Source organism: Schistocerca serialis, chromosome 7 (assembly GCF_023864345.2).
Source record: "Schistocerca serialis cubense isolate TAMUIC-IGC-003099 chromosome 7, iqSchSeri2.2, whole genome shotgun sequence".
Classification (NCBI taxonomy): domain Eukaryota; kingdom Metazoa; phylum Arthropoda; class Insecta; order Orthoptera; family Acrididae; genus Schistocerca; species Schistocerca serialis.
Genome location: NC_064644.1, coordinates 128,061,868 through 128,326,133, shown reverse-complemented (window position 1 = coordinate 128,326,133; position 264,266 = coordinate 128,061,868). Strand labels below are relative to the sequence as shown.

General features: G+C 43.8%; 1 protein-coding gene and 2 non-coding genes across 3 annotated transcripts; all 3 read right to left on the bottom strand.

The window, feature by feature from the left end:
- Nucleotides 1-42,262: 42,262 nt before the first annotated feature.
- Trnaa-agc (transfer RNA alanine (anticodon AGC)) lies at nucleotides 42,263-42,335 on the bottom strand. Its single transcript has one exon. It is a non-coding gene; the product is annotated as a tRNA-Ala (tRNA).
- A 429-nt stretch (nucleotides 42,336-42,764) lies between these two features.
- On the bottom strand, nucleotides 42,765-42,837 carry Trnaf-gaa (transfer RNA phenylalanine (anticodon GAA)). The gene has a single exon. It is a non-coding gene; the product is annotated as a tRNA-Phe (tRNA).
- A 64,108-nt stretch (nucleotides 42,838-106,945) lies between these two features.
- LOC126412925 (neurogenic protein mastermind-like) lies at nucleotides 106,946-261,487 on the bottom strand. Its single transcript, XM_050082813.1, has 11 exons — nucleotides 261,288-261,487; nucleotides 252,972-253,147; nucleotides 250,764-250,852; nucleotides 250,263-250,595; nucleotides 247,828-248,163; nucleotides 234,977-235,170; nucleotides 232,199-232,637; nucleotides 118,470-118,761; nucleotides 113,898-114,230; nucleotides 111,857-111,999; nucleotides 106,946-110,306 (listed from the first exon to the last, which is right to left on the bottom strand). Exons 1-11 carry the CDS (start codon nucleotides 261,485-261,487, stop codon nucleotides 110,028-110,030), a joined length of 2,814 nt encoding a protein of 937 aa, XP_049938770.1. The 3' UTR covers nucleotides 106,946-110,027.
- Nucleotides 261,488-264,266: the final 2,779 nt, after the last annotated feature.

The window sequence follows — 264,266 nt, the reverse complement described above, 5'->3', positions numbered from 1 at the left end:
ATTTTTAACGAGAAAACTCTCCAAGCCTTAAAAAAAATTATTGACTTTTTGCATATTTATTATTCATATTTACATTTTATTTCCCAAAATCGTCACCCTGACGACGAACACATTTCTCCATAAGAGAGACCACTTTGTTGACATTGTCATTGCAGAATGTATGGCTTTGTCGACGGAGCCACAACCTCACCTTTGCTTGCACCGCTTCATCCCTATCAAAGTGAAGTCATCGAAGGTGTTCTTTAAGTTTTAGCAACAGGTGTTGAAAATTGGATGGGGCCAAGTCGAGACTGTATGGAGGACGATCGATACCAGTGAACCCATGGTGTCGGGCTGCTGCACGTAGCGCAACGCTTGTGTGTGGTCTGGCATTGTCGTGATGAAGGAGAAGGTGCCCCATACGTAGATGATTAGAAACTCGATTACAACGCTCTGTTTCTCACTCATCGCCATGTTACACGCTACAATTTGGAGCACATTAGCTGCAGACGATTGCAACTTGCGTCAGCGAAGCAGAAATGTCGACCGAGTAATTTGCGTGACATGTAATACCTCAATCGATATTGACAACAGGATAAAAAATTCGGAGGCATTGCTTTTTACTATGCCCTCATATTTTCACCAACACCGACAGTAGACGGAATTCACCACCAACTATAATTCTATGAGTCGAATATCTATTCGAAATGACTAAAATTTTCCTTGAACCCTTCAGCAACTACATCTTCTGAGACGGTGGTGGAAAGGGGGAGGGGGAGGGGGTGGAGTGCGGTCCGCAAAAGCAATGTTAATTTATTACAGTTGTCGACTATAGCCTCTGTTCACATCATCTACTTCAATTTCAGTAGAGCAGAAACACGCTGCCACCAACTGTATTTAATCTATCCTGCCTTCACAATATATCCTCGGCAAAAACTTCAACGTAACTTACCAGTACCCATTAAGATTTCTGCTTCAGTGTTTTCTACGAGGGCTTGGTACTATGGTTTTTTTCCCGACAAAGCTACGACAATTTAGAACTGAAATTCCAATATTTCCTAGTCTACCCTCGCCCTCCATTTGATCTGCACCCTTTGATACTGAACCATATAAACTTTTCCGAAATCCTCAAACCTAAGAGACCGCCCAGTCCACACAGGCCCGGTACCCGTGTAGCAGCCTCCTGTGTGTAATAGACCCCTGATCTGTTACATGCCTTCCGACACCTCTCCATCCTTTTGCGCAACTCAAGTAATCTGTAACCTGCTCAGTCGCAGAACCGCCTGAGACTATGATTCCTTCTTATTCTAATTTTCCGTCGAGCTGTTTCTGTTTTTTTCTTGCCATTAGTTCCTTATCGTCCAGCTTAGTTACGTCCCAGTTGTTACAGTTAGGTAGTTTCCTTAATTATGCTGTAGTGGTTTCCCACGTACTCTCTCTTATTACAGGAAACAACATATCGCGACGTTTTGCAGTTTTCAACAATACAGAGGTCTCTACGCCATTGCCTAGCAACAGTTGAGACGAAGCGACTGGAGAGCAACATGTGCCCGTTTCCAGTTAGAAAAATCTCAAGAAAATCGCTAAATTCAATAAGTACACGGAGCAACGATAGCAGTCAGAAGGTAAGTCAACTTATCTGTGGCACCGGGAACATGATTACCACTGCAATTATATTAAGGGTAATTTGATTTTGTAAATAAGTCAGCCAGACTGTCCGTTAAGACTTGTCTCAGGCTGCTAGAGGAACATGAACTTTATAAAACTTTGTAATTACAAGAAAATCGTAATAATATAAATGATATATATTCTCCTGTGAAGCGCCAAGTGATCTCTGTATTCGCTCGTAATGGCGTTGGTCGACAAGTCGAGCGAGTCCCCATGATAGCTTGAAACACACGTTTTCCATATATAAATATATATTAGAAATTATACTTTTTGTAAGAATTTCTAACGATTATATTCCGTGGAGCATTCTGGACGATAGAACATAATGATGTGGAGCGAGCCATTTTACATTTACATCGCAAATTAATTTGCAAATACGGTTACACACTGAACATATATGTCGATGGCAGGCGATGGCAACCTCGTAACTCCATATGTCTGTGACAACCTCTTACTTTTAATAACCAGTGAACCCATTTCTCCTATATAATTACACTGTAAAAACTTTCACTGTTTCACTTAACATCATTTTTACGAAACCGTTTTCGCTTCTCCTGTAAAATTTAACAAAATTCAGTTATGAGGATTTCATTGTCATATCATCAATGTATGACTCGTTCCACGTCATAATGGTTTACCGTGCAAGATGATCCATGGAACATAAAACTAACTTTAGCAAACTCACGTCTCAGCACTAGATCTTAATCTACAGAAATCTACCTTGCAGAGCAAGTCGTCTTCTCCGCCATTAGGGAGTGTTGCCAACTCATTTTCGACCATTCCTCTACACTACATGTGAAAAAATACCTATGTTCGCCTTGAAAGTCTACAGATATAAAAAAATCTACACTGACGACAAAAAAAAGAGACAGCCACGTATTGGGTAATAAAGCTTCCCCTTTTTTAACAGTTTTGTACACTGAATTGCCACCGTTTTCAAACAAAATATTCACAAATGTTATTTGAGAACTCGCTGCTGTTAGTGTTTTGAGCAGTCTTAGAATCGACGAAATTGTGTTTTATGAGCTCACTTATATGACCTATTGTTGACAAGGATAGCGAGCACTCAGCAAACGCTGTCACTAATCTTATTTCCGCAGCTATGGTGTCCTCTGTGCTTAAGACTTGCGGTGGCTGCATATTAAATTGTGACACTATACTTACGTGTGAATCGCGATTTACGAGGCTCAAAAGTTCGCTACTTCCAGCACACAAACTAATATCACACGTCCTGCGACGAGCAAGATAATTGTCTTTGGGATCTGCAGTTAACCGCCTTTTAAACTGTTCTTCCTCTTGCCACACTTCCCTAAATTTCTGTTTTCAGTTTTTAACCCTTTTCTTTTTCGATGCTGAAACCAAAATAAAAAATACTAGTACTAGAGTTACACACCCAAAAAAAATGAAACGTTAGAACTTTAGAAGCTTATGTTAAGGCTGAGGTAACTGATCTGATCTATGCGAGCTGTTTATCCTTTATTTTTCAACAAGTGGACACACAACAAAGAAACAGTCGCCATTGCGGAAGTTAAGAATGTAACTGTGGAGGTAACAATGGTGCACAATTACAGTGGAAGCGTTAAAATTTGCCCGATGGACCCCTGGTTTAGGTAGTCGCGTGTCGGCCCGATTCGGAGCCTTCGTGTTGGTTGCCTTCTATTCACAATTGTTCTTATCTTCAGGGTTTCCTCAACAGTGGCCATTTTGCTTCTAATATTGCTTTGTATTATAACAACATTAATTTACGTTCTTCGCTGCAAATAATTAGCGCATTTGAAAAATGATTGTCTCGTAATGCTCATTCCCGGCTGTTACTTTCGTGCGAAATTTGTTCTTTAGGAGGCAGAAGCTCATCGCCACGAGGAGTGCTAAGCAACAAATACGTCAGCATTTCCTCTGTCACGCACCCTCTTCAGACAGTGGCTAAAATACTTCCCTTCTTCACTTCATTTCGTCCCTGGGGTAGGTCCTTACTGGCCAACTTTCCGTACACAGCGGTGACAGACATATATAATGCCTAAAAATTTTACAGTTTGGCAACTTTTTCTTGTTTAATTTCTTATTGTGTAATTTTTCTTTCTTGGACAAGAAGTCACTCGTTTTACGCTGGGATCGAAAATCTGTCCCTTCATTTTGGGAAATACAGCCAGAAGTCCCTTCATGTAGGGATATGCCCTACGACTGGCAACTATGAAATCAGTATCTTCACTATCAAAGTACTTAGTTATGCGAGAGGTAAGGAACATCCTCTTTATTTGCAACATTGTTGAAGTTTTGGCGACACTGTGACTCTTTTCTGGACAATTGTTGTTATTATACTCATGTTATGCCAAACCCAGTGGATATTTATCTTTAGTAGTAGCATAATATCTTACGTAACAAACACCATGAAGTAAGAAATACTCCAGGCTCGTCCACAGCCTGGGAACTCGTCCTGCAAAGGCTATAGTCTGCTCGAATCAGCGGAACATAAGTTTTCGCGCGCTGTTTACACCGAAGTTATAAACACTACGAACTGCAAATGATAATGTGTAAGCTAAAGCATTCTAGAAAATAATTACAACCACACGAGTTATTAGGTGAGAAATAGATGTAATAAAACAAACATATCAAAAAACTGTACTAATGAATTTCCACACTGATCAAAATAAAAATCCGCCACAACCTGTAATATGTATAGATAACCAAAACATTAGTTCTGTCAATGAAACTAAATTTCTTGGGATTCATATCCAGGAAAATCTTAAATGGAACACTCATATCACAGCCCTAAATTCAAAACTAGCAAAAATGAGCTATGTGGTAAGAATTCTCTGCAACAGTACTAGTGCAGAAACAGTTAGGGCTGTATACTTTGCTCGTGTACATTCAATACTGAAGTACGGTATCATTTTCTGGGGAAATGTACATCAGGCCATAACAGTTTTCAGGAAACAAAAGGCAATTATAAGAATAATGAAACAAGTGAGCAGCAGAAAATCATGCAAACCTTTCTTTAAAGATCTAAAGATCCTACCCCTTCCCTGCATTTATATACTGGAAATAGTCACGCATGTCAAAAAAAGCATACTGAGAAAAGAAAACCTTTTTCCTCAAAACAAAAGTGTCCATGATTACTGTACCAGGTATGACAGTGACATACACGTCAATCATTGTAACACCACATTATGCCAAAAAGGTGTATATCATGCAGGAACAAAACTTTACAACAGATTACCAAGACATATAAAATCTCTTACTGAACTACAAAGCTTTAAAAAGTCTGTGACATCCTACCTTCTGAAAAACTGCTACTATTCAGTCTCACAGTATCTTATGCAAGAAAAAATGTAATTTGTATCTTTAATTGTAGAAATAAGTTATAAATATACAGTATTTCAAAAATTTGTTATTATTAACTGTATAGATCCAATTTGTCATAAAAATTTATAAAATTTATGTTTGATATTTGAAAATCCAATAGCCAAAAAATGTTTTCTGTCCAATATCCTGTGTACAATATATGTACTTAAAAAGAGATTTATATGGACAAATAAATAAATAAATAAAATAAATAAATATAGTCTGCAACACCTGAAATGTTTTCGACCTAAGATCGATATTCGACAAGTCAACTATTTAAAGTGATAGTTTGGACATTACACCGCTATTCGTCAGAAGTTTATGTAAGTACTGAATAAGTTAATAAGCAATGTTTGTCTAATGACCTCTTAATATTTCCAAATTGAACTTTTTTTTCTTTTTTTGTAGCGCTACTGTTTCCCCTACCCCCAAATGAATTTCCATTTGTTCGTTAGGTTTCACTCCATAATGAGATGAGAATGTAGTCACTAGAACCGATACACTTTTACTAAAAGTTATGCCAGACAGAGAGGTGAGAAGTAATTATTCGAAAATAGTTATTCGATAAATCCTAGAGGAGTCGCGTGGAAACGAATACCGTCTCGTCTTCAATTTTGTGTCACTTTCGGCAATTCGATCAGTCAGAAAACGGAAAATATGTGACCTAACTGACATTGTACTTCATGTTTGGATACCGTTCTGGCGAATCATTTTCCACTAGCATTTACATTAAATCAGGAACCCCCCTCCCCCATAAATTGTGTCACATAATTGCAATGGGTTTTTGCGATTCAGAGACTTGTAATAATTGTGATACGAGTCAATTTCCAGTATAGCACAATATAATGAGAAATATAGTGAACTGAGGTACCTGAGGATCCCATTACCTTATCCTCACCTAAAAATCCCCCACCTGCCCTGTCCTCAACTGCGCCAATGTTGCCTGGATTGCAGTATAATGAGAAATATAAGGAACTGACACACCTGGAGTGTACATCCTTCTACCTTATTATAAATCCTTCATACGCCCCATCCACACCTACGCCACCGTTAGCTGGATCTCTGCCTCCCCTAAATTCTAAAAGTCCCTTTAAATCCTGGTAAAACGTCTGCACCATCTCACCTTCCGCATCTGCCTGCCTTCCCCGACTCAAACCCTGAAGCAACTCATACACTTCCCACACCTTCTCTTCCTAGGGCTCCCACAGATCTGATACATTAATCTCAAAACATAGTTGTCAAACACAATTTTCCACCCACTAATCGTCAATCCAGGTACCCTGCTATGCCACTACAAACATATTCCGCCATCCATGCATCTTCATGCCTTATCCATCTTCTGTTACCAGAATTTCAACCAACAACTCCCCAGTGATGAAGTCCATCCCATATACAACCCCATTCACAACATGCCACCTCACACCACCCTTCCATTTTCCTCCACCCCACTTCCTACACCTTGCTGATCTTAGTCACACCCTGTGGCTCTACTGGGCCCCATAGTCATACTCATCATTCTACCTTTGCCATAAGCATGATCATTTTCATATGTAATCAGTGTCGCCATAACATCATTCACATATTGACTGATTTTATTCAATTGTAATACAAATTCATCCACGAAATTTTAAAAAAATAATGAATATTGTCCTCCAGTGTATTTTGTAAAATCTTCAGTCAGTCATCCATTTTTCTGTAACTATCATAAATTTTGTCCACCGATGTGTTTTTAAGGAAAATCATGACTTATTGTCATCTGTTTTATGCATTTTAAGCCGTTGCCAATTAAATTTATGTAATCTATGGCTGAAAAGCACTTTTATTCATTGCCAGCTCTCGCCTTCTTGGGAACTGAAATAACAATAAAGGGAAAAAAAAAAAAGTGATGTATGTTATTGGATGTGAGAATGATAGCGTAAAGACATACCTACACATTAAAGGTGTACTAACAGCTTTATAATTGAAGAGTGAAAATTTCATTCACTTATATACCTGTATCGTTTACTGTTAGGTAACGTTAAATTAGATATACCTGTATAAAACATAATTCTCTCTCTCCCACTTCTCTCCTTTATCAGTCTCTAGAGAAGGACAAACTTGTATGCAAAGGTCATTCCATATTTTATCGCATATAATTTTTTTCATCGTACATTAAAAAATTGAAGATACAGCTTTTGTGTGGTGTTACATAAATGGAGAGCACAGTTTTTGTGTGCCATACTATTTCCTACATCTGTAGTTTTCTTTGTGTGTAGATGCAGGTATATAATAAACAAGCATGTAGTAGTAGCATCTGGAACTTTCCCCAAAATTTGACTGACAAAGTAACCTTCAAGTATTGTGAATAATGATGTGCTGGTAATTAGTTATCTGTTATTAGCAAACATGGTAATAATGGTATTTCAAGTGATTTTTGAAAAGGAATTTGCATGAGTCTTAGGCTATTGTGTTTTCCATTACTTTTTGATTTTATTTTGGGCTGTGAAGTGATTTCTGCAAGTAGATATGATACGCCAAAAAAATATCTTTTATCACAATAATGATTATTTATTATGTGTATTTTTCATCATAACTGATTGATAGTATGTTTCCTAGTTCCAGCCAAGTTGGCAATTTCATTTTTGTTCTTGATCTATCGTGATGACTGACCAAGTGCTGCAAGCAGTTGTCTCATTATATACTCATTACCTGTGCATAAAAATCATACTTTCAGCTTGAACAGAAACTCAACAACTGCGTACAATGAATAAGCTTATGTATATTTTTTTAATATTTCCTTCATTGCATATACTACTAGAGTGATTATGCAGTAACATATTGTACTTACTTTCTTACTGCTTTAGTTTATGTGAGTATCTATTCCAGTTTAAATTTACATAAGCTCTACCTCTAGCCGTGGAAATGGATCACTGGAGACTCAATAATAGTCCACATAAGAAATGAATAAATCACAAAAATGATGGGAAGGGAAGGGATAATATTTGAAGATATTTAAAGAAAAATACTACTATGGTGTAGCCATTTAGAACTAACAAATGATAAAAGATGGCCATATAAAGTACTTAATTAGATGCCATGGAGTGAAAAAGGAAATGGGTCAATTGCCTAGAAGATGGGTGCAGGTGTCAAGGAAGAAAATTGAGGAGTGAGAAATATCAGCTGCAAATACACTGCCTGGAAAAAAAATAGGGTGGGGACACCCAGAAGGGGAGGAGAAAATGAAATAAAACTTGAGAGGATAAGCGATATCATTTCAGTGATTACAACATTGAATCAAATTTACGAAGACTTTTTCAGTGTGATCCCACTTAACAGTGTGCCCGTCTGACCAGGATGCATGCACTGATTTGGTTGGGAATGGTGTCTTAAAGCTGTTGTATTTTCTCTTGAGGTAAATTGTCTATCTACTGTTACAATTGGTCCTCGATATCGTGGATACTGAAACATGGATGGCATTGACATCCGAGCTGGTCCCTTAGTCTTTCTATTGGGGACTGATCTGGGGATCTTGCTTGCCACAAAGGTACTTCAACATCATGCAGACAATTCATAGAGGTAAGTGCCATATGTGGATGAGCATTGTCCTGTTGAAAAAGGCCACCACTATAGTGTCGCATAATAGGTAAAGCCTAATGACACAGGATCTCCATGACATACCATTGTGCTGTCAGTGTTGCCTCAGTCATTACCGTCAGCACAGCCGCAATCATTATAAGCCATGACCAAATGTCATACTCGATGGCTTTCCGTATTATGATGCCACCACTCTGCCTCTCCAAAACATTGGAAAAATTGGACCTGTCCCGAAGTTGCTGCCATACTCACCAGCAATGGATATTTGGGATGATGCAGAATCCTGATTTGTCGTTGAACACAATCTGATGACATTTGTCAACAGTCTGTGCTTCCCCATCATGGCAGCACATCAGTTGCAGCCATTAGTGTTGTTATGACCACGAACTATGTGTGGGACAGTGATTCTCTAGTCCAGCTGCAACTAGTCTGACCAGTGGTGCAGGGTGATGTAGAATCTGAGAGGTATTAGGGATAAAGTTAGTAAACTGCTTATAGATGTTGCCTCTGACATTATCGGTATATTAGAGCACCATTTAAATAATTTGATAATTCAAAGGCCTCTTTTAACGGGATACAGATTAGCTGGCTGTTTTTCATGGATTTCTTTGTGGAGTGAGGGAGTGGCCATGTACAAAAAAAAAAGGGGTATTCCATTTGAGTCTGAAGAGGTATCAAAGCCTGCACTGAATAGGTATTTCAATGTTAAGTTGAATTTAGTAGAACTAAGCTTCTAATTGTTGTTATTTGTAGGTCCTGCAACTCTGACTTCAAAGCATTTATGCTCAAGGTAGAGAGGGTTCTTAGTTCTCTTTATGAAAAGCATCAAAAAATTGGTCCATGTGCATGACTTCAATATTAATTTTGTGTTGTGCAAGAAAAAAGATGTTGGAAGATCTCCTAAGTTCATATGATTTGATGCAGACTATTTTGTCCACCCAGGGTGCAGGGGAACAACAACACAGCCGTAGACAATATTTGTATTCATTCTTCATTACTAGATGGGCATTCTGTTAGTAAAAGGGCGAATGGCCTTTCAGACCATGATGCACAAATTTTAACACTAAAAGGTTTTTGTACTCAAACAACTGTTGTATATAATTACAAACTATGCAGAAAAATAATCTAACAGCAATAGAAAACTTTTTAAACCACATTAAGGAACAGGAGTGGTGGAGTTTTACAGGGCCGATAACATAGACGATAAATATAATGCTTTCCTTAATACATTTGTCATGCTCATTGAAATTTGCTTTCCATTAGAATGTTCTATACAGGGTACTAGCAGTAAAAGGCAGCCTGGGTGGCTGACTAGTGGGATAAGCATATCATGTACAACAAAGTAAGAATTATATCAAAATGTTAGAAGTAGTCACAATCACTCTACAATAGCCCATTACAAACTGTACTGTAAGGTGATTAAAAATGTTATTAGGAAGGCAAAGAGTATGTGATATGCAAATAGAGTAGCTAATACACTGGATAAAATTAAAACTTTATGGTCAGTCGTGAAGGAAGTGTCTGGTCAGCACCACAAGGTCAATGATATAAAGTCAGTGTGTAGTAAAAATATTTCTGTTACTGATAAGTCAGATATACGTACAGTAGTTAACAACCACTTTCTTAACATTGCTGGTGAATTAAATAAAAACTTAGTTTCCATAGGGAATCGTACAACTCTCTCGGAAAATGGCTTTTCAAGACTGATATTTGAAATGCTCCTCTGAGATACGGACAAGGGGGAGATGGAGTCAATAATTAAATCACTGAGTACCAAGGATCTCATGGATATGATGGAGTATCTAGCAGAATGTTAAATTATTGTGTTGCACATAATAGCCATATTTGTAATTTTTCCTTTAGAAATGGTCAGTTTCCTGAACGAATAAAGTTATCAGTAGTAAAGCCACTGTATGAAAAGAGAGAAAGGGATAATGTAGACAATTTAGACCCATTTCTATGTGTGTTTGCAAAAGTTATTTAAAAGGTTGTGTTTGTATGGATAATTGATCATTTATTTCACATAGTTTGCTATCAAATGTACAGTTTAGTTTTAGAAGTGGTTTAACAATTGAAAGTGCTATATTCTCTTTTCTCTGTGAGGTACTGGATGGATTAAACAAAAGTTTTCGACCACTAGGTATCTTTTCTGAATTAACTAAGGCATTTGGTTGTGTTGATCACAAAATATGACTCCACAAGTTGGACCATCATGGAATACATGGAGTAGCTCATAATTAGTTCACCTCTTACTTTAATAAGACAGCAAAAGGTCATTCTCTGCAGTGCTGAGAACTGCTATGATGTGGGGTCCGAATGGGGCAGTTAAATGAGAGGTGCCCCAGGGATCAATGCTGGGGCCAGTCATGTTCCTTATTTATGTAAATGATATGCCCACTAATATTATAAGTGATTCTAAAATATTTCTGTTTGCTGATGGCACTAACTTGACAGTAAAGGATGTTGTGTGCAACTTCAGAACTGTTGCAAATAGTGCAGTTCAAGACATGGCTTGTAGAAAATAAATTAATGCTAAATCACAGTAAGACTCAGTTTTTACAGTTGTAAAACACAATTCAACCAAACCAGACGTTTTAATTTCACAGAATGGGCACGTAATTAGTGAATCTGAACAGTTCGAATTTGTAGGTGTTGAAATAGACACTAAACTGTTGTGGAAAGCCCGTGTTCAAGATCTTGTGCAAAGACTGAATGCTGCCATTTTTTAGTGTTAAAACGGTATTTGAAGTGATAGTTCAACATGAAAAGTAGCCTACTTTGCTAATTTTCATTCTCTTAAGCCATGTGGTATTATATTTTGGAATAACTCTTCCCATTCTCAAAGTGTATTTTTGAGTCAGAAGTGGGCAGTTTGGGCAATAAAGGGTATAAGTTCACTAATCTCTTATCAACCCCTGTTCATTAGTCTGGGTATTCCGACATTGGCTTCTCAGTATATATATTTATTTATTCGTCTCTGCTGTTTCCTGTTAACAGTATCAGCTTATTGGCAAGTGCTAGCAGCTTTCAGTCAGTTAATACTAGGCAGAAATATAATCTACATTTGGACCGCACTTCCTTGTGCAATACACTGCTGCATACATTTTCAATAGGATACCTAAAGAATTCAAAAAAACTTGGCAGTAATCCACATGCTTCCAAATCCAAACTGAAGAGCTTCCTCAGGGGTCACTCCTATTCTGCCAAGAAGTTCCTTGAAAAATTAAGCCGATTGCTTTTACATAAACCTGTGGCTTGTCATTTTTTTAGATTCATAAACATTTTATTTCATCAAACATTTTATTTTTATCTGTTATTACTTTTCTATTGTAATTTCATGTGCCGACATTCCATGACCTTGCAGATTGGCTCCTCAGTTTGGTCCTGCAGATCTAGACATGTAAAATAAATAAAAAGATGCAGGAAGTCCATTGCTTGTTCTTGGATGGCAGGCACAGATATGAAGCTATTACAATATGCTTTGTGCACCGTAGGATGATCTTTGCTCGTGGCGGTCAGACATGGTTGGCCAGACCTTAGTGACGAGTATGCCTGCCCTCATATTTTCATGCAGTTGTACATCTGTCCACTGTCGCATCCAAATCCCCCACAAATCTGGATATTGCACGATTTAACCACTCAGCCAAAAGGGTCATATAGTGAGCCGCCCCTCAAATTCTGTCAGGGTGCTGATAATGCCACCTCAGATAAGTGTGTAGAATCTCCGTGTCCTTCACAATGATCAATCAACATCTGATACAGTTCACACCAATTATACATCCTACCAAGCTTGGTAACTACATTAAATACGAACAGCGCTAGTGCACCTTGGTGACGGTTCTACCTCTCACAGTGAATTGCAACTCTAATCATGTGCATGTATGAAGTTACATTAAAGTCCAACCATCTCTTCTGGGTACTTCACCTTTTTTATTAGACAAGTGTAGCTCATTAATCACAGGGAAACGTATTACTGTTTCTGGTTCAGCATAATGATGTCCTAAAACTGCCATCTGGAAAAAAATACTGTTTGCTGGTGCCAGCAAGATAAAAACTATTGATAAGAGACCAGAGCTACTATTACATGAAGGTAATGACACACTACAAGAGATCTAAGGAAAAGAGAGGTTTTAGGGTTTTACATGCAATCGATGATGAAGTCGTTAAACAAGGAGCACAAGCTCAGGTTTGGGAATAAACCATCACGGCATTAGTCTTAAGCAGCTCAGAGAAATTGCAGCAAACCCAAATCTGGGTTGTCAGCAGGAAATTTGAACCACTGTCCTCCTGAATCAAAGTCCAATGTCTCGCCTATGTGCCACCTCTCTGTCTGAGGAAAGTAAAGTAAACATGAACAAAAAGATGGACAGCAGTTTGAATGTTCATATAGCCAGGAATAAAAACAATATCAAATTAAAATTATTTGAGAATTTGGTAATCTGAGTAAGTAATATGAAGTTCTTAGTAATCTGAATGAATTGTCAAGTAAAATCAAAAGACTGTATTAAAGTCATAGGAAAAAGATTTTCATCAGCACGCTATAGCACAAGACAAGAAACTTTAAATCAGTGAATTGTAGTATATGTATCAAAGAATGGTAATATGCATGCATACACTCAGTTTGATGCTAATTCAATGGCATCCAACCTTACAGCATACAGAACAAATGTAATTCTCCAGAAAAAATATCTCAGAATAATAATATTTTGCTGTGAATATATGTTCCAAGTGTTACTGTATGATACCACAAGCATCTCCATACATGAATGCCACTCAAAACCCAGGGATTGCTTGCACATAGAAAGAAAACAAAGTAAGTTCTTAAAACATTCCACAGTACTAAGGGATAAAACTGCAATAACTTACCAAATGAGATCAAAGAAATATGTGAGCTGTGTTGCTTTGGGAAAACTGCTAAATAATATCTGCTAGAAAAAAGTTGTTATATCCTTAATAGAGTATTCAACCGTCTAGTGGGTGCACTGTTTTTCATGACAAGACAACATGCGGCATTCTTTGTACACATGAAGAGCTGTCTTTATGTTAAGAAGATAAAGATGTACGAACAAAGTCACAGTTTAATCTTATTATAATTAAACAATGGTAAAATAAACTTATACAAGCTGAAGCACTGTTTGATTAAACAACAATAAAATAAACTTTCATAATGTCACTCTGTTGCCACTTACAAGTGTCACCCCATAATAATCATCCAATCCTAGCATTAAACGGCGTGGTTGCATCAGATCTGAGCCAACCGCTTATTCAGTTACTCATTATCTTGTAGACAACTGCCTCATTGTCAGATTCTGCTGCTAGCTCATCATCCGAGTCACTTTCTTGCATGAATTGTAAATTTTTTCTCACCTACCTCACAGTTTATTTTATAATGCTGCTGTTCACTTGGACGTATGACAACATGACTTATCGCTGTATTAGCTGAAGCAACAATGAAGGAACAGGTATGGACTTGAAACTGTAAAAGAACAATGGAACAGTACAATACAGTGTTATCTGTGGCTGGCACACTTTATTCATAGAGGTACACCAACTTAAGGGTTAAAAGAAATACAATAAGCTCATTTCAAAATGTAATAAAGTTAGTGAGCAGTATATAAATGCAGGTGAAAACTGATGCCTTAGCAACTATTGTTGTATTATTCAAGAAGAAAAACAACTAAAACATCTAAGTCATTAACCACCAAGTACAATTACTTTCAAAAATACAATCAACAATTCATAAATTCATTAGGTCACTAAAATGTGGCAATTATTTTGGCTGTTATGGTGTCCCCAGAAGAGTATTAAAATCTTGTGCTAAGTTGGTAATTATTCATGAATTATTTTGTAATCATTCACTGACTGCATATTTTCTGACAGACCTAAATGTGCTGTACTAATGCCCATCTATTAAATGTAGATAAGCAAACTACCTCTACATTCAGACCCATTTCACCCATTTTCAAAAGTTTGAGGGAATACTGACTCATTTTCCTTTGCATGAGCTGTTAGCTGCCTTTCAGTGTGGCTTTCATTTGGCTTCAAAGCACGAACTCTGCTCCTCCCAAATCTGAATCCAATACATTCACTGGCTTAATCATCTCACTTGCTATATGATTAGGAAACAGAACTGTAGTAACACTGTTCACGTTTACGTCGCACTTCACTTAGCGTAGACCGGGACTGTGTCCTAGGCATGCCCAATGTTAACTGACTGGGCACAGCCCGTGCTGCCGGTGTTGTTGTTGTTGTTGATGTTATGCCGGCAGAGGTCGTGTCCTAATTCTCACGTGCCCTCTGGTGGACGGGACTACTTGGGCAACTACCGTCCGGGACGCGCCGTGTCGATGTGCGCCTCCCGTGATCTTTCTGGTGGCTACTGCACTCCTCCTTCGGGGGGTGAAGCCACTGTGATCCACTGCGTCAGAAGGTGGAGCGTCGGGCAGGAGCGATGACCTCCACATCCATTGGAAGGCCGGAGTCGAGGGGATCTGCCAACCCTCGAGCCGGAACCTTCGAATACGGCTGGAAGTGACCCACACGAAGAGGCCCCCGTCGTCCCATAACTGGAGCCCGGGACAGAACGGGCAACAAGCTGTCGAATTCCGGATCCTGTTCCACCTCAGGAGGGGCAAGACCCAGCGGCGGGGACGATGGGGAAGGGACGACCACAGGTGTACCAGCCTCCTGAGAAACCGGGCCTGCGAGGGGGGCCGGCTCTCGCTGGGGCATCTCGAACGATGGTGTTGCCGGTGCTGGAGCTACTGGAGGCTGCCAAGGCTGAGAACCAGCGCAGTGCGGCAGAGTCACAGTGGGATGAGGCGGTAACGTCCCCTGCGAAACCAACACAGGCGCCAGCAATGGGGAATCTGGTGTCCGAAAGGTCGGAGGGTGGGTGCCCAAACGTGGACGTAGCTGATTTTGGTGACGACATACCACCCGGTCCCCCGCCTGCAAAGTATAGAGCCGGTGGCCATTTCGGCGCAGGACCACCGCCGGTATCCAAGTGTGGATTGCGACCAAACCCACGGGCCCAGACCGACATACCCAGTGGAAAGCCAGGTACTCCGTTGTGCAGAGACTGGCGAGGACCAGGTCAGAGGAGGTGCAGCGCAGTCCTTGGTTGACGCCCATGTAGGAGCTCTGCGGTGCTGCGTTCTACCATTGGTGTGGTCCGGTATGCCATCAGGAAAAACGTAAATGCTTCCTCCGCAGGAAATTCATGCACATACTTTTTCCATCTGTGTCTTAAATGTGCGGACCATGCGCTCGGCTTCCCCATTCGATTGTGGATGGAAGGGGGGAGAGCAAACGTACCTAAGCACCTACAAAAATCCTGGAAGGTCTGCGAAATAAACTGCAGTCCATTGTCCGAGACCAGGGTGATTGGCAGACCTTCCACAGAAACGATTTTGGCTAGTGCCTGGATTGCAACTTCTGAAGTGGTTGAGGAACAGCGAACCACATATGGGAATCAGGAATAAGCATCAATGACAATGTGCCAAAAGCCATTGAGAAACGGGCCCGCAAAATTGATGTGAACACGTTCCCATGCTTGGGTTGCCGGCGGCCATGAAGAGAACGCTGCCCTGGGAGATGCCTGTTGGCTCGCACACTGGGAACAGGCGGCCAAGTGCTCAATTTCTCTATCAATACCGGGCCAGTACACAGGTCTGCGAGCCAAGGTTTTAGTGCGGGAAACACCCCAGTGCCCCGCATGAAATAATGTGAGGACCTCCCTTCGTAAACTTGCAGGAACAACCACGCGAGGAGCTGTATCATCGGTAGCCAGAAGCAGAACTCCTTCCAAGACCGAGAGGCAGTCTCTTAGAATAAAATAATTACAAAGAGGGTCTGAGGCCCGGTCCGGAGGGCGGGATGACCACCCCTGTTGAATGAGGCGAAGTACTTGCCGTAGAACCGGGTCAGCTGCCGTTTCCCGGGCGACTCGAGAACTAGTGATTGGGAAGCCATGAACTGCTTGGCGGGACGCCACATCCAAATGAAAACACATAATCTCCTCTCGATCGAACGTAGGATCCGAGCCCAGAAGACAGGAAAGAACGTCTGCATTGGCATGCTGTCCGGTAGGGTGAAAATGAATGTCAATGGTATTTAGAGAGGAACAAGGCCCAGCGCTGTAGTCTGTGGGCCGCCCTATCTGGAATCTGAGAGGCGGGGCCAAATAACGATATTAACGGCTTATGGTCAGTGATTAACTGAAACTTCGTGCCATACAAGAAAGGGTGAAACTTGGTAACAGCGTAGACAATGGCCAAAGCCTCTTTTTCCACCTGGGAGTAATGGGCCTGCGCGGGACTAAGACGCAAACGCCAGTGGTTGCTCGGAACCATCTGCGTTGCGATAGGCCAGGACCGCCCCCACCCCATACTGTGAAACATCTGTAGCCAGGACCAACGGCTTATGGGGATCAAAAGCAGCCAAACAAGGCGCTGACGTGAGGAGGCCCTTCAACGAGGCGACCAATCAAAAAGAACACCCTTGCTATGGTGGAAGCCCTGGGAATGAACCGGTGGTAATAGGCTATCTTGTCTAAAAAAGCTTTTAACTCTTTCAGCAAAGCAGGCTGAAGAAGGTCGACGATACCTTGGACCAAACTTCCTAGTGGCTGGATGCCGTGCCGAGAGATTGTGTAGCCCACATACTCAATGGACGGTTGGAAGAAGGTTGACTTACGCAGGTTGCAACGCAAGCCCACAGATCTGAATTTGAGAAAGAGGGTGCGAAGGTTGTGCAAGTGTTCCTTTGTGCTGCGGCCCGTGACAATTGTGTCATCCAGGTAATTAATACAATGAGGGATTGTCGACGTGACATGCTCAAGATAACGCTGGAATATCGCCGGGGCACTGGAGATTCCGAAGGCCAACCGCTGGTATTGGTAAAGGCCAAATGGGGTGTTGACGACCGCCAGCCGTTTGAAGTCCTCATCAAGTGGTATCTGATGATAAGCCTCCGAAAGATCGATTTTCGAAAAATATTGGCCTCCCGTCACGGCGGAGAACAATTCATCAGCATGAGGCAAAGGACAGGTGTCCACCACCAATTGGGATTTAATGGTGGCCTTGAAATCGCCACAAAGACGTAATTTTCCCGAGGGCTTCCTTACAATAACGAGGGGCGAAGCCCACTCACTAGAAGAAATGGGAAGAACGACCTCTAGGGCTGTCAGCCGGTCTAGCTCTTCCTTTACCTGAGGGCGGAGAGCCAAGGGGATCTGCCTCGCGCGTAGGAAACGCGGGCGAGCCGACGCCTTCAACGTTAAGTGAGCTTCAAAATCTGAAACACGCCCCAGGCCCTCCTCAAAGATATCCTGAAAGTCAGAGATCAAAGATTCCAATGATTGATAGGAAACGTCTACGGAGACCAACTGTATGGTGTCAGCGATAGAAAAACCGAAAGCTTGAAAGGCATCCAGGCCAAAAAGGTTAGCGGAGCTCGCATCGCTGACTACAATAAAAGTAATAGGCCGAGTGACGGATTTGTAAGTCACGTCGGTAGTGAATTGACCCAGTAGGAGAATGAACTGTTTACCATAAGCGCGTAGACGCCGGTAAACTGGCGCCAACGGGGGCGATCCAAGGTCGGAATAAGTTTGTGCATTCAACAACGAAACTGCCGCGCCCGTATCTACTTGCAGTTGTAACCGGCGCGACCGAACCGACACCTCGATAAAGAGTTTGCGTGCCGATGCGTCGGGAGCCTGGCCCGATGAAACTTCCTGAATGTCAACGTCCATGTCCTGTGTACCTGCTTCCTTCGATTCTTTTGCGGCTGAGCGGCAAACTTTAGCAATGTGACCTTTATTACATTTGCGACAAACGGCCAAATACTGTGGGCACTCTGACCGGTCATGATGTATATAGCACGACGCACAGGACGGCAACAGGGGCCGGAATTCTGTCTACGCGCCGTGCGGGAGCGGCCGTAACGGCCGGATTGTACTGCTCGCACGTCGTCCACCCCGGACACAGTGGACGCGGCCGCGCCGCCCGGAACCGCCGCGACGTCGCACCACGCTTCCAGTTGTTGACCTGCGGCGTCATACGATTGAACAATGGACAGGTCTTCCTGAAGGGAAGGGTCTTCTAACTGCAGGGCCCGTTGCCGGACCTCCTTATCAGGGGCCGAACAAACAATGACGTCGTGTACCATAACGTGGGCATACAACTCTCGCGACTGCTCCGTGGCAAAATGACACTTGCGACTAAGACCGTGCAGGGTAGTGGCCCACGCCCGGTAAGACTGATGGGGCTGTTTCTTGCATTGATAGAACTCGACCCTAGCCGCCACAACATGCGTGCGGCGGCGATAATATGAAGACAGCAAGGAACACAATGCGTCAAAAGACAAGGACGAGGGTTCCTGCAACGGCGCTAGCTGCCGCAAAACTTGATTCAGCGAGGGAGATATCCAAGACAAGAAGAGAGCACGACATACCTCCGCATCGGCAACATGAAACGCCTGGAAATGCTGCCGAAGGCGATGTTTATATGCGTCCCAATCCTCCGCCGTCTCGTCATACGGGGGAAAGGGAGGAGGGAACGGCGCTGGAACAGACGGCGTGGAGAGCAACGCCGGAAGCACTTGTTTCATGGTGGCCATGAGCTCCGTCTGCTGCTCAACCAAAACCCGCACTAAATCCTCCATGCCGTGGAGAAGCTGCGAAACCGGATCAACGACGCAACACGCGAAAGAACTACCCTACTCGTCACCAATTGTGTAGTAACACTGTTCACGTTTACGTCGCACTTCACTTAGCGTAGACCGGGACTGTGTCCTAGGCATGCCCGATGTTAACTGACTGGGCACGGCCCGTGCTGCCGGAGTTGTTGTTGCTGTTATGCCGGCAGAGGTCGCGTCCGAATTCTCGCGTGCCCTCTGGTGGACAGGACTCTACTTGCGGCAACTACTGTCCGTGACGCGCCGTGCCGATGTGCGCCTCCCGCGATCTGCCTGGTGGCTACTGCAGAACCACATATAGTTAGTCAACAAAAATATTACAACATATCTACAGGGAAAGCCAAACAAGATCTCACAAATGAAGTCCTGTATTCGTGGTTCATAACAAACATTGTAAGTCTTAATCTCAAAAATATTCATACTATGCTACTTCAAACAAAGAAAAGTTATCTCCCAGTACCAGAAGAAGACATTGAAAGGTTCTACATTAAATGAACACTGGACATAAATACCTTTGGCAGACAACTGCATACAGATTAAAATTATGTCAGCATACAGATAAACAAATGGAGAAGCTCACTTCGACATGGTTTGCATGTACAAGCCCTGTAGATTAGATTAGATTCAGTTTTCATTCCATAGACCCAAAAATGAGATGATTCTCATGGGTGTGGAACAAGTCAGAAAGTAAAACATAAAAAACATAAAACACTTGGCTATAATACTCACTACACTGGTCATTTGTCAGGAGACTGACACAATACGTGAATACGTTAAACTGGATCTGCTAATATTTACAGAATTATTACTCTGTCAGAATGAAACATACTTATGTACTTTTAATAAATTTATCATACAAAAAGTACTTAATCTTGACTGTTGTGACCAAGTGCAGTCAAAACTGAAATCTAACAGACTTTTTTGCTTAAGCTGTTCTAACTGTCCCTGTGAAGATATTCATCTATAGATTAGAAGGAGTTGCCTATCAAAAAGTCTTCCAAATTCTGTATAAACTGTGCTTTATCTGAAACCAAGTTTTGTGGTTCCTTGCAGTTTATTGAAAATATGTGTTCTAGGCTCAACCACTGTTGTTTTGAACCGCAAGGATTACCTGGCAGAAGGACTCCGCCAGCTGTCAGATACTTCCAACCTACAAACCTTGCCACAGTGATCCATTCCAGAAATCCAGCAGGATCTCCAGTCACTATTCAAATCCTTAGGCCCATCCCAGAACTTCTCCCCAGAGTCCATCTCTCTACTCATCCCTACCACTCCCCCACACTCCTACCTGAAGTCCATAAACCTAACCACCCAGGACGCCCAATTGTGGGCAGTTACTGTGCCCCCACTGTGAGAATCTCAGCTCTCATAGACCAACGCCTTCAACCTATTACCCAGAACCTACCCTCCTACGGTGCCCTGCTCGTCACTACTGACGCCACCTCCCTTTATACAAAGATTCCTAATGCCCGTGGCCTTACCGCTGTTGAACACTACCTTTCCCAACACCCAATGAATACCAAACCAACAACCTCCTTCCTAGTTGCCATGACCAACTATATCCTTACCCACAATTACTTCTCCTTTGAAGGCATTACCTACAAACAAATCCGGGGCACGGCTGTGGGTACCTGCATGGCACCGTCCTATGCCATCCTATTCAAGGGACATCTAGAGGAATCCTTCCTAAAAACCCAGAATCCTAAACCCCTCACCTGGTACAGATTCATTGATGGCATCTTTGCGATCTGAATTGATGGTGTGGACACCCTATCCACATTCCTCCAGAACCTCAACAATTTCTCCCCCATTTGTTTCATCTGGTCCTACTCAACCCAACAAGCCACCTTTGCTAGATGTTGACCTCCACCTCAAAAATGGCTACATCAGTATCTCCATCCATATCAAACCCACTAACCACCAGCATTACCTCCACTTCAACATCTGCAACCCGTTCCATACCAAGAAGCCCCTTCCGTACAGCCTAGCCACCTGTGGTCGTCACATCTGCAGTGATGAGCAGTCCCTCTTGAAATATACCGAAGAGCTCACTGAAGCCTTCACAGACCATAATTACCCTCCCAAACATGTACATAAACAATCCCCCATGCCTTATCTTTCTAGTCTCCCACCACCTCCCAAAGTCCCACCGTCTGACCACAAAGGAGCTTTCCCCTCATAACTCAGTACAAACCCAGGATTGGAGCAACTGAATTACATTCTCTGCCAGGGTTTCGACTACCTTTTGTTGTATCCTGAAATGAGAAATGTCCTCCCCACTATCCTTCCCACCCCTCCCACAGAGTGTTATTCCGCCTGTACACCATAGCTCTAATGCTGTACTGATTTATTTTGCTTTTGTTTTGTTTGATGTTACATCGTTGAGCTTCTGTAAATGTTGTTTGATTGAATCGATAACAGAAAATTGTATACTCCTTTCTTTTGTAAAAACTTTGATGTCATGGTTTGATTCTATGCAATGTAGTGTATCTGTCATTTAAATTCTTTGTCTCAATTTGAGGGAGACAAAACTTACTGTTAGCATTTGAAATTTGTTTAAATAATTGTGTTTAGGACTACCTATATGTGCAAATGATATGTTTTGTTTAAAATGATTGTTTTCTGTTCTGTAAACTGCTGATCCTCACTTAGGGTTCTTATTCATCCTGTATGTAAAAGGTGTTGTGGTTCCCCTCGGGAATGGAACTGTGTAGCGCGCGCAAATTGTGGTTGGCCTAGGTAGAAAAGGTGGAACAAGAGTCAGTCGGGGACGAACTACCAAACTGTGCACTGCCATGTAAATGTTGCATTTTGTGCTGGTTCCGAGAGAGGCTTTTTCTGCTACTTTCTAATGCCTCAGATGGATTGATAAATAGCTGGAACGATTCTGGAATTGGTATTCATCATCGCCACCAAGAAGGGCCAGAGTCCAGCAATTCCGTCTGTGAATCCACCAACCAATATGCAGTTGCCACCACATTGCGCAATCACTGTAACAGAATACTATAATAATGTACAGTGAAGGATCAGCTTTTTGGGCGATTTAGTGTGCGCAAATATAAGGTAACTTATAACTGAATTTATGTACCTAGTTTAATTTTTTCCGTATCATAACACCTCTCAGGTTCCTCTCCATTTGAACTAAAGTGATTACCGAGTGTCCCTACTGAAAGAACATTTAAGACCAGTGTTTTGCTAATTAATGCCTCTTGAACATAGTAAAAAGAAAGTTAAAGTTAATGTGGCAAGAGAGTGAGTTAAAGTAAATAACGCTTACTGAAAATAATTTTCCTATCAAAACTGCTTATTAAAGTGTTGTTGCCAACTTCAAAATTAAAAGTTCTTAAAATTGAGGCTTATAATGTTTTGCTTAGTAAATGATTACATTGCTGCCTGTAGTAAATTCTAAAAGGTGAGTCAGTTTCTTGCAATTTTGTCAACATTGTGTTTCACTGTAGTAAAAGTGGAAAACTGCAATAGTAGAAAATTATATGTTTATGATTGCTAAGTGTTTGTCTCTCTTGTGTATTGGAAGTGCATATTAATAGTATAACAGGATCCACAGTTTGTCTATTGTACTAATGCTAGGTAACAAGTAACGGGAAGACCACTATTTATGATTCTCAAAAGATAGTGAGAAGCAACCTGTTAGTGGAGTCCAATTAACTTCCATTTCAAATAGTAAAGTATTTAACTGAGAGAGACTTAACCTATGTCCAATTTATGATCCTGCAGTAAATGTAAATAGTAATTTTATAAGGACCATTCAGTTGGAACAAGTCCTGAAAGTAATAGTGTGTCTCGGTATCTGTTATATTTTTGCCAATAGTTTGTGTTGCTCTAGCTGTTAGCTTCAATCTTACTGTAAACATATGTGTGTGTCAGAGTTCATTGCACTCGCGTGTGGCCAAGTATAGGTTGTGCTTATCCGTTAAAGTTACTCATACCTACTTTCTTAAATGAGAATGTTAATCTTTCTCTTGCCTAATTAGGCTGGCGACCGTTTTCCTTATTCTTTAAACAGTATAGCTAGGCAAAAATATTTTTTGTTAATGTTTGAATATTTACGTAATTCTGACTTTCATTTCTGATAAGCCATTTCCGTTAGGTACAACACGGTCAACCTAGCAAAATTCCTCTCAGAGGGTAACACTGTTCTGTTGCGTTATACCATAATTGCTCTAATAAGATTGTTTTATTTCACAACCTGCTTCCAGCTTTAAGGTTATGGTATAGCAGTAGCAGACGGTAGTGTTATACGTGGCTTTTCCGTGACAGGACTAGTTGTTCTGTTGGGGCATAGTATGTAATAAACCAAATTTGGTATTTGATTACACAAGCTACGTAAATGCTGTTGCAGTGCTATACGCCATCCACTGAACCTACACAATATACTCGTCCATCGTTACACAACCCCTGCTCCCAATCCCTTACCTAACAGTCCATACCCCTGTAATGGACATAGATGCAAGACCTGTCCCATATCCTCCCACCATCACCTACTCCAGTCTGGTCACGAACATCACCTATCCCAGCAAAGGCAGAGCTACCTGTGAAACCAGTCATGTGATCTACAAGCTAGGCTACAATCAACAAGCTGTCTGTTAGCATGAGTGGCCACCAACAAACTGTGGCCAAAAAACAAGTGGACCACCCTGTTGCTGAATACGCTGCCAAACATGACATCCTTCATTTCAATGATTGCTTCACAGTCTGTGCCATATGGATCCTTCCCACCAATATCAGCTTCCCTGAATTGCGCAGGTGGGAACTCTCTCTGCAATACGCCCTACCAGCACTACACAGCCATCACCCCACCATCACACTTCTCTCCTTTTCCACTACTCCCCACCTCCTCCCCACCTTTCCCTTGCCCTCCATCTAACCTGTAGTACTTCACTGTCCACCACTCCCACAATACCATGCCTCCTCCTCCCCAACCCAGCCTCCTCCTTACCGCCACCCTGTCATCACTCCCATCATGCACTGGTGCTGCTTCTCGCAGTGTGGTTCCAGTTGCCTAAGACTGCAGTCGTGTGTGTGTGTGTGTGTGTGTGTGTGTGTGTGTGTGTGTGTGTGTGTGTGTGTGTGTGTGTGTCAACAAATTTCACTAAGGAATAAATATACTGAGAAGCCTGGTAGAAACCTGTTCCTTGAACAGGTTTCTACTTGATATTCTTGAATTTGCACCACAAATGAATCTTATCATCCACTTTAATGATATGAATATAATAGAGGGAAACATTCCACGTGGGAAAAATATATCTAAAAAGAAAGATGATGAAACTTACCAAACAAAAGCGCTGGCAGGTCGATAGACACACAAACAAACACAAACATACACACAAAATTCTAGCTTTCGCAACCAATGGTTGCCTCGTCAGGAAAGAGGGAAGGAGAAGGAAAGACAAAAGGATATGGGTTTTAAGGGAGAGGGTAAGGAGTCGTTCCAATCCCGGGAGCGGAAAGACTTACCTTAGGGGGAAAAAAGGACAGGTATACACTCGCACACACACACATATCCATCCACACATACACAGACACAAGCAGACATTTGTAAAGGCCTTTACAAATGTCTGCTTGTGTCTGTGTATGTGTGGATGGATATGTGTGTGTGTGCGAGTGTATACCTGTCCTTTTTTCCCCCTAAGGTAAGTCTTTCCGCTCCCGGGATTGGAATGACTCCTTACCCTCTCCCTTAAAACCCATATCCTTTTGTCTTTCCTTCTCCTTCCCTCTTTCCTGACGAGGCAACCATTGGTTGCGAAAGCTAGAATTTTGTGTGTATGTTTGTGTTTGTTTGTGTGTCTATCGACCTGCCAGCGCTTTTGTTTGGTAAGTTTCATCATCTTTCTTTTTAGATATATTTATCATCCACTTTTGCACACTAAAAACTTTTGCTCAGTTTTGCAAGTTGCCCCAGAATATGAACCCATGTGACGTTATAGAATGAAAGTAAGCAAAGTGTGCAAACTTTTTATATTTGTGTCTCATCCGTCTGACATCATTCTCACTGCAAATACAGACTTGTTTAGGTGCTTCAGCAATTCTGTGGTATGTTCAATTGAAGTTATTATGAAGTTGTAATCCCAGAAATTTAACATTGTCATTCAATTCGATCTGCATGTCTTCATATGGTATATACATGCTTGAAGAAAATCTCTTACAGGTTCTGAACTGCATGTAGTGGGTCATTTCAAAGTTTAATCACAGTGAATTAGCTTTATACCGTTTATTAATATCACTGAAAATTTGATTAGCAGACTTTTCTAAATCTGTACTGGACTTGCTACTTATTGAAATATTTGTATCATCTGCAAACAAAACAAACTTAGCATCTGGTAATGTAATATTAATTTCACAAGAAAAAGCAATGGACCCAAGGTGGAACTGTGAGGAACACCACATGTAATTAATTCCCAGACAGAGGAAGACTGACTGCTTACTGCACAGATATTTCGCATCAACACCCTGATATCCTATTAGTTACATAAGACTCAAACCATTTCACAGCACTACTGGTGACACCATAATATTCTAATTTACTTACGAGAATGCTGTGATTCGCACAAAGGCTTTTGACAGGCCACAGGAAATGCCAGTAGCCTCTAATTTGTTGTGTAGTCAATTAAGTACATTCTCACTGTATGTGTAAATGGCTTTCTTTATATCAGAACCCTGAAGAAATCCAAATTGTGACTTGGACAACATATTATGTGCAGTCAAATGCTTAAGGGGATGCTTACATAACCTTTTCAAATATTTTTGAAAAAGCCAGCAAAAGTGAAATTCATTGATAGTGTATCTTTATCCCCCTTCTTGTAAAGAAGCTTAACTTCGCATATTTTAGCCAGCCTGGATATATTCTGCTGATAGGAGATTGATTACTCAAATAGATTAAGATAGAACTCAACTCGCATGAGCACTCTTTGATTAGCTTTGTTGATATATTGTCATAACCTCTAGAATACTTAGATTTAAGGATTTTATGATGGATACTACTTGTTTGGGATACATGAGTGTCATTTCCATTTTACTGAAGTTATTTGTAAAGACTGGTCTCAGATACTGCAGTGCCCTGTTTACTGAATCTGATAATCCCAAGCTGTCAGTAACAGAAACAAACTACTTGTTTAAGAGGTTTGCAACACTACATGCACTTGTTACCAATGTCTCGTTTATTTGTAGAGGTAACTTTTCCTCTTCCTTTTTGGCCCCACCTGTTCTGTCTTCACTGTATCCCTTATAGTTTTTATTTTGTTGCCTAATGTCATTATCTTTTTCTCATAACAAAGCTGCTTAAATTTCTGGGTTACTTGTTCCAGTATTTTCCAGTTTTCTTTGTAGTACATTACAATGCTGACATCAGAGCTGTTTCTAGATAGGCTCCTTTTCGCCTCACACAATATCTTATTCCTTGTGTAACCAATGTTTTATTTTTAGATTTCTGTTTGACTTGAGTTATCTTTAGGGGAAGACAATTTTCAAAAGAGAAAATAACTTTATTAATGAATGCTTTGCATTTTCCATTTGAGTCAGAAGTACTGTAAACATACATCCAGTTCGTGTCTTTGGACTGTCTCCTAAGCATCTCAATTTTTGACTGATTTATTGCCCTCCTGTACTCAGATTTAACAGATTTTTTATCCTGACAAGTTTCAACATTTAACACAAGACGCTGCATGTCATGATCAGTTAGCCCATTTACTACTGGATCTGTGATATGACTTTTTTTCCCTAGATTTGTGTACAAAGATGTTATCAATAGGATTCTCAGAGCATTTACATATCCTAGTTGCAAAGTTCACAGTAAGAATTAAATTGGATGACAGTGTTACTGATTGCAATAATTGTTTACTGACAGCTTTTCAATAAATCCACATTAAAATCACCAGCAAGCACTATTTCTTAGTTTTTTACTGTGATGTGTTTTGCATCTATCATTTGTATAAATGATTGTTTGTAATAAACACAAGGGTATTGGATTAATGTAGTGATACTAACAATAGTAGTTTTATTGATCCATATAGCATTTTACAAAGATTATATTTATTATTTGATTTATTTATTCATCCTTGGGCCATACAGTATAACAGCACAGGATGTTTCATATACAAACAGAAATAATAAATGCATAAATAAAACAGAAGCAAAGTAGGAAAGTGAAGTATCCTCGTACTGAGGAGTCATCGAAGGCACATTAAAACAATATCTCTTTATTAACAAAACAAAAGTAAATTTTAATGTCCTTGGATGACTATCCACACAACTACTTACAATAGAAATGTCTCTCACACGACATTGTCTATGACAATCTTACACGATGAACCTCAGTCGTAGTAGGCAGTGGTGTGAAGACATGGGACATTACTGGGCCAGTGCTGCTGCTGCTGTGATGGCTGGCAGGCAGGTGGTGAAGACCATGACAAATTGGGTCAGGTCTGCTGGCATGGGGTGCTGAGATGAAACTGCTGGTACTGCCAATTTGTAGTGCTAGAACTGAACTGCTGATGCAGTCAGATGGAACTGCCATCACTGCCAACTTGAGGCATAGGTCATAGCACACTTAGCACGGTCCACTCATGGTCTAAATAGTAGAGCACAGATGGATCGTTGGCCTATGAGGGGACGTGACGTGGGGAGCAAAATAGTGCCCAGCTGACAGCACTCTCTGCTCTGACAGCCACGCTGCCTGCTGCCTGCTGCCTGTTGGGGATGCTGGTGCCCTCCAGGTGCTGTGTGGGTGGGGGTGGGGGGTGGCGGGGGATGTGTAACTCCATGCCATACAAGAAAAATATCTCAGTGTTCATAGAGCCATTTATGCACATCCTCATGGCGAGATTGCTGCCCTCAAGGCCTGCCTGGTGTTCGGAGGAATCAACTACCTGGTGAATATAACAGACAGGATTAGACAAGGGTAGGGCAGGAAGTCGGCCAGAATCTAATCAATGGAGCTATCCCACCATTTGCCTTAGCAACTTGGGAAAACCAAAGTCAGGATGGCCAGACAAGGCACTAACTCCGTTCTTCCCAAATGCGAGTCCAGTGCATTCACTGTCTTAACCACCTGACCCAATACTTGATTAGGAAAGGGAACCACATATAGTTATTCTACAAAGATATTACTATATGCAAAAGAAAGATAAGTACTTACATAATTAGAACATGGTACTTTGTTATATTATATTTCTGAAAAAATAAAAACGCATGAACACTGTATATAACAGTGCTTAGTTGTGTTACACATGAACACACGATGTTGGCCATGTCTTTGTATTACAATTTTGAGGAAAAAAAATCTATTTCTTAAAGAGTCATTTACATAATTACAGGTTTAATTTGACTAGGATAGGATAGGTAGTTAGCTGTGTCATTTGCCCGAAGTAAATTAGGGTGGTCAAATGAAGATTGGAGACTCGACCCTCCTGAATACAAGACCAGCCTCTTTAAAATTGTGCTGCCATGTTTAGTTTATCCCTACTGTACACTATTATTTTTCAAGGAAGTTACTTACTAATGTACAACACACAGTGTTACACTCTTCATCCATTTCTCACTCCCAGTCGCTGCACACACATACACACATTGTTTTATAATGTAACACTACACACACCATCAGCCGACACTAAGACCATAACTACAAGTTTGGTTTCCATTTTGCGTTAAACAACTTCTCATTTGCTAGCCTCGAAAACTGTGTCAGCGTTCCTCTATGATGTGTGAGGTGTTGAGCTCAGAAAGATAAGGTATTAATATTGTGTGTTGCATCACACTGAGAGTAAGTTTTTCCAAAGAAAGAAGGAAAAAAATATAGTGTGGAAGTCTTATGCGAAATAGTAAATGTTTTATTATTGTTGTTATTATTTATTTGTGTTACAGTTTTTAACCAAACTCCTACTCTCTGCTATTTAAGTGATTCTTCATTGTACAGAATGTGTTGCTTAATAAGCACTTTTCAATTACCCTTTTAAATATGTTTGTTTTAGCAATCTCCATGGACAATTTCTTGTACAGTTTTATTCCTTGGTAGAAATACTGTTTTAAGTTTTATGCTTATTCTTTCTTGGTAAGTGTAATTTCAATGTAGCTCTTGTTTCAAGGATTGATAAGTCCTGTTACGTACACGGCAAATTACAGTTTCATTATTACAGTGACCAGAATCGAACAAGACCAGGAATGATGCGAGACTCCCCAACTGGCCAGTAGCTTCAACAGAGAGCCGTCCAAGAGTGAACAGGTGGATAACAATAAGAGAAATACAGACAATGAAGATGGCTTACTGGAATAACAAGTCCAACGAGTAAACGAAAATCAGAAACAAAAACATAGTAAACCCAGAGCCAAAATGACAACATGTAGTGAGATCAGTACAACAGCACAGTGATATCATGACTGACTGAGAAGCAGTGATGCTGGCTTTAAACCACAACTGCGGGTGCTGATAGGCCAGCAGAATGGGCTCCATAGACAGTGCTGAACAGTGAAAGCAGTGCCTGCAGATTATAGCAGTGCCTTCTAGTGACCATAGTACAGATCCATGCCTTCCAGTGTTCTTTCCAACTTATCAGGGCAGGACAGTGGATCTATAAAGCATGGCAAGCAGTGCTGCGTAGCAAACAGGCCTCTTTTATTACAGCAATAGGTAATGATTTTCTTTAGAAAACATTGGTATATTCATGCATATATTTATCTGCCAGTAGGAACAGCTATTTCATATACCTGAAGAAGTATTAGCTTTTTTCATAATTAAAGCTTTTCTGCTGACAAACTAAGTAACATTTAGTTGGTGTAAACACAAATAGTACTAAGAAGTGTTGTGGTAATTTATTGTTGAAATACTATAGAGATTAAATTTTAGTGTTCGCTTCTGTCTTGTTAAAGTACATCTTCCCACATTGTACATTCCCAAAGTTACAGAACACAGTCAGTGTGTATTTTTTTAACATAGCTGCAGTTTTCTTTTGACAAAAGTGTGTGTATCATTTTCAAAGTCAACATATTTCTGGGAAGGGCTGGAAGCCATTTACAAACCTCGAGAATTTAGACTGAAACCAGAATGGGACATTCAAGTACACTGTATGTAGTTGTGTAACTATGTATTCTTTAGTTGAGGATAGTATACCATTTTGTTTTTGAAGGATTATTTCTAGTATTGGATTTCTTTTTTCTATGTATAACTCCAAACAGTCAAGTGACAACATCCCAATAATTATACACTCAAATTTTGAAAGCAATAGGCAATGACATATCACACCAAATGCTTTTAATATTTTTTCCCCTGCCAACTTGTATCCATTACATCTACATATAAATGCCTGCTCTGCAAACTACTGTGAAGTGCATGGCAGAGGGTACTTCTCATTGTACTCCTTTCTTCCCGTCTCATTTGGGATATACTGTGTGTGGGAAGAATGATCGCTGAAAAGCCTCTGTGTGCACTGTAAATAGCCTAATATTGTGTTTGCAGTCCCAACAGGTGTGATATATAGAGCACTATAGTATATTCTGAGATTCCTTGCGTAACACTGCTTCTTAAAATTTACTATGTAGAACTGACTTGATAATGGAGCACAGTAATGGGACTGGACCTAATTGCATTAGTAGCCAATGCTGTCTAATGTGGGCTGGACTTGTGGCATACAGGCCATTCCATTAGAGAAAGTTCAAATGTCAGACACAATGGGTGTTTGAACACCATAACTGGCATCCTAAATGACTGTTCTTCATTGTTTTCTGATGCTTTCCAGTTCAACCTGTCATACAGTAATAGCCAAATACAGTTAAGAAACTACTGTGGAGGCCACAAGATTACATTCAGCAGTGCCTTAGCAGATTCTTCAGATACCATTGCATACAATATTGAATGACTCGTGTAGGTTGAGGTTGATCTGAAAAGTAACTCTACATCAGGGAGCTTTAGAATCTAAGGTACTTCCCTCCATCAGGCAAGTCCAAATCATATTTTAGTAAAATAATGCACAGCCACATATGGCAAGAAAGAACAATGGGTACCTCAAGCTTCTTTTGGTTACATTCTTGCCTAAGATATTATCCATCATACATAGAGTAGGGTATATTTAGTAAGCAAGATGTCTTAGTCCTTTGGCTACAACTGTTTACACTTATTGAACTTGTATACAGAGTGAGTGGAGGGATATTCTCTAGCAACACATTCAGGCCTTCTTCAACTCCATACCACTGTATTTAGATGCTGTGGTAGGAACATATAGGGGTTAACTCTGTGTTGTTGTTGTGATGCTGTTGTAGTCATGGTGATGGATAATTGGAAGCTACTTGCATTGGAACTTGCTTATTATATTCAAGTCCTTGGTCTCTTCTATAATTTGTAACCCTTTTCCCACTCCCCATCTGTACCAAATAGAAGTTTCATTGATACCTCAGGATGTGTCCTGTCAATCAAACCCTTCCTTTTGTCAGGTTGTGCTGTACACTTCTTTTTTCCCCAGTTTGATTCTGCACCTCTTCAGTAGTTATTTGGTCTACCAGTCTAAACTTCAGCATTCTTCTGTAGCACCACATTTTAAAAGCTTCTATTCTTGTCTAAACTCTTTATTATCCTGTATTCTTAAAGCAGAAATTGTGTACAACCTGTAGTCCTAGTCATTTGTATATTGTTATGTGTCTAATTTATTGTATTAAGTTCATGTCAGCCACATATATCCTGCTTTGTACTGCAGTTTTCACAAATTTCAGTATAATTTCATTGTTCTGTGCAGTCATGATAGCTGATTGGCTCTGTCTTCGATACCCGCGAGAGAGATTAAGAATGAAAAAGATAATTCGAGTGCCTAACAGAAAAGAAAAGGAAAGAAATAATCCACTTAAAAGATGCAGTACACTTATTATTTTAGTACTAGTTACAAGTGAAACTGTTGTTACTCTTTACTAAAGTTCCTTTTCCTCAGAAAGGGATAGATAATACTATCGTAAAAATGTTCATTCACTTTCCAAATGACAGGATGACTTAGACAGAATTTTATTTGGTGTGATGACTAGCAGCTTGCTCTACATGTAAGTTAATGCAGCTGAATAGGAAAACCAAACCTGTAATGTTCTAATACAGTATTAGCAGTGTGCTGCTTGACGCAGTCACATGGATTAAATATCTAGGTGTAACACTGCAAAGAGATAAGAAATGGAGTGAGCACGTAAGAGCTGTGGAAGGGAGAGCAAATGGTTGACTTCAGTTTATTGGGAGAATCTTAAGAAAGTGTGACTCATCTGCAAAGGAGACCACATATAGAACATTCGTGCAAGCCATTATTGAGTACTGCTCGAGTGTCTGAGAACAGAGCTGTAATTTAAGTGAATCAGTGCACTAATGCTGTGGTTCCTGAAAATGACAAAGAATTCTAGAAGCTTAGAAACTATACATAAAGCAAGACATTTTTAAAACATTAATAAATGGTTTTCTCTAATCACAAGTAATTTACTTTTTCAGACCACTGAGAACCTGAAAAAAAAAGTCCACAAATTTTCCTCATCTATGGGAGATTTCAATTTACTTTTGTATGTAATTTACACAGAGTCATGAGAAAGCCTTATGGTGCTGGAACTTTAAAGGCCAGATGACGCAAATCTTTCTTGAAAATAGCTGTAGCTAATCAAAATTCCAATTCTTTACTATGGTTCCGGATTGATATCCCTCGACTCTCACAATCAGTAGCACCCTCACGAACTGTTTCGATGTTATATGTTGAACTGTCTGTTGAAGCACGGCCTGTGTGTTAGACATGAGCTCATTTTCTCTGTTTTCAACAAATTTTCCTGGGAGAGAACTTGACATTACTGTTGAAACGTACCCACAGTCACCGAGGGCGTAACTGAGAAATCTTAATTTTTTCTGTGGGAGACTCCCTACTCCTTAGATCCAGAAAGGGATGCAAGGCAGAAAAATTTGCAACAAATATTTGCATTGCATGTATGCATTATCCAGCAAAGAATAGACTAAGTGAAGATGATAAAGAGAGATCCACATTTACACTGTGTTGCTGTACTTTCATTTGGTAATATTTTTGCCTACTTAATAAATAAATCTGAATGCGTATGAGGTATGCATTCATTTCTATAAAATGACTGAAACATATAAACCTGAAAAGCCCAAAAAATAACTAGCAAAGAGCAAACCAAAATACTCATCAAATGCGAAAGGAATCATCCCAATCATTATTTTGTGTGTCTGCTGTCAGTTCCCTAGTCATTAAAGTCACATCTCCATTACAATTAGACTCAATGCCTGTCTTCTCTCCATGGCTCATTTGTAGTTTGTTGTTTCTCTCCTGCCTTGCTAAATAGCAACTGCAGGATGCAATGTCAAGACCCTTTGAGTTAAAACAAGTGCCTGCCACTTCCTTCTTTGCCTGCCCTAAAAATGTAAGATGTAGACTTGGTCACTTTTATAGCTGTCCAATTTGTTTGATGGTTCTTAAGATTTATGTTTTGTTCTAATCCCCCATGAGTACATCACACGGTGACTGATACAACAAACTTTATTAAGTCTTGAAAACAATTTATTGTAATGGGTACACTTGCCATGGAGTAGCTAACAATAACAGTCCAATAATACATATGCAGAGGTAAACATGTAACTGAGTTAGAGCTAGCCAGACCTCTTCTGTAAAAGCTGTAAGGCTGCTGGTAGACTGCGCAAACGAGAGGCTGCACATGCATCCATAAGTGATGGCCTCTGATGGTTGTTGAATTTCTAGCTGTGTCTGCTGATTTCTGTGGTGCGCCTTACGGCTATGCACCCGGATCTCAGTTGTGATCAGTGCAGGTCACTACACCTCTCCCATATTGGGAGAGCATTGCTGATCCCCAGGGCAAGTTGTGGACAGCTGTGATATGGATATGGCATCCACATCCATGGAGGCCCTGGAGGCAAGAGGAGCAATCAATCCCTGGTTGCTGGAGACCTGGAGATATGAGCGAAAGTGGCCAGTGCGAGGAGAGATCCAACAACCCCTCCGTCAGAGCACAAGACAACAGTGCTGGTGACAGGCAGTCCGAATTGGGATCCATGGCGATGCCTGGAGGCGGTGTGCAAGGTGAAGTTGACACTACTACAGGTGGAGTCTGGTCCTGTGACAATGAGCCTGTGAGGGATATGCACTCTGGCTGGAGTGCCACTGGAACTTCTGCCAGAGGCTGCAAAGGTGTAGGCTCTTTAGGCAGAGGCAGACTGGAACCTTTGCAGGTAGGCAGCGCACAACAACCAGGGTACCGGTGAAGGTAGAGTTGTGGCCAGGAAAGAGGGGAGGTTATTCACCTGGACACAAAGCTGATTACACAGCAGCCTTGTGGTAGACGATTACTGCCAGTATCCAGAAAGGGTGCTGACCAAAACCAGATGCCCAGACTTCTGCCCTGGCTAAAATCTTATATGCTGGAACACAATGGTGGGCAAGATCTGGGAGAGAGGAGATGGAGTGGTGTCCTTGGCTGGCATCCATGGAGAAACTTCACTAGGTTACAGGAACCAATAGGAGTTGTTTGGTAGGCTGTCAGAAAAAAAATTAACGCCTCTTTGGTGGGGAAGACTTGCAGATATTTTTTTATCTGGGTCTTAAAAGTGCAACCCATGTGTTTAGCCTCCCTTACGATTTTGGGTAAAAGGGAAGAGAGCTAACATCATGAATGCATCAGTGCATCAACGGCAATCAGCCAGACCACATTCAGAAACAAACACACAAAATCAACATGGATGCATTCCAAGGGCTGGGTTGCTGGAGGCCGTGGTGAGAGTGATGACCTGGGAACCGCGTGCAGACTGGTACACTGGGGACTTGCAACAACCAAGTGTTCCAGTTCTCGGTCAATGCCAGGCCAGTAAACATGTCTGTCAGCCAAAGCTTTGGTGCCACTTATGTAACACCTGTAAAACCTCCCACCTCAAACTTCAGGAAATGACCACCCATGGAGCTGCTTCGTCCATGAAGATGAGGAGGCAATGGTGCAAAACAAAGTAGTTGTGAAGCACAACCAACGAGTGGCCTGGAGGACGAAAAGACAACCCTGTTGGACGAGGCAGACTACCTGCCCGAGGATGGGGTCAGATGCTGTTGTTTTGGCAACTCGGGCCCTAATGAGTGGAAACCCGTCTACCACTTGGCAGGAGGAGGCATACAAATGAAAACAAACAAGCTCCTCCTGATTGAACTCTTGAGTTTGGGCCCACAGGCAGCCAGGATAAGGAGTCTATTATTTTTGGATGGTGCCCCATGGGGTGCAAATGAGTGTTATATTTGGAGAGGAACAAGGCCCACTGCTGCGACCTGTAGGCCACCTTATTGGGGACCCAGGAAAATTGATTAAATAATGAAATTAAGGCTTGTGGTCCATAATTCGTTGGAATTTGGTTCCATAAAAGAAAACTTGAATTTTGGTGACCACATACACAATGGCTAGAGCCTCGTTCTCAACTTGAGAGTGCTGGAACAGTGCTGTGCTGAAACTATTGTACTGAAAGTATTGCCTGCTCCAAAACACCTGCATTCTGATGACAAGGATCATCCCCACCCCATGTGTGAGGTGTCCATAGTCAAAACCACTGGTTTGTTTGGATCGAAGATAGCTAGATACAGTGCCGACTGGAGGTGTTCCTTCAGTATGGCGAAGGCCTGGTCACATGTTGGAGACCAGACAAAGGGAACACCTTTGTGTAAAAGGAGATGCAGTGGGTGCGCGATGGTGGGTGGCCCGGGAATGAACTAGTGGTAATAGGCAATGTTGCCTGAAAAAAGCTTGCAATTCATGCAATTTTGAAGGCTGTGGCAGGTCCGTAATGGCTCTCCATGGTTCAGATGCCCTACCTCAACAGATGGCTGAAAATTTTGGACTTCACAGATTGCAAGACAGATCTGTGGCCCAGAGTTTCTGGAAGAGGACTTGGAGGTGGTGCAGCTGGTAACTTGTAGCATGTCCTGTAATGACGACGTCATCCAGGTAGTTGAAGCAATGTGGAATATTGGATGTGACCTCTTCCAAACAGTGCTGAAAAATTGTAGGGGCATTTGCCATCCCAAACATTAACCATTAGTGATGACAGAGGTTGACTGAGGTGTTAATAACCATGATACACATGGATGGAGAAGAATTGACTCCTGCTAAGCGTGTGAACAGTTGATCAGAACATGGCAGTAGGCACATGTCAACCATGGACTGTGAATTCACGGTAGCCCTAAAACTGCCACAAAGGTGAAATTTACTATAGAAACTCTTAATGGTGACAAGGGGTGTCCCCCATTCTCTGGAGGAAATGGGAACCACAACCCCGAGAGAGGTAAGCCAGTCCAGCTCTGTCATCTTGACTTGGGAGCAGAGGGCCAGGGGACACTGCCTAGCACAAAAACATCTAGGACAAGCCAACCACTTCAAGGTTGTGTGCGCTTGAAAGGCTGTGGTGCACCATAGGCATTCCACAAACATATCCTGAAGTTCTGAGCACACAGATTCCAAAGACTTATAGGAGACATTGGCAGATACCACCTCTATGGAGACTGTGACTGAAAAAAGCCAAAGGCCTTCCTCCGTGATTTGGTCAAGCAAGGGAATTTGCTGCTTACAGTATCCCTTGAGGCACTGTTTACCATTGACAGCTGTGGAATGCTGAAGTCCAAATATGTTCGGGCATTAAGCAGGGAAACTGCTGCCTTAAGATCTACCTGCAAGGTGAACCAAAACTTGACAAAAAGCTTGTTGGAATTGTGATCAGGAACTGGCCCTGATGATGACACTTCCTGAATATCCCTATCTGTGGTCTCTTGGTGCTGCATTCTGTGCAGTTAAATGGCAGACTACCACATTGTTGCCTTTTATCTGAAATGACAGGCAGCCCATTGCTGGGGTCACTCTGATCTTTCACATTTGGAGTAACATAATGGCAATATGGAGGGGCAGCTGGAATTCTGTATAAGTGATGTATGGGAGCCATCGGGTCAGCTATCTTACACCACTGCAATGTCATCCTCCCCGGATGAGTAGATGCAGCCAGGCCATCCTCTACCACTGTGATATTATACCAAGTTTTCAATTGCTGATAAGCAACTTCTCACATCTCATACAACTAGGCACTTGAGAAAACTTCTTTGAGGGAGGGTCTCTCTAACTGGAGTGCCCATTGCCTGAGTTACTTATCCGGGGCAGAGGGAATGATAACATCGCATACCATGACAATCTGCATATTGCCCCTTTTCACTTGTATGTTGACAAAATGGCACTTGCGACTAAGGCCCTGGATGGTCACGACTGAGGCACAATGAAACTGATGGGGCTGCTTCTTGCATTGGTAAAATTCAACCCTTGCATCCAATAATAGGAAGATTACAACGAACATAAGGTGTCAAATGATGACAGCGAGGAAGGTTCTTGCAAGGGGGCCAACTGCCACAAGGTGGGAGAAAACCATGATAAAAACAGTGCATGATGTACCTCCGAGACATAACATGGAACATGTGAAAATGCTGCCACAGGCAGTGTCTGTAACCTCACAATCTTCTGATGGCTCACTGAATGGCAGGAACTGAGGAGGAAATGGAGCCAGAAAAGTCTGTACCATGACTGTGCTGGGATCCTTCTGTTACTGCACCAACATTTGACTCACCAAATGAAACAAAATGCAAAAAGCAATTGCACAATGAAGAACATGTGAAGATATGACCCTACTCATCGCCATTGTGTTGTAATCCCTCAAGAGAACACCACACAATGACTGCCAAACAAATTTTACTAAGTCTAGAAAACAACTTATTATAGAGGGCGCACTAGATACAGAGTGGCTGAAAACAACAGCTCAATAACACATATGCAGAGGTAAATATGTAACTGAGTTAGAGCTGGCTGGTCCTGTGTCTAAAAGGCCGTCTGCAGGCCAGCAGAGTATGTGGGTGAGAGTCTGCGCACACATCCATGAGTGGCGATGTTTGACAGTTGTCACTCTTTTTTTTTGCATCTCCCAAGTTCTGTGGCATGCCTTACAACTGAATGTCTGGAACTCGAGTGTTGTGCTAAATAAGTTCAAGCTAATCATAATGTAAGAAAAATATATCTAAAAACAAAGATGATGTGACTTACCAAATGAAAGTGCTGGCAGGTCGACAGACACACAAACAAACACAAACATACACACAAAATTCAAGCTTTCGCAACAAACTATTGCCTTATCAGGAAAGAAGGAAGGAGAGGGAAAGACGAAAGGATGTGGGTTTTAAGGGAGAGGGTAAGGAGTCATTCCAATCCCGGGAGCGGAAAGTCTTACCTTAGGGGGGAAAAAGGAAGGGTATACACTCGCACACACACACATATCCATCCACACATATACAGACACAAGCAGACATATTTAAAGACAAAGAGTTTGGGTAGAGATGTCAGTCGAGGCAGAAGTGCAGGGGCAAAGATGTTGTTGAATGACAGGTGAGGTCGCTTAGAGGAAGCCTTCTTGGTTACCCAGGCCTGCCAACCCAAAGTTTGGTACAGATTTATTGATGACATCTTCATGATCTGGACTCACAGTGAAGAAGAACTCCAGAATTTCCTCTCCAACCTCAACTCCTTTGGTTCCATCAGATTCACCTGGTCCTACTCCAAATCCCATGCCACTTTCCTTGATGTTGACCTCCACCTGTCCAATGGCCAGCTTCACACGTCCGTCCACATCAGACCCACCAACAAGCAACAGTACCTCCATTACGACAGCTGCTACCCATTCCACATCAAACGGTCCCTTCCCAACAGCCTAGGTCTTTGTGGCAAACGAATCTGCTCCAGTCTGGAATCCCTGAAGCATTACACCAACAACCTGACAACAGCTTTCGCATCCTGCAGCTACCCTCCCGACCTGGTACAGAAGCAAATAACCAGAGCCACTTCCTCATCCCCTCAAACCCAGAACCTCCCACAGAAGAACCACAAAAGTGCCCCACTTGTGACAGGATACTTTCCGGGACTGGATCAGATTATGAATGTGGCTCTCCAGCAGGGATACGACTTCCTCAAATCCTGCCCTGAAATGAGATCCATCCTTCATGAAATCCTCCCCACTCCACCAAGAGTGTCTTTCCGCAGTCCACCTAACCTTCATAACCTCTTAGTTCATCCCTATGAAATCCCCAAACCACCTTCCCTACCCTCTGGCTCCTACCCTTGTAACAGCCCCCGGTGTAAAACCTGCCCCATGCACCCTCCCACCACCACCTACTCCAGTCCTGTAACCCGGAAGGTGTACACGATCAAAGGCAGAGCCACGTGTGAAAGCACCCACGTGATCTACCAACTGACCTGCCTACACTGTGACGCATTCTATGTGGGAATGACCAGCAACAAACTGTCCATTCGCATGAATGGACACAGGCAGACAGTGTTTGTTGGTAATGAGGATCACCCTGTGGCTAAACATGCCTTGGTGCACGGCCAGCACATCTTGCCACAGTGTTACACCGTCCGGGTTATCTGGATACTTCCCACTAACACCAACCTATCCGAACTCCGGAGATGGGAACTTGCTCTTCAATATATCCTCTCTTCCCGTTATCCACCAGGCCTCAATCTCCGCTAATTTCAAGTTGCCGCCACTCATACCTCACCTGTCATTCAACAACATCTTTGCCCCTGCACTTCTGCCTCGACTGACATCTCTGCCCAAACTCTTTGTCTTTAAATATGTCTGCTTGTGTCTGTATATGTGTGGATGGATATGTGTGTGTGTGCGCGAGTGTATACCCGTCCTTTTTTCCCCCTAAGGTAAGTCTTTCCGCTCCCGGGATTGGAATGACTCCTTACCCTCTCCCTTAAAACCCACATCCTTTCGTCTTTCCCTCTCCTTCCTTCTTTCCTGATGAGGCAACAGTTTGTTGCAAAAGCTTGAATTTTGTGTGTTTGTTTGTGTGTCTGTCGACCTGCCAGCACTTTCATTTGGTAAGTGACATCATCTTTGTTTTTAGATATATTTTTCCTACGTGGAATGTTTCCCTCTATTATAATCATAATGTAATCTAGAAAAGGGAGGGGTTATTGCAGTAAAAGCATGATTAGATATAAATAAAAGTGGTTCAATTAGTTTAAACTAAACAGCCAGTCTGTTGCCGGAAGACCTACACACATTTTATTTCTGTTCTACCATACATAAGAATATACACTGAATTTATTATTTATCTATTTATGCACATTCGAATTCCATTATACCGTGTTTCCAATTTTTTGCATTCAGTATGAATTCATTGACTGAATCGAAAGGACTTTCTATAAGCAATAGTTTTGTTGTTTGCTTAAACTTCTCTTTCGAGCTATAGTTTGAAATATGAAATGGTAAACAGTTGTACAGTTTTACTGTTGTATAAGCAGTTACTTCTTTCTGGTTTAACTGTCATGTTGTGGAACACAACTCGCACGTGTACACACACACACACACACACACACACACACACACACACACACACACACACACACACACACACACACACACACACACACACATTGATCAACAAGAACATTATGACCTATAGTGGCAACGCATTGTGGCATAGAAGCAGTGAGGCCTTAGTAGGTTGCTGTAGGGAGTTGATACCACATCTGCACACAAAAGTGAAATAATCCCATAAATTTTGGGGAGGTGAGCAAATTGCTCTGATGCCACGTTCAATCACATCCCAGATGTTTTCAATCAGGTTCAGGTCTGGCGACTTGGGGGGCCAGTATATCAGTTGGAACTCGCCACTGTATTCCTCGAACTCCTGGCCTTGTGACATGGTGCATTATCTTGTGGAGAGATACCACTACCATTGCGAAACACAATCATCATGAAGGGTGTATGTAGTCTGCAACCAATGTACGATAATCCTTGGCCATCATGGTGCCTTGCACAAGCTCCACTAGGCCCATGGATGCCATGTGAATGTTCCCCAGAGCATAATGGAGCTGCTGCCAGTTGTCTCCATCCCGCAGTACAGCTGTCAAGGAGCTGTTTCCCTGTAATATGATACACTCGTGCCCTTTCATCGGCATGTGTTCTGAACTACATTCGTATCCACTTCTTATGAAGGTAGGCGAATTGGACTATAGTTTCAGAGCACAATGGATCTCCATTTTCGTACTGTGGTAAAATTGTGTCTACTTCATTTTATCTGTCTATTCCATAAGATATGAGTTAACTAGGTAGAAGAATGGTTTGGCCATTTCATTTGCCTTTAACTTCAAAAACTTTATTTAAAAGCCCATTTGTATCAGTGGAGGTTTTATTATCACTTTTACTATCCATTGTGCTGAAGTAGGACAGAAATAACATGAGTTAATGGTGGTGTCTTGGTTATTTTTTAGAAGCTGTAGGGCTTGCAGAGGATCACTTTTGTTATTTTCTGTAAGACTTTTGCATATGTTGGTAAAATATGTGTTGAAAGTGCCACTAACAGCTACAGGGTCTTCTATTATTCTACTCTTTACTTTGAGCCATAGGCTTTTATTACCTGACAAGTATCCTGTTTCTTTGTAAATTACCTCCCATGTGCTCCTGACACTGGTGGCTGAGCAATCATGTTCCCCACAAAAATTTTTGGGAGCTTACAGTGTCTTATTGTAACTTTTTAAAACTTTATAACACACCAAAATGATCGTTTGTGTGGATCTCTGTTACTAATATAAAGAGATATTAGTTTTGTACAGGATACAAGTAAACCCTTCGTCAGCCATGTCCCTTTTCCTTCACTGTCCTTGTTTCACTCGGTAGGCACTCTTCTGTAGCTTTTAAATAAATATTCAGTAAAACGTTGAACAGAAGCAAATATGAAGTCCTTCTGAAGGTTAGTAGAAGGGCTCATGCCCAATCAAATACGTTATTTTTACAAATTCCTGTTCAGTTGGGAAGAGGTTATTCATAATATACTTTCACTGTATACAAAAACTGTTACGCAAAACATATTTGGAAGTTCGTAAGATATTGTGAATTCGTGTACGCAGTTACACGAGGGAAAGGAAAAAAAAAAAAAAATTGTGGAGGCGCCGGGTATCGATCCCGGTACCTCTCGCATGCTAAGCGAGCGCTCTACCATCTGAGCTACGCCCCCTGACGAAAGTGAATGGAAATGTATCGATTGTGACTATTCCGAGTCGAATTGTTTATAATTAATTATTTTAGGTTGTAACGTAGATTATTATGTATGAAAGCGGAAATTCCGCTGTCTTACGTAATCACAATACGATAAACTTGGTGCAAAAATGTTTACCATTGTACTTCTGATTGGATTACTGCATCGTGTTGCTCCAAAGTGAAGAACTGTAAAATATCACTACACGTACGAATGTGTAATTATGAGGAACGGCATTGCAAAACATACATCACAGAAACTGAATCAAAATCCTTTTTATAATTATTTCTGTTTTAGTATATTGAATGGTTAAAATTATGGTAATAGAGAATGGACCGAGCTCCAAAATATAATGAAGTGTTTTAAGTATGCCTAACGCGGCGTAGGATGGATGGGAAAAAAAATTATTGCCGAAACCCGGGATCGAACCAGGGACCTTTAGATCTTCAGTCTAACGCTCTCCCAACTGAGCTATTTCGGCCAATGCGCAGATAGAAAACAAACATTGGTAGCGTTCGTTCCATTTTTTTATGCCGTATTTTTATAGATATAATTAGCACAACATTCATATGTTTACATGTGTACTTTGTATAACATTTTTATGCAGAGTGACAGTTGTTTTGCAATTCAGTGTTGATATACCACATTGGTAATACGCCACACTAGTGTAAGTGTAGAACATCGCGATCACTCTAACTAGCGGTGAAATACAGTTAAGTGGGATTTAGCTAGTAGGTACAGTTTCATAGAATTTTAAGATGTATGCCTCGAAGGTAACGGCACCATGAAAAAAGAAGAAAAGCTACAGCCTTTTTGAGTCTGTAGTAGATCGTGAAGTTACTTGGATTGGCAGTGCATATTCTTTAATGGAAAACATGTAAGTGCAACTTGGTTATTAGGAAACTATATTTTCTTGATCTACGTTTCTAGACTACCACAGTTTTAGGTCTCTTATTAATAAAGGTTGCAGTCCGACAATTTTTGTATTACGCACAGTTCATACAAGATCAAACACCGTTTACCTACTGTCGCAGCTGATTTTTATTAGTTCCATTCGAACTTGACGAAAAAACCTCTTCTTATTATCTAGTGCAGCGGTCGTCAAGCTTTTTTTTAATTTTTTTTATATATAGAGGGAATATTGACATTGTAGAGCGACACCTTTGGCCGCATAGGAAAGAGGGAGGGGGGCGGATGTAGAGTGTAAAGTGGCCTCCCAAAGATAAATTCAAATTTCACCAATCCGTGGCTATTGTTACAAGCTTACCACTTACGCATCTTCAATCTACATATCATAGGGTATCACACCTAATATATTCAAGTGAAAAAGAAAATGATATATTGGAACTACTGGCATTTTTTCGGGAGGCTTACAATTTTCCGTAAGCTGCTGCGGTCTCCTAAACTGACACACGGCCGGGAGAGCTATGAGCTGACCGCATGCCCCTCCATATTCGCATCCTGTGACACGCGTGTGCTTAGTTAGAATGACACAACAGCCGGTCAGTACCGTTGGGTACTGTGGCCACAGCCATCGCAAGAGGATCCCATGTTTGTTCATCTGATTTCCAGACACTTTTTCTATGCATCTTCACGCCCTAGAATCTGAGAGAATACCAAGCGGCTGCAGAAAACTGTTTTCAACTGGACTTTTGTATTGGACCAAATAGGACAGTGACGGATTTAAATAATGTAACTTAATTATTTCAAAATTGTCCTTAAGGAGTACAAAGGTGGACGATAGCTATGAATATAAAAGTGTTAAGAAGTTAGTTTTAGATATCTGGATGACAGAAAGCAGCTTTGAACAATGCTGCAATGGCACCTGCCTGCTCTGATTGGGGCACAGTAAAATGTTGGGAGTGCCACAGGGCTTGGTGCTTGGTCCCTTACGTTTCCTCATCTTTGTCAATGATCTGCCTTGCTGTATGACACAAAAATCACACTTCACCCCGTCTGCTGGTGATGCAATCATTACACAATACCCAACTGCAGTCTAGAGAACACTGCGACCACTGTATTCAAAGAAACTTTAGACTGGTCCACTTCTAATTGTCTGTCACTCAGAGTTCACAAGACTCAATTCATTCAGTTTCAATTAGCAAATAAAAAACAGGAAAATACTGAAATAAAATGTTGTGACAAAGTATTATTGAAACTTATTCAAACAGCTCGGGATCCTCACCGTGCCATTTCTGTACATTTTTTCACTAATGTGATTTGTGAACAATAATCACATAACTTACAAAACAAACAGTGAATATCATGATCATGATACAAGGAGTAATCATGATCTTTACAAAGATAACAAAAATCTCAGCATGGTACAGAAAGGTCGCAGGTTCGAATCCTGCCTCGGGCATAGATGTGTGTGATGTCCTTAGGTTAGTTAGGTTTAAGTAGTTCTAAGTTCTAGGGGACTGATGACAGATGTTAAGTCCCATAGTGCTCAGAGCCATTTGAACCATTTTTGAAGCATAAAAGTATACAATAAACTTCCCTTTCATGCTAAATCATCATTGGGGGTATGGCTAATTCCAAAAACAACTGAAACTTTATCTTTTGATTAGTTCTTTCTGTTCTTTACAGGAATTTTTGGACAGTGCGTAACAATTAGTACAACGTGTGTAATTTTTAAGAATTCCTAAAAGGAATGACTTATGTGGCAGTGGCATATCAATTGATGACAGAATGCTTTATATATGTATTAGAACGTAAGCCTTGCAATTTGTTTGTGTAATCATTATTACTGCTATAATCTGTGTTGTTGTTTAAACCCTTGAACCTCATGTATCTGTTTATACATGACTTATGCCCATTTAGATATAGTTATTACTGTAATAATCTGAGACATTCTACATCCTAGCAATACACTTGGCATCGAATATCTACGGAACACGAAAATAAATTAAATAAATAAAAACAAATGACATGGTAAAAACATTATTACTTTCCATACAAGTGAGCTAACAAGAATAATAAAAATTACTTATCTTACATCTGACGACTCAAAAGCAAAAACGTTTTTACTAAAAAATAACAGAACAAGCTTCCTCTGTCAATCTCACTGACAACGATGTCTGTGTATATTACAGCTATTCTGAACACTTCTCAGCAGGCAGCAGTGCGGGTCAGGGCAAAAAGAGAATGAGCGTTCGCTACTTTACCCGTCCTGGTCCCTTTACCAAACCTTCCCCTATCGCTCTTACTATTAACTGACAATCTCCATACAACTGTATGTTACATTAATTAGCAACAGTAATCGCAAACGAGAAGCGGTCACAAATATTTACTGCGTTTTTTGAACGATATTTTTCTTTTGCTGATTGCACTGTATTACAATACTGTTAATTAGACTGTGAAATACATGCTACAAGCATGCGCCACATTTGAGGATGACTGACTATAATGTGCATTCACGAATATACGAATATATGTCACTTGCGTTTGATATTTATACTACAAAGTTGATCAGTACTAGTTGCGCACGCTCGTGAGTTCTCCATTGTTGGAAAATAAACACTAAAATATTCCCGTTCTGACTTCTATTAACTCTGCAGTGGCAGCGCTGCATACCACTCTGACCCTGACGCAAGCGGCTGAAGTCACCAACGTCAGTTATAATTACGCACGCATTAAATATTACACTGTTTAACTACTTTTCTTCGTTACTGAGCAAGAAAAATACTCTTAGGGAGCTCTTAACCTTGTATTGTATGTTAACCGGGCACCTATAAACGACGGAGAGGCTCCGTCCCCGCCACAGCTGCATTGGTCCACAACCCCACGACGACTACCGCAGTCCACTTCACCCCTCCGCCGCCCCACACAGAACTACTCTTTCAGGGTTATTGTGCGGTTCGGTTCGGCCTCCGGTGGACCCTCCCAGGGAACGTCTCAGGCCGTGTCCACACTTGCGCGCCACGAACCACGAGCGGTGCGCGAGCCGCACGCGCGCCGCTCACCTTTGTTCGTTGGAGTTGTGGGTTGCAACGAACCTCCGGCGATCCACAGGAAACACACGAACATATAAGTATTCAGTTTGCAGCCAAGCTGTAAACATGTCTACGCGATGGGAAAATCTCGGGATTATGGTGATGAGTGGTGCGGCATTATTAATGACAAGTTTGTCGAAAAACAAAACGAAACGTCGCGTTGGTGGCACACTGAACTTTATAAAATAATAAATAATGCAGAACTTACGATGGATCTGAAGTCACAACAAATAAGTGGTCAATATAAAAATTTCTGTCGAATGTCACCGTCTGACCTTGAAAATTTGCTCCAGAAGATTGGACCGCATATTTCGAAAGAGGACACTAATTTCCGCTCAAGACAGGTGAGCATTAATATTTGTTGTACATAATCTGTTTACTTCTTGTTTATAATTCGCTGTATATTTATCGTAAGATCCTGACCAAATAAGCAATGGCGGGCGTGGATATAAAAAAGTTGACTGATCTTTATCTTTTTCATGAAATAAAGGCAAATAAAATCAATATGATTAATTCTTCCAGGTTAGCAGTAACACTGATTTTTTGCCACAGGAGATTCATTTACTAGCCTGCAGTATACTTTCAGGATTTCTAAGTAATCTATTGCTAGTCTGTGCAGCAATCTTCCACGAGTTACAAGGATATATCAAGGTAACATATTAACACCGCTGTTCAACTCTTTTAATTTTGAAAGTTGTTTTATTTTTTTAAATATTTTATAACTACAAAATTAAACTCCTTTTACACAAAATCATCAAAATCCATTAAACTTATGTTACACAAAATCCGAAAACTGTTCTGAAGTTATTGATGCAGCAGGAGATGGTTGAGAAGAGATAGGTGTCAAGGAATCAGATGGCGGCGATTGTACGGGAGCAGGTACTGGTTGCAAAGTGTGGAAAACGTATTGTTGAGAAAGTGTGGGGTGATACACACTTTCTGGAGGGATTTGCCAGTTGTTGGAATGCTGAGCACCTGCAGCAGCCCAATCAAAAAAAACCTTTTATCAGCTTTCACAAGAAGGTCGAACACGGCATGCTATAACGATTTCTGCGTTTCAGGCGAATATTTCTTCACTTTTGCAGCGACGTACGTAAAAAAGGCATCGATTTCGTCAGATTATTACACGGTTCTTTCTCCAATTTCTCTACAGCAATTTGTAAAATGTCAAACACACTTCTCATCATTGAGTCGTAAGCATCAGTTCGCTTACGCTTAGTAGGTCTGGCAGTAGATGTTAACCCTGTTGGCTCTTGTTCGCTGTCTTTAGAAATGTTGTGTCCTGATTCAATGTCATGTTAAATTCTAATAATCTCATTCGTCTCCTGTAAATTACAAGTAATAATCAATAGTAACCAATATTAATTATGTATTACTGGTATTACGTGACTAACATAAAACAGGAGTCTATTAAAAAACATTAAGTCGTGTCGTTCGCCTTAGACCAATAACGTAGTAGTTTTCCAGTCACCAAAACAATTATCAGTCCTGTTTTACAAATATAATATATACACTCAACCCCCGCCCCTAGTGGTTAAAGTAAGTTTAAGTATGACTTCTGTTTCAGCTACCTGCGACACCTGCAGCTTGCCGCTCGGGATTAGCCGAGCGGTCTTAGGCGCTGCAGTTATGGACTGTGCGGCTGGTCCCGGCGGAGATTCGAGTCCTACCTCGGGCATGGGTGTGTGTGTTTGTCCTTAGGATAATGTAGGTTATGTGGTGTGTGAGCTTAGCAGTTAAGTCCCATAAGATTTCACACACATTTGAACATTTGAACCTGCAGCTTGTAACACGTTGGAACCTGCCTCACTGTGTTGGTGCTCTGGACGGGAAACATGTTGTTTTGCAAGCTCCAATGAGCTCCGGTACAGAGTACTTCAATTATAAATCCAGCTTCAGTATTGTGCTTTTTGAATTAGTGGACGGGAATTGTAACTTTATGTTTGCTGACATGGGATGCCAAGGAAGAATTTCGGCTGGAGGAATTTTTCAAGGGACCAAGCTACATGGTATGATGACTGGGAGCTCATTGGGACTTGCGGTAGCGGAACCGCTGCCAGGGCGTTCTATGCAAATACCTTATTTCTTTGCAGGTGATAGTGCATTTGATCTAAGTGAAAACCACATGAAACCATACTCTGGAGACTTTGCCAAAGGAACTCCTTACAGAATTTTTAATTATCGCTTGAGTAGGGCCCGACGGATAGTCGGGAACGCCTTCGGTATATTAAGCTCAGTGTTTCGGGCTCTAAGAAAACCAATGCTTTTGGCACCTGAAAATGCCGGCCGTCGGTGTGGCCGAGCGGTTCTAGGCGCTTCAATCTGGAACTGCAGGACCGCTACGGTCGCAGGTTCGAATCCTGCCTCGGGCATGGATGTGTGTGATGTCCTTAAGTTAGTTAGGTTTAAGTAGTTCTAAGTTCTAGGGGACTGATGACCTCATTGTTAAGTCCCATAGTGCTCAGAGCCATTTGAACCATTTTTTTTTAAATGCCTAGGTAATAGTGATGGCAGTCAATTTGTTACACAATTATCTAAGGACCCATTCGCCAAATTTGTACACCCCTGCTGGCATTGACCATGAAGAGAATGGAGTTTTAATTGAAGGGTTATGGAGGGTTCAGGGAGAAGATAATACGACGTCTTTGTTACCACTGAGACAAGTCCCCCTACGATCCACAAATTATTCTCAAAAAATTAGTGATGAAATAGCAGATTATTGTACGAAAGAAGGCTTCCTAGAATGGCAACACAAATATGGTTGAGTACATCAACATTTTCTTACCGTCGTTAAGTCCTTTTCTTGGTACGTCCCTGTCCTCCAGAAACTTGAAAGCTTCATAAGGAAATCAACTGCTTACGTAAACGTCGTCTCTTCCTGAAACAGTAAAATATAGAATGCAGTAAAACCCTGTTTCAAAAATACAGAACTGTACAGTACTTATGACTGTTATTATGAAAGTTTGTATGATGTATGTAAATAAATCACTTAAAAATGAAAATTAAGCTTATTATTTTGTAATACTATCCTTTTTCTTAATATATTTTTTTCCGAATACAAAATTCATCGAATAATAATAAATGACAGTTGTGATCGGTCACATCACTGAACTTGTCAACTAATATAATTATAACAATTAAGAAATGGTTCAAATGGCTCTGAGCACTATGGGACTTAAAGTCTGAGGTCATCAGTCCCCTAGAACCTAGAACTACTTAAACCTAACTAACCCAAGGACATCCCACACGTCCATGCCCGAGGCAGGATTCGAACCTGCGCCCGTAGCAGTCGCGCGGTTCCAGGCTGAAGCGCCTAGAACCGCACAGCCACCCCGACCGGCCAAACAATTAAGAGCTTTAGGTACATAATATCGTATTAGATTCGCAACTTACCTTCTCCTGTTCCCATGCTGTTTTTCAATTTGCCCTTCTCCCATCGGTATGAAGACAGCAGAGATATATTTTTTTTCTTTTTTCTGCACTGGTCTGCAGATACATCCATCTCCGCAGATATTTCTGGCCGGGCATCTGCTTTCATGTGTATCCTGTAATGATCCTTATGCGGAGGATCCCAAAGAATGGATTGTTTTCTGTATTCATCATTTAGTTTAATTAAAGTCACTTCCGACCACTCCATATTTAATCGCTGGAAAACCAATCTCAAAATCCCTTTATTGAAGCCTGACAAAAATCGAAAGATATTAATTAAAATGTAATATTTTAGTTCAACTTAAAAATCCCTCTTTTCTCATTAACATCTTGCAGAACAATACTCACATGTGCACTAAAAACGATAAACCTTTCGCGCTCCCGTTCAAATCTGAACTGCGAACATTCAAAGTGTTCGTTGGAAAAACGGACAGGAGATGGATCGTGCTGCGTCGCGCAAGCGCAGCGCGCCCTCAGTCCAAATACACTACTGGCCATTAAAATTGCTACACCAAGAAGAAATGCTGATGATAAACGGGTATTCATTGGACAAATATATTATACCAGAACTGACATGTGATTACATTTTCACGCAATTTGGGTACATAGACCATGAGAAATCAGTACCCAGAACAACCACCTCAGGCCGTAAAAACGGCCTTAATAAGCCTGGGCATTGAGTCAAACAGAGCTTGGATGGCGTGTACAGGTAGCTTCAACACGATACCACAGGTCATCAAGAGTAGTGACTGGCGTATTGTGACGAGCCAGTTGCTCGGCCAACATAAACCAGGCGTTTTCAATTGGTGAAAGATCTGGAGAATGTGCTGGCCAGGGCAGCAGTCGAGCATTTTCTGTATCCAGAAAGGCCCGTACAGGACCTGCATCATGCGATCGTGCATTATCCTGCTGAAATGTAGGGTTTCGAGGGGATCGAATGAAGGGTAGAGCCACGGGTCGTAACACATCTGAAATGTGACGTCCACTGTTCAAAGTGCCGTCAATGCTAACAAGAGGTGACCGAGACGTGTAACCAATGGCACCCCATACCATCACGCCGGGTGATACGCCAGTATGGCGATGACGAATACACGCTTCCAATGTGCGTTCACCGCGATATCGCCAAACACGGATGCGACCATCAAGATGCTGTAAACAGAACCTGGATTCATCCGAAAAAATGATGTTTTGCAATTCGTGCACCCAGGTTCGTCGTTCAGTACACCATCGCAGGCGCTCCTGTCTGTGATGCAGCGTCAAGGGTAACCGTAGCCATGGTCTCCGAGCTGATAGTCCATGCTGCTGCAAACGTCGTCGAACTGTTCGTGCAGATGGTTGTTGTTTTGCAAACGAAACGTCCCCATCTGTTGACTCAGGTATCGTGACGTGGCTGCACGATCCGTTACAGCCACGCGGATAAGATGCCTGTCATCTCGACTGCTAGTGATACGAGTCCGTTGGGATCCAGCACGGCGTTCCGTATTACCCTCCTGAACCCACCTATTCCATATTCTGCTAACAGTCATTGGATCTCGACCATCGCGAGCAGCAATGTCGCGATACGATAAACCGCAATCGCGATAGGCTACAATCCGACCTTTATCAAAGACGGAAACGTGATGGTACGCATTTCTCCTCCTTACACGAGGCATCACAACAACGTTTCACCAGGCAACGCTGTTTGTGTATAAGAAATCGGTCGGAAACTTTCCTCATGTCAGCACGTTGTAGGTGTCGCCACCGGCGCCAACCTTGTGTGAATGCTCTGAAAAGCTAATCATTTGCATATCAAAGCATCTTCTTCCTATCGGTTAAATTTTGCGTCTGTAGCACTTCTTCGTGGTGTAGCAATTTTAATGGCCAGTAGTGTATTTGAATTCAATGCGCACGAGCCGCGCAGCGCGCTAGTGTGGACACAACTTCACACCAGACGAGTGTAACCCCTACGTTTGCGTGGTAGAGTAATGTAGGTGAACGCGTACGTGGAGAACTTGTTTGCGCAGCAATCGCCGAGATAGCGTAGTTGAGGGGAACCAGCTCGCATTCGCCGAGGCAGATGGAAAACCGCCTAAAAACCATCCACAGACTGGCCGGTTCACTGGACCTCGACACAAGGCAGCCGGGCGGATTCGTGCCGGGGACCAGGCGCTCCTTCCCACTCCGGACAGCCGTGCGATAGACCGAACGGCTAACCGGGCGGGCCGGCCGCGGTGGCCGTGCGGTTCTGGCGCTGCAGTCCGGAACCGCGAGGCTGCTACGGTCGCAGGTTCGAATCCTGCCTCGGGCATGGGTGTGTGTGATGTCCTTAGGTTAGTTAGGTTTAAGTAGTTCTAAGTTCTAGGGGACTTATGACCTAAGATGTTGAGTCCCATAGTGCTCAGAGCCATTTGAGCTAACCGGGCGGGCTAAGCTCTTAACCTTATTTGCCGTTTATGGATTCGGCTTTTAATTGCTTGATGCATGTAAGAAATACGGCTGAGAGCCTCGGGCCGTACGAACCCTTGATTTGGGCCACAGTTAGACGACCCACTGAAGTAGTGTGTTGTTATTCTTGTCACTGAGGAGAAAGTGTAATCTGGTTTCTTCCGTTACTGGAATTACTGGGAAATCAGAACTAACAGCACTTAAAGCGCTGTCTTGAATAGACTGTCTCGTAATTAATCCATCTCACGTTAAGAAGTGTAACGCTTCGTATTAAAAAGTTAGACCTCTGGATAGAACAAAATTTTGCAAGACGTTCCATACGATTATGCTATACAGCGCAGATTCGCGACGCACGTAGGTCAGTACGATTTATGTTGTGCTTATTGGTGGAAGTTGGAAACCCAATATTGCGAATTTGACGGAAGAGAATGAACACACTGCCGTACCGTATCTGAGTGGATTAAACATAAAGTATACATGGAAAATTTATAAATATTTTTGAAACATGATAGGCAAACACACTGTAAAGGCATACTGTGCCCGAATTCAAAATTAGCAAAAGGAGCCATATGCAAAAATAGAGGGATCGACGAATCACAAATGAAGGGTGGCCCAAAATTCAAGCAAGATTTGTTTTTTTTTCCATTTGTGCGGTAAAGTCTTGCCAACAAAAAGAAAAGCTGACAGTTCAGGGTAATTAAAAATTGAGCAATACACGAAAAAACGACGCGCTTTCATTGTTGAGCAATATTTTAAAAATAATGAAGGTTGTGCAGCTACAGTTCGCAATTTTTGTATAAAATATGGTCGGAACAGTGATTCAGCTTCATGGTAAGCGAGAAATTTAAAAAAAATAGGGTGAATGGATGAGTTAATGACTTAAACACTCAGGCCGTACTTCAACAGACCGTTCAACATAAAACATCGAAATAGTTCGTGAGGGTGCTACTGATGTCAGAGTCGAGAGATATCAATCCGGAACCAGAGTAAAGAATTGGAATTTCGATTAGCTACAGTTGTTCTCAAGAAAGATTTGCGTCTTCTTGCATACCAGGGTCGGTTGACTCGAAACTCAAGTGTACTGAGCATACACAGCGAATCGAGCTTTTTGAGTGAAGTGTGAAACAACAAGTGGACGCAGATTTTTCGAACAAATTCACCTTCAGCAATGGCGCTCACTTTCATCCTGATGACTTTATCAACAAAATTGTCGCATTTGTGATTCAGAAAATCCTAGAGTGATTGTTGAAACCGATGCACCCCTAACGTGTCACACGTTAGTGCGGATTTTGGGCTGGAGGCATCATTGGACCATTCTTCATCGAATACGCAGCAGGTAAGACAGTAACAGTTAATGGTGCTCGCTGCTGGGAGCCATTTACCCAATGTCTATTGGGTACGTAACCCTGTACTGTGTGTTTTATAAATCAATAAAAAATACAATTTTTAATGATAAATCTGTGTTTCCTATCGAAACTACTACTTTCGTGAATTTTGGAGCACCCTTTACTGAATCAGACTAATAGCTGATGATTCAAACGAATGGCTGCCTTGCGTTGAGAGCGTTCAGGTTTTCCTACTCTTTGTTTTAGTAACCTACATCGTTTGATGCGAGCGTATATTTAAAAAAAAGATTTTTATGGGAGGTTTGGTAACAATGTAAAGCAAACAGTCTCTCTCTGTAGCACAAGTTCGTTAATATATGGAAATAACACACAACAGGCCAGAGTGGAACAGAATGTGTGAAGAAGACACGTGTGACATTTTGTAAGACGTAAAATCTGAATTACTTAGTAGAACTATAACGAATGTATTCCACAAACGTTCGCAAAAAAATACGCACATTTATATCCATGATCTATTATTTCCAGTGCTTTAAAAATACTGCATTGGGATGCACTCACAATGTCATCACAGTATAACTATTTTCAATCCAAAACTAGTAACCATCGCTCTGCTCGAGAATTGGCCAAAGTGGCTGCGAGTCCCTGACAGCGCGCGGCTCGTTGCATATGCTGTACCAATAAGCCGCCACGCTCACTCCTCCGTCGTCAAGACACGCACAGAAAACTCTTGTCTTTACATAGCCTTCCCATCACTGGAACTGCCTACCGCGAACAAGACGTCGAAAACACCAAACATTTGGGTCAAATCGAGATTACTTTCCTGGAAGCACGCAGTCTAACGATGATGGCCACAGTGTCCCGTGGGGAGCGAGACGTCAGAGGGGAGGTGCCTTCTCGTTTTTCTTTCATTGCGGACAACACCGGCGTTATTTCTAGCACGGGTACACAAATACAATCATGACGAGATAATTTTTAGCCAATATACCATATTTTACGGACTAGAGAACGCACTTTTTTCTTCGAATTGCTTCCAAAATTCAAGTGTGTCTTATATTCGAAATTAATATAAGAAGTCCAGTGTTTGATTTAACATTCTCGACAGTCTTTAAACTGGCCACACATTTGATGGTGCGGGAAACCTACACCTATCTGGCAACATTGGATTCAACTGACAGCAGCAGCGCACCGATGCGACGAACATGAGTTGTGGGTATTTCCAAGTTATCACTGTCCTCCTCCAGCCCCGCCATCAAAAACCCAGAACAATGTCTAGCCTATGATGTGCCATTGCAACCTACGGTGCCAGTGAACTTGAACTGAAAGTGATTTGTGTTATCGGTAACAGTGCGAATTTCGTTAGCAGCGAGTTTCGTAATGGGGAAAAAAAAAGGTATTCATACGATGCGCACCATCAATTTAAACTAATAGCATATGCAGAAGAACATAGAAACAGAGCAGCCGAGCAGCATTTCGGCACTCCATCAAGAAAAAACCATTCGCGATTATGAAGAAATAAAAAAAATGAAGACTAAATGTGCAAATAGAGGATCAGAATGCAAAATGGTCAAAACTAGACAGTAACATATTGTAATGGATTCAAGGACGGCGGCCGGAGTGGCCTAGTGGTTCTAGGCGCTACGGTCTGCAACCGCGCGACCGCTATGATCGCAGGTTCGAATCCTGCCTCGGGCATGGATGTGTATGATGTCCTTAGGTTAGTTAGGTTTAAGTAGTTCTAGGGGACTGATGACCTCGGAAGTTGAGTCCCATAGTGCTCAGAGCCATTTGAACCATTTGATTCAAGGACCCCGCCAAAAATACCATTGGAATTAATACAAAAATGATTCAAATATTTACACGCTCGTAAGCTAGTGCTACAGTGAAACTTAACAGTCTTTAAGGGTGGAGTTGGTTGGTGCTGTAGGTTTATGAAGCGGCGTCATGAACCTAGCTTGCGAACCAAAACCAAAATACTGTACCTCAGAAAATGCCACAAGAGTATGAAGAGAAAATATTCTTTCCATCGCTTTATTATTCACCGAAAGAAAACCAGTGTGGAACTAAGCCAAATATGGACGACACTCCTCTGGCATTTGATGTGCCGAGGAACACGGTTCGTGAGTGTAATTTTGAATTTTTAGAATCAGATCAACCTGAATGTATGAAATAGCATCTGGTTTATAACTATTATTATTATGAACAAATACAACTGCAGACACTGTCAATAATAATAATAATAATAATAATAATAATAATACGCATAACTTGTCTGACGAAAGAAAGACTCGCTTCTGTGAAATTTTGTTGTCTTGTACATAATTAAGTAGAGTTTAGAGCAAGAACAAAATAATGTATAAGCTTTCATTACTTTCCAACTCCTCAGCTACATATTAATATTGCTGAAGTTTTATTACTCACCAAGTCTCAGTTTCTGAAGCAGGAAAATGCCATAATCTCTTATTATGAAGTGTCCTATCCCTCCGTATAGTCCGCACAAAAGTTAATACACGTATGCTGCACTCTAGGTACACATTAAACTATACAGCAACATGGCTGACGTTGCCTATTTATAAATAAAATCCATGCGTCTGTTTTCCAATCGCGCAAATGTCTCGATCAATCTATGACTAAAGTCTTTAGTATGATTCACAAATTTTTTCTCAATTACAAGCATTGCCAATGCCTAAAGCCTGTTCTCTGTCACTGTGTTTCGAAGAAAGGTTTTTATCCTTTTCATTACTGAGAAACAACGTTCAGCTTCAACTATTGTAAGAGCAGCTATTATAATTATCCTCATGAGTTCACATAACTGCTGAAATGAAATGCGTCTGGATCCTAGTGGTTGTCTAGTAGAAGCTGCAGCATTGCAACGGCGCCACCTGCGCGTTGAAAGACTTTCTGTTGTAGAGTACTCATAGCTCTGTTCTCAGTTGCGCCTTCGGTGACCGTGGGTACGTTTCAACAATAATGTCAAGTTCTTTCCCAGGAAAATTTGTCGAAAATAGAGTAAATGAGCTCACGTCTAAGAAGTTTGATGCCACGAAGTGATTCGCCAACGAAAATCTTGCGTTTATATGACTTATTATGGCGTCACAAACTTCCTTCGCATCTTCTACTTAATTTCTGATTTTCTTTTCTTCTGAATTTGTTCTTCACAAGATGACGAAATTTCTTCAATGGTAGTATTTCTTAGTCCTGCAATTAAATCTTTAAACTCCAATAAATATTGTCTAGCGGTCATAGCTTCAAGTTGCCAATGTTGCAGCTTCCTAGAGAGTATGTTTACATGTGGCATGATCCTACGAAAAAGTTGTAGCCAATATAAGAACTCGGGATCTTTCAAATTGGAGAGGAGGCCGTAACTTTTTCGTCTGGTTTTGTCATCTGCGCGATCAGAGAAGGTAATTTCTTCTAAACACTCCGTCCGACTTTCCTTGCCCTCTTTAACTGTGTTGGCTGTCCGAATGTTAAACACCCACCTTGTAGGTGCTAACCGTGGTAGTCTAGTCTGCACGACACTGCCTAGCACACGTGTTCTGTGTGACGACCGGAGAAAAGCTGGCATGACGGAGAGATTAGAAAAATTATTCTAACAGATTTGTTTATAGATGCAGCTTTTGCAGGACCAGATTAAATTGATGAGAGCATAGCAGTGAACGTATAAGCCGTAGGAATTACGTGCGTAATACTTGCCTGAACACCGTTAATGCCTCCACTCACAACAGCAGCTTCATCATAGTATTGTGCGATCACCTTTTCCTTCTTTCCATCTACATGCTTTTTCGAGTCATAATTTATCGCCCTAAGTAATGTCACGGCATCGTGTGCGTCAGGGTTAATGAAACCCCAAAACGTCTCCACAACCGAGTCATGAAGTTAGTACCTTTATACAATCACCAATTGTTGTATGGTAGACACATCTGTTGTTTCGTCCGCCATTATAGCCAAATAACGCTCACTTAAAAGTTATTGCGTCATTATTTCTCTGGATACACTTAGCATACAATCCAGAAGCTCATTTTGAACTGTTTTGGATGTACCTTCATACCCAGTTGCAGTTTCTAAGTGTTCTTCATTGAGCCGTCAATAGCACTTACTAAATTTATAAGCCCACGAAACACTCCTGGGTTTTCTGAATCTTCCCTTTCATCGTGACCACGTAAAGCTAACTCTAACGCCTCGCAAAGTTTTATGCAATATGTTATCCTGGAGAGGATATATCTATTCCTGTCCACTTGCTCGTTATGTTTCCTGACAGACTCTGCATACGCCGTCAAGCTGAGTACTGATGTTCACTTTTCCAAGCACTGAGAGTTCAATGTTCGCGTTGTTGTGTAAGTGGGAATTTTCGTGCGTGTTTTATTTTTTCAGACAAATGTACAGGATCCCTTCATGTGTGTTTAATTTCTGGGCTGAAAATCAGATATGGGAAATAATACATTGCCTGTCTTACGCTTATTGTACACTTCTTTGTCAAATGTTCGCTTGTAGTCACGCTTATTTGATTCTATAACATTCTCAGCCAACAAATCTGGTCTGGCGCGGGGGAGGAGGGGGGAGGGAAGGAATTTAGTTTTCTGTTAGCTTTTAAAATCAATGCAACGGAGTTCATCGTCACACTGCACACGAAAGTCGAATCACTGTTACCTGTCCGTATTGTCACCAACTCAGTACCCAACCAACTACAACACAAACTGCTATTTATGGAAATGATTCAATTCAGGTAGTAACGCCTAACAGAGTCACCTGGCTGCAGGTAAATGAAAGCAACTAAACAGGTGCAATCTCCTGTTAGGAATACAAAAGGATTACTGTATGATAGAATCCAAAACTTAAGACACTATAACTTTTTCAGAAGCCCACAAAAATAGATGTTTCTGAAGTATAACTATACCGTATACTGATGTCCGATTTCAATTTACTATATGTCGAATGAATCAGCATATCTAATGGGTGTGCTGCTATAACAATACGAGTCAAGATAGATGTAACGGAACTTGAATAGCGTATTTGCCTCTATTGGTTACGGTAGAGAGATCGATCTTTCGGTCCTGTGTGTATATTTATATATATTGCCTGAATAAAGGCTGGGCGAGTGTAAAGCTATCGTTAAAAAGGCACGCCACGCCATTTGTTACGATTTGGTCGCTCATAATAATAATTACATGCTTTTGAATTCAATTAAAATATAACGGCGATACCTGTTTAGTGTTATTGGAAATAATATGTAGTAAATTAATGAGTAAGGTAGCCGATCCTATAAGAAGAGGTAACATTGGGTATATTAAGGTGTTTTGCTCCACATCGACGAAGCCGATGATACGGAGTTATTTTTTTTTCGTTTACTCTTAGAAATAAACAAGTAAAGAAGTGCTAATTGTGTGTAGTGAAAAAATATAGGGGCGAATTTTAAATAACTGCGGTATACAATCAGACTAACAAATGGACATTTAGTTCCACGAAATCGGGGATAAAGAAGAGTGGTCATTAAATTGAGTACACCTACAGGGCGGTCAATTCCGGGATAAATCTATACGCATCTCACGAGGGACGCGGTAGTGAGACCGTTTTTTTTAATTATATTGCGGAGAGCGGGCATCAATTTATGAAAAGGAGAAAAACTGTATCATTATCATTGACTGTTGGTGACAAGCAAACAAAACTGTTCATCAAAGTGTGGGGCGGCGGCTGGAATAATAGAATAAATGTTTTGTATTTATGCTGTTTGCCGTTCTCAACACTGGCTCTCTAACTACAATATTGGCAACCAGAAAGTGATTAGCAAAACGTGAAGCCTGTAATTAGAATTCCTAGTGCACACTTCATCTGAGAAATACATTTATAGCTACAGGTTATAGCTCTGAGGAATTAGGAGATTGTCTGGGATTCATAATCAAAAACCATTTTCTCTAAAATGTTCGCTATATTCTGAAAGTCACAGACCAAAAAGAATCCACATAATCCAACTACCAGAGCAGTTCAGAGTCTAATGCGCTGATGCCACTATAACTGTTCAAATTAAATGTTTAAGTGAATGCTCGCCAAAATTAGATGATAATGTTCATCAAACGCCACGCTAAATAATGGTAGAATCATAGACTGTCTGTCCTGCGGCGGCACGTGAAAATACGACATACGCAAACTGAAGATAGATCATTAAAGTCATCCCAGAATTAACACTTCACTCGAAAACGATTTCATGGTTACGCGTATCCCGAGTAACTTTAACTTATTACGGCAGCCGAGGCTGTTTATAGCAATGATACCGACGCTACGCCACGGCGACGCGACTCTCGGCACAGGTGGTGCGCTAATCAGCTTCTGGAGAGAACTGGGGCCTTCTTTTTTCTCGCACAGCGTTCTTACATATAAAGCCGTGGTGCGGACGGCTAAGGGAACGCCTGATCAAATCTGCTCTCCCAACTAGCCGCTGGGCTAGTAATGCACCACTTTAAGTTATCAAATAAATGATTGCTTCCTTTGCTGATGGCCGATGAAGCTTTCAATTTAATTGTGCAATCAGCACACAAGTAAGTAATCATAATAAAAGTCTGACGTGGCTAAGTCAAATATTTTGGGCGAGAGAATTAATTTAATTACACTACACGCAGTAGACGAGCTCTGAACTTGCTCTTTGGAGATACGCTATAGCTATGGTTTAATAGTTATTCTGTTGAAACTTCTCACATTTTTATGATTATAGCGGATCTCCCTTCTACTTAAATTTAAACATCCTAGCTTTATTTATTCGCCTACTTAATCTATCTTGCTTCCTTAATTTCTAAGACAAAAACCAGAAAATCATTAATTTCAACTAAAATTTTAATTTGTAAGATCCAGAATACTGTTTCTACTAAATTATTATGCAAAAGGAATCTAAATATAAATTTTTAAGTTTCTAGCTCTTTTCTGTTGCGGCAATGATTTTTACAGAAAAACATCCAAATTTCGAAAATGGTTAGTTATTGAACTGATATTCAACACATACTGATTTAGTATTACTCCTGACATGCTAGAAACGTTTCAGGTTATTTACTTGATTTTAAAGTATTGCGCAAGATTTATGACATCAGAGCTAGTTACAGCGGACTAGGATGGCGCACAATGGAAAGACTGATGTGAATTTTATAAGGCGTGAGTATGCTGCTTCCGTACATCACCCTCTACTTAATTTTTTTGAATGTAAATGAAAAAAAATTAGTTACAAAAAGGGAACCAAGAGTACAGCTTAACTCCCTACGAAAAATTGAAATTGAAATGTAGACATATAGAAATATTAAAAGAAAACTTATTACCTACTTCAATTATTTAAATTGCCGGGATGTTCACTGCCTCTTAAGCAACATTATCACTCAAAATTTAAGCAAAATCAATGAAACACTTTGGCATACATATTGCTTTAGAGAGACAAACACATAAAAATATGTGAAATTATGAAAATCTTAAATCCATTAAATTGTCTGTAAATATTTTTACATACACAAATTCAAAGAAAATAACGCAGTTATTCATGATACATAAACAGATAATTATATCTTAGCAGTCTTTTCTAAACCTGAAAAAAATTCACAAATCATGACAATTTCATTTTTACACACGTGGTTGTAGCCACTTTGGCTAGCGTTCTACACTTCCATTCACAAGGGTAGAGGGGGGGGGGGAAGTTGCTATGGTGTGCATCCTTCACGTCCACTCTAATTTACTTGGGGAAAGGGGAGGGGTCACTGTGAGTTGTGTCCAAGTCACTCCACACAGCTACCAGGCTGCCATTATCTGGTTTGTCCTGTAGAACAAACAAAAAGAGTGCCTCAGACTCTGTTCACTTAATATCTAAGGGTGGGTCACAATGAAATGGGGATATGTATACATTTTATCTTTCATTATGTTGCTGGAACAAAGTTAACAGAACTTTTTTCAATTTTACTCTCGCGGTTACTTAACTGTCATAAAATCGGTAAACAAATGGCTCAAAACGCCGTTAGTCACGTACTAGAGAAAATTTATGCTCAAGGCATACAATCATGAATCCTATTTAATCTCAATTTATTATTTCTGGGCCAGAACACTGAACCAATGCTCGGTACATTCTTGATACATTTGTATTTTATTTACTTAGCTGACTCATCTTCGATTACCTTATTCTTAGAGATAGTATGAGTATATTTGATTAGTAGTTGTCTTCTCAGCTTCTTTGTGCATGTGGTAACCTGTGGTAATAGTACAGTTCTGAGTGTTCAAAACACACTACGTTTACTTGACTACTAAATCCACTTATAGGTCCTCTGCTGCTGTGTCAGTTCCACATCTGCAATTATGTACTTACTTCATCGAAGTGTATTTATGCTGAGCTATAACTAATGTTTCACGTTTGCCATTATGTTGCTAGTGTATGTACTTATTTAACACTCAGTCTATTAACATTTAACGCATAGGATAGCACATTTATTTCATATCTATAGTGTATTGCAGCTGATCAGTTTGCTCACGTGGCAATCCATTTCCACCACAGGTAGTCTCTCCCGACCTACCACTAAAGTGCATGAAGTAATTATGGACGAGCGTAATGCTAAATTCCTTAAACCTATAGGACACCATGAGCTGCTCTGTCTCATCTAACATAAGGGTACCTATGGTCGCATTCACGCCTCCAACTCATAACCTCAATACGTGTAGGTGTGTCCTGTCACACACTGCACCAAATAATGGCCAGCTCCAACCTTATAAATATTTCAAGGACGTGTCCTTTACGTCTCAACCACAAACACTGCTCAATTCTATTACACTGCCATTCCTTGCTACACAAGGTGAGTTCATTGTACAACTTATCTGCATATTTTTCGTAAGACTAAGCAATCTCTTTTACTATTAATTAGTTAGGTCTACAGCAGTAAGATCTTCACTGCCACTTCAGATCCTGCTTGTACACGAATTTGTATATCTTTTTAAATTACTGTTGGTGGACCATTTCCAATAAAACAACAACTTTGTACTTATAATATTACCAGGGTTCTATACATACTTGTTACTCAAATACCTTTGTATCTTAATTACGTCATACTTCTCTATTGTTTATGTCACTGTTAGGTTTGTCACATTAGGTTTTTTTTTCACTAATCGGTGGATAGAATGGTTACAGAACTCATGGCTTGATAGCCATGACGGAAAATTTTTATATTGCAAAGAAGGAGTCGAAACTTTGGTGGATAGGAAAGATGAAGATAGAGTGAGACCTGAAAAGGAAAGAAGATCTCACACAGCTGGGACTGCACAGCTGCCACACTGTGTAGAGGTTACAGAACAACCTCCTCCCTACAGAATTCATTAGCTTAATGCTGGCTTGATAGTCATACCGGAAGATTTTAGTATTTGAGAGTAAGAGCCGAAATTTTGATGGATAGGAAAGATGAAGAATGAGTGAGACCTGAAAAGGAAAGAAGATCTCACGCAGCTGGGACTGCACAGCTGCCACACTGTGTAGAGGTTACAGAACAACCTCCTCCCTACAGAATTCATTCACTACCCATGAACTTCTTTAGGTCGCTCACGTTCCTGAGACCGAATAGCTTATGATCCTGAAAGGTCCTTGGTATACGAACATGAATTGCTTTGTTTCTGCATTTATTTTCTTTGATTTTTCCTTGGTTTTGACAAGGACTAACTGACCTATTTCAAAACTGGTGGGTACAGCTTTTGCGTCATGACGCTTCTTTCTTTCTAATGTTCTTTTCCTTATATTTGCCCTAGCCCTTAACTTCTTTTCGTCTGTGGATATTTGCGTTAGAATAGGGAATTCTACCATATCTGCAATCACATTGTGTGGTTCTTGGCCAAACATCAATTCGCAAGGCGCAAAACCAGTTGCATCATGCCTTAAGTTGTTAATTACATTCTCAAAATACTTCATGTGCTCTGCCCAACTTGAGTATTTCCGAGCACAATAAGCCCTGCAAAGCCTATTCAGTTCTCTCACAATACGTTCACTCATATTTCCTTGGGGGAAATGCACAGATATTTTCAGATGTTTCACTCCGGCCTTATCCAGACATTCTTTAAATCTATCAGAAGTAAATTGAGGCCCATTGTCTGACAGCAAATTCTTCGGAACACCAACATTCACGAAGAAATCTTTTTCCAACTTTTCTACCAACGTTTTTGCATTTGCTCTTTTAATTGGGTACAGCTTAACATATTTACTAAATCCATCCACAACAACAAAAACATGGGTGCACCCACCTCTCGAAGCAGGAAGAGGGCCAAACAAATCACAAGCCAGTAATTCTAGGGTTTCAGTTGGCTCTACTGGGTGCATATCCCCTTGTGTTCTGGTGTTAGCAGCACGGACTTTCTGGCACACTACACAAGATGCTAGACGCTTGGCAACACGACGGTACATGTTGTCAAACACAACCTTCTCTTTTAATTTGGCAATGCACTTCTTTGCACCGTAGTGCCCATACCTCAGGTGTACATAGTCGATTAGTAAGTCTACATGTTAAGAGGGAAAGCACAGCTTCCACTCTGAAACTCGTACATTTTTCCTTCCAAACAGAATACCTTTATGCAGACAATAGTATTGCGAAACCTTAGGATAGTTTGCATTTCCTAAATAGCTCTTCAGTAATTTCAGCTGGTCATCTGCATTCTGCTCACGTCTCAAGTTCTTAATCACCCTCTTTAATGCACTTTCTTCCTTTACTTCGTGCAACGCAAACATTCGTACTTCACATAGGTCAGTTGCTATAATTCCCGCGTCATCACATAGCTCCGCACTTCTATATAACCCATCAGCTACCAGATTGTCTTTCCCTTGAATATATCTAACCTCAAGGTCAAACTGCTGGAGATACAATGACCATCTTACCAAACGAGCATTCCTCAACTTACAGGTCTTTAAAAAGGCCAACGCCTTATGGTCACTGTAAACAATTATCTTGTGACCTAATAGTTACTGCTCAAATTTCTGTACCCCAAATACAATTGCCAATGCTTCCAGTTCTGAGATGCCATAATTTCTCTCTGCTGCCTGTAAAGATCGACTTGCGAAAGCTATAGTCTTGTGCACTTCTTGTTCGTTCTCTATTTCTACTTGGAATATCTCCACAGCTATACCATAGCCACTAGCATCAACAGACATACAGAATGGTTTTTCAAAATCAGGATGATGTAAAATAGGACTATTAATTAAAGATTGTTTAAGCACCTCGAACGCCTGTTGGCATTCTGCTGTCCAATCCCAAGGGGTATTCTTTTTCAGCAGGAGGTGAAGACAGGGTGCACTAAAAGCCTGATCACTAACAAAACGCCTATAGAAGCCGAAAAGACCGAACATCGACCTCAACTGCTTCTTGTTTCTGGGAGCCTCAAATTTTTCAATGACTGCTAGCTTACCTGGGTCAGGTAGAATACCTTTTCCACTTATCACATATCCCAAGAAACCTATTTCCTCTTTAACGCACTCTGTCTTTTCAATCTTTAGTTTCACGCCACCTCTCTCAGTAGCCTCTAATACTTCCTCTAATAAAACTATGTGTTCTTCCCAGGTAGGAGTTGCTATTAACAGATCATCTACGTAGACTGTTATTTTATTACTTAAGGCTGGTCCTAAAACATGGCACATCACATGTACGAAGGCACAAACAGAGATATTAAGTCCGAAAGGTACCACACGGTATTGGTAACAAACTCCTTCGTACAAGAAAGCTGTGTACTTCCTTGAACTTTCCGCCAGTGGCGAATTCCAATATCCACACGTGATGTCCATAGAGGTTAAGAATTTTACTCCCCAGAATTTTTGCAATAACTCGTCCATGTTCTGCGGTCTATCACTTTCCCTAACCACTATTTCATTCAACCAACGAACGTCCAAGACCAATCTGACACTCCCGTCTCTTTTTGGTACAACAACAAGAGGATTATTGTACTCACTGACCGCTTTTTCAATCACACCCCACTCTAGCATTCTCTGTATCTCCTTTCGAACCGCCTCCTTCCTAGCTACATGTATTTGGTATGGCTTCCTGAAAAACACTTGGCCAGGTTTCACCTTTAATTGACATTCATAACCTTTGACCATGCCAGGTCGATTTGAAAATACCTTATGATGCCTTTTTAAAACCTGTCTCAGTTCTTCCTTCTGATTAGCTGAAATTTTATCGATTTCCTGCAATTTAGCTTCTATTTTGTCCAAAATAATTGCTTCTTCTTCTTCTGTGTTTAGCTTACTTTTACTAAGATTAACACCTTCGTCCCAATATCTCCTATTTTTCAGAACTCGTATAGGTAGCTCCCAAGTTTCATCATTAATTACTACATGTTTATCAATAAAAGGTACTGTAATTACTCCGGTTATTGGCAAGACCAATTTTAACTGGCTTCTTTCAAAGTCAACAACACTCTGATATTTCGACAAGAAATTTATGCCAATTAAAACCTCAGTACTGAGATTGTTTACAATTAAGCATGGATGATCAATTAAATTACCATTAATATCAAAGGGCAGTAAAGCTTCTTGCTTTGCCGTTTTTTACACCTTGCCAGTAGCACCAATTATTCTTAGTCCTGATACCCTCATTACTGTAAGCTTGTCTTTACCAGGTAATGCATCCAAGAAGGACTGAGATATCGCACTCACCTCACTTCCACTGTCTAAGAGACAACGTACATTGATACCCAACATATTCACCAGTATTATAGGGTGGCTTATTCTAGGTTGTACAGGTGGTTCCTCAAACTCATCCAATAGTTCCTTTTTGGATTTGTCGCCAACTAAAGTGATCGACATCTGTCTTCATTACATTTAGGTCAAAGTGTGTAGGGGTTTCCTGAACTACATTTTCAGCTGCCTTTTCCAGTCGGTCTATTAATGTCAAATCGAAACACCGCACGACTTCATTACATTTAGTTTGTTGAACATGACCCAAATTACTGTAGTCTGAGCGATTCTTCGCCTCTAGACCGGGCATAACACTAGTTACAGCTAAACCACTTTCACTATTATCGTCGGGTTCCTTCTCCAGTGACAACTGGTCACAGCTACTGGGTTCATCGACCCGTAACAGGCTATCCTCTACATTCTCACTTACCTCCTGTCCTAAATCTATTAGTACAGTATCAACATCCTTCACAGGCACTTTAGATAAGAGCACATCATCCTCGTCGTAAATATAAGCATGAATTTCTTCTGCTTCTTCACCTGACAATTCAGTATTTTGTAGCTCTTCCCTACCGTTACACTGCTGCGCCTCCTCTTTCTCTTCCCACTTAGAAAGCGTCTCTAACACGGTATCTATCAAATACTGTGAGGGGTTTAATATTTCTGCAGTGTCATTGGATGCTACCGACCCATCATCCGAATCCTCAGTTTGAGTATTCTGATCTGTCATACTAATTACTGTAATTACTGGCTTAGAAAAAGCAACCGCCTGGTGAGCGCCAGTATCCTCATAGACGGGAACTAGTTTTCCAGCCTCTGCTTGCTACTGTTATCTTTATTTGCATTATAGTTAACTGGCACAGCATTGCTTTCAACACTGTTGTTTACTTGCACATTTTTGTTAGGAACAAAATTACTATCATTTGGATGCCATTGTTGGTTCTGGTAATTATTTCTCCAATTCCTACCTTTCTTAGGATGGCGAACACCTACTGTACTGATGTTTACATTGCCATTCTGCTCGTTTTTAAAATTACTACTAGTGTTATTACCATTTCTGTTATTACGTGCTTGCTCCTCATTGGCAGACACACGCTCTACACGTTCCAAATATTCAATGAAACGATGCAGATTGTCTCTATGGGCAGATATAATTCTAGTTTGCCAATACCATGGCAGTTTGGCTACAAGACCTAGTATTATCATTTCAGGTTTTAGCTTTTCGGCCAAATGTGACAAACGTGAGATCCATGACCTGGCAAACTCTTTAATAGATTCCTTGCCTGCATTGAAGCGTTTTCCACTCCAAAATTCTCTCAACACTTCATTTTGCTTATTGCTAGACCAATACTCATTAATGAAAGCTGTTTTAAATTCCGCTAATGTTTTACACTTCAACATAACATCTGCTGACCAACGCATAGCGTCACCCGCTAAATGGCTTCTAATAAATGAGATTTTCTCTCGTTCAGACCCAGTTAGTGGAATCACATCTTCAAAATCGTTCCAGAAATCTAGGGGGTGGATATTTTTATCTGGATCGAACCGCAAGAACTGCCGACACCCGATAAAAGCAGCGTTTGCAGCTACAACTTGTTGCATACTACCATTACCAGAAGTTACTGAAGCTACTTTACTCTCAATGTTAGCAATTTTAGTACTAATATTTTCTACTCTCATTTCAACATTATCTACTCTTTGCACAATATGAGTAGTATCAGTTTTGATTGCGTCTACTTCTGCTTGACGTATGTTTACTTTTATATTAACATCTTTTAACCTATCTGAGCACAGTTCAGATTCCGCCTCAGTCTTTTCTGTTAACTTGTGCTCCAGCTTCGCATCTTCCCTTTGGAAGTCTTTGCGAACCTCAGCAACTTCGGATTTTAGTGTTTTATACATCTCAGATAACTGTTGAGCAACCTTTTGCTTAATATCCTAATGGTTGTAATCAATTTTATAATTTAAACTTTCCAGATCCTCTTTCAACTTATTGCAGCCAGTATTGAAGGAAGTTTCTAATTCAGCTTTATTGGATTCTAATTTATTGTCCATTGCCTCAAACCGTTTATTAAAATTGGTTTGGCTGGCCACAATCCTGTTATTTACCTCAATTATATCAGATTTTAACTCAGCTGTCATTCTAGCATTACTGGCTGACAATTTTGCATTACTTGCAGCTATTGCTTGTAACATTACATTTAAATCAATAGTCCCTGTATCTTTGGGTTGCTCACTAGCTGGCTTTTTATCACACTCAGGTGACGAAAAACTAGCTCCAACACCAGAATCATCAAAACTAAATGAAACTTCTGATTGATCAGTCATATCTAACTTCTCCTTTTTAAACTCTACCATCTCTGATGACTGTTTCATCTTTAATTCATCAGAGAAACTATCATCCAATAACTTAACACTTTCTGATTTCTGCTTTACTACAGGGGTCTCTACTATTGAATCGTTGCCCTTTTCCACACTACTGTCAGGAGACACTAGTTCGGATTTCACTTTAACATTACAGTTTTCGTGCATGTTTACACTTGAACCGTTGTCTGGATTTACAGTTCCTTCAAGAGACATAGGTCCTGATTTAGGTTTAACCTCTGTTTCTTTTTGCGGTTCCACCGCCGACAGCCTTTTAGTGCAGGTTAGTAAAAGTTTTAACAGCTTTTCACTTAACTTAGTTCCTTCTGCACGACGTATGGCGTTGCCGGCGCGGCTTACCAGGATTACTGATGTGACGCGGCGCGTTGAACTGCAGGCGGCACCTCGACAACTGCGCAACAGCAGACGCGGCTCCAGTCGCTCCGACGGATGACAGCGGTGCGGCGAGACTGACTTCTCGCGATGCCAGCAGTTCAGCTAGACTCAGCGCCAGCTTCGTCAATCCAGATGCGTTGTTAATCCAACTGCGTCGTCCACATACACACGTAACACTGTCTATCACTGTTTCATTGCTCAGTTGCGTGTCGCATTTCACTTCCGAATCCGAATATTTAAAAATCACTTTCACTTTTAATCAGTTTGTTTCCCGGCCGATTAGCAACATATGTGGGCGGCGGGTGGGATAATAGAATAAATGTTTTGTATTTATGCTGTTTGCCGTTCTCAACACTGGCTCTCTAACTACAATATTGGCAACCAGAAAGTGATTAGCAAAACGTGAAGCCTGTAATTAGAATTCCTAGTGCACACTTCATCTGAGAAATACATTTACAGCTACAGGTTATAGCTCTGAGGAATTAGGAGATTGTCTGGGATTCATAATCAAAAACCATTTTCTCTAAAATGTTCGCTATATTCTGAAAGTCACAGAACAAAAAGAATCCACACAATCCAACTACCAGAGCAGTTCAGAGTCTAATGCGCTGATGCCACTATAACTGTTCAAATTAAATGTTTAAGTGAATGCTCGCCAAAATTAGATGATAATGTTCATCAAACGCCACGCTAAATAATGGTAGAATCATAGAATGTCTGTCCTGCGGCGGCACGTGAAAATACGACATACGCAAACTGAAGATAGATCATTAAAGTCATCCCAGAATTAACACTTCACTCGAAAACGATTTCATGGTTACGCGTATCCCGAGTAACTTTAACTTATTACGGCAGCCGAGGCTGTTTATAGCAATGATACCGACGCTACGCCACGGCGACGCGACTCTCGGCACAGGTGGTGCGCTAATCAGCTTCTGGAGAGAACTGGGGCCTTCTTTTTTCTCGCACAGCGTTCTTACATATAAAGCCGTGGTGCGGACGGCTAAGGGAACGCCTGATCAAATCTGCTCTCCCAACTAGCCGCTGGGCTAGTAATGCACCACTTTAAGTTATCAAATAAATGATTGCTTCCTTTGCTGATGGCCGATGAAGCTTTCAACTTAATTGTGCAATCAGCACACAAGTAAGTAATCATAATAAAAGTTTGACGTGGCTAAGTCAAATATTTTGGGCGAGAGAATTAATTTAATTACACTACACGCAGTAGACGAGCTCCGAACTTGCTCTTTGGACATACGCTATAGCTATAGTTTTATAGTTATTCTGTTGAAACTTCTCACATTTTTGTGATTATAGCGGATCTCCCTTCTACTTAAATTTAAACATCCTAGCTTTATTTATTCGCCTACTTAATCTATCTTCCTTCCTTAATTTCTAAAACAAAAACCAGAAAATCATTAATTTCAACTAAAATTTTAATTTGTAAGATCCAGAATACTGTTTCTACTAAATTATTATGCAAAAGGAATCTAAATATAAATTTTTAAGTTTCTAGCTCTTTTCTGTTGCGGCAATGATTTTTACAGAAAAACATCCAAATTTCGAAAATGGTTAAAGTTATTGAACTGATATTCAACACATATTGATTTAGTATTACTCCTGACGTGCTAGAAACGTTTCAGGTTATTTACTTGATTTTAAAGTATTGCGCAATATTTATGACGTCAGAGCTAGTTACAGCGGACTAGGCTGGCACACAATGGAAAGACTGATGTGAATTTTATAAGGCGTGAGTATGCTGCTTCCCTACAAAAGGGTTTCGGTGAATGAGTGGTGAATGCGAAATAAAACTGTGAACAAAGTTATGTTAAATAAAACAGAAGAAACAAGACAGTTTGGTCGTATCTGTTATTATTCCATAAACTGTAACATTTCTTCTCGTTGTACGAAGCCTTTAAGACGATCGTTATGACAATTTGCTTCGAAGGGATCTCGTTACGAGATAAGTTTTGGGGACCTGGTCAAGAGGGGGTAGTTCGTAGATTCTAACTACTGCAGCTATCCTGGAATCAGATGCTACCGTGACCGTTGTGTGTTGTCGAAGGGTTAAGTTTATCATATCTCATGCTCTAAGATCGACGCGCCTTTCCTCTTGGTATATCGGTGTCTCACGGCAACAACGACAACGCCGACGACGAAGGAAGATACGGTAGACTACCACCTAATGGGATTCACGCGAGCTGCCAAGCGAATGGAGTGTGCTACAATCTAGTGGCATTGGCATAGACTTCTAGTTGAGTCGTAACGCCTAGCTGTACACGTCACAACCTGTGCACATTGATTCTCTGATCCATATGTATTTGACCCATAAGGCAATTAAGTCAGGCCAATCGCGCTTGTGCAGAAGCGCCTTAAAACGTGCACAACTGACCGTGAGCTCGCGCTCCTGATCCCAAGTTTAACCGAGTGTAGAGGGTCAATTTAAAGTGCCATATATTTCAGATTACTGCATCTATATTACATTTAACAACATTCAAAGAAAAATAACCAGGAAATCCGCAAGGTGTCAAAAGTTTGGGTGTCCTTTCGTGTTGTGCTGATGGTACTAAACTTAAACCAATGATCATTTTCAAGCAAACAATGCCGAAACCTTCTGAAATGACACCAGGTGTTGTTCTTCACGTGCATGAAAAGGGTTGTATGGACGAGGCTGGTATGAAATTATGGATTAAAAGAGTGTGGGAGAGAAGGTAAGGTGCTTTATTGAAGAAGAGTTCTCATCTTGTGCTAGATCAGTTTGGTAGTCATCTGAAGAATTCTCTGAAAGAGAAACTGAGACAGGAACAAGCTTGTGTTACTTCACGATTGCAACCTCTTGATGTCTCGATAAATAAACCATTTGAAGTGTACTTGAGAGAGAGGAATGGAACAAATGGATGATGGATGAAACCAACATGAATTCAGGCCGAAGGGAGCTTTAGAACGACCTACAATGAAAGAAGTGTGGCAGTGGGAAAAACAGTCATGGTCTAGAGTGAGAGAGCACATTATTGTTAAATCTTTCAAGAAGTGTGGCATTATACTCTGTTCCTAGTAAGCATAAACCTGATGTAAGCAAACAAACGCAATGATTGGTCAGAAGCCGTAACACATGTACAATGGTGTTGTTACGTTGTTGGAAGTAGGTCCTACTTATAAATTTTGGTATGTTATGTGAATTTTGGTACGTTCTGTTAAATGAAACTAAGATAGTCTAATATATTGACAGGCATCAACGTTTTTCTTAATCAGGCTTTAGCTGTGTATGTTTTATTTCAAAAATCGTGTACAGTCACAGTCTCTGTAGTATTGTGCTGTGATTGTCGCGCTGTTATACGCAGTATGAAAATGGCTGAGACTGCTTCTTGTTCCGTAGTGGAAAACGGTCAAAAGGTGCCGAGAAATGGGTCTTTCTTAATGTTTTTCATAAATTTACAGAAAAAAACGGCTTTGAAGTTTTCCGATGGACTGTATTTGATACAGTTGAAAATCATGTACACATGGATGTATAGCTGAATTGGTAGTGTAGCAGATTATTGGAAATTTGTGGTAATTTTATGGGACCAAACTACTGAAGTCATCAGTCCCTAGGCTTACACACTACTTGACCTAACTTACTCCCCGAAGGAGGACTCGAACCTCCGACGGGGAGAGCCGAACAGATTATTAACCAAGTGGAATTCATGGATTACTGGTTCAAGTCTCACCTTAGTCAGCTTTTTTGCTCAATTTAAAGTACCTAAATCTCGTTATCATCATTTCTTACGAATAATGCGCGTCTTGTTGTTTCTAGTAACGTATTTCACGCGAAATTCCTGTTTTCATTTCAAATATAAATTCTTAATTAACAATATTTTTTGAAAGATTGCTGATAAATGTTGCTTAAATTAAGAAAACGTAACAGTTTAATTTTTTAGGGCAAAAATGAAAAACTAAATACTCTTTATTTGGTCTATGTCCACTGTTTTATACCACGGATGTAGTCTCATACGAACCAGAGTGGTAAGTGCCGTAGAAACATGAGAAACAATGATTTTCACAGTATCCAGCTCACCATACAACTGCTGCATTTTTACGTTTGCCGCTGTACGATTGCAATATGAACCCAACAAAACTGATCTGGGGCCAACTTAAGGGACTTGGCCCGAGAAATAACGACTGTTAAGCTGCCAGACGTACTGGAACTAACGCACTCAAGCACGCACGTCACGAACAGCGTTGCCGGCTTGACGGATTTTTTGACGGATATTATTATAACTGTGCCTTTTTTGACGGATTTTTCTGGTTTCATTTAATTTTTTTAAAAAAATGCTTTTATAAAATTAATACGAATGCAAATCTTTGTGCACGTGCAAGACACTGCCATGGATGTATTTCACTAAAACTCTTCAGGTTTCACTCAGTGTGTTACAAAAACGGGCTGTATTTCCGATTTGCTCATTCAAATTAAATACTTGTAGGATATAACTGAAAACTGAACTGAAATTACCTCCTTAGATTTCCTTCCTATTGAGCAATGTACATGACTATTATTTAGCTAACAGTATCAAACATCTCTAATGACTGGCAAACTCAGCAAAGCAAACATAATGCGGTGGCAAATGGCTCTAAGTTCTGTTGTAAGCAAAGATACAACAGAAAGTGAGCGTCCCATACTCGCGAATCTCCATACGTAGCAGAAGCAGGAATCCTGAAACACCATCATGGGAAGGGTCCGAGAGGAGGTGGTTTGCCATTGCCCATTTCCGACGAAGTGTCGAGCGCGTTTTTGTTCATAGGAGATATTGATGTCGCGTGGTGTCGTGTTTGTGTTTTTATGGATGAGGAGGGAGAAGTTGAAACTCGGTGCTGGCACATAGCGTAATTCTCCCGAAAAGCATCATGGGGTCGCCGAGGTTAACATCCCCATCCGACGGATGAATCACCAACTGTGTCATATGCCCTGTCTTCATGAGAGATTGTGAAGAGGTTTTGAATTTAATGCAGGACATCGGCGCAAAAACTGGCGATCAGGAAGTTTAAACTGTCATCTCTCCTCCCCTGGCGGGCCAAATACTCGCAGCGAAATTACCATCCACCACCAGGATTCGAACTGTCTTCAAATATCCGATACGTGCCCCTGGCATCTGCAGCACAGTAACAAAAATGTGCTTTGCTGTATGTGTTAATGCCGCGAATGCTGGATAGTGAACGCAACACGTTAGTGTACGGCACTTCTCGCGAATTGTAACTTGGCATCTGGGTTTGCGGGCAGAGGGGAGGCAACAGAAACCTGTGTTCTGAGCTTCCATGAGCTCCTGATAACAGGTTTTCTTTTCAGAAATGGAGTAGGAGATAGCGCCCGTGATGAACCAGCAAGTGCATCGGCACTCATTTTCGTAAAAATCACAACGAATGTAGCGCAACAGAAAGCAGACAGCTGAGCTCAGCAACAGAGGAGACGACAAAAAAAAAATGGCTCTGAGCACTATGGGACTTAACATCTGTGGTCATCAGTCCCCCAGAACTTAGAACTACTTAAATCTAACTATCCTAAAGACATCACACACAGCCATGCCCGAGGCAGGATTCGAACCTGCGACCGCAGCAGTGACGCGGTTCCGGACTGAGCGCCTAGAACCGCAAGGCCACCGCGGCCGGCAGAGGAGACGACAGTGCAGATAACACTGGGTAACGGGACGCTGCGCTTTTGGCAACGAACATCTGCAAATCACCAGGGGCACGTATTCTCCCGGCTGCTGCCGACTGCCAGCGATCGTAACTGGGGGCTGCGTACCAGGTTACAGACTACAGTGTTGTAGTGAGCTATTGTGTGTTTAACAACTAGTGTCTAGTGCACTTTTCGTTTCTATTTGCGACTGACTGAACATGTCTGAAAAGAATGTCAAGCGATATGTACGACATTTTAGAAAACAGTGGTTAAGTGATAAAGGATTTGGTTCTTAGAGGCGCCAGGGGAACCAAGTAGTGCACGGTGTAAATATTGCCAATGCGACTTGAATGTGCGTTTGTCAGATTTACTTCTGCATGGAAAAAGTAAGAAACTTTTAAAAGCAGCCGAACTTTTTTCATCTTCACGACAGTCAACATTGCTACTTTAATCTATCAAAAATACGTACGAACATGCAGCTGCTCTTACATTGTTTGTAGTTAATCACTGTGCCATTAGGTGGGTTAATCATCTTTTAAAGTGCTGACTATGCATCTCTTTTACGGCTACACCGTACGAAGAGCAGTGTTTTGATCACGAACATTCTCTTCCAGCACTTTAAATCAGAACTACAGAACAATGTAGGTAATAGGCATATATTTCTTATACACGGTGGTCGGAAATTCCCGTTGCAAACTTCTAGGACATGTAGAGGGTACTGAGTACATAACATTTTGAATAGGAACCCATGTCCAGAAATGTATCGTTTCCGTTCTACGACAGTTTCAATGCAGATGATTATCTCATCCACACCCACGTGAGGAATGTACTTAGGCGTGACCCAGTACAATTGTTGCAATTCATTTGAAAAGAATACTGACTCGTTCCGTTATTACTTACGCATTTGCATTACAACTTACACCTAATGGTTTACATTAGTCGACAACAACAAGAAACCAGCATCTATGGCACCATCCGCAACGTACCGATGCATTCCAACAGCGGCTCGATGTGGCGACCACCAACGTTGTTACACACATTGTACCTCCGAAGCGTGTTCTGGTACACCCTCTCCATCCCACCTGGTGGCTCTTCAACGTCTTGTGCAGCCGACACAAACCGTGCCAGCAGATCTTCCCCTGTCTCTACAGGTATCTCATAAATTAGGCTCTTCATACGACCCCACAAGAAGTAGTCCATAGGAGTTAAATCCGGCGATCGTGGCGGCCGCGCGGTTGGACCACCACGGCCTATACGTCTTTCACCATACCGTCTGTTGAGATGTCTCCGGACAGCCAGTGAAAAGTGAGGTGGTGCTCGATCATGCTCAAACCACATTTCCTGACGGACATTCAATGGCACAGCTTCCAAGAACGGGTCCATTACGTGTCGTAGGAAGACTAAGTGTGCGGGACCCGTGAGCTTGGATGGAAGGAGGTATGGTCCACTCACATGACCGTCCAGAATATCTGCCCACACGTTAATTCCAAACCTATCTTGAAATCCCTGAACATGCGTGGCGTGAGGGTTTTCGTCCGCCCAGACATGGCTATTTCGAGCATTCAGAAGACAATCCCTTGTGAACCTACATTCATCTGTGAACAGAACTCGACGTGGAAACAGGGGCGTGTCGATGCAACGGTGCAGGAACCATATGCAGAAGGCGACGCGTTGTGGAAAGTCTGCTGGATCCACAGCGTGTACCCGTTGTAAGTGGTACGGATGTAATTGTTGCTCATGCAAGACGTCCATGACGGCACTGTGACTAACAGCCATTGCACGCGCAGTTGTTCGCGAACTCGTTGACGGACTGTCTTCAGTGCGACGCAGTACAGCTTCTACAAATTCGGGAGTGCGGCGTCGCCGTGGAGCACCACAGTCCTGCCTCCTCGCGGTGAAGGTACCCGTTTCTCGTAGCCGTTGTGTGACTTGGGCCAACAGTTTGTGCGATGTAGTGTGACGGTGTGGAAAACGTTCGTGATACAGCCGACTAGCAGCTCTTCCTGTGGTGTCACCGCCAGACACCACACTTGCTACGAGGGCAGTTCAATAAGTAATGCAACACATTTTTTTTCTGAAACAGGGGTTGTTTTATTCAGCATTGAAATACACCAGGTTATTCCCCAATCTTTCAGCTACACAACACTATTTTTCAACGTAATCTCCATTCAATGCTACGGCCTTACGCCACCTTGACATGAGGGCCTGTATGCCTGCACGGTACCATTCCACTGGTCGATGTCGGAGCCAACGTCGTACTGCATCAATAACTTCTTCATCATCCGCGTAGTGCCTCCCACGGATTGCGTCCTTCATTGGGCCAAACATATGGAAATCCGACGGTGCGAGATCGGGGCTGTAGGGTGCATGAGGAAGAACAGTCCACTGAAGTTTTGTGAGCTCCTCTCGGGTGCGAAGACTTGTGTGAGGTCTTGCGTTGTCATGAAGAAGGAGAAGTTCGTTCAGATTTTTGTGCCTACGAACACGCTGAAGTCGTTTCTTCAATTTCTGAAGAGTAGCACAATACACTTCAGAGTTGATCGTTTGACCATGGGGAAGGACATCGAACAGAATAACCCCTTCAGCGTCCCAGAAGACTGTAACCATGACTTTACCGGCTGAGGGTATGGCTTTAAACTTTTTCTTGGTAGGGGAGTGGGTGTGGCGCCACTCCATTGATTGCCGTTTTGTTTCAGGTTCGAAGTGATGAACCCATGTTTCATCGCCTGTAACAATCTTTGACAAGAAATTGTCACCCTCAGCCACATGACGAGCAAGCAATTCCGCACAGATGGTTCTCCTTTGCTCCTTATGGTGTTCGGTTAGACAACGAGGGACCCAGCGGGAACAAACCTTTGAATATCCCAACTGGTGAACAATTGTGACAGCACTACCAACAGAGATGTCAAGTTGAGCACTGAGTTGTTTGATGGTGATCCGTCGATCATCTCGAACGAGTGTGTTCGCACGCTTCGCCATTGCAGGTGTCACAGCTGTGCACGGCCGGCCTGCACGCGGGAGATCAGTCAGTCTTGCTTGACCTTGCGGTGATGATGACACACGCTTTACCCAACGACTCACCGTGCTTTTGTCCACTGCCAGATCACCGTAGACATTCTGCAAGCGCCTATGAATATCTGAGATGCCCTGGTTTTCCGCCAAAAGAAACTCGATCACTGCCCGTTGTTTGCAACGCACATCCGTTACAGACGCCATTTTAACAGCTCCGTACAGCGCTGCCACCTGTCGGAAGTCAATGAAACTATACGAGACGAAGCGGGAATGTTTGAAAATATTCCACAGGAAATTTCCGGTTTTTTCAACCAAAATTGGCCGAGAAAAAAAATGTGTTGCATTACTTATTGAACTGCCCTCGTAGGTGGTAGCCTTTAAATCGGCCGCGGTCCGTTAGTATACGTCGGACCCGCATGTCGCCACTATCAGTGATTGCAGACCGAGCGCCGCCACACGGCAGGTCTAGAGAGACTTCCTAGCACTCGCCCCAGTGGTACAACCGACTTTGCTAGCGATGGTTCACTGACAAAATACGCTCTCATTTGCCGAGACGATAGTTAGCATAGCCTTCAGCTACGTCATTTGCTACGACCTAGCAAGGCGCCATTACCAGTTACTATTGTTACTGAATCATGTACCGTCAAGTGCGACGTTCACCATTTATGGATTAAAGTTAAGTATTCCACCAGCTACGTCCGTTTTTTCTAAAGTCTAATTTCCTTGTCCAGTTCCAGACCTCACGCCAGCCTGCGTGAGCTAAAACGCGTACCTTTCGGCTTCCTCTAGTAACCCGGTGTTGGCTCTCCTGCCAACCCACAACACTTCCGTTACCTCCAGCTTCGCCATACTCAAGGAGCATGTCTCTGTATTCCGCAAACGTGTCCTGCACCATGTTTCCTCTATCGGTGATGCACAGGTATTGACTCGGTCTCACAGCAAAGCGGACAATAAGTGACATCTGGGGATCGTTTGACGTAGTACACGTCGTCGTGTCTACCCTGTTGCATACCAGGACAGGGAATTCTGAGACGTTTCTGTTGCCCTAAGCAGGCGTTGACGAGGCACACATATGAATTGAAACTGTCGTAGAACGGAAACAATACGATTCCGGACATGGTTTCCTATTCAAAATGTTCTGTACTCGCTACCCTCTACAAGTCCTAGACGTTTGTAACGGGAGTTTATGAATCTACAGACATTTCTGTCACCCAGTTGTTGGCTGTCTGCACTGTATATTTTTCAAAACAACAAAACAGAGATATTTCCACCTTTTTAGGAATTGTTGAACTAGAACAGGGGAATGCTGAGTGTATTATTACTGCAGTAAAGTCATTACTTTCAGATTATGGTCGGGACATTGAACAAATGAGAGGAAATGGTACGGATAATGCCTCAGTATTGGTGGGTATTAACAATAGGGTTTACCAGAAACTGAAATGTGAAGTCCCTATTCTTGTAGTGATCTCCTGTTTCCCATTCTGTTTAGTTAGCAAGGAATCTTAAGTTTTTAATTTTTGTAACTTATTCTTGGTATTCTAAATATTCTTCTCGACTAACCGTGTATAACAAGTTGTTTAAAGCAATAAATGATGCAGCCGAACCCCTTAAAATTATACACCAATCAGACAAGAGGTGGCTATCGATCGAAGTTGTTGTTAGTCGCATTTTAAGTCAGTGGCTTGAACCACAGACACATCTTGAAATATCCACACATCGGAATAAGGGCTACACAGCTGAACTGTTACATATTATGTACTCTGAGGGCATCAATAAGCTTTATCTTTCGTTTCTTATACCAACTCTAGAAGAATGTCAAAAGGTCAATAAATCATTCCAGTCACGTACAGCAGGACCGTTCAAAGCTACCGCAAGACTTAATTCCTCTTATTGTAGGTGTTCCGAGGCGGATTGTTGTCCCATGTTGTAAGCTGGATTTGCTAGCGGTAGACGTTGGAAAATACAAATCGCCTAATATTTATCTTAGCAATGAAGTAGAGGTTTCATTCGTAAATATGACGAAAGAACAACAAATTAACGTAGAAAACTAAAAAGTTTTTGCAGTAGATGCGAAAGTTTTCTGCTTTCTTAGCAGAAGAGCTCCGGAGGTGACTACCAAATAATGTCAAGGGTTTGCAAAAAGTGTGCCTAATTGCTCCAGAACAGTGTTTGAGGGTGCCAAAAGAAAGTATAATCCCACTAGCTCAGGAATTTCAATTACCTGACACAGAAATAACAAAAATTGACTTTCAGTGGTCAAAAATAAGTACTGTTCAATGAAAAAATGTCGACAATACAGTAGAACTTCGACAAGAGATCGCATCATATAAAGACGATAGTTTCCAAAATCCATTTCAGGAACTCTCAGGTTTTGCAAAGATGTTTTTGCAAAATGCTGAGGTCGAAAGAGCATTTCGGATGCTCAACAATGTGAAAACCTCCCTCAGGAATAGATTTAAAACCAATATAGTAAACGCAATTCTCGCTGTGCGGGCTGGTCTTAGGAGTGTGAGCAAGTGCTGTCATAATTACGTCTCACCAGAATACCGAGACGACCTACAACCCAGCACGTCAACAGAAGAAGAGGCAGAGGACGATATGGATGAACTGATATTATTTTAATCAGCATAGGTGAGTAAATATCTTTAAATTTGTGCATCTTCACGTTTTCGTGGCGCAATGACTGCTCCATTAAATTTTGGGCGTGCTGCGCATAATTTCGGCTTCTTCTTCTAATATTTCAGCTGTACAGTGTCCAGCCATCTTTCTGTCGGTTCATTCTGAAGACGACTGGACGTTATATAGCCGAAATACTAGAGGTAGAAGCTGAATGTGTGCAACTGCACGTCCGAAATTTAATGGAGCGTGTTTAAATTTGCTTGTTACTATTCCATTAAAATGTGATGTAGTTATATAATAATTTATATTTTGGCAGAGTTAGGCGGATATTTAAATGTCTGTCCGTCTCGTAAACTAGGTATGAGTATGATGTTTAAACTAAATTTTAATTTATTCTTTTTATTTGCAAGCAGATACGGAGACATCTCATTTTGACGGATTTCTAAATGTTTGCTCGATGCGTAAACAAAGTAATGAGTTCAAAAATGGCTCTGAGCACTATGTGACTTAACATCTGAGCTCATCAGTGCCCTAGACTTAAAACTACTTAAACCTAACTAACCTAAAGACATCACACACATCCATACCCGAGGCAAGATTCGAACCTGCGAGCGTAGCAGCAGCGCGGTTCTGGACTGAAGCGCCTAGAACCGTTCGGCCACAACGGCCGGCAAAGTAATGAGTGTAACGTTTTAAAATGAGTTTTATTTTTTTAAATATTTTCGCAAGAATATATGGAGATATTTTGACGGACTTTTGGGTTACGGTTTGACGGAAAAAACAATTACGTGTTGGCAACACTTGTCACGAAAAAAGAGGTGAAAATGCTGCGCCTAGGTGGCTTCGTGGATTCTGTCGTTGGTCGACTCGTTATCAACATAGCAGATGACAGTTATAGAGCTGAAATGTATTTCTCGGATTCGGATAAGGAAGGAGCTAAGAGAATACCAGCCGACTGACAGAAAATAATACCTTCAGTGCCTTCAGTATTCAACAATACGGTGAAATCCCTGTAGTATGCATTTGCATCACACATAGCTCGCTCAGAAAGACTACACTGTGTTTAAGTCATGAATTTTCATCACTCTTGTTTGTAATCAGAATATTACGTTAGGTTAGAACGAGAGCATTTTATGCTTTCCATCTGGTCACCTAAAAAGCGCGCGGCACTGCTGGAGTTTTGCCCAATATTATATCATTCTCTTTGAAAATTAAATGACATTCGAGGCTATATTGTTTCTTAGCTACTCTCGTTTTACGTTTGAACTGCAATTGCTCACATCATTGGAGGTTCGTTGGAATCAGCTGGCTGGCCAGCGGTGTCCAAGTTTAATGCGCCGAAAAGCTGTTGTCCCGTATTATGCCTCTGTTTATGTGCGTGTAACCCAGCATAACACTTATCCTTACGATCGTGCGTGACAGTGCTGGACACAGCTTGACTTACGCTCCACATGAAACGAAATCCAATGAGATTCAAGCAAATGCGGAAGAATACATGGCGTAATATTTACATCAGGTTTATTCTTATGATGAACGTAATATAGTAACGCTCTCGATGGCAGTGAAGATCATTTTATGTATGGGGAGAACGATGACGATGAAGAAGAAGGAAAATAAGATGGAAGTTCAGATGACGATTTTTAGAGAATTTGGTCAGTTCGCTTTTATAGCTATGAATTTTTTTAGTCTGGCTTTGCAATCTAACAATTAAAAAATAGTACAAATATAATTTTTTTGTTTAATTAAGATGCGCCTTATAGTCCGTAAAATACGCTAAATGATACAAACTAACGTAAGTCGGTTTACTGCAGTATCGAAACATTATTTTTGCATCACATACGTGTAGTGTGACATGTGCATTTGCAGAATTGGCTTGTCAGCGCACAACTGTCTGGCAGTGCGGGAGTATTGGGACAAAGAGTTTTCCATCACGATGACATCCAAGATGGCTGTCATGACGTCAACCACAGGATGTCCAGCCGGCCGCGGTGGCCGTGCGGTTCTAGGCGCTGCAGTCCTAAGTTCTAGGGGACTGATGACCTAAGATGTTAAGTCCCATAGTGCTCAGAGCCATTTGAACAGGATGTCCCACAAGTTCCTACATGATGACGTCATCGAAGATGGCAGTGTGTAGACTTGGCAACAGTGCATGATGTCACCCAATATAGCGGCCATGACGTAATTCAAAATAGCTGATTTTGGCGGGAACTTTGAATTTTGGCGGGAAGATAGGTCAATTGAGCTACCTCCACTAACCTAACCCCCAGAAAATGGCGGGAAGTTCAAATTCCATCAGGATAATGCAACACACCGCTACTAACATAAGAAAAATGCCAGGAAAGAAAGGGCAGATGGGTTACCTCCACTAACCCAAGTCATCCGACTGCCACCTCCTAGGGTTTGGTGGGAAAAGGACTCAGCCTGTGCTGGACATAAGTCTTTATTATTTAGCATGCACCATTCTTTATTTAAGCAATTAGAGGCAGTACCACCATCCAGTGTGTTCGCCACAAGGTCCCGACTCCAACTGACCTAGTACACTCATTCGTGAAATAATTCAAGATGATATCATCACATCAGCTGATGATGCAAGTACCATCATCCAAGATGCCGAAAAACAGTGTGTGCGCAACGAGGTCAGGGTCTAGTACACAGTACCACCAGAGAGCACTTTCGTCAGTTCTGTGATGTAACCCAAGATGGTGAGGGAAAATGGTAGGTAACAGTGCAGTTACCACAAGGTCTGATCCTAGTACACAATACTGTCACCAGAGGGCATTGTCGTCTGTTCCGTAACATAACCCAAGATGACTGGAGCAGAAAATGACTCAGCCTGCCCAGGGCTGCTGGAGAGAGGAAGGAGTGCACTTTATTTATTTTGGAACAATTTATTTAGGGATGGATTTGAGATAGTATATTTATCATTCTGATATGAAACACATGCTCTGACACACTTGGGGCAGGCCATGGTGGTCTAGCGGTTCTAGGCGCTCAGTCCGGAACCACGCGACTGCTACAGTCGCAGGTTCGAATCCTGCCTCGGGCATGGATGTGTGTGATGTCCTTAGGTTAGTTAGGTTTAAGTAGTTCTAAGTTCTAGGGGACTGATGACCACAGATGTTAAGTCCCATAGTGCTCAGAGCCATTTGAACACACTTGGGGTCACACCACACAACCCACAGACCTGTAAACTACTCCTAAATAATGCTTTGCAGCCACGCAAACAACTCCAAAATTACAGAAATAATGCAGTACACTAATGTGCAGACACGAAATCAACTCGTAAACTGTCGAAATAAGCCGGTCGGAGTGGCCGAGTAGTTCTAGGTGCTACAGTCTGGAACCGCACGACTGCTACGGTCACAGGTTCGAATCCTACCTCAGGCATGGATGTGTGTAATGTCCTTAGGTTGGTTAGGTTTAAGTAGTTCTAAGTTCTAGGGGACTGATGACCTCAGCAGTTAAGTCCCATAGTGCTCAGAGCCATTTGAACCATTTGTCTAAATAATTCATAGCACAGGCTAAAGACCTGCTCCCAAAATAATGCAACAGACATGCAAACACTATCAGCATACTCCGCCCGCCACCCCCCTGTTCACAGGACTACAAAGGAGGCTACTGCACATGCACCCAGAAGTCAGGATGCACTGAACTCCTCCCCCCCCCCCCCGCGAAGTGACTCACAGGTGCCCATTTGTGTGCCGCAAGCATGAGGTGGCGACTTCCCTTTCATACTTGGTACCTGAGAAAAGAGCGCAGACACTCCAAGGGCGCGAGCCACTGCCAGACGCAAGCCAGCCCGTGCCATCACCCTCACGCTGCTGCCGACGGCATGTGTAAGTTATTGGAGTGTTATACTGACATCACATGTCTATCTAAACAAGCGCCAACTCATCCTCTGGGCTGCACGCACGTGTTTTCGCTGCTTCTAGTGTGATCCCTCTCTCTCTCTCTCTCTCTCTCTCTCTCTCTCTACCTACGGTCCAGTGAAGACCTATTTGCAAAAAGATTCACCCTTGCAAACGCTATAGAAAACTGTTCCACTGCTCGTGATTCCTAACGGAACATGCGAGATGCGTCTAAGTGTGCTTAACTGCCAAGCATAACTGACACAGCACCGCAAAAGACACTCGTATAGCTACAAACCACTGCAGGCGCATCTAACAAGGTTCTAAATCTTATAATGATATCAAATGGCTGTGTACAAATAAGCAACAAGTCGAACTTTCGGAAATTGTATAGTGTCCCATAAATAGTTAATACTCGCTTTTGTAAGAGGTTCAAATGGCTCTGATCACTATGCAACTTAACTTCTGAGGTCATCAGTCGCCTAGAACTTAGAACTAATTAAACCTAACTAACCTAAGGACATCACACATATCCATGCCCGAGGCAGGATCCGAACCTGCGACCGTAGCATTTTGTAAGAGCTTTTGTGATGTCTCAACTTCAATATGCAAGGAAATTCTTGCCCTAACAGAAGCTGTTTACGGAAATAGCACAGAATAATGTCTGATGCATTCTTCCTCTCAGTCCTAATGTGGCACCCCGTCCATCACTTGTTACCCTTACTACTTTCAACATATGCAAATGTTCTCACCACTATGTAGAGACTCCTATATCCCAGCATGTGTTATCCTTCCTGATCTCAACACACGCAAACGTTCTCACCGCTATATCCCAGCACACAGGATGTCTTGTGAAATGAATGGAGCAATATGATTAGCTCTTACCGAATTTACCCTCTGAATTACTGATGCCGCTGTTGTGGAAGCACTGTCCACCTTTTTCTTTCTTTCTGCAGACTAGACTTTCAGTGGTTATTTAACACAGATTGCCATATTCCACCGGCAATTAAACCTTACAAACTACCCTACATATCGTCAAATACAGGAAGACTCATACTCAGTTACACCGCTCTCCCATTGAGGACAGGAGCTTGAATATTAGAACGTGAAACCGATCTCTGAGCCATCAATATATCACCGTGTACTGTATCGATCTTGTAAATGTGCAATTCGTATCCTGTGCCATACGTTGTCAGCCCATTTATATAATTCGTACATATACTGCAAAGACAGACAGCACCATGCACATGCTCGCAGCACTAGATATTTACCACGAGGTCGGGCAGGCATCCACCAACAATGCCTGACCAGAGCGCCCTCAGTGGATCGAAGTCACTCTCAGAACTGTTCTACAAATTTGGCCTCGTTTCCCCTCTTGGCACAAATGCATTACTGTTTCTGGTCTGGACTTGCTTGCTTGCTCGCTTTTCTACACCCATATCCAGACTCTGGGATTACAAGAACATAACTAATTTTGCATGGCTTGCTAGAATATTATACCATTTTCGCAGTACTTCTTGATATCAAGCACGCAGCAGTAACCTACGGATCGCTCGCGCAACATAATTCTGCAGATATAGGCTGGATTATTTCTCTACAAACCCAAAACTTTAGCTAGGTGGGGTGTACTGTAAACCACTGATTAACTAGAAACTTGTCATGTCTGCAAAGACATTTACGCAGAAACTCGAAAAACAAAATAGATATAACTGATATATCCACTCACGAATACCGATGTCTGTGATGTAGCAGATACCAAATCATCCATATAATTTACAAGGTCAACTAAGGTGTTTCTCATGTGTAGAGAACCGGCAAACGAGTCTTCCACATGCTAGATGCACACACCACAATCGATATTCTCTGAACTAAATAAAGGTGTAAAATGTGCAGAAGCAGTTAACCGAACAATTTACATGGAAGGAAATAATGCACCTGCATATTCAATCTTCTTAAATTTCCACATGATCACGAAAGCTAAGTATTAGTTCGCTATTCATCTAGAAGACAACACAGTTAATTCATCTACTTTGCTATACTCCAACAGGCCTCTCCATTCTGACAGCTCCTACCGTTAACGGGAAATTTGAATCACCCACGGCCAGGTCACTGAAGCTGCAGGCCAAGCACGCACAGGTAGAATCAATTTTCATCCTAAGAACTCGGTCATATATACGTATATTTTATCCCTGTACTTACAACTGAATGTTACGATTGCGGTCTCAGTTGAATGACATTCGACAATGAGCGAAGTATCGGAAATAGATTCTGTTGACGGCTGTGGCTCTGGAAATAGAAATGTCAGTACCGTATTTATGACCTGACATACTCTTCCCTTTCCTGTCACAGTACTTGACATCAAATCTATACCTTCCTTACGAATGGATATAGTCATTCCCTTTTGCACATGTCGGAACACGAGCATATACTTGATGAGCCTGATGCTCAAGGTGAACCTAACATGCACCCCCTCCTACTAAGTATAATACTTCATCAATAACCGATCGCTGGCGATGCGAAATGATACTGACTGAAAATCAGTGATGGGTGGACATGTCTCATAAGTTTTTCTTGCGAGTGCTACCACCATGTCTTAGAAAGAGAGGTTTAATCGTCTTACAAACTACCAGATGTTAAAAAACCTGATCCCAACAACTACAGTATGTTACTGCCACAAGCGGTCTTGGTTCTACATGTGCTCACGAGCATCTGTGCTAAAAGCTATACCGGATTTATAAAGTGAGCAGTGGCATTACCTCCAAATGAATATGTTTTTCTGGACAAATACCAAGACGGTGATTGCAGGAGTGTATAGTATCAGGCCAACACGTCGCAGATGGTGCAACCTCGTGATAAAATCGCTGAAATTTTGAAAGTGATTCGGCTAAGCAGCATGGTATGAAACCGGTATTTGCAACCCCCTCATGCCCCCGTCGTTAGATATTCCTCAGTATTTGTAAAGCATTCTATCTCAATGCAATGTCAGAGGGTCGGTGATATATCCTCTGGTCTATAGGCAATGGTTGATTCAGAAGGATCACAAACGGTAGTAGATAGTGTGATGATTGAGGTCGTAAGAAATGTACCCTAGCTTTCCAGATCTCTAGTTAATCATATTTCTGGCCCTCTCATATCCCGAAACGAGTCACCTTTCTCGAACGTGTCTGCTACAGTAAAGTTCCCGCCTTGTTTTAGGTAGCCCACATGCATCCTGCAACTGCCCCCTCGGACTCTACGCTACCATCCAAACAGTTTTGTGCACGTGATCGTTCCAGTGTAAGTCGGAACTGAGTAGGGGTCAGAGTAAACTATATCTACCACCTCCTGCAAGCCGTGTAGAAACAGGCAAAACTGAGTTACCGTGACAGCACTGTGTTTTGACCATTCGATGGAAATGAAGCCTGCTTCTGTAACACGAGGTAGTATAAAAGACAGTAGGGGACCTGGGGGAAGGGCGTGGATTTTGCTGCTGCATTGTGGTGCTTCTCCAAACTACATACAAGTACTACAGATCCACTTCCATTCACATCTATCTCCCCAACATGCTATCTTTGTTATTCTGTACCATCCATCAGAGAAAAATTACGAAGTATAAAAGCTCAGTTAACTTCATCCGATAGATAACTAGATAAGATTTTTACCGAATCTCCCTCCTCCCACTTATCGAAAACAAATACCGCATGCATGCAGGCATGGAGCACATGACTGGAGCGTCTAGCCGCTCGGCTACAGCGGTCGGCACTCTAGGAGAATGATCGTATCCTGCGGACTGTATTGTAAGTCACAAGAGACGCCCCCTGTGGCCCTGTCACGTTGTTTGAAACATTTTTTTCTGCTCTAACACGCTTTGTACACTGCCAAACATTTTGTTTTTCTGCAACGACTTTGAGGTCTGTGTCAGTTTCTAAACTGACATTAAGATGTTCTGACCCACTGCCTTTCGCAGACAACAAGAACATCAACCCAAAGTACTGGGAAGTTTAATTTTTGAAGGGAAGATAGGTCAATTGGGCTACCTCTAGATGTAGCACTATGTAAATCATATTCTTACTGCTGTTACCATTACACACCACGCACACTGGATGATTTTAAATAAAAGTCATTTACAACATAGGGAAATTGGGAGAGTTTTACGGTGCTGGCGTGGGTTTCCAAACTACATTTCAACTCATCTGTCACATTAACCGAATAGCTGATGGCTCTGCATTCCGTTTCGACTGACTCCATATTGCAGTCAGGTATGCGATCCTGTTTTGGTGCTAGCCTTCCCCAGAAGGTGTCACCCCTCCACAAAACGCTTCCTCCAACTCAAACAAGGGCTGTCAGTCAATAATTATGCCGTAACCAACAGTGTGCCATTGGACGGATGGGATGGAAAACACACCGCTGATGTACTAAAATAATAAGTGTCACAGTTGATACTGTGAACAATTTTAGCAATTTTACACTAATTTCAACCCCGACCAATGATATGCCAACGTGTTTCCCAGTTTCAGTATCATAGCTAAACCACCCCTTCTCCACTTTGCGAGTATCATTGCGAATGTGGATAGATGACTATGCAGTACATCCATTCATTGTTAATTCCCGAACACATACATCATCAAAACATCTCAGACAGTGCTATACATATTTGTATCACCTTGAGCATAGTGCCCAACTTACGATCAATCTCTATGCTGATCGGAGTCACAGAGCATTCTTGCAGCCTTGGGTAAGATTAGAGACTGAAAGACCCCTCTCACACTGTCATTGACCAACCCAGTCTGCAGCACCCTTACCGATTTAATCTGCAACCGACCAGAAGTAGACCACTACATTCCACGTCTCGTGAATGAATGGAGCTTACCGAGTCCTCACCCAACACAAGATTTCTCGAGATGCGTCCATGTCGAGGAGGTTAGTACTCCTTATCGATGTATAGTAACAGATTTAAAAGTATCATGATGTAATAGATGACAGTTCAGAAGAATAAGAAACGGATGATTCTTATGCGTGATGGAGCTCCAGGCGGATGGAGTTCAACGCATTTTTACGTAAATCAACCAAGCTATCAATTTTAAATTATTATCCCAGAGTGTAGGACCAGTACCCGGAAGGTACTGGTAAGACAGAACATAAACACATGCACTCTTAAGGCTACAACATTCTGCACTTAAAACGGGCTATAATATTAGATCGCTTGCGTTACCAACCTATCAGTCATATGGAATGTAGTGCTGTTAATATTCCAATGTACGAAATATATTTCAAGTGCAGGACATACATCCTTCTTCCAGGTTTCTCTACGATAAACTATGCCTGCCTCAGCCCTATATAAAATGATCATTAGTAACGAGGAACACCTCTTACAGGGAAATAGGTAAAAGCATAGCAGCATTGTCCGACATGTGAAAATTACAAGTCATTCCGCCACTAACTCCGTAAACACCACATCTGTCAGGTAAATGTATACACGGGGATTGGAGTGCCTCACAAGCACATATTGAAGTCTTGATTTTATACTCAAGATGCAATAGGGGGATGGAGTACATCGCATTAATTATAGTTCGTTTAGAAGAATGTGTCACGTTTCATCACATTGAGATGGAAGTCCTCCGATGACTTACAGGTTTACCATTAATAATTGATAGTAGACAGGGCTTTAAACCACATAATGAACACGTGGCTGTATACGAGTAGAACACAGGCTATGTCACGTGACTGATGCATCCTGACAGAACAGTGGAAAAGTTGACCTGCAGCAACTTCTTCCTCTCTAGAATGAATCATCAGTCAGCCATTAAACCGTACCTCGTTACAGCTCCATTTCAATTTATCACCCCGTCCACTCTGTTATCCTTTAATGCACATGCATGTAAGTTTAGAGGGGGATGGTTCTCTGTCTTCCTGAAAAGCATCAAATACAGTAGTCAACTCACGTGTATCACTGGTACCTGAATGGAAATACAGTATAATGCAGCCTCAACAGAGAAAAATTGACTGCTACCCTGATTCCCTTCGCTTCCATGTCGACGTTTTCTCGGATTCCTCTTGCTGCCACATACTTGTTACCGTGTGCAAATTGTTCTACGTGAACCTGAAGGTACGCAAATACTTCCACAATTTCCATGCATTTCGGTGTATATTTGGTCAATTTATACTTATTCCCTCATCATTTTTCGCAATTCGATCGATTTTGTGTCACATCCATCCATGCGATCATGACATAACCTCTCGTTCTGTGTCCTAAAATTGCTTGTAAATGTATCACAGCACCAACACCTAGCCCAAATGCACTGATCGGGAGGTGTAGTATAGCACTGTACTTGATTGTGTCCAGTCACCTCCACATTTGGAGAGCGTTTGCTCTGTTTTCTGTTTGTCCGTGTATATACATGTGTCGCGGATGGCTCCCAGAACCCGTAGTAGACCTGAGTCTGGATCCGCTGTGCATTATATCTGGAGCCAGGTTGGGATGCGGATCCACAATATACCAAATCCAAGATAGCGGTCAAGTGTGGATCTGCTGCGCACTAAATATTTATCCGGACTGAAATTTGGAGGCGGATCCACCACACGTCGCATCTGGGATAGGGCTCACAGGTGGACCAATCAGCCGCTATGTACGAAAACATGTTCTGTTTTCTAAGTTTGGTCCACCAGAGGGGGGACTGTGTCCTGGGAGCCTTCTGCGTGTGGTGTGTGCTTCTAGCATCTGGAAGAAACGTTTGCCGGTTCTCTGCACATGAGAGACACCTTAGCTGACCTTGTAATTTATATGGATGATTTGGAATCTGCTACATCACCGACATTGCTATTCGCAAGTGGAAATATCAGTTTTCTCTATTTTTTTCTAGTTTCCACATAAATGTCTTCGCAGACGTGACAAGTTTCTAGTTAGTCAGTGGTTTACAGTATGCCCCACCTAACTAAAGTTTTAGAAATAATTTCGAGTTTATATCTTTGGAATTATGTTGCGTGAATGATCAGTAGGATACTGCTGTGTGCTTGATATCAAGAAGTACTGTGAAAATGGTATGATATTCTATCAAGCCATTCGAAATTAGTTATGTTCTTGTACTCCCAGAGTCTGGAGATGGGTGTAGAAAAGCGAGCAAGCAAGCAGGTCCAGACCAGAAACAGTTACACGTTTGTGCCAAAAGGGAAAATGTGGCCAAATTTGTAGAACAGTTCTGAGAGTGACTTCGATCCACTGAGGGCGCTCTGGTCAGGCATTGTTGGTGGATGCCTGCCCGACCTCGTGGTAAATATCTAGTGCTGCGAGCATATGCATGGTGCTGTCTGTCTTTGCAGTATATGTACGAATTATATAAATGGGCTGACAATGTATGGCACAGGATACGAATTGCATGTTTACAAGATCGATACAGTACACGGTGATATATTGATGGCTCAGAGATCGGTTTCACGTTCTAATATTCAAGCTCCTGTCCTCAGTGAGAGAGCAGTGTAATTGAGTAGGAGTAGTTTGACGATATGTAGGGTAGTTTGTAAGGTTTAATTGCCAGTGCAATATTGCGATCTGTGTAAAATAACCACTAAAAGTCTAGTCTGCAGAAAGAAAAAAAAAAGGTGGACAGTGCTTCCACACGAGCGGCATCAGTAATTCAGAGGGTAAATTCGATAAGAGCTAATCATATTGCTCCATTCATTTCACAAGACGTCCTGTGTGCTGGGATATAGCGGTGAGAACGTTTGCGTGTGTTGAAATCAGGAAGGATAACACATGATGGACGGAGTGCCACATTAGGACTGCGAGGAAGAATTCATTCAATGTTATTCTGTGCTATTTTCGTAAACAGGTTCTGTTAGGGCAAGAATTTCCTTGTATACAAGCCGAGGCATCACGAAATCTCTTACAAATGCGAGCGTTAACTATTTCTGGGACACTATACAATTTCTGAGAGTTCGACTTGTTTCTTATTTGTACATAGCCATGTGATATCAGTATAAGACTCAGAACCTTGTTAGATGCATTTGTGGTGGTTTGTAGCTACGCGAGCGCATTTCGCGGCACTGTGTCAATTACGCTTGACAGTTAAGCATGGCTATATGCGTCTGGCATGTTCTGTTAGGAATTGCGAGCGGTGGAACAGTTTTCTATGGCGTTTGCAAGGGTGAGTCGTTCTACAAATAGGTTTTAGCTGGACCGAAGGTAGAGAGAGAGATCACACCAGCAGCGGGAAAACACATGAGTGTGGCCCAGAGCATGACTTGGCGGTTATTTAGGCAGACATGCGACATCAATATAACACTCGAATAACTTTCGCATGCTGTCTGTAGTGGCATGAGGGTGATGGCTCATGCTGGTTTGTGTCCAGTGATGGCTCGCGCCCTTGGAGCTTCTGCGCTCTGCAAATAGGACTTCACTCCCATCCGGTCGTGTCAGCAATGGTGCCTAGGTGAACACGTATTTCGCGAGGAATTCCTCAGGTACCAAGTATGAAAGGGAAGTCTCATGGTTGTGCGACCCAAACCGGCAGCTGTGAGTTACTTCGCGTGGGGTTCCGGTGCATCCTGTCTTCTGGGTGCATGTGCGGTAGCCTCTTGTGTGGTCCTATGAGCAGGGGGTGGTGGGCGGTGCATGCGGATGTTGTTTGCGTGTCTGTTGCATTATTTTGCGAGCAGGTCTGTAGGCTGTGCTATACTGCTATACGTTATTTGAACAGTTTGAGTTGATTGCGTGTCTGCACATCAGAGTACTGCATTATTTAGGAGGAGTTTGCATGTCTGTACTGAAATTATTTCTGTAATTTAGGAGTAGTTTGCGTCCACTCCCCAGGATCCCTGTTCAGGCTGTCATTTTCCACTCCAGACAGTCATCTTGGGTTTTGTCACAGAATGGATGACAATGCCCTCTGGTGACAGTACTGTGTACTAGGTCCAGACCTCGTGGCGACCATACTGTTTCCCGGCATTTTCCTCCACCATCTTGGGTTATGTCACAGAACTGACAAAAGCACTCTCTGGAGGTGGTACTGTGCACTAGACCCTCACCTCGTAGCCAAAACACTGTTTCCCGCCATCTTGGATAACAGTACTTGCGTCATCAGCTGACATCATGATGCCATCTTGGATTATGTCACGAATGAGAGCGCCCTCTGGCGGTGGTACTGTGTACTAGGTCAGTTGGAGTCTGGACCTCACAGCAAACACACTGGATGGTGTTACTGCCTCTAATTGTTTAAATAAAGACTGGTGCATGCAAAATAGTAAAGACTCATGTCCAGCACTGAGCAAGTCCATTTCCTGCCAATCCCTGGGAAGAGGTGGCTGTCGGGTGACTTAGGTTAGTGGAAATAGCCCAACTGTCCTTTCTTTCCCGCAATTTTCTTAGGTTAGTAGAGATAGCCCAAGTGACCTTTCTTTACTGACAAAATCAAACTTTTGCACCAATCCCCAGGAAGATGTAGCAGTCGGATGATTTGGGTTAGTGAAGGAAGGGCATCTGCCCTTTCTTTCCCGCCATTTTTCTTACATTAGTAGAGGCGTGTTGCATTATCCTGATAGAAAGTGAACTTCCGCCATTTTCTGGGGGAGGTGCTTATGTTAGTGGAGGTAGCCCAATTGACCTACCTTCCCGCTAAAATTCAAACTTCCTAGCAAAATCAGCCATCTTGAATGATGTCTCGGCCGCCATCTTGGGTGATTTCATGCACTGTTGCCATGTCTACACGCCACCATTGTGAATGACATCATCAGGACAGACCTTTTGGGACACCATGTGGGGTAAAACTCTCTCTGCCCCAATACTCCTCTGGTCCTCATTGTTCTCAATAAAGACGTAGGGAAGATGTCTATAGGAGAGTATCTACGCATTCTTACCGCTGGTTTTTTAAATATGAAATGAAGGAAATGACGTATGTGCCTGGCTTTATTTGGTGAATTGTGACCCTAGAACACCAAAAGGGGGGGGGGGGGGGAGGGTATGTTACATTGATATCTCCTACATTACCATACATTTTACTACTTCATATTTTTTTCTAAGCAGTTCATAATTTATACACTAATATATACAATTGTAAGGTCTCAAGTGGTACATTCAAAATAAGTACAAATTGTCATGTTCTACACTGTATATTGACAATACCAGATTTGCAGGAATGGGAAATTGATAGCAACTGCAATCACAAATTGTACAACGTTGTAATAATCTATGTTTAGCCAAGATTTATTAAAATTTGTTCACTTTCAATCAACCGTATTTCTCCAGACACAAAAAAGGTCTGGGTATACCACAGACAGTTGTATAACATCCTTTTCTCTTAGATGTCCCGGAAAGCCCACAAAACTAATTCAGATCTGAGGAAACCCGGACATATGGCAGCCCTGGCTAATGATAAATAGTGGGCAGTGGTTACAAACAATAGAGCTGCTGTCTTTTCAGTGTGAAGTGAAACTGAGTACCATGGACCCACCACTGGCATCAAATAGCTCACTGCGCCCATTTTGAAGACTACCATGCCATGTCCTGTTTTGTTATACTCGGTCCTATTGCTTGAAGCAGTATGTCAAAACTATTTTTATTGATTTGATAGTAATGAAAGAATTTAAATTTTGTAACTCTTCATGTAATTTGTATAACTCGTCTTTCACCAGTCTTTGGCTTACACTTGGATGCACCCAGAAACAGTATTTGAACTGCAGGAAATCTGTACCACCTGAGCAGCACTTATCAGCACTCATAATTTAAGTCAACAGTTTTTACTGCCCTTTTACATTATTGATTAGATACAGAAAGAAAACCATTACTGTAAGTCGAAATTGCTGAACTTGCTTTCCATGAAAACTGCAAAACCAAGTTGTTCATAGAAGTTTTGTTGTGGTTGTCAGCAGAGGGTCACAGGAACACAGTTCGTGGAGGTTGGAGTTGTGGTGTTATGACCACAGACATACATTACTAAACTGGCAATGAAACGTCATGTGGCTCGGTTAGACAGGTCCCCTGGTGCAAGTCTTTTTAGCTGATGCCACTTCGGGGACTTGCACGCCGATGAGGATGAGATGATGAAGATGAAGACAACACAACACCCAGTTCCTGAGAGGAGATAATCTCCGACCCACCCAGGAATCGAACCCGTGTGCCTTAGCATGGTATTCCGTCACGCTGTCCACTCAGCTATCGAGGCGGATACTAGACTGGCAAAGATGCATCTTTTACTGAAGTCTGACGTTTGGTGAGGTAAGATGACTGTGTCAGCAAGTTTTACTATTTTCTAAAAAAAAAATGACGTTGCAGCCTTTATGAGGTGGTCTAATCAAGTTCTGCAGTTGACCAAATATTTGGGTACTAGTTGACGTTAACACACACATTGTAGAATCATGTTTTGGGAAAAATATCAGGTTACATATATTATCATTTAAAGGAGACAAGTTTCCGTAAAAACACTCAGATGAATAAAGACACTTGTTATCAATGACAAATTGCATGTTCTACTTGCAGGAGCACTTTCATAATGAGCATACTATTCAAAGAAGAGCCAAAGTTAATCAAAACTAGTTAAAACACATCATTTAGCTACATGTGTTAATGTTAGATCTATGAAACCCCCAAAAAGTACATAAAGCATTTAATCACTGCCGGTATTTCAGCTAAGACAAATTGTAATGTAATTATTTGGGATTACATACAACACAAAAGCAAAAATATGTAACGCGTTTCTAGTTATTCGTGCATTGTGACATGTTTCTTTCCTTGTATCTTCTATCTACTGTACGAGAAATTACAACCAAACATGACGTATGTATTAACCATTTTGTCAGAACTCTAATGGTAACATAGTTATATCAGTGTATCCCCACTTCTTACGAATGTTTTGTCAGTAAATAAACAGCTGTTTGGACGTAGTTTGTGCTCACCGCCATTTTCCTATGCTAAAGTGCTGGCTTCAGTTATATCAATGATACTGTACACGGTACTGTCAGTCTAGTAGTGTATGTCTGTGGTTATGACAGCTGCCCGTATGCTGTGGAGAAGTTAGTGGAAGCTGATAATGTCCGGCATTCCTCATCAGGTTTAGTATTTCTACTTTTGCATAATGTTTTGTTCTTTGTTTAACTTCACGAGCATGGGGGTAAGCATTAAAGTCAAATTTTTTGTTCTCATTAATTTCATCATTTTGTTTCTCTTTTTACATATTTAAAAAAGATTCCACATATGAAGTAACTTTCTTGGCTTCTCTTTTCGTAGTGCTGTATCATTGTTGTTTTGTGAAGACAGCTCGAGGGGGGGGGGGGGGGGGGGCGGTCGGCAAACATCCTTCCCTGTTTCTTCTGCTATTTGTCAGAGTTTCAATGTTGCTAGTGGTCAGTCTGTCTTCCATTTGAGGGAACGGAAATAGCATTGCATCAAAGTATAGATATTTTCTCCATATTCTTGCAACCTCACCAGGCTGTGTCTTTTTCTGTGATGCCAGTTCTCTTGCAAAACAGCCCTTTAGATTCTTCCACTTCTTTTGAATTTCTTTACCTTTCATGAATGAAATTAACACTGTGTATGTTTTGTTGTAAGTATGTAGCCTAATACTGCTATGAATAAATATTAATGCTGGTACTAATTCTACTGGGTTGCTTCTTCCCGATACCTTGCAACTGGAAATGGCTTTTGCTCTTAACACTTTGAATATCTACAAGGAACCACTACAACCAGAGAAATTCTGAAGGATAAATGCAAGCAGCTGTGGAAAAAACTCAGGATGACTGAACTGATACTTTTTTGACAGAACTGGCTTTCCAAATAGTATTGATGCTGTGGACTGAAACATGAGACTAAAGTTTTATAATTACAAGAATTTTTTTCGACACATAATACTCTTTCACTGTGATAGAAGTGGGCTCATACGTCACCAGTGGTGATTCTAATGTATTCAAGAAATCCAACTTCTATCAAAGGTTGAAAGCTAATCGGTTAAACACATATCCTCAAAAATTAACTCACTGCGAGGGAGAAGAACTTTTAATTTTAGAGAAAAGAGAGCATTTGCACTATCTAGGTAAATTCTGTGGCCCCATTCTAAGAGAAACCCGACAATGAAACAGAGTGTTTATAATTAAAGACTGTAGTGCTCATAGAATGGTGGATTGTGCTTTTGGGATTTTGACTAAAAATGGAGAACATTTCAACGGCCTATCGATGTGGATGTCAGTTTTTCAGACATAATCATAAAAGCACGTTATATTCTACATAATTTCATAAGAAGAGATGATGGTCTATGACTAGAGGATGATTGTACAAATGCCTTCTGCGACACTGTGAGCCTATAAGAACAAGAGCTGATATGTATGGTATGCAGATAAGGGATTATTTTCTAAACTACTTCGTGACTCGGCAACACACAGTACCTTGGCAGTATGACAAATTTTAAATTGCAGTAATGATGATATCTACATGAATGAATAAAATTACTGAACTACGGAGTCTATAAATGAATGAATAAAATTAGTGAACTATGGAATACCTTTGTTATATTCTTTTCTTGTCCAGATAATTCAGTCCAATTCTGAGCAATGCTGCGGCACACTTCTCTCCATTGTGTGTTTCAATTTGTAATCATGTACTCTTTTAATTTCCTACTTCTACAATTAGCCTTTCTGAATCGACAACACAGCTTACAGTGTCATCTGCAGTGCAACTCTTGCTAATAGACAAGCTGCTGGTACACAGAACATATCTGTCTGCAACACAATGTAAGAGCAACCGAGAAACAGCATCATTAGTGCGCACAGTCCCATGCCAGTGTGTGTGATTCGTTCATCTGCGACTATCGCATTGCACATTAAATAGAGCCAGTTTGTGTCTCAAGTTGCCGGTACTGTTTGATCTCATGTGCATGTGCTCATATTCCTGACACCATGTTTCATTCTTGCGACAAACAAATCGCGCAGTAGAAACTCGCTAATCCTCATCTAAACTTAAGGCGATTTTTGGAAACAGTCAACTTTTATAGGCAACATACACCAAAGTCTCAGATCAAAATCCAATAAAATACAAATCATTCATGCAGGATAGTTTTACAGGGGTCTCGCTGCAATTTAAAATAATGTTTGTTAACTGCTCAATCCTCGAACAGTGGAATGAATCAAATTTTTGTAAAACTGTCATCTAACAGTGTTAAGTCCATCTGAATGGCTCGAGAAGCTAGATATAATGTATGGAGGAGATAGCATAGTTCATCTCTGCAAACAACTTAGAATCTCAGATAACATGAAAATATAAGAGCTTTTAAGGAGTGCAAGGAATATAGAGGCGTCGAATGGAAGCCGTGTGATCTGCTGCCACTGCTTTGTCCTTCAGACGCTACTGCTATATCAACAGCTGAGCATGAACTCTCATTTAGTTCCATGAATGAAATTGTAATCCCTTTATGAAAAATGCTTTATGTGGATCATGTGTTGGATTTAATGTTCATCAATTTAACTAGATCACCTCTTTCTGAATTTGACCAAATGGCACGTGTGAAATCCTGGCTGGCAACTGGGAGGCAATCAGCCGAGGAAGTCTCCCGTCATAAAAGAAAAATGACTGCAGAGCAACATCAGTTTGAGTCTGTCTGGAAAGTTTTGAAGGATTAGGTGAGTGCCAAAGGTCATAATTTTCCATCTAGAGACCTGGCAATATCCCGAAAAGAACCCACCTTGAAGAAGATTGTTTTCTCATCTCGTTGTGATGCTCATGGGAATGGGAAGTTTCAACCCAAAGCAACACAACCATGGTAGAACTCACACAAAGTTGCTGAAGTTACTGTTCTTGTTTCTATCACAATGAGACCAATATGAGCACATGACAGCTTGAACAGTAGTTGGCATTCCTAAAACCAGTGTCCTTCACTTTGTAACATGCGACCTGTTGCACCACTATCATTTACACTCACACCAAGAATTGTATGGAGATGATTTCCAGAATTGTATATCGTTCTGTCAGTGATCATAGCAGAAAATCCTCACTAACAAGAACTACTTGTCCAATGTTCTTTTTTACCAATGAATATTCCTTCTCCAACAAAGTACAGGCAAATATGAAGAACACTCATTATCAGTCCAGCAAAAACCTATTGGGGCGTACCCAGATGGAAAAAATCAGCATCAATGGAGAGTTAATGTCTGGCATGGAATTCTTGGTAGTGCAATCATTGACCCTTATTTCATCAATGGAACCTAAACAGTGGAGCACATGCCAACCTACCAACACAAATTCTTCCTTGTCGTCTGGATAAGAAACAGAATGTCTAAATGGTATGAATACAGTGGATGTCAAGCACACTGACTCCTTGTGTGCCGTTGCATTCTGAAATGAAAGTATGCAAACATATGGATTGGTTTTCGGAACAGTGGATTGGTGTACTGGGTCTCTTAACTTGGCCACTCTGAATATTTTTCTTTGTGGAAGCATGAAAGATGTCGTCTGTCACAATATTCCAACAACTCCAGAGAACGTGGAGGAATGTATCGTGCTTGCTTCTCTTGTAATTCACATCAGTGAGCAACATTGGAAGCAGAAATGAATTCTTTCATCCAACACGTGGGTCAGTGTACGCTGTCCATGGTCAGCACTATGAGGATCTTAGAATTTTCTTTTCCTTTTTGTGCCCACAACTGATTACAGTATTACAATATGGTAGTAAAGATCTCGATGTCTGTTTCTTATTAAGTTGAACAGGTTGTGAGGAGAGGAGATGGATTACTGAATAAAAAGTGTGGGGTGCTATTTAAGAAAGATGCAAGGCCTAATGCTGTTCATATCTTCATAACAAATGAAATTACAAGAGGGGCAATTATCCTGCTTGGCTTCCTCAAGGTAGCTAAACAGCATTTTCATGGTACTTATTTATTTCACTTCTGTGCAAAATGTTATTTGAGGTGCTCAAGATAAATGGGACTACTTGTACTGTCCATTTTTTCAAACACTAAGTGCTGGAGAAAATGTAATTTATACCTACTACAGTGCTGGTAAGCATTGGGCAGATACGTAGTGTCTGTTTCAGTTTGAGGGAAAAGTTGTGTGTTACTTGATACCAAATATGTTAAGTAATTTAACTGGATAGATGAAAAAATCTACTCACCAAGTGGCAGCAGAACACACGTATAAGGGAGGGTTGTAATTAGGCAAGTTTTCACAGCCAATGGCTCCTTCTTCAGGCAGAAGGGTTGAAGGGTAAGGAAGAGGGATGAAGGAAAAGGACTGGAGAGGTCTAGAAAAGGGGTCAATTTCGGGAAAGTCGCCCACAACCATGGGTCAGGGGAGACTTGCTGCATGGGATGAGAAGGAAAGACTGATTGTTGGGGACTGCATCAGACAAGATTTGAAAACCAAGAGCCTAAAGGTGGAGGACAGGGTAATATGCAAGACAGAGATTACTGCTTAAACATCATGCATGAGTTAATAAGAGTGAAAAGCTATGAGCATATATGTAACAGTGGTGGGAGAGGGGCAGTGAAAAATGAACGAGTAAGACAATGAAAGGTATACAAAATTAAAACAGAGTGAAGAAAAGAGTAGTTACTGTGAAGAAATGCTGAGATGGAAGAAATTAATGTATATTAAGGCCAGATGGGTGGTGAGATCAAAAACATGTAGTGCTAATTCCCACCTGCAGAATTCTGAGAAACTGGTGTCAGGGGGAAGAATCCACATGGCGAAACAGACACCGAGGTCACAATTGTCAGAGTGTAGAGAAAATTGTGCAACAGGGTATTGCATGTTGCCAGTATACACCCTCTTCCTATGCCCAATTATCCTAACTGATAATTTGGTGGTAGTCATGCCAATGTAAAATGTCAAACAGAGTTTACATAACAGCTGGTATATGACTTATCGTTTTACCAGTGCCTCTCCCTTTAACAGTGTATAATTTTCCAGCTACAGGGCTGCTACAGGTGGTGATAGGAGGGAGGGTGCATGTGGGAAGTCTTGCAGTGGGCATGGTCACAGGCATAGGAGCCGTAGGGTAGGGAGATAGGTGCAGAAGGAGCATAGGGTCAGACAAGAATATTACAGAGATTAGGAGGACGGTAAAATGCTGTTCTAGGTGTGGTGGGCAACATTTCAGACAGAATGGATTTTAGGAAGTCATGGCACTGTTGAAGTAGCTGATTAATACATTCCAGACCAGGATAATACTGTGTCACCAGTGGTGTGCTCCAAACTTGTTTTTTGGAGGAATCAGCAGTACCAGGATTGGGTGTGATGGCTCGTGAAATCTGCTTTTGAACAAGGCTGGTTGGGTAATTGTGTGCAGTGCACACTAAGGTGAGAATGGTGGTGCATTGCTGTAAAGAGTCTGGGTACAAACAAATACATTTGACTCGATTGCTAAGGCTGTATGGGAGGGAACACTTGACATGGAAAGATTGTAAGTAATGTTGTAAATATTCTTCACTGGTTTGCGCCAGATCATTTTGTGCAAATTCCACAAGATTTCCTCGGAGCAAATGTCTGACATCTTCAGGTGGTTCAATCTTGCTGGTGGCTAGATACGACTGACAGTATCCACATGTCGCCGCACGCGAAGAATGCGCAGGTGCGGAAATCGTGCAATGATTTGCAGATAGATGGTGTCATATTCAAACTCCCTCACAGAGCAGCTCTCCTGTGTGTGTGCTGTACGCTGCATTTGCAAACACTACAGCCACATATTACTCACCAATGGCCATACTAGACCAATGTTTGATGGGTCTGTTATCAAAGAATCTTGATTTTCGCGTCATGATTTAATAGCAGCCAATGCAGGATTCCAGGCTGTGCTGAGTTGAAATCCTGCATCCCTTTTGATGAGATTATTAGCTGTACGGATATGTATTGAATCCTTAATGATGTAATCCCAGAAAGATGACGCCAAGGATAAAACTTCCGTTGTTCCATGAATCATATGATGTCTTGTATTCAGACAGTGTTCTGCAATTGCTGACTTTTCTGGTTGACAAAGGTGTGCAGGACGCTGATGTTCATCACAGCGTTCTTGTACTGTGCAGCATGCCTGGCCTATATACACTGCCCCACATTGACAAGGAATCTTGTCCACACCACGTTTCCTCAGGCCAAGGTCATCCTTAACCGAACCCAACAGGTTTCTCAGTTTTGCAGATGGTTGAAAAACACACTTAATTCCATATCTTCCGAGGACTCTTCGGATTCTTGATGACACGGCACCAAAATACGGCAAAAAGGTCAAAGTGGTGGGTGTCTTTGTATCTTGATTATGCTCCATGATTGAACTCCCTGGGCCTGAATTGTCTTAGTTCAGTGCCATGTCATCAAGAATCGGAAGAGTCCTCAGAAGATATGGAATTAAGTGTGTTTTTCAACCATCTGCAAAACTGACAAACCTGTTGGGTTCAGTTAAGGATAACCTTGGCCTGAGGAAATGTCGTCTGTCCAAGATTCCTGTGGGTCTGTGGGTAAGCATATATAGGCCAGATATCCCACACAGTACAAGAATGCTGCAATGAACATCAGCATCATACACGACATTGTCAACAGGAAAAATCAGCAGTTGCGGAACACTGTCTGAATACGGAACATTGCATGATTTATGAAAAGACAGAAGTTTATTCCTGGCATCATCTTTCTGGGATTGCATCATTAAGAAAGCAATACATATCTGTACAGTCGATAATCTCACCGACAGGATGCTGGATTTCAACTGAGCCTGGAGCCCTGCATTGGCTCCTATTAAATCATGACGCGAAAATCAAGATTCTTCGATAACAGACCCGTCATAACATTGGTCTAGTGCGGCCGTTGGTGAGTTTGTCTGGTTGCACTGTTTGCAAATTCAGTGTACAGCGCACACACAGGAGAGCCGCTCTGCAATTTTCGGCAGAGGGAGTTTGAATATGGCACCACCTATCTGCAAATCATTGCGCATCTGTGAGTTTCGCACCTGCGCATTCTTTGGGCGCCTGTTCTAAAAACAGGGCATCAACATGCGGATACTGTCAGTCATACCTAGCCACCAGCTAGGTAGAACCACATGAAGATGTCGGACAGTTGCTCCAAGGAAATATTGTGGAATTTGCTGACGATCCGGCGGCTAAACCTGCAGAGACTAATTACAACATATTCGCCAGGAAAGCTTGAAGAATCACCACAGTAATGATGTTTGTTGGTAGGATTTATGTGGACAGAAGTGTGTAGCTGGCCTTTGGTGAGTACGAGATAAACATCAAGGAATGTGGCATGGGATTCAGAATAGGACCATGTGAAATTTAATTGGGATAAGGTATTCAGAGATTTCAGGAATTTGAACAGGCCAGTCTCACCATGATCCATATGGTAAAATGTCATCAAACCAACCAGTGGTTGAAGAAAAATGGATCCTAGGAAAGCCCCCTCCAAGCGACCCATGAAAAGGTTGGCATAGGAAATGAAAAGGTTGGCATAGGAACGAGCCATCCATGTTGTGTCCACTGTTAGGGTTTAGATGCATATCGGTAATTAGAAATGTGGAAAGGAAATCAATGTGTAGAATAAAATAACATATTTAACCAGTTATCTTATTTGATGTGCTTTCATTCATGGTATGTACATTTCATCCTCAAATCTAAAAATATAATACTGGTGAACTGATGAGGAAAGAATCTTACAATGGAATTCTTGATGCACATACAGTTAATCAATCATGAGGCAGTATTTTTCTAGGTGTGGTCATCATTTGTAATAAAAGATTTTGTTTATGGCCCTTGTAGTAATTTTTAGTGCCAGTAACCAAATAATTTTGTATTGATATATGAAATATGCTGAGATGGATGTAAGAGTGTGACAGATTGAAATCAGCTTTATCTTATATACAGGGTGTTACAAAAAGGTACGCCCAAACTTTCAGGAAACATTCCTCACACACAAAGAAAGAAAATATGTTATGTGGACATGTGTCCGGAAACGCTTACTTTCCATGTTAGAGCACATTTTATTACTTCTCTTCAAATCACATTAATCATGGAATGGAAACACACAGCAACAGAACGTACCAGCGTGACTTCAAACACTTTGTTACGGGAAATGTTCAAAATGTCCTCCATTAGTGAGGATACATGCATCCACCCTCCGTCGCATGGAATCCCTGATGTGCTGATGCAGCCCTGGAGAATGGCATATTGTATCACAGCCGTCCACAATACGAGCACGAAGAGTCTCTACATTTGGTACCGGGGTTGTGTAGACAAGAGCTTTCAAATGCCCCCATAAATGAAAGTCAAGAGGGATGAGGTCAGGAGAGCATGGAGGCCATGGAATTGGTCCACCTCTACCAATCCATCAGTCACTGAATCTGTTGTTGAGAAGCGTACGAACACTTCGACTGAAATGTGCAGGAGCTCCATCGTGCATGAACCACATGTTGTGTCGTACTTGTAAAGGCACATGTTCTAGCAGCACAGGTAGAGTATCCCGTATGAAATCATGGCAGTGAATCGATGAAATACAGTACATACTGACGAAACTAAAATGAGCTCTAACATGGAAATTAAGCATTTCCGGACACGTGTCCACATAACATCTTTTCTTTATTTGTGTGTGAGGAATGTTTCCTGAAAGTTTGGCCGTACCTTTTTGTAACACCCTGTATAATATAAAATTTTGAGAATTATGAAAACTTGAGATGCATTTGCAGTTTTAATGGTTAGTTGTTGAGAACCAGCTGCCTCTCTCTATCTTACCTACCAATTCATCCCTACCCCACCTTGCCCAACAATTTTCCCCTGTTCTTACTCAGTCTCTAATAACTTCATAGTCAATTGCATGTTACACCCTAATCTACCTTCCTCTCCTAAGCCCTCCCTGCTTCACCAGTGTGACCAGGTACCTTATTTTATGGACTATAAGATGCACTTTTTTCTTCAAAAAATTACCTCCAAAATTCAGTTTTGTTTGATACCTGAAATTAATATATAAATGTCCAGTGTTTGATTTAAAATTTCTGCCAGTCTCAAAAATGGCCATATATTTGATGCCACAGGAAACCTTTATCTGACAATACTGGATTCAACAGGCAGCAGCAGTGCACCAATGTGACGAACATGAGTTGCAGGGATCCACAAGTCTGCTAACACTGTCTCCCTCCTGCCCCACCATCTCAAACCCAGAACATTGTCTAGCCTGTGATGTGTCATTGTGGTTTACAATGCCAGTAAACTTGAATTTAAAGTGAGTTGTGTTATAGGTAATAGTAAAATATTTTTGTTAATAGCTAGTTTTGCAATGGAAAAAAATAAAAGGCATTCAAATGATGCAGGCTATAAACTCAAAGTAATAGCATATGCTGTAGAGCATGGAAACAGTGCAGCTGAGCAGCATTTTGGCCCTCCACCAATTGAAAAAAAAACCATTCACAATTGGCAGGCTAGTAAAGAAGAACTGCAAAAAAGTGAGAAGACTAATTGTGCAAATAGAGGACTGAATGCAATTTGGCCAAAACTCGAAGATGGTGTATTGAAATGGATTCAAGGACACCGACAAAATGGCATTGGAATTAATACAAAAATGATTCAAATACATGCTCATAAGTTAGTGCTGCAGTGAGATTTAACAGACTTTAAGGGTGGAGTTGGTTGGTGCTACAGGTTTATGAAGCGTCACTGACTTAGCTTGCGAACCAAAACCAAAATATCTCAGAAAATGCACCACGCTGTTGTCCTTTCATGTTGTGCTGATGGTACTAAACTTAATCCAATGATCATTTTCAAGCACAAAGCATTGCCAAAACCATCTAAAATACCACCATGTGTTGTTCTTCACATACATGACAAGGGGTTGGGGGATAAGGCTTGTATGAAATTATGGATCAACAGAGTGAAGGAGAGAAAGAAATGTGCTTTATTGAAGAAGAGTTCTCTTCTTATGTTAGGAGTCATTTGAAAAGTTATGTGAAAGAGAAATTGAGACCGGGAAATACAAAGGTTTCTGTTTTTCTGGGAGGACTTACTTCCCAAGTACAACCTTTCGATGTCTCAATAAATAAACCATGTAAAGTGTATATGAGAGAGGAATGGAACAAATTGATGATGGATGAAACCCAACATTCACATTGAAGGGAGCTTTAAGTGACCTACAATCAAACAAGTGTGTCAGTGGATAAAACAGTTGTGGTCTAGAGTGGGAGAAGACATTATTGTTAAATCTTTCAAGAAGTGCAGCATAAATAACACTCTCGATGGCAGTGAAGACCATCTTATATATGAAGAGGAAAATGGTGATGACGAAGAGGAAGGAGAAGATGATGAAAGTGCAAATGACAATTTTCAGGGATTTTAAGGGTCAGTGTGGTTTTATAAACTAAGAATTTTTTTAGTCTGGCTTTGCAGCCTAGTAATAAAATGGTAAAAATGTCATTTGGTTAAAAAGTTGCTTAAAAATTAAGGAGTCTTAGAGTCCATAGCATCTTATAGTCTGTATAATACAGTAACCATTCACAAATTCCATGTTTCTGTGTATGTGTCATATTTCTTACTGTTGTTAATTATTAATGGTGATGCAATAACTAAATAATGAAAAATGCAAACCTGCCCAATCATGTTCATCTGTAAGACAATCACAAATGGATGGCAGTCTGACTTCCAATGCCACTTGTTTATCATGAACACAAGATGTTACTCATCTCAGAATTTATTTTGCTTTTAAAAAAAGAGGGCAAGAATAATGCAGGTATAGGTGGTGCTGGAAACAAGATGTATACACCATACTTGGATAGTTACTTGTAGTAACCACCACACACAATTCCCATATTTATTTATGTATATTTGAGCATGGTAACAACCTCATCTGACACTATTTTTTAACTGTGATCATACTGAACTGTGCACTGGAATGAGAAAGAACTTCTTAGGATCAGAATGAAATAAAAAATATAAAATAATCAATTTAGATAAACTTGTATATATATTATATAATAATATAACGTTTGTATAATTTTGCATGGAAACTTAATACAGAACAAATACAAAACACTATCTTGTAGACATTTGAAATAATCATAAAAGTATACATACAGTACTTGACACATTTGGCAAGAGAAGCGGGTGCCCTTTTGACAGATTGATACAATTTTCTACAGGGCACAGCTGCACACATTCACACGCAGATATCACCTTAGTACAACACTGCATAAAACTGTACATTCATATATAAAGTCTGAGAAGTGAAAACTGTGTTTCCTCATAGAACACTTTTTCTCCTCTTTGTCTCATCAAAATGTTAAAAAGATTTGGTGTTTTCCTGTAGCAACATATTGAGTATCAATATACTAGAAATGTGGTTGATGTACAGTCAAACCAAAACATTTGTCAACTTCAGCTGGAATAATAACCATACTTTTGCTGTCAAAATCATTCTGAAAATATTTGAACTTAGTAATATATGGCTAATAATGTGTAATGGCGACACCCAGTTACAATAATCCTCTGTAAATGAAACAACTATGACCACAACTACATCCACACTGGAATGACTGTGCACTTAGAAACTGTAATCTAGTAACTGAAAAAGGGCAGGACATCAAATGAACTGACACAAATGCATTCTGATTAAGCAGAATTGGACTACACTGGCTGTTTCTTAAAAGATACTGAGAATTTAAAATACAACACATTATAAATATACCTGGAAAACTTCAAGAATAAATGGAGAAGAAATCATCAGGATAATTATACAAATTAAAATGTTTCTTCCCCCTCTTCTTTAATGAATCGGTGTCTCTCCTGTCCATTTCAAATGCCTTCAAAATTTTATTCTTAGTTGTCTTCAGATGATGGAATAATGGAATATTGTTTACATCCAAGATGCTTATCAAACCTAAAAAAAAAATTGGAAACTAAGTCCCTTATTATTGAAGCCTCCAGGTTTAAATCTCTGCTTCATATGAAAATTTGCATTGCATATATGATACAAATGTTATTACCAGACGTAGAAACAAAAAAAGTCTGAATAAGATAATTTCTAGCAAAGTCAATGTTAAAATGAACTATTAACGTTCCATAGCACTGGAAATTCTAACCACTAACTTTAGAAAGGCCTCTCATTATTGACCTCATTGTAATTTTAAAACGTTTGTTCCTCTATTTACTTTTCCTCAAAAAACAATAACAATGCAATATATGCCCAATACTAAAACATTGAACAAAACTGATAAACAGTGTCATGGCAAACACACATAATAATTTTCTATTGCCTCAAAGTTACATCTAAAAAAGCTACAGAAATCCTCTAGATTGCAGTCTCAAAATTACGAAGATCCTAATGACCTTATGGGGAAGAGGGAGCCACCTAAAAGTAACTGTTTCATTCACAGCCTCCCTCATCACTTACATTGAAAATAACTCGCTGTAAGAAACCTGACACTTTTTCAGAAGCATATTACCTAATACTGAACCCATTCTCTAGGTGTGAGCCTATTACATGGCAAACTACTGGTGTTGTGGCTTGACTGTACCTCAACCAGTACCTACTCTACTTCAGGCTCAGCTTGAAACTTGTCAGGAATGATTCCATTCCCATACAGTTATGTTCATTCTGTATCACTAACTTCAAAAAGAACAACAATTATTATAATATCAACAATTTTTTTCTCTGGATCATTTTAAATTATATACATTATGATATTATAAGTATATATAATATGTTCTTTATATCCCTATCAATGTCTTATAAACTTCTACTTGCAAGCCCTTAAAATAAACAGCAAAAATTGTTAACAAAAATACTGATTCCTTTTTGTCTGTCAACATTTAATGAAGTTTTAATTGATCTGTTAGTAAAGATTATGATTGAAGGTTGATCCCATACTAGAATGAGAGCTTCGGTGGTTGGAGGTGGTCCCAACTCCACTTCAACAGCATTCACAAGCCTGAGGTAGCTGCACTGCATCACATGAATACTTCCTTGCATCTGCCACAAGTTGTCTGATAAACACTTTACATCCTGATGCAGCTTGTGCATATTAAACACCATAAACAAAAAATTATTGCAAATGACGCAACTGAGACAGGAATTAACATATTTTAAAGATATAATTACACACTGAAAATATCTCTTAAATATTTAATGATTTACCACATCATGGTTGCAGTGTTTCGTGAAAGCATTGCTGTTCAATAAACATTAAATATTTCATGGCAATTTAAACTGGGTTAAAAATTATTTGAGTTGTTTGATACAATATAAATGAATTTAACTACAACAGAAACAATGGAAAGCACTGGCAAGAGAACACAAGTATGTATAAGTGGGCAACATTGTGCAATCAGCATAAAAACAGAAAAACAGCAACACTGTTTCTTAAGTTTATATCTGAGGTTTAGCCAGGGTTTTAAGCTCAGGATGTTGTGTTTGTATCTGTATATTTGAGGTTACAGTTATCTGTGTTTGCCCCAGCTGCTCATATGAGAAATGTTCATTTGAATCACATAAATAAAATTACAATATTTGATAGCTAGTGTACGTGCACTGTAATAGGACACAATGTTGAATTTCTGCTCACAACAGACTTGCAGGTCTAGATCACAAATATCAGTGTTCCACTATACCACACTGTTGTTTCTTACAGATACACACAGCCATAACTAAAAGTGAATTCACCGATTGTCCAATGTATTTCCTAAATGTGTCCCTCGTTACATTCTACACTTTACGAGATGAGTACTCGTACAACAGTCAAACCAAACTAGACTCTCTTGACAGAACAAATACTGGAATGTTAATGTCATGTTCAGCTCTCGATATCCTAACCGCTCAGTACCACTCCTCTTCTAAATCCTCCGTCTCACAGGTCACTTTAACTATTTTCTAATGATCACCCTTACTGCATCTTATTTATTTGGTAACTGCTGTATGTCTGTGATTCACTAAGATTGTCCACCAAGTGAAGGACCTGGACTCAGAACTCAACACAGTCACACTCTAGAAAATGCTGCCGCATTACGGTGCACAGAGCACCTAAAACCATTCCTATAATATATCTTGAAAATTAAACGACGACCCTGCATCGAGGGAATTAAGAAGTTCTGCGGCTGAAAACTGACTCGAATCTCCTGACGGCAACTGTTCGAGGAACTCGAGACTGAAGTCTGGTGGGGGCTGTGAGTTTGAAGCAGAGCTCACTGGCGTGGTGGTGGGGTGCTGCTGTAGCACTGGGCTGCTGACGTACGGGGGGAGGTGAGGGGAAGTATGGTGAGGGGGCACTCCACTCGCAGATAGTGACTGTGACAGCTGCAGGTTCATTGACATCTGAAACAGAATGCAAATAACACTCAGCTTTTATTTACATTGGTTCAAGAGTGGCATCATGTTCAGTTGTTAGCCTACATACAATTAATGCCTTATCTTAAAGAGTAACAATAAACTGTAACCCTTCCAGCCAATTTTGCTGGTCACCAAGAAAGCACTTCTGATACTAGTATCAAATAAAGAACTTAATTTGAGGAAGCCAAACAATGGAAAATCCAGGATGGAATGTAACAATATTGTGAAAAGGAAAGTTGCTACTCACCATAGAGCAGAGATGCTGAGTTGTAGATAGGTGCAACAAGAAGGCTCTCACAATTAAAGCTTTCAGCCGTTAACGCCTTTGTCAACAATAGATGACACACACACACACACACACACACACACACACACACACACACACACACACACACACCTGCAGTCTCACGCAACTGGCAACTGAAACTGCATTGGGAGCAGCAGCACCATTGCGTGATGAGAGTGGTGACTGAGTGGGAGTAAGGATGAGGCTGGGGAGGGATAGTATGGTGGGGTTGGCAGACAGGGAAGTGCTGCAGGTTAGACTGAGAGCAGGGGAGAGGTGGGCAGGGGGGGGGGGGGGGGGGAGGAAGTAGCAGAAAAGTAGAGCAATAAAAAAGACTGGGTGTGGTGATGGAATGACGGCTGTGTAGTGCTGGAATAGGAACAGGGAAGGGGCTGAATGGGTGAGGACAATGACTAACTATGGTTGAGGTCAGGAGGGTTACAGAAACGTAGGACATACTGCAGGGAAAGTTCCCACCTGTGCTTCCCTGCAGTTCCCGTAACCCTCCTGGCCTCAACCTAAGTTACTCTTTGTCCTCACCCATCCAGCCCCTTCCCTGTTCCCATTCCAGCACTACACAGCCGTCATAGTGCCATCACTCCCAGTTCTTTTATTTCTCTTTCTCCTTTTCCGCTGCTTCCACCCACCCCCTCCCATTCTCTCACCTGACCTCTGCCTAACTTGTAGAACTTCACTGTCCACCTCTCTCTCTCTCTGTGTGTGTGTGTGTGTGTGTGTGTGTGTGTGTGTGTGTGTGTGTTCTATTGTTGACGAAGGCCTCAAGACTGAAAGCTTTAATTGTGAGTGTGTGTGTGTGTGGTCTATTGTTGACGAAGGCCTCAAGACTGAAAGCTTTAATTGTGAGAGTCTTTTTGTTGTGCCTATTTGCGCTTATTGTTGTGCCTATTTGCCAATCAGCATCTCCGCTATATGGTGAGTAGCAACTTTCCTTTTCACAATATTGTTAATTTGAGGAAGAAATATTTCAGATAATTGACGATAAAGGGAGCAAGTGCTACTCAGATATGAAAAGATTGGCACAGAAATAGAAATCACAGCGGACAGATGCCATAATTGTAACAAATTCATTTCCCATAGGATGAAAGTGTAAGTAGTGCCAACAACTGGCATATTAAAGTGTGAGAGGAGGAGATATTAATATGGTACTGGAAACTCCAGGGTGTCTTATCTGACAAAAAGACAAGTGAGCAATGCCAGCACAGTATGGTACCATAAATGTAGCACTCACCTGACCAGGGCCTGGTCCCGGGGGCATGCCCATCTGCTGCTGTTGCGACATCATCTGCTGCAACGTCGGCATGCCCTGGTTCCTAGATGCTACGAGCTGCTGCTGCTGCTGCTGTTGCTGCATCTGAGCCATACTGAATGACCCTGCAGAATTATAACGAAAATAAATTACACATCCAGTTAGTGACACATCAGTTATTTGAGAATTATGACCGAACATTATGCAAGTCAACTTGTTTTAGTTAAGTGGGGAAGTTTTAGTCTAAATGTTGTGGCATTCAGTGCAAAGTAACAGGAAGTGGCAAATCTCAGAAATGAAAGCTACACCTGTCATGTAAAATTTTAATTCTTTCAACAAATTATTAACAAAAATTGACTTGCACTACTAATTTTTACCATGAAATGGGGCCCATAAGCAAAATCATTGTTGTGTATAGCAAGCAAGTAAACTTACTTAAAATGAGTGGTGACATGACAGATCCAATTAGCTTTCACTATAACACTGAAAAAACAATTAAATGAAAAGCTCCAATTTTTATTTCCCAATGATGCTAAAATATTATCAAGATCAGCCTCGAGTGGACTCACAAAGGCAAGGAGATATGGATGGGAGCTGTAAGACCTGGCAGAAAAATCTAACCTAACTGAGCTAAACAGCAATGAGAAATGAGGCAGTGAGCATGGAGAAAGAGAGATGCAATCCCAAAAATTAATCATTTTATAGTCGTAGTTTAGTATGTATGTATGTATGTATGTACTTCGGCAACTAATAAGGTATGATATTTAATTTCAGCCATAAGACAAGTAAAAGCTAGTAACTTCTTAAGGGTAAATTTTGCTTTATGGACATCTAGTCTGCAGAGAGGGGAAATTTTCTAGGAGTTTAGAAAAGTGACCAAACCTGCTTATTTTATAAGACAGCTATGACTGTGCAATAGAGCAAGCTGTGATTTTTCTACTTGTTCTTGTATCACTCCTGATGCCAATATTATTTTTCCCCTTTTCTGATTTGTTAGCAGAGCTTACACCATAATTACCTGAAATAACTAATTCTTATTCACATTGTATCATGCTGAACTTTATTACTCACAATATAACTTACTGACTACTGATGGCACTAATATACCGGGTGATCAAAACGTCAGTATAAATTTGAAAACTTAATAAACCACGGAATGATGTAGATAGAGAGGTAAAACCTGTCACACATGCTTGGAATGACTGGATTTTTCAAATTTAGTCATACTTATAATGTCCATTTTCCAGAATGTTCCAATCTTTAGTGCAATTCTTACCAAAATCTAGTTTACAATTTTACAGTACTGATTTTTCTGTTTCTAAAATTGTATACATTTACTGAAATCACCTGTTACTTTGTTATTATCCCAATGAGAAAACATCACTATATAGGTAATTCTTCGTACTCTTTGGGAATACCTTTTTACATTGAAACTTCCCTCAGATAAAACAGTACCTAGCATTTTGCCATTTTTAACTGTACAGATTTTGGATAAATAAATTTATTTCATTCCTACTGTATTTCCATACCTTTCCTTTTTTTATAATCTCTTGTGTTAAAAATCCAAAATATAATAGCTAAATATTTTACTGTTTTTGTAATTTCTGTAATACATGCATCTATAAATATGCATCAATGGCTGGTATTCAAAAAGTGAAGATGTATGTCAGACAGTCCAACTTCTATGTCAGTTCTGCATGAAAATTTTGTCAAATCACTTGTAGAATATGTAACTTATTAATCGCTGTTGTGAAATCTAGATCATAATAATAACAAGGTGACCATCTGAACTGTTTCGTAATAATAAATATGAATGAATTGAAGAAAGAAAAGTCAGTTGTTTTGTGTTATATCGTTTATTAGCTGTCTGTATAACTTACAAATTACTGGAAGAAGATCAGATTGATGGATTTTAATGAGACTGAAGAGGTTCGAAACAGATCACTAAGGTTACAATCAGTAATGCACACACACAAGAAATGATTAACAGTCATAATTAGGCAAATGTAGAAGTCAAACATACCCTGGTGCAAGTGCTGTTGCTGCTGCTGCTGGAAAGCAGCAGCCGAGCCGGCTCCATTCCTGAAGACAGCGCTCTGCTGCTGTGAGACAAGGAGGTGCCTCCAGTCCTGGCGGGCCCCGAGCCCCGTGTCGGGCCCAACGCTGACATTGGGCGGCCGCTGCTGGCGCTGCTGCTGTGGCGGTGGCGCCCCCTGGGCCTGCGGGCCACCGTAGCGGTGCGGCCCCACACCCAGACCCACTCCCACCCCCACCCCGACACCGACACCGAGGCCTGCCATGGCCTGCTGCTGCTGCAGGTAGCCACCTCCCACCATCTGTGGTCGCATCATCGGACCTGAGATGAAGCAGAGAGAGTGTTGTTAGTCACGTATTATTGCGTGCAGCTCAGCAACATGGTTTGTATTTGCCTCTTCACTGTGTCAGTTCATTAATTGGCGTGTAAGTTTGGTACATACCTGTACAATGCCAGCAAGTTTAACACTTTCTCCTCCTGATAACATTCCTTATAGGATACCACTAACAAGCTCTGAGTAAACTGAGAATTGCTTTCTTAATTCGTTTAATAATATCTAATATTTCTGCTTATTCTCTTCAGTCTCAGACATATGCCTTCACTGTATAATGTGACACATCAGTACATTCCTGTAACGCTGACTAAATGAAGGTATGATCAAATTTTGATCTGTTAACTGTCAGAAAGATTTTCTGCAGCTTCACAATGTTCTTCATGGAATTTGGTGTGATAGTTTTTCAAGGAGGACTATACCCACCTCTTTCTTACATTCGTGATACATGCATTGTCTCTCCTTAGATTACTTGAAGCATAACTCTTATATATGGTTGGGGGGCAGTGGGGGGGGGGGGGGGGGGCATGAGAGAATATTGTTTAACCAATTCACTGTGTTGTACAGGTCTACCCATCTGCTTAATTGTTAACTATTAACTGTTATGTGGTTTACACTGACCATTTGTGATGATACTATATGAAAGTTTGATATTACTGTTCTCGATCTAGCCAAAGTGGAGAGATACAAGTTTTGTAGGGGATTTGACTCTTAATATGACCCATTAGAGGAATTTGGGGTTTCTTGTAGCTGAGCTGCTTTTCAATTCAGTCCCTGGATATCCAGAAGCATGTGACGTCTATTTATTTTCAAAACTATTCTTGGTATTGTATCTCAGATTTCTTTTTAATTTCTTGGTAACCCTATAACTGATTTATGGTAAATGTTCCAAAGCCAGCTCTCCATTTGGTCACATTTCTTTCATCATATGCCAGGTAATTCCTATGATGTCCCATTTCATACAGTGTACAGTTAAATACAGTAGAAGCAGCCATAACTTTAAGTTCACAATACAATACAGTACAATCAGCAGATTACAGAGAAACTCCAAACAGCTACATTTTGACCAATACATATATAAGGTATAAGCATCTTCTCACAAAGGAACCTTTGTAATATTAATATTTGATTGAATATGCCGCCTAGAGGAAAATATTTAAATAGTAGTTGTTTTTCTTGTTGTCATGCAGACTGAGTTGTTGTCTCCAGGGAAACAGCATTGGTAGAAAGAGGGTCATCTAACATCATGTAGTTATTGCATCCTCAGCATAGCTCAGAGTTGCTTTTAGTTCTTCTTCTAACAGTTTGTTGTTCCTAGTTTAAACTGACCTTTGTGCAAGAAATTTATTGGTGATAGGTGGAGCATCTGCAAGTGATTACTATTCTTGCTCCTTTTTAATAATGGGCTGTTACACATAAATGCAGTGTCAAGAAAGCTGTGATTTAATAGGTAAGGTGTTACACCAGCAAAAGTTATCTAGTTCACAAAAGTGCAGATTGTGTGCTTTCAAATATGCATGGAGAGAGAAATTTAGTGGTCTGACAGACAAATTTACAGCAACTTAGATGTTGTGCTCCTGCTGTAACCCCATTGGAAAGGTGAAATTAATGGTTTTGCAATAGAGGATGTAAACGAAAGGACACGAAAGGAGGTGAAGCCCAAGTGAAGGTAGGCCAAGAGGGGATATGGAAGTTCCCTACAGATGCAACAGAAATCACTGGATACGATGAGCTAAAAGTTGCATTTGTCAACAAAACCTGTGAGGAGGTTGCCGCAGACTGGATTGCAGTAGATTCCATTCAAACTGCAGTCAGTACGGCACGTGTGTGTTAATGTCTATTGCTGAATGAAGATTGCAGTTACAGCTCAAGAAGCAACAATTTCTAGATATAGAATTCTGAAAAGGCATGAGCTGTCATAGAGACTGAATGAGACAGCTCAAAAGTAATGTGTTTTGCACTATGTGTAAAGTGAGTGTTTTTTTCCCGAACTGTAACAGGACTCACATACCCTGACATCTGGAAACATAAGGTGTCAACTTGAAACATAGGAGCAGGAAGAGGAGTTTGTTTTCCAACAAGAAATCACTATCTGGTGCAGTTCAAATATTTGGTGGTCCCTAAATCAACACAATCAATTCGACAATTGAGCACCTTTTGGCTATATATGACACCTTTTGCACACTCCAAGGTTCTTGAATGTCATAGTGTACAATTTCCTCCCACGTAATATCACTGACGAGAAAATTTACGTATCTAGACTGCAAGTGTAATATCACAACTGAGAACAAACATGGAAAACAGCACATCAGTGCATGTTGAGAGGGTTTGGTAAAGGTGGGTTACCACCTGAATATCTGTCACATTACATCGAGTCCATCTGTAGGCCATGTAAAAACCGCTTTGCAATAGCAGTAAGATTCCATGTATAGTTTTAATATTAGTAAAGTTGTCTGGCATAGTCTGTAGGAAGACTGAAAGTGGAATTTCCAGCAGCCTGATTAGAAAGGTTTTCTTCTTTCTGCATATTGGCAAATTTTCGACGCAATATGAGTGAGCACTGTATAGTAAGTATACACATTGAGTGTAAGTGACTGTACTGTATATACGTGCAGTATAGTGCTGTGTTTGTGTTGTATTACAATGACAAAAGGGAAAGAGTGAACTCTGGTGCTGCCACAGGCTGTTCATCTATCCACTGAGGGGACTACCGAGTTTAGTGTCCTCAATTGACGAAACAGATCATACATACCATACGCCTTCGCTCCACGAGAAACTGTGGAGGGTTCGGAATTTAAATCGAAAGATTAGTTCGAAACCCAGTGCTTGGGAACTGTAAAACACACGTTTCGCTCTCTCGCTGGCCAAATACTAGTGATGCAGTTCATCCCACCACCAGGATGGACATCTGTGGTTAGTTTATGGGCCTACAATAATGTATTTAGGAAAGGTCAGACAATTGTGTCCAGACTTTAAAAATAGTGGTACCTGTGAGTACAGTGCCACAGCACAAGTCCATGTCTGTGACTTTGGCTAGAGAGGCATGTTTCAGTATTTTTAATATAGCAAAGTTTAATAAGTCACAGTTGCAAAACACTGACAAGAATTATTTACATAAGAATGGAAAACTAGTAAAAGCTGAATCTAGAGACAACCGGTCTGCATTCTGGAGAAATGTAGGAACACACGAGGCAATAGTAACCCTACGACTTATCTAAGAATACGGGATTAAGGAAGGTGACGCTACATTTACAGTATTTGTAGATTTAAAGAAAGCTGGAAAGCACACCCTGAAATTCCAAAGGTAGTAGGGGTAAGAAATGGCGGGCCATCGTTTATTTAGAATTGGTACAGAAATGAGGCTGCAATTATAAGTGTTGAAGGACACGAAAGGGAAGCAGTAATTGAGGAGGGGTAGAGATAGGGTTGTAACCTATCTCTAGTGTTATTCAATCTTCGCGGTGAGCAAGAAGTAAAGGAAACGAAGGAGAAAATTGGAAAGGGATTTAAAGTTAATGGAAGAGATATAAAAATTTTAAGGTTCGTTGATGGCATTGTAATTCTGTAAGAGTCAGGAAAGAACTTGAAAGAGCAGTTGAATGGAAGGGACAGTGAGTAGGAAAGAGATTATAAGGTGAATATCAACAATGTAATGGAATGTACTCCAATTAAATCAGATGATGTGAGGGAATCAGATTAGGAAATGAGACAGTAAAAGTTGTAGATGAGTTTAGCTATTTGGACGGCAAAGTAACTGACAATGCCTGAGGTAGAGAAGACAAAGTGCACTCTGGCAATGCCAAGAAAAGTGTTTCTCAAAAAAAGAAATTTGTTAACGTCAAATATACACTTAAACGTCTGCAAGTACTTTTTCGAGGTATTTGTACAGAATGTACCATCGGATGGAAGTGAAATGTGGATGACAAGTGGTCCAGATGGGAAAAGAATATGAGCTTTTGAAATGTGGTACTACATAAGAATGATTAAGACTAGATTGGTAAATCGAGTAACTAATGAGGAGGTAGTAAACAGATGTGGGCAAGAAAATAAATTTGAGGCACAACTCGAGTAAAAGCAATCGTCATTTTGATAGTGGAGACCAATGTGTGTGTGTGTGTGTGGGGGGGGGGGGGGGGGGGGGGTAAAGACTGAAGGCTCGAATACAGTAAGCAGGTTCGAGTGGATGTAGACTGCAGTAGTACGGGGAGTCGCACAGCAGCGGGACTCACCGGACGGCGGCATGGGCTGGTGTGGCGGGCGGCGCATGGCGAAGCGCTGCTGCTGCTGCTGCTGCGGCGGCGGCTGCTGCTGGGCCAGCGCGGGCGGCACGGCCTTGTACTCGGGCGGCGGCGGGCGCGCGCCCTGCGGCGGCCCGGGCCGCAGCGGCGCCCGCGAGGCGGCCGCGCGCTGCTGCAGGCTCTGCTGCGTGAAGTTGATGGTCTGCGACTGCGACGCCGACGCCGCGTACTCGCCCAGGTAGCCCTTCAGGTCCGACAGCTGCAGCTGCTGGCCCGCCGTCACCTGCCGGCAGCGAGGGACGCGCTCGCTGCTAAACGCGCACTTTGCTTCTCTACAACTACCGTACTCTACATGTACACACACACACACACACACACACACACACACACACACACACACACTGCAAGCCATTTTACGGTGCACGGCGGAGGGTACCTAGTACAACCACTACTCATTACCTTAGGTATTCCACTTGCAAATACAGCGAGGTAAAAACTGCGGTCTATAAGCCTCGGTACGAGCCCTAATTTCTCTTATCTTATTTTCGAGGTCCGTATGTGAAATGTATTTGGTGACAGCAGAATCGTTCTGCAGTCAGCTTTTGTCGATAGTATTCGTCGAAAAGAACGTCGCCTTTCCTCCAGTGCATCCTGTTTCAGTTCCGGAAGCATCGCCGTTATACCTGGGTGTTGTTCGAACCTGCTGGTAACAAATCTAGCAGTCTTCCTCTGATTTGCTTAGATATCCTCCTCTAATCTGACCTGTGCGAATCCCAGACACTCGAGCAATGCTCACGAATGAACTTGATTAGTGTTCTACATGCGGTGCCCTTCCAGATGAACCACACTTTGCTGAAATTATACCAACTTAATCCAGGTCGACTATTCGACTGAGACGACCAAAGTCATGGGATACCTCATATCGTATAGGATTATTTTTTTCCAGCGTAGTGCAACAGCTTCACGTCTCATGGACTCAACAAGTCGTTGGAAGTCCCCTCCAGAAATATTGACCCATCCTGCCTCTATAGCCGTCCGTAATTGCGAAAGTGTTGCCGGTGTAATTGCGAAAGTGTTGCCGGTGCAGGACGTTGTGCACGAATTCACCTCTCGGTTACGTCCCATTAATGTTTGATGCGATTCACGTCGGATGATCTGGGTGGCCAAACCATTCACTCGAACTGTCCAGAATGTTCTTCAAACCAATCGTGAACAGTTGTGACCTGGTGACATGGCGCATTATCATCCATAAAAACTCCATTGCTGTTCGCGAAAATGAAGTCCATGAATTGGAGTACCCAGTTCATCCCATGTAAACACAACCCACACCATTATGGGGCCACCAACATCTTGCACACTGCCCTCTTTACAACTTCTGTCCATGGCTTCGTGGGGTCTGCGCCACAGTCGAACCTACCATCAGCTGTTATCAACTGAAATCGGGACTCGTCTGAATAGGCCCCGGTTTTCCAGTCGTGCACTGTTCAGCCGATACGGTCACGAGCCCAGGATAGACGCTGCAGGTGATGTGCCGTTAGGAAGGCACTAGCGTCAGTCGTCTGCTGCCGTAACCCATTAACGCCAAGCTTCGTCGTATTGCCCTAATTCCTAATCGATAACTACGACCCACTTTAATTTCTGTGGTTATTTCACACTGTGTTGCTTGTCGTTAGCACTGACAGCTCTACCCAAACACCGCTGCTCTCGGTCGTTAACTGAAGGGCATCGGCCACTGTGTTGACCGTCGTGAGAGGAATGCCTGAAATTTTGTACTCTCGGCACACTCTTGACACTTTATCTCGGAATATTGAATTGCCTAACGATTGCCGAAATGGAATGTCCCATGCATCTAACTCCAACTATCATTCCGCGTTCAAAATCTGTTTATTTCACGCCATTCGGCCATATTCACGTCCGAAACCTTTTCAAGTGACTCACCTGGATACAAATGACAGCTCCGCCAATGCACTGTCCTTTGCTACTTCTGTACCCGATACTACCGCCATCTGTATACGTGTATATAGTCATTTCATGCCTTTTGACACCTCAGTATACAGTCCTTACATGCCCGCTCCATTTCATATCGCTCTGCATAGTTACGCCTAGATAGTGTCCAGCAGCACGCTACTAATGCTCTATGCGAAATTCACTGGATTGTTTCTTCTATTTGGCTGCATTCACTTACATTTTTCTACATTTCGAGCTAGTTGCCATCCATCATATCGACTGGAAATTTTGTCTACGCCATCTGGTATCTTCCTATAATCACACTTTTCCCCAGGAAAAATTAGGGTGCCAGACTGCAGGTTGTTGGTGAAGCTCTGAGCATACGAAATAGGTTCACAGATACTATGCGAACTAATATAATCCACTACTTTGTTCTCGAAGGCGAGTGTTCACTGGAGACAAGTGATTGTCAGGTGTGGCCTAGATATATGTGATAGCACTGTTCTTGTACTGTATATACACAAAATATGTGGTCCCCCTGTAGCTGGCTGGGTAAGTCAGTTCAGTGGTCGGACGACGGCAATGGCAAACACCTCCAACTAGGACTGTTGATATTTTTAAAAATATCAGGAATCAAATATATAGATATTTTAAAAAATAGCGTTATCGACCCTTGATATATCGAAAATATTATCGATATACCACCGGGATAAATATCGACGAGCCGACCAAAAATATATCGGCTGCACATTGTACATATACTGCCAGTTTTAGAACTGTATATTTAAGTATTGATTTATTATTAGGTATTCCGTACATCAACAAGCTAGCAGCCTGTTTATCTCCCTTAGAGCAAGAACTGAAAGGAAAACGATGCACGTTCGTGCTTGGCGATAACCACTTTGTTAACCACGGTAACAGCATGTAAGTCGCACAATAAAAGGTGTCGATGGGCCCGTCGTTCAGTTTCGTCACATATCGGAACTGTCTGGAATATTTCATGTCGACTTCCTGTTTTTTCCATTCCTGCAAACGCCAGAGAACTAGCAGTCGTAGTGTCAAAATTCTCTATGTCTTGCTACATCTTTTACGGAAACACCCTGTATATGTAAATGTGGAGACGCACGAACCTATAAACACCGGCAAATTTCCGTGCCACACAAACTTCAAATACTGTGCTCCTTCCTTAATTCGAAATGGGGCGACAGTATGGTTACTGTCTGAAACTTAATCGTGTATATGATGTAAAAATGTACTGTCTTCGATTGTTGACGTTTCATTTCATTAATTACTCTCATCGTGTTCAGAGTCCCATTATTTTACACAAGACAGGACAGTTTTCCTCTAACTAAAGAGTAAAATTTAGTCTCCACCAATGACTTGCAAAGTTGAAAGAAAATCATGAACAAACTTCTTAATTCGGCGCAGTTATGATGTCAATTTCAGACTCGTAGTTATTCGTTTTGCGTTGTACATCCCTCTTTCCAACCTGATGTTCTTCATTTCCCAGTATTTTTAGCGGAAGCAATCTCCTTTAATTTGCTTTTCCCAGAATCGTCTGTGTCATAAAACATCGTTTTTGTAAACCTATAAACCCATCTTTACATGCCACTATCTTTATTGTTATTAACAGCACTATTATTATTATTATTATTATTATTATTACTGCTATTATCACTGTTAGTGGCAGCAGCTGCAGTAGTACAAGTAATGGCAGTGTTAACTTTTTTTAGTTCATAGTATAATTTACTCACACTGCCACTTCAGACACACAAATCGACAATAGATACAGTATGTGTGAAACCCTGGGCCGATGTAAGAGAATGCCTGATGGCCCTAACCAGATCAGGTTAAATAAACGAATAAAAATAAAAATGTCTTCACTTTGTGGGTAAAGCATCTCTCGACAAATAATACAGTTACCGGCCTTGGAAAGATACGAAGACCTTAAACACACCACAGACAGAATTCCGTGGAAGGATCAGTTGGTGCCGCAGGTGTATGCATAGAATGTGTGTGTCTATCCGACCAAGTACTTCACAAGAACGGACACATTTTACCGAGAAACTTGTGAACTTCCATAGGCACGTAATTCAAGTACGGCAGCGGTACGCTTGCCTTTTGCGACATGACCACCAATACGCCACTGGACTACAAAGTATAGCATTAAAAAAACCTCGAAGCGAAAAGCACTAAAGTACTGTGAGAAGTGTTCCCCCCTCCCTCCTACTCCAAATGCTGTACAGAATCGTAAACGTTTGCCCAAGGAATATTTGTCTACGGGATCTGGGAGTCGTCGTCCATAGAAATAAAATTACTGATTGACCGGCAAGTTACTGTTTGGGATAGCAGCCATGGTGCACTGCTTAGTTAAGAGCTGTATGCTAATGTTGGATGCCTTACGAAAACTTCACACCTGAAGTAGAGAAAACAGTTGCCGTATTGAAGAAAGACGTAGCAGTTGTAGCTGACGAAGTAACTTTAGAAAAGCGAGTGCTTCATGTCGTCCTAAATAAGCTATTTAAAGATCGTCCCCGAAAACGTTATTCCGATTGTCCTTTAGAAGGGAATCGTGCACTCATTCAATCTGAGAAGGTTAAAAATTCGTCAGTCAACTTAACGTGCTAAGCAGATTCCCTCCTCATGGCGTAGAGCATGTGCAGATTCTGTCAGCAAAGAGTTTAAGTAGTAGTGCATGTCGGACGCCCTGGATGGTAACGAGGACAGCTTACTCTTGGGAAACGAATCACGAAAATATTAATAACTAATAGGCATCCACAAGCAGAGTGGGAGGGGAGGGTGCAAAAGGGGGCACTTATTTCTCTCGAGAAGAATCTGGAGTGGGGGATTTTTATTTATTTAATGAGTGTTTAGCCACCAATTCTCTGGGATATAAAAAGGTCTTTTGTGTCACCTATAAAATTTAGTTCTTGTACCACGACAAGTTTCTCAACTTACGAACTCATTTACATTAAAAGTTGAAACTTTTAGCCCCCCCCCCCCCCCCACTTCCCGCAGAATAAATTTCTGACGACGCCCATGTGACAGTGATGATATTTGCAGTGAAGTTATCAGTGATTAGAAGGCTGGTATTTCTGAGTAATTTACCTACATGACAGTATAAAAAATGTGATTACGAGTGACCATATTGTCAACATGCTCTTAAATCGGTAAAGTGACAAATTTTTCTCCACCAAATTTTTCTCTTTTTCCTCCTTCAAAATCACGGATCCGGTTACATTCGGGCCAATAGTGCATTTTAAGTACCCAAGTCGTTCTGTTTGCAGCACATGGGGAAATTCTCCACAAGTGAAGATGGAAAAGTGGACACTGCTAGTTTTTTTAATTATTGTTTCATCCCCCCTCGCCCCACATGGGCGGAGGGTAGGTTGTCAGTAGAACAAACATCCCGTTCTTCAACCAAATGATTTTCAAAACACATGAAGTCGAAACAATTTATTTAAGAAAAGATCGATATATACAGGGCGTCTCTCCTACGAGTCGTCACGCGCATTTTCTCTAGTTTTGACTTGACAGATATTTGCAATTCTTTTCTTTTTTGTAACGTTTAGCTGGAGCCAGTCCAGACACATTCTGCTCAACAGATCTCTCACGCGACGCCCAGCGTCGATGGAAAGCTTCACTTTGTTTGCCGTTACAAACAAAACGATCACCAATGTGGAATTTTAGATGCCCATGCGACCGAGTAGTCCCAGATTAGTCTATGCGATATTCCCGTTATCGATGCGTACTAACAGGACCAGTAAAGCACGAAAAGTAACCGGTAGTGCAGCAGCGCTCTTACGCGCGCCGACTGCCACCACCGCGCGGAACCGCTACTCAGCCGCTGCTGGAGTCAGTACTGGTTGGTTATTCCTCGTGCTTTACTGGTCCTGTTAGTACGCATCGATAACAGGAATATCGCATTAGACTAATTTGGGACCACTCGGTCGCATGGGCATCTAAAATTCCGCATTGAGGATCGTTTTGTTTGTAATGGGAAATAAAGCGACGCTTTCTGCCAATGGTGGGCGTCGTATGAGAGACGTGATGATCAGGATTTGTTTGGCCTGACTCCAGCTACAAGCTGCAAATCGAAACTGCAAATATCTCCCCAAACGCGGGGGAAAATGTGCGCCTTAAGACCCATAGGAGAGAAAATCCGTATATGTCAGTAAAATTGTTAACAGTTTGTCATGGACATATACTCGTAGAGCGTATTTCAGTAAAAAAATTCACAGTATGTTGCAAAGGGAACTTAACAGTTCCATTTTGAAAAATCATACTCGATTCAATATCTTCATTGACGAAGAACTTACGGACACTACACATACTGTATAACTATCGCTTCTTTTGTAGCTGCCGGCCGCTGTGGTCGAGCGGTTCTAGGCGTTTCAGTCCGCAACCACGCGTCTGCTACGGTCGCAGTTTCGAATCCTGCCTCGGACATGGATGTGTGTAATGTCCTTAGGTTAGTTAGTCTAGTTAGTTACTTCTAAGTCTAGGGGACTGATGACCTCAGCTATTAAGTCCCATGGTGCTTAGAGCTATTTGAAGCATTTTTTTGTAGCTACTACTCGTTAAGTATCCGGGAAATTTTGTTGTTGCCCTCGCTGCGCAGTAGATACGACACTTACTAATTAAGTACAATACCTCGGTCGTTAATGTTATTTCAAATTTTCTATAGTTTTCTTATAAGACAATAAGCTCTTTCAAGAAATGTAAGGCCGGCTTCTTGCCCCATTATCGCCTTTTCCGATTTAACTCTTTGTCAGTAATGGCCAGGTTATCGAAGGGATGTTAAACTCTAACGTTTCTTTACTATTTCTCCTCTTTGCTAGCGTTGAGCAGTTCCTCTTACTACAAATGTTTTTAGAATTGAACAGGCCAGGAATCACATCACATGCGGTCGTACAATTTTCTAAGGCAACAAAATAAATCGCTCTAATTTCAGTCGCTTCTCTTCTTTCGTAGCACTCGCTTTCCGTCTTTCGTAGCGTGTAACTGAAAACGTACTGCATTGGAATAACTTAACATATGGTAAATAAATGTGTGAAAACCAGAGAGACAGTTAATTTTTGAACAATGTAGAAAACCGCTATTGTGTAAATCCACGGTTAAACGACCTTTGCTCACACTATATATTACGCACTTACCACTTATGAGAGTTTTTATATTATAACAACATAATGTTCGGATATGTTTCTGTTTTTAAGAGATACTGATTCAATTTCGTAAGATACGCAAATGGTTTCACATTTTGGACATGTCGACGGCCACAATTTTATGTTGTTTAACAAAGAACTTAGGAATCATGATGGACCTGAATGAAATTCCCGAAACTTCTGATCCTTCGAGATTTTTTTTTTTTTTTTTTCACAATCGTGTACCCCGTCATACCTACATGAGTAGAACACGTACGTACGTTTGGTCTGTGCGGTATGTGAAACGCATCGCACACATGCTTCGCACTGTGTGATAGAACGGATCATTGTATGCCAACGTACACGCACAGACAACATTCCCTCTGCGTTATACTGAAGCGAGCGGAAACTATTGAACCACGTAATTTGTTTGAGTTTTGTTTGATAAGTGATGCTTGGATTTTTTTCAGTACATTTGCACGAGGCAAGTCAGCATCTTCATCTAGTGACTAACCATTCAGTTGAGTGATTGAACATTTTGTGAGAAAGGTCGTCAATGTTACTTGAAACACTGTCAATATGTCACTACCTAACTGAGCACACTGTGTTGGTACATTACGCACCGAAATACTTGCTACTGTGACTGCTCTGCGATAGATTTTCCGCGGAAGTCGCCTCTGACCGGGTTTTTACTGCCTCACGTCCCGGCAGTCGCCCGAGGGACCGCCGCGCCGGCCGGCGGGTGGGCAGGCGTCAGCGGCAGAGGCAGAGGCACAGGCAGAGGGCAGCGCGCCCGCCGCCGACGTCAATACGGGGCCGGTCACGTGACCGCCGGCCACTTCCGGTGTGCCGGGTCAGCCGGCCCGCTGCACCGCGACAGCTTCCGGCCTCGCCTCTCCGCGCCGCGCCTGCTCGCACGACAACTAAACAGCTCGGCTCAGCTCGCTTCACTGTGGCGCCGTCCTCGAGGAAGCTACTCACCGTGCTGTAATCTTCGCAAAGCAATACGCTGTGAATGGATGTTTTCTGTAGATACTCCACGGCGGGGTGTGTATCAAGTCGGCATAACTAGTGAGTAGCGCAACGAACAAAATAAGAGAGATTAGGGCTTAAACGTTCCGTCGATGACGAAAGCATTAGCCACGGAGCGCAAACTTATACTGGGGACGGTAATGGCCGCACCTTTATCAAAGGAACCGTTCTGGCATTTGCCTTTAAGTAATTTACATGTGAAAGGGGAAGTGCAGGTAATCAGAGGGCGGTTGGAGAAATCGCGAAGCACAATCTCTTACAAAATAAAACTAAAAATTATGAAAAAGAACGGAATTTATTATTCATCAGACATACTAATAGTGATGTATAGGACGCACCCTCTTTCTACAATGTACGTAATGACAAGAGTTTAAATTGTTTCAGATTTGTATTATTTTGCTGTCTGGGAGGTAACGTTCAGTTACGTCGAATACCTTCTACAGTCGTGTTTTATCGTTTTTTAAAAAAATTTCCATGTAACATAAAAAACACCGCTAGCTGAATTTTAAAAACGATATTGGCTTTGGGTGCATGTGCTTCTAATCAGTACACATTGCATGTTCTGACTTCCTTCAAAGCGATGGTGAATAACTACATGCACGTGCGATTACTGTGTGTAAAGATAAGAACATTACAGCACTGACTACTTGTGCCTTAGCGAGAACTGATAGTAGCGCATAAGGGAAGGGTCCACGATCTAAGACAGGCACCTCAACAGCGCGAGGAGACACCACGCACACACCGCGCCCTGCCCACGGCACGAATAAGTTTGTGCGCCACACCACAGGCGGCTTGCTACCGGTCTTTCTGACCGATATAGTTTCCGGCATCCAATAGTCGTCCTGGGAGTCACCTTCTGCAAGTTTCACCGCGGTAATGCGACAGTTTACAGCACTGAAACATACACAATACCAAATTTCCCCGAGATGTAACCAGATTTGCTTCTGTCTGTTAGTATGAATCAATCCAGGGTAATATCGGAACTGTCTCATCAACAGTGAGAGAAAGAACCATTCTATATTGTTGCAGTATTATGGTGCCACCGCTTCCTCATTAATCACCTTTAAATGCTTCCCTTTGGCGGCTCCTAAGTTATTGTCGTAGTGGAAATCGTTCTCTGTAGCCAATGTTGCGAACGCAAAGTTTGTGCGTTGGCACGCGGATATGAGCGAACCTTTTTAAAGGCTGGAAGTAAATAACAAAATATGTACCGCCAGTATTTGGTCGACAAGAGGGACGCGTGAAGTGCGCCAACGCCCTGCACTCAGTCGGAGTCCTCCTCTGTGCAGCGTCGTGTAGCGAGTGCACTCGCCCGCCACTGCTGGTGCGTGCCGGCTGTCGCAGAACAGACTGCTGTCCGGCGGTACGTCTTGCACTCTCTCCCTTCACTAAACTCTACGCGCACTCCTCACACCACTATAACGGGACAGCGACAGTCAGCTGACGCGCGGGCCGCCCAGGTGGCGTCAGTGGGGAAGCTTGCACCAGGCAGTCAGTCAATCATGCGTGTTAATAAGTAAGTCGAACTGATTCGACAGTGTACACGGTTCGTAGACTCCCAAATACGCAGCCACGACGTTGCACTTGATGGAAATGACGTCCTTCGATCTGCACGTCAAAGGACAATGATAAAACACCATAATGAAACGGCGGGGTGTTCGCACAAGATGCTTCGTCCCTCAGCCCTGTACTGAACGGTGAATATGAGACGAGCACAATCCGTCTGCGTTACAAAAACACGCGATATAATATCAACTATAGCGAACTACCGTGCCAGTGATATAAGAGTTTATAAATTGCCGAAGCAAAATTCGTAACTGATTTTCTCGAAAAAACTAATTCATTTTTGGTCAATAGAGCCTCTTTATTCTTTGCGCCTTGTTTTCTTTCTAATTGCTAAATAACGTCTCCCTCAACAGAGCTGACTTTTTCGTTATGAAACAATTTTCATTTAAAATATTTTTATTTTTTGCCGTCGTTATTTAAGCTTTCTGTTCGCTACGCTGTTGCAGAAGCTAAATCATTTTTCGTTTTCTGCTATTTAGTTTCCTGTACTTGGACATTCGTGGTGAAAATATCAAGTCCTCGTGCAAACTTTGCAATGTATCACGGAAAGAAAGCAACCAATAAAATAAAGTTTCACAAGACCCAAAAGTACAAAACCCACTACTGTAACACCAGTGAGCGCAGTGAGTTCAGGTTAACTTCCGATGTTAGTAGGCGACGTCACCGTCACGTCACTGTCACGTTCCGTTGGCTGTCACGTCATTTCCCCCATTTGAAATTCACTGTGAAATGTTTGACGCTGCCTCTGTCCCATAACTTCTAATGTGAATCGACATCGAAGAAGAACTTCCATACCCTGCATGAGCGTTAGAGCAGGTCCGATGTGACAGACTTGAGATGGGTAGGTCAGGTGGGCGCAGATGCGCCCCCACGACTGCCCTCGGGGTCTGGAAGCCCGGGCAGTCATTGCCCGAGAACTGCAGAAGGCGCTGGGCCTGGGAAACACGTACCCGCCGCAGGTGGACACAGATAGGCGCAAATCTCGATACGGCAGAAATTCACTGTTTGATGGTAAACTAAGGAACATACGAATTTATATTAAGCCGTTCATCAGTCTGAAATCAATCCTGAATATTCACACGTATCTTTCTTTCTAGAGAAGATTTGAGATAATGAAATATGTATACGCGAAAATGATTTGACAGACCGGCACGTCAATGATTTGATTTATGACAGGCCAACACGGGTCAGTCACATCCTAGCATCGTGAGAGGTGAGGTAGTCTAGATCGCAAGGTCGTTCGCTCCTTTGTCGCGTTTTGTTTAGAACGTAAGCCTATATCGAATAAAATAAGTAACATGACTTCCACTTCATTCTTGGTGAGAGAAGAAACTTCTATTTGCAAAGGCGAAGGCACTGATTTACATTATCATACGATTCAACACTAACTACTTTACTTTAAAAGAAAAAATTCGGATATGAATACTATCGTGTCAATAATTATCTGACCGTCTTCCAAAAAGGCTAGTCTCTCTTAAGATCCACCAAGTGCCGATTTATTGACTCAAGAATAATAAAAAGTCGACAAAAAGAAATTAAATAACTTCAGAAACTCCTTAGCGCCTTCTCTGCAAAGCAAATACACAACTAACTGCACAACTACCATAACTACTGACCCACTACCAGTGTAGAAGGTAACACGCCACTTCAGACAAATAAAGTCGTGTTTACATGTTTCTTTCGTCGGAAACGTCAGGGAACAGGATAAAGTCTATAGCCAACATGTGTCTGGCGCGAAAGCAAACCTGCGACAGTATTTCGGCCTGCTTATGTGCATCCATTTATTGTAGCTTGTATTATCAGTCCAAGTAGAGGCCATTTACGTATTACTCTAACTCGAGCTTCCTTGTTAAATTGGAATCTTCACACTCCCTTCGTCATCTATATTGGGTATCTTCTCAAGACACAGAACGCACGCTATAGTGGCGCTACCTCGTAAAAGGCAAGCTATTTTTTCCGCATTTTCTCTGATTGCACGAGTCACAGACAATTCCAGCCGCTTGCGCTGGAGTTAACCTGCTTTCTCTGCCACCCATCACTTTTCACTCCACGTTCCTTAGGTCGCAAGTTCCGCTTTCCTTCTAACTCAGATCAAACTGAATCAGAAAGCATCCTCTCGTTAACAGTCCGGGACCATATGGTACATGAAACAATCTTCTAACATCCTGTCACAGCACTATAAAAAATAAACGAAGCTTTTATGTACTGCTGCAAAGTTTACCTGGTGCTCGAATTACTTCGGGTTACGGCGCTACTTGTTTACGTTAATTGTAAGTGATGGGACTTCACTTCGTGCTGGATCGCGCCCTGGTGCCACTGTTATGGAGGGAGGAGAGTCATTCGGATTAGACTGGCTGCGGGGCGGGGGGTGCGACGGGGTCGCGGCGCGACGAGCCGGCGCCGTGCTAATTGGAGCTGGCGCCACCTGTTGCGCCCCTTTCTGCCTCCCGCTGGCAGAGCTTCCGCGGCGCGCCGCTGAGCGCCGCTGGCGTCCACTCGACTCGTCTGTTTCACTCTGCGAGAGGAAGTGGAGGACGGCGGGCACAGTTCCACGCAGAAGCGCCGGTTCACATACACGTAAATGAACTTGCGTGAAATACGCTAGACATTAAGTGGTTAGCAAACCTGCTCCACAACCAAACGTCAGTTCACAATCGTCCTACACGGTGGTGGGAACAAATAGTATTTGACTTCGTTTACGGTTAATTTTTTATTCGCGTGGTTTTTTTCTCCCTCCACGAAACTGTAGAGAAGGAAGTACCCGGGTCACGTACATATATCGAGAGAAACGAGTCCAGGGCGAAGAGACAGGGGTGTCAAATTTCTTATGTAGGGGGCAAAGTGAACTTTCGCAAATGCCTTGTACCGTCTCCCGAATGTTTTTTGGAACATTATAATACAAGCATGGCCAGAACAGCTACTTTTGGTTAAAAGAACACGTACAGCTCTCTCCTCTGAGAACGTAATTGCACGTATGTTAGGCCGTCTCCACGAAAATGTAGGTCCGTAGCGCTATGAAACACGTATTTAAGCTTGTCTCTGTCCACAACTTTTAGACTGCTGCTTTTGAGACGTGAGAAGCAGAAACCAAATATAAATAAAGTTTTCTGCGTCGTTCATTTGTTTACTACGCCACTGTGCGTTTAGATGGTTCACACTATCATATTCTGATGGAGAATCGCGGGTTTATCAACAGCGAAAGACGAAAAGTAACCTGTTGCGATGTACAAGGGCTTGTGCTCTGAACCCACAATGTAACACGTAACTCTCCATTTGAAAATAATCGAAAAATGTAACGACGCATTCCTCCAGCTGAAGATGATAGTATGAACCGTAGAAACACGTAGTGGTTCGATACTCAAGCCAGTGACTGAGAAAACTGTTTTATTTATGTTTATTTATCTGTCGAAGTCTTCGTCATGCCGTACTTTAAGGAAGAAATAATAACAACCAGAAGTTACCTGTTACGAGAACTGTTAATAGTGAACCGCTCTACACAACGGAGGTTGCCTGCAAAATAACGTCCAGAGCATTTTTTGTAAATGTTAAGGATTCGAAATACTGAGAAGACTGTTTGGGTTCAAAAGGTAATTCCGCAGCCATCGCACGTTTTATTTAGTCCCTACTAAGCGGGTTCTGTTGAGAACAGGTTAACAAAAGGTGTCGTCCTACGGTTACAAAACCGGTGACAAACAGACCTCAGCATGGAACACGTAGTATCACACTGTTACTACTTTAGGGAGATGTCTAGAGCCAGTCTCAACTCTTTGAACTTCACATTGTGTAGAAATTACATCGCATGAATAAACAGGTTAATGAAACAATGACAACTTTTGTTACATACTGTTTACAGTACGAGAATGTAGACACCCACACGTGAACAGAAGAGGTGAAAGAATTAAATATGTTCAGGCCAACAACTGGCTACAATTTCCTAATAATGAATAAACACATCTTTGAATGTGACAAGCATAGCGTGTGTGTGCAGTGGGAGGAGGTAGGCGAGAGGGGGGGTGGGGGGTGGAAGGAGGCGGAAATGGGGATGAGATCAATAACGTCCTGATTCCCGTGGTTTCTCGCAGCTGTGGGCTGTGGCGCACGCTACCCAGATCCCCGTACCTGGCAGAGTACTCAGATTCGGCCGGTGACACTCGCTCCTCTTTCCCTCCTGTACCTAAGCCTAGAAAAAATAGTATCAAATTGCTGCTACTGAACAGTCAACTACAGGCCATAAATATCTGCACCAGCAACGATTCGCCTCCGGCTGAATGCAACAAAAACAACTGTAGCATCTAATACTGCGTTTTCGCTGCGGAGAAAAATCGATGAGGAAGTCCGAGTGAAATTCGAGTAGAACTTTTCTTCGATCGGAATGTCGCAGAAAACGCGGGCGCAAAGTTAACCGTTTCAACGACCAGTTCGAGACATTCACAGTAGCAGACAGACATAGTACATCATAGGAATTTCCTCTTCCAAAAAAGGTTCCGTGCATGGAATTACCTTCTGCACCCTAACTGGGACAATGCAGAGTGGCGACCTGTCCTACGAACAGATTCGCTTGCCTCCAGATGACCTATAACAACACGGACCCTGTAGAGTGTAGACACTGCTAAAAGGTGAGCTTTCATAAAAAAATACGACCTAGGAAAGCTCTTAACGGGAGACCAGGGAGGCGGCTGCCTCAGGAAAATTACGGAGCCGCGTCCACACAGCAGGAGCAGGTAGTAGTCTGGAAGGGGAAGCGGCCTGGAATTCCGCCCCCTCGCCGGTCTCTACGTGAAGTCAGAGCACAGCTCTCTCCTTATCTGGGCGGCTGCGGCGCTTGCATTCCACCTGAGATAACGCGCTACCTTCGTTTCGGATTTACTCTCAAACGACAGCTTAGGTGCACCAAATGTGTATGACGGTTTGCAGCTACACAACTCGCCCAAAGAGGCGTTTCTCATGATGGAGTCTGTGGAACACGATGAGTGAACGAATTAAACTAAATCCGTGCACAGACTCGGGGGGACGCGTGGTAACAAGTGTTTCGCCCCCTGTACACGACAGTGTTGGGGAGCGCGTGTCTGCGAGACCTCTCAGCCAGGCATTAATGTCAGTTTACGAAACCAGGACCGCCACTTGTCCTCTAAACAGCTCCTCACTGCCTCCTCACAAGTAAAAGTCTCCTGAGAAGCAGTATGGGTAGAGCCACAGTCTCGGTGCGCGGCTGTCATGCACGTTGACCGTTCATTCTACGACAAATGTAGACAGTGTACCTCATGACATTTGCTACCTTTAATGAAGACGTTTCTTGATAAAGATCACCCGCCGCGAATTTGGTCACACTATGCACGGCTATAACTGGGAACATGCTGTTACTGAAACTATGTAATGAGGAGTAAATAGACGCCCAACTCCACAAATCGGTCTCCCCTTGGAAAAGATGGGGTCCTCGGAACTTGCCACCCTCTTGTCCAGATACGCTTTGCGAGTTCAGCTGCCTTTCTTCGGAACAAAAATCTCATACCGGAGTCACACGGGCTCTTGGCCGACAAACAGACGGCTCAGTCTGAGGGTACCGGAACTCGCGCGATCCTGAGCATACGAGGCCCTGCCGCGAGTCTTACCCCGCAACCCGGTATAGCGATAATAAACTCGTCGCTACGCCAACTGATCAATGACTGCTCTGTGGTGCACCACGAAAACTTGTGTCAGAAACAGAGGGATGCCGTGAGATTTGTTATGGGCCAGTAAGAATCAAATGAGTGAAGTTGTATTACACAGGAGACTGACACGAGTGTCATACTGCCTTGCTACCCATGGCTCGATATCGGATTCGAGAAATGGCCACGCCAGTTAATGGAGAACTTACAGTTCAGGTGCAATGCAAACCGGGCTTTTGCTAGCCCAAAGCCGTGCACAAATGAAAGCCATATTAAGCAAAACGCATCCCTTTGGTCTCAACACTTAAATCCGTCTGACACTAACCGTCACCCGTCCTGACATCCACGAGAGACTAGTCGTCTGTCCTCAGACAATGGCTGTTTCCATAGCAACTCGTATATGACGCCAAGTAGTATTCATTCCTGATGGTACACTATTCGCGTAGAAGCTGCACGTGACACACAGGCGAGGTGGCGCAGTGGGCAGTGGTCATGCACTGGACTTCTATTCTGCAGGGGCGCGAACCAATCCCTGCCCAGCCATGATGATGAAGGATACCACGGTGATTCCTTCTGCATCCGTAGCTCGGTGTTCGCGCGACTGACTGCTATGCGGAGAATACGGGTTCGATTCCCCGTAATGGGAGGGAAATTTCCTTGGTGGGTGCACTCAGTCTCGTGATGCCAACTGAGGAGCTACTCGGCCGAGTAGCAGCGCTGGGTTCGGGGTCACGAAAACTGGGGAGAGCGGCGTGCTGACCCCAACGCCACTGGTAGTGCATGACAGGGCGGCCGGTCGGAACCGATGTGCCCGCCAGCGGAGTTTACGATTTATGGTAGTTCCTTCTAAAAGGCAGCGTCCGTATTCCTGCGCCACTTCATTTAGTTCTCTCTTTCCCTAAGGACTTCGATGTCGGTAGGGCAGGCGACACCACCAGCAGCGCTTGCGCGCCCCGCTGCCCCGCTGCCGCGCTCCCTGCCCTCTTTCCTCCCGTGTAGTGGCTGCACCGGCCCGTGTGTGACAGGCGGCGCACGCTCTCGCGTCGTCTTCGGTGCACTGAAGTATTCGTTCGGAATCTTATCAAATGGGAGACTGTTAATCTGTCTTGCAACTGTTCAGCGTGGGCAGGAAAGGTTCGGATTTAGGTGTGCCACTTTTTAATGCTCAGTGGGAAGATTCGTATTTGTTTGTGAAGTCTGATGGGAAAGCACTGTGCTTAATATGCCACACTACCGTAAATATCATAGCATCGACAGTGCGCCGTCTTACGAAAATAAAGATGCCTCATAACGCGAGGGGATTGTTGGACCGGACAGAGGCGAACTGATTACTAGATTAAAATCAGAATTATCAGAGTCGGAAGAGGTAAGCCTTGTTTACACTGTACATTCTAAAAGTAAAACAAAAATATACCTTTCTGTAATTGTACTCATATTTATAGAAAGTTGCGCTATGCCTCTTTAGATATTGTTGTCAAACTAAATGATGAGACTGTTTTGTGTGGTTCAATTTTAAAGTTAATTATTGCTATTGTCCCGCAGACATCTGAGCTGAACTGCACATCGGAAAGCGCAGTTCCAACAAGCTACATTGTTGCACTGAGAACTGCAAGATGTGGAAGACCTTTTTACGAACGGGCAACTTGTAAAAGAGTGTTTTGTAGTGTGTTCGAAGGTAATATCCCCGTCTGTAGTGGCCCAATTTGAGGCGTTAATCTTGTCTGAACATACAATTTCTCGAAAAGTCTAAAAAAACTGGTGCGGAATTAAAGGAGCAGCTTGGACTGTGCCGCTGGTCCCGGCGGAGGTTCGAGTTCTCCCTCGGGCATGTGTGTGTGTGTGTGTGTGTGTGTGTGTGTGTGTGTGTGTGTGTGTGTGTGTCCTTAGGATAATTTAGGTTAAGTAGTGTGTAAGCTTAGGGACTGATGGCCTTAGCAGTTAAGACCCACAAGATTTCACACACATTTGAAAGGAGCAATTGCGCAATAAATGTTATAACTCCGTGGAGTACTCGACTGCCCTCGATGAGAATGGCAACATGGCTCAACTTGTAGTATTCGTCAGGGGTGTCGAAAAAGATTTCACTGTTGCCGAGGAACTGTTGATTTTATTTCTTTGATAAGTACCACAACCGGGGAAGCTATTTTCCTGGATGTGGAGGAGGTTTTGAGTGATGTGCAGTTGTTACAAGAGCACCAGTACAGCATTGCAACTGATGGGGCCCCTGTAATGTTGCCGGAAGGGGTGGTTTTGTAGGGCGTATGAACGAAAAAGTGCGCGATGCTGGACTTCCCCCGCTTTTGGTAACGTACTGCCTTTTACATCAGGAACACCTATGTGCGAAAGTTTTCCACAAGTTTAGGTCCATCATGGATAAAGTAGCAAAAATAGTGAATTTTTGTAGAAAGCAAGGCTTGAATAATCTAGAGGAGAATCTTGGATCAGTTCACAAGACATTCCTTTTTATTCTGTCACACGATGGTCAAGTTGCTCAAAACTACGCTCAATCTTTTTCGATTGAGACAAGAAAAAGCTCTGTTCACTGATTTGGAAGGAACTCCACAGTAAGACTTTGATGACCAGCAATGGACCGCTGACCTCGCTGTCATGAAAGACACAATGAGGGATTTGCACGATTCAAGTATCTCGTTGCAAGGTAAAAAAAATTAACCAATACTACGTGTGACCGTATTAAAAGTTTCAAATTGTAGCTTTTGCTTTTTAAAAGTCAGCTTCAAGGAGGAAATTTGGACAATTTTCCCTCTCTAAAATCTTTGAATTTAGGTACTTATGAACACATCAGTGAGTAGACAAAAGCGTTACAGACAATGCATAAAGAGTTTGAAGATAGGTCTGAACAAATAAAACAAGAAAAAACTGCACTTAAAGTGTTTATGATGCATTTTTCGGTGCCCCGACAGGAAGCCCCATCAAGTTTGGAAGTTAAGCTGTTAAAACTATATTGCAATTCAATGTTGACAGACCGCTATTACCTTTTTTATAAAGTTTTTTATCAACAAGAATTACCGAGGATTCATGCCCTTGCCCTGAAATGTGCTGCTACGTTCGGAACAACATTCGTTTGTGAACGAATGTTTTCAATTATTGACATTAACAAACAAAAACAAGGTCACGTTTGTCTGACGCTTCGTTGGAAGCTATACTTCTAAATGCAACTGCCAAAACGATTGTTCCAAACATCGGAAAATTAGTGGCTTCAAAGCGATGCCAAAGATAAACAAAGACTGTTGCAAATTAGTGCAAAATAAGGAGCGCAATAAAACTATTCTTTCTGTCTGTACGCAAAATTGGCATTATTACTATTATTCGTTTTCATATTGGTACGCTGGCTGACGCGCGCCCCGTTCACGAAACAACACGACTCCAGCCTCGCTAAGCGCTGCCACAACACGTTCGCCTCCTACCAGTGCTGTGTGTGCCTCCCTCACCTCCCCCCGCTGCTACAACAGAGCACAAGTGCTTTTGTCTCGTCGGTCGGTGCTCGCGAAGCACCTGACTTGGCAACTCTCCCTTGTATACCGCAACTTGCAACAGGGAAAGCGTTCTTTAACACAAATTTCCACGCTATATTTTCGTTATTTGCTTTCGATCTTAAAATACAGTTATTATGTTGGTGTAAAGTTCACAGCATCCTTCCGTAAGTTTAGAACAGATACACACAAAATAGACTTTAGTCATCAATAATACAGTCAGTCTCCTTCACTATTTACAACAGTCTACCAGTGCTGGGATAACTTTCCAATTCCGCGCCAGTACAAATCACGTGGTTTTGAGGCGAAGACCTCGTCGAGCCATGTTGAGAGCGCATTTTCTTTCGGAAAAGGAGTTCCTCGAAGGTTGTTCAGCAGAGAGCGGAAAAGGTGAAAATCTTGTGGGCGCGAGTTCAGGTGAATAAGATGGGTGCGGAATGACTTCCAAACCCAACTGCTGTACAATATGGTGTTTTTGTCAGTTTAGCAGAATACGGACGGGCGTTATCACCGAGCAGCATCACTTCACGCAGACTTCCTGGTCGGTGCTATTCGATTGCGTCTGCAACATGTGAGTTGTTGACAATAAATGCCAGCAGTGATGGTCATATCTCGGGCAAGCAATTCCTAGTACACTACATCGTCGCTGTTCCACCAGATGCATAACACTATCTTTGGTGACGATGCAGGATAGAAACAGTCGGTGCTGTTCACGAGGCAACTGATGACGAGCAAGCAGAGATGAAAATATGGTAACCCGCTGTTTTTTGCGATTTTGGCTTAGAGCATGCGGTGCCCGTGCACACGATTTTTTAACCTTCACCATGACACGTAAATGTGGCACAATGACGGAATGATGACAGTTAATCACATTTACCAGTTCTCGAGTACACTGACTTGGATCATTGTGGATAATGCGTTTAAACGATTCTCGTGAAACCCCGAAGGTCTTCCTGAACATGGATAGTAGAGTCACTAATGACAAACCGATCCTCCTTAAAACGAGAAAACCATTTTCTCGCCGTGCTCTGTCCAATAACATTAGCCCCATACACCGCGCAAATGTTTCTGGCCGCCTCTACTGCTATTACCGCTCTAATGAACTCAAACAGATGAATGTATCGGAAATGTTTGGATTTCTCCACTTGGAAGTCCACTGTCTAGCCACAGCTGCACTCACTATCTCTAAATGACAAAATGTAAACTGAAATAGTACCAGTGAACTACAAATAAAAAACGACAATTGCTAAATAAACCCAAAGTAACCGGAATATCAACAGGCAAGACGAAAATGCTACGACCTTATGCACCCACCTAATACTTATCCTTAACTCAACATTTATATTAACTTGGAATTGTTTCTAACATATGAATTATGCCCCATCTTCCTTGCTAAGTTTCGCAACAGTTCATTATATGTCGATTGTGGAACTGGGTTTTACCTCATGAGACAGGACAAAATTTACATACTTCATAAAGCAAGCGTAAATAAATCGTCACCCACCGAAGTCCCAGGCTATTCAGAGAATGTTACGAAATAAGATGTATAAAAAGAAGGCAAAATCGTAATGCTTCACCAAAGCGGCAGAAAGCTGGAATCCAAATGGCTGCAGTTGGAATGGTGGCGACACCACGTGGTCCAGACTTACGAACAGGCGGCCACACACCTGCTCTTCAGTCTGTACATATTCCGTCACTGGAAGGCATATGATGGAACTATCGGCAAATTACTGTGTCCATTAGCGACCTCGGGACTACCAACCCAGCGAATCATACATTTCTCCGCAGCACCTGGTGCGGCGCAATACAGTTGGCACCCACATTTGCCCGCATCTGTCCCCATTTCGCAATGACGAGGGAGAGGGGGGGGGGGTCTCACTGGCGCAAAATACGAGTCCAAGGGCTTCTTCGCTCGTGATACTTAATATGTACAAGTGCTCGCTTCGCGGCGGCGGAGAAACGAAAGTCTGGCTGGAAACCCGATTCGCATTGTCCGCGGCAACCTGATAACGGGGCTCGCGGCGTAGAAACCTGAATCATGTGCACTTGCTGGAAAACGCGAGTCCCAGTGTCGCAACACACACACACACACACACACACACACACACACACACACACACACACACCGGCGAAATACGATAGAGGCTCTTGTGTCACAAGGCGTGTTCGGCAAAACGAGAACTAGGCTGAACGACACGTGACGAAGCTACTACCTTCGTCTCGGCGAGCAACAAAGTTCCTGTTACTCGCCTTTCATTCCAAACGTCTTATTTACGAACAGATGACCACTGCAAGTATGTCGTCCATAGATTTCAGGTTATGGTGGTCTGTACTTTCGAAGCAGTTCGTTAGAGAAACTGATGTTTGCGAGCTAGGAGCTATCCTATTATCTACGATCCATCACGTTGACTTTTCCGAACCTGTAGCAAACAAGTAGCTCGGTATATTGCAGATTCGAATCCTGCCTGGGCATTTAACAGTTCCTAATTAGGATAGTATCCAGCGACGAGGATGTATGAAAGAAAATAGTGAGGAGATTCTGACTGGACTGTATTGGGCGGAAGTTTCTCGCAACACTTCCCTCCTCTGGTAAAGAGACAGTATTTCATGTTCTCAGCTACTAAGTGAACACATTCTCGTTGAGACAAGTGATACAACGAACGGAACTGTAAAGACTAGATTTTGGGTTTGTTGTTTTGTTTGAAACGTTCAGTAATTAATGAAAATGGAATACCATTATCGTAGCAAGTAAGACGTGGTCCGCCCTGGGCGCCACTTTGGGAAGAACATCTGGTTTCAGAACAACTGGTTTCAGATACAGCGAAGAACCTGAAGCCCGAAGTGAGCGAATAATGTGGGTTCAGGAGACGGGCGCCGCCCGCGATTCTGCTGGCAACGCGCGCGCCGCGCGGTGCAGCGTTGCGCCGCGCGGTGCAGCGTTCCGCCGCCCGCCTTGCTACATAGCCGCGGGTTCCATGCGACGCCGACAGATGGCACGCGCGGCGGCCGTCCTCGTAATTTGCGCCTCGGACGTTGCCAGCCTAATAGATAACGAATGGACCCCCGCCACGACTTGGTCGATAGCCCGCGGTCGATATTCTCTTCCCAAGATAGCATTCTCGCTGCTGCTGGCCGTAACGTTGGTCTCGCTGCGAAAACACATTTACAACTCCTGTAAATCGAAAAAAATTTACTTTGGAGATTTCTCATCACCTCGACTAGCTAATGGTATTCGAGCTCTGACTTATTTAAGCCACAAAACACATCTCTTTTGGGTTTGATGCGATTCCTCCATAGCTTTCCTGACACTTGATCGTTTTACTCATGAGGAGCCAAAGAGGACGAGGAAACTTGAATTGCAAAATGAATGTCTGATGACATCTGATGTTTTATCCTAAGACAGAAAAGATTTTCTCCATGAAGACCTTTCTTGACGTATCTTACCAGTTTCGGGGACGTAAGATGGTTGGTTCAAATGCGTCTGAGCACTATGCGACTTAACTTCTGAGGTCATCAGTCGCCTAGAACTTAGAACTAATTAAACCTAACTAACCTAAGGACATCACACACATCCACGCCCGAGGCAGGATTCGAACCTGCGACCGTAGCGGTCGCTCGGCTCCAGACTGTAGCGCCTAGAACCGCACGGCCACTTCGGCCGGCGGGGACGTAAGACTGACACAGCTTGCCATTAATGGTACGTCTTCTCTTTCTCTCCCTATTATAAACTAGATATAAGGGCAATCTCTTGCAGAACCACGTTGTTTATTTCTGTCCAATTTTCTAGCAAGGTGTATCCGGAATCATAGAATCGAACCCTGTTTACACTTTATGAAGCACATTGTCGTTCTGGAGGTTTTCAAGCGCACTTCGCCGTTTATTTTACGATCGCCACAACACGACGGAAGAATGCATTAACAGATAAACATTTCAACAAACATCTAACTCTTCAACTTTTTACGAGTGCTAATTCCGATTAGAAAGAAGGGGGGGGGGGGAGGGAGTGTTTACTGTAAATAATACCCTCCATAAGTTTATTACGTAGCGTCTGATGATTTTCGGGACGTGCAGTCTTGCAATCGGACTTTCCGTCGGAGACTAATGTCTAGTGTTTCGCAACATCTCAAACATAGAAAAGATGAATTACATTTTTGTAATTGCCCACCATAGCGCACGTGACATCACTATTTACCGAACGGTAGTTAGGAGGAGAAGCAGGAAAACGTACAGAGTATCTTCTGAATCGCATACGCCGACTCAGCCAATCCGACGCCTTACTGGCGCCCATGTTTACTTGATAACGCGCTCGGAATGTTATGTCGTCCGCGTTTCAGCGCGTTGTTCGCCGAGCGCTTCGCTTCAGTCAACTACGATGACATCAGCATCTTATGTGCACAGTCAAACAGCACGCTGACGGATTGCACAAATGTTTTGTCGGAACCGCTGCCGTCTAGACTGCGATATCAGGAAGCGTACCGACGTTTACGGATGCCTTGCATTACAACTATGAGTGCACACGCACAAAGCTATCGTCGACTTCATTCTCAAATAATACTATTATTACTGTAGATATTTCTTGCCTGAAATAAGGGTTAACGACAAAAACGTTAACTCTTTAATAACTCTTCAATTTCATCGTATGAACCGCTGCACGCTGAGAGAACTATTCGAGAACCAATTAGTAGGTTGTCGCTCAGTTATATGCCGCTATTTGCTTCCTCGCGGATGTCGCAGCGTTCGGCTAGCTGAACCGGAGGGTCTCTGGAGCAGGGATTCCCAGACAGTGGTACCCGTACCATTATTGGTACGCAAGGACATTTTAGGTGGTACACGTACAAGTAAATAAAACACATATGAACAAGTAAAATTATTGTCTTACATTACTTTTTTAAAAAATAAAATGATAGTGAGAAAACTAGTTGATAGAAGTAGCATTTGTGTAATGTTACGGAAAATGGATTTACGGCAGAAAGTTTGTTTCGGATTGTGCGCAAGACAGAGGAAGGTAAGCTGGTCATTTTTCTCTTACCCACTGAATATTTGTATCAAGAGCGGCTTAATTTACTTTCATCTTATTTGCTATAAATCAGTACCACATATGAACATGAACGACCAGGTAAAAAAGTGCTTCTATGCAACCTTATTGCATTACCACTTTTGTACCATGCAGAATTGTTGATTGGCATGACGCAAAAACGGTATTGTGTGTTGTCAGCACTGAGCAAGATGGCAAAAATAATTCATCCCCGTAAGATTCCTCACCCCCCTACAGCAGTCGTCTTTTCGCAATCTCCCCCCCCCCCACCCAACACTCTCCTTCCCAAGGGTTCGTCATAAAGTGAACAATCTATGGCGGTATGCTGAAATTTTAAAAAATGTTAAGTGGTAGGCAATAAGTCTGGGAATCCCTGCTCTAGAGAATTTTGCGCAACGAGGCGGAACTACTGACCGCGTGGATCTTGGATAGAGCACTGTACCCAGGAGAGACATGTGGGGTGAATGCTAGTCACGGACGTAGTTCTACTAACCAGGCACTCATCTTTGCAGACTCCGATGTGACATCCCTCTTCCGAATTACTAGAGCTGCCCACGAACAATGGCGTTGAAAGCAACAGATTTCCGCAGTTGAAGGTTACTTCCGGTCGTATTCCCGTCGCTAACCAGAATAATCGATTCAACATTCTTCTTCATTTTACTTCTCCACAAAAGAATCAGGTATCTGAGCAGTTAGAGAAATCAGCGGGAAATCACTGGCAGCAGAAATATGCGCCACTCAAAGTAAAATGGTTTGTGGACTAAAAATGTCGATCCGTAGACCTACATCTACACTGGCTGACAAAACCTGAAGCACCCAGAAGACATAGTCGAAGGACAATGTAACTTCGTACACGTACATACAATCGGCGGATATATAAATGACCACCAGACTGGAACGGAAAGTGATCGAGTAAAACAGAAGTAATATCCGGCGTTCCTCAAGGTACGGTTATAGGCTCTTAGCTGTTCATTATTTATATAAATAATTTGGGAGGCAATTTGAGCAGCCGTCTTCGGTTGTTTGCAGATGACGCTGTCGTTTATCGACTAATAAAGTCATCAGAAGATTAAAACAAACTGCAAAACGATTTAGAAGAAATATCTGAATGGTGCGAAAAGTGGCAGTTGACCTTAAAACAACGAAAAGTGTAAGGTCATCCACATGGGTGCTAAAAGGAACGCGTTAAACTTCGGTTACACGATAAATCAGTCTAATCTAAAAGCTGTAAATTCAACTAAATACCTAGGTATCACAATTACGAACAATTTAAACTGGAAGGAACACATAGAAAATGTTGTGGGGAAGGCTAACCAAAGACTGCGTTTCATTGGCAGGACACTTAGAAAATGTAACAGACCTGCTAAGGAGACTGCCTACACTAAGCTTGTCCGTCCTCTTTTTGAATACTGTTGCGCGGTGTGGGATCCTTACCAGATAGGACTGACTGAGTACATCGAAAAAGTTCTAAGAAAGGCAGCACGTTTTGTATTATCGCGAAATGTGTGAGAGAGTATCACAGAAATGATACAGGATTTGGGATGGGCATCATTAAAAGAAAGGCGTTTTTCGTTGCGACGGAACCTTCTCACGAAATTCCAATCACCAACTTTCTCCTCCGAGTGGGAAAATATTTTTTTGACACCGACTTACAAAGGGAGGAACGATTACAAAGATAAAATAAGGGAAATCAGAGCTTGTACGGAAAAATATAGGTGTTCATTCTTCCCGCGCGCTATACGAGATTGGAATAATAGAGAATTGTGAAGGTGGTTCGATGAACCCTCTGCCAGGTACTTAAATGTGATTTGCAGAGTATGCATGTAGATGTAGATGCAGATAGAGTGCTTTAGTGTAGTTACTAGGTCTGGCCACTGCGAAGGACGCGGACAAGCCGCGCATTCGTGAGAGACAGAGTTCTTGGCACCTGACAGAGTTTTAAAGGGGCCTCATCTGGCCGGCTGATGGAATGCTGCAATATATCCACATTTGTGGGGGCATTCGAATGTGACAGTGGCCCGATGTTGGAGTGCACGTGGATGCAAGGGCAGGCATGCTCGTCGCCAGAGTTGGAGTCGAACACGTCTAACTACTACAAAGGAAGATCGCCGTATTGTGCAGCAAGCACATCGTAACACCTCCACATGTGCGCCTGCCGTCGGAGAACCAATAACGGGCTCCCTGCAACATTCTGCGTCGCCCCGAGCCGGAGACTGGTAGCAGCCGGACTGTGGAATACCCGTCCTATGCGTAAGCTGCCTTTAATGCCACTGCACAGACGGCTCCGTTTGGAGCTGTGCCGTCACTGGAAAGCATGGCATCCGATTGTGTTCAGCGATGAGTCGCGGTTCTGCACTACCCGGGATAACCATTGCTGACGTGTATGGCGAAGACCTGTAAGACATTCTACCAATGTTTTGGAGAGGCAGCCGGTATTACTCCTGACGTCATGATGTGGACAGCCATCAGGTATGTCTTTAGGTCACGGCTGGTGGTTACTTACGGAACTCTGACGGCACAACGGCATATCACGGAAATCTCCGCCTCCTCACGTGTTGCCTCTCATGCGAAGTATCCTCGTGCCATTTTAGAACAGGACAGTGGTCGTGCACACATGTCAAGTGTCTTTATAAACGCTATTGTTGAGATACTCTCGTGGCCAGGAAAATCCCCTATAGAAAATGTATGGTTCTATCTTGGACGTCAACCCCGTCCCCGAGCCAGTATCTAAGATATTAAGTATCGGTTACAACCATTGTGTACGGAAGAGTATTAGTAATTTCTGGCCTGAAAGATGATTCTCTAAGTTTTCTCAGCACGTTCCCGTGGGAAACACAGTATGTGTCAGATAGTTGAGATTTTTTCAACATATGTGTTGCAGTCCGCTGCCAGTGAGACAAGCCTATGGTGACTCACGCCGCCCTCACTTTGTATAATTCTCGATGTCTCCTGTTGATCCGACCTAACATGACCCTCTTACACTTCGATGGTGCTGGAGTACAGTCGTACAAATGCTCTGCACGCAGTCTCTTTTGCTTCGCCGAAAAGTGAGCTTACGTGGTCGTTCCACTTCGTATCTCTACACGTTCTTACTCCCAAATATTTGTGTGGTATTAATCATTACTCAATAATCCCCTAGTCAAAGGTACCAAGATTTTTCTTTTTGTGTAGTACACAGCTTAGCATTCCTCTACATTAAGAGTCAGTTTGCAGTCTTGACGTCGAGTCGATATTTTCTCGAGATTTAACTATTATTGCCACTTTTGCCACACAGAATTTCTTCCACATACAACAGCACTATTCGTGAAAGGTCTCGGACTACACTGCACAGTGCGTATAGCGCGTTTCTTACCGAAGCGACAACCGTAACAACGGGCAGTAGTATGGGCAGAGGTGAACAAATGCTGCTACACAAGAAAATTCGCAGTTGCGTGTTATGCGCGGAATTTCGTAAGTACGAAGCACGTTAAGCGCTCGGCCTGGGGGCTCTCGGATGCCTTTTACTGCTCGGCCAGCGCTCTCGACCGTGCAGCACGCAATAGCTGGTTCCCTCTCATCTGCCTATGCCTAATTTGCTTCGTGTGCGAAAGGAGAGAGTAAACAATTACGTAAGTTCGCGTGAACCAAAACATTGCGGCCACCTGGTTAACAGCGTGATGGTCCACATTTCGAACGCAGTACAGCAGCGATTGTGTGGCGCGGATCAGAAAAGTCTTTGGCAGGTTTGCGGAGGTATGTGGAACCATATGTCTACGCACGAGTCACGATCTGGAGGTTTGCAACCGATAGCGTCTCAGGTCTGCCACTAGAGTAGGAGAATTTTGTGCCCAAGACACCACCTATTGTGCTCCTTAAACCAATGTCGCACTCTTCGGGCTTTGTGACATACACAGTTGTTACCCTGCTGGAAGTGGCCTTCGATGTCAGAAAGACATCAATATGAAAAGAGGAGATGGTTCACAGTGAAGTTCGCGCGGTCCACGGCTGCCACGGTGCTGTCTACTACTACACAAGTCTCGCGAGAGTCCAGCTGAGCGTCCCCCATACCAAAGTGGTCCCGCGTTCGTGTCGCCCTGCATGTTTCGACTTCCTGGATGACGGCATATTCGGACACGACCGTCAATCTGGTGTAACAAGAAACGTGATTCATTCGGCCAACTGACACGTTTCCGTCGATCCACGATCGAATTTCGATGATCCCGTGCTCACTGCAATCGTAATTAACGACGTCATGTGCTGCTCCGAAACACTTGTGCCTGCCCCCACTTTCTGCTGTCGTCACATCTGCTACGGATCGCTCCCCTATCCTGGTGTACAGGGCGGGCAAGCCTGCTGCCTCCACGTTCTGCCATGAAGTGCCGACGTGCACCACCTTTTCGCCGACTCGTCGTTTCACCGTCGTTCAACCATTACGCACATATGCTCCCTTCAGTATTACGCGAACAGCCGACTAGCGTCGTCGTTCCCGAGATGCCGGTTCCCAGCCGCGGAGCCATAATAATCTGCTCCTTGCCGACGTCGATTTGTGTCCGTGGAGTTCTCTACTTACGGCCCGTATCGTTGCTAGATGCTTCCCCATTCATCTCTGCTCCGCCTGTATACTTCCCTTAACGCTCAAATGCCCGCGACGTCACCAGTCGGCAGTCAATCTCGCGGTGGACTGTGATCACAGTGTCTCGGCTTGTTAGTGTATACAGAGTCGCCACAAACAGTCTGAAAAGCTCGTTCGGGTATTGCAGTGTAGGGTGTGCTGAGAAATAATTGTTAAGAAAGAAATTCGGTACGTTGCGGCGTTTCCGAGATAATTAGTACTGAAGTTAGCCAGTCAGGCCGTTGCGCGCGTAAATTGAAGTGGACCGCCAGAGACGGTGTTGCCACATGTATTCTTCGTTTGGTTTCCTAAAATCGAACAAGAGCGCGACACGACTTGGACATGGGACGGTAGTAAAATTCGAATTCGTAACAAACGCTGAGCAGTTCGTGTGCTGTCATCTACGTTATGAGAACAACTGACACTACCTGTATCTAGCGGTCCGGCTGAATGTGTGGGCCCAGCGGCCGGATTGTCTAACTTCAATACTAACTAACTCGGAAACGGCGCAACATATCGACATTTTTTTTCTTAAAAACTATTTCTCATCACAGTCTATCCTGCAACACCCTTACAAGCTTTATCAGATTGTTTCTGACCACCGCGTGTACACAGCTACATGTCGAGCGTTCCTCCAGAAGCTACTGTACTACTGTCGCCTGTCGCTCGCCCATGGGTCACGCGAACATGTGTCCACCGTCTTTCTTTACGCACGCTGAATATCTCCCCTTATTCCTGTCTGGTCTAGGCCACACACTCACACTTGAGCAATATTCTACGACGGCTCACACGACTATTCCGTAAGCAGTCTACTTTGTAGACTAACTGCATTTTCCTAGTTTCTTGACAATCGTCAAGTGTACAGTTTTACACTTCTGACGATTTTGTCACACTCCGAGTGATTTTGAAATCTTATCAACATATGACTAAATATCTGTGAAACTTTTTCCGAACTGCTACTTGGCAGATGAGATGGGCGCAAAAAGGTGCAGCGTAATCCCTACTTTAATTTTACAACGATCTACATAAATTGTTATTAGAACAGAACTCGTTGCTAGGGTGCCGACAGAAAACCATGTCGAGTGAGTTGTAGGCCCTAGCAAATATGAAAGGTCCTGGCTGTGGCTCTGTCCCCGGACGAGACGCCGCGTCGCGCTGTGACAGAGGCGGCAGCAAGGACAGGCGGCAGGGGAGGGGCTGGTGCCCGCGCAGCTCGGAGCTCGCTCGCCGAGGTCACCGGCGCGGCGGCGCGAGTTGTCTCACACACACGTCGCCGCTGTCCCAGCCTCCAGCGCTGTCACTCTCAATACCTGGACCTGAACGACACGGACAGCCGCGGGGTACTGTTATCGGCGGCCCTCAATGTCACCTTCATCACTGGACACCCCCAGATTCGAGACTCAAAAAATGGTTCAAATGGCTCTGAGCACTATGGGACTTAACATCTTAGGTCATCAGTCCCCTAGAACTTAGAACTACTTAAACCTAACTAACCTAAGGACATCACACACATCCATGCCCGAGGCAGGATTCGAACCTGCGATCGCAGCAGTCCCGCGGTTCCGGACTGCAGCGCCTAGAACCGCACGGCCACCGCGTCCGGCTATTAGAGACTCTACAAGCGATTAGCAACAGACGTGTCCACATCTTACCGTGAAATTTCGGCTGACAGCGATTCAGCCGACATCAGGTCAGCGTTTTACTTTGCAGATTCCTGGTCAACGACGATAAGCTTATACACTTAGGTGACGGAAGTCACGGGATAGCTCCTAATATCGTATCGGACGCCTTTTTGCCCAGTTTAATCCAGCAACTCAACGTGACAAAGACTCAGCAAGTCGCTGCAAGTCCCCTGCCCTGCAGTAATACTGAGCCCTGCTGCCTCCACAATTGCGGAAGTGCTGCCGCTACAGGATTTTGTGCACGCACTCACCTCTAGATTACGTACCATGAATCTTCTATGGGATTCATGTCGGGTGATCTGGGTAGCCAAATTATTTGATCGAATTTTCGGGACTCATCTGACCACAGAAAGGTTTTCCAGTCGTGACGAGCCCAGGAGAGGCGCTGCAGGCGATGTCGTGCTCCTAGCAGGGGCTTTCGCATCGGTCGTTTGCTGCCGTAAACAATTAACACCAAATGCCGCCGCATTGTCCTAATAAGATACGTTCGTCGTACGTCCCACATTGATTTCTGCGCCTGTTTCACGCAGTGTTGCTTCTCTGTCAGCATTGACAAATCTACGCAATCGCCGCTGCTCTCGGTTGTTACGTGAAGGCCGTCGGCCACTGCTTTGTCCACGGTGAGAGGTAATGCCTGAAATGTGTTATCCTCGACACACTCTTGACTCTGTGGATCGCGAAATATTGAAATTCCTAACAGTTTCCGAAATGGAGTATCCCATGCGCCAACTGCCAGTCCACAATCGCCACCAGTCTATAATCACTGCCAGTCTATAATCACATCGGAAACCTCATATGAACCAACTGAGTACAAACGACAGCTCCGTCAATGCAATACCCTCTTACGCCTTGCGTACGCGATACTACAGCCATCTGTATGTGAATACCGCTGTCCAGTTACTTTTGCCACTTCAGTGCACTAAAACCTTTATGTCTGATGGAGACTGCCTTGCTAAGGACCTGGAATACATAGTATCTACGTTCAAAGATAATGGATATATTCCACTTGAGATCAGCACAACTTTAAGGACAAAGTAACGCGACAACTCACAAGGACAAGAGGAGGAAGAGCTGTTCAAGCCCAGGGCGTTCCTCCCATATTTTGGCAATATTTCGCCGAAATTAGGCAGAATCCGGAGGAAACATAATGTTAAAGTTATCTTCCGGCCGCGTACAGGCCGTGTGCTCTTCTAGGCTCGGCAAAGGATGATCTCGATTTGCGGAGGGCTACAGTCTACAGAATACCATGCCATTGCGGCAAAGCCTAGATTGATCAGACCATACGCTCAGTACCTGGAAAGTGCGTGGAACACGATTGCCACACTCGCCTTTCGCAACCGAGTAAGTCAGCAAAACACACACACACACACACACACACACACACACACACACACACACACAGTGTAAGCAGATCAGCGGCACCATTTTAACAGAAAGAAACCTGTCACTTTCCATAACTCATTTACGGAAACCTAAATGAGAATGGCCGAAAGGGATTTCATTCTGCGTTACCTCGCTCGGTATGAAATTTCGAGAAGGCTTGGGAAGTTTAAAGTGAAATTGCTTTAAAATCGCACGTACAGACCTAATTTGGCTCCCACTGATGGGTTCGTCTCACAGTTTGCTGGTACATTACACAGGTAAGGGTGATGGATGGTTTTCTCCATAACTCCGTTCGGACACTATCTTCACACATCGCAAACGATGGATAGTTCCAAGAAGCAGGCGAATCACGGTTAAGGTTGCCAATAATAATGGGATGTGGCTCGTTGGCCGAGTGCAGGTCTTTCAATCGGACGCCACTTCGGGAACTTGCGCGTCTCGGGCCTATCCCATTTATCCAACGGGGCAAAGGGGGCCTACAGCTTAATGTGGAATGCGAAGCACGAGTCGTTCCTAATGAATCCTCACATCGTTCGGAGGTGAAGGTTACATTGAAGGCAGACCGAAAATTTTCGTGGTTAGAGCAGTACTCGATCCCACGACTTCTCGGTTTCCAGCGACGCGCTATACTACTCGACCACCAGGCACGAACTTAAAGTCACTAACGGCAGAGTTTACACGGTATACCAAAATATACAAAATGTACTGAAGTGCCTTACTGTAGCGATGAATAGTGTTGAGTGACAGTGTAAGGCTGCGACTTCAGTATGAAGAAGGAAGTCGATATGTGTGTTACCGTTTGGACGTTTGGGGGGTCGTATTTTGATTTTTTTTTTAAGTGAAATGAAAGTGTTCGAAAGGCTCTGAGCACTATGGGACTTAACTTCTGACGTCATCAGTCCCCTAGAACTTAGAACTACTTAAACCTAACTAACCTAAGGACATCACCGTAGCGGTCGCGCGGTTCCAGACTGTAGCGCCTAGAACCGCTCGGGAAATGAAAGGGGTTATGCTGCAAACGTTTCAGATTGTCGACATCAGTCAACCGACAGCGGAAGCGACCGAAAGGAGACTCCAGATTTAAAGCGACTGTAAATGCCACTCTACCAAAACATAAATGTTCGTTGTTCCCGAATGTCGCCATAAACCGCGCACTGAAACGCACCACATTCACTTTCGATTTCAATAGTGTATTATTCTCTGTAGCGTGATTCGTTCTCAACAGGTGGGTTAACTGGTCAGTGGTTTAATGATTGATTATATTCATTTCCCTTTCAGTGAGACATTTATACAATTTAGCTGATTCCAAAATGATGGAGGCCGTGCTTTTAAATTTCGGCGATAGCTTTTTCTTTCCTCGGTTAGTGTCTCGGAGGCTGTGACAAACGACACGGTGCAAGGAAGCCAGAGAAGTTATAGCTTTGCCCGAAGTTAGCTCTCCCGCACGAAACGCTCGGCCGCTAACGATCGGCAGCGACACAAGGAACGCCGGCAGACGCAACAAGTTGCCACTGGCACTGGGGCGGAAGCGACCGCTGCTCTCAGAGCTGGGCTAGGCGCGCCCACTCGGAAACGGCCGCCACCGCTCGCTGGCCGGCTAGCTGGCACTTACTGTATTGTAGCTGCACGTCGTGCTCGGAGAGAGTGGCAAACGGGCAGTCAGGCACTGCGTCGCGCGGTGCTCGCATCTCCACTGCGGGACAGACTGTTCCCGTCACACGCGTACCGCCATCAGTCTAGTCCTAAAGGCTGCCAGCGTCACAGTAAAAGATGCCATTACAGGCGGGGTTGAGCTTCCCTAACGTTTCCTGCTACACCCCCCGCTATCTGTTACAATGCGGCGAATGTGGACTTTATATAACCGTTATCTCACGTCCATTCCAGTACTGTCTAACGATGTTGCTGTCGTAGTCGGAAAGTAATTCTGTGATGCTGCTCTCCACCGTATTCTTTCCTGTTCGTGTTTCACCGCTTCTGCACACTACTGCAACCTACATCGCCTTGAGCTTGCTTCAGCCAAGGCCCTGACTTCATTAAATAATTCGTATCACCCGCATTTCCTTTCACCGCGGAATTAATTACTCCTTAATGCCGCCTACTATTTTATCCCCTCTTTTAGTAGCGTTACGCCACAAAGCTTTTTTCTCCCCGATTAGATTCACAATCTCTTCATCAGTTACTCGATCCACCCATCTAATCTCCATCACTATTCTGCGACACCACATTTCTAAAGCTGCTTTTCTCCTCTTTTTCAGCGTTGCTTATCGTCCATGTTTCTCTACCCATCACTTACAAACGTACAGAAGAGAGTTCCTCGCTCTTCAAAATTTATATTCAGTGTTAACAAGTGCCTCTGTTACACAATTTCTATACTTGCTATTATCAGTCTGCTATCCTCTATACTTTTGTCCATCGTCAGTTATTTTGCTGCATAAATAGCAAAATTCATCTACAGTTTTTAGTGTTTCTTAACGTAATTCCCTTAGTATCGCCTGAAAATCCGTTACACTGCATTACCCTTGTTTTACTTTTTTTTGTTTTGTTTTTTGTTTGTCCTATAACCTCTTTTCAAGACACCATTAACTCCGTTCAACTAATCTTCCAAATTCTTTGTAGCGTCTGATACAATATCACTGGCAAACGTTAAAGGTTTTATTTCTTCTCCCTGAACTCTAATTTCTCTTCCTAACGTCGCCTTTCTTTCCCTTTCGGTTGCTCAATGCATAGATTTAATGACATCGGGGAAAGGCTACAATCCTGTCTCAACCCCTTCTCAACTACTGTTTTCGTTCAATGTCCTTTGATTCTTGCAATTGCTGTCTGGTCCCTGTTCATGTCGTCAACAACCTTTCGCTCTCTGTTTTCGTCCCTACTACGTTCATAATAACAACGAGTGAATTTCAGTGAGTATTGTCAAAAGATTTTTCTAAATGCTATAAATGGAACTTCAACCGTCTTTAATCCGTCTACCGATGTAAGTCGTATTGTCAGTATTCCCTCGCATGTTCCTACATTTCTATACACAGTAAACAGTGGTCCCTTATAACACCCCGAGGACGCCAGTCCGCTCAACCATTAAGAGGGTAAAATAGTGGGTGAAAGATTTTTTGGAAATAATTCATTATCAAACAACTACTAAAGCATTTTAAAGCTACATATATGAAAATTGATATTTGACTTCTCTGCCAGAAATTAAAAAAAATATTAGTTTCAATATTGCTGGAACCCCCTCCCAAGGAAATTGGGGATGAAAAGTTGTATGAAATTATTTCACTATGAAAACATTTTCAAAGCTAAATGTACGGAAATCTGTATTTGCCTTCTGTGTTAGAAATTAAAAAAAAAAAAGTGTTTCACTGCTTTGGAAAATTCAACCCCTTAGGAAGTGGAAATTTTTAAGAAAATGTTACGTTATACAAAAAAAATTTAATAGTAATGGTAAATCGGTTATATATAAAGAAATATGTTTTATGGTTTAAAGTTTTTATGGAAATATTACCACAAGAACAAACAAGGCATGATTAGCAAACATTTTGGACATTAGCTACCAGAATCACCTTTTGGTCAGAAGTACATTCGGGAAAGATCATGCTTATATGGTATTAGTTAGCGTGAAAAGTTCAGAAGGAGCATCATAAATAATTTCATTAAAGAAAAACAAAAAAATATCTGTGCAGATCACACAGACTATGCGAGCGAATGAGGCTGTGGGTGCTAAGCTAGTAGTAGTAGTAGTAGTAGTAGTAGTAGCAGTAGTAATAATAATAATAATAATAACAGGCAATTTACATCGTACAAGTTACGCCTAATATATCGAAAAGGTTCTTCATTTGCTAGGGTAATGGAAAGAGTGGGAACTGGTGGTATCAGCGTACCATGTTTCCAAAACAGTCTGTCATGAAAACTGGATCTACAAAGTAGCCTCATCTCTTAACAATTATTTCTCGAACTTAACCGTTATCATTGTACTTTTTCCTACAAACCGTAGAATGTATTGTCAGTGCAGGCAAGTTCGTCCATGCAACGAAGCTGCGACCAGAGGTGGGTGAAGCACCTAACGAATCTTTGTCGTCAGCTATCACGCAATTCCCTATGTAAGAGGATAATCGCCGAGCATTATATGCAAATATTTGCTGCGACCGGCGAAATGAACGCCTACGAGACAATAATGAGGGCTCGGTGCTAATGCAATAGCAGTTCAGTGACATGAGTGAGACGCCGAGGGGAAAGCCCGCAAATTGGTCGCTCAAGATGGCAGCCGATGTCTGCAACCCGGCTGCCATGGAAGTTCGAGGGAGGGGCATCCAATACCGAGCGCAACTTTGCGAAGGGAATTTTAAACTTCTCGTGTGTGCCGCCACAGTTGCCAAAAGACAGAAGCGTGAACTTGGGCTCGCGTGGTGAAAAAAATTTTATAATCAGAGACTCTTACCTGATGGTGTTTCTTTCATTTCTTAATTCCGCCACAAGGCGACTTTATGGAGCGGAAGAAGTTTAAAATTTTTACAACAGTTCATTACTCGCCATTTGCTGAATTAGCATGGTATGAACATCCACAGAGAATTGATAGAGCGAGAGTAAAAATTTCAAGCCAAAATGGAAAAAAATGGGAAGATGAGGACCATAACAATCAAGCGAAGAAGAAGAATTCCGATACGCCACACTCCGATCAACCAGGATCTGCTGACGTGTGGCGCCCCTTGACGTAAAAACGCTTGGCAGTACCTAAACCGACACAGATACAGGACAGAGGCCTCAGCAAACACACACCCTCGCTCCCACCGGAATTCCGCGCAAGTGATCTTTTTTTCCTATAAAAAAATCACTACCGAGCTTGTTGAGACGAGGGTTTGGAGGAACAGTTATCAGGTCCGGATTTTAAATGGGACAAAGCTTTCACGTTCTTCTGAGTCTGAACCAAGACACAGCGGCGCCTCGGGAACAGGACAGAGGCTGTTAGCGACGACGGAGCCAAGTCTGGCGGAGTTTCCCCAATCCATGTAAACTGTGCCACAGAGAGAGAGCAAAGTACGCACATAATACTGTGGGCAGAGATTACTAGGCGCGTTTAAGGGTTACAGAAATGTCGTTAACTTTATGTATTCTCCGAGTACCATCTACGTCTACGTGATTACTCTGCTATTCACAACAAAGTGCCTGGCAGAGTTTCACTCTCGAACGGCGCGCGGGAAAACGAGCACTTAAATTCTTCTGTGCGAGCCCTGATTTCTCTTATTTTATCGTGATGATCATTTCTCCCCATGTAGGTGGGTGCCAACAGAATGTTTTCGCAATCGGAGGAGAAAACTGGCGATTGAAATTTCATGCGAAGATCCCGTTGCAACGAAAAACGCCTTTGTTTTAATGATTGCCACTCCAATTTACGTATCACATCTGTGGCACTATCTCCCCTACTTCGCGATAATACAAAACGAGCTGCCCTTCCTTGTACTTTTTCGATGTCGTCCGTCAGTCCCATCTGATGCGGATCCCACACCACACAACATACGTAGTGTGCAGTCCTGGGAAGAGGCAGCAAAAAAATGGTTCAAATGGCTCTGAGCACTATGGGACTTAACATCTATGGTCATCAGTCCCCTAGAAGTTAGAACTACTTAAACCTAACTAACCTAAGGACACCACACACATCCATGCCCGAGGCAGGATTCGAACCTGCGACCGTAGCAATCGCGGGGTTCCGGACTGAGCGCCTAGAACCGCGAGACCACCGTGGCCGGCAAGAGGCAGCAGTTTCCAGAGAAATCTTACGAGCGGGGAAAGAAATCACCAATGACACTGGTTCAAAAAATGGTTCAAATGGCTCTGAGCACTATGGGACTCAACTGCTGAGGTCATTAGTCCCCTAGAACTTAGAACTAGTTAAACCGAACTAACCTAAGGACATCACAAACATCCATGCCCGAGGCAGGGTTCGAACCTGCGACCGTAGCGGTCTTGTGGTTCCAGACTGCAGCGCCTTTAACCGCACGGCCACCAATGACACTGTTCTCAGTATAAAGCCTAAATGGCTAAACAATTTCTGAGTTGCTTGGAACTGCTAAAACCGTGGAGTCTGCCGAACTTCAGTAATTGATGAAGTTACTCTCGCAGCACGGAAAATTTAAAAGGATCCTCAAGTGCGTTCCCGTGACCGGGAAAGGAATTCTGATTATCATTTCCGATTCTCCACAGACTGTCGCGAGTTAGTGCGTGCACATGTGATTGGACAGAATAGATTTCTTAGAAAATAATGGAACTATTAGCTATCTGGAAGGGGTGTTTGACAGATGAAATTGAATAGGCGATGGTTAATTAAAGCCGCGCGACCGCTACGGTCGCAGGTTCGAATCCTGACTCGGGCATGGATATGTGTGATGTGCTTAGGTTAGTTAGGTTTACGTAGTTCTACGTTCTAGGGGACTGATGACCTCAGAAGTTAAGTCCCATAATTCTCAGAGCCATTTGAACCAGTTTTTTGTTAATTAAAGCTAGTAAATGACATTTGTTACACAGCGTTGTATTTCACTTCGACTTTTGATCCTTTGACTTTTAACAGTTATACTGTTTTTGTGTTTGTACAGTTTATCATCGGAACTTGCAAGTCTTCATTAGAAGGCAGTTGAAGTGGTTTACGTTTTCTAGTCCAGCATTCGGGTCTCGAAATGTTTCTAAACGCTGGTCTATTACTACGGGGCGTTTATCATTGTTTTCGAAACAGCCACAATTTTAACCTTGTCTCGAGGATCGAACACAGACTCGCTACCGTTATTATAAGGGGGGATTAAAAAGTGTCCGTTTGAGAGCGATGCTGAAGCGTGTATGAACGTAGCATATACAACGTTGCACTTGCCCGATGCTGTTATACAAGCACCGACTTGTAGGCAAGGGATTAGTGTGACGTTCCTCTCTTTCTGACTTGCATGCAGTAAATTCGGGAAGGTGAACTATGGTGACGTTATTACAAAATGGGTCCAAACAGCCCTACGTGCTGTTATTCTTTCCTTGGCAGCCGAAGGACAAACACCAGTAGACATCCACCGACGGATGATGAATGTGTACGGGGCAGTGTCTGTCGGAAACCACCGTTGTGACAATCGACGAGGGGTGCTGCTGCTTCACGGCAAAGCAGATCTCCACATCGCAAACGTCGTAGCACAGAAGTCCGACGAACTGAAGTGGGAGACAGCCATATAGTCCTGACCTCTCCATGCCACTATCACGCTTTCGGTCTCTTAAGAAAAGTTTTGAAGGGTCGACGATTCTGTCGGACGAGGAGGTGCAGCCCGCAGTTACGGACTTCTTCACGCAGCAGGACACCGTGACCTACTAATCGGCTACCTTCAACCTGTTAAGTCGCTGGGATGATTGCCTGAATGCTCACGGCGACTCTGCCTGACTGACATACCCATTCTGGAGAGTACTGCCTTCGAACGGAAACTTCGCGATCGCCCCTCACGCAACTATTTTTGTCGGTAGCTGATGTGGGGCTGCTGTACACGTGTGTTTCTGAATCGGCGGTGCAGCAGGTCGTGCAAGTAGTGTGGCGCTCCCGCTAGGAGTGCGCGGACCCTGGCCGCGACCGCGAGCGGGACTTTGCGAGGCGCGACGGAATCTCCCAAAACGAGACGAACAACCGATTTACTTGTGCTCTCTGCTTAAGAACATCGCTGACAGCCCTCCGTTCCCAGCGATGGAGGCTAGGATGTGGCTCACAGCACAGGAAATCAAAACGTGACGCTAGCTCCATGCGACTAACCCCCTTCCCCGGTTCACGGTCCCTTTTGCATGTTTCCTATCTAACGGCCTCCAGGGGAAACAAAAGTCTGATTTTTGCTGTTTAGTATAAATTTGACCGAATTTAAAATCTTATAATTCTGGACTACCGTCCGGGCAGATCTCTATTGGCCAATCACACTGGGATCGCTGAGCAAACGGCATACCTCATCTTGGCGATAATGATTAGGGCGCGCATATTTACAGTTAGAGTTGGTGAAGATGTAGCCTCGTTAAATAATTTGCGAGCTCCCTTATCGTGCGAGGCTGTTTTCGGCGCTGAGGCCAGTGAAGGGGAGGGACACACACGCAGCTCTGGCGATGTTATCGCGGTCGCGGGGCTGGAGCGTCGTCGTCGCAGGCAGATTCGGCGCTGCGCGGCGCGGCGTCGCTCATGAATTGCAGATGCCCCGCGCCGGCGACTTCCTGCCGCCCATTGTTCGCGGCGCACGTGTCGCAGGTGTGATGGGCTGCGCGCCGCCCCGGCGCGGCCCCAGTCCCGGCTTACGCTTATCGCCCATCTCACCGGCCTGCATCTCGGCTAGCGCCAGCCAGTTCCCCATTCCCACTGCCACCGATCACTATCCGACTACACGCTGTTAACAAAACGCCGGCCGCCGCCTCCGCTCCTCTCGCTGCAAAAAAAGCCGCCGAGACTGTTTCCCCCGTCGCCGTACGCTTTTTGCTAAACGGGCTACGTTTTGGAGACTGCTACCCAAACACTTCTATAACTCTTCGCAACACAGAAAATGAAATGAAATGACAGTTGACGTTATTGTCCGGTAGATTCACATCAGGGGCAGTTTGGCGCTTAGATCAGGCCTTTCTATTTGACGTCACTTCAGCCATTTGCGCGTCGACGAAGACGAAATATGTGGTATCCCGTATCGACACCACACTGTGGGCGTCGAGTTGGCAATGGAATTACAAGTTTCCGTCAGACGCCGATAGCGGTGGTGCGGGATCCGGCGAACCCGATGGTGCGCGGCCGCTGAGCTCCCCCCCCTCCCCCCCCCTTCCCGGAGGCTCTGCACTACAAGCGCCATCTGCGGCCGGCGGCATCCACACCGCCCCACTCGCGCTCGCAGCCTCCTCGCTACGTGCGATACGCACACGCCGCCTAGTCGCGGTTCCAACTCCGTCGTTCGTGCTTTAGTTCAGAGAACCTCATCCTCGCTGACTCTGAGAGCTTTACTCTAATCCTTGCTGCATTATCTGCAACGAGTCTTCGTACACTTGGAGGAATTCGAGTTAAGTAAATCTTCTATTTGCTTTGGTACCTTGTTCCCTAATCATTTCTTCTTCTGTCCAGCTTTCCTAAGAGACAGTTGCCACATCACCATGTAGCCCACGTCTCCTTACCGTCCAGTACGAAGTCCTACACAACAAGGTGAAATTATTAGTTCCTGAGCGAAGAAAGTTTCCGATACGGCCAGGAACCAAACCTGCGACACAACGATCTAGAGGCAGCGACGCTAATCACTAGACCACGAGCTCCGGTCTTCGTCAGATAAAGTAAGGTCTACTAAAGGATGTACAGGGTGAGCAGAAAATCTTTGCCTGATTATAGAATCTCATTTCCAAGGAACTATGATAGATACAGCTATGCGGTTTCTTGCAAATAGTAGCTTAACTCTAAGTACTTTAAGGATAGGCTTTCACATGTTTTCTGACGGTATCTGGTTTCTTCTCTCTCTCTCTCTCTCTCTCTCTCTCTCTCTCTTTCTTTCTTTCTTTCTTTCTTTCAATCCCGGGTAGTGCTTGTACAAAATGATGGGCCACCGCACTCAGGATTTCTTGTTTCCCAGTCCTTGGATGAAACCTTTCTGGACAAATGGATAAGAAGAGGCAGCCCGACATCGTGGCCACCAGCCTCCTGATTTTTTTTTTCTGGGGACATGTTATGGATAAAATCTTTGGTTCAGCAGTTTCTGATGAGAAAACTCTTAAGCCACGAATATGAGGTGCTGTACGGGCGGTGACGTAAGAGATGTTGGCAAAGACGTGGGGTAAAATTTAGCATCGCCTACACATTCTACTGACTACAAACTGGACGCATGCCGAAATGTATAAAAACAAATTTATGAGTTACGCTACCATTTGCAAGTAACTTCACAGCTTTGTCTGACAAATTTCCTTAGAATTATAGTCTTTCTAATCAGGGGAAAACTTCATGCTCACCTTGTAGTGCTTGCGACTTAAGAAACCGTAAGGGTCTCAACTGCTAATTGGTTCTTCCATGTTTCACTCCTGGTTACTTCATAAGTTCTTGCTTTTGAATCATTCCTAGTAAATATTCTATCACATAGCCACTGGACTCCGGACCGGGACTCGAACCCGCAGCCTTACATTCTCCGGGCAACACACTTGACTGAGTCGCCCAGCCACAACTTCTGTTGTACCTGGTTCTTGATATCTTCGTTACTGCCACTGGGGTGGAGCTGACGTCCACAGCTCTCGCTCTCATTTGCTACAGGGGGCAGGTTTGGGGATGTTGTTGGCGACGGGAGTACCTCAACATCACGCAGACAGTTCATGCAGACTCTTGATTTGAGGAGGTTGAAGCGGTTCTCCGTCAATCCGATCCTGTAATTTTCCTGTAGGGTATTTTACTCCCATTTATTGCGCTGTGACACTCTGGCCTCCTTCGTACATTAGACTTCTTTAGGCTTCTTCCATACATCTCATTCCGGCATATGCCCTTGCCGCAGTTACATTAATGTGGTCATTCGACTTTGGATCACTCCTGTGAGATACTCGAGGATACGTGACATTGTGACTGATTCAACCAGATAGCGTAGCCAAACCATATCGACTAATTACGCGCAGTATATTATACTTATTTAGCTTGACAGTCTTTGTACCAGGCGCTGTTAATTAATGATTCGTCGTGCATCGCGTAATAATTTTCTAATCACATGATCAACATACATACAACTGGGTCGTTTGCTATTAGTTTCACAGAACTACGAGTACACACGGTATATACCTCCTCGAGAAAATCCGCAGAAGATACAATAAAGAATAACGGAATGGCTGCAGATTTGTTCCAATCACCGCATGGCAGAGGAAATCATTTACTTTTACTACAACTACTTTTAACTAACGAAGAAATGATAAAGATTACTGTTAACGTCCCGTCGAGTCCGAGATGCTTAGAGACCAAAAACTGGGTCTACTGGACACGGATGAAGGAACAATGCAGTAGTTTTGTTTCTACAGAATCCTTCCGGCATTCACCAGAAGTGATTTTGCTTGTCTCCGAAGACGCTTAAACCCAGAAACCGCGGGGGAGACTCGAAACCCACTGGTCGTTAATACGACACAGCGTCAAAACTACGAAGCCACCTAACTGGTTTAATTTCCCTGCAGTTAAATTTTTTTGTTCTTCCAATAATAAACCATGACAGTTTCCACTGCATACTGTTTATTCCGAGCCCTGCACGACAGAAGAAAACAGGAGCAATTAGATAAAGGTTTTATTTTGAGTCAGTGCTGCCAAGCTGGAATGGCAGATACAGGAAAAGCAGCTGTGCTTATTAATATGAGTGCACATTTATCCCTCACACCAGCGCCGAAATTAAATGTAGACGTCAGAGCCAGTTCACATGAATTTCAATTCCTAATAAAACCGAATTTTAGTGTTTAGACTATATCATATACAGACTATATCATATACTCCACTCTGGCATGACATACAGAAACAGCAAAGAATACGATTTAGAAAAAAATAAGCATTTCTATTTCGTATGTACAGGGTGACACAGAATAACGGGATTATTTGAAATGAGTAGTGGCAGCCTTGGGTAGGTGACAGCACTGCGGGTTCGTGACAGTTAACGTGTAAACAGTCCGCCATTTCAGTAATCTTGGATCAGTGAAACGGACAACGGTGTGCGTTAGCCATAAAAATGTTTTATAAAAACAATGATACTTTGGTAGCGGCGCAGAGGGAGTTTCACGTTTTTATAATTTAGGACGTCATGATGCCGTTCCGTCGAAACACGCGATAAAATGTTGGATTAATAACTTTGAAGAGACTGGATCTGCCCTCAAGAAGAAACCAACAGGACGACCAAGAAGTGTGCGTTCTCCAGCGAACATTGATGTTGTACGCGAGTCTGTCTTACGGGGCCCATGGCGTTCAATTCGTAAGCAAGCAGCAGTGGTTGGAATGTCCCGGGAGAGTGTTAGCAGAATTCTTAATCTTGATTTAAAATTTCATCGGTACAAACTATAGAGGGTGCAACAATTGAAGAACGACGGTTACCGGTTACGATTAGGATTCGGTCAACAAATGATAACAAAAACAAACTGTGGTGTCACCGCCAGACACCACACTTGCTAGGTGGTAGCCTTTAAATCGGCTGCGATCCGTTAGTATACGTCGGACCCGAGTGTCGCCACTGTCAGTGATTGCAGACCGAGCGCCGCCACACGGCAGGTCTAGAGAGACGTCCTAGCACTCGCCCCAGTTGTACAGCCGACTTTGCTAGCGATGCTACACTGACAAATACGCTCTCATTTGCCGAGACGATAGTTAGCATAGCCTTCAGCTACGTCATTTGCTACGACCTAGCAAGGCGCCATTACCAGTTTATATTGAGATTGTTATTAATGTATCAACAAGAGCGATGTACACCAATTATGGATTAAAGTTAAGTATTCCAGCAGCAACGTACCTTATTGGCTATATTAATTCCTTTAACTGTTCCAGACCTCACGCCAGTTTGCGTGAGCTTAAACGCGTGCATTTCGGCCTCCTCTAGCAACACGGTGTTGGCTCTTCTGCCAACACTTCACAAACAATGACAATGAATTTCTAAACAAGTTGTGGACGTCAGATGAGGCACATTTTCATCTCACAGGTTATGTGAATGAACATAACTACCGTTACTGCGCAAACACAAAACCTAAAGACGTTCATGAGCGCCCTTTACACGCGAGTAAAGTGACAGTATGGTGTGGTGTTTCATCACATGGGATTATCGGACCGAAATTTTTCGCAAATGAACGGGGAAACACAATAACTGTCAATGCCAATCGTTACGTGGAGATGTTACGAACTTTCGTTATACCTGCATTGAACAACTTTCCAAACGTTCAAGAAGCCTGGTTTCAACAGGACGGAGCAACATCACACACTGCATGGCAATCAATGGCAAATGCGCGAGAATTGCTTGGCAACCGTGTGATCTCACGATTCGGTAACATTCCCTGGCCCCATAGATCGCCAGATTCATCCGTTTGTGATTTTTTCTTGTGTGGCTGCCTCAAGAGCAAAGTCTACACGACTCGACCAAGAACCCTGGATGAGTTAAAACAGAGAATTCGGGATGCAATTCACAGTATCCCAGCTGAGATGTTGCAGCGGTCAATGAGGAATCTCAACAGCAGATTTCACGAATGTATTCGTACAGGAGGACGCCATATAAAAGCTGTTATTTTTTTTTAATATGGTAAATGCCAACAATGTTTCGTAAATGGCAAAGTTGTAAGGTTTCAATTACTATGAATGCAATTTCTTTCCTTCGTCACTCCTAGTTTTATTGGATTGTGGAAATGTTCCAGTTTTTCTGCGTCACCCTGTACAACATACACAGTAGAACAGCACGTGTTCTACGTGCGCACGTACGCGTGAATTTCGAAGTGGTTTCAGAAAATAAAGCGCAACAACGATGGCCTGAGAACACACGACACGAATCGTGTTGAAGATGAATACGTTGTCGTTGACTGGACAGTGATGACCGTGTTCAAGAGACAAGAAAGTTGGAGAAATGTTTCTGTTGTGTAAAATTAGAGGCTACAAAGCGAAAGATGCATTTCACACTGCCAAGTAAACGTGGTTCTGGCAAATCTTCTGTAAATTTCTCTCTTTTCGAGGTTCGGCTAGTCTCTGACGTACGTACAGTGCAACGTGTGATTACTCGTAGAGCCACTTTAAGTGCTTCTTGCGTGCGATTTGCCGCAGTCGGGAACTCTCCGCTACAGCAGTAACTGGTCTGCCCTTTGGAGCAACGGCTTCACTGGCAAAGGAACAGCACGCGGCAGCCACTAAAGCTTGGCCACAAACTGAGCTACAGTCGATTTAATAGGCTGGACCAGCTATCCACTATTTCTTTAGATTACCGCATACTCAGAACGCGCTCGGCCAGAGTTGTCTGAGAACACGTGCAGTGAAGAGAGAATTGGCCAGCGCGGCGTATGAGGCCGCTCGCTCGTCAGCTCAGAGAGACACTTGGAAAATCCTCGTCTGTTGCACGCTGAACACACCCAACAGAGGTTTCGCGCTTGTGGGATAATCTCAAGTACTGAATGCTTTTCTGTCCCAGAGACCAGTTCTCTTGCACGAAACTCGGAGCGGTCGATTGCTGAAGAGCCACACACGAATACGAAACATGCGTTAACTTCCGCGCGTGAGAATTGAAATTTGCTGTGTGGATATCCTTTATTAAGGTATTCGTTGTTACGATCTGATGAAATTTACTAAACTGGAAACGCCAGTGAAAGTTATTTTCTGAAACATATAAACTGACAAGACCAAACAGACAGTGAAAAGAGGAGCCTGTCATCTTTGTCTTCCTATCACTATAGATCCTACGAAGTTCCATTACTTTCACGAGCTTTCTTAAGGCAGGGGTCTTGCAAAGAAGCACCGCTTTTCCACATCTATTGCTTGGTTCGTAAAGTGTGTGTGTGTGTGGGGGGGGGGGGGGGGGTCACTTATTAATGTCACTCCTTTGAATAACCATACCACTGGTGTGTACGTAGATGATTAAAGCTGAAATTCTCCGAGACATGAAGAACGGCCACCCACTGTATCACTGTTTTTCATGCTTAGTGTGGTTCGCGAGCCTGGAACGGTATATATGGGGTGTGAACAGTTGAGTGATCACTACCAAGGACACGGAGATGCCGCCTACTCGTGTGAGGCAGCGTCACCTGCACCAGACACGTTATGACTGGAGCCTTAGTGTGGGTCTCCATGGATCGGCTGATCGAACTGTGCAATATCCAGACTTGTGGCCCGACGTTGGACTGCGCGGGAATGTGAGGCCAGGCATACTCGCTGTCAAAGTTCTAGTCTACCACGTCTGACCATCACAAGGGAAGATAGCTGTGCTGTGCGCCTACCACATCGTAACCCCTTCACATTTTTTACCTGCCATCCGAGAAACAGTAACGGACTCCCTGCACATTCTGTGACGTCCCGCACCGTTGGTCGGAGACTAGCAGCAGCCAGACTACTGAACGGTCGTCTCGTGCGCAGGCTGCCATCAACACAACACAGAGGCTGCGTTTGGAGTGCTTCCGTGACTGGGGAGCAAGGACTGCTGATGAATAACGTTGCACTCTGTTTAGCGATGAAGCCCATTTCTGCACTAGGCGGATGACCACCGTCGATGATATGGCGGTGACCTAAGGAGAGGTACAACTATTCCAACGTTTTGGAGAGGCACGGCGGCGTTATTCCTGGCCACTGGGTATGACTTCAGGCGCGGCCGGTAGTGACTGAGGGAAGTCTGACGGCAGAACGGTCCGTCACGGGTACCCTGTCTCCGTATGTGTTGCCTCTCATGCTACAGTAACGTGGTACCATTTGTTACCAGGACAATGTCTCTGAGAACTGTGTGCGTGATGCTGATATACTACCGCATAGCCTTTCAACCCGTGAAGTTTCATCTCGTTCCCTTCTCCCTTCTGGGTGCTTCATTTTCTTTGTCAGGAACTGCAGTGATTGTCGAATCAACATTTCATTCTGCGGCTGAGTGTGTTGATTTGAAACTACCTGCCACATTAAAACTGTGTATAGTTCTACAAGCCGAAGCCAGAACCATGCCTTTCCCGGGAAATGTTCTTCCCGCTTAGCTATCCAGGCCCTGACCACCCGCACAGCTTCACTTCTTCGATTATCTTGTGTATAGAGGAGGAGCTATAATGTAATAATTAATATGAAAAAGTATCACTCTCCTAAGTTCCAAACTTCACACAGAAACTCGGGTATTTCGGAGAATTAGCTTAGCAAAAGCCTACGGGATTGCTCCCAAAATGGGTGACTCCCTCTACCAAGGAATGTGCTCCGTTTAGAAACTTCCTGGCGTACAAAGTACGTAGGGGATCGGGAGTCGAACTCAGAACCTTGCCGTGTCTGGACAGCTCAGTCAGCAAATGCATTATCTGTCAAATGCAAGTTTCCGGGTTCGAGTTTCACTATGGCACACAGTTTTAATCTGCCAGGAAACTTCAAACAGTTTTGTGTTGCACCCATTAGTTTCTGTAGTTTGACCGGAATATGATCTGGGGACCTGCCTATAGTTGCTCTTCGAGTATGAAGAACAAATACGCCTTGCGCCCGGGGCCAGCCGCATGTAGCTATCGTAGACAAACTGTCCCTGAATGCTAAGTGAAATATTCCGCGGGCACGAAATCAAACTCTACGGAAAGCATCGGTGACAGACGCCAACTCCGTTATCTACGGCTGCGACGTGACCCAGTACCTGCCGGCGTTCTCCCGTGATAACACTCGTCCACTAGTAAGCACAGCGAACCGCGGCTGTTCAGTGCTCGCCGTCCCGTGCCCACCTTGGCGCACGTGGCCAGCCGCCTACTGTATCCTTGGTGGCGGTCGCCTCGATTAGCGCTTCAGATGCCTCACTCCCCCTCTCCCTCCCAACCTTTTGGCCCATTCCTGTTGCTAACGCTGGACTCGCTGTGCGTTTCTTACCTGTACCGCATTCTTCTCCTATTACCAACACTACGCGGTATACACCGGAGCGAACATTCTCTCGGCTGTAAACGACAGCCGAGCGCTCGCGAGCATTCGGTCGTCTTCGATCCGCATTTTTAAGTGTTCGCTCGTGTTAAGTTGATCGTCTATGAGTTAAAGCTCGTGCGCTCTCTGTTTCACCGTTCGCCTCAGTAGTAACAGCAGAGGAAGCATTCGCCTTCGCAGTCTGTTATTTCTCCCGCGTGAACTACCTTGTAATTAAGTCTGAGTTCTTTGATTGAAGTAGTCAGAAGACAACGTGAAGCCGCTAACGAAAAAAATTCAAGAAATCACAGCACTCAGCGCAGTACAAAAATATTCCCGATGTACTCCTAGTTCTAACATGGTAAATGGGGAAGAAGTTAAATTCATCACTTTCTTCCTTCAGAAAAGAATGGAGTAAATAGTACGGAAGTTCGATGGGTGAAATTCCGAAATAAGTACTTAAGAGTAGAGAAGTATCTTCAGTTGGTAAGTATGTTCGGTTGATATTGACTGTCGGTAAATTCTGCCCTGCTTTGCAATTTTCCCCTCAGCTGCAGTGGGACGCCAGCGAAAATATTCCACCGACAAACATTTAAGATTTTGGAACAAAGGTAGGAAATGGCAGAGCTGCAATTCAATGGTAAGTGCAATACCTGCATCAGTTGCACTTTTGCGTAAAAGTCCAGACACGCACCTGGCGTATTTGGAGGGAAAACGCTAATCGTCAGAGAGGCGTATCATAGACCCGGCCCAGATACTGAGAAAATTACTCTCCGGTTCTGACAGCGTCCAATACGTTCTGCTTGCTTCATTATCAATACCGTAATTGCCACACATAGTGACTGGTCCGCAGCTCGTGGTCGTGCGGTAGCGTTCTCGCTTCCCACGCCCGGGTTCCCGGGTTCGATTCCCGGCGGAGTCAGGGATTTTCTCTGCCTCGTGATGACTGGGTGTTGTGTGCTGTCCTAAGGGTTAGTTGGGTTTAAGTAGTCCTAAGTTCTAGGGGCTTGATGACCATAGATGTTACGTCCCATAGTGCTCAGAGCCATTTGAACATAGTATCTGGAAGTGACGTTATATCGCATGAAACATATGTGCCAATGATTTTAGTGCCAATAAAAACCGATAACGCAGCCGTCGCGGTGTTTAATGCTTCGATGCTCGTTCTCTTATCTTCGCTTCCTTTCCCTCCAGTGTGACTGCTTGTTCAAAGGAAAAGGGAATGGTAGCGGACACTAGTCAAATGTTCGCTTCTAGTCACTGTGGCGTAAACGAAGCTTCAGAAGAAGGAGGCACAAATTTGATGAAACCAGGCTTCTACGAGTATCAACAAAGGCAGCGTGCCAGCCTGAAAGAACGACGTGGACGGTTAGGGTATTAACACGTTCGCCACGTGTGGGCCCGATGTCACCTTTGCGAAGAACGTCATTGGTCATTTGTACGAACTACTGATTCCACCCCGATTTTTATTTTCCTGCCTTTTCTTAAATGAATGCAGAGGATAGACACGATATTTTGAGCTATAAACCTATGATAACACACAACATAAATACAGGATGATTTTTCATCGTGTACAAATTCTAGGGACTGATTTTTTTTTCTTTTAACACCTTTGCCGATATTAGTGCCATTCAATAGGTTCTGGACGAGGAGAAGTACGAGCTACCGGACGCCATTTATAAAAGTGCCGCACTAAGTGAAAAATGATGTATACAATCGTGGTTCGGAGCCCACCTCAAGTTGCAATGGGGTAACTGGCTAGTGAAAACGGAAGAGAAGGGTATGGGATCCACAATAGAACTTAACTAGTAAAACACAGATGTGTTAAGGTCAGATTTACTTATGGCGTTCCATTAAATAAATAAAAACTAAGTAGATGCTTTATTATTTCAGCAGGTAAAAAGTTGAAGCGCAGATGCATTTAGTGCAAGTAGAGATGTCACACGGTGATCATTCCGCCCAGCTAACTGCATATCCTCTGGTGTACAAAGCGCATGTGAGAGAATGTAGGGGTGCAATGTGTGAACATATTGTCTTTCATAGGTATTTTTCATCAATACTAAGAGCAGAGATTCATTCGCGTTGGAAAAAGGATAGCAATCACCGGCTTTAAGGCCAGTGTTTCTGGAATGGCCAAGTGGGTCAACATTTCGCTTGCCTCGTTAGTGAAAACAGTTAGCGATATTACTGCGAGTAACTGTCGTGGGTCTATGGAGCTTTGTGTGGCGCGGTCCACAGTTCCTGAAGGGCCACTTGCAGCAGTGGATGACAAATGGGTGATAATGAGCTTCCCTGGCAAGTATAAGATCATTCGGTAGAATAACGTTAAAACAGTTGGAGGATAATAATTTACTACGTCATAATCACTTAAAAACTATTCACATTACCGGATTCGGCAAGTAGTTACCGCGTTCGTATGTGCTTAATCAACTAAAAAGCTTCGTACAGATATATAAACAGATATAATTAGCCACTCTGAACATCATGACGTCGTTTATTATATTTCAACTAATGTACATCAAATCGCCACATGATAGACTCTTTTTTTATCATATGATGATATGATGCACTTTCATTGAAATGCGTTGAATGATTTCGTGTTATTCCAAGTGCCTAACTATACACAGCATATCTGTACGAAGCTTTTTACGGGATCAAGCACATCTGAAGATAAAAACTACTTGCGTAAACCGGTAGTGTGAATATTTTTTATATGTCCAAGCGATCATGACGTAGTAAATTATAATACAAACATTTACGCACATCCATTATTCCAACTGGCAATATGTCAATTTTGAAAGACGAAAAATGGTTCAAATGGCTCTGAGCACTACGGGACTTAACTGCTGCGGCCATCAGTCCCCTAGAACTTAGAACTACTTAAACCTAACTAACCTAAGAACATCACACACATCCATGCCCGAGGCAGGATTCGAACCTGCGACCGTAGCGGTCACGCGGCTCCAGACTGTAGCGCCTAGAACCGCACGGCCACTCCGGCCGGCCTTTGAAAGACAGTTGCAGCAGTTGACATATGAGTAAACACTCGACTATGGCGTTAGGCTGCATGAATCAGCCACGTAAACTTAAACAGACTCATTGACAGAACAGCTACAGACATTCCCCATCTGCGCTCTACTGAGTCACTTGCAGCTTGCTAAACTGCCACGTGTGCTCAGATCGCGGTGACCCTACAGGGCGTATTAGGCTGTCGCACAGTGACTGTCCTGGACGGTGTCTGACTACATACGTAACCTCGGACGAGCCATCCAACGCACACGAACGTCACCATGGTTAGCAATGTAATGTGGTGTGGTGTGGTGCGGCATGGTTGGTGAAGGGCACAGGGCATGAAAGCGAAGCGCAGCGCGGCGCGGTGGTAGGCTGCGGGTGTTTTCCACTGGGAGCGCAGCGCTGGCGGGCCGTATGCAGATGGGCGCGGCCGACATGAATATGAAGCTATGGAAACTGGCTGCTAAGGTCAGCAGCGGCGCCCGCCGACTGCTATCGCCGTCGCATCTGGACGCGTCACGCCATGACGGATGGCAGCTGCCGCTCCTCACCTGATCACGGGGAATTATTCACGCCGCGGCACCCCGTCCCGGGGTGTCCTCCACACACGTTTCACACCGAGGGGCGCTCTGTTCCTTTTTAAATGTTCGACGTGGAGAGAACTGGCATGCGTCTGCGTCTGCAAGTGATCGGTTAGAGTAACTGTCAGGGCAACATCCGATTCCCCGTATCACCAACTACCTTTTTGGGGCGATGGACTGCAAAGTTGTGCAGTTTGTGTCGAAAGGAAGACATAGACGCTACATGAACCAGAAATACCGACTCATGTCGGAAATCTGACTGTTAGTGTGGTTTCTACGTTGATTAACTTCATAACTTTTACTTTGGTATATACCGCCCTTAAAATGTAGGGCGAGGTGGTGGCCGGGTCTGATACCTAAGGCACCACACTATTATTTCTAGAATCAGTGTCTTAATTATCTAACTACAAAAGTCAAACTACAATTACTTTATAGTGCCGTGTATGTGGTATTAAAGTAAAGACCAGTCTGGAGGCAGTCATTAGCTTATCTCAATTTTTGACGACACTAATTCTGTATGTTAATAAATAGGGGTGCTGTCTAGATTCCTTTTCTTCTCTGTTAGTCCGGTACATAACGTGTTTCAGTCCACTAGATCGACCCTACCATCAGCCCTCAGTGATGATTCGCGTGTAAATGTGAAAATTTTACCGGCTCTGCTTCCGGCACATGGTGCTTCGCTACCTAATTTGTTTTCCGTCGAGCGTGAAGAGAAACTGTCTGACACATTTGCACAGGCTTTCAATTGTTCTGTGTCTTGGAAAACTTCATGTATGTTTCTGCCATTTCAGCCGTCGCCACATGGGGTGAGTCAGCTGATACTGACATGGCGCTCTACGAGTTTTGTGACGTCACTTGCTGCTGCTTCACATTGAGGAGTCATTCCGTCACGTGACACACAAACGAAGTTCTACGGTATTTCAGCAACGAGCCACGTAAGGTATAATTAAGGAGAACGAAGAACGTTCTCTACGTCACAAGCAGAATTTGCGAGACGTCATATTGTATTTCTCGCGTTCAGATAACGTCCGTATTTGATGGGTTTTGCATAATAATCTACAACTTATGAATATATGCTGTTCCTAAGCACCAGCACGTTGAATCTCTCGAGAACGAGTCGTACTCGTACGATTTGTTGTAATAAAGTAACGGGAAACGTCATATGCATGGTTGAAGAATATTACTATTCAGTTATTTTCGTGTTACAACTCGCGTGTTACGAAAGTAGGCCGTTTTACAGCAATGTCGCATTGGAGTTTCATCAAATACGTGTCATTGTTGGTAAGATTTGTTATAATTAAATGTCAATTAGTAGCACATCGGCGAACAAAGTCTTCCCAAGACCTAAAATACAATACAAATTCTTTCTTTAGAGAACTCCAGAGTAGTGTAGTTGGCAGCGGCGCCACATTACGAAACAGTGGATAGAGAGTTCGCCTTCCGCTGAATTCAGTTTCTTATTAAATTAATAGAAATAATTCCTGTAATATTTGATGTTACGTAAATTTCTCAGACAGGAAAGATTTTTTTCGATTCTGTGAATATTGACTGGATAAGTATCTTTTCTTTTTGTCTTATTACATGTTCGGGGATACTGAAGTTTTTATTTGTGTACACTACAGACGGAACAACATGACTAGTATACTGACGTGGGAGGAAATGAACGTTTTAACCGTCTGCGGACAAGTTGGACTGGAAGGACGTTAACAACACGATCAGGTAGTACGTACGACGGAGCAGGTGATGCCTCCAAACCTGTGAGAGTGACGGGCTAGAAGGATACACTGGATGGAGATAAGACCTGAGCTATATCACGCAAGCGCGCAAAGGACAGAGGGTTAACAGAGCTCAAAAAATGGTTCAAATGGCTCTGAGCACTATGGGACTTAACTTCTGAGGTCATCAGTTCCCTAGAACTTAGAACTACTTAAACCTAACTAACCTAAGGATATCACACATCCATGCCCGAGGCGCGGTTCCAGGCTGAAGCGCCTTGAACCGCTCGGTCGCAACGGCCGGCCTTGGTCTTAACAGAGTAGGAATTTTCCGCGTGCCCTTTTCGTAAACAAACTGTGTGGTTTGCAAGCCAAATAAAATCAACTTGCGCTGGAGAGCGCTGAGAGCGCAAAATCAAGTTAACCAGCTCGCCCCATGCGTCGATGGCGTTGTGCCCCGTGGCAGATTTCCCGTCCGCATCCTCGTCAACATTAGCTGCCGCGTCCCGTGTGACGCCGGCTTTAGAAACCACTACAGCTCGTACTCGGGAGTCGCAGCTCTGGTATTTTACGAGCATTCGCTGTTTGTGCTCTCCCCAGTCCGGCTAGTGGCGAGATGTACAGCGGAGTAGCAGTCAGCCACAGACGGACACCCAGGCCGCCCGCCTGCCGACTACTGCCTACGTGCGGCACGTCCGCGAGGCGCCGCCAGCTAAACACGCGATAGCGATAAGGCGCCGCCAAGGCCACGGCTGCTGCTGCTGCTGCCGTTTCGCGGTTCACTGGCCCGCCGCACAGCTTCAGGCAGCAACAGGCGCATCCACAAGTCCACTCCCTCTGTATCCTCCTACACACTCGCTACCCTCTCCTTACAGGCAGAGCATTTTCTACGATGCGATCGTTTCCAGAGACAGCCAGGCTTACTGCTAATAGCTGACGATGTAAAGCTAAACTGCTTTCCTATCTTCCGCGCCTCTCATCATTTAAACGTCGACGTGATGTCAAGCTCCGTCCATCGTCGCATCTACCCTCCGTCTCTTCCTGAGCGCTCGATATGGCAGAGTAGCCAACAAGATTAACTTGTATTGGACAGAAGTAGCGTTCGAATTCCCTTCCATCCAGTACGACTTAGGTTTTCCGCTGTTTTCTACGTTTTCTTGAGACAAATGCCAGAATGATCCCCTTGAATAAGGTCATGACGGAAATCTTGCAATGCTTATCCAAATGTGTTAGTGTTGCGTCTAATTACCTTATTGTCGATGGGACATTTAACTTTTCTTCTCTTGCACGACAGTACCAACGGACCTAGCACACGTCTGAGAGCTTATTAGACTATCTGATCAAAATCACCTTGACCCCTATGCGATGCTGAATAAACCACTAGATGCCCCGAGAGGCGGTCACGCAGATATAAAAGGAGGCAGACAGTATTTTGTTGTCGTTAGAGAAGCAGTAACAGCAGACCAGCTCGCTGAGGAGATATCTATATTTCGAAGGTGGACTAGAATCCGATGCCACGTGGATAATAAATCTATCAAGGGCATTACAAAACTTGTAAAGTCGCCCAGGTCGACTGTTGGTGATGTGATAGTGAAGTGGAAATGCGAAGGAACAACCACATATAAACCAAGACCAGACAGACCGCATGTACTGAGGGGCAAGGACCGCCAAGCACTGCGGAGGGTGGTTGTAGAAAGCAGCACGAAGTCGGCGGAGAAATCACTCGTGATTTCCAGACTGGTACCAGCAATCCAGCTGACACGTGTCCGTAAAGGCTTAAAAAGAGTGAGTACAATGGTCGAGCAGCTCCTCAAAAGCCACGCTGACGCTTGAGGTGGTCTAATGAGCGACGCCATTGGACCGTGGATGGCTGCAAACGAGTGATTTGGTACGGTAGACTGTGGCAATCCGATGGAAGGTTTTGGATTTTGACGAAAGCCTGTAGAATGTTTCTTGTCACTGTTTGTAGTGCCAACAGCGAAGTACGGAGGTGGTGTTGTCATATGGGGTGCATTTCGTGGTTAAGGTGTGATCGTCTTATTTCTCCTAAGACAATGTAAAATGCAGAAGAATGTGAACACACTTTACAGCACTGTGTGCTGCGGACAGTAGAGAAAGTCTGCAGTTGATGGTCGGCACGACGGAGCACTCTGTCAAATAGCAGCATCGGTGAGGCAACGGTTTGTGGACAATAGCATACCTGGAATGGACTGGGCAGCCCAGAGTCCCGACATGAACGCAGTGAAACACGTTTGGTATTAGCTACAAAGTCGACGACGGTCCACACCGCAGCGTCCACGATCACCAACTTTTTTGGCTCTCGAGGGAATATGTACTGCTATTTCTCCACAGACATGCAGCCACCTCATTCAAAGTGTCCCCAGCAAAGTTCAAGCCGTCATAAGGCAAATGATGGAATACCCCATGTTGATGTCCAGCAATAGTTGTCCGGATTCTTTTGATCAGAGCGTGCGTAAATGATATCTACGTGATACATACCGTTATGCTCATAGTCTTTATCAATTTTCTGTACTCGTTTCTACGACGATTTTCTGTTGTTGCATTTCCTACGGAAAAACATTAAAGAGAAAGAGAGAGAGAGAGAGAGAGAGAGAGAGAGAGAGAGAGAGAGAGCAAAAATGTTCAAATGTGTGTGAATTCCTAAGTGACCAAACTGCTGAGGTCATCGGTCCCTAGTCTTACACACTACTTAAACCGACTTATGCTAAGAACAACACGCACACCTATGCCCAAGGGAGGGGTCGAACCACCGGCGGGAGGGGCCGCGCAATCTGCGACATGACGCCTCTAATCGCGCGGCAACTCCGCGCGGCCGAGAGAGAGCAATCAGAACATTACATTAATTGCCTTATGATACTGGCCCGCATTCATTTAAAACAAAAGACGTGATCAGAATTTCCCGAGTTGTCTCATGAATGCGACTGCAGCCTTTATCACCGTTACACGTAACTAGGTAATACAGAAAAGCAAGCATAAAATCGGAAACACAATTAAAAAAAAAACTTTTTCGTGAGCAGATCATAATATTCATAACTACTTCCTAGCGCAGAAACGATGTTTGGCAGCAAGACTCTTCAACTGTAATCTAAGATACCGGTAGCGGCAGGAGTCACGTGCTTACTGCTTACGGCGTATTATCCTAACCGACTGCAGCACGTCGAAAACAACGTGACGCCGTGAGACGAGGCACGGGCGCTCGGGCGGACACGAATGGGACATTCTTCGCTGGAGCAGCCAGCGAGACCGCACGGAGACCTTGCGCAGCGGATCGGGTTGCGAGGCAGCCTCAGCTGTTTGCCATTCCGGCGAACCACGCGTCTGTCCTACCTGCAGCGCGCGCTCCAAGCTCGCGCGCAGTTCCGCTAGTGTTAACGTAGATGACAACGTCATTCAAAAACTGCTCTCGCCATGTGGCAATAGGGTCTGTGTGTGTGTTTCGGGAAAATGGGGGTGGGTGGGGAGGGAGGGAGGGCAAGGGGGCACGCCTACTTTTATACAACTTACGTACCTTTTTATTAACTCTGCACATCTCAGTAGTGAGACATTAGGCACACCCTCTAGAATGAATTATCTCGCTAGGTATGAAGAACACTGTACAATGCAAAACTGCCGTCAGTTGCCCGAGTTGCTTATACATTACGTGCAGAAAGCACCTGGCGTATTTGAGGGGAAACGCCAATCGTCAGCGGGGTATCTCATAGACCAGGCCCAGATACTGAGAAAATCACTCTCCGGTTCTGACAGTGTCCGATACGCCTCACAACAGAACTTTCACCTAGTGCTCCTCTGTTAACCCCACCAAGTCCAGCGTGGCAAGCTGCGTATGTTCCAGACCTGGCCACAAAAAACAAACGTGAAACAGTCGTACGAAGGCCTCACCGCTGACTTCTGCGCCTTTGGGCTGACGTTCTGGATAATAGAGCGTCGTATAATTAAAGGGACAATACCCTAACACGGACTGCGAAGGCTAGTGGATACTACTTGTCACGGCCTCACTCTACAGCTGCGCTGAAGTGCCATGGAGTGTCCTTATCACGTTAATGACCGTAATGGACACCTGTGCAGTGTGCGACTCTGTACTATCATCGATGATTACACGATCGAAGAAAGTGAGAGGATCTCATCAAATAGACTAATCATATCAAATAACAACACGCAGCACCGACATAAACTTGGTTTAGCTTTGGATTTTGACCCTGGATACTGGTGCCGTGTACGGTGATATGGAACTGTACGCCACCATCTATGCTCCCCATACTGGAAATAATCTGGTGAGGATAATTCCTCCTATCATCATCGTAGACATATTTTTCCGAGTGCACGGTTACAACTGTGTAAGACCTTACCTACTGAGGCATGTTGAAAGTCTCTTTAGAGAGATTTAATGACCCCCACAGTCGGCCATTCGGCTAGTACCACTGACTGTACACAGGACGAACGTATAATAAGGTATTAACGATATTAACTACCGTTGATGTCTTCTTCTTCTGCATTCGTTTCGACCAGCTGTGCACTGCGTCATTTCAACCGTGTCTATACTCCAGTTTTAATTTTTACCTAGTGCTCTAATTCTTTTTCAATGAGCTCCTTTTCATTTTCCGTCCCCGTCTTGTTAGTTTTCAGCTCTGATTTTCTTGGAAATCTTGGTCTCTTCCAAGTTTCTTGCGCCAGAGCCCTGAAGTATTCGTGTGTGATTCTCACATCTGCAAGATCTCGCTCAATCTCAGCGCATCAGGTTCACTCTTTTTTGTTTCTTTTCCTTTTTGGCATTGAAAGTATGTAAAAATCCGCTTGGTCAGTCCGTTCGGACTCATTCGTTTTACTGTAACATGCCCACAGAAATCAACCCTCGTTTCTCGGGTGGTATGTGTAACATTTTTCCACATGTGAGTAAAATTCGTTGTTTGAGTACAGTTCGTTGTTATCCGCTCTTCTAAGCACACCAGTGTCTCTTCCTGGACAGAAGTTCTTCCTTAACGTCTTTCTTTCCTAAGCTGCTAATTTCTTGTTCAGACTTTTCCTGCTACCACACGGATGGTTATTACGAATATCTCTAGTCAGTAATATGTCATTTCTTGTGATGAACGCATCTTTCTAAGCACTATTTGATGCTATCCACAGTCTCAGGTACTTGAATGTTTCATTTACGAGCACACGAGCACATCTTGTTCCCTGGGTGCCCGATTACTGTTAGTCATTAACTCTTGGTATTTTATCTATTTTTCTACTAAAATTTTACTTAAGACATTCTGTGAAATTCAATTAACAGCTGGATTTTTGTAGTAGTATTATTCTACCTCCCTTGTTTCATAAATATCCACGACACTTGAGTAGAATGAGAGATTTTAATCATTTTCAGGCTACAATAACTATCCGTACGACGAAACAACCTCCGTTAATAGTACGGTGCTTTTGGTTGGGTCTGGCAGGCATTCTTTCTCGCCACGTGTCCTATGCTGGTCGACGTACACCTTCTTCAGACTCCAGACGCTGCCACGGCCTGATTTGGTCCTCTGCGAGTGGTGAGATTCTCTGGCGAGCGAAGCCAACTCTCCGGCGCCCTCTTATCTGGGCCCCACAAACGTCAACACGTGGTGACGTAACGAAGTGTGAGCGGCCCCGATAGCAGCCGCCTTAGCGCGCCGTCTGCGAGCTGCGTCACGGCCAGAGGCATCACGTCCTCTCCACACGAAGGGTTTCCGCACGGCACACGTGAAACTGGATAGTTCTCGTTACAGCATACCTCTCTCTAGGCGCACCAAAAATGAAACACCTACATTCTTTTCAGCTCCAAGTACAGAATCATTTAGAGAATGACTTGGTTAAAGTCTCTACCGCTGTTCGTCAAACAAACGACACGAATTATGGAAATCTATGAGTAAAGCCATAAATAGCTATAAGTAAGGCTCCACATGCAGTTTCTAGATGAGGATCAATTGCAGTTCTAGTGAATGACCTATGACGTTGTTGAAAATGTGAAAGTTTGATTTTTCATTTAATATTGGTTTCAAGTTCGTCCGTGACCACTCATTGAAGACTGATGGTGTAGAAGCAGTAACTAGGTGGATTTCCAAGAGAAATATGCATTAACTTGCCGGGACTCAAAGACACGATTGGTCTTCACCACGTTAAATAAATGCCTGTGACGTACACTGCAACGAGGCGAGACGAGCGTTTTTGTTACAAACTATGATCCCGTACTAACTGGGATGACACATTCGGGCATGGGAACAGCTGCCAACCACATCCCGTCAGATCGGTACAAAGGTCAAGGCCACGGCCGTCATCGCTGTTCGGTAAAGCAGGCCTTCCATATTTGTGCTCGCTTGCCGCGTGGGTACACTTCATTCCAGTCCCTAACAGAGAAGAAACATGGCTCGTATTCAAATTTCTGTGTGGCCACTCTCTGATAGCCTTCACAGGTATATGAATACGACCAATGATACATCCAAGTGACGAAATTTCTCTTGTATATGACATTATTCAGAAGCGACATCATTACGGGTAGAGAATGTGCTCGATTTTGACAACCGTGCGAGAGGAAATCTAATAGCATTGGTGTCGCGATTTATAGGATGTGTCGAAAACGTGTGCTGCAATATGTAGATGGAGAGTCCAACGTAATGCTTCTATACTCAGTTTAAGCATTTACCTTCTGGACCTCCTGGCTCCATGGAATAGCTACTTCTGACACAATGCATAATACTGGATTCTGAGGTCCAACAAAAACTAGTGGTAGCCATTCCTTTTCAAGCTTAACAAATCGTCACTTACTCTTTTTCGAAGTACTCGAAAGAAATTTGTTAACGACCTTACACATGAAGTTTCTCTACGGCCAACGTACTGTATATCGTTCAATTACGGGCGTCTCTTAGCCCAGCGCTCCGATTCTGTGACGACATTTGTGAGTTTTGTTCAGAAGCTACATTAGCTGACCAAGAGCATCGCACACCCCTATGTTATGTGGAATTGACAACCATACGTCACAAGAGGCGGAGCCGCCAGTATAAAAGCCGTAACAGTAAAGCGTTGTCAGCACAGAAAAAATAACAGTAAAATGGGTCACAGCCTTCGAAGGTGGCGTTTTCATTGGATGTCACATAAGTAACAAGGCCATCAGGGACATCACAGCCCTTCAAAAGCTCCGCAAGTAGACTGTCGGTGATGTGACTGTGAAGTGCAAACGCGAAGGAACAACCACAGATTAATCAAGACCACGTAGACCTCGTGTACTGACGGACAGGGACCGTCGGGCATTGCGCAGGGTGGTTGTAAAAAGTCCCAAGAGACCATCGGAAGGAATCACTTGTGAGTACCAAGTGCTGCCAGCAGTCCGGCTTGCACAATGACTCTACGTAGGGCGTTAAAGAGAGTCGGGGCACAATGGTCGAGCAACTCTTCACACGACACACATTTCTGAAGTCAGTGCTAAGCGACGTTTGAGCTGGTGTAAAGAGCGACGCCACGGGAAACGAGTTATTTGGAGTGACGAATCACGCTAGATGCTGTGTTAGTTCGGTTGGAAGCTTTGGGTTTGCCGAATGCCTGGAGAACGCTACCTGCAATCATGGATAGTGCCAAAAGTGAAGTACGGAGGTGATATTACCGTGTGGGTGTGTTTTTTTGTGGTTATTGCGCTTAATACGACGCTAAATGCGGAAGAAGAGAACTCCTTTTATACCACTGTGTACTGCATACAAAAGAGGAACACTTCGGACACGGTGACTGACTGTATCAGCATGACAATTCACCATGTCGTGAAGCACCATCTGTGAGGTAGTGCTTTGTGGACAACATTCCTGGAATGGACTGGCCTGCACAGAGTCACGACCTGAACCTAATGGAACACTTTTGGGATGAGTCAGAACGTCGACTTCACTCCCGACCGCAGCGTCTAACACCACTACCTTCTCTGGTTGCGGACCTTGAAGAAAAATGGGCAGAATTCAGACCGACAACTCACTGAAAATCTCCCCAGCAGTGTTGAAACAGTTATAAAGGCGAAGGGTGCTCACACCCCATGTTGTTGTTGTGGTCTTCAGTCCTGAGACTGGTTTGATGCAGCTCTCCATGTTACCCCATCCTGTGCAAGCTTCTTCATCTCCCATTACTTACTGCAACCCACAGACTAACATTCAACATACATGCAACACCCCATACTAATGTTCAATAATGGGTGGACGGATACTTTTGATCAAAAAGTGCACGTGAGACTAGCAGCGGTGCTAATTGTTTCACTCACATATAGCGCAGGCAGAGAACAGAATGCTGAATGTTTGGTCGAGTGTAGGGCGCAAAAGTGTTATACAAATGGCTGAGTGTTGCACAAGTCTTCATCTTCGCAAGTCACTAAACAAGCAATTTTTTTCACAGGAAGTGTGAAGCTAGATAGTGCTCTACACCCTGAGTGTGAATGGATCGAGTCGACACACATCAATACGGGACGCGAAGAGACAACTGTGGTTTTGTTGATCAGCGCCTGGTTGGTTTGACGTAGGTCTCCATTCCTGTCACTGTCAGCTCTCCTCCTCGAGTCAACGTTAACTGCTGCACCCCACAACAGCGACGGTTTTCCTTATGCACCTTGGGACTTCAGACAGTAAGTCTTACATGTCGTTTCGCGGTGCGACATTCCGCAACAAGAGTGGCGCATTGTCAGAAGAAAGATCATGTTCCGGGTTTCTTGCAGTCATAGTACTGCTGCGGTACAGATAACAGATGCATCACAGAGTGGAAGTGAAATGGCACGCCAGCTGGAAACTTACCCAAGTAGTAGCCAGCACAGTAAGATTTCTGTGTGCAAAACATCTCAATTACGCACACTCCCCGTAAAATTCCAATGGTATGAGGACCAAATAAAATGTTGCGGTGACCAAACGACACAGGCGTAGGTGATGCTGATCGTGAAGGAAAGTTATCGACATGGACCAAAGACGACTGTGTCCAGACAATCAGCAAGCTGAAACAACATCTGGGTAGAGAGGTTTTTCGAAGTCGAGAACGTTCACAAGGCGGTTCTTGAAACCCTCCGCGACCAAGGTGCGGATCTTCATCGTCGATGATTTGAATGATTCGCAGGACGTCGAGCCGTTGTTTACACAAACTTGGTGACTGTCTAGAAAATAGTGTCACTTATCTTTGTAACTCTGCAGTATACTGCAGCATACAGTAAAAGTATTTGGCCTGTTATAATATGTGAAACCTTTAAGACCGCACGTATATCTAGGCCTACTCCTGAAACACTACACTTAAGAGCCTCCTAACGGTTCCATTTCTGAGTGCAGGCTTTCTCGGCGAATTTCACATCTGAAGTCTTCACGGGTTGTCAGCTGAGACGACCTCGAGGACGTCGACGGCGGCGACGACGACGACGACGACGACGCTACTCGGCTGACAACCCGTGAAGACTCCACATATGGTTTCATTTCTGTCTTCCTGATTGTTCATTTTCGCACTCATACACATCTGGATACCAAACATTGCTTTTCATGAATATTTTTCTGGTGTTGAGGTTTTGCTTTCCGATGCTGGTAGCTGTTATAGAGTCCTTTCTCTTTTGTAATCCTTGCTTCTGTTTCTTTCTTTTTTAATATTCTTTATTTATTTATTCATTCTACTTCTTACGTAGGAAAATTCGTTCACCTCATAAAGAGTATCTCGTCCCAGTTTAGCATTTAGTCATCCAGCACGTTCACTTGTTACACAGGCCGTTACCTCAGTTTTCTTTCTGTTTATGTGTGTATTGTAGCTATCATCTAGCACACTTGCATTTCTTTAAGCACCTAACTAGTTTCCTGTCCACTTTCTGCAAATACTGCTGTGTTATCATCAAACCGTACCATCCAAATTTTAAGTTCACATCGAGAACACTCGCCAGTTTCCAATTCTCTCTTCTGTTTAGCAAATAAATACGGGTTGTGACAGTGAACAATTGCAGCTACGGATTTCTAAGTCAACTGTTCATGAAAATACAAAATATTAAGTTTACATGCACATGCATTTACAGTCTGGAACCGCGCGACCCCTTCGGTCGCAGGTTCGGGCATGGATGTGTGTGATGTCCTTAGGTTAGTCAGGTTTAAGTAGTTCTAAGTTCTAGGGGACTGGTGTCCAAAGGAGTCAAGTCCCATAGTGCTAAGAGCCATTTGAACCATTTTGCACATGCATTGAAGGAAATTTAACAAGGTAATAAGCCGAAATCTCTTACATTTGCCAACGGGATCCAGCAAAATATTTTTAACGACTCAGTACTTCCACCAGAAAATATTTCTTCAGATGAGGCAACTAAGTGGTAGGGCGAGTTACGACGGACTTATTCAGAGAACGCACGTGTGTAATACGCAGAGTGTGAGAGCAAATTTCAAACTCAAGCTTCGGTAGTCTTGGCTCACGGTGAAGCCGTACAGATGATCTGCCTCCATGCAGAAGCGGTTACAGAAAATATGGTCTTAGAATAATGAAAACTTCACAGCTCTTACAACCATATTATTTACAACAGACAGCAATATAATTGGGTGGGATCCAGTCGTTCTGCACTCGACATTTGATGAAGTATGCTGGTGAAAAATTCCAGACATTTGGACTTGGACTATTGGATAAATTCTCTGGACGATCTGCCCTCGAAAATTTCTCTGTCTGAAATTCATACTTTTCGCTAAGTCACCGGTATTCTCAGTGCAACAAGTGGGATTCGTGGAAGTCTGTGCGGATGCCTATTCCTAACGACAAAAGTAGGCCAGTAGTCCGTGTTTATTTTTATTTCTTGAAGCTCTACAACAAAATAACATCACAGACTTGTAAAACCTGTAGGTGTGACTTAAGAAATCTTTCGTAATTTTGAATCTATCTAGGGTGCTGATATAGATTCGCAAACGTAACAGGTAGGTTGCGCTAGACATGTCAAGCGGAATTCGCCTAGGTGAGTACGCAGACCGTCGTACAACAGTGTCAGTGCTCATCGGCTGTCTGTCTACTAGTCTGAATGATGTACTGCACCTGGTCTAAGGCAGGCAGAAGCAACGCAAGCCTTCGTTCAGCTGAGTGGCCGGCGCGGTCCCGCAGGCGCAATCCGTAGAGTAACGACCAGCCAGGCCTCGCGCCGGCCTTCGCTACCTGTTACGAAACGGCGAAGCGATAACGCCAGAGTGTAGGTGGCGGCTTCTTTGAAACGCTAGCTAGCTCTCGAGATCGTCGCGCATGTAGCTGCCAGATGGATTCTTCTACGTCTAGATGAAATAGTTTAAGAAGCGCTCCAAAAGTAGCTTGCGTATATTGGTTGTTTGACTATTGGTGGTGTGTCTGAAAGGAATTATACGAAAACTGCACGGATTACTACAGCCACGAGGCTATGAGCTGACTAAGTGGAATAAATAAGGGAGTGCAGACTATACAGCCTCGGTACTCTTGGCCTTAAAATTCTTCACAAGTCCGTCAGAGAGGAAAGAATTCTTAAGTAAGTCCCCTGTCGTCCTGCAATGTGCCGATGTGGCATCCCGTTTGAGAATTTGGGATGTATCATGATAAATGCACTTTCTTCTGATAATCCGTAGGATTGAGGATAATGGTAACATTCCCTTTGGCAGCTGGTAAGACAACTATCTCTTCATTCTTCTCCAACAATCTCAGTCCTTATTTTTCCGCTCTGATAATATGGACATAGGGCGCTTGGCTGTCGCTAAAGTCAGACTAGTAGCAAGCCTTACCTCATCTGCCGCTTCCTTAGGAAGATGCCGAACCGCTTGTTTTACTCCACCGATAATCTCGGCCACTGGTAGCTTTTGTGGAGCTGGCATGAGCTTCAGCCCTTTACTGAGAACTGAGATGGTGAATCCGTCAAGCTGCTTGTCGGAATAGTTGATGACAGTCCGGTGAATGCCGCTGGGTCCAGAAGTTCCTTATTCACGGTTAAGGCGCTCAAATTTATCGGTCTGTTTCGCAGATGTCTTGCTTAAAATAGTTCGTTGACGTGCCTATCATTGCCAGTCACGTTGTAAGAGAACTGAGGCAAAAATACACTGAAGCGCCAATGAAACTGGTATAGGCATGCGTATTCAAACACAGACATACGTAAACAGGCAGAATACGGCGCTGCGGTCGGCAACACCCATATAAGACAACAAGTGTCTGGCACAGTTGTCAGCTCCGTTACTGCTGCTACAATGACAGGTTATCAAGATTTAAGTGAGTTTGAACAGGGTGTTATAGTCGGCGCACGAGTTATGGGACACAGCATCTCCGAGGTAGTGATGAAGTGGGGATTTTTCCGTACGGCTATTTCACGAGTGTACTATGAATATAAAGAATCCGGTAAAACATCAAATCTCCGACATCGCTGCTGCCGGAAACAGATCCTGTAAGAAGGAGGAGACCATTGACGAATGAAGAGAATCGTTCAACGTGACAGAAGCGGAACCCTTCCGCAAAATACTGCAGATTTCAGTGCTGGGCCATCAACAAGTGTCAGCGTGCGAACCATTCAACGAAACATCAACGATACGGGCTTTCGGAGCCGAAGGCCCTTACGCCTCGCCTGGGCCCGTCAACAACGACATTGGACTGTTGATGACTGTAAACAGGATAAATGATAAATTAATTGAAACCCTCAGTTGCCGACATGTGTTGTTGATATACCTCGATGGGGGAACAGCTGAAAATGTATGCCCCGACCGGGACTCGAACGCGGGATCTCCTGCTTACATGGCATACGCTCTATCCATCTGAGCCACCGAGGACACAGATGAATAGCGCGACTGCAGGGACTTATCCCTTGCACGCTTCCCGTGACATTCCAAACTGTCCACAGTCTACATACGTGATCTACCTAATAGATATTTGCCCATCCCCTTATTACTCGTGCACACTAAGGTGTCGATTCCCGTAAGAGTTCGGGCAAGCTGTGAGCATTCGCACAGACGAAGGTCAATGGCTGGGTAGCCTTTAACTATATATACGAAGATAGTAACCGTTCTCGAAAGAACAGATACCAGATGACAGTACAGCTTCTCTAGAATAAATGATAAAGCTAAGCGAACTTTAAGCGGAACCTACACAGTATCCTTGAGTGCAGTCTTGTTTGCATCCCATTCAATGGTCCTCGAACCTCTAAAGAAATACGTAACGGAAGCTTGCGAGCTGCGACCGAACGCAAACCAGAGTGGAGTTAAGAGAGCGAGCGAGTGCCGCGGTAAGCCGCCTGCGCTGCGCTGGGCCGTGCTGCGCTTATCAGGGCGTCGGGCGGGCGGACGCAGAGCACGGGCTAATGAGCGGCCGGCCGCTCGCCCACGCGCCACGCGGCCTTATCACGGCGCTGCTGCCGTGCCGCGGCGTCTCTCTCCCGTCCACAGCGCCTCACAAACCACCGAGCTACTGACTTCATTTGTCCTCATCTTCGGCGGCCGCTTCGTTCTTCGCAACGGTTTCGATGGCAGAAGCGAGGGAAGATTAGCACTCAAAATCCCATAGACGACGAGAACATTAAAGATTGGGTACAAGGTCGGATGCAAGAAAGGAAACTGACAGGAATCGGTCGTTTCCTTTCACAGCAACCACCCCGGCACTCTACTAAATGATTCAGGGGAATCACGGAAAACCTCATTTTGGACGGCCGGACGCGGATTTGACATCGCCCGGTAGCTAATAGTTTGATTCTGACTGAAATGCGTTTAAATTACGCTATATGAGTTGGAAGAGCTATAATGTACTTTAACTCTAAAGCGATCTGAACACAGCAAGGTACTGTAGCTAAAGCATTGGACGTACTGTTGAGGAGACATGTCTCAAACCCGCAGCCGGCCACCGTAATTTTTGTACTGCTAAATTATTTCACGACTCATTTACTGCGCACCATCCTGTTACGAAACTGAGCCCCCGTTCAGTCTCTAGCGAATTCTGTGTCCCCAAACGGTCAGCTTCGAGCCTTCATTTTAGAGAGAATTAATTAACCTTCTCAATTTCGATGCACTGTTTGCAACACACTTCATTAGTCTACAGACGTAGTGAGTTGTTGAAGTTAAAAAGCCAAGCACTTAATGACGGGTTGCAACGAGATGATAATGGTAAAAGCACTTAATTTATAATGCATGCCTTTGAGCAAAGAAAACATTATTTCTAAAAAGACGTGATACGGAATATGGTGCACTGAGGTGACAAAATTCATGGGACAGCGATACCTCGCATACACAACGTGCAAAAGGCTAGTGCATTGGTGCAGCCGTCATTTGTACGTAGGCCATTCATGTGAAAAGAGTTCCGACGTAATTATGGCCGTACGACGGGAAGTAACAGACTTCGAATGCGAATGGAAGTTGGAGATAGACCCTTAGGACATTCTATTGCGAATACCTTTAGGGAGATCAATATTCAGAAATTATTAGTGTCGAGAGTGTGCCTACAGCACCAAATTTCAGGCAGTACCTCTTACCATGGGCAACGCAGTGGCCGACGGCCTTCACTTAACGAGAGAGAGGAGCGGCGTTTGCGTAGAATTGTCAGTGCTAACAGACAAGCAACAATGCATGACACAACCGCGGAAATCAATATGGGACGTAAGACGAACGTATCCGTGTGGACAGTGCGGCGATACTGGGTGTTAATGCACTTAGGCAGCAGACGACCGACGTTAGTGGCTCTGCTGACAGCACGATGTCGCCTGCAGCGCCTCTCCCGGGGCTCGTGACCATATCGGTTGGAACCCAGATGACTGGGAAACCGTGGCCTGGTCAGATGAGTCCCGAGTTCAGTTGGTAAGAGCTGGTGGTAGGGTTCGAGTGTGGCGCAGACCCCACAATGTCGTGGACCTAAATCGTCAAAAAGTCACTGTGCAAGTTGGTGGTGCCTACATAACTGTGTGGGCTGTCTTTACATGGAATGGACTGGGTCCTCCGCTCCAACTGAACCGATCATTCCCTGGAGATGGGTATGTTCGGCTACTTGGAGACCATTTGCAGCCATTCACAGAATGACATTTTTATGGATGACAAAACAACACGTCACGGGGCCACAACTGTTCGCGACTGGTTTGAAGAACATTCTGGACAATTCAAGCGAATCATTTGGCTACCTAGATCGCCCAACATGAATCCCATCTAACATCTATGTCACCTAATCGAGAGGCGAGTTCGTGCACAAAATCCTGCCATTATGGACGGCTACAGAGGCAACTTGGCTCAATACTTCTCCTGGGACTTCCAGCGACTTGTTCAGTGCATGCCACGCTGCTGCACTACGCCGTCCAGGAGGATGTCCGACATGACACTGGGAGGCGTCCCACGAGTTTTGTCGCCTCTTTGCAAGGTGAAACTTTTATGGATTTTCGCCCGATAACTATCACCAGTTTTTGATTCTTTTGTGTACAATATTCGCAATGACATGCACAGAGAAGTCACTAATGTGGCAAACTGCAGATTTTCCCCCCGTATAATTCGGCTTCTCACTGGGATATATCTTCCTTTTTACTATTATTCCGGTACTGATTCACAAACGTGAATTGTCTATTACAAAGTTCTTTGGGGGACAGCTGCAGCCTCTGTGACGCGGAACGTGTTCGTTTACAATTATAGTACATATTCAAGGCGAAAAATACAGCGGCACGATGACCATTTAGATGCTTGTCTTTCACATTATCTTAAGTTATCGTTACTTTTTTTAATTCGTATCGTACGTACAATAATTTATACGTAACTACTTTCAATCTCAATTCAATCTCTCTCTCTCTCTCTCTCTCTCTCTCTCTCTCTCTCTCTCTCACACACACACACACACACACAGACACACAGTTACATTACTCCACCTTCAAAAATACACCTAGGGCGGATTCACGGCTGTCTCAATTACCGGTGCGTTCACACTGGCACGTTGGCCAGAGGCGTGGCGAGAGATGCGTGTTTTTATACGCGAACACACACGCTCTAGCAGTGCGCTTTAGTCAATATTTGACTTCAAAGCAATTGTGGCCGTCCGGGTCGCGCTCTCTGTGTACCGAAGCCGGCATCTATTGTTCTACCGACAGGGATTACAGGTCCGATGACCTCTGCCACGCAGGACAATTACGTGCTGATAGGAGGGAAAGAGCTACATCGCTTAATCGTCTCCCAGGAACAAGCGCGGTCTCAAATGAGTCTAGCGAATCTCACGCTTCTTTGCGGAATGAGTATATGTAGCCTTATGAATGCGCAAATTTATATTAAATTGCCAGCTTTGTTCTACTGCAGACACGGAGTACCTGCGAAAACATCCGAAAGGTATAAGATTTCCCCAACGCGCGGTGGAAAGATGAGTTTGGGAGTAATAAGAAATCTCACAACAACAAATAAAACGTACAAAAAGTAAGTTTGTTGTTTTATCTACGTCGAAGCCTTCAGACGAGACAACCAATTTGTTTTGGACAACAATGCGGAACGAAATCTACTTTTACCGTATTTCACAGAATTGTCCGACATTGGTACTAATCAATTTACGGAAAGCACAAGAAAAGTAAATCAGGATGGTCGGACGACGATTTGAACACGCTTATTTCTTCAGAAGGGAACAGTATCTTCAACAATGGGCCACCTCACTCACCAGGGACAGAGAAAAGTCCCGGAATCGAAATAGGCTTGGAAGAAAGGAAGGTTAACGTTTAACGTCCCGACAAATACGAGATCATTCGAGGCCAGCATAAACTCGTAGAGGGAAATGATGGGGAAGAAAATCAGCTTTGCCCTTTAGAAGCAATCACGAAGCACTGGATATAAAACGATTCAGGGAAACCACAGAAAACCTAAATTTGTACGGGCGGACGAGGGTTTGAATCGCCACCCTGAAGAATACAAGCTGCGCATACGCTCAGCCAAAGAGAGGGGTAAGGCCGCAGTCTGGTGGAATGTGGTTGAGCAACATCAGGAATCAGGCAAGGCACACTTGGATCCATATACAGATATTTATCCAACAGTGAATGAAAAAAGGATCATGATTCAAATAGATCTGCAACAATGAGAAGGCTCGACTTCCATACAACTACGGGCCCCTGGTGACTGTTCACACTTAATGATTCTTCCTCAAGGATTACATAGCCATACACGGCCTTCAATGCCTGATCATGTCCTGAGGATGGATGGCGTCCTACAAAATATCTCAGTTCTCGGTTGGAGCAGCAAGCTTCTACATGGAAACAGCCCAACACTCCGTCTCAGTCCTAGCATTAATAGGACGCTGAAACATTTCCAACAATTCTGGTATTCGTGCTGCAGATTAAAGAAAAAAGCAATGGGCAGGAATTTCTTCCAATTTAAAGTTCCCCGCAACATCTCCCCTCAACAGGTACGAATATTCGTGATAGGAAAGCTTCGGTGATGCGCTCGTTCTGATAGAGATTCACTTAAAACTTAGTTTTACAAGTTCAGAGAGACTCCGCACTCAACTAATTTCGGTTACTGTTGGCGCTAACACCACACGTTTCAAAAATTGTATATACTGTGAGTAATTATACAATTATAAACAGAATTTTTGAACTGCGCATGCTGTAAAACAGCACCGAATAATTTTGAGAGTGATTTGACTACAGGCATCATTACATTAGAAACTATAACATTACATTTCGTGAATCCAGCAAGAGAAATAAAATTTTCTCTTTTACTTTAAAAGATATACGGATTCGAATAAAATAAACATGTTTCAAATGATAACCTGAAGTGCGTTCGAGGATTACGTACGACATACCAACTTTTCGACGGTTCTTCTTCCCCGTATTTTACGGGCAACACACACACGTTCGCTTTTACGAAAAGTCTATGATACGTTGAAACGAACGGCCGAAACAAAGGCGTTTAAGGAAATCTACATGTATGAGAAAAGACCACCCTGGTGACAATGATCGTGCAGCTGTGACAGTCGTAACATTACTGCGTCTAGAGACAGGGCGGCCCAAATAATACAAGGGTTGGACAAACACCGCGAGAAATGAGCACCTGAACATGATCCAGATGCTAATCAAGCCTGCAGGTTGCGCTGTTGTACTGAACCACCGACACCGGTGCTATGTCCTCAATAGGTCGTAAGTGTCAGTCTTGGTCAGAACAGTGTTCTGTGTACTCGTGAGTGCATCATATCGGAGCTAAGTCAATTCGAATTGTTAGCGCCCGTACGATGGATGCTTCCATAACCATGCGAGCCGAAGTGTTTGCTGTTCCAAGAGCACCGCACTGAAGATTTATGCCGCATAAAGGGAAAGCGGTAAAATATCACTGTTTAAGTCACAACGCGGACGAATGTGTGTGTTGAGTGATCGTGACGGACGACCACTGAATAGCATTGTGAAGACAATAAGAGGACGACAGGTGCAAATGTCACTGCTGAACCGAATGTCGCACTCGTGAACCCTGTCAGCACCAAAAAATGGGAGCATCATAAGCAAGCAATTGCAGGGCGAGCTGCGATTCTAAAACCCCCATACTGGAAAACGTGGTACCGAAATCATAAAACCTGGACTACTCAGCAATGGGAAAATGTCATTTGGCTGGTTGACACTTGTTGCACTTTACGTCTCAAGATTGAAACATGGCGGTTGTTTGACGATGATTTGGGCAGCCACATCGTGCTATTCCATGGGCCCCACGGTTACTCTGCAAGGTCATATTACTTCCAAGGATTATCTGACCACTTTAGCTCATCAGGTCCATCCCAACATACAGTGTTTGTTCCCCAATGGTGATGCTGCGCTCCAAGACTACCGGCCCCTGTTCGCACAGCTCGCACCTTCAGGACTGGTTTCGTGAAAACGAGGACGAATTGTTGCATCTCCCCTGGGCACCATAGTCACCAGATCTCAGTATTATTGTGCCTTTATGGTCTACTTTGCACAGTACGACCGCTAGCCGCGTCCTTCATAGTAGAAAACTGTAAAGAAGTGCAGGAAGATCTGCAGAGGATCGTCGCTTGGTGCAGTGAGCGTTAACTGACCCTCAGCTTAAGCAAACACAATATTGCGAACACACAGACGAAAGATCCTTTACTGCATGATTAGGCAGTTGCACAACAATCGCTGGAAGCTGTTACTTCCATAAAATACCTAGAAGTATGCATAAGAAGCGATTTGAAATGGAACAACGTAAATTAATAGCGAATAAGGCAGATGCTAGACTGAGATTCATTGGACTAATCCTCAGGAAATGTAGTCCAATCAATAAAGGAAGTAGCTTACAAAATTCTCGTTCGACTAATATTTGAATATTTTTTGTCAGTATGGGATCCGTACCACGTCTGAGTGATAGAGGAAATAGAGAACATCCACAGAAGAGCGGCGTGTTTCGTTACAGGTTCATTTAGTAAGCACGAAAGCGACACAGAGATGATCAAGTGACTGCAGTGGCAGACGCTACAAATGAGGCGTTCTACTTCACCGTGTGGTTTATTGTTAAAATTCCGAGAGTGTACGTTCCTAGAGGAGTCAACAAATATACTGCCTCCACCTACGTGTCTCTCGCGAAAAGACCACGAAGAATAGAGAGGTTCGATCGACACGGAGGCTTAGCGGCAGTCGTTCTTCCCCCTAACTACGCGCGCCTGGAACAGGAGCGGGGGGAAAGTGAGAGTGGTACATAAAGCACCCTCCGCCACACAGCGCAAGGTGGCTTGCGGAGTCAGACGGAGATGCAGACGTAAAGCACTGTAGTATTGATATTCTTTCTTCCTAACTTCTGACCATTTCACACCTTTTTTTTTATTTCACTCTCGTACATTTGAATTCTTTCACAATCAATCTTCTCCTGCACACACTTCTCTACCATATCAGTTCTTTCTTCAGACTTTGTGTTATTTTTCTAAATCCTTTTTTCTTAATCATGGCTCCAACTACTTGTTGATTTCTTATTCCACAGATATTTCATGCTGATTCTGATTAATCTATAGTCTTGAATTCGATAAAAATACCCAAAAAATATTACTCTTTTTTCTCATTACTTCTTAGATGTTTTCTACGTTCCCGTAAATTTCATCATACTTTGTAATTTCCAAACTTCTGTAGTTTTTCGTGGACGTAATATTTTCATAATGACTCACATTTCTAGTTTATCTAGAAGTTAGTTTAATGCTGGACATTGGCATGCAAGTAAACATTCTGGGTTCACTGCTCTATTGTAATGCCCTGTTTTCGCAGTTTTAGACGGGCATTTTTTATTGTGAAGGTCTTTAATTATACCGTGTGGTCTTCCCATTTCATGTACCCTTTGCTCTCTAGCAACAAATCATTTTCTTGGATTAGCTCCCAAAGACATTGAAACTTTTCCACTTTATTTGTCCAGTATGTGTTTCCAGAAATTTCAGAGCACTTTTAATGTTGTTAAAACTTTGGTTTTCTCTGCAGAAATTCTTAATCCGGTGCTACTGGCTATTTCTTCCAACAGATTAATTTGTATTACAGCAGATGTCACGTTTTCAGAGAGTATAAGAAAATCATACGTAAATGCGAGGGGGTTTATTCCAATATTTTTGTTAGCTCTTCCCATACATTTTTTTGACGAAATGTTACGTTCATTCAGTTTCTGATTCCAAACTGTCACTGTTTCAAAAGAATTGGGGGGAGGCCGCAACCTTGCCGTGGGCTACAGCTGTGTTTATTTCCAATGCGAGTGCAGTGTACCAGATCTGAGTGGGCGGTCTCGAACGCAGCCAGCTGAGCACTGAGTACCGGAAACCTGTGCTCGCGGTGCAGGCCTCTTGTCTGCGGCGCGGCGGCCAGCCCTGCTGACACTTGTTGCTCCGCGCAACTGGTGAAGGCTCGCGGCGTCCTCCGTCCTCTGCCATTGATCGGGCCAGGCGCGTGGCGTGGGCGCGCCGTCGCGGCGCTGGTTCCGTGCCGGGGCACGGGCCCTCCTCCACACGACGGCTGGTCCGCGGATCCGGCTAATTGGCGACTGTGTCAGGAGTTACCCGCTAGTGCGCGCCATCCGGTTACCTCTGGTACTTTTGTAGAAAGCGACGAGCAGTTCGGAGGCTGATACGGGGAAACGGGGGAGGCGGTCTCTCGACGAAAGGCAATGAAATTAATGGGTCGAGTGGATGAAAGCAATGAAGATGCAGTGGCATAAAATGATGTCGCTGCAAACCGCTGAGATACGTTGTATCTGCAATGATAATGTAAGTGTAAAGACAACACTCAAGCACAGGCGGTCGCTTCAATCAAAGACTGTCTCATCACGCAAGACTAACTCAAGTCTGCGCAGTCACTGATGTTTCCACGTCTTGTTTCAAACCACACGAAGAGAGATTTGAAAAGTTTCGTATTACCGCCTTGAGTTGCTGATAATTTTTTTGTTTTGTTTCATACTGCCATTTTCAGTTGCCTGGCCATCATCAGGTTGATAAAAGTATTCAGAGCATCATGTTAGGTGAAATATAAAATCGTTATCATCAGGTGATAAAAACGTGAGTAATACACTGTTATCATATCGTAATACAAATTACGTCGTCAATCTATAAAAAATTTGCTAGGAAATGTTCTCAGTCGTGTTAAAACTGTAATAGGCGTTAGCGCTGTGAGCAGATTGATGCTACACGGAGGCGACCCAGCAGCTTTTATGAATCTGATGCTGGTTACATCTCAAGGATGTAGTATGATATTTTTCAAATACATACGAGCTATGGGGGCACCACCAACTCAAAATATACCACTAAGAGGTTTTCTTAGGGTTAACAAGAAATCTGCAATCAAGTCCCGCTCGTTTTTCTGTTACTGGAATTACGGACATTATTAATCTTTTGAGTCACGGTGCATTATCTACAAGAAATTTCGTTATAGTACCAATAGTATTTAAGTTGTCACTACTTATTCATTACAACGAACACACTATGTTCCAGCAACCTTCACAGTTCTCACAGAAAGAATACTCATATTCTCTGAGAACACTATTGCTTTTAGAAGACGAAGCCCAAAGCGTGGTTTATATTTTTGATGAGCATAAATTATAGTTTTTATGGGTTACTTCGGTTCTAATGACAGTTAAATTGTTTTAATAAATAAGTGATTATAAAAAATAAGCCAAAACATGTCGTCGCACGAGCAGACTATTTCACAAACTGGCGCATTGACAGAAGAGGCTATTACATGTTCTGGGTTTCCTGCAGAGACAGTTCTGCTGCGGTAAGGATAACAAGTGCAACATTTTGTGGGAGTGAAACGGCGTAGCAACTGGAAACGTATTCCAAAGTTGAAGTACGCGGCGCAATACGTTTGTTGTCGCCAAATGTGTAAATGGCAAACATATTCACCGTGAAGTTCTGTAGTTATATGTGCCGAAGTCGCATCCAGCAGAAGTGAAAGTGTGGCGACAATTTGACCAAGGCCGAACAGATGAGCGTGATGCTGATAGGGAGGAAGCCGATCGACATCGACCACAGACAACACTGTCCAGGCAGTCGAGGAACTGATTCGCAGCAGTTGCACAGTTTTCAATGATCAGGACGTTCACGCAGCTGTTCACTAATGGCTCCGTGACCAAGAAGCGAGAGAGTGAACGACTGGTAGAAATTCTTGGCCTGCTATAATAATGTGCAACTTCCTTTTTCAAATCTCATCGTATTTTCTTTCAGACAACGAACTATCCGTTTCCTTTCTACTGAATTTGTTTTTGTACCTATCATTGGAGTAAGTTTTTCATACTCTCCATGCGAAAAGTAACTATATTCGTGCTAGTTAAGTAGGCGTTACGAATCCATTCCAGCAGTTTCATTCTCTTAGACAAAAATCGGCTTAAACACAAAAGAAATTTTTTACACAGAACTCTCTATCGTGAAACTGGACAATCAAAAGAATGAAGACTAGGGTTTAACACCCGTCGACAACGAGTTCGTAAGATAGACAGCACATGCTCGTGCGTGGGAGAGGAAAGATGACGTGTCATTTTCATAGGATTTATCCTAGAATGCGGATGGCTGGACGAGGACCACCAGTCATCGCCGTTCTGAAAATGGGGCCAGTTAACCGCTGCAGAACTTCCTTCTATTTGGGCATCGCATCCCCGTGCGATCAAGAGATTGCAATAGATTTCAAACCTTTTCCTTCTAGCTCTTCGTTTCTATTCCATGTGAACCACACATAATGATGAAAATTTCTGAGGTTTGTAGAGAGATGTGCAGAAAACTTCTGAAAAACAAGGCGCCCAGATTCATCCATTTATCTGAAGCTCCCGCCTTTTCTCCTCGAACGGACGAGACGGGACGCTGACTGAAGTGAAGCGAAACCCCTCGCCTCTGGAAGAAATCCACCGCGACGAGCATTAGACAACAGCAAATACAAAATCTGTCAAAACTTCCGGGCTGATGAACCGCGGTCGATGCAAAAAATTATTCACTAAAGCTTCGTTCTAGTATGCGACGCATATTTTCAGAGATGAGACAGACACTGGCAACTGCGAAAAAACTCAAGCAGACACACAGTTTGTTTGGGAATTATAAGTTGTAAAGAGGACACCATAATTAGCCACTTGACGCAGCATGCATGAAATTGCCTCTGACATGTGACACCGTTCTCGACGATAAGTAACCATTTGTCAGAATTCCCTTCGATGTGCAAAGTCGGCATCCATATTTTATTTAAAGAATATTGTAGAAGATTACACCATTGTTGTGTGTGTTTCATTCGTAATGTATAAAACATTCTATCAAGGCGCGACGGAACAGTCAATCAATACTATTAGGTGTTCATAAGTTTTTGTTGCTTCTCTATACAGGCGCGTACGATATTACGTTTTTCGGCTAAAACACTGGTTTTCATGGTCTCCCCACTGAAAAACATTTTCTGCTACAGCAGAGTCATGTTTTCTACAATGATATAGGCTGGTTCAAATGGCTCTGAGCACTATGGGACTTAACATCTGTGGTCATCAGTCCCCTAGAACTTAGTACTACTTAAACCTAACTAACCTAAGGACATCACACACATCCATGCCCGAGGCAGGATTCGAACCTGCGAGCGTAGCGGTCACGCGGTTCCAGACTGAAGCGCCTAGAACCGCACGGCCACACCGGCCGGCCCAGTGAAATAGCGTCTGTGTTATCGTAACGAGTCTTAATACTTCTTTTCGCTGTACCAGTTACAGTTACCACAACCACGCCGAATTTTACGCACACCAAGAGGAATTATATCCCTATAACGTGTTAAGTCGACCGCAAAGAACATCCTGTACAGTGGGGAAAAAATTTCTTCTTGGACCGTAAGAAATCTCCTGGTAGGAGACTGTGCGATGTTCTGTAGATGGTTTTAGTACGCGGAAATGGGTTACTTGCTTGAGGTGACATGTACCCTGAACCGGAATTTATACATCGAGGAGTCAGCTTAACAGAGCAGGACACGTTACCAGCCGACTCTTGTCAAAGTTAAACTTTTGACTGCGAGGCGTGATATCCGTTCGGCTTGGCCGACACGTAAAGTCCTTGGATTTAAAACTTGAGCGTTTGGAACAATGCGTCAAATATTAGGATCGCTGTGCAAACAGTGTGACAGATCTGCAACGTAGTTGTGGAAGTATTGTTTACTTCCTAATGTAGAGCGTTGCGCAATCGATGACCTAGCAATTTCAGCTGTCATCAATGCTCACAGTGATGCAAACCCGGATTAGGATGAAGACGATTTACTTTTCATTGGATAAATCTAAATTTTATGCCTTTTTACGAGTTCTTTCTTGTTGTTACAGCTATTTTATGGTGCACTAGTCATTGTAAATCACCTGAGTAACAAAGCCAGCGGGGTCATTGCAACCCTTCTGAAGCTGCCCCCAAGTCGACTGTTGTTGATTTGGTATTTCAGAGTACTTGTATGACACAAATAAAAACACATTAAGGAGCACCAGAGTAAAAGTTGACTACACGAACTGTCATTCGTCTTCCACCGCCTTTGCACGGAGAGGGTATTCCCTGGGCCCCTTAGTTGTGAAGTATTCTTGGTAACTGACAGCCGGCTGGTCTGAAAATGGAGAAACTCAGATCGAAGAACTGAATGCACAGCTGACAGTAGTAAGATACAATGCCATAGTATTTCACCATGCGGACATAAAACGAGTCATGCAAAGCAAAGCTTTGCGCTGGGAGAAAAGGTGAAAGTCGTTACTTGAAAAGGAATGAACGAGAATAGACTAGCGATTGAAAAATGCGACCAGGCGGTTTATAGTGTCATTTTAAAAACTTTTATTTTCCTGTTGGGCAGTTTCGAGCCACTGCAGGCTTAAATGGCTCTGAGCACTATGGGACTTAACATCTGTGGTCATCAGTCCCCTAGAACTTAGAACTACTTAAACCTAACTAACCTAAGGACATCACACACATCCATGCCCGAGGCAGGATTCCAACCTGCGACCGTAGCAGTCGCGCGGTTCCAGACTGTACACTGCAGGCTCACCTTTAGATGATACGTATTTAAAGGATGTTCATATTTTGTACTAGGTACAGCTAGTCGCTAAGATCGTGCTGCTGACGAAAATAGCTGAATTTATGCAGTATCTATAGAATGATCCAAACAAAATCTGGTGGTCTTTCCAAGTAAATCAGCCAGTGTATTAACCTCAGTCATTCTGTTCAGCGCCCAGAATGGATAAGATAAATTCAAAAAATAAATTAATTCACATGAAAGTGAACAACATTTGGTAAGGGGAAGGAATAAGTCTATGCATACAGTACAAAACCAATTTCAGGATCCAACTGGAGGCGCGCAAAAGAGAAAGTACGTAATAAACCTTAGAACGAGGCAGCAGTCCTTTTAGGAACTGTATTTTTGCGTGAAAGACGTAGTAACATCCTAGCCACAAGAAGGTCGACTTTTGGTTAGAGGAAGAAAGCCCAATGGCGACTTACGGAGCGCATTCCTCCAAGCTGGTACGCGCCTCAAGAGTGTGTCGCGGGTAACAGGCGGCAGGAACAAGGAGGCGGCGGCACGTGGCACCGGAATCCAGTGGACAAAGCGGCGCTCTTTTTACGAGCTGCCGCCGCACTCAGTAATGGCGAGCTGAACAATAGGTGTAAGCGTTACGACCTGCTGCTCGAGGCTGCCTTCTGATTCCCGCACCAGAGGGTCCCCCGGCTGCCCCGGGTGGCGTCTTAGTAACAGGGACGATTGTACGTTAACGTTACACTGGGGAAATCGTTAACCGTAATGTACCAACCAACTGAAGTACAGCATACAGTCACTTTCGTCCAGTGCTCGTCAACTGTTTTTGCTCAAAAGCCAATACTGCACTGTGGGCCGGCATCTTGGGCTGCGTATGTACCGATCTTATTATCTGGTAATTCACAAAATTAGTAGGCTATGTTATGAGCCTGCAGTAGATTAGTTGTAGTTAGGGAGCGAGGAGTTGGCCTTCGGCCCTACAGTACTGATCGTTTCAAGTCGGCACCATTCGGAAACCTTCGTGTGCAATCTTCTCCGTTTCAGTTGCTGTCATCCTCAGCGAGCCCAAAGTTGTGAAACTGTTGCCTGACAAAGAGTTGGTATGTTTTCTGTGTGAGGTAACGATTAACTGATTAATATCAGTAATTGTACTATATTTAAATGCATTATGCAACAACATACACGACCACAAATCTTTAGTAAAAAGTTTTGAATTTCTTCTTCTTCTTCTTCTTCTTCTACTACTACTACTACTTACTGCGTTGTGTTACGACAGCCTTAATTTAACTTCATATTGCTTGCTACAAATACGTGTTGCATTTGAAGAATGATCGTCTCTATAAATCGGATCCGTGTTGTTCCGTGTCAAAGTTTATATCGTAGCAGCTGATTGGTGCGTTCGCGCATGCCAGTGGAAGACAAACAAAAAACCATTCCCCCTGTCACATCTTCTAACCCTGCAGTGGCAGCGCTATTTACCTTTCTGCCCGTGAGGTAAGCGACCGACTTTTCTCACTGAAGACGGTATTAACCAAAGTCTATTAAAATTAAGCCCATATTGAAATATTACTCTCTCATAAGACTTTTTGTTTACTTGTTACTGAGCATGAAAACTACAATCTTAAGATGGTCTCAACTTTTTTTTTTATTCAGCCGCTAGTTACTAGCTGCAACTTGCACGTTTTATGATGAAAGAACCTATCAACACAATGGCGGAGAAGTGTGGGTTAAATGTGTAGTTACATGCCAAATGTGCGTACAAATACAGAGTGTTCGGAGATTCCCGTTACAACCGTATAGGACTTGCAGAAGGCAGTGAGGAACCCATGCCCGGAATCGTACAGTTTCCGTTCTACAACGGTTTCAGTGCAGATGTTTAACTCAACCACTTCTGTTTGACTAATTGATTTAGGCGTGAAGCAGTACAATCATTAGGTCACAAATCGAAAGGAAACATAATGAAACATCCATTTACACTTAAACACATTAGTTTGTATTAACACTTCAACATTACGAATTTACATTGTTCCAAAACAAAAAAGAACCCCGTATACTGTACTTACAGAATGCAATACTTAAGTCTTTATATAAACGAATGTGCTTAAGAGACAATTGGATGTTTCGTTGTTTCCTTTTGAATTGTTACCTAATAACTGTATTGCGTCACGCCTAATTCAGTTCCTCAAGCAGAAGTGGGTGAGTTAAACATCTGAACTGAAACCGTCGTAGAACGGGAAAGATAAGTTTCCAGACATAGGTTCCTATTCAAAATGTTATGCACTCATTCCCCTTTACAATTCCTGTAACTTTGTAACGGGAATCTCCGAACACACTTTATATTGCGCCCGGACTGAAAGAGCCATCTAAGATTACGGTTTCCATAAATAATTTTTGATTTGGTGTTTATTAACTACTCTATCGTTCTGTATTATTTTATGCAGTTTTATTAATACATGTCAAAAAATTGTTTTTCTTTTTTGGGGATGGCCAATATTTGCACCCCATTCTTAGCGCTAGTTTGCAAACTTTTTATGAATAATTATTTTGAAATAGAAGTAACTTATATTAATAACGTTTTGCTACCTATCATTTAGCAAACCTGCTACAGTTGTTGATGAAGGACTGAACGCAAAAAATTTAGAACTTTTCCTATGGAAAGTACCTTTCCGTCAAAAACAAGTGAGGGTGTCCATATTTACAGCTTCTCCTCTATTATTGGGTTTAATTTGTGTACTGCATTATAGCTCTGAAAGCAACGATCTGTTCGCAAATTCCTGTGATCTCGTGAGCCTGAAGAGCTAGTGCTTACGAGACCGTCCTCTCATGGGACATGAAAACGCACGTGGGCGAAGAGGTAGTGACGTCACAGCGTGGAATTCCACGTTCCACTATAATGCGCAGCAAGAAACAAAGAATCTACCACGGTAAATTTTTGCCACGTGGAGAGGAATGTGGCTAACGAGACGAGAGACCGTTTTACATTACATGTGGAACAGTGGACCCGCCGTATTGTATGGCGTTAAACACCGTATTTGGTGGATTTTCTTTCTCATAGAGTACGTCGTATGAATACAAGCGGTTTCAAAGCATCGGCAAACCAAGGACATCTCGAAAACGCGCCGTTTTAGCTACGATTTGTTATAATAAAATTACAGGAGACTGCACATCGATAGGTAAAGGCTTCCTGTACTTGATGTTTTTTGTGTACTACGATAGTGTACCGTTTCAATGCCACGGCACAATCATGATCTATCAAAATCGCATCTTTTTGGTACAATTTGCATATTCAATAGCAACATATAAGGAGGCCCAGTTGCTATATAGAACCTGTAGCGTAGTTGGTAGCGACGTGGGCTAAAGAACTGAAGAAAAGGTAGCACTTTCGTGTCCACATCCTTTCAAATCTTTATCACCTTTTTTTCCCTTAAAGATTCTTGGTATTTCTTCTTAATTTGACACAAGTATTATCTCTCCAGTCGATGTTACTTATTACAAAAAATGTATTTGCTGGAATCGTTTTGCAAGGTGAACGACTGGAATGTTTCCCCAGTGGCCAGAAATCTTTAACGTGACTGCCAGTCTATGTCTCAAAGTTAACACGAGATACACATTTGATTTTTGCTGTTATGAAGTTTCCTGCAAAATATGTAGGGGTACACCTATTTCTGGAATCCCCACTTCTTTCGAATGAAATTACGAAACGAATCTCGATCTTGAAAGCTATGTGATGAAGTACATTATTTCAGAGTGTTGGTAGCCAATGCATCGTCGAGAGTACGGATACTGTGCATGCATTAACTGACCTTAGACACTGTACGTTAATCATATTCAGTTTAAAATCGAAACTGGAATGAAAATTCAATTGAGTTAACGTATAACTTCTATTAGTATGTGTTTCAGATCGTTGTAGAGCATTCTGTAGTGTTCCTCTATCAGTAATCTTCTTCGCGATTTTCTCCTCTCTTCGACAAACGCTAACAAAGTGAACGCAGCTATTTTACATATGTCCATTTTCGCGCAGCAACTGTGTGGTTCTCGAGCCAAATGAAGCCGACAGCGGCGGCTCTACAGCGCTGAGAGAGCAAATCACGTTAACCAGCTCGTCCCGTGTGTGGACGGCTTACGGAGCAGACAGACGAGAGTGAACGTGGCAGCGGCGCCAAGGGGCGCTTGGCGGCCGCCGTCCTTCGGCCGCCCCACACCCTGCCAGCGGAGGCGGCGTCGGCGTCGATACGGCGAGTGCGTCGCGTCGCGTCGCGGCACGCCACGCGACACGGTGGGCTCAGCACAGCACAGCAGAGCAGCGGCGCAGTGTGGCAACAGCGCCGGCCCTGCTCTCCGCTTGCACAACGCCGCCGCACCACGCACGCACGCAAGCACGCACGCGCAGTGCGTGCGCTGACACCGGGCGGCGGAATGCCGTGCTGTGCTGTGCTGTGCTGTGCTGTGTTGCGACCGGCGCGCATCTCGCGCTTGCAGCCGGCCGCGCACGTCGCCCACCTACCACTGTCTCTACGTACGCACTCTGGAAAACCGCTGTCGTGCGAGCTGGTTCCCACTGTACAACACATCGAGCACTCTTCCCAATCCATTCACGTATATCATATACGTAAACACTACCGATATACCCTGTCCGACTCAATGGAAGGAATGGCAAATGGCTCCGAGCACTATGGGACTCAACTGCTGAGGTCATTAGTCCCCTAGAACTTAGAACTAGTTAAACCTAACTAACCTAAGGACATCACACACATCCATGCCCGAGGCAGGATTCGAACCTGCGACCGTAGCGGTCTTGCGGTTCCAGACTGTAGCGCCTTTAACCGCACGGCCACTTCGGCCGGCAATGGAAGGAAGGCTAGCGTTATATGCAGATGACACCGTATATTGGGCGCCACCAAAGGACAACCAATGAACATCCAGTATATCACCGAACTAGATAAATGACTCAGCCTGTAGCTCATAAAACCTGAGCACCAACAAATTCAGCTTATTATCTTCAACCACAAAAACTGTACAAGAAATAAAAACCGAACGCCATAAGACGTAACGTCACAGTCACGGACGAAGAAATAACATCAAAACGAAAGCTAAATACTTCGCATTTACTATGGCTACTACATTCTCACGGAACATTCCCATAGACAAAAAAGTAGCAAAAGTAAGACGCCAACTTGGAACTTTAAAGCTGATTAAACGTCGCTTCAGCGGCGTTTCGAACAAAACGTTAGTTCACACATACAAGATCTTCACAGACCAATACTCGAATATGCAGGGCCTATCTGTATGGCTAATCAAAACCAAACAAGATGGGTGTTCAGCACAGAAAGAGGAATCCTAAGAATTGTTCCAAGATCCAGCACATGTACCAAACGCCACATACAAAACACCCAATATAAAACCTTTAAAATACCGATTCATCGAACTTGCTGGTTAAATCGGAGTGAACTAATTCCGTACGAATACACTGACGACGGACCTGTATCTATATCTACATCGGCATCTACATTTATAATCCACAACCCACCGGATGGGTTATGGCGCAGGGTACCTTGCACCATTACTAGCCATTTCCTTTCCTATTCCACTCGCAAATGGAGCGAGGGAAAAAATGAGTATCCATTTGCCTCCGTACGAGCCCTAATTTATCTTGTCTTCGTGGTTCTTAAGCGAAATGTACGACGGCGGCAGTAGAATCGTTTTGCAGTCAGCTGCAAATACTTGTTCGCTTAATTTTCTCAATAGTGTTTCGGCAAAAGGACGGCGTCTTCATTCCGGGCATTCCCATTCGTGCCCACGAATCATCCCCTCTTGTTGGTCGAAACTACCTGTACCGAATCTAACAACACGCCTCTGCATAGCTTCCACGTCTTCCTCTAATCCGACCTCGTGTGGATCGAAACACTCAACCAGTACTCAATAACAGATCGCATATATGTTATAATGCGGTCTCCTTTGCAGATGAACCACGCGTTCCTGAAACTCTCTCAATAAACCGAGGTCGACAAGTCACCATCCCCACTACCATGTTACGTGCTCGTTCCATTTCATATCGCTTTGCCACACGTGACTTTGTCAAGCAGGACAATACTAATACCTTATTAGAACATTACAGATTTGTAGTTTCCTAGTCATCTGCATTAACTTACTATCTTTTACATTTAGGGGCCGCTGCCACTCATTACACTAAATAAAAATTCTGTGTAAGTCATCCTGTTTTCTCCTACAGTCATCCAACGACGGTAGTTTAGCCCACACCACAGCGTCACCAGCGAAACAGTCGCAGGTTGCCCCTCGCACTACCAGTCATATCATTTGTATGTAATTATAGAGAATAAGAGCGGCCCTATCATACTTCCTTGCGGCACTCTTCACGATACCGTTCTCTAAGATGGACAGTCGTCATCGAGGACAACGTACTGAGTTCTGTTACCTAAGAAATGCTCGTGGCAGTCACATATCCGGGTACCTATTGCGCAAGCTCGAAACTTCGTTAATAGCCTGCCGTGAGGCTCCGCGTCAAACGCTTTTCGGAAATCTAGGAATACGGATGGAGTCTGCCTCTTGCGCTTCATCCATGGTTCGCAGGATATCGCGCGAGAATAGAGCAAGTCGAGTTACGCTCGAGCGATGGTTCCTAATTCCGTCCCGTCTCAAGGAAATTCATTATATTCGAAATTAGAGTTTGTTCAAGAATCATACAACACACAGATGTCAAGGACATGGCTCTGTAATTTTGCGGGTCGTTCTTCAACCCTTATTGTATATAGCAGTCACCTGAGCTTTTTTTTCATTCGCTTGGGACTTTGCCCTGGGCGGGAGATTCGCAACAAATGGAAGCTAGGTACGGGGCCAATGCCGTAGAGTACTCGGTGTAAAACCGAACTAGGATCCCGTCCGGACCTGGCGACATAATAATACTGTTTACAATCCTTTCAGATGCTTCTCAACGCCAGCGATGCCTCTTCCTACGTCCTCCAAATGGCTCTAAGCACTATGGGACTTAACATCTGAGGTCATCAGTCCCCTAGACTTAGAACTACTTACACCTAATTTAACCTACGGACATCACACACATCCATGCCCGAGACAGGATTCGAACCTGCGACCGTAGCAGAAGCGCGGTTCCCGACTGAAGCGCCTAGAACCGCTCGGTCACAGCAGCCGGCGTCCTACGTCCTCCATACGGGAATCCGTGCAACGGTCAAACAATGGTATACCAGTAGGATCCTCCTGCGCGAATGACTTATTAAACCCGAAATAAAAATTAAGCTTTCCTCTTGCTGTCTTCTATTGGCACATCAGACTAGTCGAACAGTGACTGTACGGAATTTTCTCGGCAATATCCTTCGATAAGATATTACAGTGGAAGTATTTGGAAGTGTCACGCATTCATCTTCTTATAGACGCAAGAATTTCTGGCTGTTAGAGCATAAAATCATTACTTTCAATTTTGCAAGATTTAATACACTTATCCCTCCCCACCCCCCCCCCCCACCCTCCACACACACACACACACACACACACACACACACACACACACACACACACACAGGCACGCACGCACGCAACAGCTCAACCCATAAAGAAAATGACGGAAAATGCAACGGAGTAGTACTCCAAACAGTACTAGCCGCCAATCACCTTTTGAAAGAAAGGCAAAAATGAAAAACTTTGTAAATAATAAAAAAACGTACTACCCGTGACATAACCCCAAATGAGCTTTTACAGGGGGTTTCCCTCACTTGTAACGTCAATTGCAGGATTATACATTACCCCCTCAAAACCAAAATAAAAAAGAATAAACGATACATTCAAAATTCTGCTTTCTCCTCATGTACAAATCCCTTGCTAAAAAGAGACAAAACGATGATGGAAAAAAAGGTGCGCGGAAGTAATGAGCGCTTCAGTGTCTCCGAGCGGGCTCTAATTAATTTTGGACGGTTCCCACGAGCTATGGGAATGATACGCATGGGGAGTGGGGGCGGGGGGAGGGGGGGGGGGGGAGGCTGCAGTGGATCTCAGAATGTAGAACCCTGTATGTTCCTCACTTCATTCAAACTTAGTAATTACGTTTTCGCTGCATGGCTAATGACTCCTATCATGTTTGCTGTTGATGTTACGCATGTAACTACTTAGTGTCACCGAAAAAGGTTGAATATATGTGGTTTAACATGTTCTTTGCTTACAGTACCAAAAAAATAAATAAAAATAACCCGTCGAGCTACAGCAGTGTAACACGTATTCGAGCATAATAATGTCTTCGTCGCTCTAACATACCGGATGATTCAGAGAATATGGGGGTAAATAAGCTACGCAAACGCTTTCCTTTCGGACTCCAGACCCTTCCTTGCTCTCCTCGATTTTCGTTTTGAGCTGTAAAGACAATCTTGGTTGGAGGAAGACGGTAAGTGTCGATCATACTTATGTCTGCCTGCAATACCACATTCATAAGAGGGGGGAACGTCACGTCGAGTCTAGCAGAAATAAGTGCCGCACCTGAGTTACAGTGCTGCATGGAAAATAAAATAAAACCTCTTTCATCCAACAAGCTACAAAACTTTTACTGAACGCTGCACTACATTTCAAAGTGACACAAACACGTGACACTATTTTTCAACATAGTCATCGAGTGTGTGTAAACAACACTTGCAATGTTCCATCAATCGATCAGTTCCTCGACGACAGAAATCCGCTCCTTGGTCACGGAGCCATTCGACAACTGCTGTATGAACTTTCTCACCTTTCTCCTCAGATTTCCCTTCAGCTCACCTGAAAGCTTGAAATCGCATGGTGGTATTCAAGTATCTGTGGAACGACGATCTTCTAACTCATCTCGTTCGCAGCTGGACTACAATTACTGGGGAGTCTTCCGCTGAATCTGTACGCATAGTTCCCGGTATTTAATGTAGGTGACTACTTCCAGCGATTGTTCGGCAATCATGTAACCAAACGATAACGACTCTTTTTGAATACCTGTGCGCAAAACATTACGTTTGTTTATGTTGAGGGTTAACTGCCAATCATGCACCAAATCTGTAGCTCTTCCGGCATTTTGCTGTAGTTTTCTAGCTTTGAAACCTTTCCATATATAACTCATCACCCGCAAACAACTTCATGGAATATTCGAACTTACCTAATAGGACAACTATATATAATATAGACAACAGTAGTCCTAAGCACTCATTTCAGGTACGCCTAAAGCAACTTTTACCTCTATAGCTTTCGCTCCGACGCTCCGAATGTGTTCCATTTACCAGGAACTTGGATTTCATCGCAAAGCTGGTGTGATATTCCGTGCGCTTGTATTTTGTACATTACGCAACACTGCAGGACTATCTGACGCCTTCCGGAAATCAAGGAACATGGCATGAACTTTGGGGCCTGCCTTTACGATCTTGCGGACGAACAGAGGAAGTTGATTTCCACAATATCGTTGTTTATAGAAACCATGATAATCCCTACGGCAGATATCTGTGTGGGGAAGTGTAGATTCCACCGAAAGGGTTACTGTCTTCTGCGAATGGCAAGGTCCAGCGAGAAAACATTTCGATAAACAGTTCGCGTGCGGACGGAGAGGAAAATACGCTATACTGATTGAAGAGATGAATTAAATGTCGCTATACTAGAGAGCACCTCTCTCGACATCCGCATCCAAATCCATAAACCGCAAACCGCAGCACAGCGTTTGGCGAACGCTTCCATAAATTCACCCAGCAGGGTTGAGAGAGAATAGGGCTGCCTCTCTTCGAAGGATTCCCATTTGATGTCACCGAGTAATTCTAAACCTTTCCTACGTATTATACGAACCTGTGTCGGTCTGTTGTAGAAATTTGAAAAATGTTTTTTGCTCGCATATCATGACATTGCTGGAGAGTGAAAATCTCCTCTATAGAAATCGATATAAGTTCCCAAAACTATGAGACCCGAAAAGTATGATCGTGTGGAACTTAGGTCGCTCTCTTCGTCAATGTGACCCAGAAAACAGAAGATAACGACGCCCAATCCTCGACTTCCTACAGGCGTTCGATAGATTTCCGCATTGCCGCCTACTGAACGAAATACGAGTGTCCGGAATATCAAATTAGCTGTGTGATTGGACTGAAGAGTTTCTACCAAATAGAACACAGCATGCCGTTCTGAACAAAGAGAAGTCTTTAGACGGAAAAGTAACTTCGGGTGTTTGTCCGCCTCGGTAGCTGCACGGTGAGCGCGTCGGATTGCTAAGTGACGGGGCCCGGGTTCGATTCCAGGCCATGTCGGAGATTTTCTCCTCTCTGTCCTTACGTTCGTATCGTCATCATTCACACTACACTACTGAGATGGCTCGATGGACTCGAGCCGAAAGCCAATAAAAAACTTCGGACGTATTACAGGGAATGTTATAGGATAATCATTTTGTATAAATAAACTAGTAGATAGCGTAGCAAGTTTGATGAGGCTTTTTGCGGATGGTGCTTCTGTATGCAGAGAATTTGCGACTCTGCAAATTTAGACCGAAATGCAGGGAGACCTGCAGACGATCGGTGCTTGGTACAAGGAGTGGCAATTGACCCTCAACACACAGAACCGTAACGTATTACATGTAAACACGAAGATAGATTTATTGTACGACAGTCTACTGGAGAAAAATCACTGGAAGGAGCCACATCTATAAAATATCTAGGAGTCGGGTGTACAGCGACTTAAAATGTAACGACCACAAAACCAATCGTTCGTAAAGTAAAGGTCAGACTGACATTCATCAGAAGAATCCTCAGAAAGAGGAGATAGCTTACAAAACCCTCGTTCGACCTGCAGTTGAATGTTGCTCGTCTGTCTGGGACACGCACTGGGTCAGATTAATAGAGAAGATCCAAAGAAGAACAGCACGTTTCGTTGCAGATTCATTTAGCAAGCGTGAAAGCTTCACAAAAATGCTCAGCAAACTCCAGTGGCAGACGCTTCAAGAGGAACGTATTGCATTACGGTGTGCTTTGCTGTTGAAGGTTCGAGAGCGTACGTTTCTAAAAAGAGTCAACAAATATGTTGTTTCCTGTCATATATGTCTTGAAAGACCAAGAAGATAAGATTAGAGAAATTCGAGCTCACGTGCGGGCTTCCCGCGAACCATTAGCAACTGGACAGGAAAAGCAGGAAATGACATTGGTACACTAGGTACCCTCCGCCACACACTGTAAGATGACCGCTATTTGAATTTCCCTGGTGGCGGTCACAACGGTTTCGTTACACCGGCGCAGCGCAGCAGGGCACGGCCTGTGCAATGCAATGCGACGCGACGCTATGCCGCCCTCATACGCGCAGGCATCTGCTCGGACCTTGCAAGGTATACTGTCACCTCCAGCTAGGCGAACAGCTGCGAGTCGCTACTTCACACACACACACACACACACACACACACACACACACACACACACACACCATCACCACTGCCACTGCCACTGTCGCGGAGAAAACAATCTAGGGAGGGGACCTCCTGCTGCTGTGGTCAATGAGTTACGCTCCTTTTTTAAAGGCACCGTTGGCGAAATGCAGGACAAATACCGGACATTATATATTCCAGTTAGATCACAATTAGGGGAGGAACAGCAAGGATTTCGACATGGATCATCTACTATAAATGCCATATTTACAGCCAGATAGGTTGTAGAAAGGAAATGGGAATTTGGAAAAAACATAGTAGTTGCAGTCATAGATATAAAAAACGCTTTGCACTGTTAGAAAGAAAGAAATATAGCAAAGGTTGAATAGACTGGAACTGACAAAACGAATGAAGAAGGATAATAAGAAAAATGTACAAAAAAAATGCCTGAACTGTGTTATAAAAGACGATAAAAATTCAGAATGGTTTAAACGGACAGAGGGGTTCGTCTAGGACAGGGCTTCACAACATACGTGCTCGCGGAGCAAGCTGTGAGCAGCAAGGCGCGAGCACGGAGCAGCGCGAGCAGGCTACCCCCACTACCAGACCAGAGCGGAGAGTGGGGAAAGTCACGTGGGGCACACAACAGCTGCCGCCAGTCAATGTAAATCCGCGGCCACCTGCAGGGATATCACTCACGAATTATTACTGCGACAAATGAAACAAATAAAGGAGAATGTACACATGCCACATAATTTTATTAGCTTAGTGTATGCCTCTACATTCGCATTAATTTGTAAACTGTTACACAATAAAAGGTGTCACTGAAGTGTGGGATTCTCGGATATCTTGTACTTTTTGCCCTTTGCAATTGCGTCTATGTTCGGAGTAATTGTTCTTGTGCATTTTAGGCGCAGCGTGCAGTTTAAATTTCGATCAGACAATGCGTTTCTCAGGCGCGTCTTGTTACATTTCATTGCAGAGAACAGTTGTTCACAAACATACGTGGAACCGAACATTGATATTATTGTAGCCGCCAGTTTGTGAAAACGAGGAAATCTATCCTGAGGGAAGTGTCTGTAGAATTCCAAAATGTTTTCCTTGTTCTGAAATTTGTCTCTGTATTCTCTGTCACACTGCAGTTCAATAATTTCTTGCTGCAGCACAGGACGAATCTCTTAAATATTCGCTGAATATGGAGAGAACAGATCAAAATCACCGTCTAGTGCTGTCATATCTTGAAAGTGCTGGTCAACTAAACTATGTGAATAACGTTCACAGTCTTTGTGAACATCTTGCATGGATAATAATTTAGGAAAATGAGCTAGGTTTCCTGTTTCCAACTGACTCACCCAAAGTGTGAATTTCATTTTAAAAGCTCGTATTCGATCTATGAAATGAGTAATTAGCAGATCTTTACCTTGTAGTAAAATGTTCAAAGCATTCAGATGGCTAGTTAAATCTGCTAAGAACGCGAGATCACACTCAAACGTGCGCGCGCATTTCTCCTCCCTCCCTACTCCGCGACCTTGCACCTGCTCGCGGGCACGTGCCTGAGCAGACGCGAGTACTCGCGTTCAAAACCGGCCAGTTGTTAAGCCCTGGTCTAGGAAGTGTGCTCTCACCATTGCTTTTTAATACAAACATGGACAACAAACATCATACGGAAAGTTCGCCAAGGGTCAACAGAAGATGATATGAAAAGCATAGTATATGCAGATGATGTGATGATTTGGGAAGAACAACTGTCCGCCTGCGTAGCTGAGTAGTGACGTGATTCCCCGACGTGCAGCGGTTCGATTCCTGGCCGCGTTGGAAATTTTCTCCACTCGTGGTCTGGGTGTTGTGTCGTCATCATCATCATCATCATCATCATCACCGACGCGCAAGTCACCCAATGTTGTGTCGACTGCGACCGGGGGCCGAACTTCCCCGGATAAGGCCTCCCGGTCAACAATGCCACACGATCATTTTTCTCAAAAATGGTTCAAATGGCTGTGAGCACTATGGGACTTAACATCTTAGGTCATCAGTCCCCTAGAACTTAGAACTACTTAAACCTAACTAACCTAAGGACATCACACACATCCATGCCCGAGGCAGGATTCGAACCTGCGACTGTAGCGGTCGCGCGGTTCCAGACTGAAGCGCCTAGCCCGCTTAGTTTTCTATTCGAGAGGAGTAGTGTATGTGCCGGCAACGAGTTTTACCCTATCCCTTCCATCATCATCATCATCATCATCATCATAGTCATATAAGACAAACATAACAGCATACACGCAGCGATTACACTCACCCACACTCCACATGCACATAGGTCTACGTCACAGTTCCCATATATCCGCAAGAGGGACGAATCTCTTTCCAGCCGCTCAGCTCCTCTTCCCGCTGCACTTTGAGTGATTCCTTCCCGCGCTCCCGCAATTCCGTGTAGTCGTGTAACAGTAGTGCGCAGATGATACAAGAGGCAACGAGGAAATAGTGCCGATTCTAAAACTAACAGGGGAGAATCTGACACCTTGCTTTTTGCGCCAATTCTCTTACTGGACCAAGCTAACGATGACTCACGAACCGTCCTCGCACGTGCTGTTCTATCAGACACGCTCTCCTTCATATCTTGTAGTAAGAGCATTGCCCTCGAATGGTAAAATTCTGGGTCCGAGTCCCGGTATGTCACAAGTTTTAATCAGTCAGGAAGATCCAAAACAGCATAATCAGCTGCAGAGCTCGGAACCGCTCAACTACCGCTGGCGTCTGGTCCCTCATAAGCACCCCATACGGCCAGCCGAAATGGTTAACTCACCGGGATGTAGGGCGACGGTTCAAATACCCGTCCACCCATCCAGATTTCGGTTTTCTGTGATTTCCCTGAATCGCCTAAGATAAATGCCGGGACCTTTCCTTTGAAACCGCGCGGCCGATCTGCTTCCCCATCCTTGCCTAATGCGTGCTTGCGCTCAGTCTCTAATGACCTCGTTGTCGACGGGAAGTTAAACCCTGACCTTCCTTCCTCTTTCACGGCTTTCCGCGGTGGTGCTCGGTGGCGCGCTGTGAGGGCGCTGCTCGGTGTCGGGGCCGGCGAGCGGCAGCGCTCCGCGGCCAGCGGACCGTGGCCCGCCGCCGGCTTGGGCAAGCGCGCCGCGCCCCGCACTGTCGCAACCCCGCCACCAGCCTCGTTGCCGCTACGTCTGCCGCGCCAGCGACAACAGTTGCTCGTGTCGCCATTCGCGGTTGCAATGGGCGCCTCAGCCACTCGTGCGACTTTCCTCTAAACTTCAGTCCTAATTTTTGTCCCAGAAAGTGTCAGTTGAATTAAACCTAACATTTTTAAGAGGTCTCCTTTAACTTGTGTACACTTATGATCAAAAATATCACGATTTGCGTATATAATGACGTATTAACATGCACGAGAGACAGACATGCCAGTACAAAGGGATGCGGGGAGTATTGTGTTGCAGAATGCGTCGGCCGACAGCACAGTGACTTCAAGAGTGGACTAGTCATTCATTGGATGTTACCTCAATAAAAGGCAAATCAGAAACATTGCAACACTTCTAAAGCTACCCAGGTCGACTACTGGTGGTGACGTCATCGAGAAATGGAGATGCGCAGGCCAACCGTAGATAAAGCAAGACCAGGCAGACCTCATGTACTGACGTACAGGAACACTCTAGTACTGTGGAAAGTAGTTGTAAAAGCAGCATCACATCAACGGAAGGGATCACTTGTGAGTTCCAAAGGGAAACCACGCGTCCAGCTAACACAATACGTTGTTGTTGTTGTGGTCTTCAGTCCTGAGACTGGTTTGATGCAGCTCTCCATGCTACTCTATCCTGTGCAAGCTTTTTAATCTCCCAGTACTTACTGCAACCTACATCCTTCTGAATCTGTTTAGTGTATTCATCTCTTGGTCTCCCTCTACGATTTTTACCCTCCACGCTGCCCTCCAATGCTAATTTGTGATCCCTTGATGCCTTAGAACATGTCCTACCAACCTTCTTCTTGTCAAGTTGTGCCACAAACTCCTCCCCAATTCTACTCAATACCTCCTCATTAGTTATGTGATCTACCCATCTAATCTTCAGCATTCTTCTGTAGCACCACATTTCGAAAGCTTCTATTCTCTTCTTGTCCAAACTATTTATCGTCCATGTTTCACTTCCATACATGGCTACACTCCTTACAAATACTTTCAGAAACGACTTCCTGACACTTAAATCAATACTCGATTATAACAAATTTCTCTTCTTCAGAAACGCTTTCCTTGCCATTGCCAGTCTACATTTTATATCCTCTCTACTTCGACCATCATCAGTTATTTTGCTCCCCAAGTAGCAAAACTCCTTGACTACTTTAAGCGTCTCATTTCCTAATCTAATACCCTCAGCATCACCCGACTTAATTCGACTACATTCCATTGCCCTTGTTTTGCTTTTGTTGATGTTCATCTTATATCCTCCTTTCAAGACACTATCCATTCCATTCAACTGCTCTTCCAAGTCCTTTGCTGTCTCTGATAGAATTACAATGTCAACGGCAAACCTCAAAGTTTTTCTTTCTTCTCCATGGATTTTAATACCTATTCCGAATTTTTCTTTTGTTTCCTTTACTGCTTGCTCAATATACAGATTGAACAACATCGGGGAGAGACTACAACCTTGTCTTACTCCCTTTCCAACCACTGCTTCCCTTTGATGTCCCTCGACTCTTCTAACTGCCATCTGGTTTCTGTACAAATTGTAAATAGCCTTTCGCTCCCTGTATTTTACCCCTGCCACCTTCAGATTTTGAAAGAGAGTATTCCAGTCAACATTGTCAAAAGCTTTCTCTAAGTCTACAAATGCTAGAAATGTAGGTTTGTCTTTCCTTAATCTAGCTTCTAAGATAAGTGAGTCAGTATTGTCTCACGTGTTCCAATATTTCTACGAAATCCAAACTGATCTTCCCCAAGGTCGGCTTCTACTAGTTTTTCCATTCATCTGCAAAGAATTCGTGTTAGTATTTTGCAGCTGTGACTTATTAAACTGATAGTTCGGTAATTTTCACATCTGTCAACACCTGCTTTCTTTGGGATTGGAATTATTATATTCTTCTTGAAGTCTGAGGGTATTTCGCCTGTCTCATACATCTTGCTCACCAGATGGTAGAGTTTTGTCAGGAGTGGCTCTCCCAAGGCTGTCAGTAGTTTTAATGGAATGTTGTCTACTCCCGGAGCTTTTTTGCGACTCAGGTCTTTCAGTGCTCTGTCAAACTCTTCACGCAATAACATATCTCCCATTTCATCTTCATCTACATCCTCTTCCATTTCCATAATGTCCTCAAGAACATCGCCCTTGTATAGACCCTCTATATACTCCTTCCACCTTTCTGCTTTCCCTTCTTTGCTTAGAACTGGGTTTCCATCTGAGCTCTTGATATTCATACAAGTGGCTCTCTTTTCTCCAAAGGTCTCTTTAATTTTCCTGTAGGCAGTATCTCCTAGTGAGATAAGGCTCTACATCCTTACATTTGTCTTCTAGCCATCCCTGCTTAGCCATTTTGCGCTTCCTGTCGATCTCATTTTTGAGACGTTTGTGTTCCTTTTTGCCTGCTTCATTTAATGCATTTTTATATTTTCTCCTTTCATCAATTAAATTCAATATTTCTTCTGTTACCCAAGGATTTCTACTAGCCCTCGTCTTTTTACCTACTTGCTCCTCTGCTGCCTTCACCACTTCATCTCTCAAAGCTACCCATTCTTCTTCTACTGTACTTCTTTCCCCCATTCCTGTCAATTGTTACCTTATGCTCGCCCTGAAACTCTCTAAAACCTCTGGTTCTTTCAGCATATCCAGGTCCCATCTCCTTAAATTCCCGCCTTTTTGCAGTTTCTTCAGTTTTAATCTACAGTTCATAACCAATAGATTGTGGTCAGAGTCCACATCTGCCCCTGGAAATGTCTTACAATTTAAAACCTGGTTTCTAAATCTCTGTCTTACCATTATATAATCTATCTGAAACCTGTCAGTATCTCCAGGCTTCTTCCATGTATACAATCTTCTTTTATGATTCTTGAACCAAGTGTTAGCTATGATTAGGTTGTGCTCTGCGCAAAATTCTACCAGGCGGCTTCCTCTTTCGTTTCTTATCCCCAATCCATATTCACCTACTACGTTTCCTTCTCTCCCTTTTCCTACTGACGAATTCCAGTCACCCATGACTATTAAATTTTCATCTCCCTTCACTATCTGAATAATTTCTTTTATTTCATCACACATTTCTTCAATTTCTTCATCATCTGCAGAGCTAGTTGGCATATAAACTTGTACTACTCTAATAGGCGTGGGCTTCGTATCTATCTTGGCCACAATAATGCGTTCACTATGCTGTTTGTAGTAGCTTACCCGCATTCCTATTTTCCTATTCATTACTAAACCTACTCCTGCATTACCCTTATTTGATTTTGTGTTTATAACCCTGTAGTCACCTGACCTTGTTCCCCCTGCCACCGAACTTCACTAATTCCCACTATATCTAACTTTAACCTATCCATTTCCCTTTTTAAATTTTCTAACCTACCTGCCCGATTAAGGGATCTGACATTCCACGCTCCGATCCGTAGAACGCCAGTTTTCTTTCTCCTGATAACGACATCCTCTCAAGTAGTCCCCGCCCGGAGATCCGAATGGGGGGCTATTTTACCTCCGGAATATTTTACCCTAGAGGACGCCATCATCATTTAACCATACAGTAAAGCTGCATGCCCTCGGGAAAAATTGCGGCTGTAGTTTCCCCTTGCTTTCAGCCGTTCGCAGTACCAGCACAGCAAGGCCGTTTTGGTTAGTGTTACAAGGCCAGATCAGTCAATCATCCAGACTGTTGCCCCTGCAACTACTGAAAAGGCTGCTGCCCCTCTTCAGGAACCACACGTTTGTCTGGCCTCTCAACAGTTACCCCTCCGTTGTGGCTGCACCTACGGTACGGCTATCTGTATCGCTGAGGCACGCAAGCCTCCCCACCAACGGCAAGGTCCATGGTTCATGGGGGTAGGGCACAATAAGTATGGAGTTAAAAATAATGGGCTACAATGGCCGACCAGCTCCTCGTAAGCTACACGTTTCTGTACTTAGTTCTAAGAGACGCTTCGGGAGGTATAAAGTGAGACGCCACTGGTCACAGCTGGACTACAAATGAGTGATTTGGAATGATGAGTCTCTCTATACCCTGTGGCAATCCGATGGAATGCTTTGGTTTTGGCGAATGGCTGGAGAACTTTACCTGCCATCAGGTTAATGCCAACAGTAAAGTGCATTCGAGGTGGTGTTAGACTGTGAAGCGCGGAGGAGGTGGCGTTAAGTGTGCGCCGGCGTTTTTCGTGGCTATAGTGAGAGCCCCTCACTGCGCTTAAGAAAACGCTAAATGCGGGACGATATGAGCACATTTTGCAGCACTGTGTACTGCGTACACTAGAGGAATAGCTCGAAGACGATGACTGACTGTGACAGCGTGACCACGCACCCTGTCATAAAGTAGCATCGTGACGCAATAGTTTTGGCCAGTAACATTCCTGAAATGGGCTGATCTGTGTACAGTCCCAACCCTAACGCAATGGGACACGTTTGGGATTAGTGAGAGCTTCGACTGCGCTTCAGACCCCAGCGTCCAGGATCACCTTGGTCACCAGCCGATTTCAAGCCGACATAAAGGCGAAGGTAGGACGCAGCCCATATTAATGTCCACTAATACGTGTCCGGATACATTTGATCAGATAGTGAATTTCCTTCTTGCTGCTGTCGTGTCTTACTCTGTACGCCTCAACATCAACCACTTTGTTAATAACATTGATATTGTTTCCAGAGGCACTTAAATGGGAAATTGCTTTACAGAGGTGGCAGTGAATTGTGCCGGGTGTGGGTATGAGCGAGAAGGGACACACCGTTGCCCTCAGCAAGGAAGGACACACACTGCCTGTGCTTAGGTGCTGTAATCGTTTGCCGAGCTACGTCGCGCGCTTGTTTAATATATTGGGTTTCTATGTTGTGATATAGGTTTATCGCGAAGACGTCGCGAACCAAAGGGAACGGCCACTGTCAAGTGCAGTTTTCGTGATTGAGGCTACTACAACTGCAACAACAACAACAGGAACAGTGGTTTCCCCAAAACTTTACACTGAAACCCGTCAGGCACTATGAATACAATCGCATTGGTTTCTAAATCACTCCAGCCGTTTAGAACAGATTTTTCTCCTCTTGTGGTCCCTTGCAAAACTAGAAGGAACCCTTTCCCAGTACAGAAAATGAACAAACACCCATCTTAGGTCGTGCCTGTCCCAATTCCAGTGTCCAAATCAAGACAGGTACTACATGAATATGATGACAACACTAGTCACTGCAACCATAGCCCTTCGCAAACTACAGCTCTACCCTATTCACAGTGGTACGTACAGTCCGACCCTTGCTGCGAGTTCACTTACAGGGGACTACGATCCATATGGAGGGCTTACCGGAGCCCCTTAGGGAAAAATATTTGTACCGATGTGGATAGGTCTCGAATAATGAGGGTAATTTTTTCATCACCTGCACAAATGCTGGAAGAAGCCAAGGGAAATGAGAAGAAGAAGATCATTTTCTTCAAGTAGGGCACCACAGCCGTGAATTTATAAAGAACACAGTCACGGTTCCACCTGGGCTGTTAACAAGTATTCAGTTTATTACATTTCGCACACTTGGCCACTTTTGGTCTTAAAGGCTATTATTTTCCACTGTTACAGGTACCAACAACACGTCGTAATATATGACATGTAATTGGTTCCTGTAACAGTGGAGAATAATGGTGTCTAAGACCGAAAGTGGCCAATCGTGGATAAGGTAATAAACTGAATACTTGTTGATTAAGGGACAGCCGAGATCGAACCACGACAGCATCTTCTAGGAGAAAGAAGCACCCACTAGCCTGTTCCTCGGGGCGACGCTGCAGCGTTGGCACACCGCTGCCTCATGCTGACCGAGCAAGTGAGGAATCACGCGAGTTTCGCCTGCGTGCGAACTGCTGCGCTCAGGCTGCCGGAGAAACAGCAGTGGATGCGGGCGCAACGCGGCAACTGGAACGCAGAGTGTGGCGCACGAATCTACCGAGGAGGGAGGCTGGGGGGTGAGATGGTAGAGCAAAGTAATGCTTCATAATGCTGTTTGTATCTCAGACACCACGCACTCGCCGTTATCTCAAAAACACACTGTATCTAGTTGATTATGTTAACGTCAGATCGCAAAGAACCGTCCATTTTCCATGACAGCTATTTTAGCGTTGAAGTCCCAAAACCCCTCTTCAACCTTGCAGATTGTTTCTTCGAACAATCCATAGCTGAAGTTGTAGGCTATTCCTTTCAAATGGTTCAAATGGCTCTGAGCACTATGGGACTGAACTGCTGTGGTCATCAGTCCCCTAGAACTTAGAACTACTTAAACCTAACTAACCTAAGGACATCACAAACATCCATGCCCGAGGCAGGATTCGAATCTGCGACCGTAGCGGTCGCGCGGTCCCAGACTGTAGCGCCTATAACCGCTCGGCCACTCCGGCCGGCGGCTATTCCTTTGCATGTCCGTCTCTCCACGTCGACAGAGCATTTAAGTTTGGCCCCTCTTCCTTGAAACCGCATGGACAATTTACTTACTTGCAACCGAAGACATTTTCTGTGAGATATCTTAACACACTAGGTTCTCATTTCATTTTGAGGACTTAACACGCCGCCAAACTCGGCGCTATGCGTGATTCCTCGCTTGCTCGGTCAGCGTCAGGCGGCGATGTGCCAACGCCTCAGCGTCGCCCCAGGAAGAGGCTTGTGGGTGCTTCTTTTTTCTAGAGGGCGCTGTCATGATCCCACCTCTGCTGTTGTTTAATTAAAAAGTGTTTCATTTGTTACATTTCTCACTCTTCTACTCAAATGGCAATGAATTTTCCACAACAGTATGTTGATTGTCCGCTTTCTTTCATTCATAATTATCGATTTGTTGCGACTGTCGCAGCACGTTATTCATGTTGTCAGACACGGAACTACTGTACTTCTCAAATTACGTATAAAAACAGTTAGGCTAGAACGATGTGGAGATGATTATGTAAGATGCCCATCATTAATAACATCATCCACTTCTCTGTCATTCGCCATTCTGTGTCACTCTGCTGTTCTCTACACACCTAGAAATTTTCATTTACAGAGGTTTTGTGCAGAAGACGTTCTTTATGAAGCTATTAGGCTGAATCATGCGTTTAGCTAATGTAGTTTTTCTGTTCTGTGCTTATTCAAGTTCTTTCTTTTAGAACCTGCTTCTTGGATGTTTGTGTTACTGCTCAGTATACTCGTATATGGCTTAGTAGCTTCTAAATTTCCCTTTTTTGTTTCGGCAGAATTCACTTTTCATGAGTAAAGCGTAAAACAGACCACATATATGTCTTTCTACCTTATTCCCAAATTAAGGCAGTTACTTCATTTTTAAGGGTTTCCTTTTTTTTCGTTTTCCATCCAAGGTTTTTCCGTTCTCCCCCAAGTCACCCTTTGTGAAAACGCGCGCCCTGGACGTCTGTTTATAATAAGCGTATCTTCATTGCGTAAATCTGCCCACTGCTTCTCTGGCATTCCTCGCGATCTCTATCCATCCACACTGAGGTGATGTGCAGACTTCATGACTGCGCCCTGTCTAGTGTCTGTACGTGGCGATACCAACGAAAGCAGCCTCACGTAATTAGTCGGTGGCCTGCTGTCTGATGACTGTTTTTTAAGCGGCCTGCCACTCCTGGTAGCCGACATTGCATCCGAATTCCCATGACATGGAGGAACTGATCCGTGGTTTCTAGCATTGGTCACTACTCTGTGCCATGCACTGTGAAGTACAATTATTTGAATTGGGAATGGAATCTTTCTGTCCACAAAACTACTGGGACTTTACCCAAGGCTGCAATGATTATGGTTCGCGAGAACGAGGGTTTTGTACGGTTTCCTCCAAGTCCTCGGTCTTAAGGGCTTTTATGTGCAGATTATACTGCTGGAGTATTACTAAAATATTCAGCATGTTGCTGTAGCTTTTCTCTGACCGTGGCACCAAGTATGACGTCACCAGCGTATTGTATATACCTGGAGTTTCCACGTTTTATGAAAAAGAAAACAGAAAATGCCACTATTTTCGAGTAAATGATGTACCCAGCTTGCACCTCGCCGTCGTGAGAGGACGAACGGTACGGATTGGGATCGAATGGCAGCCGGTATAAATAGTTCCCTACTTCATGATCACCGTGAGGAAGTTAGGGACAATATTCTGTCCTAATGCAAAGAAATGAACTACAAAGACGGGTGATCTCACTGAAGACCACCAGCGGAACTCAAGGTGAGAGCATTCATTAAAGATCCTTAAGGGTTAAGTGGGTGTGGCACAACCACCAATGTCGGTTTCAATAAAATGTTTTCGGGTGTCAGCTCGCGTCATTATTAAACAGTGAAGCAACTTTCAAACAGAGAATTTGAACGTCTTTGCAACGCTCCTCTTCAGAAAGACTGGGCTTCTGGATTCTCGGGATAGTGCACATTCTGGAATGTCATCCATTAGTCCACAGCCGAGGTGACTGTGGAGTGGTGTTTTCTTGGAAAGGTAGCTTTGTTGTTCTAGCAGTGACTGGCGGGTAACAACGAATCGGCAGCGTTTCCCTGCGGCACGACATCCTTGCTCCACAGCAGTTCTCTTGTGACTGCATGTTTACGCTGGTGAGCCCGGATTTTTATCGAGTTCCAGAGAGGCGAACACATTTGTCACGTTGGTCTTCGATCGCTGGTAGCCAGCCCGGTTAATTGTTACAGAACTCACTTATTTCCCGCTGCTGCATACACGGTGGCCGAGCACTCGGGTCTCTCGTGAACTGGCGGGTCTGGCACAGTGCAGGTGATGTTCGGCTACTGCCGATTTGCTGTGTTGCCGCAGTCGTACGTAGTGTTCATGCTCCGATACGCGACTGCTAATCGGTCTCCTGATTTCGCAAACATATACGTCATCGGATTCACGTCGAAACGCCTGCAGCGAGAAGAATTACGTAATTAATCCTTCGTGGGCCTCGATAGGCGTCGTATGTTGCGACGTCTCTAAAATGAAGGGTACATTCCCTCGGAACCAACCACTGTTGAAAAGTTGATCTTGTAGTTGTTTTTGTGGTTCACAATGACGCGGCCTAACACGCAAAAATGTTATTCGAGCCCCTTAAAGTTTCCTGAGGCACAGGGTCTAGGAACGAATGGAGAGAGGAAAGACGTTGTACGACGGACAATGAGATGATGTGGCCGGCGGGGGATGGACCCCCAACACTTTGCAGAGGTAGGCAGGAGTGTGGACGGATGACGACGACGCAGCAGAATAACGGGGCAGTGCAGTGGGCCCGCGAGATAAGCTTCCGTGTCTTGCGCGGCTGGGCGCGGCGGCGCGGAACGCAGATAACGGGCAGCGCAGTCCGGGCCATACGGGACCGCTCGCCGCTCGCCGGAGCACCGCCGCGGCGCCTGCAGGTCGCAGCTCACCACTGCCACTGTAGTGGAGCTGGTCAGTGGCGTACCTCAGGGGCACAGTTTGATCCCCCAACTTAAATACAGAACCTGACACACAGGTCGGAATAACGCCAACTTCTCTAATTTCAATGTACCACTTTTGAGAAACTGTAACTGTTTTGAATAATAAGCCGCTCAACTTCAAATTATCATTATCCTGTGTAAAACTATTTTCCAGTACATTGTACCAACTTGAATTTAACTGAAAAATACTTACCAAGTTTCTACGAAACTTTTATCTGTGTAAATTTGTTAATATTCTGTCTAAGAAACAGGCAGAATGTTAGAAGGAAAAGCTACTGTGTAATTAAAATCTAAATTAATTTTTTTAGTGTTCATTGTCTACAGAACGCATTTCATTAATTTTCGATCTAAAAAAGTATTGCTACTTAAATTCTGCTTATATAAAACTTGTCGCCATATACTGTAGTAACGCACCCTGTGTTACAACTGTGAAAGATTTATAACTTTTAATTATTATACCATTCATTTAAATAATACTGTGAAATATGCTGATTGCTGTGTGTTATTTATACCGTAGCGACAGCGTCCGCCGAGTTAGTACAGTTTTAGTCATATTTAAACCGTCTGTGTAGATTGTTGCCAGAAATGTATGTAGCAATATCTGCTGCAATAACTTTAAAAAATGTGTTGGGTTATAATCGTTTCAATTACCACAAATCCATCTAATTTACTGACTTTCACTACCCTACCCAAAGCTGAGTGTATTTTAATTATTATAAATAGGTTTGCCTTTATCATTCGAGTTTTTATCGTTCGGCGATCGACACTGGCAATTGCTCCAACAGAATCGCCTGCGGTCTTATAAAATTCATTATTTGCAGTGATTACGATCGGTATTATTTTCGCGAATTTTCCTGTGGTAGATGATGTACAACCTCCGTTACTTTCTCCAACGGAGGTTGTACCGGAGGCCAAGGCTCGAAGGTTTGAAACGTCCCTTTCGTCCGTGCCTCGCAACTTCCGTGGCGTCGCGCGAAGTCACACTCCCATCCTTGGCGATGTGCGGCGCGCGAGACAAATAAATAATGGTCGCAGGCCCCACTTTCATCCGTGAGGCAGGATTACACCTATCACTACTGCGATATTGTTAATTACTCCCCCTGTGGCAGTCAAGCTACTGTCAGAAAACGCCAAGATGCGACCACTGGTCTGCAACTGTACACCTCTAATAGTTCCTACACTGGCGCAAACTTGCTGCTTACGGCTCCCGCCGATAGTACCAACTCACTGGCTTCAATCATAACTCGCCCAGTCCTTCCCGTTCACTAAAACACCAAGCGCCCACCTAGTTTCTTGACTCCGCAACTTAGTTTGAGCGCTGCCAACTGTGCTAAATAGGAACACTCTTCTACCAAAATGTGAAACGGTTGAGCGCTACGCACCCACGCACGGGAAACGCCCTTTCCAGTTCTCTCAACTCTATGTACTGCAATAAATACTTCGTGTGTCATTACATCTGAATCAGAATAACAAACTGACAGTCGAGCATGGAGAGGGGAGATGAGGTCAGTTAGCGCAAACACAAGCACAGTGTGGCTTCCGTAGCAGTAGCTGTGCCGTTCCGCTTACACGTACCCTGATAAAGTGCAGTACTGAGTTCACTTTGCAGGATGAGCAGTCTGACAGCTACTTCCTTGTTCCTGTAGCTAGCGTTGTGAGGGATACGCCATATTGACACCCATACAACGACTGTATGACAGTTGCCACAACCAGTCTCTTTGGATTTAAACACAAGTGTGGCAATATGAGAACTAGAGACATGACTAGCTAACGTTCTAAATTATTTAAATATGGCGACCTACTTTACTGTGTACGTTACAACAAGAGTGATTCAGCTCAACACATTGTAACGATGTGAAATGCTTGTTGGTCGACACACAATGTATTAAGTAATTACTGATCTGAAAATGGCTCTCAATGATCGGAAACTAGCAATCAATACAAGAGGTTTAGCGATCTTGAATTAGGATTTTTTATCCATACATTTTAACATAAAAGATTACTTGTCTTCCGATTCGACAATGTCAAATAATGACGGACTTGTTGACAGTTAACAGCAGATGCTACTGAGCCGAGCACTAACGCCGACACCGCGACAAAAATAGATAAAATTAATGTTTAGTCTTTGTCAAAAAATATTTTAATGACCCTGGAAGACGATGACGATAATTCTTCAGCTAAGAAATATATTGTCCATTAACTCATTTTGAGGAAAAGGTTTCCCAATGAATACAACAGAATTAAAGGTACAATGTACAAGGATGCATGCTGGAGCAGTTGATCAACGCGAATGGTTCAACAAGGTCACCGCCCCATTCAGCGTGTCGCGTAAAGGGCGTAGTTTTATAACTGCAGTTTTAATTTCAATAGGTAAAGGCCACAGTTCACACTTATTTCGTACTACAGGCCAAAAATGTGAATGTGTTCGTTACAAGCAGCTTTATCGTATGAAAATGTGTGTGTATTCATGGCATACTGATTTACCCATAACTATGTCTTGCTTTTACTTCCGTACTGCACTTCATTACTAATAATTAGTTCTCGGAGGCCCAGTGGTAAAGAGCCAGTTTACGGATACAAAGGTCTGGAGTTCGATTTCCAGTCAGATCAAGCACTTTTTCCCTGACACTTTTCATTTCAAATGGTTCAAATGGCTCTGAGCACTATGGGACTTAACAGCTAAGGTCATCAGTCCCCTAGAACTTAGAACTACTTAAACCTAACTAACCTAAGGACATCACACACATCCATGCCCGAGGCAGGATTCGAACCTGCGACCGTAGCAGTCGCGTGGTTCCTGACTGAGCGCCTAGAACCGGTAGACCACCGCGGCCGGCCTTTTCATTTCATCTCCGGCAATGTTTGTTGAGGTGAAAAATGCCGAGCTGCAACGTTGATCGTAGTACACGTTAAACTGCAGGTCGTCCGGTTAATGGCTGAGTGAATGAGTTCAAAGGTAGGAACAAGGTAAAACTTACCACCTCCAGCAGGGCCATACCTATTAATGCAGTATGACGTTCCAAACAATCTTTGGACTCCAGAATGAGATTTTCACTCTGCAGCGGAGTGTGCGCTGATATGAAACTTCCTGGCAGATTAAAACTGTGTGCCCGACCGAGACTCGAACTCGGGACCTTTGCGTTTCGCGGGCAAGTGCTCTACCATCTGAGCTACCGAAGCACGCAGAAGAGCTTCTGTAAAGTTTGGAAGGTAGGAGACGAGATACTGGCAGAAGTAAAGCTGTGAGGACCGGGCGTGTGTCGTGCTTCGGTGGCTCAGATGGTAGAGCACTTGCCCGCGAAAGGCAAAGGTCCCGAGTTCGAGTCTCGGTCGGGCACACAGTTTTAATCTGCCAGGAAGTTGCAATCTTTGGACTGATTACAGCTTTACCCCAACCACGAAAAGCGTCCCCATACCGTAACACCTCCATACTTCACTATCGCACTACACCGTCTCAGGCGTCGCTTAACAATGACTATTGAAATGTGTGGCTCATGAGGTACTGCTCGAACAAAGTGCCCCATTGTTTTCAAGTCTCTAGTCACAGTCACTGTACTAGCTGGACTGCTCGGCGCACTTTGGAACTCACAAGTGATTTCTTCCGCTGAGTTGGTGCCATTTTTTAGAACCGCCCTCGGCAGTGCTCGACGGCCCCTGTCCGTCAGAACACGAAGACTGCGCGTTTCCAATATACTACCAAATCAACAACAGTCGACTTGGGCAGCTTCAGAAGGGCTGTAATGACCCCGATGGCTTTGTTATTCAGGTGATTCACAATGACTAGTCCACGTTTGAGGTCACTGAGCTCTGCTGACCGACCCATTCTGCTGCTACTGAGTCTCTCCAGACAACACAAAAATCCTCGCCTCTCTGCACCCACCTCTTGGAGGATAAGAACTGCTGAAAGATTTGTTACTCGACTCGCTCCTGCACCAAGCTGTGAAGATCCTGGACTAGCATTCGGGAGAACAGCTCCCTGGCTATCAGTGGTGTCCACAAAACTTTTAAGGCAAACGCCGGGTAGTTCCACTGAAGGGTTGCGGCCGATTTTCTCCCCCATCCATCCTAATCCGAACTTGTGCTCCCTCTCTAATGATGATGTCGCCGATGGTACGCTAAATCCTAATATTCCTTTCTTCACTCATATTTCACTGTAGAATCCACATTAGTGAATACCTGCTCAACAACACCACGTGTGAACGCACACTCGCCGTTTTTAGGGTTCCGCACCTCAGTCAGTAAAAACGGAACCCTAACAGCGTCACTTTGTTGTCCATCAGTCTCTTCATATGTTAAGAACTTTTTTCTCTGGAAAGGGTGAAGATATCAAGTTGAAATTTATGTCAAATATTAATGTCTACGGTCTCTTGCCTGTGTAAATAATTTGAGCTTCTAAGTCAATGCAATAATGCAATGGAATTATACGGGCATTAATGTCACATACTGTGATACTCGCAAATTCACTCATCAAAACTTGCAGATGAACGATCTATACAAATAATTAAATTTGCACAGAACTATCAGAGCGCGAGTCTTCCACTTATCCTTTTTTTCTTCTTGTAATAGTCGCACTAAATCACTCGCCACTGGACTAAATTGCTGGGATTGTGAGAACCAGGCTCGAGGAATGTCAGCTCTACATTAGCAACGGATGTTCAGAAATGTTCACGCAGTAAGTGAACTTATACTTGACATGAAAGGCGCGTTCACTTCGCGCCGCCAAGGGCATCGGCATTTTCTGAAGTTCCACCACCAGTTCGATCGGCTCGTCGTAGATTAGGCTATGGGAGAAGGGGGTGGGGGAGATTTGGGTGTTTGCCCAGAGCCTGGGCAGGTATTGCTTTCGCCCCAAAGCGTCGTTCGGCCAATATTAAAACTCTCCGCACACCAGCCAGCCACACGGCGGTCGTAATACCCTCCCCGTCGCCGAGCAATAACGCCCGCACGCGATTGACGCGCTATATTTCTCTGCCGGCTCGACCACTCGGAGCTTGAAACTGAAATTACTTTGACTTGGATGTCAAAGTTAATCTAATCTAAAACGAACCAGAAACATAATTAAAACTGAGACGTAGTTTTGTGCTGCACTGCTTAAGTGTAACTGAAGTAAGGAATAACATGTCACACACTGGAAGGCGGCTGCCCCAAAAGCTATTATCTCTGGTCACACTTTGGAAAAAAGCTGTCGAGATATGCGTAATATGCTGGTGGACTAATGGTAAAGCGCCTGTCTGGAAACAGTAAGGCTGCTGGTTGCAATCTCAGTGGGACCACAGAATTTTTCAGTCTGCCTCTCTATGATATGAATATTCGACAGGAACGACGGGTGGGTCGGATTCCGTTTTAAACTGTAGGTCCCCTTCCCTGTTAGGATTACTGGGGTTGTTTAGAGACACGCAATCGACAAGTGGCGTCCTGTCGAAGACTTACATCGTGTCGTTGAGCCACGATAAATAATAATAATAATAATAATAATAATAATAATAATAATAATAATAATTATTATTATTATTATTATTATTATTATTATTATTACTAGTAGTAGAAGTAGTACTTATTGATACACTGTCGTACAAAAAAACATTCTGAACATGAATACAATGAGTACCGTTGACGTTAAGCAACTTTGTTTCAAGTTTTTCTTCTAAAATTCCGCCAACTGTTCTCTATAGACCTGCTGGGTGTCAGGCTGGATGTTTGTGAATGATATTCCATTCTGTCTAAAAAGGTGAAATCACAGGGCCTGGTTGTATGTAGTGTAGCGTGACTGCAAGTCTTGCTTTGGTATACAGGGTGGGACCACTAGGAGCTTGTTCCACGAAATTTGAAGTGATCCAAAACAAAAAAGGAAATTTTGCTTTTTCAATCCTCCTTGTCGTGCCCTCCAGTGGCATCTGCACGGAAAGGGAAGGGGGGGGGGGGGCGGGGAGCGACATTGAAACGCATGTGAATAAGACGGCAATGGATCCCTCTAAGGTCCCGCAGTTTGACAACACCATCGGTTCCACCTGCACACCTTTGTTGTTCATTTTAAAAATGTCTCTCTACATAAACAGGCATTTACCGATCCCTCTCCGCCGATGAGATAGGCAACCCTTTCGACACCCCTCTGATTTTGCATGCGGCAGCAGGCGGAAGAGTAGAGCGGGTTGCCTGTCCCGCCTGTGGGTAGAGATCGTTAAATCAGTATCACTGTAGGGACAATTTCGAAGTACCCACAATAATGCTGCTCTAAGGGCACCAGGAGTTTTGCCGAGCCGGGTGGGGGGGGGGGGGGGGGGGCGGGGGCCGTCTTAAAGCAACCCTCTGGCATTTCATTCATGTCCTCCTTAATGTCACATCTCCCCGTACACAATCCACAAGACAGAGAGACAAAGGAGGGATGAAAAGCACTAACACATTTTCCTTATTCGCGTTACGTTGAAGTTTCGTCGCTAGTCTCTCCACTCTGAATACCACAGATAAATTTTGACCATGCTACACTCTGCAAGGATGAGATCACATTCATTGTATGTAGAGAAGGATTGAAAAGTCCTGGGGCTGTCAACGGCGTCGAAGATTTTCAATAAAGTCGTGCTGTTGCTCATCGCACTGGAAACTGTCGTTTTCGAGCCGAAATGAGTCGAAATCAACTCCCAAAGGGAGAGGGTGATTCAATGGCGCCCTTTATGCCACCTCCCGAGGTCTCTTCGCGCTGATTCTCAGTGGCGGTATCTTTGAAATGTTTTCTTTTACTACTCATAAGAAAACCGCATCATTTAAAAATGGGCGTCGCAGTTCTGGCTTCCATCGCAGTGGCATCAAACGGAGGGGGGGAAATATGGGTAAGATGGATTGTGACACGTCCCCGATGGCGATGGGCAGAATTGTGGTTAAATTTGGTGCTGATGTGATGTCATGAACCTTTCATGAACTTATGTGCTCTGGTCTTTTTCTCGCACGTGTCGACGCCTTGCCGTTTTAAGCGTCGCCGATACCGAACGTAACTCGCAAGCACCAGTCTTTTGCATCTTTACGGGGGAATGTCGTAGATACCTGTGGGCAAAACTTCACAGTTCTGCGTCACAATGGGAGACAATTATGGGGTTTCAAAAAATTGAACCTTTAATTCCGTTGCGCAGAGTAGTTCCAGAGCAGCCAGAGGGACAAAACTGGTTTCCATGTGGCCGAAGGTCAGATTCCGAACAGGGCTTCTTTGGAGACTAAGAGACAGCGTCATCTCGACAATAGCTCAGTTCTAGAAGTAGAGTTTCTCCATCGATGGAAAAAGGTAATGCTTCTGCACCAGAAATTAACCTTACAAAGTATTCTACGTCTTGCCACACATGTACCGCTACTGATAAAAAGGCATATGAGCCTTACGCAGCAAAATTTTTGTCGAGTGTAGTAACTCAAGATTTATTTTTTGTAATCTATTTTCATTCACATACGTTGCAAACAATTAATTACAAATGAAAAGCACCTTCATCGTGTAGAGCTACATTAACGTAGTTACGGATCCAATAGACTGTTACGGAGGATTACAGAAAGAGAGATGCTGAACGCTCAACTCACTGACTGCCCATCACCTCACAAACGGCTGTCTTCCTAAGAGCAGGTGGACTTTGCGTGTGTAGAACTTTGACTCGAGGTGAGGCGCAGACTGTGTCGCACTGATTGTGAAAGACGGCCAAATGTCCATCATTAGACAATCGTATAGTGGTACTCTGCCGATAAGGACACTGTAAGGTTTTTTCCATTGCAAAGGAAAACATGAACATTTTTGAGTTACTACAACGTCTGAAAACAGTCTTTTCTTCCAGTCTGTGCTCCTATTATATGGCCGGCCGCGGTGGCCGTGCGGTTCTAGGCGCTCCAGTCCGGAGCCGCGCTGTTGCTACGGTCGCAGGTTCGAATCCTGCCTCGGGCACGGGTGTATGTGATGTCCTTAGGTTAGTTAGGTTTAAGTAGTTCTAAGTTCTAGGGGACTGATGACCTCAGCAGTTGAGTCCCATAGTGCTCAGAGCCATCCTATTATATGACCATAATGCCCCAAACCGTAACAGTTATCGGTCTCCGATCAAGTTAGTAGATGTCACTGCAACACAATGTCTGTGGTGGTTTTTAAGGAAAGAACTGGCTCTCATATCACTCTATCGCAATCATTGGCGAACTTAAAGAATATTGGCTTATTCACAATCTAAATGTTTGTGCGTATTGGTATTGATGAAAAGGCTAATACGTGCCGTTACCACTGCAACAATACATCTATATACACGGTGCTCAAAAACACTGTGAGAAGGTCGTAAGTGTGTTGCAGGTTTAGGTTGTGGTGATAAATAATTATTAAGGAAAAAATTTGATACTTTGCGCCCTTTCCGAGTTAAATAACAATTTACCCAAAAAGAACGTTGCGCGCGCGAATTCAAACAGCCTGCCAGATACACTACGCGATCAAAAGTATCCGGACACTTAGCTGAAAATACTTACAAGCCCGTGGCACGGTCCATCGATAAGGCTGGGATTCAGTATCGTGTTGGCCCACCCTTAGCCTTGATGACAGCTTCTACTCTCGCAGCCATACGTTCAATCAGGTGCTGGAAGTTTTCTTGGAGAATAGCAGCCCATTCTTCACCGAGTGCTACACTGAGGAGAGGTATCGATGTCGGTCCGGCAGACCTGGCACGAAGTCGGCGTTCCAAAACACCCCAAAGGTATTCTATAGGATTCAGGTCAGGGCTCTGTGCAGGCTAGTCCATTACAGGGATGTTATTGTCATGTAACCACTCCGCCACAGGCCGTGCATTATGAAAAGGTGTTCAATCGTGTTGAAAGACGCAATCGCCATTCCCAATTTGCTCTTCAACACTGGGACGCAAGAAGGTGCTTAAAACATCAATGTAGACCAGTGCTGTGATAGAGGCACCCAAAACAACAAGAGGTGCAAGCCTCTCCATGAAAAAAAAAAAAAGACCACACCATAACGCCACCGCCTCCGAATTTTACAGTTGGCACTACAAACGCTGACAGAGACGTTCACGGGGCATTCGCCATACCCACACCCTGCCATCGCATTGCCAAATTGTGTACCATGAGTCGTCACTCCACACAACGTTTTTTCACTGTTCAATCGTCCAATGTTAACGCTCCTTACACCAAGCGAGGGCGTCGTTTAACATTTACCGGCGTGATGTGTGGCTTATGAACAGCCGGCTCGACCATAAAATCCAAGTTTTCTTACCTCCTGCCAAACTGTCAGTACTTGCAGTGGATTCTGACGCAGTTTGGAATTTCTGTGTGATGGTCTGGATAGATGTCTGCCTATTACACATTACGATCGTCTTCAGCTGTCGGCGGTCTCTGTCAGTCAACAGACGAGGTCGGCCTGTACGCTTTTGTGCTGTACGTGTCCCTTCACGTTTCCTTTTCACTATCACATCAGAAACAGTTGACCTAGGGATGTTTAGGAGTGTGGAAATCTCACATAGAGACGATGACACAATCACATCGGAAACAGTGGACCTAGGGATGTTTAGGTGTGTGGAAATCTGACGTACAGACGTTTGAGACAAGCGAAACCCAATCACCTGGCCACGTTCGATGTGCATGAGTTCCGCTGAGCGCCCATTGTGCTCTCTCATGATGTCTACTGACTTCTGAGGTAGCTTACATGGAGTACCTGGCAGTAGGTGGCAGAACAATGCACCTAATATGAAAAACGTATGTTTTGGGGAGTGTACGGATGCTTTTGATCACATAGTATACAATTCGTGTCAGTTTTCCTCAAAGCGTCGCACGAGACCGCTCAGCATGTGACTTAGGTTCGATGCTTACTACCATCGCACGTCCAATTTTTGTATCGCTCTCCTGCTAGGTTTTAGGAAACCAGAGGAGTAACACGTTCGGTGACACCGTCGCTAGCGTGCCGCTTAAATTTGCACGCAGCTGCCGGATTGTCTAACTTCAACGCTAATTAACTCGGAAACGGCGCCACGCGTCGAATGTTTTTCTTAACAATTGTTTCCCAGCAGAATCAACACACTAACACGCTATTCAGTCTGTTTGTGACCCCGCTGTCCTCACCGCAGATGCGTAATTTCTTGCAATCTTAAGCGTTTTCGTGTCCTATTCTAGTAGCTTATCGTGCGGGGGTAAAACGTTCGTGTACATGCATCTGCACGTAGCGCAATCTCTCTTGTTATTGTGATGTCAACGGGAAATATAAAGTGGTGGTGGCAGAATTGCTCCAGTCTTCCTCGAATACCGATCTATCACACATTCGCAGCTGCAGGCATGTGCACACGTCCTATGCTATTCCATAGCGGTGTCCAGGCGTATACGCACGCCGCTTGGGTTTACTACAACGATATGGCCATCTGAAGGCTTCCTCAATTGTCGACCTCTCACTGCTGCATCTCAGTGAACAGAAAAGTCTCGCGTATTTGTCATACAACATATGTGCCTCACTGCGTGTTGTCATTTGCAAAAAGACGTTGTTTCGATCCCTTGAATCGTTTATGACATATGACTGTTATGATCGCATGACTCGCGATGCGCAAGGACGTCAATTGACGCGTCGCGCGCTCGTCCTTCAGATATACAACCCAATAACTCGAGAACGAAATGAGATATGCTTCTGCTCCGATTTTTAAATACAATTTCTTACGTTTTCTACATCTGATTTACTGCAATGCATGAGCTAAAATCAATCACATGCGAAGTTTACGCAATGCGTCTTTACCTCTGCAAAACTCTAAAAGTTGGTGCAATACTTTAGTTAACTTCATATAGCGCTGTACGTATGACGGATAAGGAAATGATTTCAGTTCTTTATCAAGTGAAGACTTTAAGATGTGCAAGAATGAAATTTTTTCACTTAATAGTTTTCGAAAAATCGGATGTTTAGCATCTGATATCGGCCGGTATGCCGTCTAGCAGCAAAGGCACCAGCATTTGATGATCACTACAGCAATAACAAAAGCAGGCTCGGCAAGGAATACAAAGAGTACGTGTGTAGCAGCAAAAGGGTTGAATATAGGCAGTGAGGCGTTAGCCAACGTGCCAGCGTGCCCGCCTACCTGTATGTGGTGCTGCTGGAGCGACAGCTGCTGCGCCTGGCTGAGCGAGAGTCCGGGCGCGGCGGGCTGGCGCGCGCTGGGCACGCCGGGCGCGGGCTGCGGCGGCTGCGGGGGCGGGTGCGGCTGCGGCTGGGGGCGGTACTGCGCGCCGGCCGGCACGGCGCCGTACTGCGGCGAGTACTGCGGGCCCGGGCCCGCCGCGCCCAGCTTCGGCCCCGGGTAGCCGCCGCCCGGCGACAGCTGCTGCGGCGCCGGCGCCTGCTGCTGCTGCGGCGGCTGCTGCTGCCCCTGCTGTTGTTGTTGCTGCTGCTGCTGCTGTCCCTGCTGCTGTTGCTGCTGCGGGGGCGGCTGCCGGCCCACCCCCGGCGGCGCCTGCTGCCCGCCCGCGAACAGCTCCTGTTTCACCTGCGCGCCGCCAGCGCCGGCCGGCCCGTAGTCGCTGTCGACAAGCGCGCTGCTCGTTCCTCACATTCCACACAATCGCGACGTACAAAAAGCGAGTACACCTCAGGCCAACCACTTAATTAGGCGAGGTGCGCTTAAGGTCAACGAACGACAAGAGTGAATTCGGTCGAACGTTGACAGCCAATGCTATGGCGTCCAGATTCTCATCCACACCACCCAACGGCTCGGGACCGAGGGTTCGGCGGTGTCGGAACCCAGCTCGCTCTGATAACTTGCCGACGTTGCTCATATTTTGTTATTGTTCTTCCGGTATCGTGTATCAATGCTGTCCCACATGTGTCGCGAAAATGGCAACGGAATTGCAAGTTCCGTACGACGCCAGTAGTGACTGCGCGGAATGTCGGCGGACCCGCTGAACCCACACGCCCAGCAGCTCTGGACTACAAACGCCCTCTGCCGCCGCGACACAGGACGGCGGCAGGAGCCACTCACCCGACCTGCACTCACACCTCCATCGCTATGTCGTCATCGTTCGTGCTCGGTACAGTGAGCCTCGTCCTTGTAGCTGTTGTATAAGCTGCACTATCTCTTGCTGCATTGTTTATAATCAGCCTTCGTACGCTTGGAGGAATACAAGTTAAGTAAATCTTCTCCTTGCTGTGTTAACTTGTTCACTAATCATTTCTGCTCCTGTCCACCTTTCCTATGACGTCAGTTGCAACACCACTCTGTAGCTCACGCTCCTTGCTGTAAGTACCACATCATCATTCATGACTGTTATAGGATAGCGTTTCAATTTTGTCCCACCACACTGCTCCCTACGCTTTAAAGGAGAAGTCGTACGCCAGCGTCATTTCTTCTTCTTGTTCTTCTTCTTTTACTGATGATTACCTTCTTGCAGTAAAATAAATACGGCACATGCGACGACTTTCCTCACAATATCGGTCGGTGAAATCGTAGTTAAAAAGCTAGTTTGTAGCAATAACAAAATGAGAATAGTCTCGGCAAGTTCTCAGAGCCAACTACGATTCCATCTCGCCGAATACCTCGGCCCAACCCCTCCGTTTGGTAAGGTGAGAGGCCGAGTGCCGAATCCATTGGCTATCGTTCGTCGGCTTTCATTGGCCTCATGCGTACACGCCTAGAATTGGAGCTAGCTCTAAACGTGACACTGAAGTGCGGCGAGTGTGGAGACCCAAATTACGTGACGGTAGGCGTGCCCCTTTCCAATGTAACATAAGGCAACGATTCCCAGTCGCGCGTCTGTGGCGGCGTGACAGCGGAGACGCCAAATCTACGGCGATTCGACTGCTCGGCACAGCACCGCTTCGGTGTCTCCGCTGTCGCGCCACCACGGACTTGCATTCATTTACAATGAACGAGTGTCACTGCGCACAAAGACGACTACCGCCGCGCGCATTCTGTCGACACTGCCGCCGCACTGCAATCGTACCTTACGGTAAGCCTTTGTAGACTGAAGTGACTCATCGGTACGTAAATGTCAAAACTCTGCTCCATGTAACACACATTTAGTGACTGACGACACATTTTAGGTTAACTGAACCCACCGCCACCGAACTTCGGGTTGACCAGTGACGTAACGACAGAGCGCCGTGTGACTTCAGAAACGAACGAAACACTGACATTATCTGCTTTGGTGACAGACAGTTCTGTAGCGTAACTCGAGGGCTCGGTTAGGTTGCAAGATGACAGTTCGGTTGAGAGTTGGAGAAGCCAACGAATGTGGTCTTGAGAGTTACAGTAATTATATCAATGATTATTATTTTCCCTTCTTAACTTTACTGAATTTTATCAGTGTTTTTCACCACAAACATTCCGCTTTTCTTTACAAAGCACATCTTCTGCTGTCCACTCTTCTTTCTTTGTTTTTCGACATCAACCTCCTCTATCAACGAAAGAAAAAGAAGTGAACTTCAGAACATTTAAACAAGGGGCAAAAACACTAAGTAAATCGACGCAAAATTTATACGGGAAAACTGTTTTGAATTTAGAAATGCCAAAATGTACGAGCCAAATTATGTATGTGAAATTTCCAGAATAGCCACTCAGATGCTCTGGAAAAATGGAAAAACGCGTCTGCTGAAAAACTCAAATTTCAGTATGCTTAACACGGTAAAATAGACTATAAATATGTTTACAGTGCGCATGTTACACTTATTGGACTTTGATGATTTATTTTCGTCCACCTAGACGATCACACGGGTGGTATCGGTGGGTTCGGTATTTCCGTAATTTGTGTCAGACCGGGAGTGAAACCCCTATCCCGTGCTTATCGGGTGCAGTGGCCTAACTTGCAGGCTCCCTGGTACCACTTCCCCGAACTACTAGGAAACTGAGTACAGCGTGGCTCACCCGGCCGGCGATCCGAAGGGGAAGTCGTAGGGCGAGCGCTGCGGCGGCGGCGGCGCGGCGCCGGGCGCGGGCCGGCCGAAGCCCAGCTGCGCCTTGTGCTGGTGCTGCTCCGCCATCTGCTTCAGCGTCTGCGCCGCCGGGCTCAGCTCCGCCTTGCTGAAGTCCAGCGTGTACGGCGCCAGCCGCCCCGACACCTGCCGCGACAACACGCAGTGAACAGTAAACACAAACCACGACAAAAAGTCTAGAACACGTTTTGAAATTGTCTTCATGTTTGTTGAAACACGAAAGGTGCTCTCATTATCAAACACTGGATGAGTACAATCTGCGTAATTTGCGCTCCCTTTGAAGCAAAACCATGTTTCTTACTCGCCTCAATGTTTGTTTCTGTTGTTGTTGTCTTCAGTCCTGAGACTGGTTTGATGCAGCTCGCCATGCTACTCTATCCTGTGCAAGCTTCTTTATCTCCCAGTACCTACTGCAGTCTACATCCTTCTGAATCTGCTTAGTGTATCCATCTCTTGGTCTCCCTCTACGATTTTTACCCTGCACGTTGCCCTCCAATACTAAATTGGTGACCCCTCGATGTCTCAGAGCATGTCCTACCAACTGATCCCGTCTTCAAATCAAGGTGTGCCACAAATATCTCTTCTCCCCAATTCTATTCAGTACCTCCTCATTAGTTATGTGATCTACCCATTTAATCTTCAGCATTCTTCTGTAGCACCACATTTCGAAAGCTTCTATTGTCTTCTTGTCTAAACTATTTATCGTCCACGTTTCACTTTCATACATGGCTACACTCCATGCTAATACTTTCAGAAAGGACTTCCTGACTCTTAAATCTATATTCCATGTCAACAAATTTCTCTTCTTCAGAAACGCTCTTCTTGCAACTACTAGTCTACATTTTACATCCTCCCTACTTCGACCATCATCAGTTATTTTGTTCCCCAAATAGCAAAACTCATTTACTACTTTTAGCGTCTCATTTCCTAATCTAATTCCCTCAGCATCAGTCGACTTAATTCGACGACATTCCATTATCCTCGTTTTGCTTTTGTTAATATTCAACTTACATCCTCATGGATTTTAATTGCTACTCCGAATTTTTCTGTTGTTTCCTTTACTGCTTGCTCAATGTACATATTCAATAACATCGGGGATACGCTACAACCCTGTCTCACTCCTTTTCCAACCTCTGCTTCCCTTTCATGCTCCTCGACTCTCACAACTGCCATCTGGTTTCTGTACAAATTTTAAATAGTCTTTCGCTCCCTGTATTTGACTCCTGCCAACTTCAGAATTTGAAAGAGAGTATTCCAGTCAACTTTGTCAAAAGCTTTCTCTAAGTCTACAAATGCTAGAAACGTAGGTTTACCTTTCCTTAATCTACCTTCTAAGATAAGTCGTAGACTCAGTGTTGCCTCGCGTGTTCCAACATTTCTACAGAAGCCAAACTGATCTTACCCGAGGTCGTCTGTAAAGAATTCGTGTCAGTATTTTGCAGCCGTGACAAACTGATAGTTTGGTAATTTTTACACCTGTCGACCCCTGCTTTCTTTGGGATTGGAATTATTATATTCTTCTTGAAGTCTGATCTCGCTCAGCAGAAGGTAGAGTTTTGTCAATGCTGTCTCTTTGCATCGTATCCCCTGATCTACGAATTGTACAATGACAGAATTTTGCATGTTCGTTCAATGGTACACGTGAAGATTGTCTGAAAAGGTGTTTCGAACACAGTTAGTACTAAAGAAGTAATAAATTAAAACCTCGTGGCACTGGGAAGAAGTTGACTTCCGAGTTGGTCTCATACGTGTTCTATCGGTTACGGATCTGGCAATCTTGCTGGCCACGGGAATACGTCAAGATGACGCAGATAGTTAATGCAGACACGGGTCTTGTGGACGACCACTGACTGTTGAAAAATCGCACCACAATACTGTCAAACGAGAGACAAGACATGAGGACGCAAGGTGTCGGTGACGTCCCCTTGTACTGCCCCCGAGTTCCCTCAGTCGCTACTAGCCGTGACCATGATACCCACATCATGACGACAGTAGTAACACCGCTGAGCTTCAACGAAACATTGGAAGAATGGGACTTCTCCCCAGGTCGCCGCCATACTCGCAGACGATGGACATCCGTGTCAGTGTAGAACCGTGATCCATCGCTGAACACTTTCAGCATTCCACACTACCACTTCAAGGCACCACTGTAAACGCAACCGTTTGTTTATGGTATTAATGGCAGCCTATGCATGGGATGGTAAGTTTTCCCTAGTCCGGTACTTATCACTCTCCTGGAAATGATGCACGACGACGCAGAATGTGCAGGGAGTCCATTATTTTGTTCTCGGATGGCAGGCACAGGATGTGAACAGTGCTGCACAATAGGGCAATCCATTTCTGTCGTTTTAATACGTGGTCGATGGAAACCTTGACGACATCTATGACTGTCCTCACGTTCCCATGCAGTCCAACATCGGGCCACTGTCACACCTGAATCACCCACAATCTGCATACTCCAAAATTCGTCCCCCTGGCCAAATCGATAGCAATGTGAGCGCTTTAAAGCTCTATCAGGTGCTGAGAACGCTGTCTCAGGCGAGTACGTGGCACGACCGTGTTCTTCGGAGTGATCATTCAACATCTGTAGCTGTCCACATTCCTACACCCTGCAAGATCTGGTAAAAACACGAAACTCGGACAATGCTAATGCACTAAAGCGGCTGTTCTATATGCAGCTGTTAATCATTTGCACCGCTACTGGTGGTGTGTGGGCGAACGAAGTAATCCTGACGTCCTACCGTGTGTTACTCAGATTAGAGTAGCAACAATAGTTCTTTAACAGCGTGGACCGTGAATATCCCGATGGCTGCACAGGTTCAGCCACTTCTGAGTCTAGTCCTGAAGACCTGACCATAATCAGAAGCACGGCGTTTCGTGTTCGGCGAACACACGCGCGACTGTGACTCTGACGATCGGAACATTGTCAAACGCATACGATTATCACGCCACACCAGCCCAGCACACGGTAGCGGCACACGTACGTACTCTCTCACTTCAAAACACTTATATTTATCCTTTTGTGCTGAAATGGGCTTTCCAATTCAATGACAACTCTAGCAGGACAGTCGAAAACGCATTGTGACAGAAAACTGTTGCGGCCAGTCTACTAACTAAAAAAAATGGTTCAAATGGCTCTGAGCACTATGGGACTTAACATCTATGGTCATTAGTCCCCTAGAACTTAGAACTGCTTAAACCTAACTAACCTAAGGACAGCACACAACATCCAGTCATCACGACTACTAACTAAGAAAATACTTTATTCAGATACCACAGACCTATCAACAAAGAAGGCCAGGACGAATTTGAAAAAAGAGTCGAATATCTGTCTATAAACGGGATATATGGGGCCTAGAATAGCCTCCGTCTACTATGAACTATAGACGCCTGTCTGCTGGTTACGCTACATGGGCTTCGTTGTACACTGCTGCTTCAAAGACAGCACCGACGTATTGTACAAAGCCGGCTTAAGAGATTCTGCATGTGCGGCAGTGTCCATGAATGGTATGCAGAACCGCAGGACGGCTAGCGCCAGCTTATGAAGTGATACAAGACATAATTAAGGCATTCAAGCTGTGTTTTGTTTAAAATACAGACTTCATTAGCAGGACAGCGCTTGTTTTGGAGATTGTTTACGAGAGGTGGCCCTTGTAGCCTTAACTGAGAAGTAGTCCGGTAAATAGGATAAAATTATGCGGAGAAAACGACATCGAGTATACCGAAGATTAACTGAATGCCTGATACTGGGCGGATATGCATATATTCATTCCAATCTTCTATTAGTCCGGTCCTGCGTATGCACATGTCAAATATTTTCACATATACAATGACGGAAAAAATACCAACACTAAAAAATAATTATGTAGAGACATGAAAAATTCGAGAATACATTTATCTAGCTAACACATTGAAATGATTAACATCAAAAGAGCACACGTTAATGAATGCGCGAGAAAAGCCATTGCAAATGTGCAATTCACGCACATTAATAACCGGCGTAACCACCAGAATGTTGAACGCACGCGTGCAAATGTCCATGCAGTGTGTTGAACAGATGCCGGACGTCAGTTTGTAGGATGGAGTTTCATGCCTGTTGCGCCTGGTCGGTTAATACAGGGACGGTTAATGCTGTTAGTGAAAGGCACAGCAGTTGTCGTCGGATGATGTGCTCGATTGGAGACAGATCTCGTGATCGAGCAGGCCAAGTCTGCATGTCGAGATTCTGTAGATCATGCTGGGTTACAGCAACAGTATGTGAGCGCGCGCTATCCTGCTCCAGAGAAACCCCTGGAATGCTGTTCATGAATAGCAGCACGGCACGTCAAATCACCAGACTGACGTACAAATTTGCAGTCAGGGTGCGTGGGTTAATCACGAGAGTGCTCCTGCTGCCATTCGAAATCGCACACCAGACCGTAAGTCCAGGTTAGGTCCAGTGTGTCTAGCACGCAGACAGGTGCCAACTGACCTCCTACTAACCAACACTGAGGCAGAGAGAGCCAGCGTTCATCAGAAAGCACGACAGACCTCCGCCCTGCCCTGTGATCAACTCTCGCTTGACACCACTGAAGCTGTAAACGGTGGTAGTTTGGGGCCAGTGGAATGCACGCTACGGGACGTCTGGCTCGGAGCTGACCTTGAAGTAAACGATTTGTAACAGTTTGTTGCGTCACTGTGGTGCCAAATGGTGCTCAAATTCATGCTGAAGATGTGGTACGACGCACCAGAGCCATACGCCGAACACGACAGTCTTCCCTCTCGGTAGTGACACGTGTCTGTCCGGAGGCCGGTCATCTTGCGACCGTACATTCTCGTGGCCACCTCTGTCAGCAATCATGTACAGTGGCTACATTTCTGCCAATTATTTCTGCAATAGCGCATAAAGTACACCTCGTAGCGTTATTACAGGATCTCAATCAAAATAGGTGTGGTGTCGATAATGGCGTCTTTGTCGCCTTAAAGGCATTCTTGACTAAAATCAACTCACCAATTCCAATCCCAACTGTACGTAACGTCCACGACTGTTACAGCGTGTATTTAAAGCAAACCTGATTTGCTCCCTCATAGTGGTGCTAATAGCGCCACACTCGTGCAACTAGCGCGAAATTTGAATAGACATCATCTTTCACATGTAGAAAAACGCCTTTCAACTTCGCTTTACGTCGCACGTCTCCTCCTTGGTGTTGCAATTTCTTTTCCATCAATGTATTTAACATATTTCACACGTATTTTTACACATATTTCACCTGTACATTTAGTGAATTTCGCCCTGCGATCTCATTGCTCACGCAGCTCGATTTTTATAACATCGGATCTCCTACATTGTGTGTCCCAGAACGACACAGTTTTGCTGGTCCATTCAGGGGTGTATGCGAATATTGTCCGCCAAATATATCTCGGATACGGTTAGTAGTAACGAAGTAACAAATTAAAACGTTATGCTTCACGTGGCAGTTTTACTGCATGAACAGGGAATGTATAGTAAGAGATACAGTTTTTTCTTTTCATCATTCTGAGAGGGCTGTCAGAGAGGAAAAGTTTCGTGAAGATTTGAAATTATGAGTAAGGTTTGTTGCAAGTCACTACGTGCTCTCATTCTCAAATACTGGATTAATAAAGTACTTGCGTGTCATGAGCTACACTGCTTTTTCACCCCCACCCCCACTTCTGTGATAGGTAGGTGGTTCCCATACTGTAGCGATTGTTTCCTGACTATATAATACGTGTAACAAGTTTTTTTGATTTTGGTCCAGTGGTTTAGACGAGATGTGGAACATACACACATACATAGACAGATAAGTACATCCACTTTTCTAATATGTATGGATTAATATCCATTTTTAAAAATGTAATATTTTTTTTTTTTTTTTTTTGGTGGAAAGACAAGGCACGTGGTGGAAGCTGACGATTCTGCAAGGCAGCAGCCGGTTTCCTCAGAGGGGATGGGCTGCTTCATTCATTCAGGGAGTATAATGAGTCGCGAGGTTTATAACGCGGCGCGCACCAAGGACGCGGCACTTAACTCATCAGCACTGCCTTGTCGGAAGCTGACGCCACACGCTGGCGCGACGCCTGCAAAGGCAACGCAAGCACTTTAATACCACGCAGCGGCAAGCTGCTCACTATGGGACTCAAAACGACTGGCGGTTCTCAGTCAGCCACCACAATGAAAAGAAATCAGTTACAGCTTATCACTTACTCCAATTGCTTTGAGAACCAAGGCTTAACAACGCCGAAAAGCCGGGGACGCTAAAATAACAAGGAGTACCCAATTTTTTGAATATTAACATTTTCAGCGCTGATAGGGTGATGGAATGGCTAGGGAGAGGGAGTAGAAAGAAAAACAAAGTAAGTTAAACACTACAGCAACACGCACGAGTCTGTGTGTGTGTGTGTGTGTGTGTGTGTGTGTGTGTGTGAGGAGGGGAAAGGTGGGTGGGGTAGGTGCAATTTTTTCGGTAAAGTCCACGCCTCCCGATTAGCGTCGAGAATACTGCAGGAATTTCGCACGGCGGTTCTACGCAAGGTCACAGTGGAGATGGCTCGCCATAGTGTCAAGCGTGTATCTTATCGTGTGTGACTCAGATGAGTGTTTCTTCAGTGCTGTGCGGTGTTGCGCTGTGATTCTGTCTCGACAAACGTCGGAAAAAGGAGAAGGAAGAGCTGCTCGGCCTGCTGAACTGCAAGTTGCATTCCCTCCCTTTGCGAACAATTGCGCCAATTTCTTCCACAATTGAAAGGTGAATCTGTTAGCTTCTGGTCGTCCGAAAATCTGAACCCACGGCCTATTCCCCGAAAAGATTCACAAACCTTTTTCTTTCACATAATTATTTTGATAGTCGGTCTCAACTACGGGTCGGGTCACATCGTTCCGAAGTATTCCAACTGCTTCACAACACTCCGCCTCACTGGTTGGACATCACGGAAAAGCATGCTACTGGCCCTTGAGAGAACTGTGCTAGTACAGCAGTCGGCGCAACAAGCACCCAACCCCGCCTGTAATCCGACCTTCAAATCCGATCAAGTGGCGATAAGCGTAACGAGGTATCTGAATGTATCGGTAAAACAATTTTCGCAGTTGTTCCACTCATGGGAGTTTCGGCGACTTTAAACATGGTAAGAATTCGAAGAAATATTCGATTTGAAGATGGAATTGTCAATCCAGCCACACACCCTGTAGGTGAGGATGGGAGGGCCTCGTGCATCACGTAAATTGGCCTGGGCGTGACAGTGCACGGTGCCAGTATATTCCAAAAAGCCGCGAGCAAAATTCGATTCCTTATGTCAGTCATATCTCGCGTTCTATTAAGCACCGAGATAAGGTGGACTGATAGGGTAATAAATGAGGCGGTTTTGCACAGAATCTGAGAGGAAAGGAACATGTGGATTGTTTGGTTGATTGGGGGAGGGGACCAAACAGCGAGGTCATCGATCCAGTCGGATTAGGAAGGAACCATCCCGGAATTTGCCTGCAGCGACTTAGGGAAATCACGGAAAATCTAAATCAGGATGGCCGGACGCGGGTTTGAACCGTCGTCCTCCCGAAAGCGACTCCAGTATGCCAACCACTGCGCCACCTCGCTCGGTGAATATATCGAGAACACTGACAAGGAGAAGGGACAGGATGATGGGAAATCTGTTAAGACATCAGAGAATGACCTTAGTGCTACTAGAGGGAGCTGTAAAGGGCAAAAACTGTAAAGCAAGATAGAGATTGGAGTACAGCTGATAACTGAGGACAAAGGTTGCAAGTGCTACTCTGAGAAGAGGAGGTTGACACAGGAGAGGAATTCGTGGTGGGCCCCATCAAATTACACAGAAGTCTGTTGACTCAAAAAAAGGGAACAAATGTTTTGGATGGACCTTGGCCTAGCGATCGTTTGAATACCTGTCGGAAGAACGGGTATACTGTAGCTATCATACAGTAGACGGTCAAAATTTAAACGTTACGCACTCAATCCAGCACAGGCAAATAGAGTGAACCGGAATTCGTTTGCATTCGGTGTGATCCACGATGGGCCTTAGATAACTTATAAAAGCACTACGTATTAATGGGCGGTTCCTGAGAAAACCCGGAAAACCATGATCGCTGAGTACCTAAAGTTGGTATGACAACTTCTATAATTTCTATTCGTGGCAACTCCTCGAAATTTTTACCACATGTTCTCACGATGATGTCCTTGGGGAACCTTGAAACATTTTTCAATACCATTATCCATTACTGAGATCAAGAGCTTCAAATTGATCGTACTTCTGCACGTAAAATAGGCGCTTACTAACCGGTTGGTTGGATGATACGGGGAGGGGACCAAAGAGCGAGGCCATCGATCCTATCGGATTAGGGGATGATGGGGAAGGAAGTCGGCCAGCCATTTCAACTGAACCATCCCGACCTTTGCCTGAAGTGATTTAGGGAAATCATGGGAAACTTAAATCAGGATAGCCGGACGGGGGTTTGAATCGTCGTCCCCCGAATGCGAGTCCAGTGTGCTAACCACTGCGGCACCTCGCTCGGTGTGCTATCCGGTCTGAGTCGTAACTGTAGTTTTAACGTAGTAAGCACATGACAATGGTTCTGGGATATTCGCAAGGGTTCTGAGATCACCAAACTATATTTGTAATCGCCATTTTTTCACCTATAAAACTTTATGATGCACTGTCTCTATATAATGGGCACTCGTACCTGTACAGGCTGTACTGACCTGAAAATTATTCGGAGGTGCCACCTGGCGCCGGAAGCACCTACAGAATTTATGTTGTCATACGAAATTCTTTGTACTTGCGAAGTAAACACAGCATTTTTTAGTACACCGTAGATGTGCATGTTGTGTATTCTTCTTTTTTTGTTAAGTTAATCTGCGTTGGATGGGAGACTATTTTGTGCATATTATTCCTACTCATTTGTTGTTTAGATGTGTCAAAGTATGTAAAAGTGTCGAAGTTTATAAATAAACTGTCAAAACATTACCGACCTACAGCATTCGTTTTATAAAGCAGGTCACCCTGCTGTAACATGGAAAATAAGGGAACCAGCTGAAAAGTGCTCCTATCGGAGCACGAAAAGGCGAATATACTCGTCTTTATAAGAATCTGACAAAAACGTGGGAACCACCTGTCTAAATCATCATTCCATCTTCCCCAGCAAAATTTTGGCATGCTAAGATATTCGCTCTATTTTGTGCTGATAGGGAGTAGCAGAGAGACAGTGACAATGTAAGGCAGAGCAGACATCGCCAGTAGAAGACGTAGAAGACAAAGAGTGAGAGGAGAGCGATGGCGAGAGAGAAAGAGAAAGTGACAGTGAAAGAGAAAAAGAGATGGATGAAGACAATAGATGAGCATTAAGATACAGAGGCAGCGCAAGAGAAAAAAATGGATGGAGATAGTAGCAGTGGGAGAAAAAGAGAGAGGAAATCAGCGAAAATGAAAAATATAGGTATGCGTGGGGACCACACATACGCTTTGAGAGTCTAGACACCTCCTCTCTCTCCCCCCCCCCCCCCCTCCCCCCCCCGCTCCCTCCAGGCTTGCGAACTTTAACACGAAGAAATTTTCCCACTTTCGCCCGCCGATTATACCCACGTGTTAAAAAGTTTCTCGGTCTAGGGGTCAAAAGCCGGAGCAAACCATCCCAAGGACAGGTGCGGAGAGGCGACAATGGTCGTTGAAGAGAAAGACAGCAGACTGTACGCGAGAAAGAAAGAGAGTGAAAAAGAATGGGGGCAAAGACAATGGCAGTGGAAGAGAGACAATGAAAGTGGCAGAGAAGGAGACAGTGGTAAGGAAGAGCGAGAGAAAAGGATGAAGGTAATGACAGTGAGAGACAAGCCCAAGAGAAAACGTCAATGGAAGAAAAAGGAGACAATGGGAGAGAGATAATATGCAGAGGCCGTGAGAGGGAGATGCTGAGTGTGAAGGCTTAACTAGAAAGAGAGACAGAGTAAAGGGATTTAGAATGTTCTGCGTTAAAATAGCACGAATATGTTCGCATGCAAAAATTTCTGGTGAGAAAGGCGGAATGGAGATTCAGGCAGCTGGCCCCCACTTTTTTGACAGAGTTTTAGAGAAAAGTTTACTCGCTTTTTTGTGCTCCGATAGGAGGATCTTTCAGCTCGTCCTTATATTTTGCAATTACACTGACTATAGCGGCCGGCCGGAGTGGCCGTCCGGTTCTGAGCGCTACAGTCTGGAGCCGAGCGACCGCTACGGTCGCAGGTTCGAATCCTGCCTCGGGCATGGATGTGTGTGATGTCCTTAGGTTAGTTAGGTTTAATTAGTTCCAAGTTCTAGGCGACTGATGACCTCAGAAGTTTAGTCGCATAGTGCTCAGAGCCTTTTTTACTATAGCGGCAAACAGCTTTTCAGAGCTATTCGTGACTATTGCTTACGTGTTTGGATTATCCATATCTGGACGGTTCAACGGAGAAAACGTATACAAAGAAGAATAGCGCGAATGACCAACGGCTTGTATGCTCGAAAATCTCCACAGGTAGACACTCCAAGAAACCCAGATAGTCAATAACGAGACCCGGGTTTCGTGGTCTAGTGTATGGAGCTCTTCCACAGCTCACGTGTTGCTCCCGTACTGACCTAGAAGATAAAATTAGACTATTAACAGCATTCTCAGAGATGTTAAAGCAGTAATTATTGCTGAAACCCGTCGGCGAATGTGGTGAAAAAAGAGACTCTAACAGACAGTACCACAAGTATTCTCTGTCACGAACTTTATAGTAATTCGCACACTACAAAAAGCACACACAGATACATAACTGCGCCGATCCCATAACTGAGCGCTGCTGAGTACCGCGAACGTCACTTGCGCACACTGGCGTATTTACGTAGTGGCGAGGTCACGACAGTTAAATGGTGAGGCCCTTCATTACAGATCACTTTGTTCGTCAGCTGGTCCCATTAAGTGCTACGAAAGAAAGCCGTCATCTTTTTATATGTACTCTGTGCCTCATACAAGGTTCTGGTGAGACAATTATCTTCCTCGTTCAGTAATCAGAGAGGATGTGGAGGTCTACTTCTTATATTAAGAGTCAGTAAGTGTTTCACGTTTCATTACTACCAACATTACTTAACTAATTTAGTGAAATGAGTTCTTAATTCTGTTTCAGTGAATGTACACAATGTTGCATCACGGTTCCGCGAATTTAAGTCAAATTGCAGTAATCGTGCGCCAGTGCCTCATAAATTCAATAATAAAAATAGAAATAATTACAGTGTATGAAGAATAAATTGGACGAATTTCCAATTTGTATGCGAATTTCGAATTTGTATGTAGAAACTCCAGAAATTCAATCGAGGTCTATAGGGCAAATGAATAAATCCGGTGTACGTGTCACGGCGAAAGTACACACTATCTGATTAAAAGTATACGGACACATATTAGTGAACGTTAATGGCGTCTCGACCTCTGCTGAAGACACTCAGTGAGGTGTCTGTTAATTCTTCCTCGAGGCTGAAACCAGAGTAGATATTGACGGACGCTGGTGTCTGCAGCGAAATCGACGTTCTAACTCAGCTCAAAGTTGGTCCACTGTGTTCATCGGGACTCGGGGCAGGCCAGTCCGTTCCAAAAATCATTGTCGCACGGATTCTGCTTCATGTCAGGGTGTACTGTCATTCTGATACAAAAAAATCAGCGTTTCCGAACTGTTCCCCTACTGTACGCAGTATAGAATGCTCTAAAATGTGTTCATATCCTTCCATATTTAACATTTTCTTAAGCGCAATAAGGAAACCACATCCTAACCACAAAGGCACCCCCACACCGTAACACTACTTCATTGTTGGCACTATGAACGATGGTAGGTAGCGTTCTGCAAGCATTAGTCAGCCCAAACCCTTCTACCGGATTGTGACAAAGTGCAGCGTGAATCATCACTCCAGATCACTGGTTTCCAGTCGTCCACTAACCAGTGGCGACGCTCTTTACACCCATCGCCTAGAACTGACTACAGGGGTCTATGGCTTATGTGGAGCAGCTCGACCACTGTGTCCCACCCTTTTTCGCTTCCTACGGACAGTCGTTATGTTAGCTGGACAGCTGGTATCACTCCAGAACTCACGAATCATTTCTTTCGTTGATTTTATGCGCTTTTTTGAAACTACCTTTCGCATTACTCGACGGTTCCTGTTCGTCAGCATATGAGGTCCTGTAACCGACTTGCGCGGATTCAGAAAGGCTGAAATGTCCCCTGACACGTTCGAAGCGACTGAGCCGTGCTGACCGTTCTATTCTGCTGTTACTGCTTGTCTCCTCACAATGCTCCCCCCACCTCCTTCTATACTGGTGGGTTCGCCTTTCGTGAAACCTAGTGGTCATATCCGTATTACAATGGGATGTCCAGATACTTATGGCCAGATGATTTAGTTAAGGAATTACTAGAGGTAAAATTATGTAATAGGCGGGTGGAGAAAGAAGCATGGGAGAAGGTAAATGGAAATGACGAAGTAAGGTACGTTACTAAGCATTCGATTCCCTCATGGACGACGAGTTCTCGAATATTTCAGCTTGAAAAGGATGAGGAAGTGATCAGTCGCAGTACTATTGAAATTGTCCTACATTATCCTCATGGGATTTGGAAATCCGTGCATGGTTGGAAAGCATGAGAGCGCCTCTCCTCTCGAATGGGGTTCCAGAGCACAACCTCGGTTGGTATTTTTGGAATGGATGTGAGCAACAGCAGAAATACGCACAAACCCCTTGTCATTATCAAGACACAAGACAGACGGACAGCAGGTGGAGCGCAGCACACATTGCTGAGGACTCACCTGCTGCTGAGCCTGCGGCGCCGTCAGCACGCCCGTCTTGTCGTCCTCGCGACCCGCCCCCGCATCACCACCAGCGGCACCGCCGCCACCCCCACCGCCGCCTGCACCGCCTCCGCTACCGCCTCGGTCGTCGAAATCGAACTCCTTCATAAACTCCGAGTGGAAGTCGGAAATCTCGGAGATGAGGTCGTTGAAGGCATCGGAGGTGATGATCTCGTCGCTGGTGTCGTCGCCGATGAGGTCGGACAGGCCGGGGAAGGTGACGCCGCCGTTGGCGTCCTTCTCCAGCGCGGCGGCGCATTGCTCCAAGTCCACGAACTCACTGTCCATCTGCTCCTGAAAACAAAACGCACGTGCATATCCGTCACTAAGAGCATGGTCCGGGGTGGTGGAAGAAAAAATGTTGATTTGCGATGGGCTGAACTGCCCAATACATTGTGTGGGGCTAAACAGAAAATGTTGTCTTGATGTTAGTAGAAAGGGAATATGTAGATGACGTACACTGTGTAACTTATGATGTACAGAATCAAATTGGGGAGAAAACAATTTTACGGAACAAATTGATGAAAAGAAAGAATAGACATCGAGGCACGGTTAACTTGGTAGCGCAGGAAAGAACGGGGGAATAAAAATTGTGTAACAAGACGAAAACCTGAATATAATAAGCAGATTGACATTTATGTGGATCGTAATATTTATGCAGGTATGAAGAGACTTGCACAAGATGGACAAGAGTGGGGAACAGCATAAAACCAGTCTCTGGACTAAAAACCGTAACATAGCACGGCAGTGTTCGTTACTATGCTTTCATGGGATGTATGTACATATGAAGACTGCGATTAATATAAAAACAATAGAAGACTGCTCCACGAAGTTAAACCCTGCTGACAACGGGATGAAAGTGCCGAAACGTTAATACGTAAAGACGTAGGGAAGAATGTTAACGCAATGCTCCGTCACTTCTTGGTAGAAAATTTCATATTCGAGGGTGAGAAGCAAGCATGCAAGAAATCGTAACGATAAAACTAAACATACTATGTAGCCATTGTACAATTTCTTTGATCACGACTTTACACGGGAAATGATCCGCACTCGATTTCCCGTTTCCTCCTTAATGTCGTGACGAACAAGTCTCAGAGTCGACAGTATCTTTATTTTTCAACTTTTGGTCTCTTGCATGTTAGTGTGTTTGTGAACAGTCGGTAGTTACTTGATCATGGCCTATGAACCGAAAATCGTCTCGTAACAAACAAATATTTCTTTGTAGAATGAAGAAACCGCACGACAGATAATTGATCCATGATCTTTTATTGTGTTCCCGACCGGTTTCTGATCACTTAAAGTTCCATCAATGATGTACACGACAATTGGAGGGGAACCTCAGATCTGGAATGCCACACATGGAACTACGCGGCTAAAATTTCTAAAATGAATTACAGTAATTAAACGAGATAACAGGATGTTACTTACAAACAAAATCACGTAACCACCTGTGATCACGCTCACCCCAAAGTGGTCATGGAACCAAAAGTTCTATGTCAAAATAACAAAAGGAACTTAAAAAACCGAACAAACCGACATTACGATCGGACGCCAAAAGCCACTAGAGTGTTAAAACATGTAAAAAGTGGGGGGAGGGAGAGAGAAACCAAATACTGCTTGGAATTACTTACATTAATTTCATAAAAACCGTTCCTCCGTGCTCCACGACAGGGAACTCAAACAGTGAAACTCTGTAATAGTAAATACTAACCGTGAGTACCGAGGCCGCGAACGACCCATCAGACATGTGATTGTTGAACTCTTAAAACTGGAAAAGTGTAGCACAATATTTTCGTTATTATAGTTTACATCTGATGATGGAACTTTAATAAGTGTTCCGATACCGGTCTTGTACACAATAAAGGATGGCGGATTAAGCATCTGTTGTGTGTAATTCATCATGCTTTCCCGGCGATCTGTTGACATCTTGGATATTCGGGAATCCAGCCGGATGTTCGCGTCGTTTTCGCACGATATTTCAACAGCGTGCCTCGCTGTCTTCTTCAGGTGCTACCTGACACTGGTCCTTGGGTCGATCGAGTCCAGTCTCAGGTGCGAAAACGACGCGAACATCCGGCTGTATTCCCGAATATCCAAGATGTCATCTGTTGTGTGGTTTCTCCATTTTACGAAATGGACTTATGCAGTTGCGCCTGCCCCATAAGAAAAATGTAAAGAAGAACCACGTTTTTATGAAAAACGGGACTTCCCACATATCATTATTTCAACAAACATATTTACTAGAGAAGAAATGTACAGTGCTGTCTTCGTTGCCCAGTAGCATCTACCTCTACTACGCAGTCATGAGAGGTGACGAAGTGAACACCTCTTGTCTCGATGCTACCGACAGGGAGCCTTTAAGATGCATGCTGCAGAAAGAGAGAGAGGCTTACCTGTTTGCACTCCACGAGCGCACCGAGGTCGGGAGGCGGCTGCGCCGCTGGCTTTGGCGACGGCGTCGCGGTCGTGGCGGCACCCGCAGGGTCCGCCCCCGGGGCCGCGCCCCCGCCCCCGCCACCGGCGACTCCGCCACCACCGCCGCCCCCGGGCGCCCCCGAGCCGGTGCTCTTGACTGTGGCGGCGGCCGCCTTGACGGTGACGTTGGTGGAGATGTTGCCGGTGCCGGTGCCCGGGCCGGCGCTAAACTCGAGCTGCTGCACGATCTCGACGGAGAACTTGGTGAGCGGCTCGGCAGCGGGCGCGCCGCCGCCCCCGCCGGCGCCGCCGCCCCCGGCCCCGCCCCCCGCGGCCGGCGAGTGCGCCCCCGCGCCGGCGCCGGCGCCCGCGCCCTGCGCCGCCGCCCCCGGGCCGGCGCCCGCGCCCGCCCCCGCCGTGCACTGCACCTTGGCGGCCGGCTCGCCGAAGCCGCCGCCGTCGCCCGCGCCGCCGCCCGCCTCCAGCTCCTCCGCCGTCCGCTTCAGGAACTTCTGCTGCTGCGGACAGACGCACATGCTGAGGCCTCCGTAGACGTACGACGGCAGAGCTGCAGCAGCCGCGGATGGTACTGGTAACGTCGATTATATTTGTAGGGCTCTACACTTCTGAATCAGTTGTTACTGTTTGATAATCTACTGACGAGTATGGTTAAAATCGATTAGAACTATAGGAATATCTGGAAGCAAACACGAACATGGAACGAACCCAGCACGAAAAATACAATTCCGACGTAATAAGCTCATAAAAAAGTACATGAAAGACAGATTAAAAAATGTGGAATAACTGTCGATAAAATCCGCTATAAAACAAGAGGCCCAAAACTTTGAAAATCTATGAGTTTACAGTAGTAACGTAGCGAAGCCACTCAGTAGGATATTTAATATCTCCCTCGCAGTATTCTATGAAGAACGCAAGAGAAGGGACACTACGTCAAAATTAGTACCACACTTATTTAAAATTAGCTTAGCGGCCCTCTGCAACACTCGCGTGGTCTGTATGGTCTGCACGATTTTTTGTTTTATTTGTAATCAAATTTTTATGTTGTTCACAAAATTTCAACACCTTCTAAGCTTTTCACGCTAAGGCCATAGGAGCATGGTCTTTTCCAAATGTACTCCAGACCAAAAAGCGATTGTGGTAGCTGGAGTTCAAGATTTTTGTTAATCATGCCTTTTGCGTTCTTTTGGTGCAATTTCCATAGAATCTTTCACCCCATACCAAATATTTATTTATATGTAACCGACAAGATAAAATAGCAACTTTCGCAGATTCGCCTTTAAAAATTTTTTAATACAACGAAATATTTTCTTAAAATTTTTCATGATATACTTCACCCTCTAAGGGGTTGTATGTCCGTGAACAGTAAAACACGAATTTTTTAAATTTCTAATACGACAAGCGAAATAAAAATGATCTTAGATTTAGCTTCGAAAATGTTATCATAATGAAACAATTCCCTAAAACTATTCGTCCTCTATTTTACTCCCTCACGGGGCTGGACTTCCAAAAGCAATGAAACACGCATTTCTTTTTTTAAAAAAATCATAACCAAAGAAGTGAAATACCAATTTGCATATACGTAAGTTTAAAAATGCTTTAGTGATTATTTAATGACTATTTATTTCCAACAAAATTTTCACACAGGTGTGGCTTCAAGATTGTCTTAATAGCGACGTACTTTTAAAAAAAAAAATATCATCCCCCATTTCACACACTTAATGGTGAAATTTCAGATAATTCCTTCTTAAATGACGCCTACAGTATAAGATCAACACCCTCCCCAAGTTTCAAATTTCTATCGTTAGTTGTTTGGGTTGGAAGATGATAAGTCAGTGGGACATTTCCTTTTATATAAAGAGAAGATAGCGTGCAGGTCCTGCAGACGACAGAGATCATCCCTCAGCTTTATGCAAGTTTCACATGCTGGTTGGTCCTCCCGCCGTACCAGAATGTCGTGTGCACACAGCCAAGATAACGATTCTATGCATCACCACACATAACAATAATTAATATGAAGGACTCGCGTCTGTTGCATCCTTTATAAAATAAATCTTCTGTGATGATAATATAGAAGCAGAATTTGGATGTTTCCAAATAGTGGGTAATGCTTTGAGAATCGAACTAGCTGAGAGAGCTTCACAAAACACGTCATACCCACGACGTCGGTCACGGTCACAAAATGAAGTCGCAGTGACGTAGCCGGCGAAGTTTCATTGAAGTCGACAACGGATGCAGGATCAGAGCACGAAACGACGCTCTGTGGTATAAGCGCCCAAGATCGCTGCGGCCCGCGCCGAGAGTCGCATTGGGCGGCCAGTATTACAATATGAACAACCCACGGCCGCAATAGTGCAAGTGTGAAAGTTACGACCAAAACAAACGCGACATAATGACGTCACATGTCTAGTGCTGTATGGTGCTGAGGTACTGCAGGTAACAGCTGAGGTAGCGACGTGGAGAGAGCGCAGCGCGTGTGCGTGGCGCGAGGGACGGGACCGCATCGCGTGTTGCGAAACGGGCGCGGCGCGGCGCGGCGCGGCCCGGCGGCCGAGTAATTACACGGTGGCCCAAGGCCGCGGCAGCGCCAAGCCACGCGACGCCAAGAGACGCGGCCAGGCGCTCCGCTCTGGCCAAACACCGCACCCCGAGCACCCGGGCGAGCCAACTCGCAGCGGCGCTCCGCGGCGCGGTCACTCGCTGCGTCGTCAGCGTCCGGCTGCCCTTCGCTACACGTTTGCCGTCACCACCGTACAAGTTACGCATCCTCTGGTCACTGGGAACCATCGCAACCCTTACTTCATCGTGGAACGAGTCGATGTGTTGGTCACACAATGCGCAATATCTAAAAAAAAACCAACAACGAATCAATGAAGCACGAAAAATAGGATTTTCTATCCTACTCCAACGTACATGTCCTCCCTGTTGTGTCTGTCGCTGCCCAGTGCGCAGAATGGTTTGCTGCAAATTACAGACAGGTGTCGAGTTCTTCATAACGCTAAAAATCACACACACATCAGTCTGCGTCTCGTATCAAGCCTTCCTCTCCCGCAACAATACTCCTCCCCTTTCCGGCATCTCTTCTCCACTAACAAAATCACAGCTCCTTGATGTCTCACGATAGGTCCTATCAATCTATCTATCTCTTCTTCCAGTCTGGCTCTATTCTCCCCATTTCAAATGGTTCGAATGACTCTGAGCACTATGGGACTTAACTTCTGAGGTCATCATTCCCCTAGAACTTAGAACTACTTAAACCTAATAAACCTAACTAACCTAAAAACATCACACACATCCATGCCCGGGGCAGGATTCGAACCTGCGACCGTAGCCGTCGCGCGGTTCCAGACGGTAGCGCCTAGAACCGCTCGGCCACTCTGGCCGGCTCTCCCCATTTCGATTGAGTACCTCTTTATTAATTACCCGAACTATCCACGTTCTCTTCAGCATTCTTCTGTACGACAACATTTCGAAAACTTCTGTTTTCTTTTTCTGAGTAGCAGCTATCCTCCACGATGTACAACGTTACTTTCGAAACACTTTCAGACCTTCCTAAAACCGAAATTTATATGTAAAAATCTCTTCTTTCACAACAGCCTTTCTTGCTACTGCAAGTCTATATTTTATACACTGTCTACTTCTGAAGCCCTCCACAGTAAACCGCTACGTGTGCAGGTAGGACAGAATTAGCGGAGAGCATTAGCAGAGCGTGGGAGTCACCGCAGCACTCGTGAAACGGCGGCAGCCACAGAAATGGGACTCAGAATTGAGAGAGGCAATTGCGTCCGTCGGCCTATTTGAGAAATCCGGCCGGACAAGAAGTTATCTCACCTGAGAGGCGCGCAGTCCCACATACGGGTGCGAGGCCGCTGTGACGAAATGTGAACAACCCGCCGTAAAGCGGCGTTCCTCGAAGCCGTAAAGAGGAGACGGCGGCGGCTCTGTCGCAAGCGCGTCGTGCCTGCTGACACGGCGTGCAGGTAGCCATTACTGTCTCGACACGTGTCCTCGGCGCACCCCAGTTCACTGTACACGGTCCCTATGGGGCTTATCAACTTTTAATTTCTCTTTGTCGCAATGCAACAGCTCAGCTGCTGAAGAGACCACAACGTATGTAGCGTGCAACTCTATTTTGTTCCTTTGTTTACTGTTTCAACCCGGAAGAGAAATGACAGCCTGGGACTTTAATAGCGCCACTGATAACCTATTAACAATATGTTTCAGGCACGACACCTTGGTTGCATATACCACCTGAGGCGTCTGTTAAACACGATTAATACGATTAGCTATTTAAGAGACAGTTAGTCAAGGACATACACAGCGAAGTATCCCCCGTCTCTGACCCCCTAAGAAAAAGAAAAATTATGATCCTCGCAGAGCAAACTTGCGTCCTGTCTTACCACACAGGCAGGCGTATCAGTTCAGCATAAAATTTAAGAAACCCAAAACGTCTCGTGGACGTTATCTACATCCAAGTGCATCCACAGTCACGCCTCGAAAAATCTTAACATTAGTTCGCCGTAAGTGTTGTTGTCTATGCGTCTTATAATGCCAGATAGCTCTGGGCTCTAAAATCTTCTAGTAGTTTTGTGTCTTCAAAGCTTCCAGTAGCGTTATCCCTTTAATTCGCCTTTTTTTAGGATTCCGTACGTCAATCAGTTAAAACCCTTATAGGATGACTTCATTATCCGTATGGCTGTGAGTCGGTTGAAATCTGTGTTAAATACTAACGTCTATGGTCCCTTGGCGGTGTAAAAAATTTAGGCTTCCAAGTCAGTGCAATCAAAAGATACAGCCATTTATCTCACATATTTTGATACTCGCGAAGCCACTCACCGAAAACTACAATGAGGTATCTATCTACATACCTGATGAGGTTTGCACGGAATCCTCAGAGTACGAGTCTTCTCTCACTTGTCCTCTTTTTCTAGTGCTAATAGCGAAACTAAAAAACTACTGAAATGTGACTGTAGAAAGTATTCGCAAGTATCTGAACGTTACCTGCCTGCAATATATACAACTCTCAAACATAGAAAGTATTCGCATGTATCAGAACGTCACCTGCCTGCAACGTGAACAAATCTCATACAAACTATAATTTCTCAGTAACTTTCACTACACAGGCTGAAAAGACCACCACCGGATAAAAATCGTACTTTGCTCATGGATATCGCCTCAGTTTTTTTTAGTTTAAGGAAGCCGTGGTATCCAGTGACTAGTTTACATTAATAATGTAATGATTACTTATTTGGTTTACTGCCTCAGCTGTCAGTGTTAGTACGTAGCAAACGCAGAATTGTTCCCTTTCAGGTATTGTTCACAATGTCGACCACCGTGATCACGATGTGATATCGGCTGGAGTCCCGTGAACAAGGGTCTTCACATGCACACAAGTCACACTGCGCATACCATCGATTTTTGTACTGTTGTCTACATATTTTCAATGCGTTACAGATAGAAACACAAATGGAAGTAAGAAATGAAACAAACTAAGTTCCGCGATCGCGATCAGACCTCGAAGAACACGCGATGTCGACGGGCCGCCGTGCCTTGCTCAGTTAGTACGGAAGGGCACGGGATGAGCACACCGCTCTCCTTGCAGTTGTCGACTTTTCAGGCCCTGGAGCCGTTACTTCTGATTGAAGGAGCTCCTCAGTTGGCATCACGAGTCCAATAGAGTTTTTCAGTTATTCAGAGCTGTGCTTATTCCCCCGCTCCTCTCTTCCGTAGCTCGCTCTCGGTGTCGTCGCGGCCTGTATTCCGCGCGGCGGCCCACTGGAACACGCGCCAGCGGAGGCCGGGTGCGTGCTCGCCAAGGCTGCCGCGGCGGCCGATCGCGTTACGCCTCTAGTCGAACGGAATGCGCCGCCGGCGCGGAAGCGACGCCCCGGCCCGGCCCGGCCCTGCCCCGGCCCTGCCCCGTCCTGCCGCCGTCTGTCGGGACCCGGACACAGCCACGTTAAACAAAGCCACGCCTCGATGTCGGGCAAACACTAAAACTGAATACGGTCACAAACAAAATCGTGGAACTGCGTCAGCGAAAATGGCATACTAACACCGAATGGACAAAAGCCCGTGTACCAACTCCTGGAAATGAGCTGGTACACGAGCTCGCCGAACAAGTAGCTCGAACAAACGCGATAGAATTCCTCCGTCTGTGACCAAAAGAAAATTGAGATGCCCTTCGAAAGAAAATTGGGGAACAATGGGCTGGAATTACAAAAGGCCCCACCACACATTTTTTCGGAGTAATCTACACCGTCTTTCCATACAGTTATCACAGTCAACTAACATTAGAAGAAGGAAAATTTACGTCTTACTACCGTCAGTCCAGGCCAGCCAAAAGTGCTGTTTGTATATGCAACGAGGATTACCGAACAGCTGATCACCTTCAGTGGGTTTTCCGCACACTTAATATTGCGAGAGACGCATTAAAAATGCGTATTACAGAAAATGGATGCAGCTGGTCCACCGAAAACCAGTTTTAGTAAAGCTATACACGAACTAATTTCACAATTTTACAATGTAATAACCTTATCTAGAATATTACTTCAAGTTAAAAAAAAAACGTTGTTTTGTCTGTAATACTTATAAGGCCATTACTGTATGTATCTGCAGTATTGCGAATCACCATCTTAAACGAATATGGATCACACAGAGGTTTACCAATATGAATGTAGTTTACTGAATAATTTTCATCCATACTATTACAATTCGTTATAATTGTAATTGTTCCTTGTGTATCTTGAATAAAAATGAAACCTAAACATCTACTATATGTTATGTCCATACATACCATAAAAATGGATCTAACTATATCTATATGACTGAACAGTATGTTCCACATCTCCTAAACAACTCGACCGATTTCAATCAGACTTGGTACACATATCTCGTACTGTCAGTCAATAATCGCTGTGCAGGTAACACCCACCTACCTATCACATTTCAGAAGATACGAAGTCGTAAACACTGGAATACGTGAAAAAATGCCACATCATGAATGGAATTTTTATACATTTATTCTTTACTACTAAGACACTCCTACAGGTAAGCTAACTTAAGGAAATTCCTAATACCTGGCAGCACTTCTAACGGCTTTCACCTGTGAAGTGCAAACGGCTATTATTTGCGCCTAAAGCCGTCTATAGAGCTATGAAGAGGCACTGCAATAGAGAATATACATTATATATATAATGGCTGGCTCTGAGCACTAGGGAACTTAACATCTGAGGTCATCAGTCCCCTAGAACTTAGAACTACTTAAACCTAACTAACCTAAGGACACCACACACACCCATGCCCGAGGCAGGATTCGAACCTGCAGTCGCGCGGTTCCGGACTGAGCGCCTAGAACCGCATGGCCAACGCGGCCGGCATTATATATATATATATATATATATATATATATATATATATATATATATATATATATATATATATATATATATATATATAAGAGTGTATATCTACAAGTCCAGGATCTTCTACCAAATTCCTGGATCGATTCCAACCAATTCCACAGAAAAAGCAAACTTCACGAGTATCGACACTGTGGAGCTGATAACCTCCTAGCTCCAATATGAGTGAAGATACGGCGAAAAAACAGTTCTTTTTCAGTCTCCTGGCACATAGGCTGCCATGTACATGCGCAGCGTACATGTGAGGGCAAGAAACGGTTGTCCTCGCCCCAACATGTAGGCTGCCCTGAATGACAGGCTTGTTGTGGGAGTGGTATTGGCCTGGGTTATTTAACTGTACTGCAGGACCTACATGTGCTGATGACCATGGCTCGGGACAGGTTGAGACAGATAGAGGTGGGGATGAACAGAGCAAAGGGGAGGAGGAAATGGACAGAAAACGGCGAGGAGGCGGAGATGCATGAGGCAGGTGTAGTGGTCAAGTGGGCAGGCAGAGAGGAAAAGAGAATGGGGGGGAGGATATATTCAGAAAGAGGGGGTGGAGGAAATGGGAAAAGGGAGGGGGAGGATTAGTAGACAGAGAGAGTGGGGAGGAGAAGATGGAAAGGCACATGTGGGAGGACGAGGTGGACAGACAGAGGGAGAAAGGGGGGAGACGAAGAGAGGGGGAGGAGGAGGTGCATTCGACTGATGTGTCAGACGTATAAACAGGCGAGCAACGCGGAAAAGGCTGATTATAATTACTGTAATTAGGCATATTTTAAATATATAATAATAAATAATGGCGTGTACCCAAAGTCAGGAAGCACTTCACCTCCCCAGTGGCTATGGCCCACACTACCATTACCGGACAAGGCGGAAGTTTTTCACAGATGCCGTTCATTTTAGTGATAGTATATTTTCTTTGTCCTGCCACACGTTGCGCAGTAACAAAGTAAATCAGGTGTCAACGTGATATACCAACTGCTTTTGTTTACCCGAGATATCATGAAGGGTAGAATCAGCTGTCAAACTTGGAAGATTTTTCTCCCTTGGCGTACAATGGCACCTTGTCAATGTGTTATGCATATATCTACTGAATGTTTGTGACTGATATGATTGTATCTATAGTTTAGTGTCGAGTTTTCTCTTGCACGATGATGAGCGAAGAGCGGCTGAAGCCCAGTGCTATCTCATAGACTACTTTTTTTGTCGTATCGAACAGCAACAACCAAGCCCGCAGAGCCTAACGTCTTCACATTTCAAGGACGAATCTCAATCAACAGCATCACATGCCCTCACTCCATGGTACACTGCCCAGAGTTTTGGAATTTAATCGAATATTAAGGAGAAGTCTGATAACCAGAAATTGTATTCCATCATTTTTCCTCTCTTTGCCGGACGAAAACTGGCGACATAAATATTCAACCAATAATATTCGGGCTACCTAGTCAAGCGCCATCGTTCCAGTTTGCATCGGTTACAGACGTTGCGGCTTTCTGTAGCATCTGTAGGAGAAAAAAGGTCTTATGCCTGTTATAGGGAGGTGGGAGAGATGGTTGTGTATTTTGTACTTGTCTAGAGCGGGGTACGCCTGGGCGTGAGATATGCGCTCGCCGCGCCGTGCTGTGCTGTGCGTTCGCGCCGTCAGCGGGTACGGTGTTTTGCCCGCAGCTGCAGCGGCCGTAGGACGCTCGCCGTCGCTATTAATAGGCTCATCGGTTCGCTTCGGGCCGGTTCGGCTCGCCTCGTGCAGCGCGACGCTACGCCGCCACACAGCACAGCACGGCAGAGTTACGCAAGGTGACGCCCACGCAAAGCTCGCCAGCGCCCTGCAAGGCTCGTGCGCAGTTGTCAACTGCAGTCAGGCACTACTCATCCTTCTCGGAATGTGTCTTGAAAAGAGAAAGCTGCTCCCACTGGCCAGCTATGGCGACTGTATGTCCTATTTTACAACTGATTATTTTATTTTATTTTTTTATTTTACAGGCCGGCCGAATTGGTCGAGCGGTTCTAGGCGCTACAGTCTGGAACCCCGCGACCGCTACGGTCGTAGGTTCGAATCCTGCCTCGGGCATGGATGTGTGTGATGTCCTTAGGTTAGTTAGGTTTAAGTAGTTCTAAGTTCTAGGGGACTGATGACCTTAGAAGTTAAGTCCCATAGTGCTCAGAGCCATTTTTTTTTTTATTTTACACGTCTAGTTCCGTAGGAACAAATTGAGGAGCAAATCTGAAAGGTCATGGAACGTGTCAGTACATGAAATGACAAAATAAAAGTAATAACAGATAAAAATAAAATGTTTATGAACCCAAAAATGTCAGTTTGTATTTAAACATGAAGCGCATGTGTTTCTCCTCTCACGTTCTCATGTGGCTACTTAGCCACAGCTCACACTGAGCTTACATGTAATGGAAGGTAGCAAAGACTGTTTCACGTTTTTGTGTGACTATCACTAAAGGACTTTGGAGATTAAATTACGTTTATCTGCGTCCTCAGCCCCAACAACTATTTAGAACTATCGTTGTAGTTTCGAATTTCAAATCCGTATACCACATTTACAAGTCACACAAAAGTCACCATGTTGCCTCCATAAGAAGAAAGATTTCAGGAAAATAAATATGAAAAAGAGTGGTATTGTTTAAAAAATTACATGACTATAAAAATAAAACCTATCCCAGAAAACCAATCCCCGTCCCATGGTTTTTACGCTTCAGCTTTCGGTCTCACCAAATGGCAGGGACATTACGAATTTTTCGCCTAAAAACAAATGACTTTCTGCAAGTGACAAGATACACTTGCCATCAGCGGTGGGAGAACAATGAGAACAGTGATGTGGGATTGATGGGGCTGTTTAGATGCAAAATCTTCCGTTTTTATCCCGCAAATAGTTTCGATGACTATCCTGCTATATTCTAAAAACGTAAGACATATAGTGTAGAACATAGTCAAAGTTCATTTTAAAATGTGTTTTGTGCATTTGCTTGCCGACGTTTTTCAATTTTTACTCCTTTTCCTTACACGTCACTTTTCCTTATACAGCATGTCATCTAGAAAATGAGCGCCTATAGCCGAAATTCACTGTGAACAATGGTGGGCTGTTGAGGCGAGCCTCGAGGGGGAATAATGTGCGTTGCTCTTGATTTACTTCCTGATTACGTTGAGAACTTGGTCAACGTTCGTATAGACGTAGCTGATAAGTCGACTGCAACTTCAATATTTTAGTCCTTTCCTTACAGTCACAAGACTGTTGCATGTTGCGTTACCCCGTACAGCATGTCATCTCCTATGTGAGCGCCTATAGTAGTTACAATTTACTATTAACACAGGTGGGATGTTTAGGGGTGTTTTAAGGAAGAATCACATGCTCTTCATTTACTTCCTGACTACGTGGAGAACTTGGTCAATGTTCGTACAGCCGTAGCTGACAAGTACACTGCACCTGTGTGGTTGCATCACTCTTGGCCTGGTGATCATCTGATCCCAATTTGTTACAATCGAGTGATGCCACAAGGTGTGTCTGACTCTAGCAGGTGATTCGCAGGAAACACAGAATCGGCAACTTGTCCGAAGTGGCAGCGTTTTACTGCAACGAGAGGTCGATGCCGCACGGCTTGCTTATACCGCTGAGCCCGGGTCGGTCTTGGGGAGCCGCTGGCTGGCGAACGCACCACAGCGTCTGACGGCGGTCCCGACACTTGCCAGGCAGCGTTAAGCAGGGGGCGCGACGTTGCTCGCTGCTCCTTCTCAGAAGGCTGGGCTTACGTACGAGAGCATTTGCAGCCATCTTGTTGGTTAACCAGGTTAGCAGCCATAATCTTTTTAAGTCATTGCAGGTCCAACGGTTTAATTACAAGACAAGCGGCACATGCGCATACAAATTACGGCGTCAAAAAGCTCCAGCGATAGCTTGGCTTTCCCAGAGTAAAATGTCGCTTCAAACTGAACCGACGACAGTTGAATACAACAAATTAAACTCAAGAATAAAATTGAGCGTCTGCATTAGAACCGATCTATCAGCAATTATATTTTTATAGGGTGTTCTAAAGAAATTGTTTATAAGAACGAATATCGTAGAAAGTATTTTTTCATCTCATGCATTTCGAGTTAACAACTCAGCTGCTGGTTTCTATTCTCAAGTATTCTGCAACCGTGTCGTAAATCAACAATAATGATAATGAAGTCCATAGATCTGCATATGATGCTCGTCACTCGCTTACTTCCACTTCCTCAATACTATTTTCGATGTTCCTCACGATGTAATTCCTACTATCTTTCACTGTCTCCATTGTTGACATGATTCCATATTACTGTGTGCGGAACTGTGACCTACAGGTAAGTACAGAGACTAACGCAGTAAGGACAGAAAAGCACGGAAATCCAGATATTCACGAGATATTTTATTTTTTTGCATTGTTCGCGCAGACAGAGGAACGCGAAGATCCCCGACTAAATTTCTGACGTCCTCAAGGATTTTTCCAAGTTTTTTGGTCTAGGATAGTGGTAGTCAACCTGGTCCCTACCACCCACTAGTAGGTGTTCCAGCTACCATGGTGGGTGGGCCGGCCGAAGTGGCCGCGTGGTTCTAGGCGCTACAGTCTGGAGCCGAGCGACCGCTACGGTCGCAGGTTCGAATCCTGCCTTGGGCATGGATGTGTGTGATGTCCTTAGGTTAGTTAGGTTTAATTAGTTCCAAGTTCTAGGCGACTGATGACCTCAGAAGTTAAGTAGCATAGTGCTCAGAGCCATTTTGAACCATGGTGGGTGGGCGGTAAGCAGCTGGTATTTTACAAATATTTTCATTAGGTTATTAAAAAATTGCATAAAGGGTTCAATAAATAATAACTGTTGTATTTTGTAATTTGCTTTAACTCTGTTTTATAAATTCTGTAAAGTAAAGTAACTTATCTATTCTATAAATCACCATTACTGTGGAACCGATGGGCGCATAGAAAATTTTACTAGCAACGGAGATACGAAAGTGGAAACCGAATAAAAAAGATTTACTACTCCTGGTTTAGGAGACCTATGGTGTTCTTTATCTCATTAAAGAATAACAATGTAAAAGACATTTATTTGCTTGCTACCCACATGAGCTTTATTTCTGTGAAAATACCTACACAACAGCGGAAAAGTTTGTAATGTGCGATCACCAAAACGTAAAACTCGAATCAAAGAGTACTGTGATGTGCGATTCCTGTTGCTGACAGCTATTCCACGTCATTCCACTGATGAATGCCTACTTCAAAACCGTTAGCAAAATGCAAAAACATCACTTATGTTTTTAAATGTAGTTTCATGTGTAGGACTAAAATAACGTGTTCATTAATGTTAACACCAATAATTTACACATATCCTGTAAACTGACTCGTTCCACATAACTCCGATAAAAGAATCGTTCCAATGATCCATGGAACATGCAAATAAGTACCTAACTAGCTCATAACTATTCAGTGCACCCATATTGGCCAGCTCTTCATCAGTATATCTATCCACGTTACTGAGCACCACTCTTAACATACAACTGACACTGCCGGAAAACAAACACAAGACAGAACCGAGCAGTATTTAATGCAAGCCTGAAGGCGAAGGTTGGGTCGTGTAAACAAGGCGCACCGCGAGTGAGTGGAACAGTCTTGTTTCCACACAAGACATATATCGCTTACCGCCCACATTATAATACAGATATAAGGATAAATGGGATAAGAAATTAAAATTCTCAACGAATATCCCATAACAGCCACCGAAATTTTGTCACTGGATCCTTTATAGCGGGCTCCAACGACGTGATAGTCAAAGAGCGAACCTCGCAAAACACCGCATGGCGACTGGCGACCTTTGTATCTCAGGCTCTATACAGATCGGCACTATGCACAGCAGTGGTACCGATGTTTCCACTGTCTTCAGCACGGAAATTTTTGTTGCTGTGGCACGTATTCACTTGAGACCTGAATGGGTCACGAGCTGCCCGCGAGCACGTTGCTGGCACCTGGAGGGGAGAGTGGCGAGATTTTAGTAGCTGCCAGCAATTCTCATTGTTGTCTGGCAACTGTTAGACTGCCAGAGAAGAGGCAAGTGCCTGGTGGTGGGCGCGCAGAACGAGTCCAGAGCAACAGGTGAGGCAGCCTGGCGGCAGAGTGCGCTGTGCTGTGCGCCGCATCGCATCGCATCGCATCGCCTCACCTTGGAGACCCGTATTTGCCTGTGCAGACACAACAGGAAGCCGCGCGCCTGACCAGCCTGTGAAAACTAAACTGTGTCACCGTCTGCGCTGGCCACCAAGGCGAAGCACCATAATCCACAGTCGTCTCCCTTCGTTAGCTTAGGTGTAAAACAAGTAGCCACAGCACGTAACCCCGCCAGCCCTATCGTGACAGGCGGCCTAGACCCAGTCGAGCAAACAGGTTATATACTAGTATACTGACTGGAACAGCGCTACCAAAAATCCGCAGAATGGTCGCGGCGGGCTAGAAAGATGTTTCAAAACCCTTGCGAAATCATCACCACACCCAAAACAACAGGGACCCAAAATTGGGCTGCGGGCTTGGACGACACCCAGGGTTGAA

What these genes read in the sequence shown, in the direction of transcription:
- LOC126412925 (XM_050082813.1), bottom strand. Translation starts at nt 261,487, where the DNA reads ATGGCTGCAAATGCTCTCGTACGTAAGCCCAGCCTTCTGAGAAGGAGC. An exon ending in GGCATCGACCTCTCGTTGCA is followed by an intron (nt 253,148 to 261,287) that starts GTAAAACGCTGC and finishes GTTTTTTTTTAG; the next exon opens with ATATTGCGCATTGTGTGACC. An exon ending in TCCAGCAGCACCACATACAG is followed by an intron (nt 118,762 to 232,198) that starts GTAGGCGGGCAC and finishes CGCTGCCGGCAG; the next exon opens with GTGACGGCGGGCCAGCAGCT.